The 288358-nt window shown below is 36.9% G+C and overlaps 6 protein-coding genes and 1 long non-coding RNA gene across 12 annotated transcripts; 2 read left to right on the top strand and 5 right to left on the bottom strand.

Moving 5' to 3' along the window:
- Window positions 1-31025: 31025 nt before the first annotated feature.
- On the bottom strand, window positions 31026-40119 carry LOC125241432. The gene is made up of 3 exons (XM_048149923.1): window positions 40080-40119; window positions 33951-34124; window positions 31026-31936 (listed from the first exon to the last, which is right to left on the bottom strand). Exons 2-3 carry the CDS (start codon window positions 34112-34114, stop codon window positions 31054-31056), a joined length of 1047 nt encoding a protein of 348 aa, XP_048005880.1. The 5' UTR covers window positions 34115-34124; window positions 40080-40119; the 3' UTR covers window positions 31026-31053.
- Window positions 40120-65951: 25832 nt separating this feature from the next.
- On the bottom strand, window positions 65952-73464 carry LOC125241339. The gene has a single exon (XM_048149758.1). It carries the CDS (start codon window positions 72622-72624, stop codon window positions 69478-69480), a length of 3147 nt encoding a protein of 1048 aa, XP_048005715.1. The 5' UTR covers window positions 72625-73464; the 3' UTR covers window positions 65952-69477.
- A 1445-nt stretch (window positions 73465-74909) lies between these two features.
- On the bottom strand, window positions 74910-76225 carry LOC125241234. 2 transcript variants are annotated; one of them, XR_007178729.1, is made up of 3 exons: window positions 75662-76225; window positions 75509-75576; window positions 74910-75424 (listed from the first exon to the last, which is right to left on the bottom strand). It is a non-coding gene; the product is annotated as an uncharacterized LOC125241234 (long non-coding RNA). The 2 variants fall into 2 exon arrangements; XR_007178728.1 differs by having other exon boundaries at window positions 74910-75576.
- A 59921-nt stretch (window positions 76226-136146) lies between these two features.
- LOC125241441 (neurocalcin homolog) lies at window positions 136147-228191 on the bottom strand. 2 transcript variants are annotated; one of them, XM_048149934.1, is made up of 5 exons: window positions 228044-228191; window positions 152288-152435; window positions 149210-149328; window positions 144007-144195; window positions 136147-143097 (listed from the first exon to the last, which is right to left on the bottom strand). In XM_048149934.1, the coding sequence occupies exons 2-5, from the start codon at window positions 152355-152357 to the stop codon at window positions 142903-142905; spliced, it is 573 nt and encodes a 190-aa protein (XP_048005891.1). In that variant the 5' UTR covers window positions 152358-152435; window positions 228044-228191; the 3' UTR covers window positions 136147-142902. The 2 variants fall into 2 exon arrangements, with proteins under 2 accessions (XP_048005891.1, XP_048005892.1); XM_048149935.1 differs by having other exon boundaries at window positions 228171-228188.
- On the bottom strand, window positions 152597-275227 carry LOC125241443 (neuronal calcium sensor 2). 2 transcript variants are annotated; one of them, XM_048149937.1, is made up of 5 exons: window positions 275178-275227; window positions 161287-161405; window positions 160650-160793; window positions 160314-160442; window positions 152597-159093 (listed from the first exon to the last, which is right to left on the bottom strand). In XM_048149937.1, the coding sequence occupies exons 2-5, from the start codon at window positions 161395-161397 to the stop codon at window positions 158917-158919; spliced, it is 561 nt and encodes a 186-aa protein (XP_048005894.1). In that variant the 5' UTR covers window positions 161398-161405; window positions 275178-275227; the 3' UTR covers window positions 152597-158916. The 2 variants fall into 2 exon arrangements, with proteins under 2 accessions (XP_048005894.1, XP_048005893.1); XM_048149936.1 differs by lacking the exon at window positions 275178-275227 and adding an exon at window positions 184804-185109.
- On the top strand, window positions 220460-229933 carry LOC125240463. Its single transcript, XM_048148356.1, has 2 exons — window positions 220460-221689; window positions 229928-229933. The coding sequence occupies exons 1-2, from the start codon at window positions 220460-220462 to the stop codon at window positions 229931-229933; spliced, it is 1236 nt and encodes a 411-aa protein (XP_048004313.1).
- LOC125241440 (activated Cdc42 kinase-like) lies at window positions 230870-263571 on the top strand. Of its 3 annotated transcripts, none has more exons than XM_048149932.1 (26): window positions 230870-231001; window positions 231100-231178; window positions 233716-233896; window positions 235262-235426; window positions 236499-236648; window positions 238545-238693; window positions 239544-239684; window positions 240129-240288; window positions 241102-241233; window positions 241401-241498; window positions 241964-242060; window positions 243152-243385; window positions 246942-247101; window positions 247641-247726; window positions 247875-247976; window positions 248940-249005; window positions 250197-250286; window positions 251521-251561; window positions 252277-252399; window positions 253063-253193; window positions 255269-255324; window positions 256036-256220; window positions 256762-256807; window positions 256969-257374; window positions 262777-262889; window positions 263367-263571. In XM_048149932.1, exons 1-26 carry the CDS (start codon window positions 230998-231000, stop codon window positions 263556-263558), a joined length of 3387 nt encoding a protein of 1128 aa, XP_048005889.1. In that variant the 5' UTR covers window positions 230870-230997; the 3' UTR covers window positions 263559-263571. The 3 variants fall into 3 exon arrangements, with proteins under 3 accessions (XP_048005889.1, XP_048005888.1, XP_048005890.1); XM_048149931.1 differs by having other exon boundaries at window positions 235253-235426; XM_048149933.1 differs by lacking the exon at window positions 243152-243385 and having other exon boundaries at window positions 235253-235426.
- Window positions 275228-288358: the final 13131 nt, after the last annotated feature.

The raw sequence follows: 288358 nt of genomic DNA, 5'->3' as shown, positions 1-288358 counted from the left end.
TATCGATGACTGGGGATGAGCTTTTGGTAGCTGTTGGTAGAGCCCTGGAGTTTTAATCCAGAAGCCGTTAGTTCAAGTTCCACCCATGGTAGTGATTTTTCCCCCTGAAATTCATTTTCAGTTTATAATATTTTAGTAATATCAAACAGATTTTGTAAGCAATTTGGGAGAAAGCTTCACATTCACTAAAGAAAATTGCAGCAAAGGACCAACTTTCGTGATGGATTACGCGAAAACTATAAGTGCTAGAACCAAAGTGACAATGAATGGTTTGTAGTAAATTTATTAAGGATTACTTTGTTTCTACACGCTTTTTCTGTATCTGCAACGGTTTTGTCAGAAATTGCGAAAAACCGCATTTTCGGCTATTTAAGGGGGGGAAGAGGGGTGACGCAGAGGGGGGAGAGATGGGGAGGGTTGATGAAAAATAACTTCGGCCTATAATGCACATACCCTAATCAAAAAAAATCTTCCATTAATTATGCCAATATTTTCATACATAACTTTCCAGAAGCAACGGACTAATAATTATGTACACTTTGACAGACTATTTGTACAACATGCAAATATTGTCTTTCTGGTAACTAACAAAGTGGAACTTTGACTAAACTTCAACACCATTATAAATTCCTTCACTTCTGTCAAGACTGAGTAGGTATCGCCCTAGTATATAGTAAACTAGGTTTTGCCCGCGGCTTCGCTCGCGTAAGAAGGAGACAAAAAGTATCCTAGATGTCACTCTCCACCCCTTAACTATCTCCACTTAAAAAATCACGTCAATTCGTCTCTCCGTTTTGCCGCGAAAGATGGACAAACAGACACACACACTTTCCCATTTATAATATTAGTATAGATATATAATTATGACATAATTTACTATATTTTCACACATAGTCTCAGATTGCAAATAAGTTTAGTAAACCCGAAGAAAAAAGCACGGATGAATGAATAAAGTGGATGTTGTGGAATGAATGTGGAATGTGGAATGCTGCCTTCTGAAGTGTTTCCCTTGTGTTACCTATTACATGGGGTTTTTCAAGAAGCAGGTATTTAGGGTTCTCAAAGGTCCGCAACACATAAGTGACGTCCCTGATGTTGCTTATGTCCATGGGCGGCGATGACTCCTTCCCATCAGGCGGCTCGTAGGCTTAAAAAAAATAACTTTCTTATCTGACACCAATTTAATAGTCAGGTGTATAATAGTGATTAAGTGGCCATGTAACTTTGCAGCTAGCAGTACGTTACACCACCGTATAATAACCTATGTGAATAATGATAACCTGGGGGGCGATTTTTGAATCTCGCATACGGGATTTTGTCACTAAAGTACCGGTTGAAAACGGTGACTTGCTTATTATTTTCAGTGACAATTTTCTGAATTCGAACGCGTGAGACTCAAAAATCGGCCCACTGACATTAGATTATTACCATCTTTTCTAACAACATATCCGAAAACGTTCAACAAATGTCGCCCAGTTGTCCAATCTCTGCTAAATATTCCTATTTTCTTATTCAGACGTGGGGTTCTAAAAAAATAATTTTGTCGAATTGAGCACCTCCTCGTTTTTTGAAGTCATATAAATAAATAATATTTAAATATAAATAAATATTGGGGACACCTTACACAGATTAACTTAGCCCCAGACTAAGCAAAGCTTGTACTACGGGTGCTAAGCGAGAAAACCAAAACCTAATAATAAGGCTAAGGCGTCATAGGCTACCGTAACTGCTAATCACCAGGCGGATCGTACCCGTATTTACCATGGTGTGGGACATATGAAAAAAATTACATTGCTGAAATTTATGTTTTAATTACTTCCTTTCATCAAATTTATGATTTTTATCATTTTTTATTTAACCAAAATAGTGAAAAATATTTATATTTTTGCTAAACATCAACGCTATAAAAAAATTTGCCGCCTAATTCCCCATAAATTGATACCAAAGACGATTTTTAAATTTTAGGATTTTTTTTCCATAGTAATTTTTCATACAACTTTTGGCGGTCGAAAAAACGCATTTTGCATAAATATATTTTACTATATTTTTAGTATGTCAAAAAGACACACACAAAGAACTAAAAAAACCAAACTTCGGTTCTGTGGTAATAATTATGACCCCCAAGGCTACTAAAACGATTTCTTTACATTAGTAAATCTACCAAAAAAAGTATAGAATAATGTTCAAGTTAAAGGAATGATGGGTGAAATCTATATCACTTTCATTATGTCCTAAGTTCCCAATTTGAAGTAAAGTGTTAAGAGGATAGGTCGACTGGTTCCATATCTACGTAGGCGCTACATACTTGTAATAAAACATATTCAGCGTCGCCGTTGGAAACCTATTTCGACTGCCCTACCTACCGATGGGCGGCTGCTAGTCCGCGCACATGTAAAATAGCTCGGCTCGTCGTGAAATATGCTCCACTTGTAGGTACACAATATTATTATTTAGTCCCGTAATAATTTGCTGGACTACTATTTTAATGATCATCAAACAGTCATTTGATTTATGCGTTTCAACCAAAAAAGTAGTAGGTAGAATAGACATATTTTAATTATGCTGTGACTAGCGCTTTTTACAATCTTCACTGGCTTCGTACTACACTTTTCACAGCTGTAGTTATATTTTTAAAAGCTGTTTTAATACATTAGAATGTCGTCGTACGAAAAAATTACTTATTGGAACTCATTTCGACTTTTGGAAGTCAGGAATGACTTTAGGTATACCCTAATAAGCACTGAAAGCGGTTTTTGTATGGGAGATATCTTTTCGAATTCACCAAAGTTGAAAAACCTCACAACTGATCTTAATCTGATTACAATTAGAAAAACGTACAAATTTCAAATCAAGGGTGAACAGGCATCTTCTGGGCGAGCTCACTCCATCGTAGGCCACGTCTTTGCTTTTGCCTACTCTGTGGTCAAGTGTTGTAGTTATAAAAAAAGTTTGCTTTTGTGAAATCAGGATGTAATAGCGTATACATTTTTGGCTAAATATAGTTAACCTTTCAAAAATCTTTCTAACAGGAAAATTGATATCCACAAATTTCTTGGAAAAAGTCCTTGAAAATTCACTTTCTATTAAAAGATTCAACATATTATGTATGGCCGATTTTCATCGTGTATTGTATACTTACTTACCCCCTTATTCATAAACGTACACTAAAGTTATCAAGCCGATAAAGTTCGTTTGTCCCTTTCTATGACGCAAATACGTCGGAAAGGGACAAACGAACTTTATCGGCTTGATAACTTTAGTGAACGTTTATGAATAAGGGGGTTAGTCTTTAAGAGGCTAAGCCTTACGCCGTGTCTTGCGTGGGCGACGGATACTAAAACAAACCTTATCAATATGGAAGTAGACGACGCGATGAGACGCGACGGCGACGGTCGCGCGACGGTCGCGCACGCAAGACACGGCGTTATTGTTACAGTTAATTTTTTACTCGCAGGTCTTAGTACACTTACTACCCTTAGTTAGGCGACTATTTGATAATTTGACCCAGGATATTCTTGTACAGAATAGTATATCACGTCATCAATCCGAATAGGCAAAGGTCAAAATTTGTTTATTTATTTAACCAACTTACATTTACATCACGGTGCTCAACATGAAAGTTATAGGTCACAGTATCAATAATTAAAAATAATTCAAATTAAAAATTAAAAATCAAGATAAAAAATTATAGCAATATCTTTTTTACGTATTATTTGTTTAAAAGTGTACAATAATTTAATGTTTTAGATGACTTAACAATAAATATAAATAATTGTAGGTATAAGTAGAATTGCATAGTATCATTTAACTAGTACTGTATTGTGGTAGGCGTGTGAATTGACAAACGATAGCAAGAGGCCAGAAATCTCGACTCTGTGTGCGAAAACAAGTCCACTGTCGGATCATGGAGGAGAGAAGACAGTATTGTTGATGAGATTTAGGGTCACGTACAAGGGAGAATTGCTCAGACTTTTTTCGGCGTTAGCGACCAGGAATATAGGCCGTTAGCGTTATGTATTAGCGCCATCATTTAGAGCATAATACTCTGTACTGTTTTTTTTCAATACTGTGAATGTTTAATTTCAATACTGTGTACTATAAATAGTTTATATTGATTTAAACTAACACGATCTTCACTCATATTATTAAATTAAAACGGGACTTAATCGCGTAAAACTTACGTTTTATATTTAACCCGACGTTTCGGACATGACATTACGTCCGTGGTCACGGGTAGACTGGCTGGGAGTTGTATCAACATCTTCTAGCTGTACGAGTTTTTCGAACTACCCGCACTTGATTGTCATCAGTCACTTTTACGCTAGGGTTGCCACTCTGCCTACATACAACACTCACGACATCCGATGGTATGGGACGGGAAGTTTTCTCACGTTTACACTTGCTAATCACTGGATTCCACGAAGATGAAATCCCTTGCCCTTCATTTTGATTGAAATTACGATGTTTCCTGATTTCAATCGCTTCACGTACTTTCCTGCTATAGTAAAGACGTTCAGTTGAAAGGACTTTGGGATTATGCAGTTCAATCCAGTGGTTCGGTCCTGACTCTAGCAAATGACAAAATAACTCTAAAATAGTCCCTAAACCCATTTTGTTATATTCTGTAATTCTTGTATAACGAACTCTTGTAATGTCATGTCCGAAACGTCGGGTTAAATATAAAACGTAAGTTTTACGCGATTAAGTCCCGTTTTAATTTAATAATATAAATAGTTTAGTTTTACAATATTTTTTGACATTTGGATACTTATTAGAATTGACATTTAGCATGTAAACGACTTGGTGATATTACTGTAAGTTTATTATATGACTGAATAAATGAAATGAAATAATATTATTTTTTGATTTTCTGAACGCATATGGGTGTGTTTGATAATCGGTGAGAGCAGCTGCCCGATCCGATGCCTCTAAGCGAAAAACGAATATTGGGGCGTTGTATATGCCATGCCGTGCCATTTTACCAGATTTTCTGTTGAATGTACAGAAACTTCGAAAGGAACAATAAGTTCGTAATAATGTTCAATTTGTTTTAATTTAATTTAATTCAATGTTTCGTCCTGTTTGGAAACATCCTCACCTCATCGAACCACTGGACTCCATTTTGAAAACCACCCTTTCATCCATATTAAACATTCACCTAGACAACCGCGCCTGGACCCAGGCCTCTCTGCCAATTCGCCACGGCGGTCTGGGTATACGCCAAGTTGTCAGTGTCGCCCTCCCTGCGTTTTTGGCCTCGTTTCACAGCACACAAGATCTCGCTGACAAGATTTTTTGCTCATCCTCTGCCAGCGAGCGTATTACCACACTGAACGAAGCCAAAGACACATGGTTGCAGTCTTGCCCGGGTAGCCCGCTTCCGATTTCCCTTAAGTCGCAAAGGCAATGGGACGAGCCGCTCTGCAAGGCAACGATAACTCAACTTATTGAATCTGCCCAGAGTTCAGCAGAGCGCGCTCGTTTGTTGGCCGTCGCAGAACCGGAAGCGGGTTATTGGCTCCGCGCATTACCATCAGCCAAAATCGGAACCCTGCTGGACAAAACCACCCTAACCCTGGCTACCTCTTTGCGTCTGGGCACCAAAACAAATGAGCCCCATCGATGCCGCTGCGGTGCTATGGTGACCGAACTGGGCCACCACGGTTTATCCTGTCCAAGAAGCGCAGGTCGCATCTCCCGCCATGCGTCCTTGAATGATGTCATCAAGAGGGCGCTCGCCTCCGTTAGCGTGCCGGCTATCCTTGAGCCGAACGGTATCGCACGCGACGATGGCAAGCGCCCCGATGGGATGACACTCATTCCGTGGATGAAAGGGAGGACGCTTGTGTGGGACGCCACCTGTGTTGACACGCTCGCGCCGTCCCACCTACAGGCGACCTCCGTCAAGGCGGGAGCTGCGGCCACAACGGCAGAACAAAATAAGCGGCGCAAATATGCTGTCCTCGGCGAGGGCTATATATTTGCGCCGTTCGGCGTCGAAACTCTAGGACCGTGGGGGCCCAGCGCGAAATCTCTTTTTAAAGAGATATCCCAGCGCCTCGTGGATGCCTCAGGTGACCAGAGAGCTGGCAGCTACTTCGGCCAGAGATTAAGTCTGGCCATCCAAAGAGGTAACGCTGCCAGCCTTCTGGACACCACAACATATAGTGACGACTTGGGGAGCATTTTTTATTTATAAGTTAATTTTAAGTTTGTACATAGTTCAGTTTAGTTAATGTATTTTCTTTAGTGTATATATTTCAATAAATAAAAAAATAATTTCTATTTTATTAATAAATATTTACTTATAGTTCGTAATGAAACGTAAGAACCCTTTAGGCAGAAAAAGTCACATTTTAAGTAGGACAAGAAACTATAATCTTCTAAAATTCCCTTAAAGTACCTGAGAACATAAAATCAATAAAATCTTAATTTTAAAACGAAGTAGAGTTACTGAACCGGCACATCGAACACAAGCAGGGAACCGGGGGCTACTTCTCTGTTATATCTGCCCGTCCAAGATACATGCCTCGCATAGCACTCGTGTTACCGGCCGGCCAGGCGCCCCCCACCCCACCCCCCTGCCATCTAGCGCCGCTAGGGTTACTGCTGTTTTGAATATTTTAAATTTAAATTCGTTTTGTGAACTGATGATTTTTACATCTTACATAATAGTAGGAATGGATCTAATGTGTATAGAATGGATGTATGAGATCATGCTTTATGAAATGACTGAGATAATTAAGTATCAAAGCTAGAAAGGTACCTAATTATACCAGTTTTGGAAGATCGTCGTTCGTGTCGGGTTAAATAATATTTAAATCAAAGAAATACATTAGTAAAAATCCGTACGTTTCCAAGCATACGACTTTTTAAGTTTTTATAAGATTTTCTTCCTCTTCAAAAAATAATAAAGCTGACAAGAAAATATATATTTCGGCCCAGGCTCCACGAGGGGGAGACGGTCACATAGTCAATTTGTGTGGTCACTTGGTCAGCCTAGGCTCAGGGGGCCCCATGACCCTCCCCACCCCTGTATCCACGCTTGCCATGGGCAACGACAATATAATAGTTCACCAGGAGGCGATCGGTCTGCTTTTTTACCAAATGATACCTGCATATTTTAACGTCTTTTTATCGTTTTTAGGGTTCTGTACCAAAAAGGTACAACAGGAACCCTTATGGTGCGACTCTGTCCGTCTGTCTGTCCGTCTGTCACATTCCTAAATATCTCGAGAACTACTAATGCTATCAACTTAAAATTTGGAATAGTTGTGAACATTGTAAACCTCTACAAATAGAAAGTATAATTTTTTTAAATATATTAATTTTAATTGTAGAAAATGGCCAAAATGAAAGGGGGCAAACTGTAAATTTCAAGTTACTAGGTTAAGTGGGGTATCGTTGAAAAGAGCTCAAATTGAACGTAAATAAGCTATTTTTTATAATTTTTTTGTTGTGGAAAAAAAAAAATTAATAAGAATTTTGAAGGAAAATGTAAAAAAAAATACCGTTCCCCCCTTATCTCCGAAGTTTACCAACGAAAAATTATGAAAATTTTAGTAAACATTGGTTTTATGCTATATATTACAGGAAAAATATAATTGTGTTTGTATTTTGAATACTTTTTTTTTTAATTCACAAAAAACTTTTCAGATTTTTACTTTCAATTTACCCACTCTTGCGGATGTATATCGTACTTCAAATTAATACGAGATGTTACGTAAACCATCTTCTGTCCAATAAAGTAAAAACTGTTTAAATCAGTTAACATTATAAAGAATTATCCCTGAAAAACCAGGTCGCGCAAATTAGTTAGCAAATTGACCGGGAGATGGCGCTATACACTATAATACTCATTAGTGCCTATACTTTTGTCTTCTAGTCAAGTCATTAGAGTTATATGAAAATATGAGATTATTTTTACTAGGTAGTTTGAAAGAAAGTTTGTACGGAACCCTCGGTGGGCGAGTCCGACTCGCACTTGGCCGGTTTTTATTATTGTGAGTTACTTAAAAATATTGAAATGACAAAATAACTCTAAAATAGTCCCTAAACCCATTTTGTTATATTCTGTAATTCTTGTATAACGAGTGCAAATGGATTGAATGTAACAATCCGAGAATCCTTTAGAATTCAGAGCAAAGTGAAATGAGATGAGGTGTCGATGGGTCGCGGCGCGGCGCGCGGCGTGCGGCGTGGCGTGGCAGCCCTGCGTGTCCAGCGCGCATCCCTGATTCTGTAGAACAGCGGCGCCGTGCGTGCCCGGCGCGCTGTAAACAGCCTACCCTATATGGAGGGACGGACGTCCCTAACACCCCAGAGAAAGGGGTGCCCCCGCTTCTTCCTTCTTCCTCCTTGTGCAAATTCCCCTGGCGATGGAAATGTGCTCGGCCACATTTTATACAATTTCTAGTCCGTGCGTTCCAAACTTTACTCGTGTCCACATTCACCGTTATTAAATTGCTTAATTCCCTCGCCGTGGTGACGACTCCGCGACTAAGATTAGGGCGCTCTATGAATGGTCTGGCCGAGTTATTAAACTTGTTTGTTGTGAACAATTTTCCCGGCCGTTGACTTTTCGTTTCATTCACTTGACGGAAACTTGTTTGTTCTCGCGAGCTTCGAGGTATCGTTCGGCGCTTGTCAAGTGCTATTATGAGCTCCATTACAGTCCACTTACTTGTTGTTCGTCACTCAAATCTCTCTCCTACGTAAATACTTAGTACTAATAGAGTGTGTAAATTCAATACAGGAAAATATTGAGATCCTAACTTGAGATAACCATACAAAGTATTCGGCCCGCTCTGTAACGCAAAACACACAAGTTATAATATAGGACAAAAACTTGTTGGCCGTTACTAAAGAACCTCTACCATGAGGTTTTCAGTAGTTATTACTAGAGAGCGGATTTCATGTAGCGATTTAAATATTAATATGGATATGACTCGCATCATTTATTATTTTTTCTACACACAAAAAATGTATAAAAGTAAAACCCTTTTTGGATGCTTTTGTGGATATTGGACAAAAATAATAATGATAATAATTTTTAACAATTTATTTATATAAATTCTTGTAAAAACTTCTATATTACGACTCAAAGAATAGAAAAATGAAAATAATTCGCTTCCTGTATACTAACTCCTTTATTTAGAATGAAATACTTTTCTTTAAATGTAGATATTTACAAAAATAACTACATTTAAAGAAAAGAAAAAATACATTTACAAAAAATAACATTAATTTAATCTAATTAGTCAGCGAAGTTTGCGGTGTGCGATGTAGATGCGATAGATTGGAAGACCTTATAATCCACATGACATGTAATTTAAAAAATGCACTAATCATATCCATATTAATATTTAAATCGCTACATGAAATCCGCTCTCTAGTTATTACTTATATTCGATAGCGTGAATGTTACGGAAAATGTAAACAACTTATTGCTTTAGTTATTAACCATTTTGGGGCGCTGATCTCTTTCTCCGTAGTTTCTGTGCTCGGTAGTAACATCGGCTAAAGATCCCGTGTGGCTCGTACCTCGTAATGCAAATGTCATGTCAATTATGTTACCTAATGTTTTGCAGTACATTTTTTTTTGTATGGATAGGTAGACGTTTGACCACGATCACACCTGATATCTTTCTGCTCAATAAATGGTATCATGGACTTATAAATCTCATAATTCATAATTATTCTAAGGTTAGCTGGAAGAGATCCCTTAAAGGGATAAGCTCGCCTTTGTACATAACCGTTATAATTATTCTCTGTACATGTAATTTGTTCTGTACAATAAAGTGTTTACTACTACTACTACTACTACTACTTAAGTGTAACTTTAAAACCCTACTTTATAAATTACTAGCTATTGCCCGCGGCAAATGCCGTGGAAAGAGACAAAAAGTAGCCTATTTCACTCTCCATCCCTTCAACTATCTCCACGTAAAAATTCACGACAATTCGTCGCTTCGTTTTGCCGTGAAGGACGGACAAACAAACAGACACACACACTTTCCCATTTATACTATTAGTATGGATTATTCAGTAAGATTTAAATGTTTAAGTATTTAGTATCACTATCACTACATAGTATAAAACAAAGTCACTTTTTCTGTCCCTATGTCCCTATGTCCCTTTGTATGCTTAAATCTTTGAAACTACGCAACGGATTTTGATGCGGTTTTTTTTAATAGATAGAGTGATTCAAGAGGAAGGTTTATATGTATAATAACATCCATTAAATAGTGGAGAAGTACTGTTATTTTTGAGGTTTCTAATGTGATGTCGTAAATAATTACATGCGGGTAGATTATATTTATTTTCCCCTCACTAGCTCGGAAACACGTGTTTTGTCTTTTAATACCAGCGGGTAAAAACGCATTTTATCCACTAGTGGGTAAAGTAATTTGACCTTGAATAAAGTCAAATTAACTGCTTTAAAATTGATAAAAGTAGGTGAATCTAGTAATAAAGATGATTTACCACCTGTGGAACTACTGGAAGCAGTGATAAACGCATTTTTTGCGTTGTAGTTTCCTCGCTGTAGTGAGGGGAAAAGTTTTGTGTTACACTCGGGTGCAAATGTATTTTACTTCTCGTGTGTTAAAAAACTCGCAAGTTCAGGATTCTATTCTCGAACCACTCGCTTCGCTCGTGGTTCAACTATAGAATCCTTTCACTTGCTCGTTTTTCAATGCCACACTCGGCGTTAAAATACAACTTTGCCCCCTTGTATAACAAATAGCTATTGTCTACCCCGAACATTTATATAAATTAATATCGGGTAGTTTTGTGTTGTTTACATGGGGTGACATTTTGCTGGGACGTCAGTCTTCCGCGACCACGGCCAGTGCAACCTGGCCGAAACGTTGGGAAAAAAGGTAAAAATAATGTTAATTAATCGCATTCGACCTGTCTGTATGTGACTTTAAATATGTGTACAAAGCGCGAGAACTTAGTGTTATCTTGATAAGGGATAGGGATAGCGATAGGGATAGCGATAGCCATAGCGTTAGCGATAGCGATAGCGATAGCGATAGCGATAGCGATAGGGATAGAGATAGGGATACGGATAGGGATACGGATACGGATACGGATACGGAAACGGATACGGATACGGATAATATGGGTATCGTTAGAGGGATACGGATAATCGGTCGGCGGTCTCTTACAATCAAAGTGCTCTAAGACGATCGTTGTTTGCTTGCTTGAAGATTACGTTTGCGATAAGTATAAGCAAAATGTAAAACATTGTAAGGGATAATAGAAAAAAGTACTTTTTACCCACCCATCATATAGTGTCGAAATACGGGCTATGTGGGATGTTTATAAAGGTTTCCCCAGCGTATATAGAATTACCTACGCTGTGGTCGATGTGTAATATTTCTACAATCATTGCAAGCAAAAGTATTATGTGCAATCGAAATAATCGCAGATAAATATACCAGAGAAACCTAAGGATCCAAATGAAAATCTTAATGAATACTTTTATTACGCGGGCGAAGCCGCGGGTAAAAGCTAGTTGTTAATAAATAACTAATATGTATTACCTAAATATTTCATCATTATAATAGTTATGTACTATATTTGTTCACTTCACACACGATATCTTTACTTATAAGATCAATTATTTTCGTAAACAGTTAAGTACAAAACAAATAGATAAGATAAAAGATAATGAAAGTTGTAAATGGCCAGTTGTATAGCGGCTCTGAGAGGAGATAGTACTATCAGAGGTCATAGCGGTCGTTGTTGGAATACTTGTCATGTACAGAATGGCTCGGCTTTTAATTAAAGCTCAAGTAATTTAGAGGGCCAGGGCGTTACGAATACGCCACGCGTGGCCATGTATTAGGTACAATCTTCTGCATACTCATTTGGAAATGTTTAAACAGCGAGGTAGATCGGGAGGGGCGGGCGATGGTTAGTTCCACAGATAAATTAATAACGTAGCTAGCTATAGATGTTTCGCGAGTCAGCGCAGCGGGCGGGGTGACTCCTTACCTATTTAACAACTTTCGGACCGAACTCTCAGTTTTGCCAAGTGGTGAAATTAATGACAGGTGGAAAGCAGGTTGCTTACGTAATTGGAATACTCAGATGAACTTTTTAACACAATTGGCATAGTGCAGTTTTTGAACTGCGTTCGCATAGATTTAGATGTTTATAACACGGTGCAACACGAGTACTTCCTTATTTTTAAATGTGTTTAGTAATACCTACCTATGAGCGTAGCGTAGAACTATTTACATTGCAAAAACCGAAATGAAGATTATTTTGCCAACGTATTATCACTAATGACTAATTCAACATACAAAATTGACCAAGTTGCTAATTATGTTGTACCTACTTAGTATTTTGTGACGATCTAATAATATACATATCTAACCAGCCTAGCCAGCTCAGTGACGTACGTAACATAATATCCCCAACAGTTCTCGCAATACCAACATCCTATACCTTTGAGATGTGAGATGTAAAATTTGAGCGGAGCGCACACCTATTATGAAATTTGTGCACACAGACACACCGGACACACACACATGCGCCCGAGTACTCGGACTTAGGTGGCTATCGGGGTGGGCGCGTTCAGATACTTGCGACTCTCTCCCCGGCTTAAATTCCCGTATTAATATGTATCTTCTTTACGCGTGGATTTCAGAGCGCCGATGGTGCCCGTAATTATATTGTGGTCAGTTAAGTACGTAACCCTTTTTAATGCCTTAAAATTCGTAAGATAACTTTACGAACATTTTAAAGGAATTTTAAGCGGTTTCAAATATTATTGATTCGATAAATATCTTAAAACTTGGTTTTGCTGACACAACTCTATTATATTGTTTAAATCGATGTAAGTTTTTAATCTAATTTTATTGCTATTGGCCGTGCTGTTTGTGCTGAGAATAAGTGCGTTTTCACATTATCCGATCCTATATCGGATGTTGGAAGGATTTCAAAGGCAAAAATCAAAAATGGCGGCTTAAATGTATTGGGATATCGGTTCCACATCCGATATCTGATCGGATGATGTGAAAACGCACTAAGGCACGTATATTGTTGTAAATGTGACTTAATAATGTAATTGTTCCATTTCATACCATAGGTACGGTCACGGACTTTAAATTGTTGATCCACTTCTAGCTCATTTTATACTGATATTTCAGAGTTAAGCATAGTTAAGCTATGACGTTCCAATATAAAATTAGCTAGAAGTGGATCCACAATTAAAGTCCGTGACTGTACTTAAAATCCTCGGGCTGTATCAATATTTAACAGATACTATTTCTCCTTTCAATCAGTTCGATATTGTTAGGCCATCAGGAGGCCCCTACGAACAGTTTCACCAGCAGTGAACTTTCTCGAGTCTACGGCGTAGCGCTACGGCCGCGTGCTAGTCGCTAGTCGGCGCTCGTTTCACTCCTAGCATCACCTAACCGTAAGGAAATTATTAATTTTATTTTCCCCTCACTGGCTCGGAAACACGTGTTTTATCGATTCTGCCAGCGGATAAAAACGCATTTTATCCACTAGTGGATAAAGTAATTTGACCTTGAATATAGCACACTCGTAATTGTCTGCTTTAAAATTGATAAAAGTGGGTGAATCTAGTGAGGAAGATAATTTAACACCTGTGGAACTACTGGAAGCAGTGATAAACGTATTTTTTGCGTTGTACTTTCCTCGCCATAGTGAGGGGAAAAGTTTTGTGTTACACACGGGTGCAAAGTGTTTTACTCTACATACATACAATCACGCCTGTATCCCATAAAGGGGTAGGCAGAACACATGAAACTTCTAAAGCTTCAGTGCCACTCTTGGCAAATAAGGGGTTGAAAGAAAACGAAACTGTGACATTGCAGTGACAGGTTGCCAGTCTTTCGCATACGCCACAATTTAACCCATATCCCACAGTCGCCTTCTACGACACCCACAGGAAGAAAAGGGGTGGTGAAATTCTTAACCCGTCACCATACGGAAACGTGTCTACGTGTGGTAAAAAACTCGCCAAGTTCAGGATTCTATTCTCGAACCACTCGCCTCGCTCGTGGTTCAACTATCATCATCCTCCACCAGCATCCTTTCACTTGCTCGTTTTTCAATTCCACACTCGGTTAAAAAACAACTATGCACCCTTGTATAACAAATAACTATTAAAATTACTACTAAAATTAGAAACCATAATTGCTATCATATCAATTTGCATAAATGTACAAAAAAAATCGATATTATGTACCTCGTAATTAAAATCAACACACACTCAATTTATTGCATCGAATATAATTAAATTAATTTAATTATCGTTAAGTTGGTTCCATGGATCTTACCTAATTTAAGTGAGATACTTAAGAATAATCTTATAAAATTTATACTTTTATATGTGCTAGACATAAGTAGTGTAAGTATTAACAAGAAAATGTAAATAAAGGAATATTTTAAGACGCTAATCTCTAAAATCGAGGTTCCGCTCTCGACTGTTTCCTCTTTCAAAACTTATTTAAACGGAACGAAATTTGAGAATCTGTGTCAGACCGTTTAGATTTTTTGGCTAATTGTTACGATCTTGAGTACATATCACACCTTTTTTTGAGCCATATTGAAAAAGGCCGTTTTTAGAAATTTTTGATTGGCTCTAGCGTCTTTTAAAATAAAAATAGCAAAAAAATCAAAACGGTCCGACACAGATAAAAATAATAATAATCTGTGTTAAAAAAATCATTGCTCTATCTTCAAAAACCAGGGAGGAAATAGTCGAGAGCGTTTGTATGGAGAATTGACCTGTATCGTATCGTCTTAAGGGACAAAAAATATATCTACGAATAGACACACCTTATCGTTTCTAAACAAACAGCACTGTGTGTAATATTACATGATGCAATATATATATATATATATATATATATATATATATATATATATATATATATATATATATATATATATATATATATATATATATATGTATATATATATATGTACATTATACACATACCTAATAAAAGACATAATTATGTAACTCCGTAAAGACAGATCAGAACCATAAGTACCTACAGAAAATGGTACGGTGGCCTAGATGGCGTTACACCACTTACACCTTTGGGGGACGCTCGGCTAGATGGCGCTAATGTTAATATTTGGCATTCTAACACATAGCTAAGAATATGGGTCACATTGTCAAAACTGAGGTTTAAAAGTTTTAAGCCTGTTTCGAGAGATGGCAGTCTATGCACTGTGATTAGTGATTACGCATTTTAATTTGACAATAACTCTATAATACTCGATCCTCTTTGATGCTAGAAAGTAAATAATGGCAAATTAAAATGGAATCCAAATAACATATATACAAGTGCGCTGACAGATTTTTTCCATTCGCATCTAAATTAGGAAATTTCCGTTAATAATTAATTGGCGCAAAAAGGATTGTCAGTCGAGGTTGGACAGCGTAGCAGCCCCATTTCCAGTGGGTAATTGAAAAGGGTAGCATAGTGGTTAAAAATTCAATAGGCTAAACTGTCTTAAACTCCGTCAACGTCACGCGTCCGCCGCTGTGGCGAGCTGCCAGCGCCCCGCGCCCCGCGCCCCGCGCCGTGTGTTACACACACATTTACATTTACCACTCGACGATTTATTCACGAGTTTTACCGATACCTATGCTTTGTTTGTATACTTAGATATTTCCGATAAACTAGTTAAGTATCAAAGTATCTAATAAAAATATATAAGTAGGTACAGATGTTGTGCGAAAAGATTTTGCTTCGTATTTTTCCGGAAACGTTCGTATTTGTCATGCTAGTTCAGACACTGACTGAAATAGCATGACTTACGTTTCTGTAAAATACGAAGGAAAAGCCTTTCGTACTACATCTACTACGGTACTTACTACCTACCAGTGGCGGCTGGTGAAAATTTCTGCTAGGCAACGCTGAGCGAAAAAGAAACCTAAAAGTAGATTTCTTTTTCGCTCATTAGGTACTTTACTAGTAATCAATTTTAGGCAAGCCTATGGTAATCGGCTTGTATGGATCAGCCGCTGCTGCTACCTACATAACAATAATTCCTACTAGGTAGTTTATTAGACTTCAACCTCATAGACGTTTCACTATTGACAGACTGGGGCCCATTTCTCAAAACTGAAAGTTACAAGTTACAAGCGGAAGTCTCTTTCCAACTTGTCATATTAGACATTGACTACCGCATGTAAATTGTAACTTGTAGCTTCGAGAAATGGGCCCCAGTGGCCCGTTTCTCGAAAGGTACAAGTCTTGTATTACAAGTGCGCGACTGTCAAATCGTATGGGTTGTCATGGAAACACACTTGTAATACAAGACTTATACCTTTCGAGAAACGGGTCCCAGGTCGTTGTCTCGTGGTCATTGACAGATGGTGCCGAACTTGCAATACACCGCCGTTTTCTCTGTAACTGCCTTCCTGGTACATTCATAACTGTCCACTGCAGCGTCAACTTGGTCCGTTCAACTTACTACCTCTTTTTATCGGGGCCTGGTTTAGTCGTCTCGTCTCATTTACCACACGTTATTCGAGTGTCAAATGGTAATTGTAAAAACGTATTTTACATATCTCACGATGTGGCCCATTTCTCGAAGCTATTTACAAGTTATAATTTACAAGTGGTAGTCAATGTCTAATATGGCAAGTTGAAAAGAAACTTCCGCTTGTAACTTGTAACTTTCAGCTTAGAGAAATTGGTATTTAGTTCAATAATATCTGATTGAACAAAATACCTTATTATCACTTGTTACAATTTAAATTCTACTCATAAAAATCAAAAGAGGAAAAATGATTAAAATTGGATCATGCAATCAATAATTTTCCCATAAAAAACACCTTCCATACTTTAAGCTTGCGCACATTAGTTTACTTAATTTGCAGGTAGATGTCGCTGTACGTTGAGCGCTCATTTCCTACATCGCGTTTTTCCTGATACATTATAATGGGGTCGGGTCAGGATCAGGAGCGTCCTGACGACTTGTTGTAATGTAAACTATTGAAGTCGACTTGTCCTGATTTTCTTTGGACGTTGTTTAGTAATAAAATTGTATATTAAATATTACTTGTTATGTGGGAAATTGAGTCTTGAGGGATTAGTCAAGTCTGTAGAGTTATATGAATTAACATTTGATGATTCAACTATTGAAAGTTTGTACGGAACCCTCGGTGGGCGAGTCCGACTCGCACTTGGCCGGTTTTTTTAATTTTAATAGCCTATAATGTGTCCCACTGCTGGGCAAAGGCCTCCCCTGTCTTGCGCCACTCGTCACGGCTCTGTGCATGCTCTCGCCAGCCGCCACAAAATTCGTTTTCATTTAAACACAATTATTTAAAATGGCTTTTAAGTAAATACGTAAAGAAGCCTAGTATCTCTAATTATATTGTTTTTATACTACGTCGGTGGAAAACAAACATAGGGTCCGCCTGATGGAAAGCGGTCACCGTCACCTATAGACGCCTGCAACTCAAGGAGTGTCAGGTGCGCGTTGCCAACCCATTAGAAACTTGTACACTCCTTTTTGCTGTGTTAAGTACACAGCAAATATTATTAGTGTCATAAATATTATAATCATATGCCAATGAAATACAGCGTGTCCAGGGCCAGATTTCCTTTCGCTATGCCAACTTTCAAAGTGTGATGCTATGATCGGCTTGATGTTACGCGTATTATAACAATTACAAAAATAATGTATATATATATGTGAGTGTGCACGGGAAAACGTTCCACTTTGTCGATTGCTATAAAGCCGCGTCCGTTTATTCATATAAAGATACAAGTAAATCTCGCCTTAATGGTAACCGACAAAGTGGGACATTTTACTAAACACACTCATACGTATATCAAGCACGATATAATACGGGACAGACAAAGCCCATACAAAAAAAGCGTTCCCCTGAAATGTATGGACCTTTTAGGCTTAAAACTAGATGGCGCTGTTTCGCAGCCTGGAAATGACCAAAATCATATTTTCCCCAAATATTTTTGCGTGTTTTTATTTTTTATAAGGACAAATGACACAACATCTTTATTTTAATATAATGTAATGATATCACATCAATACACATTTTGCAAAAAAAATGTAGTCATCATCAGTGTAGTTATGATAGTATTTAATAGGTGGCGCTAAAAAATCGAGGTACCTACGATTCTTAGTATGAAGATTGTAAATCCTATATAATATCCTTGATATAGTTAATACCTACATACATAATTGTTATGATGCACAAATTCTCTCTAAAAACTTAAATACTAAAAACTGAGGTCTAGCTAGCGCTTAAAATAAATACTCCCGTTTATTTTCATCATCTCGTGAGTGAATGTAGTTTTTGCTCTGAATGTAAGTTAGGTACTTATTAAACTAATTAGCGGTTAGCGGTGTCTGGGTGACCGAGCTTCGCTCGGTTCTATTTTAATATATCACGTCTTTAGATAAAAAAAACTCTTATAAATACAAAAACAAAAAAAGACAAAAAACAAAAACTTAATTTCTGACTGGGATTCGAAATCCTGACACCTACGATCTATCTGCGTACATTAAACCGACCTCGTACGACTGAGCTAAGCGGAATCGATGCGCGCGCGGCGAAATTAACGACCATATTTTATGTTTACTAACGCGAAAGAAAAACTCACGAAAACTCGAAAATTCGCGTTTTCCAGGACCTAAGGCTACGCTAGATCGATATTTCGCCCCCGAAAACCCCCACATAACAAATTTCAGCGAAATCGTTAGAGCGGTTTCCGAGATCCTCGGTATACCTATATCTTATACTTTTAAACGAGCAATTCTTGTATATTTATTTATTTATTTATTTATTTATTTATTTATATATATATTTATTTACACTGACGATCTCGGAAACCGCTCTAACGATTTCGCAGAAATTTATTATGTGGGGGTTTTTGGGGGTGAAAAATCGGTCTAACTTATCCTTAGGTCCCGGAAAACGCGAATTTTCGAGTTTTCATGCGTTTTTCTTCGCGCGCCATCTCGTGTGCAGTAGTTGTACTGTTAAGACAGAATTCTTTCGGTCGATGTAAGTACTATTTATTGCAAACACTAGATGGCGACACAGGTCAAGGCTAAAACGAATAGAAAAATACAGTATTTGAGTTTTTGTGGCGAAATGCGCGCCATCTCGTGTGGAGTAGTTGTGTTGTTAAGGCTGAGAATTCTTTCGCTCGATGTAGGTACTATTCATTTTTGAACTAGATGGCGACACATGTCAAGGATACGAAACAGAACCGAGCGAAGCTCGGTTGCCCAGATATTAAAAAATAAATATGCAAGAATTGCACGTTTAAAAGTATAAATAAAATAAATAAATAAATAAATATTATAGGACATTCTTACACAGATTGACTGAGGCCCACGGTAAGCTCAAGAAGGCTTGTGTTGTGGGTACTCAGACAACGATATATATAATATATAAATACTTATATTCGTAGAAAACATACATGACTCAGGAACAAATATCTGTGCTCATCACACAAATAAATGCCCTTACCGGGATTCGAACCCGGGACCGCGGCATAGCAGGCAGGGTCACTTCCGACTGCGCCAGACCGGTCGATAAGATTAAGGAATTACCAAGCACATCTTGTAGTGGCTGCTTGTTTATTGTTTACCCCAATAAATAGAAAAAAAAAGAAAAATCATTGAAAGAAAGTAGCAAGTAGCTCATTTCATTGTAAAATTATCTATTAGATTAATAAAAGCAACATGTTTTAATACGGAAATAAAAATAAATATTAAACACGGTAACGTGAGGAAACCGAATAATTTTAACTTGATCACATTCTGAAACTAAAATTTCATATAAACTTTTTTGAATTTCGCCTAGTTTCAGAGTTATAACCAATTCTAAAAACATTTATTCTTATGTTGTAGCAAAAAGGCTTTTTCCGTTTAAAAGGTTGATGCCACTATCTGTGCTATTATGGAGCATAGTCTCACTATCCTCATTGATAGATGTCAAAAAGTGAAAAGTAAGCCCCTTGAAAACTTCGACTTCTAGAAAAATAAGTGTTAAAGCTCATTTAAGTGCCAGTTTTATATAAATAACTTTTACTTATGTGAAAATGCACCCCTAAAAAACTAAAAGTAGGTAGTCCAAAAAAAATGTTTTTTTCATGGTTTGCTCGCACTTATACATAGGTAACTATAACTATATTATTATAGGTAGCTATATTTTTTTTTCTTTTGGCTCAAAAATTCGTGATTGAAATTATTCGGTTTTCTCGTGTAACACCGTGTAGATGTCATAGATTTATGTATGTGTTAAATTATACGGCATAAGTAATAATATAAATTTACTTTCAAGCTTAACAAAAAGATGGCGCCACTTATCTGCGCGTTAACTTATTTAATGAGGAGGGGTTTGGTGGTTGGTGGTATTATAATTTAAAAATATCTAGTTGCCATTCTAAATTTATGGTGTTAATCATGTATTTAGTCCAGTTTACGTTGGTCATAGCTTAGATATGGCATAATTAAGAAGTATGTATTTAGTTTCCACCTACGCTCGATAGATGGCAGTGCAAGCCAAACGAACAACAGAAAGCGTCTAGTTTATTGTAGAGGTACCAACTAGGTATGTATATGAAAATTGTTACCTATTACTATACGTTAGTTATAATATCAGTTCTCAAAACGTTTTCGTGATTTATTGTCCTATTTTACTTATGAACCATCTAAAAAGTCCTGGTCGTGTCTTGTTTATTTACCGTAAATATTTTAACGACCTTCAGAGAATAACACATAATGCGGGTGGTGTTCTCTTCTCAGGCTACCTTACATTCATTATGATTTGAGATCGTGACGAGTAGGTACCTACATTGAAAACCTACATGTAAAGGTCTAAACGGACCTATACAAGTTAGAATTTAGTTGTTATAGTCTTATACTTAGGTATTTACTTAGGTATATGACTTAGACTTGTTAGCGTTGTTATATTTGGAAATGTTAGGGAGGTAGTTTTTGAATGTGTAAGCAGTAATATGTGATTTAGCTCTGAGATTAAAAGATAATTTAGCCGACTTCAAATAAGGTGCAAGATCTCGATTCATCAGAACGCTTTTTGTAAAATGCATATTTCAGAATACTTTGCCATTCCTTTAAATTTTTGTTTTGTGAATACAAGGATTTTGTATATTAATAAGAATGATAATAACATTATCAATATTATGCACATTTTTTCGAGTAATATATAAAGAAGTAGATTGACTTCATTGAAACGACCCACCTACCAATTTATACGTATAGCTCCCAGCAATGTGTTCTATATAAAATTTGTTAGTTGTCTGTACAACGTTTCAAAACATGTTATAGATAAATTCAATGCGTCATGAAACTTAAATTTTAAAAACATTAAATAATAACAAACAATAAGTAAGTAGTTAATTAAGGCGTGACCGCTATGCTTTGAAAAAAAAAACGAATATGTCATTTCACGATTAGGTAGGAGTAGGTATTCATATTATATTTTTGGACCCATGGTTTAAAATTAGAGGGGCGACACATTTTTTTCATAACATAAAAATATTGGAAATGAATAATATAACGTAATCTAAAAAAAATAAATGCAATAAGCCATTTATTTTTAATCACCTAATATAAGGTACGTACCTAATAAAGAAGGGCTGGTGGCCTAGCGATAAGAGCATGTGACTTTCAATCCGGAGGTCGCGGGTTTGAACTCCGGCTCGTACCAATGAGTCTTTCGAACTTACGCCGTGTCTTGCGTGGGCGACGATCGCGCGACCGTCGCCGTCGCGTCTCATACTTCCATATCGATAAGGTTTGATTTCGTATGCGTCGCATCGCCGTCGCGCGACCATCGCGCGACCGTCGCCCACGCAAGCCACGGCGTTACGTGCGAAATGTCGTTTGATATTTGTCAGTCGCTTTCCGGTGAAGGAAAACATCGTGAGGAAACCGGGCTAATCCCAATAAGGCCTAGTTACCCTTCGGGATGGAAGGTCAGATGGCAGTCGCTTTCGTAAAAGCTAGTGCCTACGCCAAATCTTGGGATAAGTTTTCAAAGCGGACCCTGGGTTCCCATGATTCGTGGCAAATGTCGGGATAACGCAAGGAGGATGAGGTATCTAAACTATCTAACAATCAATAGATATAATAATCATACCCACTTTTGGTGTCGGAGACCTACTCTAATTATTTTTCTAGTTACTTATTATCTAAAAGTATTAATGGCGTATCTAAGTTATATATCCATGTCAAATCTTATCATTGCTGCACTATCGATTACAAAGCAAAGCTACGACTAACGAGTACTACGACCAACAATCGCGTCTTAATCGACTTACGAACATGGCAAATCTAAGTACTTAGAATACAAAACTCTAAACAATACGTTTACGCTATGCAGTTAACCAGTGTAAACGGGTACCTCTGAAGCGCTCACTTGATGCATGTTTAGGTCATGTTACGCTGGACTGGTCGACAACTTGGTTCACGAGCACTCACGCGATGACAATTTGACTTTACTACTGCACTGGCTTACCTTGTCGATTGACGCAGCTTCTAATTCTAACCACCTACCCACATTATGCTAAACATATACTGACATACCTTTTAATTCATGAATCTATCGTAACATCATGCTATTAAAGTTTAGATTGTACGAATCCACCCTTCATCGTGGAGTGTATGATTTTTAAATACACACCAATAAATAATATTATCAAAAATACTCCGATTATTTAGTGTGGGTGGTGGAATAAACCTACCGGTACGTGCATTTGAGCAAGCTCGAGGAGCCTCCCGTCCCTCCCTCTCTGTTAGGACCAGCGCCTCTGCGTCCTTGCAGCAGTAACTGCTGGCTGGTGTAGTCACAGTACAGTACAGTACTACTTAATGTTGCTAAAAAAGGTTGCGCCATACCACCAGATGTACATTATATATGTAGGTACTAGCGTTTGCCCACGGCTTCGCTCGCGCTAGAAAGAGACAAAAAGTAGCCTATGTCACTCTCCATCCCTTCAACTATCTCCACCTAAAAAATCACGTCAATCGTCGCTCTGTTTTGCCGTGAAAGACGGACAAACAAACAGACACAGTACACACTTTCCCATTTATAATATTGGCATGGATATCAATTTTTCAATTAAGTATCCGGCTAAATGTTGCTCCATCGTGCACTAATGTAGCTACACCATATTAACAATAACAATATCTAACTCTGACGTCTCTGAAAAAGGACTCCTAATAAAGGGCGTATCTTAGTAGCGAAATCATCTTAGTTACACCCTTTGGGAGTGCGAAGCTGACCTATCTACCGGTTGCTGGGCTCGAAATTATTTTGTGTTTGAACTATTTGATATCCAGTTTTATATGTGTAATAAACGGGAATATAAAACAATAAATAGTAAGTAACATTTGTGGATCTACCCTAAATTATGTACAGACAGTCTAACTATCGTAACATACCTTTGTTACGAACAGAAACAATCGCGTCGCTCGAGTTTGTATCGATACCATTGGTTGTACCTACCCGCAGGAAATAAAATACTGAATGTACACATTGCATGATTTACTAACATGGAGTTTTTTTAATTAGGGGCAAATATCGTTAATTGGCTCTCCTTTAACCTTGTTAAACCTCTTTGTAGTTATCTATCAAATGTACTCTTTGGTGTATCTTTATAAAAACATAAAGATGTCAGTCATTAAAGTCATGTTTTAAATAAACACGCATTTCTTTCTACAAATCTAATTTATTCTTAATAATAGAATAAACATGGTCCTTCGAACCGGATAGTTAAAATAAATGAACAATAAAGTGGTGACATAGTGCACGTTAAGTATATTTACGTAATTTAGATACAATTTTCAAAATTCACATTGATCATGTCGACGGCCGAGAAACTTATCAGTCTTATTACTCTTCAACAAGACAGCTTAGAAACAACAGAAAAGGCACACGCAAATTTTAAAAGGTCGCCCAAGGAACGAATTACTTTTGGTTATGTACAGGGGCGACTGGAAACGTTGGAAAATAATTATAAGGAGTTTAAAACCATACATCAAAAGCTAGTTACGGCCGTTTCAAAGGAAGACAAAACCAAGGTATCCTATTTTACCGAAGACATATATGGAAAGTTTGAAGAACGTTACTACATGTACAAAGGCGAGTTAATGACAGTTTTGCTAAAGTTTAATGAAGAAACAAGAGAGAACAGAATTACTGAAACTAGCTCAGGCAATGTACAGGCATCGTCAAGCAATGATATTAAATTACCACGAATAACTATCCCGCCATTTAGCGGTGAGTACACGGAGTGGCAATCCTTCCACGATTTATTTACTACGTTAATACATAAAAATAACTCACTAGATGATGTACATCGTATGCATTACCTAAAGGTTAGTGTGCAGGGTGAAGCTGAAGTACTATTACGCCAATTTCCTATTACTAGTGACAACTACACACGAGCTTGGACTACTCTAAAGAAGCGTTTTGATAACAAGAGGTACATAGCAAACTGTCACTTCAAGAAGTTTTTTGGCCAAAAGGCGATCAGTCTAGAGTCAGCTACCGCTCTAAAACTTCTCTTAGATACATCTGTGGAATGCCTAAATGCACTTAAGAATCTTGGCTTCCCGACAACCCAATGGGATCCTATTGTCATACATGTCATTGTTTCGAAATTAGATCCTGAAACTCATAAGCGCTGGGAAATGTTGGTCAATGAAGACGCGTCAACAGTTTTTCCAACTTTAGATCAATTGAAGGCGTTCTTAGAAAATAGGTTTAGAACTTTGGAAATGGTAGACTCAGTCAACAAGAATTACAAACAAACAAATCCCAAGACATTTCACGTGACATCTGGCGGTAGTAGCGGAGACATTCTATGCGCGTTTTGCAATGAAGAGCATCATATTTGTAACTGTAAACAATTTGCAGATCAGCCGGTGGATAAAAGGTATGCTTTTATAAAAATTAACAAGTTATGTTTCAACTGCCTTAGAACAAATCATGCAGTAAGGCGATGTAAACAAAATAAGTCGTGTCATTTGTGTAAAGGGCGACATAATTCATTGATACATCAGGGTAGACAACAAATAAACAAGAAACGTAAACATGGAAACAAGAAGGTGTTCATGAATTTAAAGGAATCGAATGTCAGATCTAGTACAGATGATCGTGAACAAGATATTCTATTGCCCACAGCGCTCGTTGATGTAGTGACGGAGAGTGGGCAAACACTGGTCTGCAGAGCGCTGATTCACCAAGGGTCCGAAGCTTCATTTGTCACAGCTCGGGTAGCCGAGTTGTTAAAGTTAAAGAAAAGAACAAATAGTAAAGATGTTCCTACTGTAAGCAAAGGTAACCTTTGCATAAAGGACAACGTGGATTTACAAATCTCGTCGAGGTATGTACATGATTTTACTGTGAAGGTAAACGCTTATGTTATAAAGTCATTCAATAGCAACTTACCAGCTAAGAAGATCAATAATTATGACATACTACCTCAACTGGATGGCTTTGAGTTAGCTGACCCCACCTTCAACATTCCAAGTGGTATTGATATTCTTCTCGGCGTTGATGTTTTAGGCAAAATAATTGATTTTGGTTTTAAGAAAGGACAAGGTAATCTTGTCGCTCAACGCACACAATTAGGATGGATTTTAACAGATGACATACATACAATTTCAAACATAGGAAGAATGAAAGAAAATTTAATTACTGAGATCTCAACATCAAGACTTAGACCATTTCGCGCTAAGGTGAAAAACAAAGACGATATTCGGTGTCTAATATCAAATGGAACGTACTCGTGATGGGCAGTTAACTTTACAATATCACGGTGAGGTAGATATTCATTGTTATTATTTAACAGGTCGTTTGAATTGTTATTGTTAAGTATTTGTTTTTAGAAATCAATATTGAACAATTATATGAAATGTTATATTTTATTTCTTATTGTGCAAGAGATTTGTGGCATAAGTTGCTAACGTTGCTATTATGTTAATGTATTTATTTAGTTACTGTTTAGCCTATGTATTAAAATAAGTATTTTGGTGGGCGGTATGTTAAACCTCTTTGTAGTTATCTATCAAATGTACTCTTTGGTGTATCTTTATAAAAACATAAAGATGTCAGTCATTAAAGTCATGTTTTAAATAAACACGCATTTCTTTCTACAAATCTAATTTATTCTTAATAATAGAATAAACAAACCTTTTTGGCAATGTGATAAGGTGTAACTTGTAAGCATTGCAATATTTAAAAGGGGGACAACCGTTGTTCTATACAAACCTAGTCCTAATTTTCCTCCCTGGATATTCATTTTTTTTATTACTTCAGGGTCAAAAAGACGAGCATATGTATGAGGAACGTTATGAAAGTGCATGAAGCGAATGGTTTGTCATGATCGTAGCAAATGGAAATCCGTGATCTCTGCCTACCCCTCTGGGAAACAGGCGTTAGTGTATGTATAAATGTATTACTTTACACAGTTTATTATATTATATTTTACACAGTTTACGATTATACCTCTAATTGTGCAAACATATTTGCAATAATGTTTAATATCAGGGAGGAGAATGAGGATTACGTTAAATCTGATAAAAAACGGTTTCGAGGCGATCTTCTCCTTTCATTTTAGTTCCTTTCGTAGATTTGGAACCACCTACGTACATATTTAAAACTAAATCTTGCCACGCCATTCTAATGCAAAAGTAGGTAGGTACACACAACATACCCACTTGAGTCTATTTCTTAGAGAAATAAAATACACGCGGCCTAGCTACAAGAATACGAATTCAACAGAAATAGGCCGGAAAGCTGGCTCAAATCGCGAACACAGTCAAAAATGTGTTTTGCGCAGTGCTGCTAAAGTTCCAAGATGAACTGACATAAATCCACACCTTTCTTATCGTCGCTACTTTGTTTTACTTTTTAAAGTTACGTAATTTCTTCCATAAAATTATGCAAAATTTAAGTAAGTAGGTACTGACCATATTATTACCATCTACCCGTACTACATTTTTGTCAGTGTCCTAGATGCCTACTGAAAAAAATGTCTAAACTTATTAAATACTTTAATAACGTGTATATTGTCTACTGCGAACAGCTAGTCTCAGAGATAACGAGTTATTTGTAGTACTTATATTTAAAGTGGTAATTTACTGTGAAAGGCTTATCTTCGAAGCACATATCATCATAATCGGCGGCGTCGGTCTTCCAGGGAGACTATACGTTAATGCCTCCACGGTAGGTATGCTGTGTGGAGACTGTTCGAATCCATTTACTGCTCTAAATTATGCGTAAAACGTCCATTTGACGCTCACCCCTCTTCCCTCTTATCGCTTGGACAGGAACGGACGGGGAGCCTCGGGCGGGGGTGCCGGACTAGGGCAAATTGGGGGGTTTACAACCCCCCTAAGGGAGGTCCGAAGTCCACCTCACCCTTTAGCTACCCTGAAGTTCCATCTCTCACACCTATAAATTCGGCACACACATTTCACCCCATCGGGTGGGGTGGCCCGTGGCGTCCCAATCCTTTCGGTGCGGCTATGTCACACTAGCTAGGCGGCCGCGTCGGTGACCTCCACTACAAATTAATATTCGGAAACGTTTCCGTTCGGATCGTTAATCATGGCTTTCCCTGCTCGTGATCTCGGCTCGGCTCATGTACTGTGCTGCGGCTCTTCGCGCCATCAACTAGATACACTAGTACATTCATTACTTCCAATCACCTACTTACCGACTCCACTTCCCTCTACACACTTTAAATTCATACAAACTCTTTATACCACTTACGGAATGATAGCAAAGCTCCGAGATTCGTTATAGGAAACCGGCTATCATATCCCTAGGTAATATCCACTTACTCGTTCAAATTATTATTTTTTACATGTCTGCTTTAGATAAAATCAAAAACTATAGGTACGCTGGGGGAGAACAGAGTCAGCCGGGACTAATTTGGTTCGGTAGGTTATTGTTTAATGAATTTAATTTACTGAAATTCATGACGTAGGATGTGTACAATAGGTATGCTTAGGTAGTTGTTATTATTTCATCAAGGCACAAGGCTACCTATGATATCAATTGCTAATGTTTTGAAATTAAAAGAAAGTTGAAAATGAGTTCAACTATTAATTTATTCACCTGCCGTGAATCTTTTTCCTTTGTTAATCTTTTGATGTTCGAAATTTTGTACAGCAGCAACTGCGGTTGGGTGTAAATGCACGGCACGGACCCACACGACGCGGCAAAACCGCCCGTAACGTTAGGCCGTAAGGACGGGTATCGCGAGTGCTGCGTTGATGCCAAAAGACTAGAATAGAACCGAGAGGTTGCACGCTAGCGTCGTCGCTAACTTCGATTCAGTAATTAACTTATTTCTTGATAAAAAAACTATTTAGATCTCATTCTGGTAACCAATTATAAAAATACCTAGCTCCCTACTCAATAAACAAACATACTTCGGAAAAGGGTTGAATTTTTAGGAACTTTAATGTAGGTATACCTACCGTCCTACCTACCTACTACTAACTAGTGTGAGTACTGTGACGGGAGTTGTATTCAGTTTTTACTGTATTGTAAGTTAATCATAATCATGCATATTTATATTAAATAAGTAATATTACTTGAAATTGACATGTGTTGAATAAAACACCCAGTAATATTGTAACATTCCGTCAAATTACAGGATCTTGAGTTTCATTCACTTGAGATTCATTATGATACCTTTAAAGAAAGATGGTTGAAAATTAACTACGCGCTTAATGCCTACCACAAGATCCACAAATTTATGGCTTAAAAAACTACAAATAGTTTTTTTTGTTAATATTGCAATGGTTCTCAAAGTTCTGTTTCAATCTGCGGTCATTTTAAATTCGATATACAGCACCGGCAGCATTTTGAGTAGTTTGGGATATCCAAATATATACCTTTAAAAAATACCTGACAAATAAATATGATATCATCTCTTGAGGCTTTCTGAATATAATGCATTGATTTGAGACTCTATTAACATTCTATCGTTGACAAATATTGTGACATAGGTAATATTGTCTAACAAAAACCATTTTAAATATTTTAACAAAACAGAAGTTAATATGTAAATTGCTTTTAATTGGCGCTGGTTTGTTTTAAATTGAATTATAGTGTTTTAGGTTTGATCTTTTTACTTAGGTACTTTAAATGACATTCATTTTGTTTAACAGGTCACGATAGGGTTTAGTCAAATACAATCTAGAAATTCTAGAATCTCCGGAACTGCCATGGTAATAAATAAATAGTTGAATGAACAAAAGTTTGAGAGCCATTAGTTACGGTGAGGGTGGCGCCAGAGGGTCGCTCGCCAAGATTTTTCTCGCCAGGTATCTACATCAAAAAATTCAGTTTACATTGTTGTGGCACTGACAGATTTTTTGTCAAATACTCGTAATTATTTGCGAAGACTACCAAAACTAGAAAATACATACATTTTTCAATTTTTTTATTATTTTAGAGACAACAGATATGTATTAATTTTGATTAAATACATGTAATATTACATTAGTCTTATTCCTATATTTAGGTAAAATATTTAATTGAGGGTAGATAAGCGGTACTAATACTGGGTGTACCTACAGTGTATAGACATCCAGTATTTATTTAAACTCACAATTTCTATATAAGAATTCTTCCTATTTCATATTTACATTCATAATTCTGTAATATTATTATTGGATAATAGAAGGTTTTACCTTAAATTAATGTACAAAAATTTAAAAACGATTTATAGTCACCGAAGAATAACTTTTTAACCGTCGCCTCATATCTCTCAAGAAGGACGGTTAATCAAGTCGTCTGTATGTTTTTTTATTTTTTATGTTTGTTCCTCGATATAGCTCCGTCGTTACTGGACCGATTTTGAAAATTTTTTTTTTTTGATTGAATGTAGGTATATGCACACAGATTGGTTCCATTTTTCTCAGAACCCAGTTCTGATGATGGGATCCTGGAGAAATCGAGGGAACTCCTCGAATCTGAAAGGCATACATATGGTGATTTTTGTGTTTTTAAAGGAACAGCATGCATTTAGGTACGGAACAGTGACATTTGGTGCAGTTGAACTGCTTATGATGGCCAGAACGGAACTCTTCAAATCTGAACGGCACGCTTATAGTGACTTTGGTATTTTTATAAGAACAGCATGCACTTTCGTCCAGAACAGTGTAATTTGGTGCAGTAGAATTGCTGATGATGGTCAGAACCGAACTCCTCAAATCTGAACGGCACGCTTATAGTGACTTTGGTGTTTTTATAAGAACAGTATGTACTTTCGTCCAGAACAGTGACATTTGGTGCAGTGGAACAGCTGATGATGGCCAGAACCAAACTCCTCAAATCTGAACGGCACGCTTATAGTGACTTTGCCATTTTTATAAGAACAGCATGCGCTTACGTCTAGAACAGTGACATTTGGTACAGTGGAACTGCTGATGATGGTCAGAACCGAACTCCTCAAATCTGAACGGCACTCTTATAGTGACTTTGGTAATTTTATAAAAACAGCATGCACTTACGTCCAGAACAGTGACATTTGGTGCAGTGGAACTGCTGATGATAGTCAGAACCGAACTCCTCAAATCTGAACGGCACACTCATAGTGACTTTAGTATTTTTGTAAGAAAAGCATGCATTCAAGTTCAGAAAAGTGACATTTATTTAGTTATGTTTGTTAAGCATATTGAGTTTTCAAGTCAAAGTTTGTCAAGCTTCGATTTCTTATAATAAGTATAATCGGATTCATGAGGAATTGAGGAAACTCCTCAAACCTTAACGTTATACGTATATTCATTTGTGTTGCCATCTAATAATTAAAGCATTAAAAGCAGTTTTAAAAAATACTTACACATTTCTACATAATCCAACATTCGCAAGTAGCTTTCACCCGAAAGGCGACGGTTTTTTTTTCCTTAAAAATTATTCCATAGTCAGATAGGTACTAAAGTACGCATGGAAATTACTTACTAGGACTAAAACTCGATTTATTGATGCATCTAGAAGATTTTATTTAAGATTTATACTTGAGTATTATTCCTAATGGAACCTTTCTCGTTGTTGGGTTTATTCCTGCTCGAGAGTCGAAATGTTTTACAAAGCAGAGTAACTTTGGCTCCCCCTGAGACGTTTTCATCCAGAGTTTTTGTCGTGTTTGTTAGCAGATATTTATTAGTGAAGTGGTTGGTTTTCATATTAGTTATAGGTTTGGAGTGAAAGGCCCCTTGGTTGTCAAGGTGCGTTTGTTTTGATGAGGCATCGGGTGCTGGCACGTCAAGCGGCATCGCGCGTAGGTGCGGAAGCGGGTGCGGGTGGCACACCACGTCCACGCGGATGACCTGCACGGTCTCCGGGCTCTGCGTGCGCGATATCGTGAGACACTTGCGCTTGCCCAACTTGTGATATTCCACCTTTGTTTCCGCTAACTCGAGATCGGGCGGCCCTTCTTCGACTTCCTGCGTTTCCTTGCATTTTATTTGCAGATTGTTATTAATTTGATTACATGTTTTAACATCAGTTCTATGTTTTGATTTGAATTGGAGCAGTGTATTATTCCTGGCGTTATTATTTGGGCCACATGTGCTAGATTTGTCAGACGAAGCTGCATTTTGATCAGGATTAAGTATATATTTGATGTAGTCATCGAAGTAATAGCACGTGAGCAACGACGAGGAGTCTTCGATGTATTCTTCTTTTTCCTTGACGACCTGTTTTACAAACATTCGATGTTTTTGACCATCCTTGATTGCTTTATATTTGAAACAAGTTTTTGGTCGTTTTGTTTGGTTAATATCGCCATCAAATTTAATGTTTTGAACGGTGAGAAATAAATCGTCATCGGGTTGCGTGTGAATGTTGTCAACAGTACTTTCGGCAGCATCTACGCTTGGATTGCAGTAGAACCTGTAACAATGATATTAACATATCTCAAGGCTAAAACGAATAGAAAATACACTATTTGAGTTTTTGTGGCGAAATGCGCGCCATCTCGTGTGGAGTAGTTGTGTTGTTAAGGCTGAGAATTCTTTCGCTCGATGTAGGTACTATTCATTTTTGAACTAGATGGCGACACATGTCAAGGATACGAAACAGAACCGAGCGAAGCTCGGTTGCCCAGATATTACAAAATTACGCGCGGTCTAGTACCCTCGATTGTTTTTTTTTTAACCCCCGACGCAAAAACGACGGGGTGTTATAAGTTTGACGTGTCTGTCTGTGTGTATGTCTGTCTGTGTGTATGTCTGTCTGTGTGTATGTCTGTCTGTCTGTCTGTTTGTCTGTTTGTCTGATGATATGCTACACAAAACTAAAGTTTTACTGTGGAGTCGTTCCAGTCTCTTTTTATACATTCATCATCCTCCTTGCGTTATCCTGGCATTTGCCACGGCTCATGGGAACCTGGGGTCCGCTTTGACAACTAATCCCAAGATTTGGCGTAGGCACTAGTTTTTACGAAAGCGACTGCCATCTGACCTTCCAACCCGACGGGTAACTAGGCCTTATTGGAATTAGTCGGGTTTCCTCACGATGTTTTCCTTCACCGAAAAGCGACTGGCAAATATCAAATGACATTTCGCACATAAGTTTCGAAAAACTCATTGGTACGAGCCGGGGTTCGAACCCGCGACCTCCGGATCGTAAGTCGCACGAGAGATTTGTAGTAAATTCATTAAGGATTACTTCGTTCCTACACGCTTTTTCTGTATCTTCATCGGTTTTGTCAGAAATCGAGAAAAATCGCATTTTCGGCTCTTTAAGGGGGGTAGAGGGGTGACGCAGAGGGGGAGGGGTGGGGATGGTTGATGAAAAATAACTTCGGCCTATAATCTACATATCCCAATTTAAAAAAAATCTTCCATTAATTATGCCAAAATTTTCATACATCACTTTCCAGGAGCAACGTACTAAAGGGTAATAGGTACTAGTAATATATAAATAACTTATTTATATGTAATAGAGTATAAAATGGCGATTATTATATGAAAATATAGTAGGTGTCGCTAACTCGTATGTGGTAAAAAAAAATATTTAAAACATAAATTAAAAAAAATGTATACTTAACAAAAAGTAAGGAAGTTAATTTTTTTTAATTGATGTATCCCTAATATATCTATAAAATATCCAAAGAACAAGTCAATCGGATACGCGGTTTTAAAGAAAAAAATAAAAAACAAATTTTTATTTTTTTTATTTTTTTCGTAAACGGAAATAGTTTGAGGCATAATATCCAGTAGTAGTACATGTAGTAACAATACGAATAATCCTGCATATCAATATTTCATATTTAGTCAGGGGCAATTTTACCATGGCAGTCCGGCCAGGCCCTTTCCAGCAATAGTACATTACATCAGAGGCCGGGAAAATGAGGATTTCCGGCCAAGTGGGTATATACGGCCGAGGATAGGATACGAGGCCGGGAATCCGTTTTCACGCCGAGGCATGTATAGTGCTTTTCTCAAATATACAATGAAATAAAAAAAAATGCTCTAAAGGACAATATTTTATAAAAAAAAGTTACTTTGCAGGCCTAAGCCTGAAAAATAATATGAAATCCCTTTACAGTCCTCTCGAGTTGTTGCTCCCAAAAAGCGATACTTCCCAGCCCATTTTAAGGAACGTAAAGACAATATTTCATTGCATGTTTGAGAAAATATTTTTTTTAGAAATTCCTACATTCAATGTATGTACTGCATGCACTTCGTAACTGTTACATCGCTAATACGAATACTTATGAGCTGTTATTGCCCCTACTTAACAAGTGACTGTCATGTGGCAATCAAATGTGTGTTAGAAAGTTTGTAATTTTTTTTTTAGTGAAAGTTATGGACAATAAGACAACTGTGTTAGATTGATATGCTCCTTTAAAAATGTCCACTTGCTGGTAAGAGACTATATAACAAAGATTTGACTTTGGTACCTATCGTACAAGTCTGTCCAGCGCGGGTCCTCCTCGTGCGCCGGGTTGACCAGGCGCTTCTGGCAGAACCGCCGCGGCCGGTCGCCCGCGCCCGGCGTTGCCGCTCTGCCGGTCTGGGCCCGAGGCTTCCCTCTCTCGTGGAGACGAAGCTTGGCGCAGTTCATGACCGCCACTCTGCAAACCAATTGTTCACAAATATTTATAAACATATTATTCATTTATTTTACAAACATTTCGGTGAACGAAAACATCGCGTGGAAAGCTGCATTCACCTGCGAGGTTATTAAAATGGTGTGTCACTTCACTAATCTAACGTTCGGACTATATGTATAGGTACATATACTGTATTAGCCCGGGCCCTCTCAATCATAACAAGTCTGTGCCCAACAGTGAGCGTCAAATCAAATCAAAATATTTATCGTCATTTTATGCCTATTTACTTAAATTATTTGACAAAAAATTATTTAAAAAAATATTTTTGAAATACTTAAAAAAGTTATTTCATTTGATATGTAACACAATAGAATAATAGAATAGAATTTGTATTGCTCTTATGTTGGTGTACAGATCTTACACTACAGTAGGTACAATGGTTACATAGCAACAACATGATACCCTACAGGGTATTGCAATATGGTACACATATATTAAAAAGAAACATCTTATATGAGTAGTTCAAAAAACATTGAATTTTATTGTTCACTTTTACCCCCCAAAAGTGGCCCTTATAATTAAATTTGCTTAATTTAAATAACATGTCCGTCTTTGGGTCACAGGTTAACATAATTATGTGTGGCAAATTTCAAGTTAATCGGTTCAGTAGTTTTGGAGAAAATTGGCTGTGACAGACAGACGCGCGAGTGATCCTACAGGGGTTCCGTTTTTCCTTTATGAGGTACGGAACCCTAAAAACCAGATCATAACATTAAATAGATATCAACTTCATATTATACTCCATTAACTATTATCTTTAATACCTACTCTTACACCGTACTAACATAGTAAATCTGCTAAAATTTGGACCCATTTATTCTGTCTGTACCTACTCGTATGTTGTATGTATATCAACTATAAACTTGAAATAGAAAGCCAAGGGTACGGGACTATTTGAATTAATTCGCGTGTCGTGCTTTGATTCCATTATTTTGGATTTCGCTAAACAAGGCACTGCTCCGCGATAAAGATCACAGCACGTGGTGTATTCAAAATGGTAACTAAGCAGCTTAATTGTCTCGACAGATTTAATGTTCCTAGTATTCAATGTTTAAAAAGTACACGTTCTTATCGTATTAAGTGTTAGTCTAATGCAACAAGTCTTGTCAATATAAAGTTATTCTGCGAACACTTCCAAGTCCGTTCCTTTGTTTAAAATCTATTCATTCGAAAAATAATTATACTTATTTGAAGATGTTTCTCGATTCCCAATAACTATCCTTTTCACATTCGTACGTTTTTGTCAGATTAGAAAAGGACGGCAGATTACGAGGATTTTTTTAGAAAGTTGATAAAGGAACTACAATGCCGGCAGGATGGTGTATTTAAACTGGCAACGTAGCGGTCCACATGGTCTTGGGAAGAGCTTTGCCAACGATGCAAAAAACTTCAACGAACTTCGTAAATAGTTTTGATATCTGGTAGGTTCATAAAATTACATATCTACCTGCAAATGTAACAAATTTTTTTGATTTGTGTGAAATTTTATACTTCTAGATGTTGAGTGTCTTTAGTGTACTTATAGGTATATACTTAAAAAAAAACATATTCTATTGATATCTAAATATTGAAAGATTTAGGTTAAAGGCATGACATATTAGCCCGTAAAAGTAAAATTTTGAAGATTAAAATCGTATTTGTGTAATAAGTAATTAAATTATCCTTTTGTGTCATAGAACAGTAAAGATTTCAATGTAGTTGACATTAATGATTACTGGTGAATAGGTAGCTATGAGGTTTTATTTAGGTACAGGATACGCTAATTATCACGGTTGACACAATAAACGCCGCCCTGCCCTGTCAGGTTAGTGATTCGCATTCGTGAGGCGCTGTTTTTAAATCCGTTTCGAATATCACCTCGTCACGCGAACATTATGTCTTCATCTATTGCGTGAATATTTTCCATCTTTTATGCCGGAAAGTATCAAGTTTAGATGGTCGCGCTTTACTATACCCGCACACAACTTCAAAATAATAGGCACAGCTGCTAGACGAATGCTAGAGACACACAGAGACGCGCCGGTGCATCGCACACGGGCATCTCAGCCACAAAAAATGCATTATTATTATCCGGGAACGGGTACGCCACTCTGCACCTTATCCTGAACATTTTAGAAGTCACGATTCCTAGTTATTACCCAGGGTATGATTAACTCGGATCTCATGGCTAAAATGACAAGGTGCAGACGTTGCAATCTGCACTTTATAATAATGGTAAGAAAGCCGTTTCGATGCACATAGCTACACGCATACCAACAATATAGCTACGTTTGTATACAAATTAATTATTTCAAAGCATGCATGCCATGCCAGACGTAAAATAGGATTCATAATCAGGGAATAATTAAATCACTACCTACCTACATTTTGTATGAAAGAAATGAATAAACTTTCAGTTTCAAAACTTAAGACTTAAGTCCTCAATCGTATTTACAGTACCTTTTCTCACAAAGATGACTTTTCTAAACGATTACAACTTTTAAAGAAGGGCTTTGGAACTTCACAATACCCTGTCATCAATATAAGTAGGCAAAATAGATTACGTTCTTTAAAAGTTAGCTATGGCCTGTGAGCATGAAAAATAATTGTTAAGAACAATAACAATTGGAATTTCTAGCCAACGAATAATTTGTGTTCTAAGTAGCTTATTAAAGTTATTGCCGCGAAATGTATAAAAAATGCCATACTTAGTTGATACTTACCAATTAAAGATTATAAATAGGACAATATGTACTTATTTAGAAGCATGGGGTTTCTTATTATTAAGTATTTCACTTCAAACAAAACTGTGAAAAATATGATTGTACCTACGTAGTAGCGAAATATATGTACCTACTGCATACTTAGTTAAAACAAATTGGTATTTGTCAATAGACTAATCTACTAGTTTCGTTGAGAACGAGAACCTATCCAAGTTCCAAAGTAAAAATAGCCCTCAGCGGGCCATAGGTTTGCGTAAACACCCTAAAATATAGGTACTTACCGCGTATGAGTATGGAGCATATTTCCGCATTGAACTTGGCACTTGTCGACTAGACCTCACAATGAATGAAGACCCGTCAAACAAGTTGACCATTGAATCACCTGTCAGTAGGTCAGAACTAACAAAAGGGGGTCACACGGTCCGTATTGCACTCACTGCATCCCGATCCTCGCATGCTCCTTGTATTACCATGACAAAGGACTGGACCGGCTGGACCCCCGGAATGCCCTGCGCTTTAAAAGAAATAAAATGCGTTTCTGACCACTCCCCTTCGTATCCGCAAAACGTATTCTATTAATTAGTAATAATTCAGTCGTTGACTGATTTATTTCCAACTAAAAAAGGCAATTAACCAAGCGTGTTAGTGCCAATCCGATGTTCAAATTACAGATTGTAGGTATAGGTATACCTATAACACACTCGGTTACTTGCGATCCTGATTTTCCCACCCAATGAAAGCATAAAGTAATGAATCAGTTATTCTATGATATCATTTTTGACATTCCTTGCAAGTCGGTTATCGATGGCACATTTATAAAGAACCCCGAACACCGGCTGCACCTATTCATAAAATCATGACCCCTTTGCGCTAAAATCTATCACAGAGTAGACAAAGCCCGGTGCGCGAATATGTAACAGCGCTACGCATCGAGTAAATAAAGGGATGATATATTGTGAACAGTGATGTGATTAAAAAAACCATTTCCCTTAGTGCTGTCAAGGTGCATTCTTGTTAGGGATGTGACGCATTAGATTGTCGATACTCGATAAAATATCTATGTCAGTTGAGTCACTTTCTGATTTTTTCCAAATAATCTTAGATGTTTATAGATCTTCTTTCTGTTATGTTTATTTTTACGAAAGACAATGGATATAGCTCTTTTTTGGAGCATGAGTAGCATGACGTATGAATGGAGACAAGTTGAGCCAATTGTACCTTATCAAAACAAAAACGGATTTGTTTACTATATTAGTATCACTTCCTGTACTTAAATCTTAAAAGGTGGTTCAACGTACAAAACAAATTTAATAACATATTATATCATTCTGACATGTTATCTACACATATCAGAATGATATATATGTGCCTATACTATTATTAAATTTGTTTTGTCTTTATATTATACACTAATGCATAATGACAAAATCTGGCTAAATATGTACCAACTAATTATCATTTTAAAAAATAGGTATCTATTGTTCTTTTTTTCCTCACATTTTGTTGAAACACGTATGAAATACGTGTGCACTGATCATTATAATTTATACACATTGATTTGGCTCTCTTGTGCGCCCTAATAAGTAGTATCCAACCTAGCACATTTGTATCAATTAATACTGTTATGTAGATTAATACATATGAGAAATGAATTAAATGAAAGATCTATAATTACGATTTTTAATTGAAGAACCTGTTAATTGCAGGTAAACTGAAACAAAACATATATAAACCCACAATACACATACTGCGATACAAATGGGTCTTTAGTGCGGCTGCGGCCCTCTTTTACCATAACGTCCACAACTAAAGTTTGTCCATATCACCTTTATTGCGTATGTTATTAACTAAACAATAGATATAAAAAAAATATATCGTAATTAATGTGTTATGTCCACCTGGTCAAATAGTAAACTTTAAACTTGATCATCGATATGAATATCCCGTCACTATCGACTCTCAGGTGAAGGTAATCGTTGTGGGAACTATTAGTTCTAGCATGAAAAAAATATTGCCATCTCTTTCTAAAATTGTTGCCTACTCGATTTTATATGGAACAACATGTCGAATATTACGATGGCCGGGACAACGTTTTGGCTGCACAAATGTTAACACTTGATTGTAGATTATACGTTGACGTCGTTGACCCAAACTGTAGGTATCTGGCTGGAGCTTTTTAATGCAGTCAGAGCAAACTAAGTTGGAACCGATTTTTATAGTAAGTATGTACATGCTGAGGACATGAAATGATTACGTTTACATAACTTTTTGTTCGAGCTATATGTCAAAGCTAGGATGTCAAAAGCACTGCCAACTTAGCTTGATCTGACTGTATTGAAGTGCGAATCAAACCATCGATCGTCAGACAAGTAAAATCAAAGATGCCGCTCATGTTTTTTATACCTAGAAACTAAACTAACACAAATAAAACGTGTAATAACCCCCTAACAGCCCACACCAAGTTTTAAAATAAGGAAAACAAACAAAAGACAAGCAATAGAATAGGAAACACCACGTTTCTTTATAGAAATACTGCAGTACGGTAAAGTTAATTACCGATAGTCGGACAATAGTCGCGGCACCTTTGTCGGCGCCGCGACCCGCTCGATACGCATGCTGTACTACCATTTACCTTCGATTTCACGATCAAATTATTTGCAAATTACACAGTTTCAGCCGAAGGACGAATATACCTATGGTTGCTTTGAAGTAATTATGAGTAGTAATTGATTATTCACTTTTGAAGTAATAGATAGATATCTAAATGAAAATAGTCAGTTCAAATGCTATGTACTTAAATGTTTGTGACTTTTCTTATGTACCTAGAATAGGTGTCTGCGTCGGTATTTCACTCTTTTTTCTACCGATAGTTACAGTTGATTTAATTTGTGCCAATGTGATCGGTTGCTATTAATTTTATTAGGTACTTGATAAATCTTTATAAATTTTATTATAGAACTCTGTATTCGAAATGCATAATTTCCTCGATAGTAAAGTACTACTCGAACTCGTGTACTTGAGAGAAAATGAATAGGTGAATAAGAGAACATGCTTGGTGTAATTAATGTGTTCATCACACATTCATTGTCATCTAATCTCAAACTATAGTTATGATAATGACGCTAGCAGCGAGTAATGCGTGCTTCAGGTATTGCTAAAAAGAAAACTATATCGAGAGCATAACATAACAAGTGTTGTACAAAGAAAGTTTTACCTCGGCGTGTGGCTGCGAAGCGGCCCGCTGCCTCGGTGCCTGCCGATCGACTACCTCGCGCTAAAATCATAACCTGTGAGGTTAAGCCACGTTCATAATCGCCCTAAATCATAGCTGTCGCCAAATCGTAAACTGATACCACATTGGAACAATAAATAAATACATTTACGTAGAACGCGCTATTAACCCTTTAAGTTTTCCTAGTTTTATCTAAGTAGGTAAATAAGTATTACATTCCTGATGTTCAGTTTATAGTTTATTGAACAGATGTCAACAAAAGCAATTTTATTTTACGTTAGGTTAGATCGAGCCTATTGGATAGTAACATTAGTGACCCGTGAAACTGATGACCCTAGGTTCTAATCCCGGTAATGGACGGTTTACTTGTGTGATGGACGCTAACTGCTTTTTTTTTGTTCTTGAGTCATGGTACATAATAATGGTCATGGTTGTTCCACTTGTACCTATAGTATTTAAGTTAAAATAGTATTTTGACAAATTAAAATCTTTAAATAATTTAAAAAAATAAGTAAATAAATAAATAAATTAAGTAAGGTCAGTGCGGGCAAGACCGATATTTTATTTGAAATAAAGTTTGACTGGATAAATAAAACTAGATGATTAAAGTAGTCTGGGCTGGAGTGATCCGCATGGTCCTATGAGCTAATAAATATTATATTTTACAAAGCTGTGTTAATACTATAGTAAAATAAGGTTACTTATGTGAAGAAAAAAATAGTACATTACGATACAAGTGCGTAAAAAAGGAAGTTCGAAACGAGTGGCGATAAATTAAAACACGACCGAAGGTCGTGTTTTAAATCGACACGAGTTACGAATTTCCTTTTTGCACGTGTATCGTACGACGTTTTTCAGTACAGATGAGCCTCCGAAGTTTTGACCTGTTATATAATGAAACACTTCTCGAACTTGTGCGTAAAAAAACGACCATCTGTACTGAAAAACACTTTTTAAAAGGCTTGGCGGGTTAACCGTCGCCCCGCGATGAGTAAGGCAAGACCGTCTAGTGTTCGTAGTCGCGTAATTTCATATAAATAAAAAAACGGCCAAGTGCGAGTCGGACTCGCCCACCGAGGGAGGGAGGGAAACTTTCTTTTAAACTACCTAGTAAAAATAATCTCATATTTTCAAAAGTATAGGCACTAATGAGTATTATAGTGTATAGCGCCATCTCCCGGTCAATTTGCTAACTAATTTGCGCGACCTGGTTTTCAGGGATAATTCTTTATAATGTTAACCGATTTAAACAGTTTTTACTTTATTGGACAGAAGATGGTTTACGTAACACCTCGTATTAATTTTAAGTACGATATACATCCGCAAGGGTGGGTAAATTGAAAGTAAAAATCTGAAAAGTTTTTTGTGAATTAAAAAAAAGTATTCAAAATACAAACACGATTATATTTTTCCTGTAATATATAGCATAAAACCAATGTTTACTAAAATTTTCATAATTTTTCGTTGGTAAACTTCGGAGATAAGGGGGGGGGGGGGGGGAACGGTATTTTTTTTTTACATTTTCCTTCAAAATTCTTTTTTTTTCCACAACAAAAAAATTATAAAAAAATAGTTTATTTACGTTCAATTTGAGCTCTTTCCAACGATACCCCACTTGACCTAGTAACTTGAAATTTACAGTTTGCCCCCCTTTCATTTTGGCCATTTTCTACAATTAAAATTAATATATTTAAAAAAATTATACTTTCTATTTGTAGAGGTTTACAATGTTCACAACTATTCCAAATTTCAAGTTGATAGCATTAGTAGTTCTCGAGATATTTAGGAATATGACAGACGGACAGACAGACGGACAGAGTCGCACCATAAGGGTTCCTGTTGTACCTTTTTGTTACGGAACCCTAAAAATATTATAGGACACCCTTACACAGATTGACTGAATCCCACAGTAAGCTCAAGAAGGCCGCAAGCCGCGGTGTTGCAGGTACTCAGACAACGATATATATAATATACAAATACTTATACACACAGGAAACATCATCGAGTACATATGGGAAACATCCATGACTCAGGAACAAATATCTGTGCTCATCACACAAATAAATGCCCTTACCGGGATTCGAACCCGGGACCGCGGGGAAATTTTCAACATATGAGCATTTTTTAGGGTTCCGTAGTCAACTAGGAACCCTTATAGTTTCGCCATGTCTGTCTGTCCGTCCGTCCGTCCGTCCGTCCGTCCGTCCGTCCGTCCGTCCGTCCGTCCGTCCGCGGATAATCTCAGTAACCGTAAGCACTAGGAAGCTGAAATTTGGTACCAGTATGTATATCAATCACGCCAACAAAGTGCAAAAATAAAATATGGAAAAAAATGATTTATTAGGGTACCCCCCCCCTACATGTAAAGTGGGGGCTGATATTTTTTTTTCATTCCAACCCCAACGTGTGATATATTGTTGGATAGGTATTTAAAAATGAATAAGGGTTTACTAAGATCGTTTTTTGATAATATTAATATTTTCGGAAATAATCGCTCCTAAAGGAAAAAAAAGTGCGTCCCCCCCCTCTAACTTTTGAACCATATGTTTAAAAAATATGAAAAAAATCACAAAAGTAGAACTTTATAAAGACTTTCTAGGAAAATTGTTTTGAACTTGATAGGTTCAGTAGTTTTTGAGAAAAATACGAAAAACTACGGAACCCTACACTGACCGTGGCCGTTTTTTTTATTTTAAGGCAAGACGATATGTCCAAGAAGATATGTCCTGTAGATGGGGTTCGTAAGATTTTTTTTTCAGGTCCAGATAAAAGCAAAGGACGGTCTTCCTGACACTGACCTTAAGCCTCACGTTAAGCTCATGTAAGTTTATGTTGTGCGTACTTGCTCAGTCAACGATATATACAAGCATACATAAACGCATAGAAAACATCCTTAACTCATGAATAAGTGTCCTAATTGATAATAGTACGACTGGACCTCGTCTAATTAGAGTACCTAATTGCTAATTAGCCATTCACTTATACCGGGTGTGCCTGTAATACTTGCCATACACATTAAAAATTGGCCAGGTATCGCATTTTAGTATAGAACTTGCATGAAATTCTATTTTTACTAAAGTAATGAAAGTAAAAGTAATGAAATATTATAGTTTAGTCTATGGTGTGCTAATTGACATATTAAAGTCGACGAATAGTTATTTTCCCCTCACTAGCTCGGAAACACGTGTTTGGTCCTTTAATACCAGCGGGTAAAAACGCATTTTATCCACTAGTGGGTAAAGTAATTTGACCTTGAATAAACTCAAATTAACTGCTTTAAAATTGATAAAAGTAGGTGAATCTAGTATTAATAAAGATGATTTACCACCTGTGGAACTACTGGAAGCAGTGATAAACGCATTTTTTGCGTTGTAGTTTCCTCGCTATAGTGAGGGGAAAAGTTTTGTGTTACACTCGGGTGCAAGTGTATTTTACTTCTCGTGTGTTAAAAAACTCGCAAATTCAGGATTCTATTCTCGAACCACTCGCTTCGCTCGTGGTTTCAATTATAGAATCCTTTCACTTGCTCGTTTTCAATTCCACACACGGCGTTAAAATACAACTTTGCCCCCTTGTATAACAAATAACTATTGTTTTACAAGGGGGCAAAGTAGTTGTTTAACCGCACGTGCCAATATTGATACCCGAGCAAGCGAAAGATTCCAATATTCCAATATTTATGATTCAAAATCATCATTTATAGGTAAATTTTATCAGCTAGCTTAAGACATCAAGTTAAAATTTGTATGAAATTACTTTGCACTCTTGTGGATAAAATGCAATTTTGCTATCTGTTTTCGAATAGCAAAGTCTGCCTTTACCCGTTGGTGTGGTGAAAAGATTTTTTTTTAAATGTAGGTACTCTGTCACGTCATCAGTGATTAAATTAACGTTGCTAAATATAACAAAATGCAAAAATAAATACACTTTAAAGTGAGTCAATAAATTTAAAAATAAGTGAAAAAACATGGACATATTTGATTCATAACTACAGGTAAATTGTAATCACCGACATCACAGCTATATTCTGTCAAACAAGTCTGTCAGTAAATAAGAACTAAGAAAACTATAGGTATCCTTTTCTCTAGCACCCTAAAGAAAAGGATGCATATAGTTTTCTTTGTTCTTATTTACTGACAGACTTGGTTGACAGAGTATAGTATAAATAGAACAGCTATGTGGATACCGCGCGTGGCGCCAAGCGATACGATTACGAAGGTACCCGCGCCACGACCCTTTCGCTTCTAATTCGTGTTCCTATTTTCAATCGGTTCAATTAGTCCGTTAAGTTGGTTCCATTATAATTTGATCAAATTGATCCTTAAATTTAAACAATGGGTAGCAAAACGAATGTCGTCGCATGGGGATAACCAGATTTTTATGTCCTATATATGAAAAATGCAAGAAACTGTTTCGTGTTTGTGCATTCATTTATCCTAAAGCGTAATTACGATACGCTTCATATTAGCTAGGTATAAATACGATATAAATAGAAAATATCACTCACAAAATGCCCCCTAGGTATCGAGTTGTGGCAAGTACAAGCGTAGCCAAATGCACAAGCGCTCACGAAACGCTCACGATATAATCGGCGTTTCGTTGGCGTTTCGCGTCGCAGAAGAGCATTTTTTTTTTTTTGTCAATAAAAAAATTTGGATTGTTTTAGGGAATTTTAGGTCAATTGTACTCAGAATCACGAGTACTTTCAATCTTACTGGGGGACAAAAAGTGTCCCAGAATTTCCATACATTTTTGTTACTTTCCTCTTTTGTTACCCCATACAACATGTACGGAAAATGGTAACAAAATAAGAAAAAATCGTATGGGACAATTTTTTTAACTACTGAGATTGAAAAAGCTAGTAATTCTGAGTAGAAATAGCATATTTTTTTTTTTCAAAAATATCACCCTTCATAAAAGTGGCAAAAAAAAAGAAATGCTCAGAAATGCCATTCGGCTACGGGGCCTGATATATCGGAGCTGCCAAATCTCTCGCACCTATCGGAACACGCACTGTTACGCCTTAACGATAAAGGCGATATACATATTTGATGGTGACTGTGCTTATTCAACTAGTTTTGTAGACTCTACTGCCAAGTGTCATGCCAGCCGTTATCTGCAGATGAAGGAAACTTTACAACCAACCGTTTATACATGGAAAGGCTTGAAATAACTCCCAATAAAACATGTGTTTGATACCGGTTGGGCACGCTAAATATCTATATTAGGTATGCGATCATGTGAAGTTCAAGAACCTTTTATATTATTATGTAGTTCTAGATACCGAAATGACCTTCCTATAAAATCGCATTCATTTAATGTCTTTAACTCGTTATATTTACTAATATTGCCATCTATCCTAATAGCTATAGTGCCTATATCGTTTTGTAACTTAGTTCGCAAAGACTAGTTCTCTTGTTCGCAATACCTTACTATGCAAGGATTAGGTACCTACTCACGAGTGATTTGACGAATCTGCGCATCACGAATAAAACTATGTATAGGTTGCCTAAAATTATTTAGCACTATCTATCAATGTTGCCAACCTTACAGTTATATTTTTTTACAGCATTTAGTATATCCCTTTACAGACAGTTCAGAAGGCTACCCCAATATATGTACTTTTCAGAAAATACTTTATGTTTACGATAAAGGTACCGTGCTAGTCTTACCGGCGTTAATCTTTATTACCACGCAAGTTTGCATTATGAAGTCTCAGAAATAAGTTACAGGCGATTTGCCTACGCCGTGTCAGATTATACTAATTAGTAGAAATCTCTTTTGAATCCCATTTATTGAAAAGAAATATCTTTCTATCACAAGGGACAAGTTTTATTTAGTAAAATTCTCGACCAATACACTCGATATTTTTTCATACGAGTAATAAGTTCAGAGTCTCCGGAATCGTAAGGAAACGGGGAATCGGCAGTCAGGAGAGCCAGGGGAGGGGAGAGGCGTTTGCCCAACAGTAGGACACACAAATAGGCTAAGGAAACAAAAAGATCCGATTAATTATCAATTGGCCATAACAAGCGTAGATCGGTCAGCGAAAACCAGGAGAAAAGCCCTTACACACCTGTGGGAGACAGTAAAATATACTAAAAAAAAAGCATTAGTTAATAGGTAACTCTTTAATACTTACTACAAGTGATTAATGTGAGACCATTTAATTAAGTATACTTATTACAAAAAATTAAATAATCTGTGCTGCAAAGGGACGGTGTAAATTAAATGTAACCTAAACAGGTTTCAATAACAATCTCGGTCGCGTTGTCCGCATTGGTGTTAGTATAATTTGCAAGGAAAAAACACTTGGACCACCCATGTCGAGCGCTCGCTGCCTGCTGCCTGCAGTCGACTTTATCGCATAAATGCTTCCACTATTATCTACGACTACGGTCTTCGGGGTGGTCACCCGTTAAAACGAAACTATTATTTTACTGGGCTTTTAATTGGTGGTTTTATTATGTCGTTGCTGTAAATATAATTTATTATTCCTAAAAGTAGCAAATTAAAAAGGTTTATTCAATAAATAATTAACTTGGATTTAGTCGGTGCAATGGGTGCACATCATTTTCTAGAAGCAGAATATGATCGTGAAATAATGAATACTTATAATAGGGCAAGTAGCATACATTTTTTACGTTTAATTAAATAATACATATTTACGACTTTCCCTGATTTTTAGGGTTCCGTAGTAAACTAGGAACCCTTATAGTTTCGCCATGTCTGTCCGTCCGTCCGCGGATAATCTCAGTGACCGTTAGCACTAGAAAGCTGAAATTTGGTATCGATATGTATATCAATCACGCCGATAAAGTGGTAAAATAAAAAGTGGAAAAAAATGTTTTGTTAGGGTACCCCCCCCACATGTAAAGTGGGGACTGATTTTTTTTTCATTCCAACCCCAACGTGTGATATATTGTTGGATAGGTATTTAAAAATGAATAGGGGTTTACTAAAATTGTTTTTGATAATATTAATATTTTCGGAAATAATCGCTCCTAAAGGAAAAAAAGGGCGTCCCCCCTCTTTAACTTTGAACCATATGTTTCAAAAATATGAAAAAAATCACAAAAGTAGAATTTTATGAAGACTTTCTAGGAAAATTGTTTTGAACTTGATAGGTTCAGTAGTTTTTGAGAAAATTACGGGAAACTACGGAACCCTACACTGAGCGTGGCCCGACACGCTCTTGGCCATTTATAAAAATAAAACGCCTATAGGCAGCTTTTTGTTTCTAAAGAATATTTATTTGTTTTACAAAAGGGCAAAGTTGTTGTTTAACCGTATGTACGTGCCATTTTATTGACACCTACCCGAGCAAGCGAAAGGTTCCAATATTGAGTTGATTGGTTTAAAAAGTGGAATCTTGAGCGTTGCGCGGGGCCATCATTTTAAGGCATTCTTTGCCGTAAATTCTACCACCCAGGTTAAGATACCAAGTTAAAATTTATATGAAAGTACTTTGCACTCTTGTGAATAAAATGCAATTTTGCTATCCGTTTTCGAATAGCAAAGAATGCCTTAATTACTTAGTCGGTGTGGTGAAAAATAAAATGTGATAGGCAAAGCAAAGTAGCCGAAAGGACTATTTGTGGTATCACTAGTAAATACCAAATTTATATACTTATCTGTTATTAACAGTGTACTCTGAGTGTGTGTGTAAAAGTAACGTTTTTAGGTCATTGTTAATAAATGTGCCAGAAAGGTGTTATCAATTGGGCATTAGCGTGTGCGTACCTACTTTTACCCTAGTGAAAAAAGTTAAGTCTGAACTGAACACTACTAAGTAGTACAGTAGTGAAAAATACTAACGCCTGGTAACAAAATGTATTTTGGGTACAATCTTATAATAGCAATTTAGATTGTAAATTGGGTGGGTAGGCATCATTAAACAGGCAATGAAATGACGTGCGAGTACCCGGGGCAACGATTACCGCATCAGTGCAGCCCGCGCCACGCAACATCGCGTTTGCATTGCGCCATTGACTTATATTTTACTTTGGAAGGACAGTTTACGGCCACCTAAAGTTATGCCAGCACAGTGGTACAGCACAATGGTGGTAGGTAATAAGGTCAGGAATCATGTAATAATCTAATCTGTGGTCCCGCACGCAAAGGGACCTCGAATTGTACCAACTACCAACTATAATAATTCCTACATTGCAATGCGAGCCGAACGTTGCCGGAATCGCCCGATCGGGTTAGAGTGTATGTCACCTCTGTGCATGAAAAAAGTTGATGATAGCCAAGCATGCAGTCTAAGCGACCAATCGGGTGCGTGATGTGAACTCGTTAAGCAAGTGCGTTGTACATATGATACATACGTTGTACGCGCATCAAACGAGAATGTTCACTCGAAATTATATGAATGGTGTTATCCTTAGCTTACCTTTGAAATCTTCGCAATGCGCTCAATCACTCCTCCAGGGCTGTCTCCAAGCGGGGTTGAAACGACAAAACCGCACCTAAATAACTCGTGAAGCCATGGCAAGGGCAGTGTCAGGTGACGATTAATTAAATACGTTTTCCATAAACTGAAATAAACAAAATGTAATAAATAATAATAAATGTTTGGGACACCTTACACAGATCAATAAATAAATACCGTAAGGAAGTGGGCAAATTTATTTTACGATCAGGGGCCCGTTTCTCGAAAGGTACAAGCCTTACCCGGCTTACCCACCAACCGTTGCATGTCTTATTGAAAGTCGCACGTTCTTTTCTTACCACTATCGCTAGGCCACCAGGTCCGGTAAATATAAATATATATCCATACTTCCATACTAAGTAATATAATATTATACTTAAATAGGAAAGTGTGTGTGTCTGTTTTTGTTTGTCCGTCTTTCACTGCAAAACGGAGAGACGAATTGACGTAATTTTTTAGGTGGAGATAGTTGAAGGGATGGAGAGTGACATAGGCTACTTTTTGTCTCTTTCTAACGCGAGCGAAGCCGCGGGCATAAGCTAGTGTAATAATAAATCCAGTTCGGGTAAATAAAATAATGGCATACAACATAAAACATTTTTAAATTCCTGGAATACTGATGATTGTCTGTCTTAAACCAAATTATACATTTGCTTCAATTTAATTAGGCACGCAAAAACTAGTCGATTTTAAATGTTATGTTCGCGTAATGTTATTTGAAGGTGATACTCCGATACTGATACTTAAATCTGTATTAGGGATATGTATAATACAAGACAGCTACTCTATTTGTGTGGTCTTGGCCTTGGTCAAAGTATTCGAAAAATAAAATGTCTAGGAACTCGGCGTCTTTGATATTATTCATTGTATGTGATACAGTCAATAAAACGAGTGATTAAAATATAGCTTTTGCATCCTAATGAACCATGTGGTAAATAAAGAACAGATTTTTTTATAATTAGTCACCTCGAGACCTATATGCATTGGACTTTAGTAGCATATTAGCATTGCTTATAGAATGAAAGAACGCAATAGGTATATAATTATGTATTACAAATATTACAATTGTCTCTTAGTCAAGATGAATATTTATACCTAAACACTTTTGAAAATTCGGTCTTAAATCTGAAAATATTCTTCTCTGTTCATATATATTGAAAAGGTTTCTAAGCACATCCCATATGTATAGTAGTAAGTATTCAATTTAAAAAAATACACCCTCATCACTTCATCTTTACAACGTACAAAAATATACGAGTATCTAGACAGATCTTCTCCAGGCCTAGTTACAGTTAGACTGTCGATTTCTGCTGGCCACGGTCGGAAGCAGGCGAGTTGCGACCGGGTGACGTCACCGGCACAAGTGATCCGACCAGTTTTTGTCCCAGCTCCAATTTAGCGTTTGATTCTTTATGCATAACTCGCTATGCCCTAAGGTTGTCTGAGATTCAAGGATAGAGATGTTAATTGCCTCATCATCATCGCCACTGATGTGCCAAGAAACTTCTTGAAAACATCCTTTGTTGTAATGTTTTAAATATTTTAACTACCCTTTTTACGGTAAAAATAAACATAATAACCTATGACGGGCAGAAACGAGGGAACTGAATTAAGTACACTATATTTCTTCCGCGTGCATACTACTCGTATAGCAAGCATAATACTTACTTATCAATTAAAATCAGTAAGTCACTTTAAATTTCGACAAATTTCTCGTTCACATCTTTATTTTTTTTGAGAAACTCCAGAGCACATCGTATACCCATGCAATGTATCGAAATTACAGATGCTGCGAAAAGTCAAGTTGACTCTGTTGACTATGTATTTTCATGCTAATCTGCGATGGTCATCATCATGGCTAGTCCTCCTCTTTATGCTATAAAACCTTGTAAACTGCAAATACATACTTGTATGTTATCTATTAATTTAAAATATATTAGGTATCATCGGTGCACCCTCCTGAGCGTTGGTGAAGTTTATCATGAAATTGGGTTTGATGTCCTAGACTGATGACAAACATTGTGTTGGTAGGTAATTTATACCACGAACGTCTAGAGTCCGGCGTCGAGGTAGTATCAGCTTCTCGTTGGTAAATCCTTAAGTCGTAACAGGAGGGGTCAATTTTCCATACAAACGCTCTCGACTATTTCATCCCTGGGTTTTGAAGCTAGAACAAAGAGGTTTTCAACAGAGATTATTAGTATTTTTATCTGTGTCGAACCGTTTTGATTTTTTTGATATTTTTAAGACGCTAGAGCCAATCCAAATTTCCAAAAACGGCTTTTTTCATTATGGCGCAAAAAAAGATTTGATACTAAAGATTGGTAACAATTAGCCAAAAAAACTAAACGGTCCAACACAGATTATTTCATTGGTATTCAGATTCTCAAATTTCGTTCCGATTTATTAAGTTTTGGAGGAGGAAACAGTCGAGAGCGGAACCAGTTGTTCTTAATGGACAATTTTTTCGGTAAATCTAGTTAATAAGCGAGTATATTTAACTAATATTCCCAAATTGAAAGGGGGATCTTTTCCATTTTAGCATTTTCGCTCTCTTAAACTGCCATATACTATTTATGCATAATATATGTACAGTATCAAACATTTATAGTTCAGAATTGTAAATCAATGAACCGGCGCTGCATTGCGAATAAGTCGCAGCACTCGCAGCAATATGGGTCAAGGAACGTTTCCCCTTGCAACCTCCTTGGAATGGCAAGGCCAGTCACCATCACTCGTAATGCTCGTTTTTTCCTTCCGAATCAAATCAGTTTTATTTACGCGATACTTGACCACTCGAAGATTCCTTTGTCTTCATTTGTAAACATAAGTTTGAGGTCTTGCAGCTTAGTTACTTAGGCTATGATGAAAACTAGGTATTTTGTTTGTCTATATTAAAACAATGACGTCAGCTAATAAGGACAATGGTCATGACTGGTAATTAATAAAATTCTTCCTGCCATTAATACGAAAGGGAAAGATCGCCTCGAAATCCTGTCTATACCTAATAGATATAGGCACGTATTTAACCGGGCGACTGAATAACTATAGAAATGGGTATCAAAAATAATAGTTTGGCGACTAAAATGGGGCCTCAAAATATTTAAATATGAGGTAGCATTTTAATGTCATTACGGCTACGGTTTATTCAGACGCGAGTACCAACTATTTATTTGTGTAATTTAAGAGATACAGTTTAATAGGAAAACGGCTGTCTATTAATATAAAATATATACAGTTCTTTTAAAATATTTATATAGCAAATTAATATAAAAACTACATTTAAAATTTATACATCGGCACTCATCACCTGAGCTGTCAATTTAATAAAAAAAAAGGATTCTTATAAAATATAACGGTCGACAAAATATTATACTTATGGGTAAGAAATTAGGTGTTTGGGGGTGCAGGCAACTTCGTCTATACAATTAATTTAACTTTTCATGGCGTAAAACTCTATCGAATCTAAGGCTGGCCTTACGCAGTCTTAACATCACTCTGAAAGATTATTTTTTTGGCAGGAAAACCTTAATCATGATATGCTTTGGCATAAATCGTTACGCAGATTTTATAATATCGAATCTTATGCTGGCATAATGTTAAAGAGCAAAATAATCTTCTAGATTAAGAGTACTTCCGTAGATTTTTGATTGCATAATATTTAGGCGGTAAAAAGTTGACCATTTTCTTCCTATTTCTGTTTTGATAGCGAGTCATGTGTGTTGGGGAGTCATGGAAAACGGTCAACGTAACCGATGGACGACTGCAACTCAAGGGGTGTCACATGCGCGTTACCGACCCATTAGAAGCTTATACACTTCTTTTTGCTGTGTACTTATTATAAAATGATTTGGTACGCGTTCCCTCGTTTGCAACTCGCTCGAAAATAGGATGTGAAATATTTAAATACTACCCGTGGTTTACGGGTCTCAAATACGATGTTTGAATAGAATAAACATTTATTCGTGAACACAGGCAAGACAAATTACACATATTAACAACACGACAGAAAGGAATGAAGTGCCACGACATGGCCTCACCTCAGCGTGTTGCTGGTGACTTCTAGCACTGATCTTCCGATCTTTATATGTATTTTTAAATTAAAGGAAAAATGGAAAAATTCACACCTCCTGCAGGACTCGAACCTGCGACCTTTGCCCTTGCCGGGGCCATCGCGCTTACCAACTGCGCAATATGTAATATCGCTCGCAGACGTTTCTGCATGATAAAAAACAGATTTTATATGTGTTTAAAAAAAACCTACTTCCCAATAATTTTTTTTAGTTGCCTCCGCCATTTAAATACTACTTTAAACGATGAGCTATGTATAATTATTTAGGTGCTAACATCTATATGCCTACAAATATTAAAAATCTAACGCTATACAATACTGGGTGCCAATTATTATTTTAGTCGCCAAAGTATTGTTTAATGTTCCTCGGCAATATTTTTGTCGCTTGAAATTTGCTGCCGTTTCTTCAATAATAATGGTGCTTAGTATTTGAGGCTCATATATTTTTTTTGTCACCACAATATTAAAACACAGCCAAATTATATTATTGTATGCCCGACATAACTTCCCATTTAATATTTTAGTTGCCCGGTTAATTATATGCCATAGATATATTGACATGAGTAGAAATTGTTTACACAGTTTGATGTATTGACCAGTTTGCCGGTTCCCTGTTTTGTTTTAATTTTTGATTAAGGTACAGTGGGGCAACTGCGACTAGTAAAATATAAAGTACAACTTTGACTGCCGAAAACCACTATCTACTGTAATTTTACTGACATTTGATTACCTTCATACTATAGATTAGTGTGAGATTAGTTATAGTACTTACCTACGTTTTATTTTGTTCTGACTCTTATCCAAAAATATTGATGCCTTAAACTTCAAATAGTTATTTGTTTTACAAGGGGGCATACCCGAGCAAGCGAAAGATTCCAATATTTGAACCGCGAGCGTCGCAAGCGTTGTGCCTTATTGAAAAATTTGGAGCTACAGTTTTACGCTAAAAAAATAAACACTAATGAATCATCCCCTACGTACCTACATTAAATATACTTAAAATCCATCAAATTGTGTAAAAATATTTTTAATAATCTCAATACCTATCTTTGAAGAAAAATGAGGACCCCTTTATATGGAAAATCGAACGTCCTCTAACCTTTTTAATCAGCTTTTTGTACGTTTTTCTTTATTTGTGTTTAAGTTAAATAAATAAATGACGACATAATATGTCTGTCTGATTATTTGAATATTGCTTGATTATTTTTATATGCTGTGGAATCTATGTACTTACTTATACAAATATTGCTCTATTTTTAGACCTTATATGAGTTATACTGTAAGTACATGATATGAGGTTGGTACAATATCTTATGTATCAGTACGAGACAGTCGAGTTCGACCCTCATCTGAGGGTCCAATTAGACGGTACGAGAACTCGCACAACGCACACGAGTTTTATTACATTGCGGTATTTGATGGCCGTGCTGACTTGTATGTAACCTCAACAGGCCGAAATGTAACTAAAATCGCATGCGAGTTCGCAAGCCATGCGCGGATCCAGGGGGGGGGGTCATGGGGGTCGACCCCCCTGGAGTTCGCAAATAGACCACGTCTACCAACCCCCCCTCACGAAGCTGGATCCGCGCTTGTCGCATTGGTTATTGGTGAGTAGGTATGCTGAGTAAAAGCAAATACGAGTTTATAAGATCCTCTTGCTTTCACGTAGGTTTTTTTATGTAGGTATGTATGTTTACATGAGGCAATAGACACGTAACATACCTAATTCATAATAAGAGATAGTACTTTACATCACATTAAAAATCTACAGTTTGTTTAAAGTGTAAATGACGCCGAAGAATAAGTACCTCAATACTGTATACATAGGTAGGATGTTATGTGATGTGTGTTAATTCGTGGACAACAAAATATGACTAAGTTATGTCTACTTTGCTCCACCGCTCTCAGTTCTAGAAAAAGGAAGTTCTTCACTTTCATGATCATTTAGAACTTTTCAACCTATTGGTTGAGTAACTAATACGACTAAAATCCGGATTAGACGTGTGCGCCGATCAAAAAATGATCGGCGGCGGCGTTTGCCAAAAAATCGGCGGCGGCGGCGTATTTTCGGCGTGAATTCGGCGTGACCTTGATTTCATGTTTCTTATATAAAAATCATTTATTTGTTATTATTCTTAAAAATTTGATCAATACAGGTGTACTACGTATACTTTTATATAAAATATGAGTGAACACGGGATAGGAAAAAACACTTTCACTCGAGTATACCCAAATAGTACCCTTTGCTGGCACAAAACCTTTTTTGATCAATGTTGGCTTCCATCAAAGGATTCCTTCTCTAAGTGATCATGAATCTATAACCATCTCTTTCTTTATGATGAGCTTAGTGATGAAATTAAAGAAGAACTTTGTGTCAAACGCGATCGTCGGCTATAGCTGTATCAAACTCATTTGGAAATGCCTTTTGCTTATTTGGCCACCCTTTGACTTGCCCGCCGGTGCTCAAAGATGTGCCATGTAATCTAATAAACTAGAAATCGTATTGTTGGTTACTTTATTTACAATTCGTAGTCTTTTTGGTAAAGTACAGAAGGAGTAGTATAAAACGGACTTAAATTGATGAATGCCAACCTTCCGAGCAGGCTGGTTTCCGTACCAAGGTGCAAGACGTGGGTTTCGTCATAAAACCAAACTAAAATGGAGTTGGGTGTGGGGCCCATGTTGCTAGGCAAAGCGATGGCAGGTGGATTTTAACAGAATGGTGTCGGCTTACAGATGTAAGAAGCGCTTGACATCCGTTGGCTCGCTGGGTGGACGACATCCGGAAAATCGCGGGTCATAACTGAATAAGAGTAGCTCAGGATCGGGACAAGTAGCGTACTAGAAAAGAGGCCTGTGTTTAGCAGTGGGCGAAAAAAGGCTAATATGATGGTGATGATGATGATAACGGACTTGTATGTAAATCGGGTCACGCCAAAGCTGATTTTTATGAGGTTTTGGATCTACGCCAGAATTGTAAGAAAGCTGAATTTACATCGGTGACCTCTCAAAAGCATAAAACTTCAGCAAAATTCCAATGATACCGTCGTTACTCGTTACCTGTGTCGAGGAAAAAAAGAGCTTTACAAACTGAACTATACTGGAAACGAACGTCCGGCATATACTTAGGTCTCGGCATTTTGAGTTGGACGCAGACAGTTTATTAGGAAATGCGGTTCTGTTTTTTGGGTCTTGGAACCACTGAATAATTTTCCATGTGCTATACGATACGTGCAGGACATGTTTGCACCTGATCGGTGGGCCAAAGTAGCAACTGAATGGTTACAACGGTTTCGCCGGGGCAAAGGCAGACCAAAAATAGAGATATCACTCGGACGGCGGGAGCAGGTATCAAACCGTGATGAGTGGACGAAGGAAGAGGCATTTACCCAGCAGTGGGGCAGTGGGACACATATTAGGCTACTTAAAAAAAACACGATTCTATCAAATGAAGTTTGACTCTTGCCAGTGATTGGAACCACAAAGAATGGAATGAAAAGCTTCATTTCCTGCAGAACCAGATCAGCAACGAAATTAGGATCATGCAAAATTGAAGCAAACCTGGGTTACCTGGAGGAGTAAGGTGCAAAAAACAATCGCCTCCTATTCAATCTGCTGATTTACAGTCTTACACACAGCGGCTATAAGCAATATGCCGACGCGGTGGGCACGTGGGTATTTTGAAACGGACAATATTTCGAGGAGCCATGAAATTTAGAATGGATTACAACCAGCTGATCTAGATGAAAAGATAGCAGAAGATCCAACAGGGAAAGTTCTTGGCTCTCCAGATGTGATAATCTCGTAGGTGCTGTAAACAATTGTGTCAAGCCGTATGCCAGGTCAAAGTCGTCACGATCACAGATCTTCCCCATAATCGGTTTTTCGCATCTTTCTTAGTGCTTAATACAGAATATTTTAATAAAAGTAAATTATATGTATTGGAAATAGTATGAAAAGTCCAAAAATGTAATCAAATACTAAGTTTGAGCAATTTATTAACCACCAAGGTCACGCCGATTTCACGCCAATTAATAATCGGCGGCGGCGTGGCCAAAATTGCCGGCGGCGGCGGCGCGCCCGCGCGGCGCACACGTCTAATCCGGATGTTATACACATTATTATTTTCACTTAATATTATGTACATTTCTTAGTGCATTACTATATTGCTGTTCTACCTACAGTGTAATCTGTTTAAAAAAATCTCCTTCGGGACAAGACATGACACATGATGTAGACCAACTCCCACGCATAGGTATAGGATACCAAAGCAAGTAAATATGTACATATAAACCAATTAGTTTTGTTATTGACATGATATCAGATCTAACTACCCATTACTATACTTGGATTTAACTTAAAATTCATTATTTTTTAACATAATGGCGTCAGTGTGCGGCGACACTGACCTCATGTCTCTCAAGTACGATAGGTCGTTTACACCCATCGGCCGCACTCGGACTCGATTCATAATGAAACCGAAAAAAAACGAGGATATATATTTGTAGACGGAAAACGACCACATTTTTAAGATATTAACATCGCGACCTAAACAATGTACGAGTACCTATTATCAAATACATATGTAACTCCGTATAGACGGATAAGGTCTAAGAAAAAAACGTACCTCAAAGCCATAGAGAAAAGGGTACGGTGGCCTAGATGGCGTTACACCTTTGGGGAACGCTCGGCTAGATGGCGCTAATATTAATATTTGACATTTTAACACATATCAAGCTAACAATATGGGCCAAATTGTCAAAACTGAGGTTCAAAAGTTTTAAGCTTGTGTCGAGAGATGGCAGTCTATGCACTGTGATTACATATTTTACTTTGACATTACCTCTCTAATAATACTCGATCCTCTTTGCTATTATTAAGTATTGTCTTGTAGCTGCCATAAAATCCGCCGGTATATGAAATGCCTAAACATGCTCTGAAACATCTACATCTCATCGTTTCACGAGTGACATAATACAGAAAATGATTTTGCAAGCAGGTAATTTTATTAATAGGTAGATATAATCCCAGGAGGAGTGTTGTTAGCCTTACCGATGCGAGCCACATTACACTTGAAACTCGGGAATCAATTATTGTTCCCAGCGAACTATGATCGGTCAGAATTATGAGTAAAAGTAGCGGAAGAAATAACCATCTTACAGTGTCTAACAATCTGCAATACTGGAATTCTATTCTTTTGAAGTTCTAGTTCGGCTGGATCTGAATGTTACAATATAATTATTTTAAAAAGTACTTTTTTTGATTGAATGTATATCAAAGCCCTGTTCTGAAGATGAATCCTTAGAAAATTGGGATAACTACTCAAATATTCAAGGAATATTTTCATACCTACTACATATGTTTTGTTCATAATGTCAAAAAAATCATCTAATGTCAAAATGGCATTTCTCCGAAAACGAAAGCATCTACTCTGTAGACAAGCGTAGAGATAGATATCTACTAGCGCTTCGTTTCGTGACCGATTGTGCCATTCGGCTACCCTGGTGACCATTTCAAAGTACCTAATAGAAATAGAACTATTTTATTTGCAGAAAAAAAACCCCCGACCGCGACATAGTGGACCGATTTTCATGAAACATAACTAAGAACACTCCCGACTAACTCAGCTTTCAAACAAAAAAAAACTAAATCGAGATCGGTTCACCCGTTCGGGAGCTACGTTGCCACAGACAGACACACACAGAGACAGACAAACAGACAGACAGACAGACAGACAGACAGACAGACACGTCAAACTTATAACACCCCGTCATTTTTGCGTCGGGAGTTAAAAAGGGTTGAGATCAAATTTTAAACGTTCGAAATAATTGAAATGTAGGTAAACTTACCTAAGGCCCTTTTGCACCAACTACTTAACTCAGGGTAAGTGGGCTGTCAACTGTCAAATTCCATATAAAATAGTGTTCACAAATATACTTTTACACCAAGAACGATTTAAATAATACTGGACTGACAAAGCCCATACAAAAAAGCGTACCCCCGTATGGGCCTTTTAGGCTTAAAACTAGATGGCGCTGTTCGCAGCCTGAAAGTGGCCAAAATCATATTTTCCCCAAAATTTTTGCGTGTTTTATTTTTTATAAGATCAAATAACATATATTTCTTTATTATAAAATCAGGATATTACATCATTACACATTTTGAAAAAAAATTGTAGGCATCATCAGTGTAGTTATGATAGTATTTAATAGGTGGCGCTTAAAAATCGAGATATGATTCTTAGTATGAAGTATGTAAATCCTATAAATAATCCTTGATTTAGACGCAGTTTTTAATTTTGTCAGTCTGTTTTTATAGGCAGATCTGAGAATTACGATATATATAGAGGTAGGTAGGTATTAGTTTCGAGAAGGAAATTTCAAGAACAGTCGACCGCATCAAAGCCTCGGGCCGCCTCGGTGTAATTTATGTTATCAACAACTAAAGCCGTGTGAGACCGGAAACTAATTGAATTCCAAATAAATTACTACGAGTAGGAGTTATCTCCTCGATACGAATCTCGCATCGAGGCGATATGAGTTCAAAATCTGTTTTAAACGCGAATACCTACATGGGCTACATGTTACTATTTAGTAGGACTTCTTGCCAGTATTATATTGAATACTTTCTAAGTGTATAGTGATAAAAAATACAGACGAATTGATAAGTGATAACCTCCTCTCTTGAGACTTGGAAGTCGGTTAAAAATACAATTTAAAAAATATTTTATTTATTTATTTATTTATTTTCGGAACAAATAACATTATGCTAATTTAAATAATAACACAAAGCCAATTACAGGTATTCACAGATATAATAAAATAAAATAAAACTATAAATAAAATAAAATAAATATTATAATGAATACACTATCAAATCCTAGAAATATGTTGAAGTAGAAGGTACATAGGTACTTTTACTTTAAGTAATGTAAAATACCAAGGTTTTTGAACCACCAGTCGTACTCTGAGTACTGGAACAAACATCAGCACGTATGTACGAAATAAAATACATACCTACTTATTTTTATTTCAGCCTAATGAAATCATTGAAATTGCATGATTGTTAGGTATTTGAGTACCTAATATGTTCATCGTCAGTCGCCGAAATGGAGAGTAGATTAAGCGTGTCATTTTTTTGCTTACCTCGCTTTTAGGTAACTTCAGAATAGTAAATTTCCTTACACAGCGGAAAAGACGAAGTTCAAAGTTCTTGTGTAAACTAGACAAATTTCATGAAAATCGTAAAATAAGCGCCACGTCGTTACTTTAAACGCAAACGGCTGAAATATTTAAAAAAAATGGTCAAGTAGGTACCTACCTATTGATATCGGAAGGCGTTTGCGTCAGTCGTATAGCTCGGCCGTGATTCAGAGTGACCTTCGAACGAAAGCGAAACCGGTGTAGGTCATCGTGCCAGCGAGCGCGGCCGGGCCGCGGACGCCACGGTGCGGTGCGTTGCGATTCATCGCCTCACTTACACTTAATAGTTCCACTTAAGTTTTCATAGACCTATCTCTCTGGGTAGGCTATAATGACCACAGATTTCACCTACCATGTAACATACATAGTTAATAATAATACCAGGGGTGGAAGTGAAAATTTGCATAAGACGCGAGTTGGTACAGTGGCTTAACAGCCACTGGGCAGAAAGCGGTGTACACCTCTCGACACCCTTGAGTTCTCACACCGGTGTTGCCCTTGAGCCATCTTGGATGTCGCTTTTTGTGGGGGCCCATCTTGTGGGGACGAGTCACCGTCTGCCGGTAATAAAATTGGATACCGTTTTATTAGGCAGGCGTCCGGTTTTTATCCATAGCCCAGTATTTAGTCCATCACTTTCATCAAAATAGACCAGTTCATTTTAGATTCCATTAACTCTCAAATAGTCCTTACACCCTTGCGGGTGTTGCCTCTGCGTGTGTCCCATGATATGGGCAAGGGCAACATCCGCTCGGTGTACCCCTTACATTTCATTAAAGTGTCGAAAGGGCCTCTACGCGTTGGCTTCGCCCCGCGCACGCCTCCCAAAGGTCCGGAATACCATTGTTCCGTGATGGGAAAGACATACATTAAAATAATACTAGGTACGGAAACATATACCTACAATAATACAGGTGCGGAAAAGAGGAAATTCGAAACGAGTTTCGATAAAGTTGTATAATTAATTTTGATTATACCTAGTTACATGTAACTGTGTATCTTTTGTTTATTTTTGTATACATACTTATATATTACTAGCTTTTGCCCGCGGCTTCGCTCGCGTTAGAAAGAGATAAAATGTCGCCTATGTCACTCTCCATCCCTTCAACTATCTCCGCTTAAAAAATCACGTCAATTCGTCACTCCGTTTTGCCGTGAAAGACGGACAAACAAACATACACACACACTTTCCCATTTATAACATTAGTATGGATAAGTACATTTTTTACGAGACAAAAAAAATATTAGTGTAGATTATTAGATGGACAATAGGTAAATTACGGCGGTGACTAAAATAGGACAAACTACTAAAATCCTATTTAGTCCATTTCTGAGATTGTTAATAATTAATTTACGGGTTTCTATTATTTTGTTCGTCAATAGTACATTACGTCAGACGTCGGGAAAGAAGGGGCTTTCAGGGTGAGTATCGGTATATCCGACTGAGCGTAGCGAAGCTAGATAGTGATACGAAGCCTATAAGTCTTTTTCACGGTTCACGGCGAGGCATGCATAGTGCTTTTCTCAAACTTGCAAACAAATAGCCTAAAAAACAGACCTTGAAAACATGTTTACTTTCCTTCCATTTTAAGAAATTATCATACGCCGTTGTATCTTACTTTGGATTTCGGGGGCAGTAAGTTACTCATGTCTACTTCTGCCTCCGCTCGCAATCCGGGAGCCTATCTTCACTTTAAATCCACATCCACATCGCTTTTGTGCGAACTCATTTTGAAAATTTAAAAGGCTCTTGATAAAATATGTGATAAATCCGAGGAAACATACCTATATTTTTAATATATTTCCGCGGTTAAACTTTTTTTAATCTATTTGAGGCGTTGGTCGTTGCCTAGTGACGTTGTGTCAAAATTTGACGTTTAGAAACAAATGACACGAGCATTACTGGCTTAGGTGCGGAAATTACTATGAAATTCCATTACATATCATCTTCACTCGACGAACCAGATAAGTCGTACTTCTCGACCTAACTACGTACTTCAAGTACGTAATGACAACATTTCATTGCAAGTATGAGAAAAAAAGGTTTTCAGTCGAGTACCTAGCTTAGCTTCTCGATTTAGGCCAAATTGAAAAGCTTTTGATTATACCTATTAACACTATTGTATACAATACGTTTAATATGATTCAATTGCATTGAGCAATTTAAAATATGTATACTTAAGACAACCAAAGTACCACTAATACTACCCAATCACAACGCGTAATTCTTTTATACCCTGCCGGCGTGGTTATCCACTACATCCACGTGGATAGGACATCTGTCACTCTCACACTGACATACTTGGTAAAGCGTGACGGATACTTTATCCACATAGATTGTGATAAAATTGGAACCATGATACGCCGGCAGGATACATGCAGCAGTTTAAGTACCTACTTAGATTTTTCGACAGTTAACGCGACGAGACAGTGTTACCCTGTTACCCTACCACCGAATGATAATAAACACTTGTTACGCTCGGAAATTATGTGATTGTTGCATTAGATCGAATCATAAACAATCACACACTTTATTTAGAAACTGAGTTCCATTTTCGATTTTATTTCAGTTAAATTCAGCATACTTACTTTACATTACATATTTTGCTACTTTACCGCACTAGTGCGCAAAGTAGTATTTTACGTTACTAGTGATCAAAGTAATACTTATTGAGCCTATGTCGATACTTTTAAAGGGACATTTTTAAAGTACTGGCACCTGAGAGGACCCGGTTCTTAACACTTTCGCAACCAGGCAAAATTTGGAACAATACCCCAGAAACCGACAGAACTCGTATAAGTACGTGGATAGAATTAAATCTGCTGTCTCATCTGTTTAGGCTCCTCGTTTTATCAATCATCACAATGCATCCATTGGGGCAATAGGAAATAAATAAAATCACACAAAGCCAAAGCACATCACAAACCATTACGGAATGGCTCCGATTGCAATTTTACACCGAGTCCGGTTTGAAAAAAACCCGCTCGCAAACTTCAAATAGATAAGGGATGGTGAACAAGATCTCTAGGGTTAAGTGTATGATTTACCGTAAACTACATTCTTTTGTCAAAGAAGTTGCGACTTTATTGTATGTGCACGAACGTACTAATTATCGTAACTATTCAAAGCTACTTGTTACGTTTTGCTTCCACGCAGTTGCAGTGCAGTGCTGTTTTATGACTGACCTATTGTCTTTTTCTGAGAACTGCGTGCTCATGAAATAGATGTATACCTATAGTTACTAAGTATTCGTAAACACAAATTAGGTTGTACGATTTACGAAAATTTTAACTCTTGATACATACCTGTGTATGCAATTTAACGTAACCAACTAATAAGAATTTTTATTTTGTAATCGCATTAGGTAAAGTAAATAAAAATACAAAGTAAAGTAATAAAATATAATAATCAACTGTACCAACTTTTCGACCACATAAGTACATAATAATCAGAAGACTTACAAATTTTTCTGTTAGTGGCAGTGGCAGCCCTGAGGTAGCGAAGATGCAATGCTTGCTCGACTGTCGGGTTCTTTGGCGTCGCGTGTAGGTTTATAGAGCTTGCTCGACTACCGGGTATGCCGGCATCTGAGTAACGTTTACGAAAACCCGAGTGTCGGGTACTCGGTGTCGAATGTGGCTTCACTTTGTCTCTTTTTATCTATCGCCAAATCAGATACAAAATGCGGTATTAGAAAATACAATACCGCGTTCGTCAGTCGATATCTAAAATAATAAAATCTAATTGAGATTAATGTGTACAGATGAGAAGTCACCCCATCCCATATCGCATGCGGAATTGCGGAGTGATATAAAACAATGTCAACTTTGTTGCCCGGAATTCCAATGCCGCGTTTAAATCTTTTGTTCCGGTGAACACAGGGTTCAATTTTAAACGACTACTACTTGTAACATTTTTTTTTTGTTTCAACAGTAACGTTACATGTAACATTTATCACGATCTCTATTTCGTCAAGTTGATATGCTCCATTACATGTAGAAAAAAGATAGGTAGGTATGGTCCATTTAAATTACCTACAGTGAAACGTTATAATATTTTGAAGGATCCAACAAACTAATCTTCAGTTGCATTACGAATTAAAAATGTTTTCTAAATTCGGAAGCATTTAGTATAATAGGTATATCATGTTAGTCTATCAAATGATTATTATAGAGGTCCGGTACGTTTAGATAAATATAGGTTTAAGTAGATGCTTTATCAAAAATCAACAAAACAATAGGTACCTACATGAAGGGTGCTTCGTCTTTATTATTATTATGTAGTAACTCTGTGCGATTTTGGAAGAATACTTACTCGTTACATTATACTTACTTACATTTCCAGCCTTCTCGAAGAATAAACAGGATCCACTTGTCATCGGTGAGGGCAGGTGGACCTAACAGCTCAATTTCGGCGTCGTCCAGACCCTACACGCATGCTGATCTGAATTGTCTACTTCCATCAGATTCATTGAATTCTCGTCGAGGAAGCGTAAAATAGTACATTACGATACAAGTGTGGAAAAGAGGAAATTCGAAACGAGTGGCGATAAATTAAAACACGACCCAAGGGAAACTTTAAAACTATATGAGTTACGAATTCCCTCTTCTCACGCGTATAGTACGATGATTTTCAGTACAGATGCATAGTGCTTTTTTACGCACTAGTGCGAAAAGTAGTTAATTTTTCTTGTCAGGTCGAAACTTCGGAGGGCCTCTGTACTGAAAAACAAATGGCCGTTTGAAATTTTGACCTGACAAGAAATGACCTACTTTGCGAACTAGTGCAGGAAAAAACACCACATGTACTGGAAAGTACTGTTTCAGTAATTACATACGCTTCTTTTTTTACGCACTAGTTCGAGAAGTGGTTAATTTCTTGCCAGGTCGAAACTTCGGAGGGCCATTTTGTACTAAAAAAACACGTACGATACACATGTGCTTGCTTTATCGTAATGTACTATTGTTTTGCAAGGGGGCAAAGTTGTTTAAACGGCACGTGACAATATTGATACCCGAGCAAGCGAAAGATTCCACTATTGAACCGCGAGCGTAGCCATGGTTCAATATTGGAATCTTAAGCGTTGTGAGGGTTTCAAGGCACGAAGGTTAAACAAACTTTGCCACCGAGTGAAATACAAAATTGTTCACCACACCAACACGAACAAAATACTGACTATAAAACATGAAACTAAATCAAATCCATCAATCTACTCGATATTTATGATTGAAAATCATCATTTATAGGTAAATTCTCCCAGCCTCCTTAAGACATTAAGTTAAAATTTATATGAAATTACTTTGCACTCTTGTGGATACAATGCCATTTTGTAAATCTGTTTTCAAATAACCTGATGTGGACTACCAGCTGGTGTGATGAAAAATTAATTATTGTGCAGTGGGTAGCCCACTATAGTTAGAGTAACTAGATCTAATATGCCTACATTGCCTACCCGTCGGGATTATTCTATTAATTAGTCATATATGAATGAAGTAATACAGGGCGTTTCCGGGCTGCAGTAGTAAAGAGAAAATCAAAAATTATATAAGGTAGATAACTTTTTACTTTAAAAAAATGTATTTTTGTTTACCAAACACTACTACTAGGTACTTATACTGTGAATTGTAATAATGTCAGAAACAGTAAAAAAGTTTTTATATCTATAACAAATGTTAAGTACCTATTAACTATACCTATATATATTTGATTACAGATTTGATTTTCCCTTATTACAGATTAGAATGAAACAACCTATACTATACATACAGAGTTTGCCAAAAATACGTTCAAAAATCTTTTAATGTGGAATATTGTAAATAATGTAGACAATGTCACCGTTCCTGTGACTGAGATATACTTACTATTTGTTTATTTTGAAAAATAATTGTCCTGAATTGAAAGTTTTTTTTTTTTTTTATAACAGGTGTAGGCAAGAAAACAAAAGTCATTGGGAACTCATTTTTGGGCTGTATTCGACTCTCTGATAGTTAAGCACTGTTTGACCAGTGATATACTTGACCTTTTAGTTCTAGCTGCTAAGACCCGTTGTGATGTTAGCGATTCCCGTCCGAGCTTGATCTATAATAGTGTATTTAGGCATAGCAGTGAATTCGCAAATAGCGGCAAGGTATAAATAAAACAACAATTTCACATTAAATTTATATTTACTGACAGATCAGAAACAACCACTAAAGCTACAGGTAACGAGTAGGTAATTTAGGGTGACTATACATACAATACGTACGTACTTGAGCGAACAAGTCCTTAGGTACAGTAGACTCCGGGTGTTGGGAATAAAAATACAAAACAATAGACATAGTACCGGTAGCGCTGCGAGACTTGAGGTTCACAGTGGCTTGTCGTCGGACACAGGTGTCACGTATGGAAAGGGCACACGAACTTGATGCTCAACTCTCGCTGCGATACCTAAATAACAGAAAAAATCGCGGAGCGAGAAACATACACCATTTTCGCATATTAAATATAATTTGATTTGTTCTCAGTACATACTTAACTCACGTTTATAATGTATGCTACCAAGGCAAGTATCACATAATTTAGAATGGTATAGGTATATACTATATTTTAGCAATCGTTGTTTGAGTACGAACTGGTGAACAAATCGTAACGCAATGCAGTGACATAGAAGTAAACTTTCGCCATAGCGGTGTTAACAGATCTGTCGCCTTAATCTAAGGTAGCTATAGTAAAACTTAGGTCTATAGAGTGCGTAGGCAGGAGCCAGCGCGCGCCAGCAGCGCGCGGCGCGGCGCGGCGGCCGCTCGGCGCGCTGGCTGCCGGGAGCTGACCCGAGCCCGGGCACCAGTAAAATTTGCGCTACGCTTATTGTAAACAAATTTCCTTTGAATAAAAAAAACCAATTCAACATCACTCCTTATATGTCTTTGCTACAGAAGTATCGACATGATCGGACGAGGGAACAATTCAAAGAAAACAACATCTTATCGTATATAACTTTCCCAATTTTACTCAACTCAATGTAACAGAAATCACCTGGTAACTGATATTTAAATTAATCGTTATACACAAACATAATCATCACATAAACTTACGTCTCTCAATTATACTTATGAACTATTGTTATAAACTTGTAATCACTACGTTAAACTTATTACAAAATAAGTCTATCGATGGATACGATAATAGAATATGATAAATAACAAATTTATCGTTATTTTAATATTTACATTAGTGAAAATTAAACTGTTATTTCTAAGTGTGTGCTTTAAACGGTATGAAAGATAACCACGTCTACTAAAATATATATTTATCTGCTCTCGGACACCGGTGAGCGCGCCGCCGCCGCCTCGCCTGCGCAGTGCGCTGGTGCCGCAGCCGCATGCCGCATGCCACATGCCGCGGCACCCACTACATTATACTACGGAGTACAAGACGGAAGGCAAGTTGAGGTAATCGGTTTCAGCGGCGAACGGCGGCAGCGGCAGCCCGGGGCCCGTCCTCACAACAACGCCATTTTAATCCTATTACTCGTTACATGAGGTAGTTAAGTTTCATAATTGTTTCATTTTGTTTCATTATTGCTATGAAGAAAACTTCTGTTATACAAATTTTTTCTCAACAATATTAACTTATACTTTATTGTTTATTCTGCTTAAAACAGTTTGTACGTATGTTTACAAATTTAGTACTTTATGTAGGTACTTGGTATGGTATACACTATACAGTACCTTGGCGCGTGTGCCTGCGCGCTGTCGCACGTCGCGTGTCGCGTCGCGGCCGAAACCGGGACGAGAACGGACACCAGCGACTGCCGTATTATAAGTTAGTATAGTCACCACTTAACTACTATATTGTACAAAATATGTTAAAAATTTATTCATATCTAGGAGGTAGGCCAACTGGGTCCAAAATTGTATGATGAACAGTTATTTATTGCTTTCTATTGAACGAAACAACAATGTATAGTTAATTATTATATCGGCTCTTCGATAGATATAGTCACTGATGAGGTAGATTAATATTGTAAGTGCTATTCTATTTGTATAAAAATACTTCTGCAATATAATCAACATTCAAATACAAACATTATCAAAATTAATTCCATCGTAATGTTCATATTGCACATATAGTCGAAGGTAAACAAATATTTAGTAGGTGCTAAATCTGGTAATAGACCAATGATATGGATTGAAAAGCCAGTGTGTCAACGTACCCCGCGGGTCTCGCGGCTCGCGCCTCGGGCCGCGCTCCACCGCCGCGCCGGGCGAGGCGAGGCGAGAGAGCGCGCCACGAAACGATTGCGGCGAGGTACTTTGACTCAGACGCACATTTCGCCCTTGATATGTTCTACTTTGTTGATTATAACCAAACAGTTTTCTCACAATTATGTACAAAGATTTCATTCGATATTGTTTTAAGTACATTTACCGATACTCACGATAATTTTATTTAATACTATACAAAAAAACATTTACATTATTATTATTAGTTAAATTATTGCTAGAGAATTTCATTAGATATTATTAAGCTAGAACTTACAAAAATTAAATCGTTTCGCAACAGACAGTTGGCGGTAATAATTTGGCAACGTTCAGGAAGACTACTTTCCTACCACTAACGAAACAGGAATGTTTGTAAACTAAATTCGTTCAAATAACAAATTGGTAACTTAAATCGGACATAAATTTGTTTTACGTAAAACATTCCGAAATTTAAACAAAGTAGTTAACTAGCTTAACATTTAAACAAATTTTAACAGAAAAATAATAATAATAGGAAGCACCTGAAAATATTTCTACAAGTCAATATTAAAAAAATTAAAACTAGAACAAGAACGATGCGAATATCGCCAGGGCGCCGCGCGACGCGGTGAGCTCTCCACTCTCTCCAGCGCGCGCCGCGCGCCGCGCGCCACGCTGGCGCTTCGCACTCACTGGACTGTGATCTTTATTGACTCGTCGATGTTGATAAAGTTCTACTTAATAATGCCATGTTTGGTTTTTTTATAAAACCTAAACAAAAGAAAGTCATCTCTTATAAATAATAAGTCTATTATCATATTAATGTCTGGCAAATAAGTCCCAATATATTTACAAAAAATATTTTAACTTGTGTACAAAACAAGATGTACGTTCTTATTAACATGACAACCAAGAAACGTCGAAGTAGCATAATATGCATAATATATACTTAGTAAAACAATGTATAATGAATATAGTATATAAATTATCCGCAAATATTGAAAATTTGACTAATAACTTTGATATTTTGTCCATGCTCATATGTATAAAATTGATATGGTTACGGGTCTGCTAAATTGTTAGAGCGGACTAACATTCCGTCATATAATTACATGTTTAAGAGCTCAGACGCCCAGGCATGTAAAGTCACCTTGCACCGAAAACAAGGTTAGGTTGAATGAACAACAAAAAAGTGAGCCAGCGAACTGGATGTGTGCGCCCGCGTTGCGCGTCGTGCCTGGGGCTCGGCGCGGCCCGGGCCCGGCGCATAATCAGCGCCGCGGCACGAACAACGAAATGCTCAGATCTAACGTTTATAACCTACGACCCTACTTTCAAAGTTAAACTATATTGCAAAGTTGCTACTTTGTAAATTTCAAATGATATGTCTACACGACAACTTTACTTTGTCCCTGACCAGGACGACGATATGAAAACTATGCAGGTCATTCACGATGGCGATGTTGAAGACGATGGCGAGGAAGAGGTACGCAAGTTTTTCTTAATGTGAGTGTCAAAGTGCTTTATCATATGATCCTTTCTTATAAACCCTTTGCCGCAGTGATCGCAGGCGAAGGGCTTGCAGCCGGAGTGCAGGCACATGTGCCGGCGCAGATCAGTTTTATGGTTAAATGACTTGGGGCACTCGTTGCACTTGAAGGGTTTATTGTCAGTGTGCTTCATGTAGTGGCAGTCGTAAGAGACGTCGTCCGAGAAGCGCTTGCCGCAGCGGTCGCACTTGAAGGGCTTGGCCCCCGAGTGGAAAGTCTTGTTGTGCTGCGTCAGGTAGCAGGCCTTGTTGAACAGCTTGTCGCACTCGTAGCACTTGTGCACAGTTGCGGGCGCGCTCTTCTTCAGCTGGTTCCTCTCCGACAGCGGAGTATTTGGAACCGTTGAAGTTATTAATGGAGAACTTCGACTCTCATTCTCAGCTTTGGCGCTCTCGGGACTAGCCGGGGATTTCATTTGCGTACTGTAGTTTTCTTTATTTGCGTAATCCATAATATCTTCTATTTTTAATATTTGAAGCTCACTTGATTCCGTGCGCATAAAATCGTCTTCTCGCTTTATCGTTTTCCCCCCTACCGCGTAACCGTACGGATATATCTTTAAATTATCAGGATTATAAGAAACGACTTCTTTAACTGGTCGGGGAGCTAAACTATATTCATAATCCATACTCTGTCCACCGATTTCGATATTTGTATATTGCAAGGGAGCGTGAACCGGATCGACAATTATGTAACCGGCGGAAGACTCATCAGCAATAACTTGACCCCCCACGTTAGGCGATGTTATATAGTTGGACACGTACACGCCGAACCGTTGCGTCTGCAGCTGTGCGAAGCTTGGCAATCGCACGCTGGCAGACTGGTTCGATGCGTCCTGTTCCATCACTTCAGATGTTTCAGGTGAAGATTCACCAAAAGTAACTGGATTGGCTATAGGCAGGTTGTTGATAGCCATATCCATAACGTGGGGGGCCATCCCGTTTGGGTAATTCGGCGCTATAGTCTGCTGAAAATTCTGACCCAAATATAATGGGGTGTGCGTGGGGTCCGGAACCGAACCCCCCAAAGGATCCGTAGACCTCGGGTTGTACGGGTTGACACCCAAATGACTGAACGGCGGCAGCGTGTGCGGTGTAAGCGCCGGCGTAGTCTGAGTTAGAGCTGGAGTTGAAATATTGCTGGTTGACACTGATAGCAGGCCCCTCATATGGTGATTTTGAGAAACAGAGGGACCTGCTTCCCCGTTTGGGGGATTCCCTGATGTAGTAATAGGGACGCCTTTAGTACCCTGATGATTATTGTCTCCCGGATTACCTATGCCAGGCGGTTGACTACCTATGTTGAGCGTATGAGAACCTGCCTGATGCTGTAAAGGGTGATTGGCTAATGGATTATTACTGAAATTATTATCTAAATTACCCTGTTGAAGATGCGTGTACGGCGACTTGGACTGCATGGAGGCGACACGATGAGACCGGTCGAAGCTCTGCGAAGCGTACGGCGACTGCAGCGCTGCGTCGTCCACGCTGCGCCCGTCCTCAGAGGGCACGGGGCTCTGCGTGTTGGAGTCGGCGGCCTGCTGTGCGGCGCGCGCTTGTAACGTCTCGCGGCTCGGGTGGTGATGATTTGAGATGGGCATAGTAGCTGGATCGGGCTGGCCAGACGATCTTACTGCATTTTTATGTAAGGTGGTATTGTAATGCCGTTTCAAATGACCCGAGCTTGTAAACCATTTGTTACAAGCAGTACAGTTGTAGGTTTTGGGTCTCCGTGCTTCATTAGACTTCCAGTTGGCTCCTTTTCCACCCATAGAGGGCATAGCAGAAGATGCTGGGTTTGTCGGTTGCGTGCTTGTTATTTGCGGCGCCGCAGGTGAGTCATACGGTCTATACGGAGGTTTCATATCAGGATTGGAAGAAGCCACAGTCCCAGAATAATCGGTCAGCGGCGGCATTTGTACCCCAGGATATATCTTTTGTTCGACATGCATAAATGGCTTTTGATCGTGGTGAACGGCAAGAAACTTGTCTTGAACATACGGGAATTTCTGATCTTGATGAAATATTTTAGTATCAGCTGCATAAGTTTTATCACCAAACATTTTTTGATCTTTAAATAAAGAAACGTCCCCATTGAGTTGTGGATTGCTGTACAGCTTTTGTGTTTCCCAGGGCATCATAGGTACAGTACGTGGGTTTACTTCACGCCCTTGAGGTGCATTTTGATCATATGAAGAATTGGGTTGCTCACCTTCATTTCCTTGATAAACAACTTTTTGAGAATCCAAATCCAGTATATCTGACGACTCTTCGTGTTCTTCTTTAATCTTTGTGTTATCGTTCTGGTAGCCGGAATTGTTATACTGTTTTGGAGGAAATTGTTGAAATGACATAGATGCAGAGGAGGCGCTCGCACTGGAGCCGGCGTGAGCCGAGTTGCAGTGTTCGTTGAGCTGCACCGCGGAGTCGCACACAAAGCCACATTTATCACACTGGTTCGGGGATGGCGACGGCGTCGGCTGGTTTAGTGGCTGTCCATACAGCGGACTCGAAGATGACACTTGCGAAACCCTTTCTTGCATGTTGTATGGGTGGAAGCGATTAGGTTTATGGTAATCTTGGTTGTATTGTGACTGTTCCCAATTTATTTGATCAGGATGTTGGCCTTGAGGAAACCCAGAATGTGAATAGTTGTTACCAAACTGTGGTCCCGGTGAAAAATTTGTCTGGTCCGGATTTTGGTAGGGCGAAGGAGCGCTGTGGTAGCTCTGGGGTGTCGCCGGGTGAGGGAACTGCGCCGAGGTCTCCGGCGTGGCCCGCTGTTGGAACTCCGGACTCGGCTTCGTGATCATATTGTCACTCGAGTCGGCTGGAGCCGAAACGGTCGTCTCGTTCTTCACTTTTGTTCCGTTGTTGTTTTCACTATCATTTTGTGAGTTTTGCGTACTCCACTTTGCATATAAATTTTCTTTGTGGTATTGAACATGTACCTTTAAAGAATCAACAGTGTCCAGGTAAAGGTCACAAACTTCACAATGATAATCCCTCGACGGTAAGGTCGACGACACTGCGCTGCTGTTAGCCATTTAAATCATCAACCCAGCGGAGAACACCGTCTCCTCCAACGAAAAAAAAATAATAAAAAAGCAACAGTCTTCGTCTCGACGTACATGAAGTCCGCACTGCATCAATCAGGCGCTACAGGTAAAAGTCATGGTCGCGGCCCGTCACCCCTCGTCTCAACTCAGCTTATACTACAGCGGTGTTGTCGAAGAAAGTTTTTCGCGGCATTTCCGCGCGCGGGCGGGCGGCGCACCACGTGCGCGGCGTAAACACTCGCCTGGCTCGGCACCGGCAAAACAAACGTCAACCGAGCGCTCCCAACTCGCGACTGTGCCACTCCGAAAACACTTTATTCGTATCACTTGTTCTTTTATATAATAAAGTTTCTCCAAAAAAAATATTTATAAGCACAGAAAGAGTTCACAAAGTCTTAATGTTTTATCACAAAGTTAACAAACAAATAACAATTGGCACTTGTTTAAAACCCGGAGACGCGTGACGATATAGTTTGTAGTGCACTGCCGGCACTTAGAGCGGAGGCCACACGGGTCACCTGGGTACGAACGTTGCGAGCGGACGTTTAGTAGCAACTGACAGCCTTCCCGAAGTCGCCTTCGGGGGCATGACTTCAATAACAATTCGCAACGTCGTCCCCCACCAAGGCGTGCGTGCGAGTGAGAGCGCCACGCTGTGATGAAGTTATCGCTCCTTCGTCCTTTTGTGTGTCCTTGGAGCGAGTGAGACGGCACACACGGGGCGCGGGGTGCGAGGGACGCGGCTGGTCCTACTCTTTCTCAAAATTGAAATGCCCGGTCGAAATGTCCGGTGATGCTGCGTCCGAGTAGGATAGCGATAGCACCCACCCTTACAATGCGGGCGGACAGAGCCCTGCGACGAAATTTTATAAATTTAAAATCTACTTAGTACGTCCATAATATTAAGTCTACTTCTTCAAATAAATATGAATCCATTGATGAATTACTAATTACTATGTAATCTAGGTATACTATTAATAACTTAATAAATACGAAATATTTATAGACGTTTGACGACCTTTACATTTTTTATTAGGTTCCATCTAAATACGCAAGAAAACTTGAGCTATAAAATATACAATTTCATTAATGTCTGTCATATATAATTGGGTTATATTTGTTCAGCACCGTATAAAATAAAACTGCAACACATGATAAGTAGGAGACATTTTATCTTACACTAAAGAACTAGCATTTGCAAACAGGTACATTTTGTACTTCAGCATCTAAGTACTGCAGTACAGACCAATAATACATATATCATATCGCATTCAGTTTTTTCGTACTTCACTCCTCTACTTTAGGTTCCAGCACAGAATATATAATAGTACAAGTACAGAAGGCTCACTCCTTTGATGTTCACAAAACGCCGCCATTCTAAATTCTTACCTACATTAACAAACGGACCGCACGCGTGCAGACGACATTGAATTCTATTGCGCCGCGCCAAGGTCGTCGTCAGTGAATGGGCCGCGAACTCGCGGCCGCCGGCATGTACTTGTAGCGCGGTGAAAGGATTGCGGAGTGAGCCGCCCCTGGTTCCAGTAAAAGTATGCCACCGTCGCCACCGATGAAAAAAATTAGCCTCATTAGTATTTTTTTAAACATTTTTGTATGTATGTATTTTTATTACAGCTTTTTTTATCTAATATTTGTGTCTCGCATTGTAATTCACTATATATTTAAAACTACATTATTCATCATGTATTTGTATAAAAGTAGGTACTAGTGAAATATGCAATATTAAAACAAACATCTCTCGCTTGCTAATCTTGCTATATACCTATACATGCTGTATACAATACAAATGTGATGTTATTATATTATTGGCTGATACTGTATTTAAATTAGTAACTTAAGAAGATATTAAAAAAAATTATAGTAAAAAGCTCCTAAAATAATACATTTATTCGTTATTCATTATTATGTCCCTTAGTGCGTTTTCAACTTTTCACATTATCCGATCCGATATCGGATGTCGGATCGATATCCCATGTATTTACGCCGCCATCTTTGATTTTTTCCTTTGAAATCCTTTCTACATCCGATATACGCACGCACGCACGCACTTATATTTACTTTTTACCGTAGTAAAACTATTAGTAATGTAACGGAGGTGTATTTGATGGGGGGTAAATAAAATAGAATGGAAAGCTCCGGCTAGTTCAAAGTAAATACACCCACGTTAGCACAAAATTTATAATAAAACAAAAGCTAAATGGTGTCTCTATACTTGCTGGAGGAAAGCTAGAGGAGAAACAAATTAAACAATATCACATTTTATATATTTATTATACCAAAATCTTGCCTTACAGATAGGTTTAAGTTAATGTTTCCAAAATACTAAATTTGACACCATATATGAAATAAGAACTACGCTCAGTGGTAAAGCTGGGCCGCTTTAAGAGGGTCCAGGAAAAGGTTTCTTACAACCATTTATTCTACAAAAAACTAAATATGAATTTACCTAAAGTTATGCACCAGAATTCTCAAAATAAATGAAATCAGAAATTACTTTACACAGAAATTAAAACCTGAATTACACAGCATTACCGGCAGGAAACGGGCAGGAGACACACCTTGTCAGGGATGAGCCGGCTGCTCCCCGGACTCCGGTGCTGACGCCCCCTCGCCACGTGGACAGGGCTGACCCTTCCATACGAAAACAAGGTCCAAAGACACCTTGCGCCAGTAAGCCAAAGAAGTTTCCTTGCACATTGAAATTGTAAAGGTTCTTGTTTAATTATCTACTTCTGCAATTCTCTAATTCTTTACTTCTTCCCGACTCCTATGAAACAAATAAATTGGTCACATTAGTCGAGTGCCCTCACACACTGTGATAGACTAAACAAAAAAATGTAAGCGAGCTCACCGGAGACCTGCAGACTGCAGACCGAGGATCTCCAAGGAGCACTCCCACCCTTAGCATGTTTCTGCCAGCTGGAAATAAACCAATTTATGGTTAAGAATCTCTCCACGTTTCACGCCATGGAAATATCAATAGCTCACAAAGAAATCTACTTACTCAGACTGACAGAACGCACCACACAAAATATGGAACGCCACGGCAGCACGTGGCATGCCGGGCTCCAGGCCCTTATACGGCCGTCCGATCACTATACAAGAGGATCTCGTCACAGAAAGAACGGCGCACTGAATGATCTCGAATTTAAAGGACCCAAAACAAAAGCCGGGTGGCAAACGAATAAACAATAAAATACTCTAATTCATTAAATGAAAATTACTCCAGTTTCTGTATCAGACCTTGAAGTAAACAAAACCTAACAAATATCATTCCAGAACAGCCTTAAAAAACCTATGATAACATTTGTTATCATGTCTCTAAAATATTATATTTTCCAAAAATCAATACTTAAAGTATATCAAAACTATACAAAGTTTTCCTGGAATGACAGCCAAAATACCTACAATTTCGAATAATACTTGTTGTATGGCAACCCTACAACAGATAAACATAAATATGTGCATTTGAAGTGCAACAGATAATGCAATGAACGAGAAGGAAGTGTTTCATTCAAAAATTAAATCTATCCAAAATATTTAATTACGACTATCAAAAAATCTGCTACGTTACAGTAAAAGTACAATTAAATATACTTTGTAAAAATAAAATTGTGGAGGATATATGAAATAATTTATCTAACCTAAAACTTTGCTTGTTTATAACCTCTAAATAATTACTTTGCGATTTATGTATACGCAACTGTTTGAAAAACACTCTTTAATATACACGTGGGATATTTATAATGTTACAGGTACCTAATTGTAAGAACCCGCGTGTAGATTAAAAATCAAAGCTTATTCCTGTCTAAGATTGAAACTGTTCATGATATATATTGTTAAAAATAATGTGCAAGCGAACCCTATAGCAAAATCACATAGCGGTGGAGTGACCGAGACCCGCGCAGGGCACTGAAAATTTTGCATCGTGGACGGCCGAGGGGAGGGAGCGGGGAGGCTCACAGGCGCGGTTCCTTCAATTTTTTCTAAACACATCGAACCACCGTCTCTGCAGCGTTCGTTCCAAATTCGGACGCTGCACACTGCTTCAAACATTCTCCTACACCAAGTTAAATCGCCCTGTGGGAAGTAGACGGAGCGGCTGTTTGGCGGTGGTCACTTTGCTTTCTCGAGGGGGTAGGACGCAGTGTGCGCCTATCGGCCGGACACGAGGGCCATGCAAACTATGAGGGGTGCCGACATCGATTTTCTCGGACTATGCCGATCGCTTCCTTATCCACGCTTGCTGTGCGATTTTACACTCGCGTTTCAACATTATCAAAATCCTGTTGTCGCCTACCTCTCGATAAGCTAACAGTATAAAAGATATACCTCTTATTTTTAAACATTGTGTTATTGACGTATAAAACTTAATCGATCTGAATAAAAAGCAAACAGGTGTTTTGGATGGATTAGGAAGCTCGCATTACCTTTTTTTGATTTAATTATAATTATGTATTTCAATGATAAGTACCCTCAAAGCTCTTACATACTCACAATTACCTATATAAATGATCTCGTAGCAACCTAGTTTGATAGATCAAACATCACTAAGACTTTAGACGTAGTTTTAGACATAAATATCTTATCAGCAGGGTTAGCACATGATTGCCGCGAGAGTATGTCGCTGCGAGATAGACTACCCGTCCTTATGTCATTAATACAGCTAGAAAAAGACGTGTGATCTATCTCGCGGCGACATACTCCCGCGGCAATCATGTGCTAGGCCTACTGGTAGGTATTTAAAAAATGCTTAGATCAAGTTTCAAGTTACGCTCATAAAATTTTTTTTTGATGTTTTTACACAATCTAGAACTTATTTTAATAAAATAACATGGTAGGTATATATCATGTCTGCTTCTTCAAATTCAAGGATCAAAGTCACAGAACTTCCTACACTTACACAGAATTGAGGTTTATAATCAGAGGGCGCGCTGAGCTCGCTAAGATTCATGAAAAAAAAAATTGTATTGAACCTTGACTTGACATTACTTACAAATATTTAGGTATTGTAGAAGGAAGCAAGTTGACATAATTACTATAATTACGCGGCGATATATCAGTGGGTCCTGTGAATAAGGGCATAAGTCAAAATGACTCGGTGAAAAAGGGCACAAGTCCCACCTCGCACTTGAGCCCTTTTCCACCGAGTCATTTTGAGTTACGCCCTTATTCACAGGACCCACTGATATTACAGGGTGTTTGGCACATGAACCGACAAACCTTTGGGGGGCTTTGTGGTGTCAGGCCTTGGAGTCCTAGGAGCCACGGTTCTGCATGGAGATACGATTTCTTATTATTTTTCTTCCTAAATCATCCAAAATATGATTTTTTTTTTGTGTAGTAGTCATACTTGTTATGGAGAATTTTTGGCCAAAAGCTGCACTTTTGGATGGAAGCAAGCCGCTTTGCATGGTGATAGTAGACAAAGTTGAGAAAATTTGCTTTATATGGCCACTTTGAAATTCCTTTGCCAGAAAATCAGAAATAATATATTTTTCTTAGACAGAAAAGTACATAGTGACAGTACAACTCAAAATAAAATAAAAAATTCCGAGGGTATCATAATTTCATCCCTTAGGACGACGAGCGTAGCGAGGTCTGTTACGAAAACCGAAAAAAAAAATACGTCGTCCGATTTTGACAAAACATATTTCAATTGAAAGGTATGTGTCATACTTTCTAGCGGTGACATGGTATCGTATGGAATCCAAAGATACATCAAAAAAATGTACGAAAATTGTACTAAATTGTACGCTAATTAAAAAAAATAGTACTACACGCATTTACAAGAAAACAATGATCAATATGTCACCGCCAGAGAGCATACTTTCTGGCGGGCGCTCTCTATTTCACTATGTAACAGTCCAGTTTTCAGCTTTTTTATGAATCAGAAAAAATGTACGAGAATTGTACTAAGCTGTCCGATACTTAAAAAAAAAATAAGTACGCATATTTACAAGAAAACAATGATTTATATGTCACCGCTAGGAAGCAGACTTTCTGGCGGGCGCTATCTATTTCAATGTGTAACAGTCCAGTTTTCAGCTTTTTTATGAATCAGGAAAAATGTACGAGAATTGTACGAAGCTGTCCAATACTTAAAATATAAATAACTACGCGTATTTACAAGAAAACAATGATTTATATGTCACCGCTAGGAAGCAAACTTTCTGGCGGGCGCTATCTATTTCACTATGTAACAGTCCAGTTTTCAGCTTTTTTATGAATTAGAAAAAATGTACGAGAATTGCACTAAGCGGTCCGATACTTAAAAAAAAATAACTACGCGTATTCACAAGAAAACAATGATTTATATGTCATCGCTAGGAAGCATACTTTCTGGCGGGCGCTATCTATTTCACTGTGTAACAGTCCAGTTTTCAACTTTCTTGTAAATCAGAAAATATAGACGAGAGTTGTTCTAAATTAAACGACAATTTCAGAAAATGTTCATCACATATTTACAAGAAATTTCACCACGTCAACTGGTACGGTGAGCTACATAAGGTAGGTAAATATACCTCTATTCAATTTTGACCTGCATTCTTCCCAAGTAATGTTTCGATATGTATAGATATTTATAGACGAGACTGTAAAGGCCCATTTGAGTCTTCGAAAACAGATAGCAAAATTGCGTTTTATCCACAAGAGTGCAAAGTAATTTCATACAAAATTTTAACTTGATGTCTGCTGGCTGATAGAATTTACCTGTGTATAAATGATGATTTTGAATCATAAATTATAAATAAATTGATGGATTTCATTTAGGCCGCCTTTACACATGTAAGTTACTTACGTAAATCTTTGGTAAGCGACTGATGGTTCCATTTACACCTATGAAAAACTTATCGTAAGTTTCGCTTACGGAAGTTTTGTGGTTTTCAACTTACTAAAAGTCTACATTGTTCAAAGCAAGCAAAGTTGAAATGAAAAAAAAAACGACCGCCTTGTTCGTAAGGCCAAAACTTATCAATTTATTTCGATAAACTGTGAGTCGCTTCCGTAAGCAAACTCGTACTCATCTCACTTAAAGTTTTCAGCTTACGAAAGTACCAAGTCAAAACTTACCGTAAGCTGCATATACAAAAACCACCATTTGAAAGTTTTACATAAGTCGCTTACGTAAGCGGTAAAACTCACAGGTGTAAGGGCGGCGTGCTACCCACCAAAAACATACCTGTTAAAAAGGGGGCCAAGTTCATATCGGCTAATTGGGTATGTAAAGTTTTCCTGATAGAATACTTTATAACGATCTTGGAAATGTGGCTTGTTTGTTTTTATTTCTTATTATTTATTAATTATCTTTTTTTAAGTGACCGAAATGACGTTTGTGAAATTTAATGGCGGATGAACTATGAAGTGACAATGCATTTGCGCGTTCTGAATGTATGAAATTCCCAAGAAATTACCACATACAGTTCTCCGTTTCAGAATACTTCTAAATTTGACCTTGGCAGGTTTTCATGCTGTACGTAATTATGAATCTATTTATACAAATAATTAAATTAACCTGCCAAGTTCAAATTTAGAAGTATTCTGGAATGAAGGACTGAGCTACAGGGGGTCAAAAGTGGGTCGAAACAGTTCGTGTAAATAGTGCATGGCATCGTCAAGTTAAAATTTGTATGAAATTACTTTGCACTCTTGTGGATAAAACGCAATTTTGCTATCTGTTTTCGAAGACTCAAATGGGCATTTACAGTCTCGTCTATAAATATCTACTATACATATCGAAACTATTACTTAGGAAGAATGCAGGTCAAAATTGAATACAGGTATATTTACCTACCTTATGTAGCTCACCGTACCAGTTGGCATGGTGAAATTTCTTGTAAATATGTGATGAACATTTTCTAAGATTGTCATGTAATTTAGAACAATTCTCGTACATATTTTCTGATTTACAAGAAAGTTGAAAACTGGGCTGTTACATAGTGAAATAGATAGCGCCCGCCAGAAAGTTTGCTTCCTAGCGGTGACATATAAATCATTGTTTTCTTGTAAATACGCGTAGTTTTTTTTTTTAAGTATCGGACAGCTTAGTACAATTCTCGTACATTTTTTCTGATTCATAAAAAAGCTGAAAACTGGACTGTTACACAGTGAAATAGATAGCGCCCGCCAGAAAGTTTGCTTCCTAGCGGTGACATATAAATCATTGTTTTCTTGTAAATACGCGTAGTTATTTTTATTTTAAGTATCGGACAGCTTAGTACAATTCTCGTACATTTTTTCTGATTCATAAAAAAGCTGAAAACTGGACTGTTACATAGTGAAATAGATAGCGCCCGCCAGAAAGTATGCTCTCTGGCGGTGACATATTGATCATTGTTTTCTTGTAAATGCGTGTAGTACTTTTTTTTTTAATTAGCGTACAATTTAGTACAATTTCCGTACATTTTTTTGATGTCGCTTTGGATAACATACGATATCATGTCACCGCTAGAAAGTATGACACAAAGGTATTGCTTTATGTAACTTAAAAAAAATATTGAAAAAAAGGGAAGATTTAAAAAGGAAAAACTTTAATTTTCGTATCACACTGAATAACTGCAAAAAACGGTAGACACGATGTATAATATCGATATATGATTTTTTTAAATTAAAGACAAATAGATTCATGATTATAAACTAAAAACCGAATCGAAATCGGACCAGTAAGTAGTTTTTAAGATACGAGTTGTCAAAGTTGGCTTAGTTTGTTTATGTGGTCGCTTATAAATTCCTTAGCTAGAAAGTCAGAAACATTATATTTTTCTTACAGTTAGAAGTATGCATTGGTAAGAGACATCAGACAGATTTTTTTTCGGTTTTCGTAACAGACCTCGCTACGCTCGTCGTCCTAAGGGATGAAATTATGATATCCTCGGAATTTTTTATTTTATTTTGAGTTGTACTGTCACTATGTACTTTTCTGTGTAAGAAAAATATATTATTTCTGACTTTCTGGCAAAGGAATTTCAAAGTGGCCATATAAAGCAAATTTTCCCAACTTTGGCAACTTGTATCTTAAAAAATACAAATCCGATTTCGATGCGGTATTTAGTTTTCAACTATGAATTTATCTGTCTTTGATTAAAAAAAAACTCATATATCGACATTGTACATTTTGTCTGTCATTCTTTGAAGTTATTCAGTGCGAGACGTAAATTTACTTTTTTTAATTTTTTTCTTACTTTTTTTATAATAATTTTTGTTTCAATTTTTTTTTATTACATAAAGCAATACCTTTCAGATATTTGAGATAAGTTTTATGCGTTCGTTTTATGCTGTAATTTGCAAGCCTATCAAACAACTTATGCATTTATCCCTTTTGTCCGGGTATGCCTAAGACGCTTTATGACTAAGTCGCGTTATGCCTAAACTTCAAGCAACAGGGGCATTAAGACTATGTAGTAGAGCGACTATTTCGCTTTTTGCCTAATGGGTAGACTGCCTGTTTAGCCGAATACCTTAAACGTTTTATGACTTAAACGCGTTATGCCTAAACTTCAAGCAACAGGGGCATTAGGACTATGTAGTGGACTCACTATTTCGCTTTTTGGCTAATGGGTAGACTGCCTGTTTCGTCGAATACCTTAAACGTTTTATGACTAAGTCGCGTTATGCCTAAACTTCAATCAAACCATAGGCTACTTAGGCTATATATCGACAAAGGCCAAAAACGTTTTAGCCATACCCGGACAAAAGGCATTTATCACCATACAAAAAAAAGTTATAGGACTACCTACGAATATTATATTTTGGATGATTTAGGAAGAAAAAAAAATCGTATCTCCAGAACTGTGGCTCCTTAGGACCAAGGCTGCAAGGACGAATTGGAAAGAAATGACACCACACCCCCCAAAAAAATATTGTCGGTTCATGTGCCGAACATCCTGTATATACGTAACTGTTGGCCACGGAAGAGTTGCATTGCTATTTGCGATCGAGCGAGAACATGTCATAATTTGTCATCAATGGCACTTTTCCTTACGGGATATTTATTTTTAGCTAGATCATAAGTTGCATTAGTTAGTAGTTAGTTTTAATTTTAATAGGTATAAATATAGTCACGTAAGCGTTTTCTAGATAGGTATTTTATGTAAGTAAATATTACATAAGGGGCGCAAACTTGCAGGATTTTTTTTATTTGCGGTAAAAAATATAATATATCAGAAAACACATGGCCGGATTTGATGGTGCACCTACATTATTCATAATTATGTTTACTTACTTATACTTACGAGAATTCCAATTTTATCAAAATCAGTAGCAATACGTAAGTAAGTACCTATGTACAGTATTCAAAATGTTTTAACGTAAATATTGGAATTGTTATGGATTTATTAATCACAATAAAATCGATGTGTTGATTGCATACCTACTCAAAGGTGCATACAGATACACTGAACAGTAGAAAGAAGTAAGTTCACTTAGTTTACCTAGTTTACGAATTTACACACTAGTTTCGTCTTTGTCCGCGTAGCACATAGGAACCTACTTATATACTACTTATCTTATACCCATCTTAAATGTCGACATTTCACCTACAACCATTCTGATGTTTAGGATATCCACGAGTGGCGGTAACCTACTTTACTTACTGTACTTTGGTATTTTTGTAAGAACAGCATGCACTTACGTTCAGAACAGTGACAGTTGGTGCAGTGGAACAGCTGATGATAATCAGAACGGAGCTCCTCAAATCTGAACGGCACACTTATAATGACTTTGGTATTGTTATAAGAACAGCTTGCAGTTACGTTCAGGACAGTGACATTTGGTGCAGTGGAACTGATGATGATGATTAGAAAAGAACTCCTCAAATCTGAAAGGCACACTTATACTCACTTTGGTATTTTTATAAGAACGCATGCATTTCCGTTCAGAACAGTGACATTTATTTGTTCTCTTTGTTATGTTTGTTATTAAGCTTATTGAGTTTTCAAGTCAAATTTTGTCAAGCTCGATTTTTTATACATAATCGGATATCGGATTTATGAGGAATTTAGGAAACTCCTCAAACCTTAACGGTATACTTATATTCATTTGTGTTTCCATAAAATAATCAAAGATTGACATTAAAAGCAGTTTTAAAAAATCGGCCAAGAGCGTGTCGGGCCACGCTCAGTGTAGGGTTCCGTAGTTTTCCGTATTTTTCTCAAAAACTACTGAACCTATCAAGTTCAAAACAATTTTCCTAGAAAGTCTTTATAAAGTTCTACTTTTGTGATTTTTTTCATATTTTTTAAACATATGGTTCAAAAGTTAGAGGGGGGGGGGCGCACTTTTTTTTCCTTTAGGAGCGATTATTTCCGAAAATATTAATATTATCAAAAAATGATCTTGGTAAACCCTTATTCATTTTTAAAAACCTATCTAACAATATATCACACGTTGGGGTTGGAATGAAAAAAAATATCAGCCTCCACTTTACATGTAGGGGGGGTACCCTAATAAAACATTTTTTTCCATTTTTTATTTTTGCACTTTATTGGCGTAATTGATATACATATTGGTACCAAATTTCAGCTTTCTAGTGCTTACGGTTACTGAGATTATCCGCGGACGGACGGACGGACGGACGGACGGACGGACGGACGGACGGACGGACGGCCGGACGGACGGACGGACGGACAGACAGACATGGCGAAACTATAAGAGTTCCTAGTTGACTACGGAACCCTAAAAATACCTACATACTTCTACATAATCCAACATTCGCAAGCACTTTTACCAGAACCCCAAAGGCGGTTTAGTTTTCTTAAAAATTATCACCTTTCTTATTATATTTTATAATACATAAACTAGATAACACTAGTATCTACCGAGACTACATCGATTATTTTGAAAGAAGTACATATCGTATTTATATAAGTAAAATGCTTTTTTGTAAAACCAACAGTTTCAATTTTTCGCTTTAACCAACCCCAGGCAAGATGTTCGACCGAATACAGGCACTAATACTTAATACGAGTAAAATTTATCAAAATTCGTGCCGACTTTGATACTCGATAACCCATTTTTTGCTACAGCTTCCATATTCACTAATGCCACCTGAGCATTCGTGAGCGAACTCGAAAACTGTCGCGATACTAGAAAATAACACTGAATTCAAGCTCTGTTCCTATTACTTCCTGAACGCCTTCTATTATTCGACTCCTAGCAAGTGCTTGAAGCGTGATCTTTGTTTACACATGTTGGGTACCAGCCTCAAAGGTCCGCACTCAAATTGGTTGACACGAGTAGAGCGAGTGTCTAAATCGGGCAGCGGAGGGAATACAGCCCGGGAGTAGGTCACTGGACTCATTCCACTGAGTGTCGCGCCGCGACGCCTGCCACTCGACCTTTTTTTAATCAAAGCTAAAGATAGACCTGTAATCATTTCGTCAAATGTACGAACATTATACATGGTCATTGGTCAGCTCAGCAGTGCTCGCTTTGGATTATTATGAAGATACAAATATAGATTTTTTCCTATGATTTTGATTAAGTGACATCGAAGCCTTATGGCGAAAACATTGGTGATGATACTGATGATATTCCTAAGTGACACTGGTCTGCAATGGAATACACCTTTAAGAATAATTGAATTAATATGAAGACATTAATTTATTCTCATCTACCTAGTTTTGCTATCATATCTCAAGTCTGTGAAAGAACAAAAAACATAATCCATATATATAATATATAGGTATATGTAATTACCTACCTATCTGCCTTCTAGATACCTTAACCTACGCAAACGCATCAAGGCTTCGATCGATAGAAACTGATTCAGGCAAAGAGCTCATTGCCTTTGCCTACATATAAAAACTCGAAACATTTCAGGTACCTACTTAGGTGTAACTAATTGACTTTCTTTTCTTTACTCGTAGGTAATCGGTGCGATATCACTATAAAGCAAATACTATATCGGAGCTAAATGGCCTTGTCATTCATAACATTTTATTAGGGTCTGAGCAATAAACACATACTCGTAGTCTCGTACGTACAACGCCACATGTATACCAAGTACGAATACGAAGCAGCGTCGGAGTTAGAGTTTACTTTCTTTCGTGATCGCTCGACGCTCTTGTCATTCATTCTTTCAGCTGGGGAAACTACAGGATTTATGCCACTTAAGTCGTTGCCGCTCATTAAGGGTCACTTGCATCACCGAAAATGGGTGGTTAACCCGAGGTTAACCCACAATTTTATATGGAATTTGACAGTTGACAGCCCACTAACCTTGAGTAAAGCGGCTTGAGTAACCTTGAGGCAAGTGGTCCGAATCCAAGAAAAAGTGATTTAAAAGTACCTGCGACACTTAAGTAATATGTACAATAATCTAGAGTGCTAATGCTAATCCAACCTATTGTTGCCCAGGGGCGATAATTCGACCACTTTGTGAACATAATCTGGTAGGTAGCTATTTTTATTGTCTCTCCCACAAATAATAATTAATAACTGCTTACTGTTCATAAATTGAATATTCGTCAAAGATGCCACTGATATGATTTATATTTTATGTTTTTGAATAATCAAGCTTACATAATAGCAACAAGAACATGACTTTTTCACAACGTAATATATACATATATGTAGTAACTTAATAAAAACCTAATAATAGTAATAATTCACAATAATCATGCCACAAAGGGATCTAAATTATATAAATATTATTACAAAGTACCTACATTTAAAATTAAATATTTCGTTCAGTTTTCAATCTGGAACATTATTAACTCCTGGACGAAATAAAGGATTCTATGTATAATTGAATCCTGATTGCAGCAGGGTATCTAAAAATGATTTCGTAAGTGTACTGAGGGGTGTCCAAGGTGAACATTATTTTGCTTTACTAAGTGAAGGAATTCATTACGAGCCAAATTATTATTAATCTGAACAATTGTTTTGCAAAAATAAGAAAAATCGTGGTATACTTAGACTGATAGGAGCATTTTTCTTCGCTCTTAGCAGGGAGGAAAAGAATCTATTTCATCCCTCCGATCAAAAAATAAACATCTTTTTCCAAATAGGTGATGTAAAAAGTACTATTAGACAGCACATGATACGTATTATACCTAACGATGGCATGTTTGTCATACATATCATACCTATATTTTACCCTAAAGTACATTTTATGTTACGTACGTTACCAATCTATATCTTGAAGTCAAATTTAGCCAACGATTACCTCCAATTAGTAATTTCACTACAGTTACTTTTCTTAAAGCTGAAGCTACTCGTATACTGACACATGTATTTATTACTTACACATACCTTTAGCAATACTTAATGTACTGTTTTGTTTGTAACATTTACCTAAGTCCTTTAAACGACCTATGAATAATTTTATTATTAATTCTTCACGGAATCGATCCATCATGATCATTACGTTTTATATATTTATAACTCCGACTATTAAATCGCCGACGTGTAATTGTGTCGCTTAACTTCAAAACTGGGTCTTTCAGATCATATTATATTTTTTATATACTCGTATTCAACCTTAAGGCAGAATGGATTTACCCAGGTTTGAAGTTAAGCGACACAATTATACTCGTAGATACACTATTTACAATTTTGTAACTTCCACCAAGACCTAGGTATTATTAGGAAGTCTGGCAAATACTTCTTAGGTCTCAATCTCCGCTTCGACCTCAAGCGCGAAGGTCACATTGATGCTCTGATTCCGCGAACAGTCATTCCTGAAGCGTGCTGCGCACGCGGCGCCGCCACGGTGCAAACGTGTTATTATTTAGCACTTTGTTAAATGCCTAACTCCCTTTGAAAGCTATTAAATGTAATGGCTACAAATAATGAACCTTATAAGGTTCATCAAAAATATTCAAACATACAAATATAAGTAGAATGTTTTACTTTATGTATGCAGTCTTATTTCGAAACCAAATCTAATACACCCCCGCCACCACCCTCCTTACAAAAATCCACGAGAACAGGAAAACAAAATAACAAAATATATCCCTGCGCCTGATTTGGATACAATCTACGGCCTTGAATATAGTGGAGCATCCAAATTGCGCGACGTTGTCAAATTTACCAGCGCAGTGAAAAAATGCATCTAGCAACATCGCTCGCACCACCACGGTGAAAGATGCGCGCACACAGAAACGTCAAGACAGGTGTAAATATGCGATGAGCTCACGCACACTAGCGAAGATGCTGCAGCCCTTACGAAAGATTTCTCAGAAAAGCGAAGCACGCACACAGGGAGGGGTGGTGTGTAATTACAAAAAAAAGTCAAACGCGCTTGGTGGGGCCCGGCCGGCGTCGCCAGCTAGGAGCGCCGGCGCAAGGCGCACGACGGTGCAGCGATAGATGTTACATATTTGCAATTTAAGCTATAGAATAGAATATCTACCAATTATTTAAATCACTTTATTTATGAACAACAGATTAATTATACAATTTACGGGAAACAGAATTAGTACAGACAACAAAATAATACAGGAGACTTATTTGTCTTATCACATACGAAATTATTTGACAAATACAGCCTACAATTTAATAGTTTAGCCCACCTTCCGTCTATCATCATAATATTATTTAGTTGCAGCATTAATTTAGGTTATGATGTAAGTATGTATGTATATACATTTAGACAATAGGCTACTTACCTCCTAGTCAAATTAGCTTCTTTTTAAGAACTGTCAAAACGAATTGAACGACTCGCTAATATGGAATCTAATTGAGTGACGTCACGGTCCATTCAGTTACTTTTATGTGTTTTTACCTCACTATGAAAATAAATTAAATTTTAAAATAACTTCTGTCCATGTTTTTCTTATAATTATCTGATGTTTTATTTCGTGCATGGTATAAAATATTTTATTTTAAGAACAGTCAAGTTCCCTATTGTACTTATATATTCATTAAATGTTATCCATCATTGGATTGCGATCTGAGTTTTACCTGAAGATAGGCACTTATTCTTAGGCACTGGTACTTGTATACCAGTCATATCCAAATAACATAATTATTCGTAATCGGAACGTACATGCTCGGCTTTCGTATTTTATAAGAACCAATATGACAATAATAAACAGAGTTAGTAAAAACAAATCTCCGAAAGGGGTTGTATTGCATCACAGTGATGGGGCGCGAAGGAATGCGGCGCATAAAAAGCTCGGGTACAGTTAGTCGGGGGTGGCGACCGGTTCCACGGCCAGCCATCCACTGTTACTTCCTTATCGCTTTTGATTACCTATCGCGCATTCCGCGCTCTGCATCATACACTTCATATGAGACTTCTCATGTTCAGTAGTCTTCGAAATGCTAGAGTAAAAGATTTGTTTTAGTATCGACGGTGCTTGCCTTTGGCTAGCCCATTAATAATAATAATAAAAAATATTTGACAGAGTCAAAATATGGTTCAGGGGGCCGATTTTTGAGTCTCACGGCGTTCGAATTCAGAAAATTGTCACTGAAAATAATAGGCAATTCACCGTTTTCAACCGGTATTTTAGTGACAGTGAGACTCAAAAATCGGCCCCCGGCTTTGTTGTAATTAAAGGAGTGTGTGTATTAAAATGATATGATCCTATATGTATGTCATAGGTTTTTTTTTCTGGCAAAGGCGCAAGAGGAAGGCGAAGAAGGCGCGGATTTAAAGAATTTTGTGTCTTTGTTAGCCAGCGAAAGACTTCATAATATTTAAGAAAAAAAAACGGCCAAGTGCGAGTCGGGCTCGCGCACAAAGGGTTCCGTAGCAGCAAACCAAAATTACAGTTAAATCAACCTATCTCAAAAACTATAAGAGATACTTTGATCAAACCAAAAATCGTTGAAAGAGTTAATTAGCATGCATCACCTCTATTTTTTTTAGAATTTTATACCCCGTAGTTATAAAAATAGAGGGGGGGGGGACATACTTTTTACGACTTTGAGAGCTGATATCTCAAAAACCGTTCACTTTAAGAAAAATGTTTTTTAGAAAACTTTATATCATTTTAAAAGACCTTTCCATTGATACCCCACGGTATGTACATCGAAAAAAAAATTTTCATCCCTCAGTTACATGTATGGGGGCCCCACCCCCAATTCTTTTTTTTTTACTATTTAGTGTCATAATTTTGTAGCGGTTCATACAACACATATTCCCATCAAATTTCATCACTGTAGTACTTATAGTTTCCGAGTAAATCGGCTGTGACAGACGGACAGACGGACAGACGGACAGACGGACAGACGGACAGACGGACATGACGAAACTATAAGGGTTCCGTTTTTGCCATTTTGGCTACGGAACCCTAAAAAATCGCCGCCTTTGGGGTTCTGATGAAAGGCACATGTTGGATTATGTAGATATGTGTTTTTTTTAACTGATTTTAATGAACATTTTTGATTATTTTATGGAAAAACAAATGAATATTAAGTACTTATACCGTTATGGTTTGAGGAGTTTCCTCAATTCCTCACGAATCCGATATCCGATCATAAGAAATCGAGCTTGACAAAATTTAACTTGAAAACTCAATATGCTTAACAAACATAACAAAGAAAGAAAACAAATGGGCTCTGCTTACCCCATTTGGGGATGTAGGAGTAGAATTGATATTACATATTACTTTGTAAATAAAGATTATTTAAAAAATTAAAGCCTGCAGGAACACTAATAACATTAGTATTTGCCTGCGGGATAAGTCTGAAAGTCACACGTGTACAACAAGGATAAAAAGCAAACTTATTGTGCGGCGTGTTTGATCGAATTACTCAGTACAATGGCCACGTGATAAATACACACGTGGGAGTATAGCCCGTCTCACCTTATCTTGGGGTACCTTCGGTCTACAATGCGAATGGCTTGTTAGATAAAACTGACCATTGTTACTTCTGTGTTACCATTAGGCTCGTTATCGATAGGATCTTTGAGAGCGAATGGAGTGCGTGGTTATTATTTGAGTGTCATTATAACAAGTTGTGAGATATGGAAATACAAGGTATTAAATTTACGTTCATAAATGTATCCGTCACAGGTGTATTTTGTAGGTACCTACATAAAACCTAATCATCAATATTCATCATTTCATTCAATCGAACATTCTTCGATGACTCTTGTAGTTCAAAATAATAGTTGAAGCTTCATAAATACTTCATAAGTGACATTTTTTTATCTATAATTTTGGAAAGACATATGTAGATAAGTAAGATTCGTTCATCCAAATCAGAGTTCAGGAAATTCCTTACACTACCTACAAAAGAGTATTATTTTCGATCGGTGCCCTTAGCGACATCTGTTTTCAACTGTTGGAACTACATGCTTACTTTGCATTATGGTTATCGATCGATCACTGACAGCTTCGGCAGACAAAACCCATTTTCAGATATAATATTAATAAACCATGATTAACGTAATTAAGTACTAAACCTTGAATTTCAATTAGGTACGAGTAAATGATTAGTTTCCCTAGATAAACTTAAACATTCAGGCGCTGGCCTAGCGGCAAGAACGTGCGACTTTCAATCCGGAGGTCGCGGGTTCGAACCCCGGCTCGTACCAATGAGTTTTTCGAAACTTATGTGCAAAATGTCATTTGATATTTGCCAGTCGCTTTTCGGTGAAGGAAAACATCGTGAGGAAACCGGACTAATTCCAATAAGGCCTTGTTACCCTTCGGGTTGGAAAGTTAGATGGCAGTCGCTTTCGTACCAAATTAGTGCCTACGCCAAATCTTGGATTAGTTGTCAAAGCAGACCCCAGGCTCCCATGAGTCGTGGCAAATGCCGGGATAACCCAAGGATGATGATGATCCTACCCACAGTACCTACAGTTACATTATAGCAGGGGCGGCTCACTCCGCGATCCTTTCACCGCGCTACAAGTACATGCCGGCGGCCGCGAGTTCGCGGCCCATTCACTGACGACGACCTTGGCGCGGCGCAATAGAATTCAATGTCGTCTGCACGCGTGCGGTCCGTTTGTTAATGTAGGTAAGAATTTAGAATGGCGGCGTTTTGTGAACATCAAAGGAGTGAGCCTTCTGTACTTGTACTATTATATATTCTGTGATTATAGTTACTGCGAATTCACATGAATAAATGCTATGTAGGATCCAATCTAAGGTAGGTATTTGATGTTGAACTGTTGCTGCTCTCGTAAATTTAATATTGGATAGAGCATTGTTGACTCGTTACATTATAAAGTCTTGAAAATGAAAGACATTGGTAAATTTTCTACCTAATATATTTAGCTTACGTCATTCTTGTGTTAACTTTAACAGTCCTGCTTGTATATAACTGGTCATCAATTTGGCGAGCGAGGAGCGAGGGGAAGGGGCGAACTCAAGCTCGCCTAACCCCTTATTTTACATTTCACACTCCGGGAAAATCGTTAGAGAAATCTGCGTAACGTGCGGGGTCCGAGACATACGCACACACGCGCGCACGGTCCAGCTCGGGCCCACCCGCCCACCGCCCGCTGTATCGACGGAACTTCAAGAAATCCTCATATACGCACATGTGGTATCTGGCGATGTTCAATAAATTCAAATTACGCATTCCAGTAAAACCGATTATCACTCAAATGAGGATTAAAAGAAAAGTTATCTTAGGTACTTAATCTTAGCTGTCGATTTGTGATCTTTGATTTTCAATTTATCCGGTTTTAATGTTGCAAGTTATTTATTAATCTTTATTCTATTCTAATCTGTTTATATATATATACTATCTACTCAAAAGAAAACTGGGGCCATTAAGAATTTCGGCGATTGCAGGAATACTAATTTCATGTTCATTCAAATATTGGAAACTATATTGACCAAAGCTTTGTTTTATTGATTTTTAAAAGATACAATATACAAACTGTTTTGTGAAAACTACAGGGCGTTTAAAATGTATGAAATATTGTGTGTAATATAAGAAAGAGTGATATAATTAGGTAAGCTTTTCACTCTCGTACCGTACTACGAGTAACTTATTAGGCGACTCACCAAGTTTCGTGGCCTAAACATGGTACTCGACTGAAAAGCTCTGTATTATATCACATTTGTATAAAATACTGTTCTATGAGTCATCATCATCATCAAAGAATGAACAATATCAACATTCAAGTTAAAATTAATGTCAATAGCGTCGTTCACCGTCGTATCAACATCGAATTTCCTGTCAAACAATTAAATGTTTGTAATAACTGTCTCTCATTGGCCGATAAAGCGACAGATAAAAAAATGTGTTTCAGATGCAGAAAAAACTTTAAAATTATTAGTTGACTTACAGTGAACTGTAATGAAATATTATAGTTGTCAAGTGTCAAAGACTATCCAACACTGAAAAGTTAGTACTTACTTACAGTTTAGTCTGTGGTGTCTTAATTGACAGATTAAAGACGACGAGTAGAAAAAAGAATAAATCTGTGAATTTATGTAATCTGGGTTGAAATAGTACATTACGATACAAGTGCGAACAGGAGGAAGTTCGAAACGAGTGGCGATAAATTAAAACACGACCAAAAGGAGTGTTTTAAATCAACATGAGTAACGAATTTCCTTTACGCACGTGTTGTACGACGTTTTTCAGTACAGTGGGACGATTTTTGAATCTCGGCCATTCGATTTCGAGAAATTCGTTCAATAATATCTCCACTACTAGCGATTTAAATTCTACTAACAGAATCGAAAACGAGTGGTCATTCAAGACTAGTTTCAAAATTACTATTGTCCCGGATTTGTAAGTTCACATTTTTGACACATTTGTTTTGAAGTATGTTGCGATATGGCTAAGACGCATCGTTTGCCAAATCTAACGATTAATTTCGAATTGGTTGAATCGATTAGGCCCTATGTACAAGGAGGCGCTTATATAAATATACGATTTCTATCAACTTACTGAAATGTCATTTGAATCGAAATGACAAACTGCCACACACACACTGACAACAGTAACTGACAGCAGTAGTTTAAAAATAAAAATGAATGATAAATGACATAATAAGCAAATCCTGCGTGATAAATTAATATCGTAAAATACTCACTAACGAAGATCCGCAAAGTAAGCGAAATATTATTTTTATACTTGATTTTTTTAAATATTATTACAGGATTTTATTTAAAATTTCATTAGGTTGCGTGAGTTTACGTATTGTGGATACTGTCATGTGTCAAAAAGAGGTTCTTACAAATCTGGGACAATAGCCGTCCTTTTTCAAAAATAGCATTACGTCGTTTTCCACAGACTTTCGAATCAGCACTCGAAATTCAAAAATCGATCCCCTGATGGCCCTCCGAAGTTTCGACCTGACAAGAAATAAACCATTTCTCGCAATAGTGTGTAAAAAAAGCATCTGTTCTGAAGAAAATATTGCTCTAGCTTCAACAATCAGGGAGGAAATAGTGGAGTGTTTATATGGAGAATTAACCCCTCCAGTTACGTCTTAAGATTTGGGGAGATCCTTCAATTTATGAATTAACTAACTAAGTATAGTGTGATCTGGATGCGGATGGTAATTTCCTCCTCCCTGGTGTTTGTATCGGTGATGGTGCATTCAAGATACCGGAATTTGTCTGCTCCATGGTAGACGGTACCCCCAACATGAAGACATACGCGCTTAACTCGTGTATTTTTGTAGCGCTTCATGTGGAGGTATTCAGTTTCGGATTTGTTAATCATGAGACCTATTCGAGAGGGCTCTCACTCCAGGACTCTAGCTGCCCGCTCTACTCCCCCTCGACTTTTCCTTAGTAAAGCAAGGTCGTCAGCGTAATACCCTATCACTTTGTGCCTGCCGCTCAACTCCAGCCCTATGTCCAACGCTAACACTTTTCGGTCAACATATTCAGTAAATTTATGAAATAGTATAGAATATAGATCCTTTATTGAAATAGGTACAATAATATAAATTTTAATACACTGATGTCTGAGTTCATTGGATTCTGCGGTTATTGTTTACATGTGATACTACTTATAAGATTCTTTTCCCCTCACTAGCTTGGAAACACGTGTTTTGTCCTTTAATACCAGCGGGTAAAAACGCATTTTATCCACTAGTGGGTAAAGTAATTTGACCTTGAATAAAGTCAAATTAACTGCTTTAAAATTGATAAAAGTAGGTGAATCTAGTAATAAAGATGATTTACCACCTGTGGAACTATTGGAAGCAGTGATAAACGCATTTTTTGCGTTGTAGTTTCCTCGCTATAGTGAGGGGAAAAGTTTTGTGTTACACTCGGGGGCAAATTTATTTTACTTCTCGTGTGTTAAAAAAACTCGCAAGTTTAGGATTCTATTCTCGAACCACTCGCTTCGCTCGTGGTTCAACTATAGAATCCTTTCACTTGCTCGTTTTTCAATTCCACACTCGGCGTTAAAATACAACTTTGCCCCCTTGTATAACAAATAACTATTATCGCGTGCTCGCCTGAACATAAGCCCCCACCGTCGCCGGCAGTCCGAGACAAACAAAAGTTTTAGGGCCCGGTACAATCTTTCACGTTTTATATTATATAATTATTATATCGAGAACATTCGTAAATCGAAGATTTGTAACTTATTGTAAATACTCATGGTATTTAAAACCCAGCTCTAGCGAATAATTTTTTTTTTGCTGTTTTGGGGAACCTAATAAAAAAGATTACAATTCGTACATATTATGACATTAATGACTCACTTAAAGATAGTCAAAAAAACGTTTACCTATTTTGAAAGTACCTTCGTTTTTTTGTTTGTTATACAATGTATTTGAGAGTGATATGTATTTTAGAAATTATATGCCTTTAAAATTTAGGAGTTCCGTCGATTTCTGGGTTTCAGAACTGGGTTTTGAAAAAAAATGGGACCAATCTGTATCTATAGGTATCATCTTTTGTATACATTCAATCAAAAAATAATCAAAATCTTTCTATAAATGAGGGAGATGTCGAATAACAAACATTAAAAAAAACATTACAACTTGACGACCTCCTCCCGGGAGATTTGGACGACAAATATACCGACAGATTGATTTTCTCTATAATATAGAACCCCCTTTCTTGAGATTTGGGGCGGCGGTTTAGGCAGATAGGCTTATTGCCAAAACATAGCCTGAAATAAAGTAGATGGGTATTATTTAATAGAAAATCAATCTGTCGGTATATTTGTCGTCCAAATCTCCCGAAATATTATTTCGTCTGTATTTTTTTATGTTTGTTCCACTTCCACGTTACTGGACCGATTTTGAATTTCTTTTTTTTTTAATTAAATGTAGATATGTCCCATTTTTAACAGAACCCAGTTCGGATGATGGGATCCTGGAGAAATCGAGGGAACTCCTCAAATCTGAAAAGTATGCACATATGGTGATTTTTGTGTTTTTATAAGAACAACATGTACGGAACAGTGACATTTGGTGCAGTGGAACTGCTGATGATGGTCAGAATGGAACTCCTCAAATCTGAACGGCACACTTATAGTGACTTTGGTATTTTTATAAGAACAGCATGCACTTACGTCTATAACAGTGACATTTGGAGTAGTGGAACTGCTGATGAAGATCAGAACGGAATTCCTCAAATCTGTATACGGCACACTTAAAGAGACTTTAGTATTATTATAAGAACGACAGCTTGCATTAACGTTCAGAACAGTGACATTTGGTGCAGTGGAACTTCTGATGATGATCAGAACGGAACTCCTCAAATCTGAACGGCACACTTATAGTGACTTTGGTATTGTTATAAGTACAGCATGCATTTAAGTTCAGAACCGTGACATTTATTTGTTAGGAGATTTGTTCTCTTTGTTATGTTTATTAAGCATATTGGGTTTTTTATTAAGCATATTGGGTTCTCAATTCCTTATAATCGAATATTGAATTCATGAGGAAATGAGAAAACTCCTCAAACCTTAACGGTATAGGTACCTACGTATATTCATTTGTGTTTCCATCAAATAACCAAAGATTTACATTAAAAGCAGTTTAAAAAAATACCTACACATTTCTACATAATCCAACATTCGCAAGTACCTTTCACCAGAACCCCAAAGGCGGCGGTTTTTTTTCTTAAAAATTATTTACTTGTTTGCTGAACCTACGTTAGTACATTATTACCGAAGTACGGAAAATTCCTATTTACACTGAGGTATATACAGGATGGTCCAAACCTTGACGTCATTTTTTTTTTTAATTTAATGGGCTTTCAGAATGTATATTGTCCGATTTTTTGTAGTTTTAGAGTTACGAATTTTTGAAATTTTCGTCCTTGAGAAAATCTTGAGGAAGAAATTAATTAATTAAATAAAACTGTGGAGTTTTTTTACTAGTTTCTTTTTGTAAAATAATCACTACAAACTACACATTCACTGAAAAAAAAATGATACTATGTTGGATAAAAAATACCAACTTCAAAGTTTTACGTTCAAAACGTGTCAAAAACTTACATTTAGTACTTACTTAAAAAAGAAAATAGAAAATACCACCTATCCGAATCATTTACCGTAATTTTAGAACCTGCGCATGACGTACCTTAAGCCTTCTTACTTAAAAGCAAAAAAAAGTGGCATATTGAACTTAAAACTTTGAAATTTGTATTTTTTTTCTGACTTGCATTAAAGTGAGGACACTGATATCAAATGAAGGCCGCGCCACACGACTATTTAAATGATTGGTTTTGGTTGGATGATTGTGTTTATTCTGTGGCCCTTTGGAGGTTGTATGCAATTTTGAGCATTTTAAAAGTTTAACGCAGCGGAATTCTACACGTCGACTTTAATCTGTAACACCACTAAATAAGTGATAACTTTTCAGTGTTCGATAGTCTTATGAAACTTGACGACTATAATAGCAGCGTTTTACCTTACAATAAAACGCATATTAAGCGAAATACCTTATTTGAAGCCTATTTAATATATTGAGAGACAGCGATACTGTTTGTAGATGCGTAGCGGTTCACAGCAGGTACCTACAGCTGAACACCTGTAAACAACTTGCAACTCCAGTTTTACGATTCAGGTTTCCCCTTCCCCCAGGCGACCCGTGCCGTAGGGACGGCAACGATGTTTCATCATTGGTTCTCAAAATATTAATTTAACCGAAGTTGCAATATACCACTTACCAAACGGTTGCATCATTTATAAATTCAAATGTGAAATGAAATAAAGACGCATCTTCGAAACTGAATAGTCTAAAAATGTTGTTTACTAGCAGCGAACAAAAAATACCCTCAAATGGGAAAATAAATGTGCCTTGGTTTATTGCAACTGAGTGTTGTAGCCACAGGCGTAGTTAAAAATATAGGCTTCAAATAAGGTATTTCGCTTAATATGCGTTTTATTGTAAGGTAAAACGCTGCTATTAAGCTTCTGTACCGTTATTTGAAGCCTATTTAATATATTGAGACGTGTCTGTATTCGCCTGGTGGTCAAGAAACGCCAATGTGATTAATTGAATCGCCAATGGAAATAACAACTTCAAGGCACTTCACACATCAGATACCTTGTGTACCTATATGGAGGAATGTGAATTGCAGCTGACAGCAGCTGCAGTGACTGAATTGATAAGTGCACAGTGACCTATTTTTCTATTGTAACTTATTATTAGTCGGTAAGGAATGTTTGAAACATTTTTAAATTTTATCTATATACCTATTATGTATACGGATTACGGACCCATAATGATATTAAAATAAATTATGAAAAAACCTGTTACTTTTTTATTTCATCCCCCTAACAAGGTCAGGTCATGACTTATGTTTACGTTTATTTCATTATTATATCCAATCTTAGTATGTTTTTAATGTTTTGACCCCGACTCTGCAATTGCCTCTGCAAGTAAGTAGGGTTATTGCAGTATCATTTCTTTTAGGGTAAGTATAAGCGAAAAACTTAAGTTTTGGATTGTGTGTCCAATTCCTCGCAACTCGTTTATCTCTTTTCAGTATCATAGAATAATCGACATGACATAGGTACATTATATTAGTATATTGATTTGCATGACATGATATTATTACATATGATATTATAGAAAACAGTTAAGGAACTGATCCATTCATTAATGCCTTATCCAAATAGTCACTATTTATTTCTGGCAATTACAGCATTACATAATAGACAGTGAATATTATAATTACTGCCTTATGGCTATGACATGGCAAAATTTGGTAGCGAAGAAAAATTTCGCTCAATCGGCTACAACTTTAAAAGTGTATAACACTAATGTGCGCAGCTATTGAAAACCTTAATACCAATGGTATGACTAATGTTCCAACAATCATGGTTCTTTCGTGATGTACTTAATTCGTTTTATGAAGTCTAATTTTAGTAATTTTCCCGAGCATTCTAGTATGCCGGAAATATTCTTGGCCTCTTGAGTATAACCCATACTGAACCCATGTGTAACGTGGTTCCAATTTTATTAACGGAAATAATAATCTGGGCACGTTTGGTAAGTGCTAAAAAAAATAATCTAATCATTCTAAAAAGTCTTATTATCATATAGTGAGGATAAGCACACTTGTGAATTTTTCATCATTGAAATCTCCTAAGCATAAGATACTCTTTTGGTAAACGAATCTATCATCCAGAAAGGAAGTGTAAAGTATATCAAGTAACAAGACTATTGAGGCTTTGTATAAGTATAACTTAGTCATTCGTTATACATTATGAGTATACGTATTAAGGTCATTGAATCCAAGTATGAATACAGTCCTAAACAAAGTACCTCCTGTGCAATTGGTAGTATTTGTACTACAACAGTTCAACTTTTAATTGCCTTGGTTAACAGGCTACAACTTAACCTTAGACTTTTTGTCTGGAGAGTTCTCTCCCAGTTTTCTAATATTTTTTGTTAGCTATTTACCCAATATGTATGTACTTTCTGTTAAGCCAAGGATTGGCCATAGGCTAACAACGCCTAGGCGGCTAGACGCGCGTGTGCGAAGCGTTTTATTTGTAATTTGTACACATGTAGTAGCCAATGCTGATGATAGAATTTTCTTCGTATATAAATGCCTTTTTGTTTTGGGTAACCAGCTTATGGAAGCGCAAGATGTTACAATCAAATATTTTTCTCCTTAAGGATACGTATGTATGCGGGTAAGACCCGTGATTTTCGTTGGAAGCATAAAGATATATAATCATTCCATTATATGGCATGACGTAGCCTTCTGGTTTTGTAATGAAGAATATGATATTGAGGTTAAGGTACCTAGATCTGTAGTTCCGAGATCTGAGCTCCAAACAAAATTTTGAGATACTCATCAAACCCCATGGGTCATGGGTCATGGGCTTATTCGGCATAGCTTTAAAAATTGTTTTGACGGTCCATCTTTATATGAGTATTAAAATCATTTTGAAACCACATCAAGTACTTATCCTGCAAAATATTGTTACCAAAAACAATGATTAGGTATGAGAAATAGTTTTCCGAATACCCAATGAATGTGATATATTTATTAACCATAGAGGTTACTTTATTTAAAATGCTGATGAAAAGCTGTAATATGACAGCGTTTTAAGTTTGTAGGTGGGTTTATTACCCCATACATTTTATCACTTCTTACATAGGTGTCCTTTTCCCCTCTTTTATTTTTAAAAACGTGTTATGGCGGTAATCTTAACTTAAAACTCATAATTTAAATACGTATTGTTTCATTTAGACTAAATAATGAGTAGACGAGTCACCCCGTGCTACTTTATGAGGATGTGAACACATTTTAATGTAATGGTTCTTCTTCTTTGTAACATTGCTTCAGGTCGTTCCTGGAGCCTTAAAATATGTAATAACATATCACAACTGCATTATTACATAGCGAAAAACTATGCAAAAATTTTTGCTATTTCATCCACATAGCCAATTCCTTAAAATGTGTTCAACCCACGTGGGCTTAACTGAACAAATGAATGACCTAAAACAGTCCAAAGCAATCTGATCTTTAGATTATTGGCCTCATGTGGCGCCGGAGCGGCCAGCGGGCTAGATAACTATTTGATTAAAATAATAGATGAATAACCCATTTAAGATGTTTGGGAAACGGTTAATATCCTGAACCAAAGAATACTGCGGCCTTGATATGCATCAACACTATCAACAGGTTTACTTAAATGATTAAATGACCTCAAATCCCACTTTAAAACCTAAATCAGTAGGCTGATAAAACCGTGGTTAATTTTGAATATTATCGTGTCAACCCACTCCGCGTCAGCGTGAGCTAGGTGTTTCAAACGTCGTTAACGACAAGGATAAAATATGTAGTAGATAACTATATAGTGGAAAAAGTTCCCACAAAAAAGGAAACCACGTTTATCAAGTCACCAGCAATAACTGTGATAATCTTTTTAGTCTTCACCAGACTCATCATCATCCTCCTTGCGTTATCCCGGCATTGGCCGCGGCCTGTGAAGGCCTGGGGTCCGCTTTGACAAGTCTTCTCGAGACTATTTATTAATGTTTACTGGGAAGTGATTCCGCAGTAGAAATATATAACCACTGTCAAAATGACTTGGTAATTAACAAACTAAGGGCTTGGTACTAAGCTTAGGAGGCGTTATCATCTTGTGTTGTTTCCTCCATCACAGGTAAGTTTCAAAAACGCCTTGCGTAGGCCGACAAAAACCGCTTTAGAACCATGCTAATTGTATTATACCTATTATACCACATCTGCTTGATCTGCTTGTGACGCAGGATATGTAAACACGCACCTTGCGAAGGCGGCAGGTTTTCAGCAGGCTAAATAAAATATTTAATCGCCTTGCGCAGGCAGAAAATTGAGTCATGAAAATTGCAAGCCTTGCGCAGACTGCAAAATTTTCAGCTGTCTTAACAATCATATTTTTCACACGCCTTGCGCAGGCGGGAAATATGAAAATTGGGAGATGCACGTCTTGCGCAGACGGCCGGTTTATTATCTAGATAAATAGTAATACTCATAAGCCTTAATAAGCGGGAAATTTATTATCGGTACCAAAATAAATAGACATTGGGGAATCTATTTTTCCAAAAACTGAGGAAGGCTTGTACTATGGTAGCAAGGCGACATAATACTCTTATTATAGGCATATGTATACTTAAATACATAATAATACAACCGTAACTCGGGAAAAAATGGACGTAGTAAAAGGAAAAAGATCCAATTCACAAACATATTTGAATATAATCTCAACGTAAAAAGGGAAAAGCCATTCAAATAAAAGGCTATTTTCAGAGGATGGCTCTCTTTCGTTCAACTACGTCCAACATATTCCCATACTGGGATTCGAACCCAGAACAATAGGCTCTGCAGACAGGGTCACTGCCTACTGGATCAGACTAGTGCTTTTACACCGTCTTAACACTTGATAATTTTTCCACTCATGCCTGCTTCCACAGAATAATAATTATTATACCAGCCTTTTATATCCTTATATGTGTGTGTTTTTATTTTGTGTATAGTCCTATACACAAAATAAAAACATACTGGTTGTAAATTTCTTCACACCTTGCGCAGGTAAGAAGTTTTTAGTAAGCTAGTGCAATGATGCACCCTTTTACTCTGCTTAAGCAGCAGCCAAGTAATCAAATTAATCTAATACGCTCGCCTTGCGTTATTAAACGCTATTATTATAGTTAAGAATTAAAGAGTGACTCTCTCGTATGCAGATTTTCTCAATTATCTTTAACCGGTATTTGGTAATTAATACAACTCTCCACATACCCGAGTTTCACTTTGTAATCCTTTACTTCCACTGGCAAGCGGCTTAGATTTGATTAAGGCATAAGAACATTACCAAACTACATGTTTCAGAGGTATCCCTGACGATACCGTACTGTGCATTTAAAATTGCCCATATTTATTTACGGAACATTTTGTTCCACAAAGACGCTAATGATATAGGTTTGTTAGTTACCTTTCTTTAGAGCGGAAAGTCGATTTTAAGGCACACAGGGATCGGATATAAAAGCCAACATGACACTTAGAATCAATACATATTTATTGACGCCCTTGCCAAGTCCGGCAGTATAGGCTTTACCTTTCGACTTTTGATCTATTTCTGAATTCCGTTACAGAATATCGATCTATTTAAAGAGATTGTAAAGGAATTTTATCCCGCAGCACAGTACCTACCACAATGGGCACGCACGGAAATTATCAGGTCACAGCACAGGCTCATCTTCGGCCGCAAGGCAAAACAAACACTGATCGCGTCAATTACGACTTTAATAAGGACTGTTTTAGTCTCAAAGAGGACAATGAGATCATTTTTCAATTTTTACTTTCTTGACCTGTTCCGTGCTTAAGACGAATCGATTCACTGAAAAAAAAAATAACTGAAAAAGAAATAAAAAATCGCTTACTTACGCGACACGCTGCGCTCAAAGTGAATCGATCAGGTGCTCAGCTTCTAAAACATTTAATTTATAATAGTAAACGAACGGTAAAACCGTTTTCTAAAACGATATTTTTGATTAAACTTACAAAAAATTCCAAGAATTAAAGAATTCTAAGAATTTTTTGTAGTGAACCGAACGTTCCGACAAACAGAACGCCAATGATGAAACATCGTTGCCGTCCCTACGGCACGGGTCGCCTGGGGGAAGGGGAAACCTGAATCGTAAAACTGGAGTTGCAAGTTGTTTACAGGTGTTCAGCTGTAGGTACCTGCTGTGAACCGCTACGCATCTACAAACAGTATCGCTGTCTCTCAATATATTAAATAGGCTTCAAATAACGGTACAGAAGCTTAATATTTCATTATAATTATCTGTAGACAACTATGTATAATAATTTCAAAAATAGGAACTTTATACAAGTTCTATACTAATTTGCGATAGGTAAATTTTTGCAAATTTTTCTGCATCTGAAACACATTTTTTTATCAGTCGCGTTATCGGCCAATCAAAAACAGATATTAGTATTACAAACACTTGGTTGCCAGGTTATTCGATGTTGATACAACGGGAAACGACGCAATTAACAATAACATTAACTTTAACTTAAATGATGATATATTGATCGTCCAATGATGATGAAGATGATGATTGATGACTCATAGAAAAAAGTATTGTATACAATAGTGATATAAGCAAGCTTTTCACTCTCGTACCGTATACTTATTAGGGAGATGGGCAAAATGTAATCGACTAACGATTAACGATTAAAATTACAAGATTTAATTGCGACTGACGATTGAAAACCACGAATGATCAATCTTAGTTGTATAGAGCGCGACTAATTTAGTTGCAACTAAATTAGTTGCCGATTGATTTCGGACAACTACATTTTGTAATCGACTAATTAGTTAGACTTATTTCTCGCAACTAATGTTGACAGACTGATTAGGACATCTTAACGAATGTTTAAACATATCATCATGTATTACCTACTTAAGATATTTTACCATTTCTAAGGAGTTAGATCGGTGTTCTAACTATTATTTTGCTACTACAATCACTTTGAAATTGGATTAAATTTCTCTTATCTAAGGGTAAATAAAAAATGGGTACTTTGTTTGTGCATTAGTAAAATAACATTAAAAAAACACAATAAAAGTACCCGGTTGACTGGTTTAAATACATTTCCAAAAAAAAAAAAATTGTTTGATTTATTTTTTGAATAATTCTACAACCGTAAGAGTTAAGTCGCTAGTTTTTTAGAGCAATTCATTGTATTTGACCTAAGGAACCTTCCCTTAAAATTAACGGAATTCAATAAAAACATCGTGAAATTCGTTGTTGCCATTATATACATTTGAATGTAGAATGCTGCAAGGAATATGAACAATAATTAACGCTGAGAGTTCTTTACATTACAAAGAGGTTTAAATATTTTAATGATAACAAAATAGTGCGCGTAGATAATAGATAAACAATATGCAGATGTTTGATTCAATAGAACGTCTTATTTTTAGAAGATGCGTCGGCCCTTGCACCAAAATGAAATTATTTCCAGGTAAGTAGGATTAGTCATTTAGCCCAATGTTTTGTCACCACGTGCCACTAAAAAGAGTTTTACTATCGACAGAGACAGCAAAATACTGGTAATTTCTATGTCTAAGATTTACTCAGTATCGTATAATTCAAAGTATTAACATTGCAATAACATACTTAATTGTTTTGTTTGCTACTTGTTAACACTGCAGTTTTTCCCTATTTTTCGTTACCGATATATCGTTATAATATTGCATTGTCATTCAAGCATTACAAATTAAACGTGTATACGTAATTTTAGCTCAATCGGTCGAATATATCTACTTCAAAATAATCCACAAAATTCCACCCAAACCAACATAGTTACAACATACGAGTACCTCCAATGTTGTATACATACCTACTTGTAGTTACAAATAAGATATAAATGCAAAAACGGTCGACTGTGTAGTTTTAATGATTTATTCGTGGAATTTAGTCGATTGAAACTAAAACTAATTTAGTTGTTAGTCGAACATTCCCACAACTAATTTAATCGCAACTAAATCAATCGCGATTGAATAATGACGATTGATATTTTTAGTCGATTGATTAGTTAACTAAAAAATCAATCGATTGATGCCCATAGCAATTTATTTCTAAGGTTCTATTATTTTCATTATACATGGTACACGACTGAAAAGCTATTTTATGAGTTTTAATTTTTAATTGAAAACAACGAAGTAAGGCACGACTTCAATTTATGAATAAAGTGTGGCCTTTTTCTAGCATGTTTGAGAAAAATAATAGAACCTTAGAAATAAATTGCTATTCCCTTCCGTACAACTTCCCTTCAAGGCTAGTACAAACATGACAGTCATAGCTGAAACACTAAAATTTGGTTTACAAATATATTTTTTTTATTAATAAAATAAAATATATATATTTAGAAACGGGATTTTAACCATGTATAAAGTTTTATTATAGGTTTATTTGGATGATTCCGACGAAACTGGAATACAACGAACCTGGAACAAACCCATTTAGACCTCTATAACTCGAAGTTATTTACTAACTCACCTCTGTGACTCCAAAAAGACAAGAGTGATACAATTGCCACTAATACGATGTTTTTCCTTCTTCTTTTAATAAAATTTATGCTTTTCTTTAGGCACGTTTCCCTTGAGATTACACATATTATCTTGAACTTTTTTCTCCGAGTTTGCATAATTATGTATACAAAATCTAAGACAAATATGTCTTAAATATAGAGGAATATGTTAGTAATACAATACATACATAGAATCTACATAATCTGACCGAAATAACTTTTTGATTTCAAACTATCGTTAGCACAATGCGGTGGATAGCGTGAACTTGATGACTCGAGATATTTTTCTGCAAAAATTTGAATTTATAAAATATTAAGTAGAATAAGTGTAGGTATATTCCAGAAATAGTTATTTGTTATAACAAGGGGGCAAAGTTGTATTTTAACGCCGAGTGTGGAATTGAAAAACGAGCAAGTGAAAGGATTCTATTGAACCACGTTGAACCACGAGCGAAGCGAGTGGTTCGAGAATAGAATCCTGAACTTGCGAGTTTTTTAACACACGAGAAGTAAAATACATTTGCACCCAAGTGTAACACAAAACTTTACCCCTCATTATAGCGAGGAAACTACAACGCAAAAAATGCGTTTATCACTGCTTCCAGTAGTTCCACAGGTGGTAAATCATCTTTATTACTAGATTCACCTGCTTTTTATCAATTTTAAAGCAGTTAATTTGACTTTATTCAAGGTCAAATTACTTTACCCACTAGTGGATAAAATGCGTTTTTACCCGCTGGTATTGAAGGACAAAACACGTGTTTCCGAGCTAGTGAGGGGAAAAATATTTTATAGTAGTAGTTTATGCGACTGTGTATAATGAAGGGCATTAAACACAAGTGTGGGTTCATACGAATGTTGTAATGCCTAATTATGTGTAGTTGCATACACTACTTTGTCTACCCAAATATCACAAGGGCTAGTAAAATGTATGTATGTATGTATAAGCTTTATTGTACATAAAGGAAACAAAAGAGACACAGTTACAGAGTCAGTAATATACAATGTAGGCGGACTTATCCCTTAATGGGATCTCTTCCAGTCAACCTTTGAGGAAATGAGTAGAAGCGAATTAACGATGAGTGACGAATTCAAAAATGTACAACCACTAAAAGGATTAAATGCAAATTTTGTATACACATGGTAACAAATATATACATATACAATTACATTAATACACCAATATATACATATATAATAATATAATAATAAATAAACAAATACTCATAAAATAATGCAATCCATACTAATATTATAAATGGGATATATTATGTGTCTGTTTGTTTGTCCGTCCTTCACGGCAAAACGAAGCGGCATCATCATCAATGTGCATACATATAGGAAATCATATTATTTTTTGTCATACTTCTTTTGCTCTAATCATTAGTGTCATACTTAATAGATGTCATATACTCCTTATTCATACAAACTTAGATTATAATAATCAAATGTCATACTAACTATTAGCACACTTATCAGGTTTGATAATTGTCTTATACATAACGATTTTTAACATAATTATTTATTATCAGCCATAATAGTTCACTATATTCCCTTGAAACATTTTAATTTTTAGGGTTCCGTAGTCAACTAGGAACCCTTATAGTTTCGCCATGTCTGTCTGTCCGTCCGTCCGTCCGTCCGTCCGTCCGTCCGTCTGTCCGTCCGTCCGTCCGTCCATCCGCAGATAATCTCAGTAACCGTTAGCACTAGAAAGCTGAAATTTGGTACCAATATGTATATCAATCACGCCAACAAAGTGCAAAATAAAAAATGGAAAAAAATGTTTTATTAGGGTACCCCCCCCCTACATGTAAAGTTGGGGCTGATATTTTTTTTCATTCCAACCCCAACGTGTGATATATTGTTGGATAGGTATTAAAAATGAATAAGGGTTTAACTTTACTTACTTTACTAAGATCGTTTTTTGATAATATTTATATTTTCGGAAATAATCGCTCCTAAAAGAAAAAAAAGTGCGTCCCCCCCTCTAACTTTTGAACCATAAGTTTAAAAAATATGAAAAAAAATCACAAAAGTAGAACTTTATAAAGACTTTCTAGGAAAATTGTTTTGAACTTGATAGGTTCAGTAGTTTTTGAGAAAAATACGGAAAACTACGGAACCCTACACTGAGCGTGGCCGGACACGCTCTTGGCCGGTTTTTTTTTTGTTTTAATTGGACGGTGTTATGGAATAGCGAACTAAGCGCCAAAATCCGAAAAAAAAGTTATGAATGCAGTTCGGATATAAATGTGATAATCTATAATATTGACTATTTTTTTGTTGAAAAATCATGCTTACAGCCTTATTTTAAGGGGTAGAATCAAGCGACACGTTAAAATTTGAATGGCCCTGTGTACTAAGTCGTTAGGTACGTAAAAACGAATTGAACGCCAAATTTACTTTTACAAATTATAAGTAATAAGCGTATATTCTAAATCGCAAAATCGAGTTAAACGCCATAAAGATGTTATTGATTCGTTTTGGTTTAAAGTTTTGATGATTTATAAACGCAATATCGATTTAACCGCCCTAATGGTGTCGTTTAATTCGTTGTTACATATTTGAAATTGCAGGATATTTCGCTTAATGAGAACTAAGTATCAAGCGGTTTTGTTATATCATAATATCTTATGTGTGTAATCCTGGCTAGTACTAATGAATTATTATTAGTTACAATGCCAATTTTGCCATATATGCTGATTTTTTTGACATTTATTAAAAAAAGTTGATTGCACAACAAAACTAAATTGTTAGACGGATTAGTCCTAATCATTGTGGAGGAAAACATTGTTGTTGATTTATTTACAATAGCACTATTTACTCAAATATATGGAATTTTATTTTATTCCAGTATTCACTTTACCTCTAACAATTTGCATTAAAGAATCAAGCGACAAAATATGTCTCATAGTACGCTACGGCGAAATAAATTAACCTCATCGCAGTATTAGTTCAATAAAGAATCAAGCGGAAAAACGTTAATAACTTCGAAACTAGAATAGGTATGGTGTTATTTTTTTTTCTATTTAAATTATGAACACTTTTATAGGTTCAATGTCAAAATTAACTTTTTTGCTTTATAAATGAACTTATAACAACTGATTCAAATTTCAACTAACTGTCGCTTGATCGCTTATTCCATAACACTGTCCAATTAAGTACAATTTATTACGCATAAATATTACTTAAATTATGATTTTTTCTAAAATTTTACAATTTTGTAAATTGTTTGGTCACAGTTCTAACCTAACCTAAACCTAATTTAAAAGCGGTTCGTTGTTGTGTAGGTCGCAGTTCTAGCCTATCCTACTCAGTAACGGCCTAGCCACGACAATGGTCTAAGGCGGCGAGCGGGGCGGCTGGGCTGCGCGGGAAACGCGCGCGGGCGCTAGCCATGCCACGTACTTTTAGAAGCGGCGGCAGGGCCTAGGAGCGGCCAGAACATTTTCATATTTAAAAACATGTTTTTTACTGTCGAATATGACTCTAAAGTACATAGAATGCTTTAATTAGTCAATTACGTCTTGTACAAGAGAATATGTGTGATGACTAAGTACATGGAATTTATTTTATGGCTAGTTAAATGATACTTAATATAAATAAACACTTAGAAAAAAATTAAGAGTAAAATACGAATAAATACTATACAAAAATATGTTTGAAAACATTATTACATACTACAGACGCGAAAGTACAATTCAATTTTCATTAAATAAAGGTTTCGGGTTCAAGACGCTCATAATAAAAACAAAATGTTTTGTTTCGCGCGGAATCGCTAGCCCCATCTAGCCGCCTAGGCCGGTCGCGCCGCTGTAATGTCGTGGCACCGCCCGCGCGGCGCGCTACAGTTGTTTGAGTCGCGCGCCGCCCCGCGCGCGCTCCGCGGGTAGGCCCGTAAAACCCGCGCGCGATTTCGAACAGCGGCAAGGTCGTGGCATGCCTCGCGCGCGCTGCGTTTTTGTTTTTGTGACTTACCGCTTGCCGCTGCCGCAAGACGCCTTACGGCCTAGCCACGACAATGGTCTAAGGCGTCTTGCGGCAGCGGCAAGCGGTAAGTCACAAAAACAAAAACGCAGCGCGCGCGAGGCATGCCACGACCTTGCCGCTGTTCGAAATCGCGCGCGGGTTTTTACGGGCCTACCCGCGGGAGCGGCGCGCGGGGCGGCGCGCGACTCAAACAACTGTTAACTTTATATTAAGTATATTTAACTAGCCATAAAATAAATTCCATGTACTTAGTCATCACACGTATTCTCTTGTACAAGACGTAATTGACTAATTAAAGCATTCTGTGCACTTTAGAGTCATATTCGACAGTAAAAAACATGTTTTTAAATATGAAAACGTTCTGGCCGCTCCTAGACCCTGCCGCCGCTTCTAAAAGTACGTGGCATGGCTAGCGCCCGCGCGCGTTTCCCGCGCAGCCCAGCCGCCCCGCTCGCCGCCTTAGACCATTGTCGTGGCTAGGCCGTTAGACCATTGTCGTGGCTAGGCCGTAAGCCGTTTATTTCTGTGTGATCACAGTTCTAACCTAACCTAAACCTACTATGTAAGCTGGTCGTTTTTGTGTGTGGTCACAGTTCTAACCTAACCCAAACCTACTCCTATAAGACGTTTGTTTCTGTGTGGTCACAGTTCTAACCTAACCTAAACCTACCTTGTAATACGTTTGCTTCTGTGTAAATCACAGGTCTAACCTAACCTGAACCTACACTGTAAACTGTTTGTTTGTCGATGAAATTGTCGTCGTCGCATCTAACTGGGCTATGTCATATGAGATTTGTGTTACTTATTAGTACATTAACACTTTCAATATTAATACTATGCATAGTAATACATCGAAATAAAGACATAGGCTACTTTTAATAAACATAAAAAATATGTCTATGACGTTATGTTCTAACGCGTTATGTAAATAGTGCTCTGAGTGAGAAGTTTATAGGCCGAATGTAACCCGTGAGCAAAAGCTAGTAAAAAATAAATTGAACACATACGGAAGCATTTTAGAACTTATCAGAATTTTTCGACTGGTAACTTGAACAATAAAAAGCTAATGAATAACCTAACCACAAAATTAAAATTTTGAAAAAACCCCCGACCGCGACATAGTGGACCGATTTTCATGAAACATGGCTAAGAACACTCCCGACTAACTCAGCTTTCAAACAAAAAAAACTAAATCGAAATCGGTTCACTCGTTCGGGAGCTACGGTGCCACAGACAGACACACACACAGACAAACAGACAGACACAGACAGACAGACAGACAGACAGACAGACAGACACGTCAAACTTATAACACCCCGTCGTTTTTGCGTCGGGGGTTAACAAATGACAACTCGGAATGGGGGCGTTTCGAATACTTATCTGTCATTTGACGACATTTGACGACCGATCTGGCTCAGTCGGTACCGACTGACCCTGCCTGCTAAGCCGCGGTCCTGGGTTCGAATCCCGGTAAGGGCATTTATTTGTATGATGAGCACAGATGTTTGTTCCTGAAGTCATGGATGTTTTCTATGTATATATTTATCGTCGCTTAGCACCCATAGTACAAGTTTTGCTTACTTCGGGGCTAAGATGGTCTGTGTAAGGTGTCCCCAATATTTACTTTTTTTTAATCATAGACAAACGAACAAAGTCCCTATTCTTGTGTCACTAGAGATCAAAATGTCGTGCGATTTATAGTAAAAAACATACGAAATTGGGGTTTCGATCCAATATTTGTTATGTCTATAGATAACTAGAATAGCACACTGACTTGAATTTGACAGCTGTTTCAAATTTAAACTCATATCCTAACCTACTGTTTTCATTACAGTATCATTTATTTCTGCTAGTTGGTACTTAATGCTGGCCATTGCCTATGGGCAATGCTCTATAACGCATTATAGAGGTTTTATTTGAGTACCTATATAAAGTTATTTTTAAGGCCACTTGCACCAACGAAAATTGAGGGTTAATCCGAGGGTTAACCCACCGTTTTATGTGGAATTTGACAGTTGACAGCCCACTAACCCTGAGGTAAGTGGTTGGTGCAAGTGGGCCTTAGTTACTAAAGAATGTTTTTAAATTATCACGCTCACGGACGGCTAGTGACGTCATCTGTCATAGGCAAAAGGAAACAAAATACTACGCGACTGCTATAGCAGTCATGTCCGCCAATGTGTTCGAAAGTGGACGATAGCTATACCTACAATCAATACATATACTTAGTTTTTAAAAGGGTTGAAAAATGGACATTACGATATATAATAACAATTTGCATACACCTAGTTTCAATTAAGTTAGGTATGTAAGACAATACTGACAGAAGATCATTATACCCGCCTGAAAAATTACAAGGCCTTAAATAATTTAAAATTGGCATGTATAACTGCGTAGATGTAGATATTTTAATTAGAAAGCAGCTCGCTTGGGAGACAGGAGGGGGCGGGCAATACACTCGGGAGGAGCAGAACAAGCGAGCGATCTATTGAAAGATGTCGCCGCAGGGCGGCGGCGAGCCGACTGGTCACATACATTATTACCGTACAATGTCACTATGCAAATGTATGTTGGAAGGCTTTGTGTGTACGCACTTACGCATACGGGGCGGCCGGGCGTCGCCTCCACATAATCCGAGGCTCACCCCCGCCGGCCTCGAGCCTGCCGGCTCTCGCTAAAGATGGTTCTACGTATGTGAGCGTACGTACGCGGCACTTTCTCTTGAAGCTCGCCACTGGCTTTTAAAGAGGGTGGCGGGTGGAGGTTCCCGGGCGGCGGGCGAGCCGTTCCGAACGGGTGACCACGGGGAGGCGACCCAGTGTGTCGGATGGCCGCCGGACTCACGTGCGCCACCTATAGCCGAGGTACGTGCTGTGCTGTGAGTCCGCCGCAGCACCGGCAAAGCATCGGCGTGGCAGTGGCAGTCGTCGTCGCCGAACCTTCCAGACAACTGTGCGACCGATGTTTCCGTCGCAAGTACAGTTGGTCAGTCACCACAGCGAGGCTGTGCGACGTTCGTGATTAGATAAATTAATGAAGTAAAACAGCCGGCTTGTTCAGTACTCGCAGCAAGTTTAAGTTGATGAAGCAGCAAGTAAAGGTGTGTTGGTAGCCCGCGGCCAGGCGCGCGGGCGGGGCTCCGGCCTCGTTTAATTGAGTGTACTCAGCGCCCTTGCCAAATGATACTCCTCTGTTCCCGAAATACCTGTAATAGATGTTAATTAGAGCGCCGCTCCGCACGGTGCAAAAAGAAAAAAATAATTTGAACAGGTCGTAATTAGAGATGTTTACAGAACTGTAAAACAAATATTTTGTTAATTTTTAGTATTTTTTTTTCCTCTTTTCCAACGGAGGGTCGGGTTTAAGCATATTTATTTTACGCGGGAGTTTCTCGAGGTAAAAAAGTAAAATCCGAAATTACGACTTAAAATCGCTTTTCACGGTGCCTCAGAAAATGAGTAGGCGGACGGGAATCAAAAAGATAGCGGCGTTGTATTGTTTTATTTAAGGTATGGCAAGGAACAGCCCCGCGAATCCCGCGATACGGCGACGGATCTGACCGCACCGCTACGCAGCATGCGGTGCAGCGCGGTGGCTGGGTCATTATGCAACGTTCCGCCTAAAACACTCTGAAGATAAAATAGCTTGAGCTTTCGGCGGGGGCGTCCGTGGCTCGTTTGAATCGAACGCACGTTCGGGCCCCGCCACCCGGCGGGGTGTGTAGTGGACTTTTCGCTCGGCTTGATATATATATTCCATTCCTCCCGATGTAGGCTACTGCGGCTGTAGGTTCCGGCCCGTAGAAGCGGTGCTCGCATTTACATGCGCCACTCGGACGCCCCCCTTCGATTGCCGGCAGGCCGCTCCACTACGTCTCAGCGTCTCGGCTAAACTTAATTAAATTCGTTATCATTATATGTACATAAATAACCAGCCCTCTATTACGTGAGGAGATACTGAATAAGCGACGTTACCAACAAATGTTTCAAATATTCTCTACATCCTCATACATATAAAGTAAGTAGGTTTGACAAATAGGTACCTAGGTATCAAGTTTTTAGTAAGTAAGTAAATTACCTGATATCTATGAAGAGTTTTAATTTTCTTTAACCTACTAATATAGAATTTTTATTGCTCTCATGGTGGTGTACAGATATTACACTGGGTACAATGGTTACATAGCAACATGGTACACACACATATAGTAACGAATTAGAATTCTACTCGAAAGTAGTTATGCTATTATCTAAGCTTAGCTGGAAGAGATCCCTTTAATGAATAAGTTCGCCTTTGTACATAACCATTATAATTATTCACTGTACTTTTAATTTGTTCTGTGCAATTAAGTGTTTACTACTACTACTACTAAGCTTTAGTGCGACCAAAAAGAGTAAAAACTAAATGAGGGCGTACTGTGCTTTAGCTGGCGATATTGAAAACTAGAACACGATCGACATTGATACATACATACATACAATCATGCCTGTTTCCCATATAGGGGTAGGCAGAGCACATGAAACTGCTAAAGTTGCCACTCTTGGCAAATAAGGGGTTGAACGAAACTATGACATTGCAGTGACAGGTTGCCAGCCTCTCGCCTACGCCACAATTTACCCTATATCCCACAGTCGCCTTCTACGACACCCACGGGAAGAAAGGGGGTGGTGAAATTCTTAACCCGTCACCACACGGGATACATACTTGCTTGTTATATTAATATGTGTAATAAAAGGTTCCCCTTGTTTTGGCATAATTTTACAATCGAGAATTCTTTTTGGCATGATCTATATTGGCATAATTCACCTTTCGCATAATCTGTTATGGCGTAGTATAGTTACGCATAATTTGTCTAGGCATATTTTTGTTTGTCCGAATATATTTCATGCATAAAGGTTATTCGCCGAATGGTTTTTATGCATAAATTATTTCTGCATAACATGGTTTAGTGGAAATTTACTACGCAGAATTTTTATCATAGGTAATACTACTATTATATTAATGTTGCAGTTCTAACCTAACCTAACCGAAATTCTTGACAAAATGTTTTATTTGTTGAGGTCGCAGTTCTAACCTAACCAAACCGACTCTCTTAACAGCATTTAGTATGGGTGGATATTCTGATTTTAAGAAATATGCCAAATACAATTATGCGAATTAATTTTATTCATAAAAACAATCGGCGTAAACAGAATTATGCGAACTTATTTTCGGACAATGTGTTATTCGTATTATTTTCGATTATGACAAATAAGTTTTCTGCCAAATGAACATTCGGCGAAAATCGATTATGCGAAGTCTGTTATGCGAAAATCGTTTCGGACAATTAAAGTTATGCCAAATAGAGGGAACCCGTAATAAAAACTTAAAAATACCTATGTCGTAGTTATGGCAATCCCAACTATCCCTACCGTAAAACCCCCCAACAGTCCAATACTGCAATGCAACTATGGTCCACAATTTTAATAATGCATTACTACAGAGGCCAGGACATAAGGGGTTGCCGGCCGATGACATATAGACGGCCGAGCGTAGCAAGGCTGGATAGGTCTGAGGCGGGCAACCCCATATTTCCCGCCGAGGTATGTATGTAGTGCTTTGCTCAAACATGGTATGAAATAAATAAAAGTCAACTGAAAATAAAAACTGTGAATGGCTGTATCTCCTAAACGGTGCGTCGTAGCGCAAAAATAATCGAATTTTCGTTGCCCTTTTAGCAACCGCGTAAATAATTATAAAAAAACATGAAAAAAACATAAAAAAGGAAAAAAAATAGTATCGAAGCACACCAAAAATCAAATATTGCCTAGGCCCTGTACCTCCCTACTAGTTGCAGTCGGCACGTCTGTAAAGCCCCTTATAGTTTTTTTTAAATGGCTAAATACCTAGATGTTATGTCAGAATTATCAGTGACTGGAAGTTAAATAAAACCGGCCAAGTGCGAGTCGGACTCGTCCATCGAGGGTTCCGTACAAACTTTCAATAGTTGAATCATCAAAATGTTATTCATATAAGGCTTGCAACAGACAGTATTAAAAATTCATAATCTTAAAAAAAAAATGTATGCAAATTGACAGTTCAAACTGACACTGACATCTGTCATGTCAGTTTGAACTGTCAATTTGCATACACATTTTTTTTAAGATTATGAATTTTTAAGACTGTCTGTTGCAAGCCTTACTCTACAGACTTTACTAAATCCCTCAAGACACTACTAACAAGACACTACGACTCTACATAACAAGTAATATTTAATATACAATTTTATTATTAGACAACGTCCAAAGAAAATCAAGACTAATCAACTTCAATAGTTTACGACATGTCGTAGGGACGCTGCTAAACTGCCTGAACCGATCCCACTGTAGCAGTAAAAACGCGATGTAGGAAAAGAGCGTTCAACGTACAGCGACATCTATCGGCAAATGGAGTAAACTAATGTGCGCTAGCTTAAAGTATGGAAGATGATTTTTATGAGATGATTATTTAAGTATTGCGTTAACCAATTTTGACCATTTTTCCTCTATTTGAAAGCTAGTACTTTCATTGTTATTCTGTAAAAATTATATGTAGGTACAATAAACAGTAAACACCCGCAAGGGTGTTGAAATTGAAAATGTAAATCTGAAAGGATTTTTATAAATGATAAAAAAAATATTTATTTTAATATTGATTGTAATTAGCCATATTTGGTAAAAAATTTAACCACAATTCTCCGACTTACGAGTATCAAACTGCTCAAGTTCCATTGCCACTCGTAGCAACTAAGGGGTTGAAATGCTATTTATCTCAATAAAGTCTGTTCCGTTTTACATAATTACATCATTTCATGTAAAATATAATTATTTTTATATTTTACTTTTAACTCCCGACGCAAAAACGACGAGGTGTTAAAAGTTTGACGTGTCTGTCTGTCTGTCTGTCTGTGTGTGTGTGTGTGTGTGTGTGTGTGTGTGTGTGTGTGTGTGTGTGTGTGTGTGTGTGTGTGTATGTGTGTGTGTAGGTTATACATGCATCATTTCATGTGAAATATAATTCTTGTTATAAGTTTGACGTGTCTGTCTGTCTGTTTATCTGTTTGTCTGTCTGTCTGTGTGTGTCTCTGTCTCTGGCATCGTAGCTCCCGAACGGATGAACCGATTTAGATTTAGATTTTTTTGTTTGATATCTGAGTTAGTCGGGAATGTTCTTAGCCATGTTTCATAGAAATCGGTCCACTGTGTCGGGGTTTTTTCAAAATTTTAATTTTGTGGTTACGTTATGTTTTATTCATCTTATTTATACCTAATTATTTCCTTATTTCTTAATATTCAAAGTTAGCTGCAGTTAAGGATGTGAAAACGCACTACGGTGTAGATGTAGTGACGAAAGGATAAATGTAATAAAATCATATTTTAATATAACTTACTGTTTATTAAGAAGTGCCAACAAAAAGTAAACTAAGTAACATAACAAAATCACTGATAATAATTTTTAAGAAAAAAAAACCGCCTTCCTTTGGGGTTCTGGGGGCCGATTTTTGAATCTCACGTCGTTCAATGATGAGCAGTTCCACTGCACCAAATGTCACTGTTCTGGACGTAAGTGCATGCTGTTCTTATAAAAATACCAAAGTCACTATAAGTGTGCCGTTCAGATTTGAGGAGTTCCGTTCTGACCATCATGAGCAGTTCCACTGCACCAAATGTCACTGTTCTGGACGTAAGTACATGCTGTTCTTATAAAAATACCAAAGTCACTATAAGTGTGCCGTTCAGATTTGAGGAGTTCCATTCTGACCATCATCAGGAGTTCCACTGCACCAAATGTCAATGTTCCGTACGTAAATGCATACTGTTCCTTTAAAAACACAAAAATCACCATATGTATGCCTTTCAGATTTGAGGAGTTCCCTCGATTTCTCCAGGATCCCATCATCAAAACTGGGTTCTGAGAAAAATGGGACCAATCTGTATGCATATACATTCAATCAAAAAATAAATTTCAAAACCGGTCCAGTAACGACGGAGATATCGAGGAACAAACATTAAGAAAAAATTCAGATGAATTGAGAACCCCTTCCCTTGAGATTTGGAAGGCGGTTAAAAATTAGGTACCTATTCCAATCTTACTGGGTAATCACTTCACAAGGTCAATTTCACATTTAATAGTTGGTTAAAGATGTTTCTATTTCTGAGCCGCAACTATGGTGATACGGCTTGACCACCAATGAGGAGGCACACTCAAAGGTTATGACAGATGGCGCCACCTTATTAGTCCATACGTGAGAGCGAGAAGATGATATGTTTTTTTCTCTCTCACACATATGAATGACAGTGACATGCCTAGACACTTGCACAGACGCAAGATAAAATGTCAGTGTGCCTCATTGACCCCGTCCAGATACTCCAGATACAGCTTGTTTGCAACCGAACTTGTTGCAAACAAGCCTTTACAAGTGTTTGTTGCCGGTTGCTGAGAATTAGAGAGCTTCCTTTTTCATAGAATTTCTGTGAAGCAGCGTTGTCTGCAGCGATTTTTTATTTTTATTTATTTGGTTCACCAACAACTGTTTACACTGGCCTATAAAAAAATTGGAATTTATACAAGCAAATGGTTTACAGACTTAGTGCAACAATTACTTACAGGTAAACACAGCATGCGTTTCATACAAAGAAATACTAGAAAAGGTCCCGCAAACAATAACTTATTAAATATATAATTAAGGTAACTGATTCTTCTACAGATGATTCAGTACACTAGATGTGGATAGATAACTATTTACTTGCTACTACAACTAGGGAACAAATCAAATTATTTTATTGAATATTTTTCGATTTGTTCTTTTTTTCAAGTAGTCACACTACTATATATAAATTACAAATTTAAAAAGATATCATACACGAAAGAAAAAACGACAAGGCCCACTGGTGGCCGAGCCGGGAATCGAACCCGGGTCTTTAGCCGCGTAAGCTGAAGACCCGGGTTCGATTCCCGGCTCGGCCACCAGTGGGCCTTGTCGTTTTTTCTTTCGTGTATGATATCTATTTAAATTTGTATGTTAATTTTTTGTTGTAAAAATACCAGCAGTAAATGATATGTGATACGTACGAACCGCTTTTGTACACGCTCTATCCTTAAAGAATGGGTTGCATAGTGCGGACGCCACACTACACTGCAGTATTCCATGACACTTCTCACATAGCTGTTGTATAATAATATTTTTGTTGTTCCTGATTTGAAATTTTTTCTATTTCTTATGACAAATCCTAACATTTTTGATGATTTCTTAATAATATTTTCTATGTGAGGTAAAAATGTGAGCTTTTGATCGAAAAGTACACCTAGGTCACGTATTGTGCTCACCTCCTGAATAGCATTAGAATCAGAATCATATTTAGTGGCTGCACTTTCGTTGCAGTGGGTTGAATGTAACGCGACTATTAGGTACCTACTCATCTATTTACCTATCACAAAGCTCGGATTGTTTTTGCTCTCCTTTCGTGATAGGTCTGCCTGCATATTTTATGTGCGTTGTAATTTATTGATTTTTTGCACAACTTTGATCTATCTTATCAATTTGACGTATGTTATCAATAGACATGTAGGTAATAAAATTCATAACGAAAAGTTACCATACACCCATTTCAAAAACTTAATGGTCAACAAAATAGTACCTACATACAACTGTCAATCTAAAGAAATATGCAGGCGTAAGGACTATTTTGGTTTATTTTCTTAAAAAAAAAATTCACAACACTTCAAACTCATGCTTCAAATATTCATACAATCAGTCAAAATGCCCGGTACCTACCAAAGATACCTTACGACCGCTAACTCAAGCGACAGAGGCGCTATATGCGAAAATTCATGAATTACTAATCGTGACTTAAATCACTATTTCTCCTAATTTCAAAATTTTGTAACATTAAAACCACGTTGCAATAACTGTATATACAAGCAAGTCTCAGTTTTAAATTTTTTGTTTTAGTTACAGGCCCCACCCTGTATATAAAGAAAGTGTGTGTGTGTCTGTTTGTCCGTCTTTCACGGCAAAACGGAACGACGAATAGACGTGAAATTTTAAGTGGAGATAGTTGAAGGGATGGATAGTAACATAGGCTACTTTTGTCTCTTTCTAACACCCATTTCCCTAAAATGGGGGGTGGAAGTTTAGATGTAGCATTCCGCAAATTTGGAATTTATCGTTTTTCTATAACTCTCGGGACGTCTATGTGCATTTGCACACTTACTGACAAAAGGGTGATGAAAATATTGGGTTGGTAAGAAAGTAATGAAATGAGCTAATATAAGGAAGAAACTGGACGAATTAAAAGTGCATGTAAGGCATTGCTTACTATATGAATTACAGTCTGGCCATTCAGCCGCCGAAGCAGTGCGTAATATATGTCAGCGTGTTGCTCCTGAAGTTGTGTCTGAGGCCACGGCGAAACGATGGTTCCAGCGGTTTCGTAGTGACGACTTTTCATTATCAGATCAACCTAAGTCTGGTCGACCGGTGAAGATTGATGTAGCCAAATTAAAAACCATAATTGAAGGAGATCCGAGGCTAACGAGTCGTACTCTTGCTACCGAGTTAGGCTGCTCTCATGTCACCATAGAAACACATTTACACGAGTTGGGAAAAAACTACAAATACAGTGTTTGGATACCGCATGAACTTGATAGAGATCAACTAAACCGCCGTGCCGATATCTGCATACAACTTCTGTCTTTTCGCCTCACATTCGAGACAAACCTTATTGGTTTAACGATACTATGTAAATTAATTAGAGATTTATGTTTGTAATTACCTAAATAAATAAAATAAATAAATAAAATAAATTCAACTGGTTGGACCATCTTATCACTGGAGATGAAAAATGGGTCTTATATATAAATCACACACGCAAACGTCAGTGGCTAGCTCCAAACGAAAAAGGAATAGAGGCACCAAAAACAGAGCCTCACCCGAAAAAAGTTATGCTGTCCGTTTGGTGGGATATTCATGGTATTATTCACTGGGAACTCCTACCAAGTGGAATGACTGTTACCGCATTAGTATACTGTAATCAGCTTGAAAATTTAAACCAAAAAATCTGTCAGAATCGTCCACAGCATGCTAAAGTTTTTTTCTTACACGACAATGCTCGCCCACACATTGCAAAAGTGACTCGGCTAAAGCTATTGGAGCTAGGTTGGAAAGTGATACCTCATCCACCGTACTCTCCAGACTTGGCACCTACGGATTACGCATTGTTCAGATCGCTAAGCAATGCCTTGAATGAAAAAAAGTTCGATGATCAAGCCCATCTACGACAGTACATAGCTGAGTTTTATGAATCTAAACCTAAGAACTTCTTCGCCGATGCTTCTTTACCAGAACGATGGAGACAAGTAGTAGATAACGATGGCCGTTATATTTTTGATAAATGATTAAAATAATAAATTAAATAAAAATTACAATATTGGTTATGATTCGCTCATTACTTTCTTACCAACCCAATATATTATTACATATAATATCTGGGCAACCGAGCTCGGTTCTGTTTCGTATCCTTGACATGTGTCGCCATCTAGTTCAAAAATGAATAGTACCTACATCGAGCGAAAGAATTCTCAGCCTTAACAACACAACTACTCCACACGAGATGGCGCGCATTTCGCCACAAAAACTCAAATAGTGTATTTTCTATTCGTTTTAGCCTTGACCTGTGTCGCCATCTAGTGTTTGCAATAAATAGTACTTACATCGACCGAAAGAATTCTGTCTTAACAGTACAACTACTGCCCACGAGATGGCGCGCGAAGAAAAACGCTAAATAAATAAATAAATATACAAGAATTGCTCGTTTAAAAGTATAAGATATAAGTTATACCCATTATTCATTATATTGTGCTGCTCCTCATTCTATAATTTGAATTGTTTTGAAAACTTTAGATTTACTGTTACATACATACATACATACATACAATCACGCCTGTATCCCATAAAGGGGTAGGCAGAGCACATGAAACTACTAAAGCTTCAGAGCCACTCTTGGCAAATAAGGGGTTAAAAGAAAACGAAACTGTGGCATTGCAGTTTGCAGTGACAGGTTGCCAGCCTCTCGCCTACACCACAATTTAACCCATATCCCATAGTCGCCTTCTACGACACCCACGGGGAGAAAGGGGGTGGTGAAATTCTTAACCCGTCACCACACAGGAAGTTTTAATGTTCATACTAATAAAACATCAATTCATGTGTTTTTGACGTTTTTAACACAATAAACTTTGCATAATGAATTATAATAAACTTTAGTAAAACTAAAACATATTAGGTATATTCGGCGATTTAGAATAGAATAGAATCATTTATTGCATGTCACAAACCAGATATAAAGGTGTTAAATATAATGTGTGGTTAGTTTTGTGTGACGTCCTGTAAGGACACAGCAAATCTAAATACTTACATCTAACTTAAATATAACTGTTTAACAATATATTTACCTATATCTTAACAATAGTAGGAACTGTGATACATTACTTAATCATAAGTTAATCGAATACGATACGACTTAAAAATGTCGTGCGATCCGGTCGGAATAAGGCCGTTTTCACATTATCCGATCCGATATCGGATGTCGGAAGGATTTCAATGGAAAAAATCCAAGATGGCGCCTGTTATGTATTGGATATCGGTCCGACATCCGATATCGGATCGGATAATGTGAAATCGCACTAACGAACCCACCAACCGGATATCAATCCCTAAAGGATACGAACAGAACAACTATGTAAACACACTGATTCAAGTAAGAGCCTACGGTTTAGATTCATCCGATCGTAGCTCTATTCTTGCCTAAGCGCGGCATTCGTACTCCTCTCAACTGAATTTTACGTGTTGACTCACAACTCTCACATAAGAGATCTAACTCTCAGTCAGTAATGTTAATTCAATACCAAATCAATTTTGATGGAATTCAAAGCCCGAATGGTACTCTGGTGGCAGGTTTAAGGAAATAGATTTTATTGGTTTTAGATTTTCACAAAATTTACAAAAACTAAATTTGATTTATAAGTGTGGGGGAGGAAACTCGTGTCGATTTAAAACACTCCTTCCGGTCGTGTTTAAATTTATCGCCGCTCATTTCGAACTTTCTTTTTTACGCACTTGTATCGTATCTAATGTATAATGTAGGTACTGCCTATTTCAGTGAAACATAATTATGGTGCTGTTATGTATATCTACTATTTATTTTTTAACCCCCGAAGCAAAAACGACGGGGTGTTATAAGTTTGATGTGTCTGTCTGTCCGTCTGTCTGTCTGTCTGTCTGTGTCTGTCTGTCTGTGTGTGTGTCTGTCTGATGTCTATGGCATCGTAGCTCCCGAACGGATGAACCGATTTAGATTTAGTTTTTTTTTGTCTGAAAGCTGAGTTAGTCGGGAGTGTTCTTAGCCCCATGTTTTATGAAAATCAGTCTACTATGTCGCGGTCGGGGTTTTTTTTTTTTTTAATTTTAATTTTGTGGTTTTATAAATTTTAATGAGTCAATATACTAGATTAATCGTGAACTTAGAAAAAAGGAGAATATGACTTATTGACAAAATATTCAATCACAATATTTTATTGGACATTCCTAAATTCCTGCAGGCACGCTCCTCTGTCATTGTATAGCCATTTAGAGTTATATCTAAATTGAACATACCATAGCGTAAATACAGAACAACCAATTGAGCTAGACCCACGAAGTGTGACTGTACATTCTTCTTTGTATGATTTAATCTATAATAACAAACAAATAAAGTATGGTTTTAATAATTTATAACCGTTAAGTAATGGTTTTTAGGTTTTTCAATAAAAAATAGCGATTTTAAGCGGTTATTTAAGTTTCGGTTTCTACCGGTTCACATCCCCCATTCAGCAGGGAGTGTTTAGAGTACTTTAGAGCGATTACCCGCCCGCTCCTTTCCTTCTGCGAATATAATGTCAACATTAGTCGCAACACTCATTGTCACAATGACAAAATTATTCTAAAAATATGCTTACACGATCTTATGTTTAGTGTTTTAGAAGCATTTACATTAAGTACCTAAATACATGTAGGTATGTCTAGAGATTGGCTTGTAAAGATGTTTTTCTACTTGTCGACTGTAATCTGTCAATTAGGCCACCACAGACTAAACTATAAGTGCTAACTTTTCAGTGTTGGATACTCTATGGCAGTTCCGACTCAATTATAATAAGCTCATTATAGTTGACTTTAGTTAACTGTATTTAATAATTTCAAAAATAGAACTTCATACAATTTCTATACTAATTTGCGATACCTGGCAAATTTTCCTGCATCTGAAACACATTTTTTTTTATCTGTCGCGTTATCGGCCAATCAGAGACGGTTATTACAAACAATTGGTTGCTAGATAATTCGATATTGATACAACGGTGAACGACTCTATTAACATTAATTTTAACTTGCATGAATAATGATATTTCCGTCCATTGATGATGAAGATGATGACTCGTAGAGAAAGTATTGTATACAATAGTAATATAATTAAGCTTTTCACTCTCGTACCGTACTATTAGGCCACTCAGCAAGCTTCGTGGCCTAAACATGGTACTCGACTGAAAAGCTTTGTATTATATCACGATTGTATAAAATACTATTGTGAACTCGAATGTACTCTATTCCCGGCTTAGCCGAGGTGACAATCGTTAACGTTACGCTGCTACGAGGCGATCGAAACGCTACGATACGCTACGGAACGTAAGCGTTTGTGACGTCGTCGTTGGGTAGGTACCCCCGGCCTCTGTGAGTTTGAGAGAATACACATAAACCAAACTTTCACATAAAAGTACCTAGGTTGTAAAACGTATGTGCACTATGTAGGTGGGTAGGTATAGGGTTGCAAAAAATGTATTTTTTAAACATGAAAAAACCATTAAAAAACCGGCCAAGAGCGTGTCGGGCCACGCTCAGTGTAGGGTTCCGTAGTTTTCCGTATTTTTCTCAAAAACTACTAAACCTATCAAGTTCAAAACAATTTTCCTAGAAAGTCTTTATAAAGTTCTACTTTTGTGATTTTTTTTCATATTTTTCAAACATATGGTTCAAAAGTTAGAGGGGGGGGACGCACTTTTTTTCCTTTAGGAGCGATTATTTACGAAAATATTAATATTATCAAAAAACGGTCTTAGTAAACCCTTATTCATTTTTTAATACCTATCCAACAACATATCACACGTTGGGGTTGGAATGAAAAAAAATATCAGCCCCCACTTTACATGTGGGGGGGGTACCCTAATAAAAAAATTTTTTTCCATTTTTTATTTTTGCACTTTGTTGGCGTGATTAATATACATATTGGTACCAAATTTCAGCTTTCTAGTGCTAACGGTTACTGAGATTATCCGCGGACGGACGGACGGACGGACAGACAGACATGGCGAAACTATAAGGGTTCCTAGTTGACTACGGAACCTAAAAACAGTCTTTTTTTTCTGGAGAACCTATGTTTTTTTCTAAAGTACGAAATCTCAAAACTTGCAAAGCAATTATTACTTTAAGAGTTTTGAATGATTCACGGTTATTTTCATTAGACTTATATTGACCGGGATATAGACCGTGATTACCTTTTTGATTTTTGTCGAGCTCCCGATATTTCGACGCAGTTGCATGCATCATGATCACGGAAAACTGACGAAGGCGGGTGGGGCTCGACAAAAATCAAAAAGGTAATCACGGTCTATATCCCGGTCAATATAAGTCTAATTATTACTTTTATACGATTTTTTAGACTTTATGTTAATATTTAATTCAATAACTTTAATTTCTGGTTTTATAAAACTAACATTTACGAAATCTGTAGTTGATAGTTATCGCTATTTACTGTTGGCAACACTACCGCCTCCCCACGCTCCACGCCGCATCGGGGATTCCCCAATAAACGTTTGTATAGGTAGGTACTACTTGTTTATCGAATAAAAATGTACGTTATTGTTATTGAAACGTTACGACAAACGTTAAACGTCAAAACGCTATTGTCGTATTATTTAGTAATCTAAAAAAATTGCAACCCTAGACTATTGACACCTACATCTGCAACCCGAGTTCTGGGGGGGGGGGTAATTCCGTGTTTCTGATGCGATCAGTTCTGCGAACACCCAGTACACTGCGCTCCATCGCTCAATTAATAATAACACTAATAAATTCTGTCTGGTTTAATTTACGGCTCGTATTAAACTTACATACTGTATTATTTATTAATTTTATTCTATATTAAAAAAAATCCATCATTTTCACATGATAATAAAAATTTGAAACACTGAAATAACCCTCCCTTTGTAATTAACCCAATTAGTATGACCATCCATAGTCAATCTTAAAAAAAAATACTAATACCGAAATCCAAGTGAACAATTCCAGTCGCAGGTTTTAAAGCAAACCTACTCATTAAGTTCAGCTAAGACTAATGTGTCGTATCGGGAGCGTGAAGGCGACTCGACACGTTAACTAATAGACCCTCTCGGTCCAATAGATGTAAGCAAATTTCCAAGCACGCGTCCCTTTCCCAACCTGTTCCATTTCCTATGTCTGCATAATAGATAAACTTATATACGTATGTAAATAAGTACTCCACAGCCTATATAGGGTCCCGATATATAGTTTAAAGCTATAGTTATACATCGGTTTGACAATACTAGCCTCCCTCATACCAGGGTATTTTACTTTCTCTGGACGAGGCCCCTTAGGCGCGTCCTGTACTCCACCCCGGGAGGACACCCCTCCTCCCTCAGCTGCCCTCCCCTGGACCCACCTCACGCATACTATACACCATACAAGCGAACTAACTCTGCAAACCTCTATAAAGTCGCTCATATGTGTATTTATATACTTATAGATGTTTTAAATGTACAATTTAGAACAGCCGGTAAGTAGTTGCAGGTACCTATAAAAACAAAATTATCATAGATTTTGATAGAATATAACTTTTTTCGGCGATAAGGTTGGCCCATTGTGAAGGGTAAGTAAACCGTGTTCACTCGGTGCGTGGTAATAACGACCGCTCTAAGTTTTGCCCAAGTTAAATTATGGTCAATATACCTAGATAAATATCTGGCTGTTGCCGACGACTTCATTGTTTCAACAAATATAAACTCTAAGTACAGGACAATACTTTACGATACATTAGGCGCTACTTTTCCGCACTAGTGCGCAAACTATTAGACTTTTCTTGATGCCTAGGATGAACCTCATATGTAATGTAGCTCAGGATGATGTAGTTCAGGAGTCATATGTAATGTACCATATTGTACCTACCTACTGTAATGTACAATACTCGTGCGCTGGATATATTGCCACTCATTTCGACTTTTCTTTTTTCCGCACTTGTTTCGTAATAATATATAAATATTGTTAACACTTGAATTTTTCATCCATAACTAATAAATAGAAAACACGTTACGAGATCTTAAATTAGCCAATAAAATTGACACTACACATTACAATTAACATTTATTTATTTATCTTATGGCAAGTTTACAATCTTACATGCAAATTACAACATTCCGTAAATAGTCGATAGCATCGCTCGTGAGGTTTTCCAAGTCCGAGGGTGACCCGTCGTACTTAGTTAAGGGGCATTCGAAAACGATATTATATGTGGGGCACAGTTTACAACATTGAATTCTAATTTACCTATACACCATGTTTTTTTTTTGTTTTCCGTTAAATTGGACACGTCGTTAGGTTCATTATCAGGAATCACCTTGTGTATCACTTTTAGTTAAATTCGCAAAAAAAAATTTTTTTCATCATTTTCATACATTATAAATGAATTTATTAGTGTGAGAGACCCTTAAGAATAACATTCAAGTTAGTGTCAACTGACGGCACATGTCAAAACAAATAACATTAGGAATTGGTAAAGGCTGTGACACACGTGTTCAGCAATTATCTTTATTTTTTAACCGTCGCCTCATATCTCTCAAGAAGGACGGTTATCAAGTCGTCTGTATGTTTATTTTTATTTTTTATGTTTGTTCCTTGATATCTCCGTCGTTACTGGACCGATTTTGAAATTTTTTTTTGATTGAATTATATGCATACAGATTGGTCCCATTTTTCTCAGAACCCAGTTCTGATGATGGGATCCTGGAGAAATCGAGGGAATAACTCCTCGAATCTGAAAGGCATACATATGGTGATTTTTGTGTTTTTAAAGGAACAGCATGCATTTAGGTACGGAACAGTGACATTTGGGGCAGTGGAACTGCTGATGATGGCCAGAACAGAACTCTTCAAATCTGAACGGCACGCTTATAGTGACTTTGGTATTTTTATAAGAACAGCATGCACTTTCGTCCAGAACAGTGACATTTGGTGCAGTGGAATTGCTGATGATGGACAGAACCGAACTCCTCAATTCTGAACGGCACGCTTATAGTGACTTTGGTATTTTTATAAGAACAGCTAGCATGCACTTTCGTCCAGAACAGTGACATTTGGTGCAGTGGAACTGCTGATGATGACCAGAACCAAACTCCTCAAATCTGAACGGCACGCTTATAGTGACTTTGCCATTTTTATAAGAACAGCATGCGCTTACGTCTAGAACAGTGACATTTGGTACAGTGGAACTGCTGATGATGGTCAGAACCGAACTCCTCAAATCTGAACGGCACGCTTATAGTGACTTTGGTATTTTTATAAGAACAGCATGCACTTACGTCCAGAACAGTGACATTTATTTAGTTATGTTTGTTAAGCATATTGATTTTTCAAGTCAAAGTTTGTCAAGCTTCGATTTCTTATAATATAATCGGATTCATGAGGAATTGAGGAAACTCCTCAAACCTTAACATCATCCTCCTTGCGTTATCCCGGCATTTGCCTCGGCTCATGGGAGCCTGGGGTCCGATTTGACAACTAATCCCAAGATTTGGCGTAGGCACTAGTTTTTACGAAAGCGACTGCCATCTGACCTTCCAACCCGAAGGGTAACTAGGCCTTATTGGAATTAGTCCGGTTTCCTCACGATGTTTTCCTTCACCGAAAAGCGACTGGCAAATATCAAATGACATTTCGTATATAAGTTCAGAAAAACTCATTGGTACGAGCCGGGTTCGAACCCGCGACCTCCGGATCGAAAGTCGCACGCTCTTACCGCTAGGCTACCAGCGCTTATCGGATTCATTATATATAATCGGATTCATGAGGAATTGAGGAAACTCCTCAAACCTTAACGTTATACGTATATTCATTTGTGTTGCCATCTAATAATTAAAGCATTAAAAGCAGTTTTAAAAAATACTTACACATTTCTACATAATCCAACATTCGCAAGTAGCTTTCACCAGAACTCGAAAGACGACGGTTTTTTTTTCTTAAAAATTATTTAATAACTCGATAACCGAAAGAGTTATTGACGCTACTTTCTTAGAGAAATTAATTGTATTTGATGTAGTGAATCTTCCCTTAAAGTTAACGGAATTCAATAAAATCAGGGTGTACATTTTTAAAGCATGATATTGTACTGCACCATGCATGGCATAGGTATAGGTATTAGTTAAGGTATAGAGGGCAAATCTCCACTGGGGGACAATTGTAACTAATCCATTTTTTTCCATTATTACACTATGATGTTGAGTTCTGTATCCACTGAACACGCCTACCATATATGACCGGTGGACGGGTGGACACTCTATTTAATAATGCAAACATTGTAAAATATGGAAAAAAAATCACTAGTTACATTTGGCCCCCAGGCGAGATTTGCCCTTATACCTTACATTATACAATTTTTAGTAATTAAGTTTGCATTTCCTTCAAGCCCTTCAAGGCCCATTTAGACGATACAAGATTCTTGAACAAAAATCCGCATTAATTGTATGCAAGTTTTGCCATTCAATAATTGAATTCAAGAATTGAATCAAAATGTTTACACATGAGCAATAACCAAAATCTTGAATGAAATTATTGTATACAATTCCTGACAGTCAATTATCTTGACCGTATCTTGTTTACACCACGGACAAGCAAATATTGCACGGCAATATTTGCTTGCAAGTATTGACACGTCTAAATTTTGAGTTGAATCAACTATGGCGTATTGAAGCAAGAATTGAACCGATTTGCATTGGCAGATTTTCATTCAATATTGAACGTTCGCTGAGGGTAGCACGATGAGCAAAATTAACTTCAAATTTGGTAGTTCGGAGATAATTAAATTAATAGAAATTTATAGAGGTCTGTGTCTATGTCTATGTCTCTAGGACACAGAAAATAAAAACTATAAAAACCGTGAGGCTCGTCACCCCCAGCATGCTTCTTCTGTGTATCCATTTTCTTGTCCACAATCTTTTTTTGCGATGTTTTTCGACTAGTTTTTCCCGTAGCACAGTTGCTATTACAGCAGCGATAAGGAGCACACCTTCACGCACGGAATCCATTGTGAAAACAAAAGATTGATTCACATTTCTTGTATTCAATTAACTACTTAGGCTTTGTTTACATGCATACCAGTATTGAATTCAAGTTGCTGCTTGAATACAATAATGGCACGTTATGTTTATACAGTGCATTTTTAGGGTTCCGTACCAAAAAGGTACAACAGGAACCCTTATGGTGCGACTCTGTCCGTCTGTCACATTGTTAAATATCTCGAGAACTACTTATGCTATCGATATGAAATTTGGAATAGTTATAAACATTGTAAACCTCTACAAGTTGAAAGTATTTTTTTTTAATTAATTAATATAAATGATAGAAAATGGCCAAAATGAAAGGGGGGCAAACTGAAAATTTCAAGTAACTAGGTCAAGTGGGGTATCGTTAGATAGAGCTCAAATTATACATATCAAAACTATTTTTTATAATTTTTTAAGGAAAATGTAAAAAAAAATACCGTTCCCCCCCTTATCTCCGAAGTTTACCAACATAAAGGCCATGCCAGGATAAGCTAAGTGAATCTGCCCCCAGCGAGTTTTGGCTTGAATTTTTTTTTATTGATTCGTCTTTGTATTAGTATCGAGTATGCCAAATTTCAGCTCCCAAAACTTTATAGTTTAGTAATTAAAAAAAAAAAAACGAAATTTGAACTTTCTTCGATATTTTTTTTCTGGGCAGCCGATTTCGACGTGCGTCACGTATATTATGCATGTAAGTAGGACAATTATATGATATTAATTTTGTGTTATGTTTCCATACAAAAACTCAAAAAAAAAATTAAAAAAAAAAAAAAAAACATTTTTTTTAAGTATTATCATGCAAGCGACACCTCCAGATTTTTCATCAAAGTAAGCCTCTTTAATAAGCTACCAAATGAATATAAATACTTAATTTTATCTGTGGTAGAACAAGGTGTTTTTTTTAATTGAATACATCACAATACATTTTACTCCCATACACGCTCGTTAAAATTGCTGACAAACTCCAGAGAAACGTGTACGTTGGTCATAAACACTGGCCACTATTAAAAATAAAAAAAAATATATATATATGAATGTTTTTTTATAAAAAAATTGCGAAAAAAAATTCTTATACAATTTCTATGAAAAAAAAAATTTTTTACATGGTGTTTTTCTGATGCTAATCGATTTCATTCCTATTCAGTATCAATAGTTTCTTAGGGCTCAACTTCCGGTAATGTACTAAAAGCCGAAAATTGTAGGAAACTTTCCACATTTACCCCATAGTGTGTATATGTAGATATCTACAAAAATGAAACTATTTTTTACAAACAGTTTTTTTGTTGCCAATCGATTCCATTCTTATCCAGTATCAATACTTGCTTTGCATTAAAAACCCACAAATCAATGGATACATTTTCCATACATTTTGTTATGGGGTAAATGTGGAAAAAGTTTTCTTCAATATGTGGCTCTTTAGTACATTACCGCAAGTTAAGCTCAAAGAAACTTTCGATACTGAATAGGAATGGAATCGATTGGCATCAGAAAAACACCATGTGAAAAAAAATGTTTTTCATAGAAATTGTATATGAAAAGTTTTTTGCAATTTGTGACTTTTTTTTATAAAAAAAAACATATTCATATATATATTTTTTTAATTTTTATTAGTGGCCAGTGTTTATGACCAACGCGCACGTTTCTCTGGAGTTTGTCAGCTATTCGTTTTAACCTTTTAACGAGCGTGTATGGGAGTAAATGTATTGTGATGTATTCAATTAAAAAAAACACCTTGTTCTACCACAGATAAAATTAAGTATTTATATTCATTTGGTAGCTTATTAAAGAGGCTTACTTTGATGAAAAATCTGGAGGTGTCGCTTGCATGATAATACTTAAAAAAAATGTTTTTTTTTTTTTAATTTTTTTTTTGAGTTTTTGTATGGAAACATAACACAAAATTAATATCATATAATTGTCCTACTTACATGCATAATATACGTGACGCACGTCGAAATCGGCTGCCCAGAAAAAAATATCGAAGAAAGTTCAAATTTCGTTTTTTTTTTTAATTACTAAACTATAAAGTTTTGGGAGCTGAAATTTGGCATACTCGATACTAATACAAAGACGAATCAATAAAAAAAAATTCAAGCCAAAACTCGCTGGGGGCAGATTCACTTAGCTTATCCTGGCATGGCCTTTATGAAATTTTCACCAAACATGGCTATTATAATGAATATTACAGGAAAAATAAAATCGTACACGTGTCTTGAAAACTTTTTTTTTTATTTATAAAAAACCTTTCAGATTTACATTTTGAATTTCAACACCCTTGCGGGTGTTTATTGTACCTGTATTTTTTACCAAAATAACAATGAAATTACCTGCTTTCAAACAGAGGCAAAATGGTTAAAATCGGTTCACGCAATAAACATTTATTCCATAAAAATCATCTTCCATACTAGCTCGCGCGCATTAGTTTACTCAATTTGCCGATAGATGTCGCTGTACGTTGAACGCTCATTTCCTACATCGCGTTTTTCCTGATATAATGAGGTCGGTTCAGGAGCGTCCTTGCGACATGTCGTAAGTCGTAAACTATTGAAGTCGAATAGTCTTGATTTTATTTGGACGTTGTCTAACAATAAAATTGTATATTAAAATATTACTTGTTATGTGAGAAATTGAGTATTGAGGGATTTAGTCTAATCTGTAGAGTTCTATGAATAACATTTTGATGATTCAACTATTGAAAGTTTGTACGGAACCCTCGGTGAGCGAGTCCGACTCGCACTTGACCTGTTTTTTTTGTTGCCTCAGCTTTCTTGTATTGAATTTTCAAGAAATTTGTATCGTCTAAATGGGCGTTTATAAGGCGTTTATAAATATTATAGGATCTATAGCTCTTTCATCATTTCACCGTAGATGGTGTTGATAGGCCTAAAAACGATCTCTGATCTACACGACCGTGTAGTTTTCGACGAAATTGGTAATATGTGCGCGCGCGTCTCAAACATTCCATTAAAAAAATGGTTTTAATGTGATTTAACATTTTTTTCTACAGTTAGCAGCATAATAATTAATAAACTATTTTATGTTTGTAAGTCCTTCAATCTTCTGATTTTCATGTTTTAATAGTAATTAAGCGATAGTTTAAATTGCCCCGCTCAACTTACAAAAGTTACTGCTATGGGTTAGCATTGACTAGAGAATGTGGTTTATCGATACAATAATTTCGATAACAGACGAAAGCGGATTAAAATTAAAGCAAGTTACATTAAAGCTAGTCAAAATAAATGAATTAACTTTCAATTTTTATTTTTCAGTAATAAAATTGGTTTTGGGTTGGAAGGTCAGATGGTAGTCGCTTTCGTAATAATCTTGGGATTAGTTGTCACAGCGGACGCCAGGCTCCCATGAGCCGTGGCAAATGCCGGGATAACGCAAGGAGGATGGGTGAAAATTGATAGAAATCCATTACTCAAAAATGTTCTTTAAATTTGAAATAAGTAGTAAGTACCTAGTTCGTTTCATATACAATGTGTGTAAATTGACAGTTGACTTTCATTCAGGTCAAAATACCTAGTAAATAAGTTTTCACCGCACCAACATGTAAAGGCTTACTTTCCTATTCGAAAACAGATAGCAAAATTGCACTTTATCCACAAGAGTGCAAAGTAATTTTATACAGATTTTAACCATGGACCTAATATTATACGGACGTAACGTTAAATACTAAAAAACTGTTATTCTATCATCCACATTGACAGCTCTATCTATGACCTCATCCACTAATCTGCCGTCAGTCGGATCGAGGCGCCCGTGGCGAAAACATCTCCAGAAAAATAAAAGAATATGCTTACATGCGTGGTCAAACTGTGTAAAAATGACACCAATCGAAAGAAAAAAAAATAGCGAGTAACTTTTCATGCGTAAATCGATACATTATAGGGTAAAGGCACCCGTAGTCAGCCTCAAATCGAAAATTCTATTTTCAAAGCCGTCTAATTTGATCTCTGATAGACCGATTTGAATGATTAATGTTTTTGTAGTTCAAGAAACTTATTATTTGTTTTAGAAATATTTCGTTAAATATAGTTGCATTTACATAAAAGTGCGTTTTTGCCAGTACTCAGCCCCCTGAGCACCAATATACAGCCTACTAAGTATTTATAGTTTATACTGTTCTTATAAAAATACCAAAGTCACTATAAGTGTGCCGTTCAGATTTGAGGAGTTCCGTTCTGACCATCATCAGCAGTTCCACTGCACCAAATGTCACTGTTCTGGACGTAAGTGCATGCTGTTCTTATAAAAATACCAAAGTCACTATAAGTGTGCCGTTCAGATTTGAGGAGTTCCATTCTGACCATCATCAGGAGTTCCACTGCACCAAATGTCACTGTTTCGTACGTAAATGCATGCTGTTCCTTTAAAAACACAAAAATCACCATATGTATGCCTTTCAGATTTGAGGAGTTCCCTCGATTTCTCCAGGATCCCATCATCAGAACTGGGTTCTGAGAAAAATGGGACCAATCTGTATGCATATACATTCAATCAAAAAATTTTTTTTCAGTAACGACGGAGATATCGAGGAACAAACATTAAAAAAAAAAAAAAAACAGACGAAATGAAAACCCCTTCCTTTGAGATTTGGAAGGCGGTTAAAAAACCCACATGGCGTCGGCACCAGTGAAACATAGAAGTTCTGCAGCCAAAAGGGGGCTCAAATTGTCAAAACTGAGGTTCTTAAAATTTAATCCTGTGTCGAAAAATGTAGTACCTAAATGCATGACTAAAATTTACTTTGAAAATAAGCCTGTATTACTCCATTCCAAAGAAAATGGGCACAGCTCGTGTAGGTACTGCCATCTTTCGACAATGGATGAAAGCTTTTAGAACCTCAGTAGACATTGTAGATGCACCTAGACCTAGACAATCTTCAACCAGTCAGTCGTCACTGTCGTATTAATCAGTGCCACCATCCAACCAAGGTGTCAAGGTGTAGCAAGGTGTGACGCCATCTAAACGATAATTTATTTTACATACGGAGTTATGATACATAATTATTACATTATATCTGATGTTTTTGATGTTAGACTTGGACTTGTGATGTCACCTAGCATGATTTGTTATAGACTTTTGCAACAACAAAATTCGTTAGTGACATAATTAGTAGGTATTGTGTTAGCAATACACACACTAGGGACACTTGCCTAGCCTTTAACCAGCCTTTAGCCAAGGCGTTAGGGACACTTGCCTAGTCTGTTCGGAAAGTGAAGAGTCGTAAAATGTATGGGGTCCAATATATTCCAATTTCCACCACTCGTCACTTTCCGAACAGACTCTACTAAAGCTAATTTAGACGGAACGATATCTCGCATGCGTCATTTCAAAGCGGCATGTGATTAGTCAGCTGGATCTAATTTCAATAGTCCGCAAAGCAGCCTCGTAGTTGACTTGATCACTTGATCGATTCTGTCACAAAATCAATCAACTGGCACAAAGTTGCTGGAACCTTTGCTTACGGTATGACCTCCTGCCAACGCGCCAGACCACGTGAAAATGTTGTTGTGCTCTCTTGTATATCTATCGTATAAACAGAAGCCAAACAAAAAGAAAGGTGGGTACGAAAGTAGGTATCTGTTGCAAAGGGAAAATTTGTCAAGTGATCTTAGAGTTGGCAGGTGGATCCGTTATTTATGAGAATGTCAAAACGACATTTTGAATTTTTCCTATTAGAATAAACATTCTGAATCGTTTTTTCGCTAGGCGAATCGGAGCCTGGCGCCAGTGGCGCCTCAGTATCGCTGCCTGGCGACAAGAAATATCAGAAAGCCCTCATTAATTTGTCCGTCAATAGCAAAAATAATTAAAATAATATTAATAATTTATATCAATTTATAATTAAAAAAAAAAAGCAACAAAGTTGCAGAACTGTCCGCACACGTCAACTTGTGCTGCTCAACTGATGTTTTCGATCACGAAGCGGAAACACAGCAACACGCTGACAGCAACTCTGCAACATGCAGTGTTGTCTGCAACATGTTGCCAGAAACTCGACAACAGGTTGATTCAACAACGTTGCTCAACAAATGTTTACCATGAATACGGGGCTTAACGTATTTATAATCGCATGTAAGTTCTCGCGCCGTCTAAATACGTTGTATGTAGGTACTGAAATAAAATATACTTGTGAAGGTAAAATCAAATGAAACTTCATTCGTGAGAGAAGAAAGATTTAATAAATAGATGTCATAATTACAATCTAAAACAGGTGAACCATTTCATTTGGTCAGATTCCACGTAAACAATGTTACGTAACTCTTGTTGACGGCACAATAATCTCGCGAGAAACATTAAATTCGGAAACGTCCGAGTCAAACACTTAAAGATAGTCAGAAGAACAATGCACACGGTAAGATAGTATGTTATATGTTCAATTCTGGGACAGGGTGCTATTAAGTCAAATGCAACCCAATAGTAACTCTTTAAGAGCCTTATTTAAAATATTCCCATACAATGGAAAACTACCTACGTTTTACACAAAAAATACTTGACAAACACTAAGAAAGTGAGAATAAACGTAGGTAAGTACCTATATGCACTTACCTACTGACGAGACGTAAGTGGACACACGAATACGAATATATTAATGATAACCTGCGTCGATAGTAAAAAAAAGTTATAAAATCAAGCGCTCAATTAAATTCAAGCTTATTTACCTAAGACCAGACAAATTAAAATTTGTACTTAAGTTAATAACTATTAACTTCATCTGCAAAACAGCTATGTTATATTATACCGGTGTTAAAAGTTATTCGTTTAGCCCTCTACCAAGCCGTGGTATGCCTGTTTCCCACATACTATTTCATTTATTCAGGTGGTATTATCAGAATTAAGGGAAATTCATTATACATTTAATAATTGTTTACGCGAGCGATTTAAGCTACTTATGGCCAGTTGCATCAACCACATTTGACAGACACATCATCGTCAAGCAGCAGACTATGGAACTTCCCATACAATAAAATTTTACACGTACGAACGCTTTAACGGTGACAGACGGTTTGATGCAACCGGCCCTTAATGGTTGTTTTGTTGCTTTGGACAGAGCGACTCAGAGCAACTTTTATAAATGATTTTGTTTTAATGCTCTATACCTACTAAACCTTACCAAGATTAATCATATTTTGCTCTTGATTTTGCCGTATGGCTTTAATTTCGTTAATTTATGATATAAATTATGAATCGCGTCTTATATTCCGTATAAATTTGACGTGATATAAGTACATAAGAGGCAATTCAAATCACAGCTGTCGAACATGTGTTCTCAGTTTGCGATGACCTTAGTTATGTAAAGATTAATTATTACATGAGTTAATAAGCCCTTGTTATGCGTTATAAAGCATAAGTACCAATGTTTCTGAAAATACATTTCTAAGAAACATGGGACCTGGAACGGGACGATGGTAACTTACATTTATGTTTATTTTTTGTTATGTATTATTATCTTAAACGTGATCGTGTTACGGTTTTCGGTATACATTTATAGTGGAAGCCACGCTCGTGTTTGGCGATCTGGTAAAGGGTCAACTTCAAAGCAAGATAAACCGACGCTGTGGCGAGTGCAGCGACTCGAGTAGCACCCTGGATTCAACAGAATGTGTATTGTAACAGCGTACGCGTCTATATTGAACTAAAAGAAAAATAATTATACACACGATTCAGTTAATATTACAAAAAAACGTAGTAATAGAGATATATTATCTAACAATCCATTCATCTCGTAGGGACACCTTATGCACCATAGCGTTATCAGTGTTGTTATTACTAGTATAATTATAATAGTGAAGTAGGTACTTATATCAGAAATAGAAGATTTTAAGCAAGCGTGGGAAGGAGCCAAACATGACTAACTAGGTGATAAAGAGATTTTAAATGTATATTAAGGTCTCAGACGTAACATATGTAAGGTCTCAGAACCGTACCTATCTATGATAAACAGTAAAAATGTCGTCATCCGCGATGTACTCTTGCATTAAAATATTCCAATAAAGCATATCTTAGATTTTTATATAAATGTTAGTTATAATATTTAGCACCCATATAAGCTAGCATTGAACTAATAGGGTGCATCTAAGTCTTCTAAGGATTTACTTCGATTTTAAGTAGGTAATAATACTTAGGTAACCTGTTATAACATTTTATGTTATAATTTTAAAGTACATAATAAAGGTCAAAATACAATTCGTAGTTCTTCTACCGCTTAAAATACTGGAAGACTGTAAAAAAACAATGACCAATTAAATCAGCGATAATGACTAGTTACGGGCGTTTTGAACTACAGCGCTCAAATGATTCCTATCTAACATTATAAAGCCTATCTAACTACGTCGTCCGATCAACACTGCACCAATCGCGGGACGACTACAACACATGTGAAGGTAACTTTACAAACTAAGTATTGCTCACTGAATGGTTTTGCGAACCGTGTCTGATGTGTGCCAGGAATTGGAGTATACGATCAGAAATTATACAGCAATATTGTGCGGTAGGTGCTTAAATACATTGTGCATTGGATTAAATAACTTTAGAAACATACAATTAATTACACATTTTAAAATAATAATTGGACTGGACTATTTTAACTATAAGAAATACAATACTTAGGTTATATTATACCATGTACAAATCTTACTTGCTCATGTTAAATGGTTATTAATTATGAATAAGAGCTTTATGCTGCTTGATTTAACTGTTCGAGTAGTAAATATTACTCATAGTCGTATTAAGGATCCAGGGATGTTTAAACCCCACATGTGAATCCTTGACATTCTTACGCGCTTTGTGAGTACTTAATAAATAGAAGACACTGTCTTTCTGTGAATTATGCTTAGTGCCTATTTATAACTCACTTATAATTCTGTAGTTTAACGTTTGGGCAATAAACAAAATAATTTTAGAATTGAATAATTCCGCAGTCGTGCCAGTTACTTTAAGCAAATAGATTGACAATTAGAGCGAAAGGGTTAAACAAAAGCACGATGGGGATCGTTCCTTAATGGCAAAGTAAGTAGTTTTTTAAAACGTTGAATCAGAGATACTAACTACACGTGGTTTTAGCAGCAGCAGCACAGTAGGTAAACCTGTTTTGCCCGTAACAGGAGCTGGTGCCTAATAGACGTGGTCAGCAGTCTAATCCTGGCAGTGAGCGGAATAGTGCGTCATATCCAATATTGTTACGAGGAATGGCATTGATGTTTGTGCCAAGAGAACAAAATCTAGTACTATAAAAATACCTCATTGTAGCCCTCTAGTGTAGTGTTTTATGGACCAATTATCTAATGTTTAGTTTCATTTGGATTGGTCACCCTTCATATTCAGATAGATACTCATTTGCGTTTTTGGCTACAACTAAATCCAAAGAAAAAAAAATATCACAAGGGGCCTATCCCCTGTAAACCCTGACCGCAAATACTATTTTGATAGGTAGGTAACTTTAAAATGTAATAAAAGTGATAGTTAACCCGGCACGATCAACATATTTTATAAAAAAAAACACTAATGCACGCAATAAACAACTGGATCTCACGCGAAGGAAGCAGACATTATAATAGAAAAGTTCCATATTTACGAGTATGATGTTTATATGGAGGTTATTCAACGCCACATAAATAACTTGTCATTAATTGTGCAAAATATGTGTATAAGGAGAATCTTAGAAGCATTACACGTTCAGATACAGATTCATACAGGAAGGGATTAAGACTCCACCGAAGTCAACAACGCCTACCTGACTAATGGAATTAGGTCAGTCAAAGTTCAGCAAGCACAGTTGATATGGAGGTTAGTTGCGTCCACAAACCAAACAAACTTATTCGTATTCAATTTTCCACGGTCCCCGTCGTATCGATGACTATAAATCCTTATCAAGCGGGTTACATCTGGATGACGTAACTTTTTTCATAAACGTCTCAAGTTATTTCATTAATTTAAACGCGACTCGGCGCCATAACAGTTTATTAAATTAAATAATAATATAAAACACTATGTGAAAACACGTCTACAGATCATTTCATAGTAAAATAATTGAATAGTAATACTTAGGCTGACTCAGAGCTACGTTTTTTTTTGAATTCTCAATCGATCAATACAACTAAATCTTATTAATAGCTACACAAATATATCAGCATAAATATGTTGTAAATAACTACGAATTAAATAATAATTATATTAGGTATATTTGTCAGTATCGTTTGATGCGTAAATTGTCTTCATATTGTGCAATAAACCCACAGTCTTTCCAAAAGTTAGCTTAGCAAGTAATGTTCAATTTGATCGTAGTCACCTAAATGTCACAAATCAAGAACTATCTCGTAGCACCACTAATAGATACCTTTACCTATCTCAGAAATACAGAAGGTTGTACATAATATGATATTTCCCAGGTACACAGTTAATAATTTTCAGCCCCTATACCGTCTTCGCCGAGATTATCTAGTATGTTCATAAGTTTTGAGACAGTTTTGATATTTTTTACCTGTATGGTTTAAAAGTTTATTTCATTTAATCGATCTGCAAAAAACTCCGAGTTTGATGAACAAAAATATACCTAGGTAGGTATATTAATTGATACTTGGCCAGCATCAGCAACTTAAGGTTAGTAAGTATTTCAAAACCAGTTTGCATTGAATGTAACGCTGAGCTGTTCTAAATTGATTTGGTCCGCAATATTATTTATTTGGGCAGCAGTAAGAGATCTACAATTACAATTAATCAAATTTTGTCAAGCAATCAGTAGATATGCGAATTATTTCATTTTGGATTATGGTTTCCGCAAATATTGATAAGCTGAAAAATGTCTTGATCAGCAAATGAGCGGCATTCTCGCACTAGTGCGTAAAAAAGTCGTTCATTATATGCCAGGTCGAAACTTCGGAGTCATCTGTACTGAAAAACGTCGTACGAAAAGTGCGAAACGTGCGAAAAGGAAATTCGTAACTCGTGTCGATTTAATTAATTTATCGCCACTCGATTTGAACTTCCTTTTTTGCGCACTTGTATCGTAAATGTACTATTTTATTTCAAAGAAAATTATAGAGGGTATCTCTCCTCTGTACTAAAGATTCGATTTAGCAAGTTACTCTCAAATTTTCGCGTTTTTGTAAGAAATTGAAAAATACGCAGTCAAGACGGGAACAGCTAGTAGCACAGTCCTCTTTAAAAACTTTAAAATATGCTCAACATACAGATTTTTTAAAATAAACCATTATTTACTAATAAGAAACTGTAATACTTATTGGTAATAACTTTGGTTTGTGTTTCTCTAATGACAACCTCAAGTTTACAAGGTACTGTATAAACAGCAAGAAAATTTAATGTAGTTAAATCAATATAATTATAATAATAAGCTTTAAAGTCATATTTAAGATTTTTATTTATTGCTTTATATGTACATATTATGTTTTTAAATCAAAACTATGGTCTTAGAACTTATGAACACACTAGCATTACTTTCCCTGAAATGGGAGATAGTGTAGGCTTAGGACTACGTTTTTCCCTTAGTAACTATACTATTTACTTTCAATTTTTTAACTATTTTCAAATTAAAAATGTACGTAAAAAAAGACTAGGTGCTAACCCTTACAGGAAAAATAAAAAAGAGTTAAAGTAAATTGTATAGTCCTAAGGCTACACTATATCCCGTTTCAGGGATAGTACATTGTAATGTTCCACCCGGTATAATAACGACAATATACACTGAACGTCTGTTCAGTCTTGCTTACGTAGCCAAATGCACAAACGCATACGATAATATCGATATCGTAGCCAGCTATCTCTATCGGTCTTCCGCGACGAACGATAGAGATAGCAGCGCTCGGCGAGGCAGAGCCAGACTTAGTTTCGATTGGCGTCTAGCGTCCACGATTGTCATTTCGGCTAAGCCGGCTGGGTATAACTTTTTTTATCATTATTGTATAAAAACAACACATAAATGAATGTAAATAGAATTGATATTTGACAAGCTTTTGGGAAAACCACGATTGAAAAATCATAGAAAGTAGGCTTAGTTAAAGAAAAAAATACTTCAACACGATCCTACTACTTATTATGTCAAAGTCACGAAACTTTAACATGTAATTTGTCTCACTTTATAGATTTATACTTGGAGTTTGAGTAATTAGAACGGACTAGACGGCGTCACAATTATTCTGCAGCTTATATGAAATAAGTAGCTAATAAAAGTGTCAAGGTTAAAGATCTCTCATTAAACGTGAAGGCTGGCGTCGTTTACCCGGAGTAAGGCCTCGTGACATGCAAGGTGTAAAGCTGCAAAAACAAAGAAAGGACGCCAATTGCACTCAAACCCATAATGCATCAAGCAGAGTACCCCCGTACATACTTTAGTACGATACGACCACACAATACACCGATCGAAGCAGAAACTTAATCTAGTTTTTAGTGTTATAGTTTCTTACTTCCTAACTGACACCATTTACCGATAGCATTTATGTATTCCCAGTGACAAATTGACCGATAGTCTTAATGACGACTGTCAAAATGTTTACGAAGTTTTGCATTCGATTGAATGTTGAGATAGTCGTAATAGCAGCGACTAGATATAAAATATGGTTGAGATTTAACACCTATTGTTTAGTTAATTCGAATATAATCCGCTTTCATTTTTTTTCTCGTGTGTTCGATCCACTACCTTAATATAATGTCTTTATTTAAAATACAAACGTATAAATACATAGCAAAGAATAAATAATGTTAATTATTGAGAATCGTTATTGGATGCCTAATAAAATAAGAGCAATCGATGGAACATAAATTCAAGTATGTGCCTTAACGATTTGCACCGCGCACTAGCTCTTACAAGCAAATTTAACTGGGGTTATTTTAATATAGGTTTTCGTAGTAAATAGTTTGGGATAGAGGCGCCTCGCTCTCGAGAGCGTGGCTGGAGGGGCGGGGCTCACTGCGACTGCGGGTCGCACTGCAGCAGGCGCACGATCGAGGGGTCGCTCTTGGCGCCCTCTATAAACTCTTCCAGCGACAGTTTCCCGTCTTTATTTCGATCCATTTGACGGAATATTTTGTCCGTCCTCTTCTCCGGCGTGGACTCATCTTCTGGCATCTTCATCACAGAACCCACCATCTTGTAAATAGCCTGAAATACATAATAAAATACTGTCACCAAATACTTGTTCCTAGTCAAATGTCGTTATTGGAGCAAGGTTTAAATAAATCTATGAATGCAGTTTTGTTTCTTTTTAAAAATAACGGAATGTTTTCTTCAAGTAAAATGAGCCAACTTAAGAATTTTAGCTAGTAGGGCCCGACTTATCTTTCCACACTGTATATGTGTATCCAATTTTTAGCTCAATGGGGAAGAGGATTCATTTAGTTTTGTAGGTTTTTGACACTAATAGTGCTCCCTGCTGGCTGCACTGCGGGCTGTTATAAATGTTATATAACATGGTGTGACAGGGACAGCGCGCAATCGCGCCATCACGAATTATAACCAGCCCAGCCCAGTGTGGGAGCACCATACATAACAGATCAACTAACATACTAACAGTGGGGCAAGCACCATCAGCTCTATATTTTCTATTTTGCCCTATGGTTGACTGACAGATAATGTCTGATGGCATTAAATCGGCCTGTTGTTTACTACCGTTTTTTTCTGCAAGTCTAAATAAATACCACACCGCGAAAATTAAAGTGAGATAGTAGATAATTTCAAGGGCGAGATACTGTCGCTATGCAGGGTTAATTAAATAAAATTTGTGTCAAATACAAGTATGATTTCTATTTTAGTTGGCTCCGTAATATGTACACTTGTACAGTCAAGCAATTGGAACCCTAGGGCACTGTAGAACTATGTCATAGTGACGTTATAAATCCGATTGTAAGAAAGCTCTTACTGCCTGTCATTTTGACATGGCTGTAGAGTGGCCTAGGGTTCCAATTGGTTGATTGTAATACCCGTTGCCATCTCGGTCGTAGATGAAGAAGGCCTACGTTGGCCGCTTCTTGAGCTTGGTCAGTAACTGTCGGCAAATAGAGTGTGACTTACAGTTACAATCTCGAGCATCTCCTGTCGCGATATGTACCCGTTGCCGTCGAGGTCGTACATCGAGAAGGCCCACTTTAGCTTCTGCTCGAGCTTGCCCCGTGACGTCACGCTCAGCGCGCATAGGAACTCCCGGAAATCTATCGTGCCGTCGCCATTAGCATCGAACGTCCGGAACACGTGTTCTGCAAACTGGACATTAGAGGAGACATTACAATTAAGTCGTAGATCGCGGAAAAGTCTAACGATTTCGATGAAAATTTAGAGAAGGAAATTTGTGTTGTTCGAGCAATACTGTAATACTACTCCAATTAAATGCGCTATGATTGAACGAATTTATTGACGAAAGTTGTCCACTTTTTTTGTAACATGGGTATTTTTTACGCGATTCATACTCAGAATCGCGAAGTCTTTCGATCCTGATAGGAGAAAAAAATGTCCCAAGATTTCCATACATTTTTCAGACCTTCCATTCCGTTACCGCCATACAAAATGTATGAAAAAATGGTAACGGAATGGGGAAAAAAACCTTGGGACACTTTTTTTCTCCTATTAGGGTTGAAAGAGCTCGTGATTCTGAGTGGAAATCACATAAACATTTCCAATCCAAAAAAAGTGGGGTGGACAACTTTGAAAAAAAAATGGTCCATTTAGTACATTAAATTAGTGACTAAATTGTGATATATTATTTAAGATACACTATTTTAAAATGAACAACGTTTATGTAAAGCCTGACCAAAACCAATAAGGATTATTATGGGTATAATGATTATTGTCAGGAGGGTGCTGTTATTCTGATGTATGGGGTGATAGTTGAGGAGTGTCTTTTCAAAAGGGCTTATTTCCACTTTGAACTTTTTTTGGGAAATCGAGAAAAACATAATTCCATGGTATTGATTTTGAAATTAATATTAAATTTGCAAAATTGTAATATTGTAAGTTGGCGTTAATGCTATGATTACATCAAACGTATAATGTGTACCTAAATAAATATTTAATTACCATATGTTTTAGAGAATTAAGCACTTGATGATGCGAACTTTTGGGAATTAAGCCCTTTTGTTGTGGCCTTGTAGCGTAAATGTTATTATTTTAAAATAGTTTTATTTTATTTTTGGATTTTGTATAGTTAAAGTAAGTTATAGATATCAATAGTAAGTAAGTTGATATCAAAGTTGTTGTACTACATATATTGGTTTATCCACATAAATAATCATTACACATTTTTCAAAATGTGTTCTAAACTTTGATGTTACTCTTTTTTTTAAAGATCAAGGCGAGACTTTTTGAGCTTTAATCTCAAAACAACACGCAATTTTCTATACTATAAAAAACTGCATTCATAGTTTAAAAAAAAATGGAAATAAGCCCTTTTGAAAAGACACTCCTCACTCTCCTCAGTTCAGTATGAAGAAAATAGTTCAGATGAAATGCATATAATATATTACATAGTCATATATTTCTGATTCCACCTTGTTAAGGCGGTAGTGGTATTTTATAGCTTGTAGTTACTTTATGGTTTTAGTCAAGGGTTATACCGTTTAGTGTACTTCGTTCCTTCATCGGTTACCAGGCAGGCAAGCACGGTCGCGTCATCGCGTGAAAATAGTATATTTCATCACAACCCGCACTTTAAATGTGCTATTGCACGCAGACGGAGCGTGAGTTATAGAAAAATCGTTCTCCCAAGGGAATAATGAAATTTCTTGTACCGTACTTAACTTTTTTACATCTATTTACATATTTTTTACATTGCGAGTGTGATGAAAAACATTGTGCGTAACTCGGGGAACTAACTGTGTAACCGGTGTTTAGGTAAAAAAAGGCGAGTGGCGGGGGTAACAATTTGAGGCGAAGCGGAAAATTGTTAAAATATATTAATACAGAAGACCACGACACGAGTATTTTTTGACAAAATTTAACAACGTTGCATACTATACTACTACTACTTTTTAGGGTTCCGTAGTCAACTAGGAACCCTTATAGTTTCGCCATGTCTGTCTGTCCGTCCGTCCGTCCGTCCGTCCGTCCGTCCGTCCGTCCGTCCGTCCGTCCGTCCGTCCGCGGATAATCTCAGTAACCGTTAGCACTAGAAAGCTGAAATTTGGTACCAATATGTATATCAATCACGCCAACAAAGTGCAAAAATAAAAAATGGAAAAAAATGTTTTATTAGGGTACCCCCTACATGTAAAGTGGGGGCTGATTTTTTTTTCATTCCAACCCCAACGTGTGATATATTGTTGGATAGGTATTTAAAAATGAATAAGGGTTTGCTAAGATTGTTTTTTTATAATATTAATATTTTCGGAAATAATCGCTCCTAAAGGAAAAAAAAGTGCGTCCCCCCCCCTCTAACTTTTGAACCATATGTTTAAAAAATATGAAAAAAATCACAAAAGTAGAACTTTATAAAGACTTTCTAGGAAAATTGTTTTGAACTTGATAGGTTCAGTAGTTTTTGAGAAAAATACGGAAAACTACGGAACCCTACACTGAGCGTGGCCCGACACGCTCTTGGCCGGTTTTTCTACTACCATGCACTTATTTTATATGTAGTTTTCCAAAATTTTTTTTAAATACACTGGATTTTGTGTGACATGTATGGCAGTTTGAACAAAAAACATGTCTGTGGTTCATATGTTCTTTTCTGGGTTGTTAAGTTGGAAGCAAGGATGATTTATATAGGATTTACAATCTTCATACTAAGAATCGTACCTCGATTTTTTAGCGCCACCTATTAAATACTATCATAACTACACTGATGATGCCTACAAATTTATTTATTTTCAAATGTGTATTGACGTGATATCATGATATTAAAATAAAGAAGCATGTCATTTGTTCTTATAAAAAATAAAAACAGGGAAAAATATGATTTTTTGACCACTTCCAGGCTGCGAAACAGCGCCATCTAGTTTTAGTAGTCTGTATAGTCTGTCCCGGTATTATATCGTCCTTGGTTGGAAGCAAAGTGGTATTTCCACGCATTACGTTAGTTAAAAGTAGCCAAAAATATACTGCCTGTATGTGTCACAGGCAAATAGTCAAATAGCCGTATTACATTACGGCAAAACAGGGCCGATTTGCAATACAGAAGCTTACCATTAGCCGGATTGTCTATGCAATACGTTGTCCAATAAGGCGGCGCACGTTTAGCCGCATTGTAATACTATTATAATATTATATGCACAAACATCATAAACATTGAGTACATTTTTTGACGATTAAATAAGCAATAGGCTACTTTCCTATACTTAAAATAAAATATTGTACGAAATGCACAAAATAAAGCACCACATAATTAGAAAAATATGGACTGTAGTTATATTTAAGCATAATTTCGAGGTATTTAATAAGTCAAAGAGAAAGATATAAAGTAAATTATTTGACCGTGACGTCACTCTTCAGTATTTCATAGTAATTCCATTTTAGCAAATCGTTTTGACAGTTCTTAAAAACCGGCCAAGAGCGTGTCTGGCCACGCTCAGTGTAGGGTTCCGTAGTTTTCCGTATTTTTCTCAAAAATTACTGAATCTATCAAGTTAAAAACAATTTTCCTAGAAAGTCTTTATAAAGTTCTACTTTTGTGATTTTTTTCATATTTTTTAAACAAATGGTTCAAAAGTTAGAGGGGGGGGACGCACTTTTTTTCCTTTAGGAGCGATTATTTCCGAAAATATTAATATTATCAAAAAACGATCTTAGTAAACCCTTATTCATTTTTAAATACCTATCCAACAATATATCACACGTTGGGGTTGGAATGAAAAAAAAATGTCAGCCCCCACTTTACATGTAGGGGGGGTACCCTAATAAAACATTTTTTTCCATTTTTTATTTTTGCTCTTTGTTGGCCTGATTGATTGGTACCTAGTGCTAACAGCTTTCTAGTGCTAACGGTTACTGAGATTATCCGCGGACGGACGGACGGACGGACGGACAGACAGACATGGCGAAACTATAAGGGTTCCTAGTTGACTACCGTAACCCTAAAAAGAAGGTAATTTGACTAGTAGGAAACTAGCCTATTTCCAAATTTTTCAATATGATGGTAAAAATATGGTGATAGATTTTTTTCATTATTTTTCCAGAGCTCTGCATGCCACCAAATAATTTAGGTATGAAGGTATATAGCAAGCACAGATATCAAGATAGAAGGAAAAAGAACACAACAAGCGAGCGACAAGTCTGCTGCCGACCGCCGTCGGCTTGAGAGATAATAGTATACAGAACAAAATTTTCCGGTGTTCAATTATAATTATAATAAAATTCATTGTTCAAAGTGTTCAAACACCACCAATAAAATGGACGTTGTCAATCACTTGGTATTTCCTATCATCGGTATAGTATTTGCCCTAAAATATCATACATAATTAAAAATCTATTTTTGTTTATCATTAAAACGTCATTCAATTGTCCGTCTATGATTGGGTCTCAAGTTATTCTTCCCCTCACTAGCTCGCAAACACGTGTTTTGTCCTTTAATACCAGCGGGTAAAAACGCATTTCATCCACTAGTGGGTAAAGTAATTTGACCTTGAATAAAGTCAAATTAACTGCTTTAAAATTGATAAAAGTAGGTGAATCTAGTAATAAAGATGATTTTCCACCTGTGGAACTACTGGAAGCAGGGATAATCGCATTTTTTTGCGTAGTAGTTTCCTCGCTATAGTGAGGGGAAAAGTTTTGTGTTACACTCGGGTGCAAATGTATTTTACTTCTCGTGTGTTAAAAAACTCGCAAGTTCAGGATTCTATTCTCAAACCACTCGCTTCGCTCGTGGTTCAACTATAGAATCCTTTCACTTGCTCGTTTTTCAATTCCACACTCGGCGTTAAAATACAACTTTGCCCCCTTGTATAACAAATAACTATTTCCATTGCGGCTTTAATTTGGCGAGCCTAAATTGACGCGCGTTCAAAACAAGCGATTAACACTTTCGAAACCGGGCGCGGCGCTTTTTCGCTACATAAAACCCAAATCGCTACGCTTCTACGAGCGGTGTGCCCGACAGTCGGGTTCTTGGTAGCGAAAGTGTTAAAAAATAGGCTATTCAAACTGTCAGTCAACTCACACTCGTGACGTCAAAGTGTCGACGTAAAATGTTACACGCTCGATCTGTCAACCACCGAGCTTTTTCCTTCTATCTCGATATAGTTCTGTAGTACCAGGGGTAAACAACATTATGGAATATTTATCGTACCTTACTAGCATCACCGTAAGGGAAGAAGTTCCCGTAAATTTTCTTAAACTCTTCTACAGACAAATGTCCACTGGGGCAATCTTTCAGGAAGCCTTTGTACCATTCTTGTATTTCTGCATCTGTAATGACCAATGTCTCGTCAGGTTTATAGTCATATATTGGATAGTAAATATTTATGTTGTACAGTCGACTACAAAGAGATGTAGGTATTGTACATTCTAAGGGCCACTTGCACCAACCAAAAAGAAGGGTTAACCAGGGGTTAACCCACGATTTTATATGGAATTTGACAGATGACAGCCCACTAACCCTGAGTTAAGTGGTTGGTGCAAGTGGGCCTAATAAAATAAATAGTTGTAAGAATTAATTAAGGTGCAGCGGGGCAAACCTCGACTGGGGGGCAATTGTAACTGATCCGTTTTTTCCATTATTACACTATGATGTTGAGTTTCACATGTATCCACTGAACACGCCTACCATATATAACCGGTGGACACTCTATTTAATAATGCAAACATTGTAAAACATGGAAAAAATGGACCAGTTACATTTGCCCCCCAGTCGAGATTTGCCCCGCTGTACCTTACATAGGTAAATAGTTAACACTCTAATCCTTTCATAACAGCATCAAATAACACATAAATGTAGCATTAGCAATAAGGTTTTTTCAATAAATTATTCTTATTCTTCAATATTGATATAAAAACGACACATGCCTATACCTTGTACCTTTGGCACTTTAAAAAAGTGTAAACAAACCTGAGCTGTCAAATTTGAGGGTTGTTTATTAGGTAACGTTTGGTTCCTGAATTTTTTTTCTCTATTTAAAAATAATTGAGCTCACTACTATTTTCCATTTCATTCCACTAACATGTAATTTCGTTTAATTTGACGAAACGTATACACCTTCATGAATACAAACCTATCGTCATTACATTTTAATGAATATTATTATTTTCTTCATCATCAACCAAAAAGTACCTAATTTTGCAGACGTTTAAAACTCATGGTTGCATTTTAATCTGGGTGTAACTCCGGTTTCACATATCCGATCCGATATCGGATGTCGGAAGGATTTCGATGGAAAAATCCAAGATGGCGCCTGTAATGTATGGGATATCGGTCCTACATCCGATATCGGATCGGATAATGTGAAAACGCACTAACTCTACTAAAATATAAAGGTAGTACACCTTACGCGATTTTTAATTTTACCTGTCTGACATTTGCCATTGCTTGTTATCAATCATCATCATCATCATCTGTTCCGAGTTCGATATTTGTGTTTTCGAGCTTCCGTTTCTCCGTATTAGATGATGATTGTTATATTTATGTTTTTTAGAGTTCCGTACCAAAAAGGTACAAAAGGAACCCTTATGGCGACGCTCTGTCCGTCTGTCTGTATGTCTGTCACATTTCTAAATATCTCGAGAACTACTTACGCTATCGATTTGAAATTTGGAACAGTTATGAACATTTTAAACCTCTACAAGCTGAAACTATTATTTTTAAAAATATATTAATATTAATTATAGACAATGGCCAAAATAGAAGGGGGGCAAACCGTAAATGACAAGTTACTAGGTCAAGTGGGATATCGTTAGAAAGAGCTCAAATTGTACATATCAAAACTATTTTTTATATTTTTTTTGTAGTTTAAGTTTAAAAAGAATTATGAAGGAAAATGTAAAAAATAAAATACCATTCCCCCCATATCTCCCGAAGTTTACCAACGAAAAATTATGACTTTTTACGAAATATTGGTTTTAAGCTAAATTTTACAGGAAAAGGTTTCTGGCCTTAAAAGGTTCTCTATCCCTGGATCTGTCAAATTTGACGGCTTCGGTTTGTTTACACTTTTTTCAAGTGCCAAAAGTACAAAGTATAAAAGTTTCAGAAATAAATATGTACCAACGTTATAATAGTACATTTCGATACAAGTGCGAAAAAGAGGAAGTTCGAAACGAGTGGCGATAAATTAAAACACGACCGAAGGGAGTGTTTTAAATCGACACGAGTTACGACTTCCCTTTTCGCACGTGTATCGAACGACGTTTTTCAGTACAGATGGACCTCCGAAGTTTCGACCTGACATATAATGAACCACTTCTCGCACTAGTGCGTAAAAAAAACATCATCTGTACTGAAATAGTACATTACGATACAAATGCGAAAAAGAGGAAGTTCGAAACGAGTGGCGATAAATAAAAACACGGCCGAAGGGAGTGGTTTAAATCGATACGAGTTACGAATTTTATATTGTAAAAGAATACTCGTAATGATAATGATGATGATATAGAAATTTACGATGATAATTATTCTTGTTAGCCCCACTTGCACCAACCACTTAACCCAGGGTTAGTGGGCTGTCATCTGTCAAATTCCATATAAAATGGTGGGTTAACGCTCGAGTTAACCCTCCATTTTCGTTGGTGCAAGTGGCCCTTAGGTGACTGGGAATTCGACAATATCTTTATTAATTCAGTAATCAATATAATTACTGAATCTACGGTTCGCGATTGTACGTTATTATATCGCTACTACTGCGACATGTTTCTTTTTTTTATATTATAAATGGGCTTACTCTTGGCCACAGACTAGCAGAAGGCAAAGACGGGGCCTACGATGGAGTGAACTCGCCCAGAAGATGCCTTTTCACTCTTGATTTGAAGGTTGCCGGGTTATATGAGCCAATTCACGAGATTCACTTGGTTTCGGGCCAATCCACGTTCACGCGGCGGCTAAACTCCGTGAGTCCGTGCACCCACTCCGTGTGATATACTAGTAATAACTGAGTGCTTACACCGTAAATTCAGTAATTACATGAATATGTCTCACGAAAGTTTAACGTCTATAACGTCATTATTTCTTTAGCAGTTACAATGTCAGTTTATTGGGTGTGCAACAAATCACTAATCATTCAAGCCACTTAGCTCATAGTCGTGACTCTATGTGTCGCACTAATACGGAAGAGCGATAAACAGAGACAACTACAATACGCTCCGGATGTAAGTATGGAGTGGAACGTCTAGCCACTCGTCTACGCGCCCTGGGCTCTATCAAATTAAGACAACTTACCTGAAAATTCTGTATTTTGCTTCAGATCTTCTAAAACCTCAGGCTTGAGTTTGCTATTTTGTTTACCCATTTTAATTTATGTTTAGGTAATATGGAACGTAGATTAGACTCAAAATCGTGCTCTTCCTAGTTAGGTATCTCGTGGCCCCTACAAAATAACATTATATAAATTGTAAATAACATCGCAATTACAACAATGTGTATGTATATGAAATAATTTTAACTGTAAACAAACAGATCACAGCGATTTAATATAAAGCTAATAAAAAAATATGAAAAATACTAGTCACTACAAAAATAACGAGACGATTTAAGAACTATTTTTGTATTTTGTATATTATACATGAATAGGCAAAATGTGAATCAATAAAAATATTTATTCTTAGAAATACAACAGAGAGTTGATGGGGACACAGTGGTTACTTCATCTAGTTTACGTGCCTATCTAGAACACTATATGACACCGGATATACTCTACGTTACACTGCTAAAAGACAGATGTTTGCTTCTGTAAAGAATGAGTAGTCTGTAAACACTTCAATATTGGCTCAGACTTAGATATATGTACTGTATTAGAATTGTAACTTTTTGGATAGAATTGCAATCGTCAAGACATAATGTTGTATACAGGGCTGATCAAGTTATAGCAAGGTTCATGAAAATCATGAGCTGTGAATAATTGATACAATTTATAATTAAAATTATCGCTACAATCACTAGATGTTTACATTGATTGTTTAAAATATTTACTACCTAAGAGGCTCCGTTTTCAATACAGCTTTGTATCCATGTAATTATTATTTGGACATTTTTTTATGTTAAGTATTTGAATGTTTTTCATTGCCTAAATACTTGTATTTCATGTCCTAATTATAATGGTACAGTAAAATATTGTAGGTAACGAAATCTAAGCGAAGTTGATGGATAGAACTTTACAAAAAACGGTAATATTGTAGTTATACACAAATTAAGTAGCGGCTTACTTATTTAATATGTAGATGTAAAAGTACTCTTAGCTCATAATCTTATGGAGCCCTTAAGTGGTAAATAGGTGCCTATTAAGCAACACTGTAACCTGAAACGGATGTAAGGGCAAGTTGCACGACGCATTCCACTAAGTCACTTACACCAAGGATGGTCACGGCGGCTGCCACTGGCCAATGCGAGAACTAGTAAATGTTATACATTATCAAAATTCTTACGAATTACAGATGTTGACATACGATTTGGTACAACGGGCCCTTATACGTGTTTAGCTTAAACAATTTTTTTATTATAAGGTACATTATTGTGGCGTAACTCTGGGTCTGGCGAGGCGTCAATGTGATTTGATAATCAAATGGTTCAATTATGTAAATAGTTCCGTAAAGAAAATGTGAACGTTATCTCTGGATTGGTGACAGATGACGCCACACCACTTTGGTGATATATATTAAACTAGGCATCAACTTAAAAAATCTAGTATGTATGTACGCTTTTACAATGCAAAAATTACTAATCTCTTGTTAAATAAATAAAAATACAAAGTTTTTACAGCCAAATAACAATTAATAATTTTTAGGAAATAAAATGTTCGTTATTTTTCCCTCACACGCTTGTTTGCAGGTTCAATGAATACTTAATATCACAAATTCACAATACAATTATGACAAAAGTAGCTTCATGGTCTTCTGACATTTAAACAAATTTATTCTTACAGTCGAATAGTGACATAAAATGCTGTCTAAGTGTGAAATAATAAGCAAAAACTACAGAAATGTTCAAAATTGTTGTAGGCCGTTCTGTGCAGCCAAATATGTAAAATGTGAGAGTAATTTTGGCTATATCCATGTCTAAATGCTTCTTGTAGCTTCTGCAACTCAAATACTTATGCTTAAAATACAATAATGTATAGCTGGCATGACTGTCATAGTGACTGCATAGCTAGCTTTACTTTTATTTATCACATAATAAAGACGCTCTACATCGGTTTATAACGCACCAATTGACTCGCGTCTCTCGTGTACCTTCTTTAGGTCAACAATTCATTGAATTTACAGAGTGGCGTTTTCAGCACATTTACAACTTCCAAAAATTAATTTAAATATGCTTATTGTAATGTCCTAATAATTCATTAATCGCCTTTTTGTTTCGATTGTGGCTTATGTTATTTATGGCAACATACATGGCACATTCATATTTTGAAGCATACACAATAGAAAAGCAAAGATGGACATTAATATACTACAGAATGAGACATTTCTATAGTTAAGTACAAATACCGCCTTAATAGATCCGTGCTGTAAAGGTGCAAGTGATTAAGTTAAAGATGGCCGACACATCTCTGAGTGGCGAGATAGAAAAGTAGTAATGTGGAACGAGTAAGTACATACAACTAATTTTACTAATACTGACTACTTAACTAATAGTTTTTGTAATACAATTATAATCACTGGCGCATAAGCTTGGGTCGCGATAATGACACAACTGAGTGATGACATTAATTGACCAACAATTTGAAGTGTAACTTCTCAATTGATGAGATATGTATTCATTCATTCATATGTAAAATCACTAGTGAGCGTGTGAAACTAAATAGGAAGGTATTTGCGAGTGTACCTACATGCGATTGAATCGCAAGTTTTTATACAGCATTCAGAATAAAACCAACCATTAAATAATGCTGTGATATGTTACACAAGACCCTGTCTGCGAGCTATTTTCAGGTCCGAATGAGTATCATTGATCCCTCTTCCCTAGTTTTATAAATTCAGTCATATCATTTTTGTGTAATATCATTGAAAATAACATACCATTGAAAATATAATACTAATCTGAGTAATGTTTAATTATACAACACGTCGGTGATGTACATAAAAAAATCCTACGGCATAAATATATAATCATCATGGTTTGTCAGCTTGAATCTTGAGGTAACTAGAAATAGTCGACGTAAGAACATGTTGAGCACATTTAAATTCACGTTCTAAAGGAACATAGGTATTTTTAAATCTAAGAAGATGCTGTTAATATTTATAATAAAAAAATATCAACACTTTCGTAGGCCGTACTCAACATAATTAATTACCGCACTTAAAAATTGGCGATAGATACTGAAATAAAAGTAGGTAAACCTTAATGGACCGTTTTATTAATATTATTGATATTAAAGTGATTTAAATCAAAGGGACTCTATAAAAACGAATGAAATTCTGAATGAATGCCCGGTACCATTCGGCCTAAAAATATATATTTTAATGCAGTTCTATCAAAAAGGTGCTTGTAATAAAGAGTAAAGTATTGTCAGACTTATAAAGTATTTGGAATGCATTTAATAAAATATTCTACATAGATTCTTTTCAAAAGACCCGGTGACCGTTCCTCAATACAAGCAGTTTTTAGACTTTCAATAGATATTCATGTGAATTCGTTTAGTTGCTTAATATTTTTTCCCATTTTCTTGAAGTGTTGTTTAATTTCTTGTCTTAGAGATATTGAATTATAGATCACAAGAATACCAAGATTAAAATTATCATAAAAAATAATCCTCATTCGATTTGTGCCTTAGGCAACTACATAGAACCTCGTATTCATTCATTATAAATTCGGTAAGTATTATAACATCACAATTTAAAAAAAAAACATTGTACGTTTGTTTAGGAGACCATAAACACTCGGCAGACTAAAAAACGTTTGCACTCGTCAGCAAAAACCAAGTTTATAGATTTAGAGGTTCAGCAGAGGCAACAATCTCAACTGCAGTGCGAGTTCTTCCCGTTGCTTTTCTTAGCAATTTGTGCGTTCGTTTACTTTGTACTTTAACCTGTTTTCTGCGGCTAGAAAACTTAAATATTCAAGATTGAAACGAAACAATAACTGGAATTATAAGTAGTAGTGATAACTTAATATATATTCAAAATACTGCGACCCCTTAGTATAAGTAAATGCGTAATACATACCTAGTATGGCCAACCACTCATGTCTTTATAGAAGAATCGAAATAATCACAAGTTAGTATAGTACCTACTATATTTTTCTTACGCTAGCATTATCATCCCGAAGAAAGGGATGAGTATATGTATGTTGCTGGTCAGCTACTAATGCGATTGGTTGGTAAGACTACTATCAACGGGAATCCAAAAATGCTTATGCATCAAGTAAATCCCGATAAATCATTAAAAATCCAAGAAAATAATTAACTATGAAATGCAGCAAAGTGAACTTGTTACCAGTCGTAAGGAAACAGTAAATATGTAGATGAATGAAAAAATTAATGATAACTATTTACAAAGAGAGCTAGAAGGCACAGTAGTGTGGAAACTATTTGACCAATGTTATCAATCAAGGAGACTAAATTATCACCAAATGAACTAGTGGACTACTGGTAATTTTTCCTAATTCGACATTTTCGATAATTCGCACATGCCAAACAATATCGTTAATACGTCAATTCCCTGGTCATGCACCTTGACTCGTCACCTGTCATTCGTGCAATATACAGTTGGAGTACATACAATTATGTATTTAGAATGTTTGAACCTGATTTTCATGCGCAAGTTAATATAAAACGGATAATATCGTCGGACGACATAATACCGGGACAGACAAAGCCCATACAAAAACACGTACCCCTGAAATGTATGGACCTTTTAGGCTTAAAACTAGATGGCACTGTTTCGCAACCAAGAAGTGGCTAAAATCGTATTTTTCCCAAATATTTTTGCGTGTTTTTATTTTTTATAAGAAAAAATGACATGCTTATTTATTCAATATCATGATATCACGTCAATACACATTTTGGAAAAAATAAATTTGTAGGCATCATCAGTGTAGTTATGATAGTATTTAATAGGTGGCGCTAAAAAATCGAGGTACGATTCTAAGTATGAAGATTGTGTAAATCTTGTACAAATTATGCTTGATATCGTGGAGATTTTGTATCCTAGACCGTTTGTGACTATACCGTATAATGACAGATGACGAGTCAAAGAAATTACCTGTGGAAATTGACGAATTTACGACTTTGTTGGCATTGCCGAATTAGGAAAACTGATAAATGTGATGAAACTGATGAATTAGATAACTAAAATGACGAGGTAGGGAAAATGACCGGTAGTGCACTAACTCCATCAGATATTGATTTTACTTAGCTTTGAATACCACAATAAAAAAAAGTATGCGCAATCTTGTTACACGTCTCGAGTAATATCTAAAATGGAAAAGTGCGTTCGCGATAACTGTAACGTGAGCGTATACTCTTAACTTCGGTGACAGCGTCGCAAACGCAGCTGTCTAGTTTTTGTCAGTGTGCAAATATTATCGCGCATCTCACGTCGATAATAAAACAGCACACAAAAATAAAATTAAGAATATATTTACTCAACTAAATTTATAGTTGATAATGAATGAATGAATTGAAACTAAAGCTGGCATATCGAACATTGATTTACATCAAATAAATCTTGTAATTGTAATGTTCCGGAAACCAATCTGATAGGTTTGTGTCAAGGTTAAATGCTCTTGTGCCTACACGCAAGTCTGTCGAAAGTCTCGAATAAGCACAAGCGTCTCTCGTTGGCCAAGGATATCTCGTGACTACTGATAGCGAAATACATAATATTATGTACGTTTAAGTTAGTAGCGGGCACTGAGTCTGCTCGATCCTAAATATTAGGTAGTAATAATGTGTGTCAAAGGACATTAAGACTGAACGGTGAAGAATTTGACCTACGAGCGATAGACCTATGCGAAAGGCGAGTTGTTCGGATACAATATTTTTAAATATAGGATAGGACAATCCGACAGCGACAGAAATGTAATACTTCTTATACAATTATCATTCACATACATTAACTTTATCAAATAGGAATGGACATTTCAATATTTTTTAATATTCAAGAATTCATTGACTTTATGTTCGTTACATTAATATTCGCTAAGTACAAATATCTTTTCACAAATATATAGTAAACACGTATTGGAGAAAGCTCGGTGTGGATGATATCAATGAGGAAGCGCAGCTATCGCTATCGATAAAATTCATCGCCTCTGATTTCTAATCATTCGAGACCCACTCTCGCCGTATTCTATATTAGTAAGTATATATATTACAAAATACTTCAGCATTATAATACTTCCCACGAGTCGCGTTGTTCACGGGAGTGTAGATATCAGATAGCGGCCGCTGCGCTAACCATGAAAATTATCACGGGTACTGTGTACACTTCGTAGTTAACCATGCTGACACGACAGCCACACAAATATCACTTAATAATTACTCGCCGAAAGACAAACGTCGCTATGCAAATACAAATGGATCGATAACAAATACATTTTGTAACAATAAATAAAACGAATCTCAAAAATCATTAGTAATTGACTGGATAGCACGCATTGTGTTAAAATAAACCGATCATTAAATAGTGTGCGTAAATTATGAAAAATATTTACAAATGATTTATGTTTTTAATCCGTGCTCTATACGTATATCTCTCACCAAAAAGAATTAGCGGTTACGTCAAATCGTGTAACCGTGTTACTTTACGCCTCATACTTTGCTGTCGTGTCTACGCACGCCGTCGGGTTATCGTGAGGGACAGTGAAGGGGTGGGTGGTGAGACCGGGCCGCGGGCTACATAAGCCGAACCCGCTTAAGGGGCGAGCATTTTGGAGAGCTCTTCGTCTTGGAGACAGCCTTTGAGGAACTCGTCTTGCGTGAGCTGGCCATCATTGTTTTCGTCCATTTTAGCGAAGATGTTCTTGGCACGCTCCTCGGCGGAGTCGGCTGGGCGGTTACTCGAACATGCACCGAGCATATCGTAGATCGCCTGAAATATAAAATACGACATTATTTAATATTATATCGGTGATATTCCTACAGACGGTTGAAACGACGCGACAGAAGACGGAGATATTGGGTCCACAAGTTCTTCCCAAACCCGTCTCTTTAAATTTTTATCAGAATATTCGCTACTTGTCATATGCCATATAGCAGGACGCTTCTCTATTTCTGGAAGACCCGATGAACCCTGAAATAGTCCGTATGGAAAGCGCGCGCCAAACCGAAAACATAGAAAACCAATGATCTCATAGCGAGCGTTGACGCGCGTTAACAACATTCGAGCGTTAGCGTAACGTTCAGCGCGCGTTGAACGCTACGGGCTGAATAAAAACTTACGAGTATGTGTAGTCGTAAACGCGCGTTATCGTTGAGCGCTTGTCATTTGAACATGCTCTTAAATGGTTAACTTAACTCGATTAGCGAGCCCCATTTCGTTACATAGCACTCAATTTTACGCGTTTTTATGAGAAATTGAAATATACGCTAAGTCTAGACGGGAACAGTTAGTAACAAACATAGGTGGGCATTAACTCGTTAATCCGTTAATCGTTAATTAACGAAGTTAACATTTTGATTAACGGATTAACTTAAGTTAGCTTTAAAAAAATGTTAACGGATTCGTTAACTTCCATTAAATTTTTCCGAGTCCGTTAATCGTTAATCCAGCACGGCAGGCGCCAGCTGCGTCACGAGAAACATCACGGTCTGACCGCTACAGTAAAAGCCCGAAGTACACCAAAATCTAGGATTTACCGGTAAACCTAGGTTTTACTGATGCCGAACCCTAAAAGTCCGAAATATCACCTATGTTTTGTTATTTCGCTTCACTTTTATCAATGTACACTCGGTGAATCCTAGGTAATTCACGACCACCGTTCACTTAAGGGTTCCTAGTTGACTACGGATAACGGAACTCTAAAAATCAAAAATGATGTACAGCAGGGGCAATCTGCGGGAAATCGCAATATCTTCCATAATTTACACTTTTTTTATTTACTGCAGTGCCATATACAGTGTGGAAAGATAAGTCGGGCCCTGGAGGGAAACTACCTTAACGGCTCAGCCACGACATTGATCTAAGCGCGACAGCGGTGAGCGGCGGACATACATTGGAGCGAGACACAGCGATGGGACTTTTCATTCGCACGTTGAGACCAATGTCGTGGCTGGGCTGTAAATGCTTAAGCTGGTTGTATAAACAAGTACCTGAACAATTTTGGTCATCTCCTGGATATCAATGACTCCGTTGCCATCCACATCATACATACGGAAGGCCCATTTAAGCTTTTCTTCAGGCGTGCCACTCGATGTAACGTGAATCGCTTGCAGAAATTCCTACAACAAACACAATTTTCCGATACACCAAAGATAGTCTAATCCAAACTTTACTCCGTGAACAAATATATCACTAAAAGTTACCTGAAATTAATACATTCGCTTCAGCATATTGCATTATTATAACTCGCATAAAGCTTAAAGTAACATGTAAAAAATGAAATGGATCGCTAACTTCGCAAACAATTTACTGTTACCAAAGTTTACCTTAAAATCTATATAGCCGTTCTTGTCCATGTCGAATGTGCGGAACACATGATCACAGAATTCGACTGCATTTCCAGACGGAAAGAACATCTTGTACATATCGACGAATTTAGCTGGCGTCAGCCTCCCGTTCGGGCAGTCTTGCTGCAAGCGGAAAATACAAAACTTAACACACATGACGGCTTCATGGTAATAATACTAATAGTACATCAAGACATAGGTTCCTAGGCTAAAGAGAGTGTTTAAATATACGGAGTACGCATTCCTCCTTAGTGCGTTTTCACATTATCCGATCCGATATCGGATGTAGGACCGATATCCCATTTTAAGCTACTTTGATTTTTGATAATGTGAAAACGCATTTAGGGATCACACGCTTCGCTTCTTTTGAATCAATGTGTGAAGTAGCTTGAATAAACTTTCACTTATTATTGTCAGTACTATTATTTTCTTTTTCTTTCGAGTTTGTTGAAACAAGTTTCAATTTCTGAACCAATGCAACCGTGTAACCATTTCTCCGTTTTGACCAAAAAATTAACCGGTTACATATTTTTAAATTAAAGGAAACCCGAATTAACCCGTTATTTTTATTCTTTCGCTCATTATTCCTATTTGTATTTATAGGTAAACTATGTACCTTAAAGCCTTTGTACCACTCTTTGATAGTGGTCTCATCGTAAGATGTGTGCGTTTTGAGGAAGTCCATGTCTTCCTTGGTGAGTTTATCTTTGCTGACGAAACAGCCCATCTTGATTTCTGTAACAATACATAATAAGACAATATTTAGTAACTGAATCTAAAGCAAAATACTAGGGAGAGTAGCGAGACGATCATTTCATTTCGAGAGCATGCTTTCATGCAAATATAATCCAATAATTAATTTTTATTCAATGGTCTGAAATACAGAAAGAAGTCGAGGGCACCAGAATACACAAACTATCAAAAATCGACTATTAAGTCGCAATATCGTTGGATGACGTGAAATAATAAAGGGAAATCGTTTTGGAAATGAAAATAATTTTCCTTTTGAGTCAATCGTTTTGCACGTTTAATTAAGGACAAAGTATGAAAACACCTGAAATTACAATTTTATAATTTTAATCCTTTTTAGTCAGTATATACTTATTGATAAGAAAAGCTTAACTTGTTTTAAATAGCGCGTATTCTTATCTACAAATCAGTAGTTAACATCAAGGAAAAGTTACTCCCTGAATTAATTATGGGTTTAAGAAAACCCGCAAATAGTGCTCACGTTTGAGTAAGCTCAATCCATTTATTCCATTATTAACACTATGATGTTGAGTTCTATCATGCTACCCAATGAAGTTAAACGACATCAATATTTGTCAAAAATATAATCAAATGGCAATTACCGAAAACCTGAAACAAAAGGCTCTATTTAATAATGCAAACATTGTAAAATATGTGTAAAAAATGGACCAGTTACATTTGTCCCCTGTAACTAAAATGCGAGTTTGCCCCGCGGCATCTTCATAAATTTGAATATGTACACACAGATTCTATTGAGTCAGACGCCCGATCGGGCTCGTTCGGAGCAGACGTGTCGCCAAATTTGCTCCAATGATATTTGTTTTTGACATTGGAAATCATATACGGATACAAAAAGATTGCCAGTGCTATGAATGTATTCAAAAGTAATAAGGTAAATAAATATCGTCACGTCTAAAAGAGTCTCAGTTTAAAATCGTTTTTTTTTGTGTTGTTTACTACTTATTATTGTTGAGAAATAAAAAAATATATGTAACTTTAATACAATGATAAGAAATATAGGTATTTTTTGTCTTCTAAACTTTATTAAAATGAAAGAGTTTTAAAATTAATTTTAACTCGTTGGACTTTATTTACATTATACTGGTCACATTATTTAGTGTGTCAGTGTGTGTAACATTCTCTTTCGCGAAGAGACAATCAGTGTGGCGTATGAAAAAACTAACAGAACTAATCATTATAATTATATTCTATAAACAATTATTTACGTAAATGGCGAAATTATTCTTTCTTATGCAAACGTGAGCGAACATGACATGTTCAATTAGCACGTTTAATTAAGGACAAAGTATGAAAACACCTGCGACGTAAATTACATATTTTATTTGCTCCATAGTAAACCATATTTCCATATTATTAATAATACAAAATGGTCAACCGCATATTACATGTTTCATCAAAGTCCCAAAGTTATATTTAAATAATAATTATGCAGTTGTATGGAACAAAATAATGACGTCCCTAATTAGTTGGCCGCCACGGTATAACATTTTTGAAATAAAATCTGATGAGTTTTGCTTTAAAATGTTTCATCAAAGTCCCAAAGTTATATTTAAATAATAATTATGCAAATATATTCCCTAATTAGTTGGCCGCCACGGTTTTTTTGTTTTGTTATCACTGTTTTCACCCGTACCCACATATTTGAGTTTACACTACACTCATTTCCACTACTTATGATCAGTTTTACAGTAAGTACTTATAGTAACAATAAAATCATACCAACTGATCATTACGCAAATATTTTCGTACTAACATTGGAACAATAGCTGGTCAGTTTATGTTACAAGTTCTAAAAACATATTTAATGTACGCCACCATGCCGGCTCATATTTTAGTGAGAGACACGAGTAGTGTGTATGGAATGTGGGTTATAAATTCAGGGTATTTCAGAGTTAAGAGAGATCTTGACAGCATACATTATTCTAGTGTTTGTAAATAATATCTGTTGCATCAAACTACATATTTGGGCTACCTTCGGTTGGAGATTTTAGTTTCGGCTTGTTAAAATGCCAATAAGTCCATACCAGTTCGTCATCTAGTATATTGTTCTAGTCTAGACATAATTTCTGATAGAGAAGTTCCACTCTAATTTACATTTTTTAAATAAACACATTTTTAAATATGTATTTTTAATAAACATACTTAGTTTGATTTCCCTTTTAAAATCGACTACTTTAAAATCATGCCGAGTGTAAACAAGTAGTACGTCAATAGCCGTGTAAGTCTAAAATAAATTCATGAAACATTAATTTATTTAGGTATTTTAGGTAATGCCACCCCGCCTTCTGCAATCAATCAATACTCGTTTTGCGTTCTACTTGATTAATATTTAAACATTTTAACACCTATCGATGAAATACTTATTTGAATTTACATGATTTTATAAAAATGTTAATCCTGTATCGAAAGATGGCAGTTATGTACGGTGACTACAAAATTTCCTTTGACATACAGCTCATCATTTTCAATATCTTTGATAAACATGCATGAAATATTGTCATACCTAAAATGGGCTGACCGTTGTCAATAACTCGAGAGTGTTTTCAAATATTTTTTAGGCCTAGGCCTAAATAACTTTTTTTTATTATTGTAGATTTTTATTTTATTTCAAATGTATGAAAATAGCACTATACATGCTCGCGTTAAAAGAGATTCAAAAATATTTTCCCGCCTCTGATGTAATTAATGTACTATGATAACATGAAATACATACCTACTGACCGTTGTCACTGTTTTGAAAAAATTACATTTATTTGTAATTTACGTCGCTCCGTTTTACTCGTGAAGAGACAAAAGACCTATGTCAATCTCCAAACAAACACATCAATTCGTCCTCCGTTTTAATAAAGACGGACAAACAAACACACACACACTTTCCCATATGGAAGTATGGATTGAATGTCATTTTCCGTGACGTTATCGAGTAACTAATTGTATTCTGTATGTGTGGCTATCGTTAAGGATTGAGAGATAATATGTATAAAAGGAAAAATCAAGATAAGATAATACAAGTTCATTTTTAAAATGTTCACCAACTAATGAAGTAGCGGGTGATGTATTTGATGGGACGCAGGGCGTGGAAATGTCACGGTCGCTTCGTCGATAAAGATAAAACGTGTCTAGCCTAGCAAGAGTAATACCCACTACTATGAAAATCTCTCCTTCATTTTGAGGTGATATAAAATTCATAATTCTTGTAAAAACCACGACGTAATTGAAAAAGCCGAGTAGCGCAAAATGTCTAGAAAAGGCTAAAAATTCATTTCATTAGTTTCATTATTTCTTAAGTAGATAAAGTGTGTTACTTGAACACAACGAACACTAAAAAAGACTTAAACTATTCGGCTACTTCATACATCTTCCTGCCCCTCTAGCACAACTTTCCTTATCGCGCGCGACTCCATACTTGAAGTCGCGCTTGATGTATGGATGGACTCGCGTGCGACAAGGCAAGTTGTGCTAAAGGTTGTTACTTAGAAAGTTTCATTTGAGAAAGTCGGTTTTATAGTATAATCGTAGGTTTTAGAACCAAAACATTACTTAAGGAGTTTGATATGTACCTAATGTAAGTAGATGCTTGTCGTTCAGTTGCATACTGTGTAAATATCTACTTCATTTTATTTGTATTTATAACACCCCTGCTGATATGCTGCCAGTGTTTGCGCAGAAATATCTGTCAATTTCATTTGAACAGATAGGTGATCTTATTGGATTTACATAACGCGTTTCAATAAAACCAACAAGATCATTTCATTTTTAGGGTTCCGTACCAAAAAGGTACAACAGGAACCCTTATGGTGCGACTCTGTCCGTCTGTCTGTCCGTCTGTCACATTCCTAAATATCTCGAGAACTACTAATGCTATCAACTTGTTTTTTCATACTTTTTAAGATCGCCGATAGCAACAATAGTTAGTTTTCAGGTTTTCGTGTAAAAAAGAAAGTTGGTTCCATTTTTTGCATGAGTGCTACATGAAATCACAATAATTATGTAGGTAGTTTATATCCCTAAAATGGACCTAATATAATGTTTAATTACCACTACAAAATCTCAGGCATATAATTTGTAAGAAAGCATCCTCACATTGGTCTCCAAACAACTATATTTAAATTGAATATAGCAAGCCTGTCCAAGAATAGGTATTGTGATAGTGCAGAGTAAGTTGCTAATGAGTAATGCAAAGTCTGAATCAGGAATGCGCTGCACCGAGCCACGGTCTGACGAGCAGGCAGTACGAATCCAGAATAACGAAGTAATATTATGTAGCACCTATTACCTACTACCGTACCTCTTTAGCACTCTCTCTCTTCTCTCTTTAGCTCTTTAGCTCTTTAGTGTTCTTTAACACTTCCCAAAAAACCGAAGTTCGCCGAGTTTCACGATCGTATCTGGATGACCTTTTCAAATATTTTAAAAGATCATGCAGATTTTCTAATAAAGTTTAAAGTCGAAAGGGATATTGTCATAGATATATTATGTCTATGACAATATCCCTTTCGACTATTTAGGGTTGGCAAAAATCAAGTAATCATGTTATTTTCGGCGTTAGTAACTTATTATTAATCTGAGTCTTTGGTAGCGCACATAAAGGCTGCAACCCTACCTACTTACTGCCACGTAGCTGTGCGTATAGGGACAGCACCCGCCTGTTCGACCCCAGAGGACATGTATTTTTTCAGCAAGCTCCATTGTACGGTCACGGACTTTAATTGTTAATCCACTTCTAGCGCATTTTATACTGGACATCTCATAGTTAAGCAAAGTTAAGCTATGACGTTCCAGTTTAAAATGAGCTAAAGTGGATCAACGATTAAAGTCCGTGACATTAGGAATTTAACCCTTAAATGCATAATTTTTAGGGTTCCGTACCAAAAGGTACAAAAGGAACCCTTATGGCGACCCTCTGTCCGTCTGTCTGTCTGTCTGTCACTTTTCTAAATATCTCGAGAACTACTTATGCTATCGATTTTTGAACATGGTGAACCTCTACAATTTGAAAGTATTTTTTATTTTATTAATTATAGAAAATGGGCAAAATGAAAGGGGGCAAACTATAAATGTCGTGTCGGGGTATCTTTAGAAAGAGCTCAAACCGTACATATCAAAACTATTTTTAGGGTTCCGTAGCCAAAATGGCAAAAACGGAACCCTTATAGTTTCGTCATGTCCGTCTGTCCGTCTGTCCGTCTGTCCGTCTGTCCGTCTGTCACAGCCGATTTACTCGGAAACTATAAGTACTACAGTGATGAAATTTGATGGGAATATGTGTTGTATGAACCGCTACAAAATTATGACACTAAATAGTAAAAAAACTTTTCAGAATTGGGGGTGGGGCCCCCTTACATGTAACTGAGGGATGAAAATTTTTTTTAACGATGTACATACCCGTGCTTTCAATGGAAAATGGAAGCTTTTAAAATGATATAAAGTTTTCTAAAAAATTTTCCATACTTAAAGTCGAACATTAGTTTTTAGATATCAGCTCTCAAAGTCGTAAAAAGTATGTCCCCCATCGCGTCTATTTTTATAACTACGGGGGGTATAAAATTCTAAAAAATACACTAGAGAGTGATGCATGCTAATTAACTCTTTCAACGATTTTTGGTTTGATCAAAGTATCTCTTATAGTTTTTGAGATAGGTTGATTTAACTGTAATTTTGGTTAAGTTATTGGTTTATTATATTTGCTGCTACGGAACCCTTTGTGCGCGAGCCCGACTCGCACTTGGCCGGTTTTTCATATAGTTTTTGTTGTGGATATAAATCGTTTTTTGAAGGAAAATTTAAAAAAAACAATTACCCCCCCCCCATCTCCGAAGTTTACAAACGAAAACTTATGAAATTTTTACCAAATATGGCTATTATAATAAATATTACAGGAAAAATAAGTTACAAAAAACTTTTCAGATTTACATTTAAAATTTTACCACCCTTGCGGATGTTTATTGTACCTGTAATTTTTACATATTAACAATAAAAGTACCTGCTTTCAAATAGAGGAAAAATGGTTAAAATCGGTTCATGCAATAAATAATTATCCCACAAAAATCATCTTCCATACTTTAAGCTCGCGCACATTAGTTTACTTAATTTTCCGATAGATGTCGCTGTACGTTGAGCGCTCATGTCCTACATCGCGTTTTTCCTGATATATATAATGGGGTCGGGTCAGGATTATTATTTATTTATTTTATTATGATACACAAGCATCTCTTCGAGTTGATGCGTGTATATCACTGCACTTGTGATTATTTGCACTTTTTACAGTTCTAATATCCCGCCTTTCGCGTTTTTCCGCCTCATTTTTATTTTGGTCGGTTAACCGACAAATGTTATAACTACCCGAAAATGTATATTACAAATTATTTATTTACGTTATTTTGTTTAAATACCTAAAAGCATAAAATTATACAGAGTAGGTATAATAAACCCAGTATGTTGTAGGCAATCATTTACCAACTTGGAAAAAAAATGCTAAAGGAGATCCAGTCCATTCTATTTATTTATTATTCAGTCTATTTTTGAAACAGTTCACTGACGGCGCGCTAATAACAGTTTCTGGTATTGAAGTCGAATTGTCTTGATTTTCTTTGGACGTTGTTTTGTAATAAAATTGTATATTAAATATTACTTGTTATGTGGGAAATTGAGTCTTGGGGGACTTAGTCAAATCTGTAGAGTTATATGAATTCAGATTTGATGATTCAAGTATTGAAAGTTTGTAGGAAACCCTCGGTGGGCGAGTTCGACTCGCACTTGGCTCGTTTTTTCTTTTAACGAGAAATTAATATATGTGATAGACAATGGTTTTCTGACTCTACTAGTTGGAAAATAAAAATAAAAATATTAAATATCGATTTTAATACTAAATCAGTGTTAGTAGTTAATATACAGGCTAAATCTTATTTCTATAACTATATCATTATTTGTAAAATGTATATTAAAAGTTTTACAACTATTACAAAGGTACACTATTTGTGAAATCCCTATGATACAATAATTAAACATAAAATAAAACTAACTGAATAAATCTGCCTAAATCATATACTAAAAATCGCCATCGGCCAGTTTTTTAACACTTTTCCGCTATTTTATCTTAATCCTTAGGTAATTCTTAAATGCATGATTTTTTATTTTTGGTTGGAAATAATGTTCTTATTTAGTCATTTCGATGTAGGACCTAGGAAAAATAAATATATAAGTCCAACTTATATTTTATTTAAATATATATACATTGTATCCAAATGGCAACAACATGCATTTAAGGGTTAATATAAACGTTATCGATTCTATACCTAATATCTGGGCGACCGAGCTTCGCTCGGTTCCATTTTAATATATCACGTCTTTAGATATAAAAAAACTCTTATAAATACAAAAACAAAAAAAAAGACAAAAAACAAAAACTTAATTTCTGGCCGGGATTCGAAACCCTGACACCTACGATCTATCTGCGTACATTAGACCGACCTCGTACGACTGAGCTAAGCGGAATCGATGCGCGCGCGGCGAAATTAACGACCATATTTTACGTTTACAAACGCGAAAGGAAAACTCAGGAAAACTCGAAAATTCGCGTTTTCCGGGATCTAAGGCTACGCTAGATCGATTTTTCACCCCCGAAAACCCCCACATAACAAATTTCAGCGAAATCGTTAGAGCGGTTTCCGAGATCGTCGGTATATACATAAATAAATAAATAAATAAATAAATATACAAGAATATATTATGTAATACAAGAATTGCTCGTTTAAAAGTATAAGATATGATATGACATATGTCAGTATTGACTGACAAGTGACAGTGACACTGTGTTTCTGGGTGTTAGGCCGCCTTTACACCTGTAAGATTTACCGCTTACATAAGCGACTTATGCAAAACTTTCAAATGTAAATGGTTTTTGTAAGCAGCTTGCGGTAAGTTTTGACTACTGTAAATGGGTACGAGTTTGCTTACGGAAGCGACTCACAGCTTATAGAAATAAATTGATATGTTTTGGACTTAAGTATAAGTAACTAGGGCGATAGTTTTTTTGTTATTCTTTTTAACTTCGGTTGCTTGTAACAATGTAAACTTCCAGTAAGTTGGAAATCACAAAACTTCCGTAAGCAAAACTTACGATAAGTTTCTCATAAGTGTAAATGGATCCATAAGTTGCTTACGAAAGATTTACGTAAGCAACTTACAGGTGTAAAGGCGGTCTTAGAAGTGTTTGTAGTTTTTTATTGAGTATATCCTGCTTTATAAAATATAGAAAAACGGTATAGTTAGTCTTGGTTCATAAAAACTATTTTTGGCAAGTTTTTAAATTTGTCCCATTACGCTTTTCTCAACCACTTTAGTCACTATTCTTTATCGCGTAATCTATGTTTTTCATAGTCGTAGGTCAGTACGAGCTTTGAATAAGAGTGAACACGATAGGTATGACTATGACGCAAAATGAATGAGTCGAAATAAGAAATAGTCAAACAACTCATGTGATCAAAGACGACACAGACACTAGGTATTGACTAAAGTGGCACATGAAGAATGAGTGACTAATGCAGAATACGACAAACCAAGACTATAGTCAATTGTCCATGACCCCTGCAATATTTATAATATGTCATTTCTAACAAATGAGAACCACTGACTACTTTTAAGGGCCAATTATTACGTTAATAATGAATACCTATAACATGTCTGTGCTAAATTGGAACATTAACGAGTAAATCGGGGGCCGGATCCGATGACTATGCATTAAGTGTAAATTTGATGAAACTCGCTTTTACAATATATCGGAAATTCAATAAGTTTGAACCGCGGTGCCTAGTTATACGACGGCCTTTCTAAACTGCTGCGTCATGCAACAAATCTATCTTGTTCCCTGTTTATATTTACAGATACACTGGTGTGTGCTGTATTTTACACGTTTTTTACTTTGAAAGCTTTCATATAGTTCAAATATTTTATAGCTAGTGCTTGCATTGCTGCCACGTTAGTGTCAATATCAAAAATACTGCAGGACTTTGATGTGCACGGAATACTGTCTATTTCATATTTACATCTAGCGGATTGCCTGTATTCATCTACCCAGAACTAATGCTGAAAGACGACTCTTTATTAGGGTTTCGTGTCTCAAATTGGAAAAAACGGAACCCGTATAGGATCACTCGTGCGTCAGTCTGTCCGTATGTCACAGCCAATTTTCTCCGAAACTACTGAACCGACTAACTTGAAATTTGTTTGGTATTTGGTACACAATACACATACATAATTATACATAACCATGAATGTAAATCTGTGACCTAAAGACAGACATAATTATTTTTTTATCAAAAAAAATTGTGGGGTAAATATCAAAATTTAAATATTAAGATTTTTGAATTTTGTTGTGTTGCATATCAAATGAGCTTATTATCAGCATCTCAAAATAGTTTTTTCATAATTTTGAATTTAGTTTAGAAATATGTAATTCAAAACAAAAACAGACGAAGGCACTATTTATACCCAAAAACATGTTTGGTCAATATATTTTGGCATTTACATTTTTTTATTTCTTATATAATTTCTACTCAGAATCATTCATTAAAAAAAATTGGCGACAGATTTTTCATCTTTTATCACCGTATAAATAATGTATATTGGGGATAAGTATTTTACAGGTAATACCCAAAAGATGTCTATTTTAACTAGTGAAATACATTTAATGTCAATCCCAACAAAATTTAAATCCATATTATACGAGGGCTGATTGGAAAGTTCGCGGCCTGACCATTAAAAAAAAAACTTAGTTTCTTTTTTCTGCCGTCATTTTGAACTGTCATTATTTAGTTGTCATCCCGCGAAATTTCAATTAAATGCAATATTTTAAAATAAGTTTTTCCTCTCATTTAAAAATACGTGTAAGCAGTTTTTTCACAATGGACAATTTGGAGCAACGTGATGTAATTAAATATCTTCATAAAAAAGGATTGACTGCGAAACAAATTTATGAAGATATGCAGTATACATTAGGGCAATCCGGTCCATCATATACGATGGTAAAAAAGTGGGCAGCTGAATTCAAGCGGGGACGAGTCAGTATCGCAGATGACCCTCGCTCCGGGAGGCCAACTACTGCGACCAATCCAAATAATGTGGCAACTGTATGCAAAATGATAATCCAAGACCGACGGTTAAAAGTGAGAGAAATAGCCGACATCGTAGGCATCTCCTATGAAAAAACTCAAAACATTATAGTTAACGAATTAGGGTTTTCCAAGGTGTCGGCGAGATGGGTTCCAAAGTTCCTTTCAGTGGAACAAAAAATCACTCGTCTAACAATTTCACGCGACTGTCTAGACCTGTATGAAGCTGACCCTCAAGACTTTTTGGACAGATATGTTACAATGGATGAGACATGGGTCTACCACTATACGCCCGAGACTAAACAGCAATCATGGATTATTTTGATTTATATGTGACTCATCTGGAAAGACCTTAACGGGGACTACGTTAAAAATATTATAAAAAAACTTTGGTTTTGATTTCTATTTAAGCCGCGCTTCGGACTAAATTAAACGGACTCCCGAGTTTGTACGTTTCAAAATAATCCTCAGCCAATAACAGTAATGTACAGTCGAGTTCATAAATGTGTACATTTTTTAACCTTATTGCAATGAGTTAGAGTGAACAAATGTACACATATTTATGAACTCGACTGTACTATGTAAGATGCTTCTTCTGCTACAACATAGTTCAAAAATTCAAAATATTGGATACAAAGTATAAAATCAATAGGAAACAATAATATTTGGTAAAATGAAATTTAACTAAATAATTATTTGGGAAACAATTTTGAAATTTGCCAAAAAAGTTAAGTGAAGCTTCCGGGAAGTTGTCCCAAACGGATCAGAATCAGTGCCTCTGTTCTCTCTCAGAGAACTTCTTCTCGTCTCAGAGAGAGGGATGAAAACGTAAGTCGCGCGTACTGATGTGGCCTTTAGCCGGATCCGCACACGCCTGCCGAAACACCATTTTTCCGTATGGGAACGACTAATATGTATATTTTATATACATTTATCAAAACAATTGAGAATGGGCATTGTGCCTGTTAACCTGTTAGTAGCAACATTATAAATAAAATAAAAATGTTAAGTGATTTATATCCACAACAGCGGGTAGCCACTAGCCATTTACAAAAATAGATTTACGATATATTTGAAGGTAAAGAGCTTTATACCGATGCTTCTGATAGTCATATGTACTCATACTTTCAAGAAATATTGATTGAATAACGCATACCACTATTACCAGTGGATATAATTTGCGATCTGGGGGCCGATTTTTGAATCTCACGGCGTTCGAATTCAGAAAATTGTCACGGTGAATTGCCTACTATTTTCGGTGACAATTTTCTGAATTCGAACGACGTGAGATTCAAAAATCGGCCCCATCAGAATAATATTACATGGAACAAATAGGTTAGTAAGTACCAAAGACATACTCCATCTAGACAGATAAAGTCTAAGAAAAAAACGTAACGTAACGTGTTGCCCGTGTGGTGACGGGTTAAGAATTTCACCACCCCCTTTCTTCCCGTGGGTGTCGTAGAAGGCGACTGTGGGATATGGGTTAAAGTGTGGCGTAGGCGAGAGGCTGGCGACCTGCTCACTGCAATGTCACACTTTCGTTTTCTATCAACCCCTTATTTGCCAAGAGTGGCACTGAAACTTGAGTAGTTTCATGTGCTCTGCCTACCCCTTCGTGGGATGCAGGCGTGATTGTATGTATGTATGTATGTATGTAAAAACGTACCTCAGTACCATACAGAAAAAGGTACGGTGACCTAGATGGCATTACCTTTGGGGTACGCTCAGCTAGATGGATTTGACATTTTAACACATTCCTAGCTTGATAGGAATATGGGCCAAATTGTCAAAACTGAGGTTCAAAAGTTTTAAGCCTGTGTCAAGAGATGGCAGTCTATGCACGGTGATTACACATTTTACTTCGACAGTAACTCTCTATAATACTCGATGCTCTTTGGTAAGTACTTACCTTACATAACTAGGGGTCGCAATGACTTATGTAAGGACATCCAGACTTTTAGTACAATTACCTAGATATCTTCAAACGAGTCATAATTGGCTTAGAATCAACACCTGCTCTTCAGTTGTGGTAACTATTTATCTACGCCGTTGCACTACACTTTATGTAAGTCAAAACTCAACTTGTTAAACACCCTAACCGTATGAAGATACTTGAATATGTATAGGCTATAGGCTTGCTATGGGCTTGCCATTTGAGGAGAAATAGTCTATATATTCATTTACAAAATAAGTACAATATTTCATTTTATTCCTTAGAAAATTAAAGCTGAGGTCAGCATCAAAATAGCGGATCGAATAACGCTAAACAATAATTTTTAAGAAAAAAAAACCGTCGCCTTTCGGGTTCTGGTGAAAGCTACTTGCGAATGTTGGTTTATGTAGAAATGTGTAAGTATTTTTTAAAACTGCTTTTAATGCTTTAATTATTAGATGGCAACACAAATGAATATACGTATAACGTTAAGGTTTGAGGAGTTTCCTCAATTCCTCATGAATCCGATTATATTATAAGAAATCGAAGCTTGACAAACTTTGACTTCAAAACATATGCTTAACAAACATAACTAAATAAATGTCACTGTTCTGAACTTAAATGCATGCTTTTCTTACAAAAATCACTGTTCTGGACGAAAGTGCATACTGTTCTTATAAAAATACCAAAGTCACTATAAGCGTGCCGTTCAGATTTGAGGAGTTCGGTTCTGACCATCATCAGAAATTCCACTGCACCAAATGTCACTGTTCTGGACGAAAGTGCATGCTGTTCTTATAAAAATGGCAAAGTCACTATAAGCGTGCCGTTCAGATTTGAGGAGTTTGGTTCTGGCCATCATCAGCAGTTCCACTGCACCAAATGTCACTGTTCTGGACGAAAGTGCATGCTGTTCTTATAAAAATACCAAAGTTACTATAAGCGTGCCGTTCAGATTTGAGGAGTTCGGTTCTGACCATCATCAGAAATTCCACTGCACCAAATGTCACTGTTCTGGACGAAAGTGCATGCTGTTCGTATAAAAATACCAAAGTCACTATAAGCGTGCCGTTCAGATTTGAAGAGTTCCGTTCTGGCCATCATCAGCAGTTCCACTGCACCAAATGTCACTGTTCCGTACCTAAATGCATGCTGTTCCTTTAAAAACATCATCAGAACTGGGTTCTGAGAAAAATGGGACCAATCTGTATGCATATACATTCAATCAAAAAAAAAATTTTCAAAATCGGTCCAGGAACGACGGAGATATCGAGGAACAAACATAAAAAAAAAAAAAAAAAAAAAAAAAACATACAGACGACTTGATAACCGTCCTTCTTGAGATATGAGGCGACGGTTAAAAAGAGACGTATCTATGTCTCTACATAGAAAAATAATTAAATTTTGACATTAGTGACCGCGAACAAAACAGATTTATCAATGTTTAAAAAAGTTATTCAAGATGTTGGATACTTTTGATGAGTTGTTTCATCTGCAATTAAATTTGTTATAGCTTTCACTGTTCTCATTTGACTGATATTTAGCAAACATGTACGGGACTCATCGAGTGCTGAGCCGATGATATCTCAGAAAATATTAAAGAAAAATTGAATCTAATCGGCTCATCACCCTGCGAGTCCCATGTGTCTTGGTCTCGGCTTAAGACACATGACAGGCAGTCGAATAACCTAGCAACAGGTTGTTTATATTCAGATCCAATAGTCAATAGTTTTGACAATGCAATTGGCAAAGCTGAGGATGACATAATATAAAAGAAGGCCTTGGGCTCATTTGCAGTCGCGTCTTGTTCCAGTAAAGGTTGCTGTCGGCACATTAAAAGTTGGGTGTAGTCCATGGCCGTTCATGCCAGTCACGTACTTAGGGCACGATTAGCAACTTCGACGCTAATTTCTACAATATAAGTAATTTCAATAGGAGGTTAAGCTTAATTATTAGGGGTCTTTTGATATCTTTAAAATGAAATTGAAACTTGTTGTATCTATATCTTACATAAGATGCAATATTGGTTAAGTATTACTTTATAGGAGCCCACTGACCATCAGTTCGCTGGACAACAGACGTCAACTGTCCGGCACGTTTACTTTTTACTTTTAGCCGACAGGCCGTTACGTTCTGATCATCTGTGGGAGAATCGTGTTTGTGAAAGAAGAACTTATGTACGTGCTTACTACTTACGAACCATGTTAGTTAACCTAAAAACGTGTATTATTGAATCGCAGGTTTCGTTTAACGACCAACATTGCAGGTAAAAAAAAAAAGAAAAATTGAAGTGGTTGCCGTGTTAATCTGTTCATAAATCACACACATAAATAAAATAGTACTCGGAATAAATTCCGTGTTACCCTTACAAGGTCAAAATCGTTGTATGACCAACCAGTATACGAGTTACGGTGTACAATTACCCAAGCAGCAATATTAAACTTACCGTTTTATGAACTGAAATAAATATGTATATAGTATTTTCTATGAAAATAATTTAATTTGTTCTAAGGTTACCTACCGCTTTATGGTTTTATTTTGCTTCACTGTATCATTAACATAAAAGAAATATTTTACCTTTAGGAATCAAATAAATACCTTGGTAACAGCTAGACTAGTTGACAGTGCATACATATCTATGGTTCCATCCAAAAGTTTAGCTCAGGGTTTCTTAACGTGGAGTTCACGAACCCCTTAGGGATCCATAACATGTTTCTAGGGGTGCGCTGGTGCGCAGTTGCTGTTACTGAACTTGACGAGAACTAACTGTAATTTCTTTGTGTAAAGTATTTGACTGGGGTTCGTGGAATTGGTTATTGCGATGGTGGTCCGTCGCTACAATAATACATTGTGCAACGAGGAGCGGAAGTTAAATATTGCTAGGTAACAGCGCCACGGCTTGCATGGGCGATTTAAAGATTCGAGTTTGCAATATTCTTACGCCCGAGTTACAATGTTTTTTCCCCTCACTAGCTCGGAAACACGTGTTTTGTCCTTTAATACCAGTGAGTAAAAACGCATTTTATCCACTAGTGAGTAAAGTAATTTGACCTTGAATAAAGTCAAATTAACTGCTTTAAAATTGATAAAAGTAGTTGAATCTAGTAATAATAGTACATTACATCAGAGGCCGGGGAAATGAGGATTTCCGGCCAAGTGGGTATATATGTGACTCATCTGGAGGCTACGGATACGAGGCCGGGAATCCGTTTTCACGCCGAGGCATGTATAGTGCTTTTCTCAAACATACAATTAAATAAAATAAAAATGCTCTAAAGGACAATATTTTATAAAAAAAAGTTACTTTGCAGGTCTAGGCCTAAAAAATAATATGAAATCCCTTTACAGTCCTCTCGAGTTGTTGCGCCAAAAAAGCGATACTTCCCAGCCCATTTTAAGGAACGTAAAGACAATATTTCATTGCATGTTTGAGAAAAGATGATTTACCACCTGTGAAACTACTGAAAGCAGTGATAAACGCAGTTTTTGCGTTGTAGTTTCCTCGCTATAGTGAGGGGAAAAGTTTTGTGTTACACTCGGGTGCAATAGTACATTACATCGTGCGAGCGAGGCCGGATAGGGATACGAGGCCGGGAATCCGTTTTCACGCCGAGGCATGTATAGTGCTTTTCTCAAACATACAATGAAATAAAAAATTTTGTCGAAATTAAAAAAAAAGTTACTTTGCAGGCCTAGGCCTAAAAAATAATATGAAATCCCTTTACAGTCCTCTCGAGTTGTTGCGCCCAAAAAGCGATACTTCCCAGCCCATTTTAAGGAACGTAAAGACAATATTTCATTGCATGTTTGAGAAAATGTATTTTACTTCTCGTGTGTTAAAAAACTCGCAAGTTCAGGATTCTATTCTCGAACCACTCGCTTCGCTCGTGGTTCAACTAAAGGATCCTTTCACTTGCTCGTTTTTCAATTCCACACCTGGCGTTAAAATACAACTTTGCCCCCTTGTATAATTTTTCTATTTTCTAGATGTACTTTGACACTTAGAGACTCTATACATCTCTAACATCTCTTATTAATCATAGTAGCTTTGTACTTTGTATATTTTTTGAAATGAATTTCCATAGAGTAGGTACCTAGTCTGTTAATATATATTTTTTTATCAATACTTTTGCTTATTAAATTGTATCTTGTTTTTTAATGCATGTTAATTATAAGATGTAATGTTTTGAAAAGAAGTGGCCCCCCGAGTTTCTTGCCGGTCCCATAGTGGATACCCCCCTCCAACTGAGGGGGGACTGAAATCTTCTCGAGGCTGAGGCGTAGGGTTATAGCCGGCGTAGCTTTATTTTACGTTCATAAGCGCATTGTAATATGCCTACTTGGAAAATAAATATTTCATTTAATTTCATAATGTTTTAGTAGAATTATTATTGTTATTATACAGGTTGTTTGGCACATGAAACGACGTAATTTTTAGGGGGTTTGTAGTGTCATGTGTCATTTCCTTCCTTTTAAAAATAAAAAATCTTATCTCCATAACCATGGCTCCAAGGACCATGGTTCCAAGGACAAAAATTAAGGAAATGACACCACAAACCTCCCAAAAAAATTCGTCGGTTCATGTGCCAAACTCCCTGTATATCTGGTTATATTCCAGGGCCAATATTATTACATAGTATCATGCCAGGAATAACATAATACATGATGCATTCAAGCATTACTATGTAACACAATCTGATACTGAGCGCGTTCCGTATTCGTTGAACACTAGATCGCAGTAGGTGGCAATGAGGAGTGGGAGCTTTACTTACCTGGTGTTATGACAATGGCTGTCAAACAAGCCGGTAACGGGGAAACGAATGGGGCTTTCAAGGCGGCATAAAGGCGGGCGGCGCGGCGTGCGGCGGCAGGCGCGTGAACACTGACGTTGGCGGAAACACATCTTTGAGCCGGCAATAATCAAACTTGATAGGAAACCATAGTGGCTAACTTTCGAGCTAAAAATCGCACCACTAAATAGAGAGAATTTTGTCTTAACAAGACTAATTTTTGCGTCCATCCTTTTGTTAGTTATCTACACTTTCATATGTACAGATGCCGCTCTCGAATTGGGCTCACTAGCCATTTGCGGAAGTGCCGCAGCCCGCAATGTAATGGACGCTGCTTAACCCATCATATTATGTATGTTAGAGGTCATTCATTGATTGACACTTATGATCATTCGTAGTTCTAGTTTAAATCACCTTTCAAAGTAGGATCAAACCTAGTGACGTGACGTTTGTCGGTCCGACATTTTCTCTAGATGGTAGACCTGACAATTACCTACATGTTTTTGCAGACGCAAAGTTAAAAACAAAAACTTAATGCATGTAAAATGTAAAATGTGTTTGGACAGATGAGAGTCTTGGGTTGAAAAAGGGTCTATTATATTCCATGAGTATTGAGTTCTATGACCTTCTTTTTCGCACAGACTCTACATTCTACATAAAAGATTAGGATATTTTCCGCTCAGTCCGCCCCATGTCTGTTGATATTTTCTGTAGTTGTGAATTTACATCTTTTAAATGGAAGTCTTTTTGTCTCACGGTCAGTTACATCATATTTTTAAAATAGTTAACCAGGGCGAATGGAGTCATGTTTTATATTGTTAGATCTAGTTTTCATTCTGCTTAAATTCATTATTATTCTCTTATTTTTATTATCTTATTATTCTGCTTAAATTAATTAAAAAACTCGGCACTTCGTGTGCCCGATGGACAAATGTAATTATATATAATAAAAACCTTACCTAATTATATTTCAAAATGAATTAGAAAAAAGTGCAGAATTAGTATTATGAATTTGGATTTTATATCTTCTTCGTATTAAAAGTATTTTATGAAAAGCTAGCAGTTATATAAAAAGTTTAAAATATAAAACCAGCTAATCCATTACCGGTCTGAAAGTTGTTAGCAGCAATAGCAGTTCCAGCTCCATGCGATTTGCTGTTTGAGTAAGTGTGTAATTTGCCAAAACGAACGCGGTATATCGATTGTTTAGTTGAAAACGTAGGTACCGAACTGCATTCGACCGAACTATTCAGTTCATTTGTTTCGTTGTAAGGTACCGTTTGTAACCCCTTTAATTAAATTAGCTGCTAAAACATGAATTATTTCCTAGGCATGTTCCCAAAAAACAAATCAAAACAGAATAGCAAAAAAATACCACTATATATTATAACTAACGTGATCGAGGAGAGTAGGTACTGTAAATTTATTTACAAAATCAGCATAATAAAAAATATTTGTCACTAATAACACTCCTGTTTGATAATATATTTCAATTCGGCCTATAAAACATTATAAAGGCAATTTAAAGAAACCTAACCAATTTATAAAGAATAATTGTATCGGGTGTTCCAGAAGGTATAAGCACATCTTTGCAAGGTACCATTTGGATTAGATTTATAACACTAACTTTAAAAGTTATTAGAAATCGTCAGTTACTATAGTTCGTATCTTCAATTATTTGGATTCTTCGCGATACTTGCGTAAAAAATATCAGAAAGGCGGATATTTCCATAAATACGAAAATATTTGTTTACAAATACCTAGTGAACAATTTTTAACATCATGCTCTAGAGTTGGCGAATCTTGCAGCAGTTAATGTCGAAGCCATGCGGCGTGCGTAGGATTCGTAGACCCCGTGCACGAATAATTAAAAGTTAACTTACTTTTGTTTTGATGTGTATTAGCAGAATTAGCTAAAAATCTTAAAAATTTAAATTAAAAAATTAGCTAAAATTCCATTCTGAATCATACTGCATGGTCTGACCAATCAGTTTGACAGGAGAAGAATTATGGCAATTTCCGCATTTTACAAAATTTCTAAAGACTGGATAATAAGGATCTTAATCATGCAAGTAATATCTACGAGTACTACGATAACATCAAGAAAGGAATTCTTGAAGGAAATAATAGAATTATGGCATGTGCTACGGTAATGTGAAGTTCTTCAAGAACCAGGTATTTAGGGTTTTCAAAAGTCAGCAACGCATAAGTGACACCCCTGATCTTGCTTATGTCCATGGGCGGCGTTGACTACCTCCCATCAGGCGGCTCGTCTACTCGTTTGCTGCCTATTTCATTAAAAAAAAAATACTAGACAACCGAAATCCGGCTAACCGGCTTTGAGTGTTCCGGGCGGTTATGAACCGGTTTTTTTGTTTTAAGCGGTTTTTGCATGCCCTAGATGTAACCATAAAACTACAAACATCGAGTAACAATATGCAACGTACTATAAGGCAAGAATAAGTTTAAAAATAGTAAGATCCCGAAAGGAACACAGGGCCCACACATGAAGAAAATATTATACCGAAAATGGTTGTGCATTATTATATACAAAACAAATTTTGACTGGAAAATGTTCCAGGTGATCAATTTTACCCAGGAATCAGGATGTTGATAATGCCGAAGAGTCAATTTCCGTCGAAAATGTCAGCAAAATACCAATAGTTTCGGATGTGATCTGTGAGTTCGGTGAGTCGTCCGAGCTATTTGCCACCACACTAACAATGACGCTCTCACGGAGTTCCTAAATCACAGCTTGAGCACAATCCGTGACAAATGATAGTTCTGTTTACTTTAGGGCAGATTTGGCATTGCTTCACTTCTCCAATGAATATGTATGGCTGGCTTACGAGTAACATTATCATAAATATGTTACCTGAATTTATTGCAAAATGGTAGAAATTTACCTACTGCTGAGCAATGCGTAATTGTAAAACTTAGGGACAATTTTCTTTTAATAAAATTAAGAACGTGATGTGATTATAATTTCTGAAACACCTTCTCTATATAAAAATTAACTTATTATTAAATTAATTAAATTCATATTTAATTCTAGAAGCGACTCATCTACCTATGTAGATATGATTTATTCTTATTGTTTAGCCACTGCGGACTTCTCTGGCTATAGACATATTCTATGCCAATCACGACATTTTGTCCTCGATTCATTATAAAACTAGGTAATTCTGCTAGGCCGTAGCGTTACGACTGTGTCTATCAGCCGATATTTGGAACCCCCGATATCATCACTCGTAATAGTTATTTGTTATACAAGGGGACAAAGCTGTATTTTAACGCCGAGTGTGGAATTGAAAAACGAGCAAGTGAAAGGATTCTATAGTTGAACCACGAGCGAAGTGAGAGAGCGAAGCGGTTCGATAATAGAATCCTGAACTTGCGAGTTTTTTAACACACGAGAAGTAAAATACATTTGCACCCGAGTGTAACACATAACATAACTTTTCCTCTCACTATAGCAAGGAAACTACAACGCAAAAAATGCGTTTATCACTGCTTCCAGTAGTTCCACGGGTGGTAAATCATCTTTATTACTAGATTCACCTACTTTTATCAATTTAAAAGCAGTTAATTTGTCTATATTCAAGGTCAAATTACTTTACCCACTAGTGGATAAAATGCGTTTTTACCCGCTGATATTAAAGGACAAAACACGTGTTTCCGAGCTAGTGAGGGGAAAATCATATTTTCGAAACGCAAGCGATAGAAATTAAAAATATAGTATCTTTGACTTTCGGTAGATATACAGGTAGATGGTCGCGCGATAAATGATAAAACATCTGGTCCCTATCGCACTTACTAATAGTGCGATAGGGACGGCCTGATATTTTATCGTCTATCGCGCGACCACGCTTCCCGTGCTGGTAGATCTTTAGGTAAGTATACAGGTACACTACCTGTTAAAATGAAAGTACTTATGCGAAAATCATTTATGTTGTATAAAGAAGTTTAGAACAATGTCCGGCTTAAGCAAATATGTAGGGTTGAGTTCATTATCTTCTCAGGCGTTGTGAATTTACTTTTTTTAAATTTAAAACGTCATAATGGTGTTTGGCGTAACAACCCTGCTATCTATAAGTAGTATGTCGTTGAAAGAACATTTATTATGAATAATATAGCACAATCAATATCATGGACTAAACATCATGTGATATCACTATATATTATATGCTTATACGTGTGTGTGTGTGTGTGTGTGTGTGTGTGTGTGCGTGTGTGTAGTGTGTGTGTGTGTGTGTGTGTGTGTGTGTGTGTGTGTGTGTGTGTGTGTATGTGTGTATGTGTGTGTGTGTGTGTGTGTGTGTGTGTGTGTGTGTGTGTGTGTGTGTGTGTGTGTGTGTGTGTGTGTGATTATGTGTGTGTGTGTGTGTGTGTGTGTGTGTGTGTGTGTGTGTGTGTGTGTGTGTGTGTGTGTGTGTGTGTGTGTGTGTGTGTGTGTGTGTGTGTGTGTGTGTGTGATTATGTGTGTGTGTGTGTGTGTGTGTGTGTGTGTGTGTGTGTGTGTGTGTGTGTGTGTGTGTGTGTGTGTGTGTGTGTGTGTGTGTGTGTGTGTGTGTGTGTGTGTGTGTGTGTGTGTGTGTGTGTGTGTGTGTGTGTGTGTGTGTGTGTGTGTGTGTGTGTGTGTGTGTGTGTGTGTGTGTGTGTGTGTGTGTGTGTGCGTTCGCGATAAAAGCCACTGAACGGATTTTCATGCGGTACTTATAGTGAATAGTGATTGTTAAGAAGATTTAGGTATATTTTGTTAAGATTTATTTTAAATTGATTGAGATATGACGATATTTGTTAATCAAGTCAATAAAAAGAGCGCTGTTCAAGGGCTTTCATCGGATACTCTACTCATACAGACTGAGATATAACAAAATAATGTATGGTGGAATAATACCTCTTGTATAGGTCTACAAAAAAGTCCGCTATGGCATGTCTATTTTTTACGGATAACTTATTATATTATTATAATTAAATCCCCATGCGTAGCCGGGGCGGGCAAATGTACAAAGTAAATATAACGACATAGGTACTCGTTATCTACAATGTAGGTACTTGGCAATCTCTCTGTAATCTTATTATTGCAGGTTCATTGACTGTCGAACATAACGTGCAAAAGGTAAATTTTCATCAAAGGCTTACGTTTTGTTTTGAAAACTTTGAAGTTTATAATATTTAATACATCATTTTCAATCATTTTTAGCAATAGGAACTCGTGATTTTAAGCAATTGGACATTTTTTAATACTTTTTAGGGCTCCGTTTCAGAGAGTACAAAAGGAACCCTTATAGTGCCGCTCTGTCTGTCTGTCTGTTTTTATATAGAACGAGTGTTATATCTTATGCCAATTATATAATACTTATTATATGTATACCAATCTGTGTAAAAATGGCCTATAATATTGATTTATTATTTATTTATTTATACCAGCCATTATTAAAAACAAATTTAAGCACCAAAGTAATAATTAAATGGAAACCTATATATAACCTGTTTTGTCTTCAGCGACCCCAAACAGTTCCTTAATTTGTAGTAACTTAAAAATTACACATGTTCCGTTATCTGCAACTTAAACATCATTTACGTATCTCGGGAATACATAGGTACTTATAACAATGTTATGTTCACTGATATAAATATAAAGGCTGACTACAACCAAAGTATCTACATAAAATTATATTAGTTACCGACCGATACTACCTATATATTATATAGGCTTTAATTATTCATCTAAAAAACCGTAATAATCAGTTAAAGTTAAAGCTTTAAATACATCGAAATTTACTTTATTTGCCGAATAGTTTAATACGGGTTGCGCAGATATATAACTTTCATTAGTGCTCTTAATTGATTGATACAACCTATAATAGGTAATAATGTCGCGTTAAATGAGTGCAACGTGCAAGACTTCATTCAAACATTAGTGACGTTTTAGAGACTCAGCTCTGAGACGTAGCTTGGCGCTGTGAATCAACAGTTACAGATTTCAGGTACATTCCATTGTACAGTCTGCTCATACGACAAATAAATTAGAACTCAAGACATGCGCAGTAAGAATAAGAATAACCTATCACGTGTGGGAAAGCTCTCCGGGCTACGTACCCTAAAATATGTTCAATTAATTTCGCAACTTATGATTTATTACCTATTTTTAGTAAATCAGCGAAGTAACGGTTAGGACTTGCCGTCTTTATAATTAATACACGACCGCGTTAAGGAAACAGCTCCACAAATACCGATACCGATGATTCCTCGTGGTTTACGATTTAACAATCTAACTTTAGACATATAAACCAGATGGCTAGCTCACGCTCAATAGAAATATTCAAATACACTTTACCGCACCTCTATTATAGTTATAAATGCTATAAAATCTAAGAACATAAAAAAAAAAAGAGTCTGATGAAAATAGGTGTACATGTGCGTATATATTTTTTTTTTATATTTTGGGTTACCTTGTTCTCTCTTTAAACAAAAGAAACAGTAAACAACATAATATATTTACACAAAAGAGTATGGCTTACCTTTTGTAAAGTCCGCTTTTCGAGATTTATCAAAAGTTAAGTGAAATGTGAGTTGGGCACTCTTCAGATGCGTCCACCGCGATATTAATTAGCTTCGGCGTTCATGATCGCGCGGATGGAATAGGTAAACGCGGCGTGCAATGCACTGTTTACAAGGCCGGCGCCGACGGCGACCGCTAGGCGAATATCCCGAGAAACGTCGTGCACGAGCGGCCACACGAAACGCTCAGATCGATACCGGCTCTGCCGCGCTCCCTTTCGAGTGCTCCTCTAACCGGGTGGCTCGTGTGGATAAAGAGCACGGACTCTTCGTTAATAAAGTGACAGCTCTAATCAAAAGAGGATTATTGACTGTGACTAATGCCCAGCTCGATGAGCAATAATTACATCTGTATAGAATTTTAAACAGTGACGTATTAGGACGCAAGAAAAGCGGGGAGAGCATGCGCGGTTCGAGGTAGGCGCGGCGACGCGAACCGTAACGGCGGTGGCGGAGGCGGAGGCGGCGGCCGTGTGAGCGCCGTCGAGCACCGGGCCGAGGACAAAGCGAAAGCACGTCTGCAGCCCAGGTGTAGCTGGTTTCAGGCCGCGCTGCGGCGCCGACCATCCCCGCTTGACGCCACTTCATCGCGTCTTACCCTTGCTCTGAGACGCACGCAATATTACAATACAACGGCACGCACCGCCGACCGCTTCTATTGTTACCTACTTACTTACTTCGCCGACCGATTAAATAAATATAAATTAATACCTACTTACACACACATATACACTTTTGTTTAGAATACATTAAGTTACGAAACATACGAAACAAATATAAATTGTTTATGCCTGAAGAAAAAAACTTTTTTTTTTTACTACGTCGGTGGCAAACAAGCGTACGGCCCGCCTGATGGAAAGCGGTCACCGTAACCTATGGACGCCTGCAACTCAAACTATTTCAGTCCAATGCTCGTTTTCTAGCGGAAGAATAATATATTAATTAAATAGAGTAAATAATAAAATTAATCAGCGGGGCAATTTGGACTAGGGGACAATTTTCAACTGATCGATTTTTTTTTAATTTTAATGTTTTACACTATTATTAACTTGAGCTACTATCTTTTCCAATTCCACTATATATATTCCCCTGAAAACGCGTGCCATATATGATCATTGATCAGTGGACACTCTATTTAATAATGCAAATAATGTACAACGTGGAAAAAATCAGTAGGTACTTGAAAATTTACCCCCAGTCGTAATTGTCCCGCTGTACCTACCTTAAGGACGCTGTACACACGGGCCCAACGGTTGGGCCAACCCTTGGACCAGACCCTTGGCCAAGCGTGTAGAGGGCTACTCGGCCGTATATTGGAAGTAGGCGCCAAAGCTGGCCGATATATAACTACACTGCCGGCGCATTATGCTTCCATCTTTATCTTATCACTTATCCACGTGGATAAAACTTCTGTCACACACTGACATACTTGCCAAAGCGTGAGCGTATAAAGTATCCGACTTTATCCACGTAGATAAGTGATAAAATTGGAAGCATAATACGCTGGCAGTGTCGTGTAGTGATATCTTCAAAAGCTGGTTTACATGCATTAGAATGTCATTTTACCCAAAATAAAAACTTATTGTAACTCATTTGGACATTTGCGAGTCAGGAATCAGCAAGCACTGAAAGTTGTTTTAGTATGGGAGATGGGAGAGCCAAAAAGTGTCAAAAAGTAAAATTCAGCAAAGTTAGTAAACCTGAGAACTTTCTTAATCAGATTACAATCAGAAAAAAAAAATACTATTGTGAAATCAGTAGCTGGGACGCTATTGCACAACACCCTGCATTTTATGATTAAGCACTGAGACTTGGCACAGGTTGTTCCTTGGGTGGCCCTGAGTAGATAAAGATCGGGAGGCATCGAGAGCCCCCCTTAATTTAGGAGGGAGGAGGGGGGGAAGGCTGGCGCCTCCGCGCTTACTTTGAAACCATATTTCTCTAAAACTATACAAAATAGGGCATGCGATATATCATTTTCGGATAAATTAAGGACGAGGAATTCATTTATGGAACAAAAAAAAATGTATTTTAGAACAAAAATACAAAATAAAATGGGAAAATCTAAAAACGAGATTTTTTTTATACATATTATTGCACTTTTTATAAAAACCGTAATAGTTATTTTTAAATAAAAAATATTATTTAATAGCTACATTTATCTAGTTTTAGAAAATGTATAACTTGTTATAGAAATATATTATACGACGAGTGATAAAAAATAATTTACATCGCCCGATAGGGTGATTTGAATGCTCATTTCAATATGTTTTGTCAATGATTTCAGGTATAATCACTATTTTTAACACACGAAAGCCGCAATCATTGTAGTTTATGGCTATTTTAGTGATTAATGTACTTAAATTAAATAAAAAATACAAAAATTTTAAAAAATATTAAAAATGTGATATTTTTTTTTATCATTATCCTATTTTGTTCTTTCTACACAATATATATCTAAAAGCAATAAATATCAATAAAAAGCCACATTTATGCAGTTTTAAAAAATATATAGTTTGTTATATAAATATACTACGAAACGCGAGATAAAAAATAATGAAAATGAAAATTTTAATGTACGGGTCAGCTTGCATTATTCGATGAGGTGAGGTAAAGGTACGCTATGCAGTGGAGTTCGTCTAGTAATACAAAAATATACTTATTCTAATAACGTTTATACATGTAGGTATATCACGACCCAGTACAGAAAATTGTAAAAGTCCTATAATATAGTTTATTTTGATTGTAAAATAAAGTTGCATGTGACTTATATTGTAAAAAAAAAATGTCTTAATCACGTTCTCCCCTCCTAAAGCAGTTCTGCATGCATAAGCTTGAAGATTTTTTTGTTTACTAGCAGAACTTAGTTACTTCCTTTGGGCCCCCTTGAATCGGTTTTACCCATCCATAAAAGATAAAATAAAAATCGTCATATTCTTCCTTTCAGTATCAATGATAGTTAGTTATTGCTCAATAGTGCCATAAAAAATAAACTAGATTCGTATTAGCATTAAACATTATGATTTTTGAACTAAGACATTGCTTTTGTACAAAGGAGAACCTCAAAAATGGTCTGACTAGACGAAAACATGTGTATCGGGGCTAGTACTCAAGGCTCTCAAAAAGTGTAGCTATTTTGAGTTATTCAAATAAAACAACATGAATAGTCTGAATTTAATTATGTATAAATCACAACATCCACTGCATAAGCACATCAGCTCCGAACATTTAATTTAAAAAGTCTTTTTTTATGGTTGCACCTTACGCGGCACTGTTTTTTACACCTGCATCCGACAATTTCGAGGCATGTTTCTGCAGCAACATTCAACGTTGCGGGCAAGTAGGCTCCCAAATCCCAATTGTTACAGACTTTCGTCCAGCCACAAGTAGCAAATAATGGCAAATTTTGAATTGGGTTTAGTTGAGCCCATACATGGACACCTTGATATACCTACATTTCTACAACCCTTACAAAAATGGTGTAAGGCAGCTTTTGTCGGTGAAATGCTGTTAATTTGGCGGTCTTTTTTGGTTAATAACTATTTTCGGCACTCGTTAACCAAAGTACAGGACGCAGATCTGGAATAATAAATATGTCAAATAAGAATTATCCATAAATTATGCAAATCAAATAGATAACTACTATTTCACAAGATGTATTAGGATCAGATGTATATAATTATCTGATCTATCATATCAATCGATCATTTCATGTGATATAAATAGTTAAATTCAGACTATATAGGAATATGTTGTTTAATTTGAAGTACTCTAAATAACTACACTTTTTGAGAGCTTTGAGTACCTTTACCTCACCTCATCGAATCATACAAGCTGACCCGTACCGTACATCAAGATCGCCCTGCCACGTCACTTTCATTATTTTTTTATCTCGCGTTTCGTAATATATTTTAATAACAAACTATATATTTTTATAAATTACATAAATGTGGCTTTTCATTAATATTTATTGCTTTTAGATATATATTGTATATAAAGAACAAAATAGGATAGTATTATAAAAAAGTTATCACATTTTTTTTATTTTTGTATTTGTATTTTTTTATTTTAAGTACATTAATCACTAAAATAGCCATAAACTACAATGATTACGGCTTTCGTGTGCTAAAAATAGTGATTATACCTGAAATCATTGACAAAACTTATTGAAATGAGCATTCAAATCACCCTATCGGGCGATGTAAATTATTTTTTATCACTCATCCTATAATATATTTCTATAACAAATTATACATTTTCTAAAACTAGATAAATGTAGCTATTAAATAATATTTTTTATTTAAAAAAGACCATTACAGTTTTCATAAAATGTGCAATAATATGTATAAAAAAAAATCTCGTTTTTAGATTTTCCCATTTTATTTTGTATTTTTGTTATAAAATACATTTTTTTTGTTCCATAAATGAATTCCTCGTCCTTCATTTATCCGAAAATGATATATTGCATGCCCTATTTTGTATAGTTTTAGAGAAATTTGGTTTCAAAGGAAGCGCGGAGGCGCCAGCCTTCCCCCCCTCCTCCCTCCTAAATTAAGGGGGGCTCTCGATGCCTCCCGATCTTTATCTACTCAGGGCCACCCAATGAACAACTGTGCCAAGTCTCAGTGCTTAATCATAAAATGCAGGGTTCCCATACAAGACATAGCAATAGCGTCCCCAGTACAGTATGGAAAATTTCGTAAAGACTGCCAGAAGACAGTGGACAAAAAAATATTAGTACCTACCATGAGATATATACTGCTAAAATTCATATACCAACTAACGCTATGGTATGTTTATATACTTAATTTGTAGGGTGGTATCCACAAATTATTTAGAATTAGTCCTGCTTGAAAATTCACTTTATTATTAAAGATTCACCATATCATCATACCATACCAGTCTTTATCTAACTATCTATCGTATAAAGGTAATAATGTCAATTTCGGATTTAAGCTCCGCGACGCTTCTTCAGAAGTTTATGACTTTCGAGTACCTGAGTATAATAATACTAGCTTTTTCCCGCGGCTTCGCTTGCGTTAGAAAGAGACAAAAAGTAGCCCATGTCACTTTCCAGTTTCCATCCCTTCAATTATCTCCACTTAAAAAATCACATCAATTCGTCGCTTCGTTTTGCCGTGAAGGACGGACAAACAAACAGACACACACACACTTTCCCATTTATAATATTAGTATAGATATACCTTCCAAACTGTGTACATAATCTGGGCAGTAAATATTCTCCTTCTTTAATGTTCTTTATCTCCAATTATTACCAAACAAAACATAGAATTAGATGTCGGTATTTATTAACAACCAAAGTGATAGATATCACGAGCTTTATCCATAAATTCAAACAAGCTGTAGGTAGAATAGAGATAGGATTTCACAATAAAGGCACGTTTGACTATAGATGCAGGGGAATGACATAAAGCTTTGAAATGTCGAATATGGGATGGCACTTTTGATTTTGCCGACAACATAGATAGGTATGCATGAGCCGGAAAAAAAACATGACAAACAAAACTACTGCATAACACCACAATCCAATTTCTCCATAAATACACTTGAAAAGAGTTGTATTGCAAAATCATTTAGGTATTTAGGTATAAAGTGGCAACATCTTAGTGTCGTCCCCTCTTCTCACACATATTGATTTGAAAGGGATGACACGATAATATTGCCAATTTTAATTTCTACTCTTTTTGCTCAGATGGCTCCAAATGCTCGAACTTTTGTGCCATGGCATGACCTCCTGCGAAAGCTCAAGTACAAAAGAATCGAAGCACAAAAGGATGAGTTCAATGGAAAGTACCCGAGCAAACTACTTTAAGCGAATAGCCTGGTCTACATGCTACCTATTGATTTTGACTGCGATGAGTGATGCACCCCTGCGCCGTTGATACAGCAGAGACGTAATTGACAAGTGTATTATTGGTTTTGATTGTTATATCAATAGGTATTGATAGGTATTAATCTGATTAATTGCGCGTCTGGTGCAGTGAATGCGTTATTTAGAGAGATTGGAATTGGAACTTATCAAGTTATAGGCAAATTATTATAGTACATTGAGCAACGTGGGGCAGAAGTTAAATATTGCAAACAAAAGTTAAATCGCGACAAGAGACACTTGCAACAGAAAAAGGAAAAACGATAAAGAAATAAATTTGTTTTTATCATGCAGAAACGACTGCGAGAGGCCAGAGGTCGCAGGATCGAGTCCTAGAGGAGGTGTGAATTTCTCAATTTTTCCTTTAATTTAAAAAATAGATAAAGAAATAGTTATTTCTTTGACAAGGGGGCAAGTAAGGCAAGTTGTTGTTTAACCGCACGTGACAATATTGATAACCGAGCAAGCGAAAGATTCCGATATAGAACCGCGAGCGTAGAGAGTAAACGACTAAATCACATGAATTTATTCAATATTTATGAATCCAAATCATCGTTTATAGATAAATTCTACCAGACCACTTAAGACATCAAATTAAAATTTGTATGAAATTATTTTGCAGTCTTTGCACTCTTGTGGATAAAATGCAAATTAGCAATCTGCTTTCGATTAACAAACAGGGAGCCGATTTTTGAATGTCGACCATTCGTATTCGTGAATTTCGTTCAATAATAGCTCCACTACTAACGATTTAAATTCTACTAACAGAATCGAAAACGAGTGGTCATTATGACTAGATTTAAAATTACTAGCTGTCCTTTTTCTAAAATAGCATTTCGTCGTTTTAAAAAGACTTTCGAATGGCGATTTCGTGCGTTCGAAATTCAAAAATCGGTCCCCAGAGCCTTTACCAGTTGGTGTGTGAAAAGTCATAACTCCCACGGAAGAACGGTTTTATAACTCCCGCTCCGCTTTTATGCAATTGGACATTTACTGTACCTACGAGTGTGATGAAATAGTTTCGATACAAGGGCACTCATCGCACGTGTATCGTACGACGTTTTTCAGTACATATGGCCCTTTGAATCAAAAAGTTTGTATACCTGCACTCGCGGGTAAAACATAGAGAAACAACATGTACTGTTACCACCCAAAAAGGTACCTATGTTTTCACAAATAAAGAGATTCTGATTCTGATTCTGAAATGTTCAACCTGACAAGAAATGTAGGTACATATTACTTTGCGAACTAGTGCGGAAATAAAACACCATTTGTACTGAAAACGATATACGTCTTGACACTCTTGACCATAAACTTTAACTAACAAAACAGGACTAAAATGAGTAAGTACTTATATTTATACTTGTATTTATTATGATAAAATCAGGTCAAACAATTTATGACAAGAAATTTACGACGCCATAAAGATGACTCAGTTACCTAAATAACATGATCGTTGACAGTTGTAATAGGATCAATCGGATGGCTCCTGCCGAATACTTCTAAGTATTTCAACTTGATACTTCTTAATCGATCCTGACCCGATTGTAATAGATACTGAAAGTTAGCTTGACAGAATGTAAGTTTTACTGTTATAGCAGGGGCCCATTTCTCGCAGCTACAAGTTACAATTTACATTCACACTTTGTAAATTGTGACTTGTAGTTTCGAGAAATAGGCCCCAGGACATTATTTGAAAATATACCTATATTGTAAGTACTGGGTTCTGTATGCCACATGTTTGTACTTAGACGAGAGCAGTTTACCAATCGAATGGAAACCCATTAGATGCAAGTACCTATTGCAGCGTTTTATAGACAGGAGAAATACGCTAAGAGGCTTTCCTTTACGATACCATGCGACTGGAGGCGGCCAATAAGTGGCTTTGACGTGAAAGAAGCAGAAAGCAAAAAGTACGTACAGACTTAGAGCCTCACGAGCGGAAAATATTGATACATATCGTCACTACTTTAAAAAAAACTTGTATCTTCGTCTGTCAATGAAATAGTTATTTGTTATACAAGGGGGCAAAGTTGTATTTTAACGCCGAGTGTGGAATTGAAAAACGAGCAAGTGAAAGGATTCTATAGTTGAACCACGAGCGAAGCGAGTGGTTCGAGAATAGAATCCTGAACTTGCGAGTTTTTTAACACATGAGAAGTAAAATACATTTGCACCCGAGTGTAACACAAAACTTTTCCCCTCACTATAGCGAGGAAACTACAACGCAAATAATGCGTTTATCACTGCTTCCAGTAGTTCCACAGGTGGTAAATCATCTTTATTACTAGATTCACCTACTTTTATCAATTTTAAAGCAGTTAATTTGACTTTATTCAAGGTCAAATTACTTTACCCACTAGTGGATAAAATGCGTTTTTACCCGCTGGTATTAAAGGACAAAACACGTGTTTCCGAGCTAGTGAGGGGAAAAGAAAATTGTAGTAAGTATGTATGGAATTCATATAGACTTACTGCGTTTTAACTTTGAGGAGCAGCGTGAGATACGAGATTTTTTCAAAGTAGTGACGATATGTAGTTAGGTACTTACGCAATTAAAAAAAAAACAGCGAATCAAATTATTGCATGAGTTCATTTCTTTCTCTGGTAATGCGTAAGTTCAGAAGGGAAATGTGGAATTAGGTCGCAAGTAGAGTTCTTGTTTTGAGTAGAGCGGGCGACATTAATTCTGTACGTAACAACGTCCCGTCCGTTTCGCTTGCAGTTTTTAAAATATAGAGGTACGGAGAGAATGCTGCTATATGTGTCTAAGCTCTTTCTTTCAACTTTCAATTCAGTTAAGTTATTATTGAAATAATGTTTTCAATTCTGCTACTTGATTCAACGACGATCGTCTTACGCGAATAGTTCCATAAAATTATGACAAGGCAATATAATAAACAGAATAAGGAGGCGAAGCGATGTGCTAAGCGACGATATACATACTTATATACATAGAAAACATCCATGACTCAGGAACAAATATCTGTGCTCATCATACAAATAAATGCCCTTACCGGGATTCGAACCCATGACCGCGGCTTAGCAGGCAGGGTCACTACCGACTGAGCCAGACCGGTCGTCAAATGAGGATCAATGCTGGGAAGACCGTCTATCATGCAAGTCCGTCCACTCACAATGACTTTTGTATGTATACATAATATATGTAGGTACGCCTTTTACACCTCCGTTGGTATAGCAGTTGATCATCCTTAATCCATTTATCTCCAATAGATATCGCTAGAACGGACACTAGTCAACAATCGATCTGATTCGTGAGTGCTTGAGCTCAACATGGTTTCGCATAAAAAATAGAAGCAGTCGTAATATTTCAACTGTAACATAGTAATTTAATAACTGTTCTTCCTGTCTAGTGATTTCAATTTGTAGTGCACTTCGCATTCAATTTACAATTTTCATTTCATTTATTTTGTTGTAAAATATTAAACTCGGACAAGGAATACAAGTAAAACCAACATCTTAGGACATACTAGACTTGTTTTAGCCTTTGAAAGTTCTAATAATAAAATTAAGGCAAGGCATATATTTATATGACCGGAAACCAGGAGTTGCAAAGCATTTCGGGTTGTTATAAAGTAAGAATATTACTTTATACCTACGAGTTTTTTAGGTTAATTTTGACCTACATAAGAATCCTTTTTGGTGATTTGCTTGAAACTTCAAAATGTTTTTTTTTATTTCAGATCTATTCTCATTTAAAAAAAATAGAAAAAAAACGTTGTAGTAATGCTTACCTACCACTTGATATTTTTTATCAAATACCAACGAAATGCAAGAATTTATAATGTTAATGTTAAGTTAATCTTCAAGTAATCAAGTCAATCAAGTAATTTATTTGCTTTCACGTAGTACATTGCTGCCCTGATAAGCCGAAAAGCGCTATCTCAAACGAAAATCCATAGCTAACTTATACTTAAATATCGGGATACCCCCATTTGCCAGAATTTCATTTGCCATAATTTTATTTGCCATCCTATTCAACAATCATAATATTGTTTCTCATAACATCTTATGCCATAATCATTGTTTACTATATTAATCTAGTGCCAGAAACTTTGTTTCCCATAAAGTCAGTTTCCATAATGTCATTTGTCAGAATCATCGAAATCCGTAATTACCACATTCCATACCATCATTTGTCATACAAATTAGCGTCCAGAAAAGTCAATTTCCATAATGTGCTTTGGCAGAATCGAAAACTACTATAATAGGTACTAGAAGGACTAGAGAATGAAACTGCTATCAGAAAGTAGGTTAGGTTAGGTTAGAACTGTGAACCTCTGGAAAAGGAAACTGCTTGAAAAGTAGGTTAGGTTAGGTTAGAACTGTGACCCCCCGGAAAATGAAAATACTATCAGACAGTAGGTTAGGTTAGGTTAGAACTGCGACCCCTGGAAAATGAAACTGCTATCAGAAAGTAGGTTAGGTTAGGTTAGAACTGTGGAATGAAACTGCTGGAAAAGTAGGTTAGGTTAGGTTAGAACTGTGACCCCTGGAAAATGAAACTGCTATCAGAAAGTAGGTTAGGTTAGGTAATAATATGGGCAACAATTAATATGGCAATAATTGCTTATGGCGTTTGAATATTCTATGAAACCATATTATTGCACTTAATAATATGGCTAACAAATAGTATGGCATTGTATGATTATGGAAGGTAATATTCGGATAAACAACGAGTATGTCATATGATTTTTATGGTAAACAAATCATTCGGGCAAATGAAATTCAGGCAAGTTAGATTCGGGCAAATGAATATTATGTTAAATGACTGTCGGGCAAACAATAGACAACCTTAAATATCTATAACTGACAGTTCCATTTTCAAAATCATTTGGTTTTGAGATAGCGCCACTCGGCTTAGCAGGGCAGATTGGGTCTTATACAATAAAAGATCTATCTACTTATCTTCAGGATTTTGTACAGTCATCAAACACTGTACGTGTAGAAGCTGTAAATGTTTTATGATAATAAATTAATAAAAAATAAAAGGTGAGCAGACCTACATAAGCCTACAGCATACTGTGTTAATGAAACTTTCAATATCATACTTATTTTTATCATAATTATCTTCAATGAGGGACCCAGAGTACCACTTGCCAATGAGGAGGCACACTGACATTTTATCCCGCCAGGCGGCGCCTTTGCAAGTGTCTAGGCATGTCACTTTCATTCATATATGAGAGCGAGAAAACAAATATCATCTTCTCGCTCGAAGTTGTGGATTATATGATCAGCCACTTTTGAAACTAATATGCAAGAAAGATCAGCCGTTTTTTAATCATTTAGACAGCAAATAAATATTTGGCAATAAATTAAAATCGAGCTACACTACAAACTCTGTTCAGCAAACAATTCACAAACTGTCAGCAATATGTACCTATAAATACGTTTTTTTCAAAAATTTCATTTTTGGCACAAGCTTTTATCGCCGACTGTACTTTTCTTTCAACAGTCATCTACTGCTCTCAGACGTTTCTAAAAAAAACCCCTTATTCGATGGGGAAACGACGTTTCATGACAGAGTTCCTATGACCACCTTTTTGCTCCATCATCAGATCAGCTCCATGATACCATAATATTGCATTGTCACGTAAATTACATATGTGTGCAAACTTTCAGCTCCATCGGAAACCGGGAAGTGGGTCAAATTTAGCTTCTACGTTTTGACGCACACTAACATACTAAGGCCCACTTGCACCAACCACTTAACTCAGGGTTAGTGGGCTGTCATCTGTCAAATTCCATATAAAATGGTGGGTTAACCCTCGGGTTCACCCACCATTTTCGTTGGTGCAAGTGGCCCTTACAAGGCAAGTTGAATAAAAGCTTGTAACAATATCGATTTGCTTCTGTTATAATTAATTATCTGCTTTAGCATAAGGAAATGTTTGCTATACCCTTATAGGGTCCATCATGAGTATTCATGAGAATAATAATAATAAATAATAATGAGAGACTGCGTGTACTACCTAATTGTAACATCTTTTGTATATTTACCATGGTGCAATAAAGATTGATTGATTGATTGATAATAAATACTCACGTTGCAAGTTAATTATTTGGTCAACAAGATTTAAGAATTGGTTGGTAAAAAAACTTGTTAAGCAGTTTAATTGAGAGGTACGTATACCTATTAAACTCTAACCCCCGTATTGGCTTACACAGCCACGAAAAACGTTATCGCCCCTCCTGACACTGCATGAATAGACTGTTAGAGACTTGAAGGCAAATGATGATGATGATGTTAAAGGAATGGTAATACAATAAGGTGGCCAAGGTGGGTTACGATTAATTTAATAGTCGGTAAAGTTGTAGGCAGAATAGAATCAACCCATGTGATACGAGTAGCTAAATCGTATGTGCATTTCATTCGATAATTACTAGTAACAACAGACATATACATTATTTACAGAATGTGTGTCAATGTTTTTTTTATACGGTTCACTTAAAACCCAAGTTGAGCACCCTACTATCCACGTGGTCTTGTCAGTCCTACTACTCCTAGAGAGCAATTGCGAAATCGGAGGCGCAAAGGGAGAGTGTCCTTCGCCCACTGTGACGGAACGTGCAAATGAGCGAGGTGAGCTGCCAAGGCGACCAGCAAGCCAAAGCTGCGGGGCCGAGTATATAGTGAGTTTTTCATTAATTCCGAACTGGTCGAGAAATCTGTGCTAATCTTTAATTGATCCAGTATCAATTTTAACTGACCAAATAGGTATATATATAGACGTTCAACCAAATCTTGGCACTAAAAAAGGTGCGAAATTCAAATTTTCGATGGGAATTAAACGTTCGCCCTAGGGCTTCCAATTTCGGGATCTGGGTAACATGAGTTCCTGCAAAAGCGACTTGAGTTTGCAATATGCTTACGCCCCAAGCAATGTTTTTCATCACAATTGCAATATAAACAATATGTAAGAAAATAAAACTAAATTAAATACGGTACTAGAAATTTCAAACTTAGGGAGATAGGGAGTAGGAAGAGCGATTTTTCTATAACTCCCGCTCCGCCTGCATGGAGGCACATTTAGTGTGCGAGTGTAATGAAATAGTAGGTTGATTGTGTTACAACTTACAAGGGAGAAAAATTACATATTTACAGCGGTGGCGTAAATTGAATCCTGAAGCTAGGGGATTCTAAAATAGAATTCTGAGCGTAATAATGAGGGATTCAAGTGTTAACGTCCAAGATGGAAATAATTTTGCTACCATGTGACACACGCTGCTTTTCACATCACCTATGAGGTACCTAATCCCAAAATATGAATTATCGCTGTTGTAAAAATACTAAATCGACACATTTTTTTACAGTTGACCTTACATTATTATATATTTTGCCATTAAATGTATTTAAGCGTAAACTTAAAAGCTGGTTGGTACAGGATGTTTTTATTCAATTGATGAATTTTTTGACTACTTTAGATATAATTAAAAGACTAGGACAATTGTAATTTTAAATTAGTTTAAGTATGACATATTGAATATTTATTAGCTTGGGAATTATAAGAATTGACATGTACCTACAAAATTTCGCTTAGAAAACTAGAGTTGTATATATTATGTTTGTGTTTTTTGCATGCCAGCTGCTGGTGAAATATGCATGTCCTAAATTATATTAAGTCCACCTTGTATACCATATTTTATGCAAAATAAAGATATTTGATATTTGATATTATGTGCGAACTATTTTCGTTACGTTAATATTTTATACTAGCAACAAAGTCCTTGAACAGAAAAGTGTCACTTTGCTCCTAACAGGGAAGAAAAATACTCATTCCTAATGGATGAAGTGAATGAAACGGCAATTTTTCACCCTATAAAAGACACCGAGTACCTACTCGTGTATTTATTTGAACGGAATGATCAAGCATTTCCATCATTATTACACAAGTAGACCCGATAATTAGTTATTGCCGGACCCGTAATCAATAGGTACAATATTATTCAGGAATCATCATAATTTCCTCTGAATTAGTGAATCGAATTGAAAATAAACCACGAATAGGCAGTTTCAATACAGCATTTCCTGTCCGATTCGTCTATAAAACAATTATTGTCCTGTCTCTTGCATTGCTGAAATTCACCGGCTAAATATCGGAACGTAAATTGCAAAATGTTACGTGTAAAATACGATTGAAAGCGTGGTGAGATAGGGAACGACCCCACCTATCCACCATATTAATTTGGCAAACGATGGACCAAACACCCTGTATATAAAGTTATATTTATATTTATAACTTAATATATATAACTTAATATATATGTATCTTCTACTAAATCGATAATCGGCTGTAGTATTGATGCTCCGAAGGTTTACCATTATCAAAGAACCCATCCAACCTTTCAGACAGTATGTTTTCTTTTCTTCAATAATCAAAACAAAAAGACCATTCAACTGACGCCTGCAACTCAAAGGGTGTTTCATACGCGTTGCCGACCCATTAGAAACTTGTACACTCCTAATGTAACCTCCTGTGTAATTTGGAAGAAAACGCGTGAATCTACGAAGATTTTGTAGGTATTTTCGAGGCAAAATACTGAAGATCACATATACACACGTTTCGGAACAAGAAACTATTTTCGACTTAATAGGGAACATCAAAACAAAACAAGCATAACGAAAGGCTAGGTACAAGCGAGAATAGGCTACTAGACACATAGCGAATTTGGCACAATAAATGATTTGACATAAAAAACCAATATTTATAGATTTTAGGTATTAAAAGCGTATGATGACTACGTATTTTCGATTGAAAATGTGTGTATTTTTATTTATTTTGGCCACCGAAATCGCTGTCCGCGATGTAGTGACGTCGCGTCGTCGAATAGGAACTAAGTAATACTACACGTCAAAACAATCGCTGACATAATGAACTTTATGCCTCATACTTAGAAGTCCGAAAATGTTGTTTTCGAGTAGAATGACCTGATGCACTGACGAGGCGGAAGTGAAATACCTTCTCCCCTGTTGTGGTGCAATGGGGTTTAAATATCAAAAATATATATAAAAGAAGATATTGACTGACTGACTGACATATCAACGCACAGCCGAAACCGCTGGTCCTAGAGATGTCAAATTTGGCACGTAGGTTCCTTATATAGTGTAGAGGAGCACTAAGAAAGGATTTTTTAAAATTCGCCTCCTAAGGGGCTCAAATGGGGGTTCAAAGTTTGTATGGGGAAACAAGATTAGTTTGACTATTTTATACTAAACTTCACAGGAGGATTCCTAAAGACATATGACTAAATACATGTTTCAGGTTTTTTGAAAATTTGACCCCTAAAGGGGTGCAAAGGGGGTAAAGCCAAAAACACAATATGGGTATCGTTTTTATGGTTTATCGGGTCGCTGAGCACGATAAATACAACGATTTTAAAATCTAATGAGGTGGAAAAGAAATTTTACCCCCTGTTGTAGTGCAATAGGGTTAAAATATCCAACATAGCCATAAGAGGAGCACTAACAAAGGATTTTTCAAAGTTCACCTCCTAGCATGATAATTTGACAGGGACAGGGACAGGGACAGGGACAACTTCACTGGAGGATTCCTAAACACATATGACTAAATACATGTTTCAGGTTTTTTGAAAATTTGACCCCTAAAGGAGGTAAAGTCAAAAACACAATATGGGTATCGTTTTTATGGTTTATCGGGTCGCTGATCACGATAAATACAACGATTTTAAAATCTAATGAGGTGGAAAAGATATTTTCTCCCCTGTTGTTGTGCAATGGGGTTAAAATATCCAAAATAGCCATAAGTGTAGGTTTAGTTTTTATCTATACTTCTGGTTCAAGATTTCAAATTGACACGGAAGTTCCTTATAGGAAGGATTTAACAAAGTTCACCTCCTAGCATGATAATTTGACAGGGACAAGGACAGGGACAGGGACGGGGACGGGGACGAGATAGGGTTAGGGTTAGGGATAAGGATAGGGATAGGGATAGGGATAGGGATAGGGATAGGGATAGGGATAAAAATAGGGGACGGGGACGGGGATAGGGATTGGGGAGGGACAGGGACGGGACGGGGATGGGGACGGGGATAAGGATAGAGATAGGGACGGGGATAAGAATAGGGATTGGGGTCGGAAATTATTCCGGTCGGCAATCGCTATCTAGGCAGTGTAAAATGCAGGTGGCTCAGCGGGAAGGGATTAGTAAGTAGGCATCGGCGAGTATCCTGCATCCGTGATAACTATTATATTCAATGTGCTGTAAGAAGATCGTTGTTTGCTTGCCTTTTATATGTTTACATTTGCAATAAGTATAAGCAAAATGGAAAAAATTTGTAAGCGATAATGCAAGGAAGTACTTTTTACCCTACCGACCATAGCGTCGAGATACTGGCTATGTGGGTTGTATGAAGTTTCCCCAGTATAAATATTTATATAGGTAAAATACATACATATTCGTACCTATGTACTACCTACGCTGTGGTCGCTGTGTAACAATTCTACAATCATTGCAAGAATTTCTTTTAAAACAATAGTAATATGTGTAAGGTACAATCAGCCAAAAAGCAGTGTAAGGTTCTTGGCTGACCGTACAGCAAATAGATCAGTTACAATGGTCCCCCAGTCGAGAATTGCCCCGCTTTACCTTAATCGAAATAATCGCGGACAGATGTACCTACAAAGAAACCTACGGATCCAAATGAAAATCTTATTTTTTTTTTGTAAACGTTTCAATAAGAATACTTTTATTATGCGGGCGAAGCCGCGGGTAAAAGCTAGTATTTAATAAGTGGCGCTAAAAAGTCGAGGTACAAAGATTGTAAATCCTATATAAATAATCCTTGTTACAATCAAGTAATCAAAAAACTACAAAATAAAGGTGCACGAGCACTTGCACGCCGCAATGATAGAAAAAACAGAAGTGGAAATTTATGTATCAAATTGTCAATCAAGCATGTTACGATTGATATGTACTTTTTACGAGAAATTTCAGATCACCTGATAGCCTGTAGCGACCTCTATATTGTCTGTAAAACAACACTTAGGCCGCCGTATGTATGTCGGCACGGTCTACTGTACAGAAGTGTCGCCGTTCGAGGATAGATGGCGCGGTAAAAAACAGACCTAGACCAAACATATGTTACTGATACCATGCCAAGACAGCATAGGAAACCGTTAGAAACGAATATATTACTTAATTTCAATACTTATTTGGAAGGGCCGAAAACAGAGTACCTAAGTACATGCAAACTCAAAATAGGTAAGATTGATAACCTCACTATTTACAGCCGCGAACTGCTACAGATGGCGCTAAATGTTTTTTTTAGCTTTTAGTGCAACGTCGAAGCGTAAAATATGTCTAGATCCTTTTAACCTAATGTATCTCGCCCACAATCGACTTTTCATACAAAAGGCTACTTTCCTTCTAGTGAAATCAGATTCTTTTTAAGAACTGTCAACGTTGGACGATTTGCTAATGGATGGAACTCATAAGAAATTGAGTGCACCGTCCACTCTTATACAGGATGTATTTTTGATATTACCTCATATTTAAATGTTTATTAGTATAAGCCCTACGGAACATATTTTCATATGATTTAATTTATACAATAATCAATAATTTATTTAGGTACCTATAGTTGTTTTTAACCCCCGACGCAAAAACGACGGGGTGTTATAAGTTTGACTTGAATGACGTGTCTCGATTTAATTTTTTTTGTTTGAAAGCTGAGTTAGTCGGGAGTTGTTTCATGAAAATCGGGTCCACTACACTAGGTCGGGGTTTTTTTCAAAAAAAATATTTTGTGGTAGGTTATAGTTTCAGTTACCTACATAACTATAGTCGTACATCGAACTATATAAAAAATCCATGTAAAAATATCCAGACAAGAAAATAAAGCCTTTATATACGGAAAACGGCCGTCCCCCACATCTAGCGTCTCGCGAGCGTAGCGTCGGGCCAACTGTATGGCAGACTGACGCCGCGTCGGCGCGACGTCAACGCAACGTCGACGCGGCGTCTTTTTCCATACAGCTGGCCCGACGATACGCTCACGAGATGCTAGATGTGGGGGGACCCTTACTCTATCCTTTCAATATGTATATTTATTAAAATCTATAGTAAATTGCCAGCATATTCGGAATAAATGAGATTTTTTTCTTTCCACTTTTTTTATACTGTGTGTGTTTGCAAACATTTTTCTTTATTTTAAGTAACTAGCATGACATTCGCATGTAAATAACTTGAGATTTCTTCCGAGAGTATCGAAATAGTACATTAGGATATAAGTGCAGAAAGAGAAAAAAAGGGTGGCAATGAAAACACGACCGAAGAAGGCAGTGTTTTAAATTGACGCAAATAGCACGTGTACCGTACGTTTTGTAGTACATAAATTGAAATTGTACCCTTTGAAATTGTACCTACTGTAAAAATATATTTAAACAGCTTTAGTTTAATACCCCACACACGTACAAGTGTCGCATAGGTTGACTCTGATTACACTATTCATTCGCAGTGGCGTTCATTTTGGTGACGTAAATATTTCGGATTCAAGGAGACGTTTCGAAATTATTGCTTAAGGGTAATCTTGAGGTCTGTCCTGTTTCTCATCACCCTACCCGCGATCATAAAAATATAAATGGATATGTTTTATACGACACACCCTGAGCATTTGGGGAGGTGTACAAAATGATCCCTCGTTTTTTTTTTTTTCTAGGCTGCGTTAGTGTCCCACTGCTGGGCAAAGGCCTCTCCTCTTAAATATGCAAATAACGTCTACCCCATGACCACGCCAGATTACATTTTTAAGGTATCAGGAATGTGTGAGTATGCAGCGTAATTTTATTAGGAAATATTTAAAATCTTTTCCCATGTAACGTTTTATTCAAATTGGGTCTCATTTTCGTATTGCTTATGAGGTATACTTTAAAGCAGTTTTTCTACTCCTGTGCTGTAACCCTACATAAAAGATGTCAAGTCTATCTAGTCTATACCCTGAAAACATTTTGTAGCAGTGTACGTTATAGCTGTTAAAGTTCTGTAATAGATTACTACCAAATTAACAAACCACTCACTCCACCTTGGAAAATTAAAATATTGTATTTTTTACTTTTAAATTGATAGCTACAATGTCTGCTCTTTTTCCATGTTCCAGGTTGCAGTAATGTTCGGGATCATGGGCACTTGTAGGAGACAGGAGCTTCATATGTTAGAAATTGAGCACGTCCTTGATGCTGACAATACACTTCTAGTAAACATAATAATGAATACAAAAAATCGCATAGATCGTTCAATATTACAGGAAAATATTAAATATTACAAATTGGTAAAAAATATATGGACCTTCGGTCTAATCCTTGTCTAAGCCAAAATGTGTGGCGCAAAACATAGGAATTAATACTTTTGGCCAGATGGGCAAAACCATGGCACTGGCATCTTATCTCAAGCTTCTGAACTAGGAGCTTTTACGGACTTTATACGGGCCATTGCTTCCGGAGAACTTCAGCAACACTCTTAGTTGATGCAGGTGGCAATATCATGGATTTAAAAAATATAATAAACTTATTATGACATGGTGTTGCTGGAAACCTTTCCATCATCCCTCAGTTACATGTATGGGGGCCCCACAGCAGTGGCAAAATCGTCAATACAAAACAAGAAAAACATGACGAAACTATAAGTATCAAATCTGCTGATGAATTCAATCGAAAATACACAGCCACAGAACGCAACCACAACTTACATACCTGAAACTGAACCAGTAACTGTTATTCCAGCACCTGAATGCCATCAACGATATAATACATCACCCCGACACCATTAGAGCCTAGCTAATGAAAGTTGAACCTAGTATTATTCTAAACAGCAAATCCAGGGTTGCTTCATGTCATCGATTGTCATCTGTAAGCGTGACTGTCACTTTAACGAATTTCGGTAAAGTTAACAGCGTAATCTATAAATAATAAATAATAATGAATGAAACCATAAAAAGTAGTAAGAAAGTGCTGAATATAAGTTAGAAATAATGTGTTGCCAGCTCCATGTTTTTTTTCCCACGATTTTGCGGGTTCAACTTACATTAGTACTCTACCGACAGAAACAGATCAAGCTCAAACTCCATCGTTATATCAAATTTCGGATATCAGAATTTTGTTGCCACACCAAGCCACACTGCCGCATAAAGAAGTGGTCAAACAATAACAATATCACACAATACCATTCAAAATCTGCATATGCACTTCCAGTAAAAATTGTAGTTCTTCATTTTTAGGGTTCCGTAGTCAACTAGGAACCCTTATAGTTTCGCCATGTCTGTCTGTCTGTCCGTCCGTCCGTCCGTCCGCGGATAATCTCAGTAACCGTTAGTACTAGAAAGCTGAAATTTGGTACCAATATGTATATCAATCACGCCAACAAAGTGCAAAAATAAAAACCGGCCAAGTGCGAGTCGGACTCGCCCACAGAGGGTTCCGTACCAACAAAACTTTTACGTTACTCACATAATTCTAAAGACTGGGCTAGGCTAGAAGTATAGGTTCTCTAATGAGCATAATTGTGTTTAGCGCCACCTCTCGACGAATTCGCGAACTAATTAGCACAGCTTGCGTGAGGTCTTTTATAATGTTAACCAAATTCAACATTTTTATTTTATTTTAAAGTAGGTGTTTTATGTAAAATTTCGTAGCTATAAATTTCAACACCCTTATTCATAAACGTACACTAAAGTATCCAGCCGATAAAGTTCGTTTTCCCCTCACTAGTTCGGAAACACATGTTTTGTCCTTTAATACCAGCGGGTAAAAACGCATTTTATCCACTAGTGAGTAAAGTAATTTGACCTTGAATAAAGTCAAATTAACTGCATTAAAATTGATAAAAGTAGGTGAATCTAGTAATAAAGATGATTTACCACCTGTGGAACTACTGGAAGTAGTGATAAACGCATTTTTTGCGTTGTAGTTTCCTCGCTATAGTGAGGGGAAAAGTTTTGTGTTACACTCGGTGCAAATGTATTTTACTTCTCGTGTATTAAAAACACTCGCAAGTTCAGGATTCTATTCTCGAACCACTCGCTTCGCTCGTGGTTCAACTATAGAATCCTTTCACTTGCTCGTTTTTCAATTCCACACTCGGCGTTAAAATACAACTTTGCCCCCTTGTATAACAAATAACTATTGTCCCTTTCTATCACACCAATACGTCGGAAAGGGACAAACGAAATTTATCGGCTTGATAACTTTAGTGTACGTTTATGAATAACGGGGTAAGTAAGTATGGTAAACATCAGAAAGGGTGAGTAAAACAATCTGAAAGGTTCTAAGTTTTACTTAAAGGTTTTTTTAATCTAATCCAAATTTGGTTATGGTAGCTGAAAAAGTATACAGAATAGTATAACGCAAGTTTCTAGCGGGAAATTACTAAATAAATATTATTTAGTAAATACATTATCTATTGTTGTATTTAGGATTTACCGAACCAACGTCGGTGTAAGTCCAAAGAGAACAATATTTATGTGTGTGTGTGGATTGAGTGAGCACCTTCCGAAAATAAAAAAAAATATGCTGATCATTTAGTAAAAGTTCTAAAACAATTGTAAAACGAATCTCTGAATTTGTAAAAAGATAAATCAAAAGATACAGCCATTAACATGTGCTCACTCAGTTCTCACAAACTACCAACGAAAACAGTGAATATATTCATTTAACATATAATATTTATATACTAACATTTAGTAAAAAATAGGCCAACCTACCTCTATAAATATTAGATCACCTAGTGACGTATTAAATTTTTTACAAATAGTTTCTTATGCTCACTCAATCCACACACTTTTGAAAAGCCGAATTTTGATGAAAAACATAAGATTTAGACCGCTATTATATGTGTATAGTTTAGTAAAAGTGAAATGGGAATTTGTAAAATACAAAACGAACCACTAACGTGTCAGGTTTTTTTATAATAAATTTTTGTAAGTGCTCACTCAGTCCACACGTTTTGAGAAAGTTAAAAATGTAAATATCTTACGATTTGTAGCACCTAAGACACTCGAAAGTACTTCAACATTTAGTAAAAATTTTTACTAAATATCCACCATCTAATATTTTATATTCGTTGTCTGGTTTTAAAGATATTCAGACATAACTTTTCTCATACAAATGTATCAAGTAGGGTGACTACACTATGTCGGCTCCTGATTTTCCCCACCTTCCCATTGTCATATTGAGATTGGGGAGTTTCGTTCGTTCAATTTTGATAATATTAAACTAATACCATATTAATTATCCATCTGCAAACTGTTTTTAGGTTATGTTCTTGGCCTAGTGATGATGTGTATTGTGTAATTTTTATCGACGTCAGGATAATAACCATATCGACATGCATGCATTAAAAAGGACATGAATGATAATTGGTAAGAAACAAAGAATATAATACTTCACTAGTAAGAAACCAGAACCTGGTAATCTAACCGCGCTAACAGATGAGCGTACCGGATTTGTAAGTGGGAGCGAGAAATAGTTATTCTTTTCTCCCTCCCACTTACAAATCCGGTAAACTATTATCAAAATTGAACGAAACTCCCCAATCTCAATATGACAATGGGAAGGTGGGGAAAATCAGGAGCCGACATAGTGTGGTCACCCTACTTGATACATTTGTATGAGAAAAGTTATGTCTGAATATCTTTAAAACCAGACAACGAATATAAAATATTAGATGGTGGATATTTAGTAAAAATTTTTACTAAATGTTGAAGTACTTTCGAGTGTCTTAGGTGCTACAAATCGTAAGATATTTACATTTTTAACTTTCTCAAAACGTGTGGACTGAGTGAGCACTTACAAAAATTTATTATAAAAAAACCTGACACGTTAGTGGTTCGTTTTGTATTTTACAAATTCCCATTTCACTTTTACTAAACTATACACATATAATAGCGGTCTAAATCTTATGTTTTTCATCAAAATTCGGCTTTTCAAAAGTGTGTGGATTGAGTGAGCATAAGAAACTATTTGTAAAAAATTTAATACGTCACTAGGTGATCTAATATTTATAGAGGTAGGTTGGCCTATTTTTTACTAAATGTTAGTATATAAATATTATATGTTAAATGAATATATTCACTGTTTTCGTTGGTAGTTTGTGAGAACTGAGTGAGCACATATTAATGGCTGTATCTTTTGATTTATCTTTTTACAAATTCAGAGATTCGTTTTACAATTGTTTTAGAACTTTTACTAAATGATCAGCATATTTTTTTTTATTTTCGGAAGGTGCTCACTCAATCCACACACACACATATTTATTAACATTTCGCTATTACCAATTGGCAGCTGGGATTTTTCAAGAGATTTTGGCGAACTTCGGTCCTTTACAGTAACATAATAAACTTACCCAAAAAATTAATAGTTGATAACTGATGCAACTAGCTACAGTAAAATTATTTTTTATCATGATTAACGGATTATCGATTAACTTTAACTTCCGTTAAATTTGTTGAAATGTATCGCTTTAACGATTAACGAAGTTAACTTTTATAGTAACGGATTAGCGATTATCGAAGTTAACTATTTGATTAACGGTGCCCAGCTATGAGTATAATTAATACACTTAATTGTAAAAATGTAATGTATACGGATTAATGAATTTAATATAGATAAGTAATTATTGATATATGGCAAAACGAAGGAAATTGTTTACACCTCCGCAAATAAGTATCTAATGATAATTTTTAACCGACTTCAAAAAAGGAGGAGGTTCTCAATTCGACTGAATGTTTTTTTTTTTTTAATTTACCATGTTACTTCACGTACTAAATAAGTACCTAGTTATTTTAAAAACCCTAAAAATGTCTATTGAGTTTCTGCCACAGACCACCATGTGGTTTCTGCATATATTGCAGAGACATTGCAGAGAGCGCACGCGGACACCGGCGCGGCGCCAGTGGACGCGTCTGTGTGCGTGAGCTAGGTATGCATACAACTACAACTGCTGTAGGCACCGCCCCCCTCAGTAGATCGATGCGATAACATCGATTTAAACTTCCCTAGCCTCGTGGCGCCCACCATACAAAATTTTTGCTAGGGAATTTTGATTCTTATTGTACTTGAGATTGAATTCAATTTCAGTTATTCGAAACATTTTAGAAACAAAAGAAATTATATTTTATTTGTTTACATGAGAGTTAAAATTCCATTGAAACCATTATGTACTTTAGAAAGTACATTCGGCGCCACGAGGCTAGAGTAGATATCTACACTGTCACCTACAGTCCGATCGCTTAGTTGCAAATGTGTGCGTCTAGTTGACAAACGAAAACTTCGCAATGTAGTAAAAACTACTTTCATTTTTTTACAAAAACAACGTTATTTCTTAGTAATTAAAGTTCAATTTCAAATGCAAGCAATTGGCGTGCACACTTACGCCGTGTCTTGCGTGGGCGACGGTCGCGCGACCGTCGCCGTCACGTCTCATCGCATCGTCTACTTCCATATCGATAAGGTTTGATTTCGTATGCGTCGCATCGCCGTCGCGCGACCGTCGCCCACGCAAGCCATCGGCTTATCAGTCGCGGTCGTCAGACGCGTCCCATAATTTGTTTCAAGCTTTATACACAAGTTTTCCTTTCAATAGCAATAGCTAACGTAACGCTTGGCTTGAGTAATAAAAACTGTATAGTTAAATTAATAAAATATGTATAAGTAGGATATTGAAATCTTCTTTCTTCGTTGAGCCATCACAGCTAACTTTAACTTACAAACGGTCTTAAGCACCTGCACTTCTGAAGGCGCTTAAGTCATTTATGCTAATAAAAAAAAACCACAACGTTCTATGAACATTGGTCAAGTGCGAGTCGGTTTTCGACTTTTCCATACAAAGAACTCATGAGCGCCTGAACGACTATAATGGCAAAGTTAACGTTTCGCACTTTCAAGACTTTACGTATATATCTCGGAAACGATAAGAGATAGAGCAAAATGGACTTCAGATTTGGGCCTTCGGTGGCACAAATTCTATGTTTTCGTCAACAGACACCTTTTTTTGGACCGATTTGAATAAAATTTTGCTCAGTCAATTTATAAACGGTCTTAAGCGCCTCCTTTTTAGTAGGAACTTAAGTCATTTTGTATAAATGAAAAAAAAATTGAACAAGTTCTAAAAAGAAAAAGACAGAAATGAATTTCTTTATACCTGTCCAACTCGCTTAGACAATTTTAAGACGTTTAGTAACTACTTGCAGCGGCAGTGAGTGAAATTCGTAATCTGAGTTTTTTTCTCTTAAATCCGACTTACGCTTGACTGTAGATTTCTAATAGGTTTTCCTGTAATCTACAGGGAGAGGGCTATCTCGTGTATTTTTTTGAAAATTTTACGCTTAGTAGTTTCGGAGATAAGGGGGGGGGAATGGTAATTTTTTGCTTATTTTCTTAAATTACTTCTAAATTACCAAAACAAAAAATATAAAAAAAATATATTTCAGATGCTGATAAAATGCTCTTTCATTTGATATGTAACACAATATAGTTTTAATAACTTTGATTTTTAATTTTCAATTTTACCCCCCCAAAAGTGACCCCTGTGATTAAATTTCATTTAATTAAATTACATGTCCGTCTTTGGGCCACAGGTTTACATACGTGTGCCAAATTTCAAGTAAATCGGTGCAGTAGTTTCGGAGAAATCGGCTGTGACAGAGGGACAGACAGACACGCGAGTGATCCTATAAGGGTTCCGTTTTTCCTCTTTGAGGTACGGAACCCTAAAAATGGAAAAATATGTTTTATTAGGGTAAAGATATCAGCCCCCACTTTACATGTAGGGGGGGTCTACATGTAAAGTGGGGCTGATATTTTTTTTCGTTCCAACCCCGACGTGTGATATATTGTTGGATAGGTATTTAAAAATGAATAAGGGTTTACTAAGATCGTTTTTTGATAATATTAATATTTTCGGGAATAATCGCTCCTAAATGAAAAAAAAGTGCGTCCCCCCCTCTAACTTTTGAACCATGTTTAAAAAATATGAAAAAAATCACAAAAGTAGAACTTTATAAGTACTTTCTAAGAAAATTGTTTTGAACTTGATAGGTTCAGTAGTTTTTGAGAAAAATACGGAAAACTACGGAACCCTACACTGAGCGTGGTCCGACACGCTCTTGGCCGGTTTTTTTTTATGAATAAAATCATTTTACTTTGTTTTACGAGGATTTAAATAATCCTAATAGCATGTAAAAACATTTCTCAAATACTCAGTTATTTGTGTTTTTTATTTCTCCATCAAAAGTCTGTAACTCAAACTATTCAAAATAGGTCGGTGGTCCACTAGATGACTAAAAGTAGGTTTTTGCTGAATTTATAATTTTCTTTCAAAGTAACGTGCGTGGTCGTAGAAAAAGTATTGTATATGCAACTGTGTTTAACTGAGTCAAAAAATACTTGCGGGTGTGCTTCTCTATTAACAATATTCGGCTTCGTCTCAAATTGTTACCCACGCTACTCGCCTTTTTTAACCTCTTAACATAAGTGCATATTTTTATCAAATGAAAGTGCATTACATAGTAATGTTTGTGATATAATCTGAAAAAGGCTATTGGGAAACTACATCAGAAAAAAGATCAAAGATTCTAATGAATGTATCTAATTATCTACTTAATCTTCATCAACACCACAGCACGCCAATTGGCGAGTGCTATTTCTAATACGAAGATTGTTGCCTTATTGTTGCATATAAATTATATAGAACTGAGTGTGCGATCTATATTATTTTTATTTACAGTTTTAATAATCCGACTTCTTTATTTATATTGCGAAGGTATTCTACATTTTAATAAACATAACACATCAGGTGTTTTCAGTTCCAATTTTAGGTCGGAGCATTAAATATAGAATGCATAAGCTTTTCAAAATCGATAAATGTGTAGGTGTTAGCGTGGCCAAGCACCTACTGATACAACTAGTGTACTTAGTTTCTATTAAATCGGTACTCCCACGCGTTATGAGGTACAATCATAAGAACGTGGCCGGCGATTATTTGTTCGCGAGGCATAGACAGTTCGCGTAAATAGCATCTCTTGCCAAATCTATGTTAGTGAACTTTACATTTGGCACTCGATAGTGTGTCTGCGCTGTTACGTTAAAAATATGCGGCGTCATGAGCGAGTCACAGCGACTGTCCACGTCCGAGAGGGCTGGCCGCTATCCAGGGTACACACACACAGCGGCGACTGACCGGACTTCAATCAGATCGCTTCCTTGTTCACCAGAGGGGAAGGGAACCACTTCAAATCTTTAATTTTAATCACTATGGCAGGCCCCTTATGGAACTAGCCAATTAAGGTTGCTAAATGAATTCCGAACACGGCTTATGGGTTCGTCGAATGAGTCGAGTGACGCACTGGCGGTGTAAGCTAATGTGGAACATTAAACATCGCCATGTTGATATGTAAACCCAACGCACGATCCCGAAAGGACGATAGGCGTGAGTGGGCACTAAGTGCCTGGTTGACTGTAATTAATTCGTTCATTAACATACACGCCCGAATTACATAAAACAAGTTAAAAAGAAACACACCCATGTGACAATAGTTATTTGTTATACAAGGGGGCAAAGTTGTATTTTAACGCCGAGTGTGGAATTGAAAAACGAGCAAGTGAAAGGATTCTATAGTTGAACCACGAGCGAAGCGAGTGGTTCGAGAATAGAACCCTGAACTTGCGAGTTTTTTGACACACGAGAAGTAAAATACATTTGCACCCGAGTGTAACACAAAACAATGTGTGAACAACGATATGAGAGTGAAAGGTATTAGTATGGAAATGACGGCTGATAGAGAGAAATGGAGGAAGATGATCTGCTGCGCCGACCCCAAATAATGGGAAAAGGGCAAGGGAATGATGATGATATAGCGAGGAAACTACAACGCAAAAAATGCGTTTATCACTGCTTCCAGTAGTTCCACAGGTGGTAAATCATTATAATTACCAGATTCACCTACTTTTATCAATTTTAAAGCAGTTAATTTGATTTTATTCAAGGTCAAATTACTTTACCGTTTGCGTTGCGTTTTTACCCGCTGGTATTAAAGGACAAAACGCGTGTTTCTGAGCTAGTGAGGGGAAAATCATTTTACATATTAAGTATTTAGTATCTCTACATCAGCCTCGTCAACGGCAAACGGCAACCCAACGTCACTGTTCATCGTATAGTCGTATACCTACAAAAAAAACAAGTATCAAGTTTTTCCACGACAACATTAGGATAATGATAGCTAAATTAGACAATGTGTAATGCAAATATTTTGTGACGACTACGTAAATATTAGGTCATGTAATGATAATTCAGATATTACGTCCATATTATCAAAGACACATATAACTCCGTATAGTCTATAAATAAAGTCTTAGAAAAAAACGTACCTCGGAACCGTCAAGAAAAATGTAAGGTCGTAGATGGTGCCTATACCTTTGGGTTATTCTCGGCTAGATGGCGCTAATATTAATGTTCGACAATTTTATCACATAATCAAGTTAACAATATGGGCCAGGGCGAAGTATGTGTATTTGTGTTGTTTTGACAGATGTCTTTCCATATAAATTTTGGCATTTTAAATTATGAGTTGTTTTTGTTATATTTTAAATAATCGAATTTTAATTTAATTTATAAGCAAATTAATGACATTAAATCCATTGAGAATCAGAACTATGTGAACGAAAATGATCAACTGAAGATTATTAAGTGTTATCACAAAATATAAGACTACCCCTCCCCTTTTTCGATCTCTAACCTCCCCTTAATCATGGGACGTAATTAATGGATGCACCCTGACATGTAATATTAAAATGTCACGCTAAAAATACAAGAGTCTAGAATAAGAACCACCTATTGTACGGATGGGTGAACTCTCTTTTACGAGTAGCGATAGTCTGCAACGCAACAAGCTTCAACTTTAGCTAGACTTACTTCTCGTATAATCCTAGAATAGGTACCTACGCAATATTTGCTTTTGCCCCATACATATTACTCAGTATAATACGTAGAACACACGGCCTTTCTTTATATTTTCATACAATTAAGTCTAATTTATTTCGTTTCGTTACGTTCACTTAATATGAGGTTAAAATTCGTTGGCAGTACTTCAAAATTTCATAAACAAGTCAGCTGACAGATAGGTATTCTCAAAATCGAATTACTATTGAGTAGTACAATACGCGAATAATGCTATAACAAAAGTTATACAAAGTCAGTGAGCGTATATGCAAGATAATCGTAATTCGTAAGCGGGAAACTATAATTTCCGCAAAATATAATTGTAACTGACGTAACTGATGTCATACCGGCCGTACCATGTGTCTGCAGCCATACGTAACACCTATTTCATGACATCACACCCGGGTTTATTTTTAGGGATCGCTCAGCCTCAAAATAATTCACAACGACACGGCGGATCCGCGCGCACGGCTTACTCGATCACCGGACCAGAAATAAAGTTGCAAGTTTCAAGTCTAATCATATAAATGTTTACAGAGATGAGATGATATATGATAAATGTAAGCCTTATACGGGCGACAAATTAAACCAGACATAGCATTTATTAGTGTTATCATTAAGAAGTATTTTTGAGTTATTAATAATTTTCACTATAATATAATACATTTCTGAATCAATTTTCAGTAGCAATGTACTGTAAACATGGTTGCGATGACAGTCAATGACAACTTTACTGTCAACGAGCGTTTAACGAGAACGTGATTACATTACATTGAAGGCCAAATTATTTTGTATGGACAACATTTTTATTTAAATTTTAAGTAAAAGTTATCTAATTAGGTACATTTCTTAAGTCCTATACTGACCACCGTCAAGAAATTCGCCCACTTTACACGCTGTATTTTTTATTTAAAATACCTACGTCTGAGTATTTTCACGTAAAAAGTTCTGCACGAAAATAATTGAATATAACAGCGTATTCCTGATCACATTGGAAGACTAAAATGTCATAAAAACTTTTCTAGATTTCGCCTACTTTCAGAGTTATTAGTATTAAAAAAAATACAATTACCTACTTAGTACTTATTATTCCTCAGCACAAAACACTCTTTTGATGGCGATGATGCCTTATCGGGCATAATCTAACTATCCTCGTTGATAGATATCAAATAGTTACAAGTGACTCATTACTATTTTTTTTTATTTAAATTACACAATTGTTTTAAGTGCCATTTTACGAATAACATTTACATTTTATGTGAAAATACATCCAAAAATGACACAAAAAAATTTTTTTGGCGAATTTTGCTTCGTAATTTAGAATAGAATAGAATAAACATTTATTCGTGAAGACAGGCAAAACAAAATACACATAATAACAACAAGACAGAAAGGAATGAAGTGCCACGAAATGGCCTCATCTCAGCGTGTTGCTGGTGACTTCCAGCGCTGATCTTCCGATGAGACCATCAAGTGAGAAAGATTCACGGAGGGTAACAGACAGAAGAAATACAAATCAATTACAAGAACGTGGTCAAACAGTTAAGAAAGTGAAAACGAAGCGGCTTTAGTAACCGACAGTCAAAACAGTGGATCTTTTTTGACTAGTCTTCCCCAAAGAAACCAAAAACGGTCACATCAGTCGGAAAAGTAGTGGCTACCATTTTTTTGGGAATAATTTTTTCGATGATTAGAAGGGAAAATCTCTAAGTCTAAAGGGAGTTATTTGACCGGTCCGATACGAAACTAAAGGAAACACGGCGTTATTTGACAAAGAAGAAAGTGTTGTTCCACCACGACAAGGCACCAGCACATTCTTCCAGGATTGTCCCTGGCGAACTGATCCAACTTCGGTATGAATAACCACACCCACCTTACTCGTTTTATTCGTCTGGTCTGGCTTTCTGCAATTTTTTTCTTTTCACGGGGTAAAGAAATTTAGGCCAAACGAGAAGGTTATTATCATCATCATCATCACCCAGACAGAAGCGTATTTTGGAGAATCCTTCTTTTTGGAGGGGTTATAGAAGTGGCAGAGAATAATAAAATTAAATTAACTTCCCTCGTAGAACAATAACAAAACCAATATTAAACTTTTTCTTATACTTTTTTTTAATAATATGTGTTGCAATGTTTTTTTTATTATCAATCGCAAATTTCTGAAACTAGGCAAATTGCAGAAAAATGTATATGACTTAAATGTTCCTCTGATATTTTATGATTATTATAGTAACCTACATAAGTAATAAACACACAAAAGAAAATTTTTAATGTGAAGTTCTGTTTAAAACTAATCGTGTTCAGTAGATCCAAATGAGTGGTACAAATGAGTAACCATGTACACGTAACGTAAGGTACAAAGCACATAAAATAAGTCATGAATAATGGTTACGCGATTACGACTTGCTATTGTTAATCGGGCTAATATTTATATTCAACAGTTGTCCTGAAAGAAGACCTAATCATCTTCTACAGGATTGTATCTCTTGTTAATTGTTTTGTGGATTTCTTCATATGCTAAACGATGTGCTAACTAGGTTTCTAATTGTGATGGATCCTGGAATAGTAGTATGGCCACTACGTAATTTAAATTGTGTAAATACCTACCTACAAAAACTTTGAGATATATGACAACATATTTAGAAATCACCTTAATACTCCAATTCTATAAACAATTAGGTACTTTCGCTGCGTACATTTCATTTCGTACATGCATTTCATGAGAGTCAGATATGACAAGCAAGATTAATCAAAGATACTATTTCAATGTAGGTGTAATAAAAGGAAACCACAAGGGCCGCGGTTTAGTGAATTTAATACTCGTGAAGTATTGAGAGTATTGAGGCAGTTTTGCGACTTGCGATTTGTGATAAATATCGTGAAGTTACAATGAACTAAGCGTGGTTTCTAAATAAGCTTTTTAGAAACAGTAAGGGCCACTTGTACCAACGAAAATAGAGGATTAACCCACCATTTTAGATGGAATTTGACAGATGACAGCCCACTGGTGGTTGTGGTTGGTGCAAGTGGGCCTAAGTCGCCACGAGGATCCCGATAAACCGTCATATTTATGCGTGTTATTTCAATATCAAATTGAATTAGTGTGATAGATACCAAGGGAATGCGATTGAATTTACGCCGTCTAATTAATATTATATATGTTCCATTGTGGCAGTGCAAAAAGTATAATATAGAAGTAGAAACCAAAAAATACAGAAACAAAAGCTAAATTCGCATGGCGTTACGCAAACAGGAAACATCACAGAACTTAATTTAGATAGAAGAAACAAATTCATATATTTGTATAGGGGCCGAGCGTGTCAAATTTTGTACTGAAGTTGATTCTTGCCTGTAATTTTAAATATGTCTCAGGCCCTTGAGTGTTCATAATTTTTGTGTTGTATCAATTAAATATCACGTAACGAGGCATTTTCAATGTTTATATTGACTTCAACTTACAAAAAATTACGCCCGAAAGCTGCAAGCTGCGATCAAAGACGGACAACTCAGTGGATTTCACTGAGTTCATTTGACACGCTAAGTAGATACATTTGCTTGATCTATGGTATATATGACATCTATGGGAAACATCCTATACAGTGTGCAGATGCTCCCATGAAACAGTTTCTCCAATGAGTGGCATGGAATGCAGCATAATAATTTAGTAAATAAATAACACTCCGTAAATATATAATGTACAAGAGTGGGTCTTTTATTTTCTTAGATGGCACAAACATAGGGGAAAATAAAAATAAATTAAAATAGCATATTTGGATTGACACAATGGAACTACTTACAAAAATGTTTTGTAAATAATTTTGGCCAGATTTTTTTGTCAAATACCCCTATGTGGCACAGTCACAAAAAGGTGCCATTTAGTAATGAATTAGTGCAGTTTTTTTTTGAAAATTTTATGTTGCATTTTTAGCATCTGGATTTCAGTGGAAGTTTTTGTATTTTGTACGGAGTAGTTAGAGTTAAAAAGGTTTAACTTATTAGGTTTTTTTGTTCATTTATTTTCTTTTACCTTCAGCATGCTATAACGATGCCAATAATGGCCATTTTTCGCCATACAAGAGTGACCCACCCTAATGTACACCTCTCATTGCCCCCATTCAAAGCGACCGTTTTCCTACCGTATTTAGTATTATCCTATCGCAAGCAACGCTAACGCTATACATCGATCCAAAAATATATTTTTCATCAGAGTTAACATCACGTGAAATGAAGTCTGCATTTCTGAGCTGCAATATGGAACATTCTACTGTTACATAGAATATTCCTGTTGTACTAGCGAAAGTTTTGACTCTCATGTTCACTTGTTCAGTGTAGCTTCATTACGAGGTACGGTCGGAGGCAATTAAGCAGTGTCTGTAATTTTAGACGTAGCTCTAGGAAGGCTGTTCTGAAAGTTTCTAGCTGCTCTGGCTATATTAACGAAATTTCAAGTAGTTTATGTACTTGACTATGTTTATACCTTCTTGTACCCTTGCTGTAATGCTTGTCAAAACATCACGTTCGAAAAACAGAGAGATCAAACGTTGTTTACAGTATTTTATGGAAACAATCAAGTTTGTTCTTGAAGTCGCATTGACAGGGTTCGTGGAGCATTCTATACTTGAACGGGAGAATATTCAATACAATATTTAATAAGAATAAACATTTTAAATAGCTGCAAAATATTATATACCTCGTGTGTTCATAAGTTTTGAGACGAATTTAAAAAGTAGAATTTGAAATAAGAACATGCCCGCAGCTTGCATCCAGTGTTTCAGTGGAACGACTCCGTCGTAATCCGTGCCGCACACAGAAGAAAATGGCTCTTCAAACTAATATTTCACGTATATCGGTAAACAGAATTCTTAAGAGGATACGGTAGTGAAAATGCTAAAATGGAAAGGAGCCCCCCTTTCAACTTGGGAATTTTAGTTAAATATACAAGTGTTATTAACTAGATTTATCGAAAAAAAATTGTCCATTAAGAACAACTCAGTTAAAAGATATTTCAAAAAAATCTTTAAAATCGAGGTTCCGCTCTCGACTCTTTCCTCCTTCAAAACTTAATCAATCGGAACGAAATTTGAGAATCTGAATAACAATGAAATAATCTATGTCGGACCGTTTAGCTTTTTTGGTTAATTGTTACCAATCTTGAGTATCACACCTTTTTTTGCGCCACAATGAAAAAGGCCGATTTTGGAAATTTTTGATTGCCTCTAGAGTCTTTAAAAAGCAGAATATCAAAAAAATCAAAACGGTCCGACACAGATAAAAATAATAGCAATCTGTGTTGAAAAAATCATTGCTCTATCTTCAAAAACCAGGGAGGAAATAGTCGAGAGCGTTTGTATGGAGAATTGACCCCTACCGTATCGTCTTAAATATGATCTTAAAGTAAAGGCCTACAGTCGGAGAAAAGTTCATTATTTAAATGCCTTTGAAAAATGCGGCGTGTTCGATGTCGGATGCTGCTAAGGACACACGATCCTAAAAAAAATGTATTCACTGATGCAAAAATATTTACAGTTGAAGAAAAATTTAACAGACAAAATAACAAAATCTATGCAAAAAGCTCGAAGGACATCCCGGCTAACGTATGGTGGGGCGTTTCGTATGAAGGTGTTACTCCGCTACATTTCTGTCAACAGGGGGTCAAAGACAAGGCACAAAATTATCAGAATGACATACTAGAGAAAGTTGTAAAACCCTTATCTACCACACCACCTTATTCACTGGAAAAGACTGGATTTTCCAACAAGAGACAAATGCCCTTACTAGGATTTTTAAACGGGGGCAGACGCCACTAATCACTAATCTACCGGTCGTCGTCATAAAATAAGTACTACAAATAAACGTGCACACTGAATGAGTTGTGGTATGTAAGTAATAATTTATTAGTAACTAGCTTTTACCCGCGGCTTCGCCCGCGTAATAAAAGTATTCATTAAGATTTTCATTTGGATCCGTAGGTTTCTCTGTAGGTATATTTATCTGCGATTATTTCGATTGCACATAATACTTTTGCTTGCAATGATTGTAGAAATATTACACATCGACCACAGCGTAGGTAATTCTATATACGCTGGGGAAACCTTTATAAACATCCGTAATAGCCCGTATTTCGACACTATGATCGGTGGGTAAAAAGTACTTTTTTCTATTATCCCTTACAATTTTTTTACATTTTGATTATACTTATCGCAAACGAATCGCAAACGTAATCTTCAAGCAAGCAAACAACGATCGTCTTAGAGCACATTGATTGTAAGAGACCGCCGAGCGATTATCCGTATCCCTCTAACGATACCCATATTATCCGTATCCGTATCCCTATCGCTATCGCTATCGCTAACGCTATCGCTATCGCTATCCCTATCGCTATCCCTATCGCTATCGCTATACCTATCGCTATCCCTATCCCTATCCCTATCCCTTATCAAGATAACACTTTAAGTTCTCGCGCTTTGTACACATATTTAAAGTCACATACAGGCTGAACGCGATTAATTAACATTATTTTTACCTTTTTTCCCAACGTTTCGGCCAGGTTGCACTGGCCGTGGTCGCGGAAGACTGACGTCCCAGTAAAATGTCACCGGAGATGTAAACAACACAAAACTATACACGTTAAACTTCCGTGAGACATATTCAAATAATTAATTGAAATACGGTTGTACTCACGTTATGCAACCTCTAACTGGTAATACGTTTAGCTTCGTACGAGACTCTACGCACTTTGTGCAATTACTTGAGGGAGTTATGTTGCAGGAAGATGAGGTAATGGTGAGCTTTGATGTAACCTCCTTATTTACTAATGTACCGGTAGCGGAAACTATAGAGTTGATAAAACGAATGGCCGAACACGACGACTCTCTCACCGAGTACATGAAGATGATAGAGTTTTGCCTCACTAGTGGATATTTTGTGTGGCGGGGTGAATACTACTTGCAGATAGAAGGAGTCGCAATGGGTTCTCCGATAGCTCCAGTGGTGGCTAACCTTTTTATGGAAAATTTTGAGCAGAGAGCGTTGGAGAGCTGCCCACATAAGCCTAGGCTATGGTGGCGATATGTCGACGACGTGTTTGCCGTAGTGACAGGCAGAGATCTAGACCCGTTACTTGCCCACCTGAACGCGCAGCATCCCAAGATTACGTTCACTATAGAGAAAGAGTGTAATGGGGCTCTACCTTTTCTGGATGTCTTAGTGCAGCGGGACGAACGTGGCCTTTTGACTCATAAGGTGCATAGAAAGGCTACACACACCGACAGGTACCTGCAAGCTGACTCGCACCATCACCCTGCGCATTTGTCTTCGGTGCCACGCGCTCTCATCAACAGGGCTTTACGGCTCTGTGACCCGCAGTACGTGCAAGGCGAGCTGCAGCATGTAAGGCAGGTGTTAGAGAAGAATGGGTACAGTTGGAGACAGAGTCAGCGGGCGGCAAGTGCGAGCACGTTACGGCGAACACATACGGTCGAGAGAGCGCCTGTTTTCTTGCCTTTCATTAAAGGGGTAACGGATACCATTGGACGCCTATTACGCCGTAGGTTTAGCATGAGGACAATTTTCCGCCCCCACACAAAGGTAAGGCAGGTGCTGCGCTCTCCTAAAGATAAGGACCCACTGGGTAGCCCGGGGGTATACGAGATACCTTGTGACTGTGGTAGAGCGTATGTCGGCGAGACTGGAAGGAATGTCTCCGCGAGGTTGTCGGAACACATACGAAGCGTGAAGAACATGGACACCAGGAATTCCGCAGTGGCAGAGCACGCGTACGATACCGGCGCGTCCCATTTTATACGCTTCGATAGAGCAAGGTTGTTGGTACGGGAGAAATGTTTTGTACCACGCAAAGTTCTCGAGGCCATTGAAATCGGACGCCGCCCTAATTTCAATCGGGACGGAGGCTGGATGTTGCCACCAGCATGGAAACCGGTAATACCTAATGTGAAGCGGAAAATGTGTTTTGACAATCGTGTGGACACAGTGAGTGCAGTGTGCTTACCTCCATCGGTCGACACAGCCGCGCTACCAGAACTCTACACAACAACTACAGCAGCAGACTGCTCTGCGCCCCCCTCCCCCGTCCTATCAGCGCGCGCGCAGCGGGCGGAGCGGCGAGCGGCGCGTTCAGTTTGCGGAGTCTAGCCGTCGCGTGAACTCCTATACGCCTGAAGAGGGGCCTCCGAATTGGCCCGAAACATGTCGCAGCAATAGCGATATAATAACGTGAGTACAACCGTATTTCAATTAATTATTTGAACACAAAACTACCCGATATTAATATATATAAATGTTCGGGGTAGACAAATAAATATAATCTACCCGCTTTTAGTTAATGTTTATTTCCCACCGCACGACACACAAAAAAAAAAGAAAAAAGGTAAAAATAATGTTAATTAATCGCGTTCGACCTTATCAAGATGTTTAATGATTTCTTATCAAGTGCTAAAATATAAAGTTTCATGGTTTTATCTTTTAAAATTAAGAAATCCCATACAAACATTTATAATATTAGTATGGATAACAAACAAACGAACAAACAACAAAATAATTTTTACGAAAAAAAAACCGCCTTCCTTTGGGGTTCTGTTGATAAATACTTTCAAATGTTGGATTATGTTATCAATTCGCCTGTATATTTTTTAATGTTTGTTATTCGATATCTCCGTCATTTCTGAACCAATTTTGAAATCTGGATGATTCTGAAGTACTTACAGATGAGAATGATTATCAGAACGGAACTCTAACCAGGGGCGGCTCACTCTTCATCAGCAGTTCCACTGCACCAAATGTCACTGTTCTGGACGTAAGTGCATGCTATTCTTATAAAAATACCAAAGTCACTATAAGTGTGCCGTTCAGATTTGAGGAGTTCCATTCTGACCATCATCAGCAGTTCCACTGCACCAAATGTCACTGTTCTGGACGTAAGTGCATGCTGTTCTTATAAAAATACCAAAGTCACTATAAGTGTGCCGTTCAGATTTGAGGAGTTCCATTCTGACCATCATCAGGAGTTCCACTGCACCAAATGTCACTGTTCCGTACGTAAATGCATGCTGTTCCTTTAAAAACACAAAAATCACCATATGTATGCCTTTCAGATTTGAGGAGTTCCCTCGATTTCTCCAGGATCCCATCATCAGAACTGGGTTCTGAGAAAAATGGGACCAATCTGTATGCATACACATTCAATCAAAAAAAAAATTCAAAATCGGTCCAGTAACGACGGATATATCGAGGAACAAACATTTAAGGGTCCCCCCACATCTAGCGTCTCGCGAGCGTCGCGTCGGGCCAACTGTATGGCAAACTCTGACGCCGCGTCGGCGCGACGTCGAAAAAAAAACAGACGAATTGAAAACCCCTTCCTTTGAGATTTGGAAGGCGGTTAAAAATCTACAACCTGGGGAGCTTTTACCGTCCAACCCCTAAAAAAAAGTAACAAATAAAATAATACATACATACATACATACATACAATCACGCCTGTATCCCATAAAGGGGTAGGCAGAGCACATGAAACTACTAAAGCTTCAGTGCCACTCTTGGCAAATAAGGGGTCGAAAGGAAACGAAACTGTGGCATTGCAGTGACAGGTTGCCAGCCTCTCGCCTACGCCACAATTTAACCCTGGATATCCCATAGTCGCCTTCTACGACACGACACCCACGGGAAGAAAAGGGGTGGTGAAATTCTTAACCCGTCACCACACAGGCAATAAAATAAAATAATATTGGTATAAAAATATATCTTAGCAAAACCAGGGGCGGCTCACTCCACGATTCTATCGCCGCGCTACAAGTACATGCTGGCGGCCGCGAGTTCGCGGCCTAATCAGGGGTGGCGCGCGTTCTCACGGAACGCACGTTCGTACTTTCTATTATTACTTTACGTCGCGAGTTTTTTTTAAGGTTCATATGCGATGTCCACATGTGGAATGACTAATAATGCTTAGTTAAATAGACATCATGAATATAATAGGACAATTTTACACATATCCACTATTGGGATATACCCACGGAAAAGTTCAATAAGGCTTGTGATGTTGGGACTTACAAAAATATATAAATACTGTATATATACCTAGAGAGTACCCAAAACTTGACTATAATAGTATAACATTTTATCTGATATTAATTCGTTTTAATCCATAGGCAACCCTATCGTCCGACGCTGCGCACGTGCGGCTCCTTTCTTTGTTAAAATTTTGTAGGCATTTAAAAAGGCGGCATTCCGTAAACATCAAAGCAGTAGGCCTTCTGTACTTGTACTATTATATATTCTGTGGCAAAACTAACTCACAAATTTCTTTACTAGATTTACATTATAAGATTCATAAGAAGAAGAGGAAGAAATGTCGAACCATGCTTTAACTCCTTATTAACTCGGTAAATCCTAACCTCTCAAATACAGCTAATTCTAGACCATAGTCAAAATATGTTACTTGGCCGTTTTCTTACTACAAAGGAAGTGGTTGGTAACAGCTAACAGCAGGCAGGCAATTATGGTCGCACGATAAGTGATAAAATATCAAGCCGTCCCTATCGCACTATTAATAAGTGCGATAGGGACGGCCTGCAGCAGCGGCTGGTCCATACAAGCAGATTCCCATCGGCTTGCCTAAAATTAATTAAGTCCTAGGAAAGTACCTAATGTTTAGGTAGGTTTTTTTGCTCCGTGTTGCCTAGCAAAAATTTTCACCAGCCGCCACTGACGGCCTGATATTTTTTCGTCTATCGCGCAACCATGCTTCCCGTGCAGAAGTAGTCAGGCCGTTGTAGACAGCCGAACTTGATAATGACAGTCAATGAGCCCCTAACAAATGTGTAACGAAGGGTGAATATAAGTTTTCACTAAGGAGCCAAAAATTACACCTTCGTCAAATATATGACTAAGGTGTAATTTTTGAAGGGCATACCGTTTTCAAGACTATCCCGTGACCAAAAATGAAAGGTGTATCTCCGATTTAACTGTACATGCGTACAGTGTAGTAGAAAAACAATGACGTAAAAAAATCTTCATGCATCCTGGATCGAAACAAAACAATGATCCATAATTGCTAAGCCTTTGTTCTTGAGGCGTGGACTATTCGGATTGTAATTTAACATTTCCAAGACCAGCGCCGGCCCGTGCTCTCGATTAGGGTAGAGCGAGTTTGAGTTTCGGCGCCCTTGGGAAGAAGTTTTACTACGGAGGAAAAAAAATCGCAAGCATAGCGAGCGCGAAATTTTTTCTCACCGTAACGCCGTAATTTGAAGATTAACGCAATACAGAATTTATGAATTTCATTTCATGTAGATTTCACACGAAGATTTCATTTCATCATACGAAGTACGAATGAGACAAAGGGTTGAACTTTCTCAGTTGCACCCTAGTATAGTTACGTGGGATTGAACGTGGATATCATGTACATCAAATAACAAACAAAATGGAGTACTATAGTGACTAAGTCAGGAAAGCAGACTTGAAATGAAAAAGCGACCGCTGCGAGTGTGGAATTTTTTTTAAGTAAGTAAAGGACAAATATAAATAGGAAGCGCGAGCGAAGCGAGCGCGATTTTTTTCCGAACTTCCAAGCTTTTATCTCCTGCAGAGCTGCGGTCTTTGGCATATTTTGGGGTATTTAGACTTCACAGGGCGCCTAGATTCCCGGTTTTTAGGCCATATATTTCGGCATCACTATTATTTTTATATAAGAGTTAATTAAGAGATTTACTGCGGACTCGGTCGTCACCGTCGGGGTGCCCATTTCGGTATTTTGCCACTAAGTTCCCTTCGGGATCTTATTAGTGCTTTGAAGTTCGCTCGTCATCTCCTGCATGTGACTCACAAAATTGCGCCTCTCTGAGACGTTTTGCGCCTTTGGCTTTATGAGAAACTATGCTTTGGACTATCGGATAGACTCATATTTTTGCATTTGGATAGCGACGTAATTTTCTCGTTCGGCCGCATAACAATGTGGTTCGTCAAGGGCTAGAATCCTCCTTTTACGGCGCCCTAACAACAGCGCCCAAGAATGTTGGTATTTATGTTGGCAATGTGGCCCAACTTTCCACTTAATCTGAATAACCAAATCTAGATTTTCAATAGCTGGAGTCATTCTCGCCTCCTCTCGCCATTTTGTGATATGTGCGCGCCCACGCAGTGTATATATTATTTTTTTGTATGGATTTTTCCACATCCTCGATTTTGGCGCCCCCCTACCATGTGGCGCCTAGAGCGGCCGCTCCACTCGCTCTACCCTTAATCCGGCCCTGCCAAGACAATGGAAAAAGACTTGTCTTCTTACTGGTTCCCACTAGAACGAAGTTTATCAAATTATAATAGATTTAGACAGTGTTATCAAATTACTGGATCATTTCGGTTTCACTACAATTTCGATTACGACAAGAAATAGGAATTAAGAGTACGATTTTAGAAGCTTGCCATTACTTTTTAACCGACTTCAAAAAAAAGAAGGAGGTTCTCAATTTGACTGTTTTTTTTTTTCACATATGTATTTTCCAATGAATTTTACTGTATGGGGATTCAGGAGTCGAAAAATCTGCCAAACCATTAAAATCGGCCTAAAACAAAACTATTGATCAAAAAAGAATTGTTCACCATGGAGGAGATTTCAAAACTAGACTGTGATTCAATAAAGTTTTAAAATAATGAGAAAAAGAAAAAACAAAGCTGTGTTTTTCCAGCTTACATAAATTGAGGATATTTTACATTTGACTACAATTATATTTCTAGTCTCTGATTTCAAAAATAAAACGACCCAGAAACCTGTTGGCAATTTCTAGAGAATCCTCTTAATATAATGACTCAAATGCTGATGACTTGTTTATAATCGAATAATACCTGATTTACAATGATATGTGAGTGTGTTTAGTAAAACATCCCACTTTGTTGATTGCTGTAAAGCTGCTTTGTCAGTTTATTCATATAAAGATACAAGCAAATCCTGTTTTTATGGTAAGCGACAAAGTGGGACGTTTTACTAAACACACTCACATATGATGATTAAATTATAGTTCAGTGAACACAGTACAGTACAATACAGTTGGATTTGCAAATCTCTTTAAGTAGATTAAGGTTTTCTAGAATCAAAGATTGCAGTTAAGCACTAACAACTTAAAAATATGCGACGGGAAGCCTGTTGAAACCAGGACAGAAACATGACTCGACTCACAGACTCACTACAATTTAGTCTAAGATAATTTTATTAGTCTATGTTTTTATAATTAAATGGTTTCTGTACATTGAGACTATTTAGCTAGTGTGAAAGACTGCCTTTTAGGATCTGATGATCTGATGGCAGTATAATTATTGCACAATTAGTTTAAGACAATAGCTGGACTTTACCATGTACCATGTGGACTAGTTGCTATAGGCCTATTGGGCCACGACTCAAGGTGTAAATTAATTTATTGTCACTTCATGGGACAGCAATGCAATATGCCCAGGGCACCAAATCTTCACGATAAGCCTCTAGCTAGTCAATGTTATCTCCAGAATACTGATTAAAATTAAACAAATTCACAATTTCATCTTCATTACCTGTATACTTAAAAAATAGTACCTGGGTGAATAAGCTTCCCTTAGTTCGAAAACTCGAAAATTCGCATTTCCCGGGACATAAACCTAAACTAGTTTTGTTTACTGCTGCTACAGAAGATACCTATTAGACAATATGTGTGATGTTTATTTGATACCTGATTGATTTTTTTTTATTCCTAATTTGGAAGAAACAATACACCCTACATTTAGTAAATAATACAACCTGTATGCTGCAAAGGTTTAAAGGAACAAAGTAAAATATTCAATATATCATTTGCCTAAATATAGGCAATATTGAGTTAAAACTAAAACAATAAAATAAGGCGTTTAAAAATATATATAATTGACTTACCTGGAAATCATGTGTTATAGCTGGAATACCCCACATTCTTCTTTGTATTGTAGCAGCCTTCTTGATTCAACTTAACAAGTCCATAACCTTTTACAATATTTATGATTGTAACTCTACTACTTACAGCTAATTACATGTTTTAATAAAAATATACAATGATGTATGTAACGGGTCAACATTAAACATCACAATAACAATTATGCACATACTAATCCCTAAACAAATTAAAGTAGCAATATGCCCTACAGAACATTAGTCTTGACGGCTAGTTTCTACCTAAATTGGTACTATAATATGGATAAAATAATATGACTAATTATCCCAGAATTAAGATACATCAGCTGTGAAACCAGAACTCACTAAACAATCGCAATAAACGCAATTTAATACGCAAAAAAAGAAATTTTATTAAATAAGAATTTAAGTGTTGACACCTACATTGCGATAAATTCACATTTCACTCGATAACTTAACTTTGAATTACGACTTAGTTCGAAAGTTCTAATCAATGAGCATGTCTTTCATAAAAATTTAGAAATGACAGTCTAACAAAATAATCACCCACTGCATTTTGTAAAATCGTAACGCCATATTTGCACGATTGATTCGATGTTGCTAGCGTAAAACATTAAGTCATCAATTTAGTTCTGGTAGAAAATCCACAGATTTATAGATTAACCAGATTAAGTTCATTGGCCAAAATAATTGTGTCCACATGAGAGAGAATTTTTTGGATTAGTGTCTCACTTGCACTTATTGCAAATATCAACAATATACGGGTATTTTAACACGACACTTGTATTTTTTTTTGTCTCTGTTCTACACTGTATTATAGTTACATAGTTAGTAAAGAAAAAGTCATATCTCTGCGTTACTATACTATTTTTGTTTAATATTTCAACATTTAGATTACCAGACTATCCTGAAACCTGACGAGGTTTAAAAATGAAAATATCACCAAAAATCACCTGTCCGATCAGGGTGGGGGGTCTAAAATAAGCTAAAAACGTATGACGTGATTAATAAACGCCCCCTTACTAGAATAGTAAAAGAAATTTTATACTAAGGTAGTATACATATAAAAATACGTCGGACTCCGTGGAGCATTTTGCGAAAACGTCAAATAGTAAGGTTCACAAATTAATCAAATACTTTTTCTAGTGTCAAAATAAGGCATTTGATACGTAGTATTTATAAATGACATTTCGAACGACGATTTACTTGATCGCATACGATATCACAAATCGCAACAAAATCCCTTGCGATCGAAAGTGTGTGGCCCCTTTCGACCACCGATTCTATTTTAACATTGCACATTATAAATAATAGGTACAAAATACTTAGTACAAATACCTTTATTCTTACTAATGGAAAAAGTATTTGATTGATTTGTGAACCTTAAATATCATTTGACTTGCCCGCATAATGCTTCATGGAGTGCAACGTATACAGAGTAACCTCTTTAACACTGACCTCTAAGACACGCTCAAACAATGCCCTCTCATGAATGTGAACCGTTTTTGTTATTTAAGTGTTTTTTTTTATGGGTGATCACCGCCGCCCATGGACACCCGAAACACCAGAGGTTTTGTAGGTGCGTTGCCGGCCTTTAAGATGGGTGTACGCTCTTTTCTTGGCTCGTTTATGATTCCATCAAGCTTTCCCGGTTTTAATTTCAATTCAATGCTTTCCTAACATAGGAGTTCTTAATAGGCATATAGACCTATAGACGGACGGGCGACCCAAGTACATATTCATATAATTTTAGACGATTTACAAATTGAAGTAAGTACGTCGATGTATTGTTCTTATGAGTAAATTTGACTAAGTACGAAATGCGCAGCAAAAGTCTTTTTATGGTCTATACCTACTTGAAACTCTCAGCCCCTCGTTTTATTAATAACTAGCTTTTGCTCGCGGCTTTGCTCGCGTTAAAAAGAGACAAAAAGTACCCTAAGTCACTCTCCATCCCTTCAACTATCTCTACTTTAAAAAATCAGGTCAGTTCGTTGCTCCGTTTTGCCGTGAAAGATGGACAAACAAACAGACACACACTTTTCCATTTTTTTTAATGGACTTGAGGGCGGTGTACTTTTCCATTTATAATATTAGCAAGGATCGGACAAACGCCCGTCATTTCGAAAATGTAACCCTGTTCCGTACAGCAGAGACTTCCTTATGTTAATAAAAAAATTGTAAGTGTTTTATAAATTTATTGGACCATATAATTTATATCCAGTGACAAATTAGTTAATGATTATTATTACGAAAATTACTTTCGCCAATAAAATAGAATGACCAAAATTTTTTCTAAATTTTCAGGTGTGAGCCTATAACGACGTGAATTTAGGACCCATTTATGCGTTGAAAAAGTCCGTTCACAGTCTACGGACGTCATAGGGGCATATGTAATCGTTGACATTGGTATATTGTTCTCCCAATATGATTGTGCCTCGGAGTTAATTTTCTCATGAATTTGTTTCACGGTGATGTAATCAGGATTCCTATTAAAAATTGCTTGAAATTTTGACATAGCTGTAGATCTAAAAATTCCGGGAATATTTTGTAAAACAGTCCTTATGTCCTTAACAATTTTAAATGCTTTTTTTATGTGTAACTTCGTCCTTTGTAGTTCAAGAATTTTTTGTGGGATGACTTGGAAATATTTTTTTATGTAAAGAAAATCTTTTTTTAAACTGGGGATTTGTATTAATTTCTTAATCTTTTGAATTGCGGAAACAAATTTTTCGAAATTCATGAGAAAATTAACTCCGAGGCACAATCATATTGGGAAAACAATATACCAATGTCAACGATTACATATGCCCCTATGGCGTCCGTAGACTGTGAACGGACTTTTTCAACGCATAAATGGGTCCTAAATTCACGTCGTTATAGGCTCACACCTGAAAATTTAAAAAAAATTTTGGTCATTTTATTTTATTGGCGAAAGTAATTTTCGTAATAATAATCATTAGGTAACTAATTTGTCACTGGATATAAATTATATGGTCCAATAAATTTATAAAACACTTACAATTTTTTTATTAACATAAGGAAGTCTCTGCTGTACGGAACAGGGTTACATTTTCGAAATGACGGGCGTTTGTCCGATCCTTGAATATTAGTATGGATAAACTACACTAAATTTGCGGTAGGAATTCGCAAGTGTTGGGCTTAATACTTCATGGTAGAATTTAATATTATATGCTGGTCACACTGATAACTGTCAAAGTTTTGGTAGATATTTAGATTTAGATAAAACAGGCAGCATCATTACAATATAAATAAAGTTGTTTGTACTATTATGAAGATTCTGAATGTAGAATTAACTAAATATTGAATGGTGTTTATGTATAAAGTTGTGCCTGATATTACCTTGTTGAGTCGGCATGGGTACGTGGCGTTTATACCAAGACATCATAAGAATTATAACATGTATCTTAATGCATTTTTAAGCAGTCTCACAAATGTTTCTTTTTTGGTAATTTCAGATGGAATTCTTGAAGATCATGAGAATCTCAAAGATTTCCTTGAAGAAGCGGAACTTCAACAGTATTATGAGTTATTTAGGTAAGGATATCAAATTATTATTTCTCTTTCTTTGGCCTCGTGTGATTGTTACGACGTGAGCATTTTTTGTGCGATGGTTTTTCTAGTTGCAGGCGCGAATTATGTGTACAACTTAAGTGAAATAGTTTTATTTGACAGCCAACAGAAATTTAATATTATCAATAAGTTGTCTCTATGAAATTAAAAGTTTTCATTCACTGCATTAAATTTGTTTAAGTAAATAATATCCTAATATAGAGGCTGGCAACCTGTCACTGCAATGCCACAGTTTGGTTTTCTTTTAACCCCTTATTTGCCAAGAGTGGCCCTGAAACTTAAGTAGTTTCATGTGCTCTGCCTACCCCTTTATGGGATACAGGCGTGATTGTATGTATGTATGTAAATAATATCCTGCGTCACAGGCGCATAGTTATCCCTATGTAAACAACTAGACCGTGGTTAGGCTCTTGTTAGGGTGTAAGTCAACTTAACTTAATCATTAAAATACACTCACTTTGCCCTTGTGCTTTTGATTCTGCTTGTGGCGATTGTTGTAGCAAGCATTGCCAGCATTGCTGCAAATAATAATAAATAATAATAAATATTGGGGACATCTTATACAAATCAACTTAGCCCCAAACTAAGCAAAGCTTGTACTATGGGTGCTAAGCGACAATATACATACCTAAATAGATAAATACATACTTATATACATAGAAAACATCCATGACTCAGGAACAAATATTTGTGCTCATCTCACAAATAAATGCACTTACCGGGATTCGAACCCAGGACCACGGCTTAGCAGGCAGGGTCACTACCGATTGAGCCAGACCAGACCAGACCAGGTTGTCGAATACTCAGTGAAAATGTTAAATCTCTTGTTAGCAGCCCCTTGACACACTTTTAGGAATGCCGTTGCCATTGTATATAGTAATTGAGTTAGAACTAATGCAAAGCAAAGTCTAAGGCATACACCTGAAACCTTACATTTTATTAAGACGATATGGTAGGTGTCAATTCTCCATACAAACACTCTCGACTATTTCCTCCCTGGTTTTTGAAGATAGAACAATGATATTTTCAACACAGATTGTTATTATTTTTATCTGTGTCGGACCGTTTTGATTTTTTTGATATTCTGCTTTTTAAAGACTCTAGCCAATCAAAATATTCCAAAAACGGCCTTTTTCATTGTGGCGCAAAAACAGGTGTGATACTCAAGATTGGTAACAATTAACCAAAAAAGCTAAACGGTCCGACATAGATTATTTCATTGTTATTCAGATTCTCAAATTTCGTTCCGATTGATTAAGTTTCGAAGGAGGAAAGAGTCGAGAGTGGAACCTCGATTTTAAAGATTTTTTTGAAATATCTTTTGACTGAGTTGTTCTTAATGGACAATTTTCGATAAATCTAGTTAATAACACTTGTATATTTAACTAAAATTCCCAAGTTGAAAGGGGGGCTCCTTTCCATTTTAGCATTTTCGCTACCGTATCCTCTTAAACATTTACTGCAGCATTGACTTGATTTTGTTTAGTGTGCATGTTACTAACTGCTAATGCAAGAGTTGGGTTAATATCCTAGTTTCATCATTCATTTACATCTACTATAGAACCAATTGAATCATGACCCACCATAAGCTCATTTTGCCAAACCGTCTTAATGTAATTCGCTTGCAGTGAGGGTTTCCTTGGTGACAAACTTGTTATCATTTTATTAAACACTGACATGTTTGTAGTGACATATTTTAGTTAGTATGTAAAACAACCTAAGTGCATTATAAGCCTTGAAACCTTACAGGTTTGAAAGATTCAAACCAATGATCTGCCAAGTTCATGAATCAGTTGGTTCGATAGTACATACTCAAGTATTTGTATATGTACATGGTAGCAAATAATACTTATATTACATATTGAATATGTACTTCTTAAGGGTCCCCCCACATCTAGCGTCTCGCGAGCGTAGCCTCGGGCCAACTGTATGGCAAAGCCTGACGCTGCGTCGGCGCGACGTCGACGCGGCGTCTTTTTTCATACAGTAGGCCCGACGCTACGCTCGCGAGACGCTAGATGTGGGGGGACCCTTAAGATTATTTTTATGTAGGCAGATATGTTTCATTTGGACAATAAAGACTGCAATATGTATAACACTATTTGCTAGTTGAATTGAAACTATTAGTTTCAGCAGTAAACCTTGACTTGGTAATTTTTGACCATTGCGAAGTATTTCAGAACCAGATCTAGACTTTTTTCGATGGGGGCAAAAACTAAAAAAAATACAAATGTGGCGCCCCTTGGTCTTGATGAAGTTCAAATTTGGCACCCTTCTTGGACTTGGACTTGGCACCCGGGGCATGGGCCCCGGCTCGCTCCCCCAGTTACACAGTTGCAGTGTCTGCTAATTGCTGTAGAGAAATTGTTCAAAAGTTAAAATGTGTTTGATACATACTTATTTATTGTAATTTTAATAATATACACTAAAATCTAAAATGTTTTAATGGCACCGAATATTGTATAGTATTCCAAAATATTGATAAGAAATGTTTGCTTCAGGGATATACTGAAAGTTGCGAAAGTGTCACAGTTAAAGTTTGTGGTGACTGAAGATTTGGTGCAAATAGGACTGTCCAAGCCAGAGCAAAGGCGGTACAAGAAAGTCTACTCAAAGTATTTTCCTAACCCCTATATATCTAAAATCAAGAAACTCCTCAGTTCAAATAAGAAGAATGATGTTGTAAGTTTTAATTGTACCTCCTATTTTTTCCACTGGCAGTTGTTGAAAATGCATTATTTTAACACTGGAAATGAATTTAATTAGACTTTATACCATTTAATGTATGTCTAACAAATTGCTCATTTTTGAGACATCCAACAAGGCATTCGTGCCCTAGCACAGTGTTCTCCAAAATAGGGTCTAAGGCCGTTTTCACATTATCCGATCCGATATCGGGTGTCGGACCGACATCCTACATCCGATAAACGCTTCCGATAGTGTCGGATGTCGGTCCGATAAAACGCATTGTTCCAAATCAATGAAGTATGATTTTGTATCAAAAATATTTTTAGAAAGTTTTATATTTAATAATTATAAACAGTATAATTTTACTATTTTATTGTAAAATTAAAATAACGAGCATAAAAATACTCAAGAGTGGCAAGTAAAATAAATACTTACAATTTTAAATTTAACTATATCTAGGTACCAAAAGATGAAAAAATTAGTATCCGCAATTCGGACGATGAATTACAATCTGTTTTTCAACATAAATTCATCATTAACAGCAGCTGTTTAATAGACGCCATTTTTGTCACGCACACTACTACAAACGTATACCTACATTATATACGCACACACAGCTGGCGGGGGGTCCGGCATGCCAAAAATGTCGGAAGCGTCCTGCCGATATCGGCAGTTCGATGGTGCCTCGGACAAAAACTGTTGTAGGAGAGTGCCATCTGCATTAAATCCGCAATTTTTGCGTTGTATATCGTTTTTTAGTACTAATGATCTATTAAATACATAAATAAAGACCTGGAAGCGCATAAATCTTACATTTTACATCCTTCCTACATCCGATATCGGATCGGATAATGTGAAAACGGCCTAAAGGTCTTGCTCATTGCTATAAAATCTCATAATCTATCAGAAAAGGCTTCCTTTGAACAGAACATAGGAGACCACCCATTAGCCTTAACCTGTATTGTATGTTTTGTGTTTCATGGCAAATTTACATTAATCTAAACATATATTCATAAAAATATCAGTTTCATAGTTAATCAATTAGCATTTTTATATTATAATATCAAGAAAAGCTTCCATATATTTAACGTATATGGGCAATTCCACGTAACTGTAATGTAAGTGACCACTTCATTGCATGTTTTTTTATTTATGATGCAAATTGAAGTCTTAATTTATCTCTAGATAAGCCTACTTTTAATCCTTAGATATATTGATATTTAAATTAGCACCATGAATAAAAAAACATGCAAATAATTGGTCACTTACATTACTCTGTTACATGGAATTACCCATATTAATATATTCTAAAGTAATCTGAAAAATACGTTCTTAATTTATGTTTTACAGTATTTACAGGGTCATTGTTCAATGCCAATCGATTTCGAGCCATTCTCTGAAAATAACATTAAAGTTCCTACCAAGCACATTATACCCGTGGAAGATATCACCATTAATAAAGAACTGGGAATGGGGCAGTTTGGAGTGGTGCAACAGGGCACGTGGGCTACTGGAAGTCAGAGAGTGAGTATCGCAACGGCCGATCGAAATATCCGCCAATTAAAAAAAAAGGCATTATGTAAACGTAAAAATCATATCCTCGTACACATAGCCGACGGTGCCCCACTTCGGTACAGCCAACTTCTGAACATAAACTAGAACATTCCTTTGCTAATCCGCGAATAGACAACGTGCAAGTCAATCAGTGCTAACCTGTTACAATTACTTGCGTATTTTTTACATGCAATTAATTTTCCCACCCTCCCACCGCAAAAATAAAAGCAAGACTTGCGGAACTTCGGACCGTCAACATCAGCTCCTGAGGATGCCTCGTAGAGAGGCGAAACACGTGTCGAGTTTTGTATTTTTGGTGGTGGGTTGTTGTATTTATTTGCGTATTTATTTTTATTTTTGCGGTGGGAGGGTGGGAAAATTAATTACATGTAAAAAATACGCAAGTATAACAGGTTAGCACTGATTGACTTGCACGTTATTTATAATGTGAATGTTCTAGTTTATGATTAAAATGGATTTCCGCAAAGTAACGCCTGATTCCATTGATTATTTTAACTTCTGAACAGTTTATCTTTGGCCAGTTGAAGGAATCCAACGAATCTATACCTTTTTCCTAAGTTCAGAGGTATAATTTGACCAAAGGTAGGTATAGCTTTCCGAACTCTGTTCATAAGTTTCTAATAGTTAAGTCAGACTAAATTTAATGTAAAGTCACTTGAAATGACATTGTGTGACCATGCCATTATTACTGCCAAAGTTTGTATAAAAATATTTTTTGGGACTTATTCGCGTATTAAACTGACCTCCAACGTTCTAGGGAGCGCGTTATCCCCGTGGTCTACCGTGGTGGATATATACATATACCCTCCGAATACATATTATGTATTAGGTAGTCATACGTGATTAAGTCCCAATTTAATAATAATTATGTGAAGAATAAGAATTAGATAAGAATGTGTTACTTTTCCTTGGAACTGTTGAATTTATCCAAAGTTGAACTAATGTGACTCGTCTGTGTTATTCAAATCTTATTTATTTCAAAAATGTGTATGGCCACTAACATTATGCTGTTTGATTACAGTTGCAAGTGGCTATTAAATGTCTAGGCCATGAGAGAATGACCTCAAACTCGACCGAGTTCTTAAAGGAAGCAGCTGTGATGCACAGTATTGAGCACCCCAATATCGTTCGCTTGTATGGGGTAGTGCTGCACCTGGACTCGTTAATGTTGGTGAGTATTAACGGCCCGGCCACGACATTGGTCTAAGCGCGACAGCGGTGAGCGGCAGCCATACGTGCGAATGAAAAGTCCCATCGCTGTGTCTCGCTCCAATGTATGGCCGCCGCTCACCGCTGTCGCGCTCAGACCAATGTCGTGGCCGGGCCGTAACAGACTATAGTTGTCTGTTTTACAAGGGGGCAAAGTAGTTGTTTAAACGCTCATGCTAATATTGATAAGGTACAGCGGAACAAATCTCGACTGGGGCATTAATGTTCAATTATTTCCATGTTCTACAATGTTTGCATTATTAAATAGTGTCCATCGGTCATATATGGTAGGCGTGTTCAGTGGATACATGTAGAACTCAACATCATAGTGTATTATTACACACAACTGGAAAAAATTGATCAGTTACAATTGCCCCCCAATCGAGATTTGCCCTGCTGTACCTTACTTTAAAAGTGACATTGCAATGCCAACAGTTTTAAGGTCCGTTAAAAAAAATTGTCCCCGAGTGTAACATGAAGCTTTCACTACACTAAACGAAAGAAAGTATTAATTGTAAAATCCATACTAATATTATAAATGGGAACGTGTGTGTGTCTGTTTGTTTGTCCGTCTTTCACGGCAAAACGGGGCGACGAATTGACGTGATCTTTTAAGTGGAGATAGTTGAAGGGATGGAGAGTGACATAGGCTACTTTTTGTCTTTTTCTAACGCGAGCGAAGCCGCGGGCAAAAGCTGATATCAAATAAAACGAAATCCAATGAACGTCATTATAGTACATTACGATCCAAAGGAAGATCGAAACGAGTGGCGATCTGGCATAAAGTAAAACACGACTGAAGGGAGTGTTTTAAATCGACACGAGTACGAACTTCCTTTTCGCACGTGTATCGTACGACATTATTCGGTACAGATGGCCCTCCGAAGTTTGGACCGGAGAAGAAATGAACCACTTCTCGCACTAGTGCGTAAAAGAAGCACCATCAGTACATCACGATACAAGTGCCAAAAAAAAGAAGTTCGAAACGAGTGGCGATAAATTTCACACGTGTATCGTACGACGTTATTCAGTACAGATGGCCCTCCGAAGTTTGGACCGGACAAGAAATGAACCACTTCTCGCACTAGTGCGTAAAAGAAGCACCATCAGTACATCACGATACAAGTGCCAAAAAAAAGAAGTTCGAAACGAGTGGCGATAAATTTCGCACGTGTATCGTACGACGTTATTCAGTACAGATTTTTTTTTTTTTTTAAACTAGGGAATTACTAATTTATTCAGAGACCATATTCTCAAATCCGCAACGCAGGCTTCGTCAACTGAATAAAAATCCGTTATTAGCTACAAGCTTCGTCAAAAAGTAAGACAATGGAAAATCCGCAACATGCATCGTCAATAAACTAAACCTAAAAGTACATATTAAAAAAAAAAAAAAAAAACACACCTACAGATGGGTTTCAGTACAGATGGCCCTCCGATGTTTGGACCTGACAAGAAATGAACCACTTCTCGCACTAAATCTCAATCACAACTCAGCATCTAAATCTCAATTCTACTGATCACCATTAGGCCCCATTTAGACGGTACGAGAACTCGTATACGAGTTTCATTACATTGCGTATTTGATTGGTGCACTGAGTTGTTTGTAACCTCAACGGTCCGTAATGTATCTAAAATCGTATGCGAGTTCGCATGCCGTCTAATTCAGCCCTAAGGAAACAACTTAAAATCAAGAGAGCTATTCCCCGTTGGTGTGTTGATAGACCTGGTGGCTAGCCGAATGGCACAAACGCTCACGAAATGCTCACGAAACGAACACCTTACTTCGCTTTCGTTTGGCGTCGGATTTGCTCATTAATAAAATGTTAGGTCATGTAAAATATTGTTTTATCTATAGGTAACTGAACTAGCACCTCTTCGCTCTTTGTTGGAATGCCTCCGCGAAGTGTCGCTGCGGCCAAACTTTCCCGTGCCAAACCTCTGCGAGTTCGCGGAACAGATCTGTGATGGCATGACTTATCTGGAAAATAAAAGACTGATACATAGGTAATCCAAAATACGAACAAAATGTAGCTTTCCATCAAACAAGAAAGATACTTACGTTTCATATACATTATTTTATTAGAATTTATGTTGAAATTTGAAAAGGGAAACTTATCCTTTACTTTACCTTATCGCACTTGATACATTAGTATATTGTGCAAAAAGGTAGGTACTGGGGCTTTTGTCAACGAGTGTTAATAACTCGCGACAGCCGCAGGCTGGAGAGAGTTATAGACACGAGTTTACAAAATCCTTACCTCCTGAGTTACACACAATATTTTTCATCACATTTGAGAGGAAAACACAGAGAAAAAAATCATAAGGCAAAACTTTCAATGAATGGCGGTATTGTACTGCCCGTTGCTATGGCAACGCGGTCAAGCGCAAATCGAGATGGCCGTCACAATTTCCTGCCAGATTGCAAATTATAACAATTTATCTACGTGAAATTTACAAAATAAATGTAAAACACACTGAAATGTACATAAATAAAATGCATTTTTCATACCGTATAATATTTTTTTATAGCTTAATAGTCAAATTTTAGTTGTGCAGAAAAAATCCTTGACTGATAGAAACATCCTTTGCCTGAAGTATTGTACGGATTGTATTAATTTTTAAAACGAAATCCATTACTCCCTTGGGAATAAAATAATACATTATTCTTCAGTACACGTAGACGCAATGAGACCTTTAAACAGCAAATGTGATGAAAAAGTATTTTATATTCCTTGTAGAATTATTCCCTTCCTTTAGAATTCAATTACAACCTCGCCAAATGTGCCATTTTGCTTCCTTGTGATACTGTTTAGGTACTTTTCCACTTAAATACATTTATGGTTTTGATTTGCAGGGATTTAGCAGCAAGAAATATTTTAGTGTTTAACAAGGATAGGGTAAAAATCTCCGATTTTGGTCTGTCTCGCGCCTTGGGTGTTGGAAAGGATTACTATCAAACGAATTACAATGTCAATCTCAAGTTGCCAGTTGCTTGGTAAGTATTATGCTATCATTGAAATGATTATTTCCGTGGCAAATTATACAAGTGTCAAATATGCTAAGTTTGTTGTTAAGCTCTAGGCGCTATTTTAAAAATCAGCGCACACGGTTTCATACGTTTTCCATCACACTTGAAAGCTATGCGGACTGCGGAAAACGTGGTTTTAATTCGCTAATTTTAAATAGGCGTACGAGTTCCGACAGCAAAGATCTTTTGGTCCATTAGGTACGCTATCAGTTTTGATTTAAAGGAACCAATAGTATTGCTTTGTCAGATTAGTGGAGGAAGATTATTCCAACACTACGTGACAGCGTAACGAAAGCTGCCACGCAATGTAGTTGCTTATGTATGCACCACGTTTGATGTGTTGACCAATAGTCGATTTCTCACACCGGCTTTTTACTATAGCATATATCAAAGATAATTTCATATTTCTAGGTGTGCTCCCGAATGCATTTTATACCTCAGATTCACATCAGCCAGCGACGTTTGGGCTTTTGCCGTTTGTCTCTGGGAGATGTTTACTTACGGCTTTCAGCCTTGGGCTGCATTCTCGGGTCAACAGATTCTTGAAGCAATTGACGCACCCAACTTTCAGGTATAGTTAAATCCTACAGATTAAAAGAGATGTCAGTGATATTTTTATGGATATTGTTATACATAACTCTTGCTGCGATAACCCCAAGTGACTGGGATAAGGGCAAGAGAATGATGATGTTATACACAACTCATAACTATTAATGCTCCGCTGATTACGTTTCTCTTTACTAAAAACGTATGCGTACTGAAGCTGAGGGTCGGCAGACGCCAGTCCACACCTTTACAGGGTGTTTGGCACATGACCCGATAAATTTTTTGGGGGGTTTTGTGGTGTCATTTCCTTCGCCCTTGAAACTTTTGTCCTAGAAGCCACGGTTCTGGATATACGAGATTTTTATTTATTTTTCCTAAATCATCCAAAATGTGATATTCGAAGCCCTGTAACTTTTTTGTATGTAAATGCATAATTTGTTTGATAGTCTTCCAAATTACAGCATAAAACACATGGGCCTTTTTTATTAATAAACTGTATTATAAATTTAACCTAATTTTATTTGACAGATTTTGGATGAATATTGAAAAACAAATGAAAAAAATCGTATTTCTAGAACTCTGGCTCCTAGGACCAAGGTTCCAAGGACTAAAAGGAAGGAAATGACACCACAATTCCCCCAACAAAAAAAATTGTCGTGTCATGTGCCACTATGTACAGTCAGCCAAGAAAATGGTTTACCACTTTTCGAGTCTATTTCAAAGACATAAGGTCGAAAAGTGGTAAACCACTTTTTTGGCTGACTGTACATACAAATGTATTTAAAGTATTTAAACACTTCTATCATAATGTTCGTAATTGAACACATTTCAATTTCAGAGGTTGGAAAAGCCAGAGTGTTGTCCAGAAGACTATTACTCCGCTATGTTGGAGTGTTGGTCACATGATCCAAACAACCGGCCCAAGTTTAAGGATCTAGGGCCGAAACTAAGAGCTATTCGACCGGAACAGGTACGTACTTTTATGTTAACAATACATACATAGATGGGTGACACAACATAGTCCGTGAACGCTAAGCAATCGTTATAATTAATTTAAAGTTGATCAGCCTGCAAAATATGTGATTATTGAAAGTACCTAAAATAAGTCAAATGTATGACGTTAATTATAATTTTTAGGTTGAAACTACGGTGAACTTTCAAAAGACTGAAGACGGTAGAAGAAATAATTTATTAGAATATAAATCAGGACAAATAATTACAGTTCTTGGCAAAGAGTAAGTAAACTGAGTATTAATTAGTTGATGTAATAAAGATTAATCCCACTGTACTACTGTTTAATAATGTACTGTGTAATACTGTTTTTTTGCATATTGTGTAGTTTTAAGTTTATTACGAATAAATATTTTGATTGATTGATTGATTGATTGACTAGACTTATATTGACCGGGATACAGACTGTGGTTAGTTGATTACCTTTTTGATTTTTGTCGAACTCTCGATATTTCGACGCAGTTGACATGCATCGTATCGGGAACTCGACAAAAATCAAAAAGGTAATCAACTAATCACGGTCTATATCCCGGTTAATATAAGTCTAATAAAACTAACCATGAATCATTCAAAACTCTAATTAACCACACTTTTTACCACTGGTATTATTACTAGAAAAAAAAACCATTTTAACTTGACCGATGGCTTATGAGCTACCTGTAAACCTGTACGTATCTACATGATTTCAGAAATAGCACTAAAACATCTATGTGGCATGGCGTCCTCCTGGGCGGCGCTTGTGGCATGTTCAACCCGAGCAACACAAAGCCATACACTAAGACTGATGTGAGTAACCTTCATTTCTCGTAAAGTTTCCTGTAAGGAAAGATCTCTGAAATAAAAAACGTAAGTTTTCCATTTTGTTAACAAATTCTTAAAACCCAACGCTTAAAAACTTTCCGAAATGGTTCTACGTTCGATTTTTTCACACTCTATCAATGTTTAAAATGTTTTCCATGCTACTTTCAGTAAGTATCCTTGATCATATGGGTTCATCTCGTTTGTGTACATTACATACATGTTTGTCGACTATTAAGAGTATGGTTAAATATTGCACGAACCTGGTTGCTGACATACAATTTAAGGGCGTTCGCAACGTCATTTAGCGAAACTCACAGAGAAGAGGTAGTCTCTGTTAACCCGCTCGCGCTACGTTGCGGATGCCCTAAATAAAAATAAATACAATAATGTGTCCATTTTACAAAAAGATCAACGCTTATAATTGTTAATATGTTATTATATCAGTAAATGAATGTGAAATGTGAATTGACACATTACTGATTTTTTTGAGGTTATCCTTCCATATTCATTGTTCGTTAATTTGATAAATATTTATATGTAATTCAAGATTTTATAGAGTGATTCTTGCCAGAATTTTGGTACTTTGGACTATTATTACAGCAATGGCCAATAATACCTATATATATATATAATATGTTTACCAATTAGGCTTTAACCACCAAAGACGTCCCCTGACGCGCGCGGAAACTGCCCAATATCCACTATCCCCATTCATGCATTCCGACAAAGTTCACGATGACAAGCCGCGCGCGTTATTCTTATGCGTGGCATTCAAAAGGTTAAGTAAACTCTCTGGCTGCTGTCTTAAGCATATATATTATTTTATTGGCCGTAACTGTAAGCGTTTTGATCCTTTTAGGGCCAGTTGCATCAACCACATTAAACAGATACGTCAACGTAACGCAGCAGAGGTCTGATGGCACTTCCCATACAATCAAATTTAGCGAACGCTTCAACGGTGATAGACGTTTTGATGCTACCGACTCTTAGTTTCACGTGTGACGGTGCTATTTTCATTCCGGGCCCATTTACCACGCGCTAACAACGGTTGCTTGATCACGCACTTTCTCACCCAGAAATCGCTCAGTACCGTGTCCAGTTCTCTATCGCCGAACCCGGCGCGGCAGTCGGCGCGGCTGGTCCGCTCCGCGCTGTCCCGTGGCGACGTGAAGCGACACACGTACACGGGCAAGCGCACCATCCAGCGTAGCATGATCTCCAGCCCTCAGGGCGACGTCAAACATACTGGACACGTCGGCCTTGACGGGGCGTATTTCGGGGACATTTCCTTCTTGGATCCTGCTGGATGTGTAAGTATCTGGAATGTCTGTATGTAGCTTAAAGGGTCGACTATCGAGCGCGGTTACGTCAAGCTCAAGCGACACACTTACACGGCAAGCGTACTACCCAGCGCAGCTATTAGGAGATACATAATGCTATTAGATAACATTTATAAAATTATTTTGTCCATTTACCTCTTTAGGCCTGATTTAGACGGCGTGCGAACTCGCATGCGATTTTAGTTACATTGCGGGCTGTTGAGGTTACATACAATTTTGCACAACATTCATCAAATACCGCAATGGAATAAAACTGGTATGCGAGTTCTCGAACTGTCTAAATGGGTCCTTAATCTTGTAGATGACTGAGTTAAGATCTTGTAAATGTGTCTGATCAGATCATACTTAATTCCATGATATGTATTTATATTTGTATGTGTATTTCATTGGGAATGGACGGCGCATATTCATTGGTTCTCGCTTTTCTCTTCTGCATGCAATTATGTAAGTTTCTTCAAATAGGCTGCTTTTCTATCAGAGATTTGAGGGGCGTAGTGTACCTACGTTTCGTCAGCTCTGTGAAAAACAGTTTAGGGGTGCGATTTTTGCACGTAGGTACAAAATAGAAAGAGTTTGTGTGCAAGCAACAACAAGTATTTCGTTCCCGTATAACCTTGCACGTTTCTTGTGGAAATGCAGCCTAAGATCATTTTTACACGAGCGACATGACACACTTAAAAAAACAACAACACTGTGTTTGTTTTGAGTTTTCATGTGTTTAAGCCTAAAGAGACCTCCAGATTAGAAATTCGCTGTACGATATTGATCGGTTTATTTATACACTGTTAGTGCGGCGCACAAACCTGACCCTCTAGCACAACTTGCCTTGTCGCGCGCGAGTCCATACTTGAAGTCGCGCTTGATGTATGGACTCGCGCGCGACGAGGCAAGTTGTGCTAAATAGTCTCTTAGTCCGTAGGCCCCAGATCGGACGCACAAGATCTATAATTGATTTATTTACAACACTCAACGCCTTGAGCATACAACGCCTAGTTTTGTTGATGACGAAAGACGTTATTCAAACTTCCGCTCATTTGAATACTGTCATTATTTGATTACAAACATAATTACATGTAATGAGGACTCATTGATATCGTGCGTATGGCGTGTCCCGTGATAACCCGGTAGGGTGGCGCGGAGAGCAGTCGGGGCCGCAACAGCAGCATGTTTGGGCTGATGAGTTTTCGTCGCACGGTAAGATATGTGGAGAGGCGATGTTTGCATTTAACCTCTTCCACGCCAACGCAAGTTCTGACGTCAAAAACTGGCTACTCCATCACAGACCACGCACAGAATAATATACTTACGTTCATATGGACAAAATTAAAATTCCGTTTTTACTCTTCGGTGAAGCGTGACAGTTTGTGTTGTGGTGTCGAAAAGGTTAATCTTATACTCGTTCTCATCCAATAATTTTGCCCTGAAATTACTTTATCCATATTCTGAGTAACCCTTCTTAAGTTATTAAATATTTAGAAATAAAATCTCTTGGTTTATTTTAAAGAATATAACAGTTCATGGTACGTATATATGTCGCAGTAAGATAGATAAAGCCGTTATATAGTTATAACCCTAGGAATATAATTATACGTCGTAACATAGTTAAACGAAAGCGATTAATTGCTATCTTACTAGGAATATAACTATAACACGTTACTAGTTTAGTCATATAGTTATATGACTGGATTCAGTTTAGTGAAATGATTGTAGGCAGGAGTGCAGCGGTACGGCGGAGGTATAGTTATAACCCTAGGGATATAAGGGAGCGATTCAGAACCATCTTACTAGGAATATAATTATAATACGGTATTTATTTAAAATTGCAAACGGGACTTAATCGCGTATTACTATGTATTAAGTCCCGTTTGCAATTTTAAATATGTGTAAAAATCGTGAAAGTTTAAATCAGTGTTTTATAATACGTATAGCGGGACGATTTGGAATAACAACACCGTCACTGAAGTTAGAACAAAGTTTATTTTGTATCGATCCGAACATAGTACACAAGGTTTGGTTACTAAACAAACGAATCCAAGCTATATTAGTTAAAACGTAACAGTTAGGGCATGCTCCCGGTATTTCCCGGTTCTTGATTTCCCGGGAAATCCCGGTAATTTAATGGTGGCTAAAGAACCGGGACAAAAAATTAGGAACCGGTGCTCCCGTTTCTTTTCAAAATATCCGATTTATTCATTTTTTGAATTGTATCTGCATTTGGATTTGTGCGATGGCAGTTTTAATTTAATCTGACAAGATAAACATGATATTTATCGCAAATAGTGTAATTTGCAACATTGCTTGAAACCATGGTACTATTTATTTCCTTATATAACGTAAACAAACCACATTGAAGAATTGTTTAGGGCAAGAATTTGTTAATTATTTCCAATTCAATGTGCTTATTCTCTCAAAACACAGATAGAGATAGAGTAGCGACATAAAGGTGTTTTTGAATTTTTTTGGTGTACTTAGAACTATAAAAATAGTTCGAAAATTCAATAAATAATTATGCACGAAAACGCAACCGTGACATGAACGACAACTGATGCCGAACGACTGCCTTGTGGTAGCGGGTAAGCCCCCGCCCCCGTCTCCACTGCACCCCCGCACTACACTGCTACAATTATACTACTGAACTTAATCCAGTAATATAACTATATTACTTAACTAGAGACGTATTATAATTATATCCCTAGACTAAGTTTAATCCAGTGATATAATTATATAACTAAACTAGTAACGTATTATAATTATATTCCTAGTAAGATGGTAAGGAATCGCTTTCGTTTAGCTATGTTACGGCATATAATTATATCCCTAGGGTTATAACTATACCTCCGCCGCACCGCCGCACTCCTGCCTACAATCATTTCACTAAACTGAATCCAGTCATATAACTATATGACAAAACTAGTTTAGTATTATAGTGATATTCCTAGTAAGATAGCAATTAATCGCTTTCGTTTAACTATGTTACGACGTATAATTATATTCCTAGGGTTATAACTATATAACGGCTTTATCTATCTTACTGCGACATATATATTGATAAGTATGTTTAATACTATATTGATATTGTTGCGATACAGCTTGGATTGCTTGGATTTCATTCGTAATAAAATTAGGTACAGACGGTATAGTTACCACAATATCTAGAGTCACATCAACTTAAAATTACAGTACTTTTCTCAAAATCATTTAGGAGCAAACAATGAGAATGAGTGTGCTTTTAATTTTTATATCAACTCAATATCTCTATGATCTTACCGTGCCATGATTACTCCTCTGCCTACTGACCTGTGGTGATACCTTTAATAGATATCTCCAGTATAATGTAACCCCGCCCCGCAGCAATAACTTCTGTGTACAGTCAACCAATTGGAACTCTAGGCCACTGTAGAACTATGTCATAGTGACGTTATAAATCAGATTGTAAGAAATTTCTTAGTGGTTGTCATTTTGACATGGTTGTAGAGTGGCCTAGGGTTCCAATTGGTTGACTGTACCAACGAGTGGTGTGTCCCAGCCGCCGCGGCAGGTGGTGACTCCGTACAAGCCCTCGGAGGACCTGGAGCAGGTGCCCTTGATCAACCCCAACTCGCCCTCCCACCTCACGGCCTGCGCGCCCTACCCGCTGCTAAGCGCCGACGCCGCCCGCAACAACTGCGATGAAGTCGACTTGCCATGTAAGTTGACCATTGGTAACGTCTCAGAATATTCCGGGTGTGACTTGATCAGGGCAAGAACACGATGGGTGCGAACTATAACTACTCGCTAGCGAGATAATCTTCCTGTCCTTGTCTAACTGCATTTATTAGAGAAACGGGTAGTTCCCGCGGGAGAGAAACTGTCGTGTACATCGTATCACATATCGAATCACATCACACAATACACTGGAGGTAATTATAATTCAACCGATTCGTTGCGTGTTCCATTTTCGAAAACTTTACCCTGTGGCTTAAAATGACACACCTCGCGTGTCATACGCCACACGTAAAAACCTTGATGACACGCCTCTCGTGTCATCCTCACAGAAATGCTTAACACTTTCGAAACCGGGCTCTACGCGGCGCTACGACATTTTCGCTACATACGGGGAAACCCATGTAATCGGCTACGCTTCTACGAGCGGTGTGCCCGACAGTCGGGTTCTTGGTAGCGAAAGTGTTAATAGATCGGTTCCTTTATTTTGGATATATTATTTATAGATCCGTTCACTTTTCAGACGCTGGGTCAATGACCAAGAATCTCAAAAAACATGGTCTTAAAAATTTAACAGAACCTACAACGAGCAAGAGCATCCTTAGTAAGGTATTGTATACTTTCGTATCCGTTATATTTTTCCTGTAGAATGCACTAAAATTTTGTATACAGAGGTCGCAAGAATTCTCAATCAATTTGTTATAGTACAGTACACCGCACATGCATTGGAAAATAATAAGTTTATCTGTTTTGTCAGGTGAAATCAGCTACACTGGGTAGGGCACACAAGACTGACGACGGAGCCGCAGCCAAGACTGACGACCCTCACGAGTACCACGAGATATCGGACACTGACACGGTAAGCCTGGGACATGATATACGAGTAGGCAATGAGGACGAGGAGGCACATTGTCAGGACAGATGTCACAGCAACCATTTTAGATATGGGGTACACCATGCGGTGTAGCACAACTTGCGCTCTCGCCGGCGAGTCTATACTTGAAGTCGCGATTGATGTATGGATTCGCACGCGAGAATGCAACTTGTGTCAAACCGCCATGTGTTGTTAAGCTAGAAATTGAAATTGAAAAAAAAAGTACAATTTAACAGTGACTGCAGGCGATAATAATGCATCTGGCGAGATTACATATCAGTTAAGAACTAAAAGTCCGGCATCCTAGCAAAGTTCACAAGGGCCTACCTGCCTACCAGAGGGTTTCTTGGTGGCGAAAGTGTTAAGCAATTAATAATTATGTATTAAAAGTGGCACTAGGACGCGGCATTGATTCGAAGTAATCCCAAGACATACAACTCTACCAAATGATTTGTCGCTTGCTGCGACTTGCGTCCAGTACATGTTCAGAGTACTTCAGAGACTACTCGTGCACTATGAAATTACTAAACCATTCCTCTGGTCGCATAGTGATACCATGTTAGGATAACAATATTATACAGCAAGCCTTTTAATATAGACATGAACTTTCTCATCGTCATCATCATCATTTCAGCCATTAATTGCCCACTGCTGAGCATAGGCCTCCCTTCGTGTACGCCACTAATCCCGGTCCTGGGCTAATCTCACCCAGAAGTGCCCTGCAGCCCTCCGAATGTCGTCCACCCAACGAGCCAAGGGATGCCAGGCGCTTCTTACGTCCGATAGCGGCCACCATTCGGTCAGCATTTTGGTCCACCTGCGATCGCTCTGCCTGGCAACATGCCCCGCCCAATACCATTTGAGTTTAGAAATGACGTCACCCACGTCCCGCACGTTCTATGAACTTTCTTCGTCTAAGATTGTAATTAGATTTCTTACTTTTCCCAGGAAAGCACAGTGGCGGAGCGTACGAGAACGGATAACTTAGTTCCTCTAGAAAGTCCAGGAATTCCTGTAAGTTGTTTTACATGTATTTCTCTTTTTAGGGTTCCGTAGTCAACTAGGAACCCTTATAGTTTCGCCATGTCTGTCTGTCCGTCCGTCCGTCCGTCCGCGGATAATCTCAGTAACCGTAAGCACTAGAAAGCTGAAATTTGGTACCAATATGTATATCAATCACGCCAACAAAGTGCAAAAATAAAAAATGGAAAAAAATGTTTAATTAGGGTACCCCCCCTACATGTAAAGTGGGGGCTAATATTTTTTTTTATTCCAACCCCAACGTGTGATATATTATTGGATAGGTATTTAATAGTATTTTATGCAACTGGTGGTTAAAAGAGGTCAAAAAAGGTGAGTGGCGTGGGTAACAATTTGAGGCGAAGCCGAAAATTGTTAATAAAGACGCCACGAGCATTTTTTGACTCAGTTAAACACCGTTGCATACAATACTTTTTCTACGACCAAGCACTTATTTTGAAAGAAAATTATAAATCAACAAATACCTACTTTCAGTCATCTTAGTTATCTAGTGGACCGCCTACCATTTTGAATATGCAGTTTGAGTGCAAACATGAAAATAAAACTGTCTATGGTATGGTTCTTTGAAGCCTGGCCACTAAGACGAATCGAGCCGAGTTGAATCGAGTTCTCATACATTTTAATGCGATTCGACGCGTCGCCAATGAACGCAGCAGAAAACGAAGGAGTCTCGACTCTGCGAATTGGTTTGTTAAGTTGGTAGCAATGTATTTACTGAACTGTAACAGCTATATCGTGCTACTGCTACTAAATGTTTTCAGGGTATAAACTAGATAGACTTGTCCTGACATCTTTTATGTAGGGTTTTAAAGTTCTATGCACGACTTTGTAACTCACGAATAACAGTACGGGAGTAGAAAAAAATGAATAAGGGTTTACTAATATCGTTTTTTGATAGTATTAATATTTTCGGAAATAACTTTTGAACCATATGTTTAAAAAATATGAAAAAAATCACAAAAGTAGAACTATATAAAGACTTTCTAGGAAAATTGTTTTCAACTTGATAGGTTTAGTAGTTTTTGAGAAAAATACAACTACGGAACCCTACACTGAGCGTGGCCCGACACGCTCTTGGCCGGTTTTTTTGGTCTTCGTCCTTTGTAGTTTTCGATGGAACTAAGAAGTAACGTTTCTAAGAAATTTTTATTTTTGTCCTCACAGAAAAGTTATGGTGATTTTAGTCAGAGTTTGCTGGATGAAATGGAGTCCATGTTCCGAAGTTTGGACAGCAGAGGACGTCCGGAGGAAAGCGTAAGTTATTATTATCTATAACTTTCGGGTTAATTAATACATATGTATAATCTAAACAGGCATGTAATTTGTAATTGGTAGGGTTTCCCCATGACTAAAACTTAAACCATTTTATTACTAGAAGAAACTTCTGCAAGCGTTGCTATTAAGCTTAAAAAAAAATATGGAAATAATACTGTCTTGACTGAACCTTGAACTCACGCAAAAGGTCTTGAGTTCAAGTAATTTTTCTAATTTTAAATTTAGGAAATATCTTAGTGCTACTTGTTACAGACGAGCTGTACGCGCGCAAGTTCTCTAGACTCAATACCGAAAAATTCCTATAAAGGAGGATTTTTATAATTTTTTATTAATTCGTTTGCATAATGATATGACTAACTTTCTCCACCACGCAATTTGCATACGGCGTAAAATAATGTATCATGCAATACTAGCTCTGTCCTAAACGATACTGTTGTGTAGTGGTACTGATATTTAAATTAATTTTTTATTTTACTATCGTGACTGGTGTATTACGCTAAGATTATTTAGTTATTTTATTATTTTATATTTATATCTAATTTATATTTTGTAATATTATTAATGTTTAACAGAATTATAAATTATAATTGTCAAAATGTTATTCATTCAGGTGGTTAGCGCATATTGGATATTCGGTAAGAAGACGTTGTAGGCTAGACTTAGTATCGTGAACGTGGTAATGAACTACTCCTGTAAATACATTATTTATTCCATGTGCACTGTCATTACTCGTAGTTACCATAGTTTTAGTTTGACAAGTAGTACTGTACAATTCGTCATTCATATCATATCAATCATATCATATTTCATGAAACATTACATTAGTTTCCTTTCCTACCCATTTTTGTAAGTATTTGAGGGTAAACAATATTTTATTTTTATGGTAATGCAACATCCTAGCGTACTGTTAATAAGAACGGTCAGCAAAAAGAACCTATTGTCTAAAAATTGGAAAAGGTACTTTAGATACTGTTTTTATGCTAGGCCATAATTTTATGTTACAAAATAGTTATTAACTAGTGTGTTCGCTCGTGCTCATTGATTAAAACATTAACACTTATATTACAAAATAACCCGGGATTTAATTTATTTTTACTGAATGAATTAAACGTTTCGAATGAAATTTTAATTATGATGTATCCCTTCCCGATATCCTCCTACTATATTATTTGTTTCATCAATAGCATTTACTTTATCGTAAAATATTTTTCAGGGTTCAACGGTTAGACATTTTGACTTCGACACCGCCTTAAGGTAAGATCTAAAAATATGATCCACATACATCAGAGGTTAGCTCGAGTTGAAGTCATCCATAATCCATATATCGGTGGCGATCGCAAGACTTCGTTCTAGTACGACGTAAGCTCAGTATAAGACCAGTAATAACGGTTCTAACAAACGAACACCTCGCGGTATGTATGTGTGCGCGCCATGTACGACGCAACACATTTAAGCGGATGAGAATAAACGATAATGAATTATTCTCAACTGGTCTTATACTGATGGCACTGCTTTGTTAGATCTTACAGCCGCCGGCAAACACCCCAACAGAGTGTGGTGTGTCTGAAACAGGAAGCATGATGTTAAAAAAAAACAGGGTCTAAGCGTAATCTGACACACATGTCTTATTCATTCATGCATGTATCTGCGACCTCCCACCTCGGAGATAACAGAATAATTCGCAAAATTAGTGTGTTTGTTTCATTGGGCTTCTTGTGAACTTGTGAACAAAGATAAAACTGGTGATTAATTTACAGGATTATCTTACTCTTAACTCTGAATGAGAGTGATATTGATAAGATATTTGAAGATAGGATGAAATAAATGAACACAATTACTAAAAGTCAAATCTTTCCAACAACCTGTGAAAGGTTAAGGATCTACTAAAAGTCAGTAAAAAGAACTGGAATGTTAGTACTTTATTATCGATCTAGTAAGATATGCGTTAACCGTTTTACACACATTTCAGGTCCCATACATTTAAACCGGACAAAAAGAAGAATTTCCAAACAGGCACGATGAAACCAATGTCGGCGCATGACGAGAAAACTTTGGAGACTGCCGTGGCGTTGGCCAACGAGATTACCACCAAGTAAGACTTATGCTTCTGGTTTACATTTTTGAAGTGAAACTTTTAATGCGACTTCCAACTGACAGCGCGTAACACTCTGTTACTGTTACGTTGCGTGAAATGCCGCTCACTCAGCGCGTAACATTCTGTCAGTGTCGCTGCGTTGAACGCGACTAACTCATTCCATTCAATCACTTCTTCACTCAGTCAGTGACCGAACAGAATGCCCAGAATGGTTTTGAACGGTGGAATGGTTTTTGGAATGTGTCTGATTTATATTTAGATCGAGTGCAAAATGAGTTTGTTTGTTTTTTCTATAATTTGAGCGAATACAAATGTAAATAAAATATTTAAAATAGTAAATGGAAAAACGTGATGGTCATTTGACAAAATGTTTTTGAGGTTAGGTTATGAAGTTTCACTTCTTCCGCGCTGAGGGACTCCACGCACTGTTTTTTTTTTTAAATTTAGATATTCAATTTCTAGCGTGTTAGGTTGTCCGAGATAGGTTGAATGAAAATAAAACCTATTTTCTATATAATTTTGTTGAAATGTCCAAAGGTTTACATTGAATTTTTGTCATAATTTTTCAAACTGACGCTTGTTTTCGATCACCTACCTACAAGCATTCATAGTCAATTTGTGTAAAGGTGTCCTTTAATAGTTATTTATCTATTCTTACAGGTCCATGAATGACTTAGGCTTAGACAACAAAGTGCCGAAATCTCCAAGCGACCGGTCCAAGTTCCACTTCAAATTCCCGCTCGTGTCGCGACACCACACGATCCCGCACGAAGCTGAAAAGGATATCAATGGTAGGAAAACACTCAAGAATATAAAAAAAAGGGTTCTTTTTGTAGGAAAACACTCAAGAATATAAAGAAAAAGAGTTCTTTTTGTAGGAAAACACTCAAGAATATAAAGAACTAGGGTTCTTTTTGTAGGAAAACACTCAAGAATATAAAGAACTAGGGTTCCTTTTGTAGGAAAACACTCAAGAATATAAAGAACTAGGGTTCTTTTTGTAGGAAAACACTCAAGAATATAAAGAACTAGGGTTATTTTTGTAGGAAAACACTCAAGAATATAAAGAACTAGGGTTCTTTTTGTAGGAAAACACTCAAGAATATAAAGAAAAAGGGTTCTTTTTGAAGGAAAACATTCAAGAATATAAAGAAAAAGGGTTCTTTTTTTAGAAAAACATTCAAGAATATAAAGAAAAAGGGTTCTTTTTGTAAGAAAACACTCAAGAATATAAAGAAAAAGGGTTCTTTTTGTACCTTTTGGTGCGAAGTCCTATAAGTAGTCATCATATAGTTTTCTCTAAGCCGGATTAGTTGGGTTCGGACTAGTTAGAGCCACGATCGTGAGCTCTAAGGTGATCTTGTGTGTAAGTCTCCCAGAGGCCAGAGCGATGGTTCAATGTCACGTCTCCGCATGTGGCGCTTTAGAAAACCTTTATAGAAGTCTTACAAGGAAAGGTACCCCTGTCCCTCTCCGATTTGATTGATTTTTATATATGTAAAAATGCAGAACACATGTCTCTTATTTTTTCATGTTCTCTGGTATATAACGAAATCGGTAATTAATTATCAATATGATTGAAAAAACTCCCTGAAGAAATTGAGGTTTTTGTCACTTTTCGGGACTTTGAAGGACAATTTCTCCCAACAGGATGAGTTTGGGCCTCTATAAAAAATACGTGGCTGTTATTCTTGACTACTCTATAACATATATAAAATCAATCAAATTAGAGGGGGACAGTAGTGTACCATTTCTTGTTAGTATCAAATAGTTTTCATTTATTTTATTTATTTATTGATTCAAAAAATTTACACAGCATTATACAATCTAAAAAGGTAAAAAAAGAAAAACACAGATAAACTAATACAAGACAGAAGATTCACGTTTATCCATCATCTCATAAAACCTCATACATTCTGTACACAGATCCAACCAACTACTTGAAAATACATCACATTCCGGTGCTGATGCGAGTAGCGCATTAATATACCGTAGAGCGCGGACAAGTGGTGATTGGCCATGAGATACAGTACGGGTTTTAGGCACAGCTAAAAGTTGACTACTTTGTGCTCTGAAATTAAATTGGGCCTTAGCTATAGATGGAACGAACAGGCGGACAACCTGTGCAACCAATTCCGGGCAGTCCGAGTTTCCTCGTAAGACATTACACGCAGTAGTCAAGAGTCCATAGTTGCGCCTTACCTCTGAGGAATTAAACCCTAAGGCACAGAACTTAATTTAGATAGAAGAAACAAATTCATATATTTGTATAGGGGCCGAGCGTGTCAAATTTTGTACTGAAGTTGATTCTTGCCTGTAATTTTAAATATGTCTCAGGCTCTTGATTGTTCATAATTTTTGTGTTGTTGCAATTGAATAACACGTAACGAGGCATTTTTTATGTTTTGGTTGACTTCAACTTACAAAAATTGACGCCCGAAAGCTGCAAGCTGCGAGTAAAGACGGACAACTCAGTGGATTTCACTGAGTTCATTTGACACGCTAAGTAGATACGTTTGCTTGATCTATGGTATATATGACATCTGTGCCCTAAGGCCTGATTTAGACGGCGTGCGAACTCGCATGCGATTTTAGATACATTACGGGCTGTTGAGGGTACATATAATTTTGCACAGCCTTCAAATACCGCAATGTAATAAAACTCGTATGCGAGTTCTCGTACCGTCTAAATGGGCCTTAATACTCCAAGTAGGAATTTTGATGGGTACAAATATGGGCAATAACCGTATTCCTTCTTGTATAAAAATCGCAGAAAGGCTTTCTGAATTTTTTCCAGTAAGAGTATTTATTTCCAGCAAGAGTTGTATGTACGATTAGTTGATCACAAGATTTTACATTGTTTCAGGCAAACATGAACGGCGCAATTTTAGCGAAGAAGCGCACAGTGTCCCAGATATTCAGGTATTTCGCTAGGCCTCTCTCCACCGACTTGGCTTTTTGCCAATATTTTAAGTTCACGCTCTTCTGACTGTCTCTACCGAAATTCCAGTTCTTGAAACATTTTATTATTTATAATTGTATAAAACAAATTGTACTTTACCCTATTTTTTAAACCACGTCGGTGGCAAACAGACATACTCTTAGGCCCACTTGCACCAACCACTAAACTCAGGGTTAGTGGGCTGTCATTTGGCAAATTCCATATAAAATGGCGGGTTAACCCTTGGGTTAACCCTCCATTTTCGTTGGCGCAAGGGGCCCTTAATTAACAACACTTTTTAACAAAATGATTATCCTATACGATTCGTATGAGCAGATACTATAACTGGATGCATTATTCGCCCGTATGGAATGCTGCGACAACGCGCTGTATATCTGTCAACAATGCCTCCTATTATAAATATTATAGGACATTCTTACACAGATTGACTGAGGCCCACGGTAAGCTCAAGGAGGCTTGTGTTGTGGGTACTCAGACAACGATATATATAATATATAAATACTTATATACATAGAAAACATCCATGACTCAGGAACAAATATCTGTGCTCATCACACAAATAAATGCCCTTACCGGGATTCGAACCCGGGACCGTGGCGTAGCAGGCAGGGTCACTACCGACTGCGCCAGACCGGTCGTCAAAATTATATCTGTATATTTTGTATATACAGTCGACGATATCGGAGGAGAGCAAGCTAGCGTACACAAGCCTGATCGAGCAGCCCACGCCGGCGTCGCTGCTGCCGCACCTGGCGGCCGACGCGCCGCGCCGCCCCGCCACCATCCCGAAGCCGGCGCCGCGCGCGCCCGACCGAGACTTCCACTCGCTACAGAAGCCCATACCTTATAGGACCAAGTATGTATCCTACAGGCTACGGTACCCGAGCAGAGCAAGATGTACATGAGACTGATAGAGCAACCGACACCATCTTCGTTGCTGCCGCACCTGTCGGACGACGCGCCGCGCCGCCTGCGATTTGCACTCGCTACAGAAGCCCATACCTTATAGGACCAAGTATGTATCCTACAGGCTATCAGAGCAAAGCAAGTTGTACATGAGACAGATAGAGCAACCGACATCATTGTCGTTGCTGCCGCACCAACAACACCAACATGTCAAGTGCCAAGTTCATTAGGGTCGAATTGGGGCGGTGGCTCGTTCCGGGTCTTTTCTGATGCAAAGGCTGTCTATCGCAATTCAGCGTGGGAACGCATCGAGTGTGATGGGCACCTTTGCACCCGAGAGGGCTCGGAACGAGTTTTGTGAATAGGGTTTAGAAGGTTCCTCAATATTCGAATTTCACGCGAGCAAGTGTAAGTACATAATAAATTGGTACGCTGCCGCGTGCCTAGAAGATTACTTTTTATTCTATTCTTAATTTTATGTTTTGTTATAGGCAACCAACAAATATTTTCGACGTCCCGGATGCAAATATCGATGATGTAAGTATTATACCTAACTACTGTACATTTATATATTTAACACCTATTACTAGCGAACGCGATTTCTTTTCAAACAAATCAATCAGCGTAAGTGTGTCTAATTGTCTATCACATTTATAAAACGTTATGTCTAATTTTAATAAGATTATCATTTGTTTCAGAATAACCAAAACGAATTGCCATTACCGCCTAGAGCAACTAAACCCAAGCTGATCGACAAGCCGCGACACATCAGAAAATACCCTCTAAAACTGCCCACCAACCACGGCAGTACAATAGCGCCCACCGACAAAGCCCCTCAGAAATCCTCGAACATATACCAAAACGCGGTCCCCAGTTCGATGATCAAAGAGTACATTAGTAAGAGATGTGACAATGAGAGCCCTATGATGGAGAACGGGAGAGACGTGTTCGATGGGTGCGAAAAGGTGGACACGAACCCGTTCACGAGCGCCGGGCCGAGCTCGGCCAACCCGTTCAACTGCTACCTGACGCCCGTGGCCGACCCCGCGCCCGGCCCCGAGCCCCGCCAGGAACACTACTTCGAAGAGGGATCTCTGGTCAAAGGTTAGATTTTGCTTATACAGTAATACAGATGTAGTGCGAAAAGAGTTGCCTTCGTATTGTTACGGAAACGTACGAACGTGTCATGCTAGTTCAGTCAATGTCAGTATATCTTGTACTGGCTGAAATAGAAAAATACGAACGTTTCCGAAGGAAACCCTTTTCGCACTATATCTGTACCCCGCTTTACGCGACCCCGTTTAGCGCGGATTCGCTATAACGCGATTTTTAAATTTTGATGGATCGGAAGCAAAACGCCACTCAGAACACATTAGATTGTTTTTTGAATAGCACTCTATTATTGTTTTTTAAATGTAAAATGTTAAAGTTTCTTTAAACAAGCTATTTGATTGTAATTTTTCAAGTAAAATATAAACTTTGTTCGGTTTGATTTAAAAGGTACCTTATTCAACTGACCCCGATATACGCGAAATTCGCTTTACGCGCTTTTCCCTGGAACGCATCACTCGCGTTAAGCGGGGTATTATTGTATTCGCTACGTGCACGCAAAGACCTATATGACTTCGTAAAGACCGATAGTCTAAGAAAAAAAACGTACTCCAAAACCATATAGGAAAAGGTACGGTGAGCTAGATGGCGATACACCTTTGGGGTACGCTCGGCTAGATGGCGCTAATATTAATATTTGTCATTTTAAAACATATCAAGCTAAGAATATGGGCCAAATTGTCAAAACTGAGGTTCAAAAGTTTTAAGCTTGTGTCGAGAGATGGCAGTCTATGCACTGTGATTACACATTTTACTTTGACAGTCATTCTCTATAATACTCGATCCTCTTTGGTGCACGACAGGTGTTTCCTTTATTTTGTGGACATTTCTTAAATCTTATTAGTTCCAACCTGTATTTGTACAATGGTGCCACTCATGTTGCCAATAATATTCGTTCGGCAGTATTTGAATATTTTTTCATCCAAATCACTATTACAACATATTGAGGTAATGAAGCTTTTATAATATGAACTTTAGTATAGTATGAATTTTCTGAGATGAACGTTTCGCTTTTGCCGTAATCTGTTAAACAAAGGCCTTTGTTTCTATTATTCACGGCGGCTAGCTCCCGTTTCCACAGCACGTGCTAAAGTCTCAGTGTAGTTTAAAAGCAACTATCATGATAGCAATAAGGTTCAAATTTATTAAACAGTTTGCAGTATGCAGGTAACTTTTTTTGAAGATGACAAAACGTGTTATCTCCGAAAGGGCTTTTTATGGATTTGAACCTTATTACTATCATGATAGTTGCTTTTTAACTACACTGAGACTATAGCACGTGCCGTTTAAACGGGAGCTAGCCGCCGTGAACAATAGACACAAAGGCCTTTGTTTAACAGATTACAGCTAAAGCGAAAAGTTCATCTCAGAAAATGCATACTATACACGTACTCGCGCATGATGTTGAATTATTCTCAATTATTGGCCTTGTTGCATTTATAAACAAACTAGCTTTTGCCCGCGAAAGAGACAAAAGCCTGTGTCACTCTCCATCCCTTCAACTATCTCCACTTAAAAAAATACGACAATTCGTCGCTCCGTTTTGCCGTGAAGAACGGACAAACAAACAGACATACACACTATCCCATTTATAATATTAGTATGGATATTCTTGCTTGTAAAAATTAAATGGAAATACAGTTCGTTATTAATGTAATGTTTATTATGACATGTTATTGATATGTTTTATTTTAAAAATGGGGATATCCCATGTTTTTCGTGGTAGTCGCCTAACGGCGTGACTAATATTGAACACGCTTGTTATCGACTCGAAAGCGTTTCAAATTGTGCAACTGTATTTTATAAATTTTATTACTGACGCCAACTTCTGTCTCGACTATTATATTAATACAAATATATCGCATCGGTGCGTCCTTATTACAAATAGTGCGAAAAGGACGGCCTGACGTTATATAGTTTAGCACACGACCATGCTTGCCTGCCAGCTTTACAATATAATATCTGTAGAATTTAATGATCATGTGAAAGTATGAGTAATTGAGCACCATCAGTTAGGGTCATATCATAAACTACATGTATATACATAATATAATATTAACATATGTATTTATTCTATTAAAATCAAAAGCGTATGTGATGTGCATGCTTTGTGGTATAATCAAAACGTATTGTGTAAGATTTGTAAATTCCTCTTTTTGACACATCTTTATTGCCATATCGTTGAATTGATGGTAGGACCTATGATTAAAGGACTAAACTAAACGGTAAAAGTACAGTCAAGGAATTTAATTCCCTACCCATTTGGACGAAAAGTTGTTAGGCATACGTAATGCAATAAGGTTGAAAATTGTATTTCAGTAATAAATACCTAAATAAATATTGGGGAAACCTTACACAAATCAACTAGTAGTATTGAAATGTCAAATTGATAATGTTAGTGGGTCGTGCACGTTTACGTTTTACGGGCACCGTCATGTGTCAAAAAGAGGAACTTATACATGTTACATATGGTTCCAATACGGGACAGACAAAGCTCATACAAAAAAGCGTACCCCCGAAATGTATGGGCCTTTTAGCAGATTCGCAGCCCGGCTGTGGCCAAAATCATATTTTCCCCAAATATTTTTGTGTGTTTTTATTATTTATTAGAACAAATGACATGCTTCTTTACTTTATTATCATGATATCATGTCAATACATTTTGAAAAAAAAAATGTAGGCATCATCGGTGTAGTTATGATAGTATTTAATAGGTGGCGCTAAAAAATGAGGTACGATTCTTAGTATGAAGATATGTAAATCCTATATAAATAATCCTTTTTCCATATTAAACCTTTCATTTTGCTTTAATAATAGTGCGCGCCAAGCGCTTTGATGGTTGGTCGTCTTCCCTAATTCGAGACCGCCGCAGCTGCGTCATCGACGTTCACATTTTAAAATATGACGTTGTTCACTTTCACTTGCGCTCAACTTTCTAATCGCCGTTCTATACACTTATTGTATTTTGAACGCCTTAATGCGCAAATCAACCTTAAAATTAATCGAAGGGCTTTTAGATAATCTTTAAGAAATAAAAAAAATCAGTCCAGTCAAATAAATAAGTTCAGTCGAAAACGAAATCCTATACCATCGGAATATGACATGTAATACTAAACGAAAACTTGTAAGAGGTCAACGAAATAAGAGATCTTGGTGTCATTATGGACAGCAAGTTACGCTTTGTAAGTCACATAGATAAGACAATTGATGCTGCCTTCAAATGTCTGGGGTTTGTGTTGAGATGTGGTAAGGAGTTTAAGGAATGTTCTACAATTATTACCCTATTCAATAAAATTGTTACGTAAGGAGTAAATTGGAATATTGTAGTGTGATCTGGAATCCTAGTTACAAAATACATATTGAAAGAATTGAACGATTGCAAAAACGGTTTACTAGACACTTATCGTTTTGGAAAAGGCAGCCAGGTATATAATTCTAGACTTAAACAATTTAATCTTATTTCTCTTACTAGTAGGCGTAGTATGTTGGACCTAATGTTTTTGCACAAGCTTCTAAACAATAAGATTGACTGCATGGAAATGGTTAGTCAGATAAGTCTGAAAGTTCCGTCCCGCCTGCCACGTTACCCGTGTTCTTTACTCTATGTGCCTCCTAGTAGGACAAACCTTTTCGCACACTCGCCTTTGCTTTGCCTGGCTCGCCTGTACAACGAGTTTACTAAAAGTGACCCATCTTTGCATGTGTTTCACGACAGCGAATCCTCATTTAAAAACGAATTACTATCTGTTGACGGATCTTGCTAACTCAGTTTACTTATTGATAATTTCTGTGTTAATTTGTAATAGTTTAAATGTCTAAACTTATTTAATTTATATATAGCCCTTGGGGCAATAGGAATATTGTCATACTTAATATTATGTATTTGCATGCTGTGATTACTGATTTGCATACCTATAAGTGGGGGATCAATTATGAATGGGCTTTTATAGTCTGTAATTTATAGTATGTACATTGTATCTTCTGTTGGTGATCCTAATAAACAATTAAATAAGTATTAGCTAGGATTATTTATATAGGATTTGCAATCTTCATACTAAGAATCGTACCTCCATTTTTTAGCGCCTAATTACATTGATGATGCATAACAAATTATTATTATTTTTTTCAAAATGTGTATATCGTTCTTGATATTAGGAAACATTTTAAACAAATCAGCCTAGCCTCAAAAGAACTATGCTTAGCTCGTACTATGGGTAGAATTTTACATTGTTCATTGAATATCAAAATACCCCAATTCAGATACAAATCAACATCGAGGGTATATTGACTGGCATATTATCCAAATTTAATTCACTGTTTTTTTCTAATTGTTAATGAGTATAAAAAAGTAACCTACGTTTTACTACTGAATAAGTGTCTTATATTTTGCGATTCTGATATTTTTATTTGTCATTGTTTATTATAATTACAAAGCGGTAAACATTATTTGTTTGCTCGCGCCTAAAATTATTTATTTATGCGTGCAGTAGGCTGGAAAGTTCACCCCACGCGTAACGTCTATTTTACATACCTTTGCATGTCAACCTGTCACGTAAGCGGCTTTGTATCGATTCAATATTATTTCATCACACTTGCCTCAAAAATATCTTATTTCACGCAGGTACAGTTGAGTTCTATTACATCTACACAGTCCAAGAACAAAAATATCTGATCACGCTTTTGAAGCTCATAGCTTTGAAGCTCTTTAACTTCCTAAAGAGCTTATACATTAAAAAGGCTTTACTTATACTAAATTTATAAATTAATATTCTTGTTTAATGTTTACAAATACTTAATTTGGTTTCCCAGTTTAACAGCTACATATTTAAAATATTTTCCTGAATACCGGATGGATTTGCCTTCAATTCTTAACCTGTCGAAGAACGCCAATATGCAATGCACGAACGAGGACTTGAAATGTCATCGTGTTTAAGAATTATGTCGTCGATATTTTTTATCTTCGTGATGAAAACATTGTGCGTGTAATCAAGTGGTAAGAACATTCCAAGCCGGGAGTTCAATAGGGGATATTACGCAAAACCTAGCAGAGGGCGGCACTAGCGCATTGTGGAGGGCTTACCGCGAATCATGTTCGGCCTCGGTTCTTGTCTTTGTAAATTCGCACTTAAGTATGACAGAGAAGCAAAGCAACACATCGAATGACACGTCGAGCGTGGTTCACGGTGGGCCGGTGTAAACAAATGAATCAATAAACTCATAAACTGAATAATAAAATCAATATTAGCATAGTTACATAGTATATGTGATAGCTGATAGTGCTGCAATATGCCGGCAAAATGCTGCCGTAATATTCCCTCCAGCCTGTGGCTGTCGATAATCAACACACAATATATCATTTACCCTCTATGTTGCTCAATGGTGTTATATTGTTTCAGATCATGTGTCAGTAGAGGATTTGCTCGAATTCGCCGATCAGAAACCCTGCGGCCGACAACGAGGGGTGGAATCGGATGAGGTCCGAATTATGAATAAAGTGCTCAAACAACAGGTGAGTGAATTTAATCAGCTTAAGAGTATTATGATTTATGACGTATTATCATTATGACGTCCCATGAGATTTATGTGGTAGCCTCTATAATAAAACATCGTAATGAGATAAGATCAAAGAAAATGATTTCCATTTTTATTATTAGGAATTAAACTATTCAGATGATAGCTATAAGATAAAAGGGTGCTCGAAAATATGTCTCTTAGCTCTTATGTCGGCAAAAAGGCCATGGTAAGTTGCTTAGACCCATATTTTTACACTCTACCTTACAGGTAAGATGGGGGAAAAATTGAAGGGTTTTTCTTGCGGGATAAGATGGAAAGCCACCCATGCTGCTTCATTAATACGGAACATATTTCATCTTATCCCTCAAGAAAAGCCCTTCAGTCTTTCCCCACCTTACCTTACATACGTTGCTAATATTAGTAATTTTATACTGTATATTTTGTTTATTGAAGTACCGCTTTGGTTGGCCAGGTCTCACCGGAGGAGTGCTTGGAAGCCTTGGAACTGAGCGAGTGGAACGTTCACCGCGCCATCAAACTAGTGCGAGTCAAAATCGCCGTCGATGGAGCGGCTTCCTTACAGGACTGCTGTGAAGAACTAGCAAAGGCTAACGGAGATATCGTTAGAGCGTCTGCAGTACTTGTATTAGGTAAAAAACAATAAAAATAAAATCAACCATTTTTTTTATTAATTCCCTTGCCTAACACATTCGATAAATTACCAAGCAGCGTCGCGAAACGATTTAATCGCATAGTAAGTTGCACGTGTACGCGTATTGCTATGGATTCTACATTTTACTCGTAGCTATGATTATTTTTCTAGCTTATTTATTGATTATGTGACATACTATCTGAAAACCTTCTGCAAAGGTATAAGGTCCACCGATGTTGCTAAAACTAAGTATACTCGGAACACGGTTTCCCCTTGTTAATATGTTGTACCGTACTTAGCAGCTTTTGGTTAAGGCACTGGTCCCACCGCGAGCTAGTAAGCTATGAGCTATCGGCTATAAAAATGAACAAATGATAATCACTCCCGTGTAAATAAAAGAGACACGGCGATGTTTATAGTTACTCGCCCAGCGGTGAGCTATCAATATCGCCGTGTCTCTTTTATTCGCACGGGGATGCTTATCTTTTGTTCGTTTTTATAGCCGATAGCTCATAGCTTACTAGCTCGCGGTGGGACCAGTGCCTAAGTTGCTGCGGTTGGTAATCGAACCATTATACAAGTTGTTTTAGCTATGACAGTATTATTATCAGACATCAGATTCCGTGGGGCGAAACTTCTTGACAGCTAGGGTCAGATCACACAAAGGTTTGCTTATAAAATATTTTTTTATTAAAAGAGTATGCGCATGTGACACTGTTTGAGTTGCAGGCGTCCATAGTTTACGGTAACCGCTTTCCACCGCACCGGACCGTATGCTTGGTTGCCATCGACGTAGTATAAAAAAAACATTATATAATAAAATAAGAACTCAATTTTCTTCTCCTTTTTTTTTGAAAACGTTAAAAGTTTACTCGTCACAATTTATTTCGACGCTATTTATTTTAGACGCTATGTATGAATTTCATACTGGTCTTCAGTACAATAGTTACAAAAAACACACACAATGTTGGGGGCGGTCACTAGTATATAGAACTAGTATCGATAAATGAGTTTATCGATATAGGAAGTCCCTAGCTGTCAAGAAGTTTCGCCTCACGGAATCCGATGTCTGATTATTATAGCAGTTGCCGATAGTACACCTGTATTGTACACCGATAGTACACCACTTATGTGACCTACATTTTGAACGAAAAAACCTACAAAAAAAAACAGGTTTTGGTTGAAAAGTCATTGTTTCTTATATTCTGCGTTATCAGCAGCTCTATAAGCCACAGACTCATGTCGAATTTGGCACAATAAATGATTGTCTCCTGTATTATTTTACATAAAAAAACAATAATTATTTATAGATTTTGGGTATTAAAACTTACTTCATGTCAAAACAATCACTAACATAATGAACTTTATGCCTCATATGAAATTCAAATCATATTCAATTGGAACAGAGTCGCATTTATTTTGTTTAGTTAAATTTTCTTCAACTCTATAAATAGGTAAGTCAGAAAATTTTGTTTTCGAGTAGAATGGCCTGATGCACAGATAATCTATAGATTAACATGACTGTGTTGTTTTCACCTGATTACGTAAAAATATACTTTAAAAATATTTTTTGATGTTCGTAAGTCATAATAACATATGGTAATATTTTATTTCGGTTAATTGGACAGTACTTAGTCAAGACAGACTTTAAAAAAGGGCCAAGTAGCCTATTGTATGTGGACCCGGGATCCTCTCGAATTGGGCTATACAGCCACGAACGCAAGTGTCGTAAGGATGCTGCTTAAATCATCTTTCATAGATGCAAAGACCATTATTATTGATTCTAATATCTAGCCTTGTTTAAATATAAACGTCACGAAAAATACATCATTGTATAGAGAAAGCGAAAGCGCCTACAAATCGTTGCTTACTAGAACCAAAAGTTACATCAAATGACACAGATTTTCTGTGACGTTTACGGCATTGAGTAACGAAGAAGAAATAAAATGTCAGAAACTCTTGGTAGACGTACTGTAGGTAAGCAATGGGCTTTAGGTATTAACTTAGAAAGAAGAAAGAAAGAAAGAAAATATTTATTTGCTTAAACATGGTAATTGCATATAGATGTTTAAAGTAATTACTAATTAAATATTGTATCACATGCTTAGCCAAAACAAATATGGCATGCAAATTAACTTAAAACTAAAATATAAAGATTGTACACAATCACACGCAATTCAGTGTTCAATATAAATACATTATAAACACATTTAACTAACCATAATTACATTTAATAAATAATAATAATAGGCAATCGCAATTAATAAGAAAAGTCAAATGAAATTACAAAAAGAAAACATTAAATAATAGCATTAAAATAGCATTCCAAAATTAATTTAAATTCATACATTTACATTATCAGAATAGTGCATAAAATCATTCAAAGAATAAAAGCATTTGTCTTTTAACCAATTGTGTAATCTGGTAGCAAATAATTTGTCGGGTAATTGTCTTATCTCGTAGGGCAAGTTGTTGTATACAAGAATACTCATTACGTAGCAATTTTTCTTAAATAAGGATATCTTACATAGTGGCATCTGTAGTTTAAATTCATCCCTTGCTCTTAATCTACTATTAGTTGAAACTACTTTGAAAAACCGTGGAAGTTTGCGTACAAGGCATCCTAGTTCTAATATATACATGTCAAATAAGGTTAGCAGTTTCAGTCTCTTAAACAAAGGTCGGCAAGAGTCTCTTGGCTTTACTCCGCATACTGCTCTTAAGCACTTTTTTTGAACTATGAATGCTTTATTGACATCTGTACAGTTGCCCCATATTGATATACCATACCTTAAAACCGATGCAACATAACCATTATAAGTAAGCAATGTTGTCTTTTCTCCAGCGACAGTTCTAAGCTGTTTCAAAGCATAAACAAACCTATCGAGTCTATCGGAGATCAGTCTTACATGATTTTTCCATGTGCAATGTTCATCTAAGGTTATGCCTAAAAATTTCATCTCATTAACTTGCTCAATTTTCTGACTTCTACAGTATAATTGTAGGTCCATCGGCTCCATTTTGTAGTTCCGAAATTGAATATAAGATGTTGCAAGTTGTTTCATTCGTTAGTTAATGAACTGTAGGTTATTTTATAGGTAGATTGTTAAACAAGGGATGAAAGGCGTCAATTTCAGATGGCTCTAACGCAGTATGAACTAGGTATAGGAAATACTCACGTTGCATAAAATATTTAAGAAATTAACTGCTGAATTAGTTGACCTAAAAAGTGCTTACAAGATAACAGCAGTTTCCTCGGTAAATACATTTCGGCAGAAGAGTTATAGCGCAAACGACCCCTGTTCGTTATAACAAGAATTGGGTCAATGAAAGTGGATCACGCCCGCAGTCGGATTCTCCTAGCTGTCCTGCCGAATTCCGCATGAAGCGACCACAGAATGTTTACAGTAATTATTGTATAGCCGCTTTTGGTTCGTGTTCGTTTCGCTAAATAATCCATACTAATACTATACTAATACTAATATAGGTACTAATAATATTATAAATGGGAAAGTGTGTATGCCTGTTTGTTTGTCCGTCTTTCACGGCAAAACGGAGCGACGAATTGACGTGATTTTTTAAGTGAAGATAGTTGAAGGGATGGAGAGTGACATAGGCTACTTTTTGTCTCTTTGTAACGCGAGCGAAGCCGCGGGCAAAAGCTAGTATAACATATTTTTTCTAACCATTTTACTATTAACAAATACACATACCTGAGTGTAGGTCTCTGCAAGCTAGGCAACCGAAATTGTATGAAAATTTGAAAATGAATAGGTACTTACCGATATAAAGTATCGTTCATTAATGGGTAGTGATGTCTGTGTTAAGGTTGCATAACGCGCTACGAGTATAGGTGAATTCTGCACCCAAGTTAAATAAAGTCTCAATAGAAATTACCCATAGGTTAACTTTCCAACCATCACCGTATCTCGTTTTGCCAGACACCCAAAACGAGCCCCGCGGTCACCACTACATAAGCATTCCAATTAGGTCGTCATCACAGCACACACGCATAGGTGCTTTTGACAACGTTGCCTAAGCGTTGCCTACGTTGAACCACGATATCACGACCCGCCAAACATTGCAGAGTTCTTCTAGCGATACCTTGCATGCTCCGCGAACCGGGGACTCTCGTAGGTCGCCGCTATTGGTAGTACGCAAACCAAAAGTACACACACACATTTATATGCAACGAGTCGAGTTTTTCGGTGTGTTCGCTGTGTGAGTTCCTTTGTTAATTTCTAGATCAGGGCCCTACAATTTGGAAGCTGTTCCTTTAAATATTATTATGATAAAATAGCCACACGTGTTTTTAGTACGACTGCAATGGAACCCTTTCAGTACTGTAGGTATAGTTATGATTTTATGAGACCTAATAGGTACTTCATTCATCTTAAAAGTCATCATTTCTATTTGGGAGGAGACAACTAAATATATTATGTATTTAAATATTTACTTAGGGTGTTCTTTGTTCGCAAAGGCAGAGAGATGTAAAAACTGTAATAAGGGATAGGTAGGTACGGTACTGTTGTTCCACAGATTAAGTTCAGCTTCCAATTACCATATACGACGAATGGAAGAAAAGTCTATCTGTACAGGCAGTTCAATTCATAACGCATACCTACACTTCGCTGGTAATACGAGATGCAGATGCGAGTGATTTTGCAGAGCTGGAACGATCCGACAGCGTGAGATTGTCCCTTGTCAGTGCCAAGATGCCGACAGCCTTGAAGCCTGGCCAGGTTCGATGGCAAGGCAACTCTTAGAACTTAGAAATTAAATTATTTTCATATAAAATATTTTTACTTGTATTTTTAGTAGACACACTACTATTTAACTATAAACTGAAATAAATATCATTTACATTACGAATTGTATCCTAAATTTCATTAAATAAACCTGTTATTAAAATTAAAGAATTGCCTTCATGGTAAAATAAGAGTTAGCGAATATTGGCAACCCAAACGCCGTTACGAGCTAATTTGGTAAATAATCTCAGTAAGATCAAGAGACCATTCTATGACCGTATCACAAAAACATGCAAATCACGTGGATTCGTCGGCGCATGCGCGAGTTTTCGACCTAGTTTTCGGACGTGTTTGCCGATGTGTGCGTTGAATGTAAGACGTGTTATAGTCTGTGTTTGGCACGTAGGAGGCGGCTCTCGACCTAGATTGGCATTAGTTACCATCGAGGGACATTGATACGAACAATGATAATCATAAATTCACATAATTTAACCGGTGGGTTTGTTATTCCGTTTCTACGATAATAACTGCTTACGAACATAATAAACAGAGAAGATACATACTATACGTATTTCATCAACTCTGTACAGTGGCGGATTTGCCGTAAGGCCCAGTAGGCCCGGGCCTAGGGCGGCCAGATTTTAAGGGCAGCAATTCGTGGCAAAAAAAATCACTGAGGATAACAAGATTAACAACAAAGAACTCGAATGCAAAGTATCTTAATATTATATAGGCTCGCGTAAGTATCGTATCCATTTTTGCGTATCAAAGAATAAATATTTAATTCGTACATCGTACATATAATATGTTGGCGCAAGGCACCTGTAACCTTATAGTGTCTGAGGCCCGTGGAGGCGGCCCACATTCCTGGTCCAATGTTTACGTTAACAGCATTAGCGGAATTGTCACAGTGATGTCTTTGTACTTTGAGACGGGGCGGATATTGTAAACACCGCCGAACGTAGCCGTGGGTCCGATGTGGTACGTAATGAAATTAATTAAAATATTTGTTGTAAGCATTCCTTAAGGTGCCGAGAGGGCATTAAGATTTGGGACATGGATGATTTTGTATTGTTTTTGTATTGTATCAAAATCTTGCTATGTTGCGGATTTCCCGATGCTATAATGAAGCTGAAAATTCGAATTCATAATGTAAATTGGATGACAATGCTAGAAGGTGATCTGATGTTGGTGACAGAAGATAAATAATGCCTCAGAAACCTTCTGACTAGTGTTTGGGTTTGAAAGATTTCTCTGTAGTACCTAGTTACAAAGTTAAACTTTCATGAGACAAATATTTTGAATATCGAAAAACCCGGTTTTACTCATGTTGACAACATGTTTCAATCAATTGATAACTATTTATCAGTTATGAAATAATTTAAAAGGTCCCATTGAAACAGATAGTGCCAAAAATACCGCCAGATAGTTTTTATTTCACAAAAACACTGAATGAAATTTACAAAATCGCATGTGCTCAAAGGGCGATACCTAGGTAGACCTACGTGTCGTCCTTTGTTCTTGGGATCAAATACGCAATTTTCCCTTTATGAGCGAGCTGTTTGTTTCGGTATTTGCAGCTGTAAAATATTCCATCATTTATTGACTCCATTGTCCCCGGGCAGACATGCTTAATTAACATTCACTTTGACGCCGACATCCCTTTGACTGAAAAACTAGTAAACGGCTTTGATTCCGGTATTACTGGTTTACTCAATCGGACATAAAAGATTTAATTTATGTGTCTGACAGACCCATGCATTGATAATACAATCATTCATAAGAATTGAATGGATACGCTAGTATGAATTTAAGTATCCGTACATACTTATAGTGTTTTCTTTATTTAGCAATGGCCGCACATATCTTAGTGGGGAGTTGGGGACCATAAGGCCTGGGGTAAGGAGCGTGGGGTATCTTACAGGCACAATATACGAAATAACATTTTTTATAATGAACATCAATATTTTTAAATGTTAAATGCGAAAACTCGAGATCACCAATACCTTCTCTGCTTTCCGACAATCACCGTAGGCAAACGGTCTGTAGCGACATATATGTAGTTAGGGGTAGTTAGTGCGGTTTCACATTATCCGATCCGATATCGGATGTAGGACCGATATCCCATACATTTAAGCCGCCGTCTTTGATTTTTACTATTGAAATCCTTCCGGCATCGGATCGGATAATGTAAAAACGGACTTACAGTACACACACAGACGCAGCACCCACCAGGGTGTAAGGACTATATGTAAATGGTAAAATACACATTTAAAAATACTCGTACAGGGATATCCAGGGTGTAATGTTTAGATTGCCTATCTAATCCAGCATCCGGCCGAACAAACGTAGCTACGAGGTTTAATTTGAATCCCCAATACCCGGTATCCACTCACAGGTAAAATACACCGACATTTAGAGAAAATCGTACTAGGAAACGAAATCCAATATGGCATGCGGACATGAATAGAGGGCGACACAAAGTATCCTTGAAGTCCCATGTCCCATTGAGGTGTAGTTAATTTTCTGACACGGGCACAAAATCTGAACGTATTTTTTTTATTGCTTTCTTAGGTATGGCCCAGGCCCCAATCAAGTTTAGAGTGTAAGTGAGTACATGTAAAGAAAACTTATAAGTATTTATCTAAACTCTAAACTTGATTGCGTTAAGCTAGCTTCATAGTTAAATAGGTCACTTTTATCAAATTATCCTGGTAGGTATTCGACTAACAAACTTGATTCTGCAGCAGTGTCCTATTTGCACGGTAACTCGACCCAGTTCTCGGGGCGGGTGGGATCGTCGAATAATTCATTTACAGCGGTAGGTACGGCTTCGATGAAAAAGCAGTGTGCAGCAGTACAAGGGTCCGTGGTTCCGTGCACATGTAGGCCACCTAGTTTCCGAGCCTCCTCGGCGCCCCGTCCTCTCGGGCCCCCGTGCCCCCGCGACCTATTTAATTCCTGCTTTACGTAAGCAAGCCTCACCGTCGTGGCCTGTGCCCCTGGCCTGAGTTGCCGAAGGACGTTGGTACAGTATCTTTGTTCGTTGTTACGCAGATGCATGGAAGGGTTAGATCAGGCTTTTTTATGACACTTAATTTTTAACACCTAAGGGCAAAAATTAAATAGGAAATGTTTTTTATATTTATATGTTCATATTAAAATTACTTACTTGTTTTACAAAGCGGCGAAGTTGTTGTTGACCCGCCCGTTAAATAATAAAAATATTAATGCCCGCGAGCAAACCAAAAATCCAATATTTTGAGCGGTTCAATTGTTTCAAGCCTTTTTCACTACACCAATGCGAGCAAAATACTAATCCACACAAATGCAAACTTTGTCATTTAAAAGTCTTTGACATGCATCAGGTTACTTTGCCACTCTAATGGATAATATGTAAGGTAACTATCTTGTCCGTTTGGCTGCAGTGGCCGCGCCGGTGGATAATTATGGAGCCGGATTATGCTAAATGGGTTCACCAATGCACCTACTCAGTGAACGTAGTGGAGATTGTGTTGAGCTGTTGAAGTATTGACACGTAGACACAGCCATATATTTAAGCGCTCTACGGGAAGATAACTTGCCTTGTCTGCAAGGCGACGGGCTTAGTTTGTAGGGCTCTAAGGTTCATAGGGCTTGAACTTATCGTAAACACCTGAAGGATTAAATAGTGGGCCGTCCAGGGAAACATTCCTCTCCCAATTCGTCAATAACCACAACTGATGAATTTGAAACTTGCCATAAAGTGATGTCACATAAATATTTCAGATATCACCTTTTCTTTCAGACATCTCTTCGATAGCTACCATCTCTTTTGACACTTACTTATCCGACCCATATCGTATCTAGAGTTAATACTTATATTTGACAAATTTCGAATCAAGGCATCTTTAATTCTTCTAAGTAGCATCTTTAATTGAAAAATCTTGCCTTTTTCTTGATAAATATTGGGGGGACACCTTACATAGATCATACAATTTTTATATATACATATCGAGTTTATGCTGTCTTTCACGTGAAGTGCCATCTCATGGTACATTATAGAGAGCTTAGGTTCTTGTTTAAACTTCACATTTCTAAGGCAAAATATTAACGTAACCGGAAGAAAAACTGGGATTAGCATAATTATAAGAATGATATAACGTACTACTTAATTAGAAGTGTTTTATATGTATTTCCTTGATCAAACACATTCTAAGTCAAAGCGCACTTCTTAACCAAAATATTTTTTGGGGAGCTTGGTGTAATTCTGATTACATGAGAATCGGTGCAGTCGGTAGGAATTTTTTTTTTGACCTCCTCAAAAAAAAATCCTACCGACTGCGCCATGTACTACTTATCAATAAAACGTTATTTAAGTAGTTTATGGCTTGATAGATGCTACAGAATTTCAGAAGATTGATTCACATCATCATCACAAGATCTGTGAGTAATTCAAAATATCTTAGCATCTTGACTCTAAGAACACGTACTACGTTGAACCCTTACGATAAAAGTGACCAAATAAAGTAGTCTATTATTTAATTTTATTTATGTATGTAGGTACTTACGTGTAGGTTACATATTAAGAGTTACACTTGCACCACCGAAAATGGGGCAATTTATATGGATTTTGACAGTTGACAGCCCATTAATCTTGTTAGGCCCATTTGCACCAACCATAAGTGGTTAAGACTCAGGGTTAGTGGGCTGTCATTTGTCAAATCCATATGAAATGGTGGGTTAACCCTTCATTTTCGTCGGTGCAAGTGGCCCTTAAGCGGGTGGTGCAAGTGGCGCAAATAGTATTTTACGAAACCGGTGCGGTGCGTGTGTGCCTAACCGAAAACTGTTAATAAAGACGCCACGAGTGTTTTTGACTCAAATAAACAGCGCTGCATGCAATACTGTTTCTGCGACCACGCACTTCCTTTTTTGATCGTTTTCCGGAATAACTCGTGAAAATAGTACCCCCTTTTCCTGGATTTGACACAATGCTTGACATTTTGGAAAATCATATCTAGTATATGACCGAAGAGCTGGCGACTTCCTCGCACAACGTATCAGCATTGCGATACAGCGAGGAAATGTCGCCAGTATCCTTGGTACAATGCCTCAAGGGCCTATTTTAGACATTAGCTAGTTTTTAAGTTTAGTCTTAGTTTCTTATATAATTATGTAAATATGTTCATGTAAATAAATAAACAAGACATGATTGTATATGTCTAGGGTCACATGTTTTGTTTCCGGGTTGTTAAAATGTAATTTGTTTAAAGTAGTCTTTACACGCAGTAGTAACGCCAAAAGGTTCCATTGCCAAAAAAAATACGGCGTGTACAAAAGCGTTTTTGGGGAATAGACTAAAGATTTTGGCAGGGTGCAAAGCGGGTGGAGGGGGTAGCTAAAACGATCACAGCGCTCACTACGGCCAAAATTGACATCTTAGTCGCTGACTTGCGCTGTCAAATCCATATTGCAGTAAACATTTTCATGTCGTTTTTGAGATAAATTTAATACGGGCCCAGTAAAATTTGTTATGGCGAATTGTAATAACTCCAAGAAAAGTAGCGACTAAATTCTAGCTATTTCCAAGACCGTGGTGGAAACGAAACCACCGTTTAAGTGAATAGTTGCCGTAAGAAGAAAAGTGTCGTCCAATCTCTAAAGTTTTACTTAAAGTGCGTAATCATTTGATACAAGTATTGAATTGAATTTACGGTGAATTTATAGTGCAAATTTTATTGGAGGTAGAAAAGCCGACGTGGAAGCCAATCCCAGTTATGTTCGGAAATAATTTTATTTGTTTCCTCATCTGTGCTCCTGTTTACAAATCGAAACGGATTGACGAAAATGCGTAAATATCGAGGTTTCAATGGGAAGAAGGAGCACGAGAACAATAGAAGCAGAAGCAGTCCATCCACTGAAGGCTTATCACATTTTAAATAAAATTCCTGAGAACTTCTTTCATCGCATTCATGATTGTATTTGATGTGATATCTGGTAAACCTCCAATATTTTCAAGTAAATGAAACAAGTTTATGTAATGTATATTATAATTAAACGTTATTATAGCTAGTTTGTTTTTATTTTACAATAAACCCTGTACCCTGCAATGATACTTATATATAATACCTATAGTTAGCCTATGAAAATGACAGGATAGCAGTGAACTGATCAACTATTTCAAAAGCCAATGATTTATTTATACTTTATTGCACATAGGTACAAATGGTGTAAAAAAGTCTTCAATCTCTAGAAAATGCCCAGCTAGCACCAATTTCTTGTCTTTATTCATCGTCTTGGGTTGGAAAATGATTTCGTGAGCGATGGCACGAAACCCCGTTTTAGTCACCAGTTTGTTAATTTCTCACTGAAAACAACAATTTTAATGTTATTGGCGATAATGTTGTAACCACCGTCGTCCAAAATTGTCTAATATAGTAAAATAACACAAGATTTCATTAATTTTTTCACAATTTTTACTTACTTCTCGCTTAACAGCGGCGACAATATTGTCCATAATGGTCACCTGTCACGTGGCGTGTCGTCGCGCACGGTCCCAATAACGTTAAACCCGTCAGAAATATAATGATTATTGTCAGGGGGGTGCTGTTATTCTGATGTATGGGGTGAAAGTTCGGTTTAGTATGAAGAAAATAGTTCTAATGAAATTCCGCAACACGGCGCGTAGTCATCATATATGTATTTTTCTAAAATGTTCAATGGACTCTATTATCAAATGAAATAAAGGTGACAGCTGGTAATTAAAGCTACCAAAAGCAACTGGATGATCAGTATATGTGTATTATTTTAGTGTGGGTTAATTATTGGACGCTAACCGTGACATATTTTTTGATGTAGGTTTGAGCTAATATTGTGCATAATTATTGATATTTATACTTACCACGATATAATGATGACACGCAGCTGATCTAACAATAGAGATAGGCCAAAGGCCACCTATCTAAGTGGTGGGAGGGGGTGGGAATTAATTGACAGGACAACGCAAATCTTTGGGGTTATAAGAATTACCTCAATAAATATTAATAGCCTCTGAGGAAAGACTGTATAGAAAATTACAGCCAGCTGTTAAAAAAATCCCTTAAAGGTAATATATGCTGATGCATAACCTTATTAAGTAGTTAATGTGATACTTGGTGATACTAATATAATAATCACAAACATAAACGAGACATAAAACTATAGGTAGGTGCTTGTACTGTCACAAGTGTTGAAATTTGTAAACAAGACGAAAATACATATGAAAAATTAAAGTCAGCATTTTAAATGAATATTTTTTATAAAGCGTATTTTTTCTAGAACTTGTGCTCAGTGGAGCTAAAATAAGAACTTCCTTAACAAGCCAACTTATATATGATAGTTAAATAACTAAACATCCTGTTCGCTGAACTATTATCGCCTCAACTTTAGACGCATGCATCCACAGTTCTTCACCATTAATTGGATTGGTACCTACCGGCTAGGTACTTAAGGCGCTTGTAGTGCTGTCAAGTGCTTTCCTAGTTACGCCTTGATTAATTTAGCCTGAAGGGTGTAAATCGGATTGTTACGTTCTAGTTGCGGTTAGGACGTTACGTAGACTGCGAGGACCACTCGCAACGGTGCGGGGGTCGGGGAGGGGGGACGATCTGTCGCGCATACGTAGAGAGCACAATGCGGCATCGTTCTGCGTCGACGTGGTCCGCGCGAGCGTACTGCGCGCCTCAACCGTCATAAATATACAAAACATGGTGGCTGCCGCCGCCAGACCGCCGCCGCCAGAGCCCGAGTCCCGTCCCAGGTGAGTCCCGCTGCGCGCTCACATGCCTACTGTAACTTGCGATTTTCTTCCCGCTGTGCTGCCGACGTTTCCACCGCGCCGGTTATCGCGGCCTTATCAGCCGCTCTTGTAGCCTTCAGTAAACAACTTATGATAAACACGCTTGGCATCTAATTGACTCTATTTCATGCGTTTTACTCATACAGTAATCGTTTTCAGCATCAAATTATAATAATTAAACATACTTGGGTACCTATTTACCTACTTCAATACTAATTCACATATATAAAACGAAACTTATTATTTATTGTTATCTCTCAAAATTGGCTTAACATGTCGTTCAAATTCTTGGAAATTGGCAATCGCAGTGTTGATTTGTTCAAACAATGTCAAAGATTTCATTTAGCCAAATCCACAAAGATCAATAACTTAAACATATTTGAGTGATTACGGGGACTGAAATAATGTGTTAGGTACCTATTAGCATTGAATAATACTTTTCAGGGTTTCCAAAAATTACATACTGAACTTTTAAACTAAAAGTTTTGACAGCAGGGTTAGCACATGATTGCCCGTCAGACAGAACCCGTCCTTATGTCATTAATACAGTTATGTCATCTATCTCGCGGCGATCAGATGTAATAAACCCACAAGTAATAACGTTTCTAACATAGGTTTCAATCAAAAAGTAAGGGTCCCTTCTCTAATACTACATACTTACGAGTAGTTATCTCTCAAGAGTTAGCGATTAATTAACGCGAATATGCGAAGAAATATTTGCCAAGTGTACGAGTAACATATGATATTAAGGTCGTGTAAATATATTTATCTAAATCCGTCGCTTGATATCTTGAACTTTGCAGTACCTATTTACTCAGTTTCACTAGAGATTCTAATGCTCCCTAAGAAGACATATTTCACGTAAATTTTCCGTTCGTATGTAGATGCTGTAGATGTTTTACTATTGCGACAATATTGTTATGGTTTTACCACGTGTGACCTGCTACTATATGATGGCGTTCTGTCCATCATCACTTATCAACGGACATGAGAAGTAGTTAAAGCGGCTGTTTTAACGCCGCAGCAATAAATAACAATTTTGCTACAGTAATGCAGCTTGCTGCTGACATCCTAATGTCACCTGGTTGATTGCAAATTGCAACTTGAGTTCCCGTCACGTCTACAATAAATAAGCGCATGATTGTCTTATGCTTCCCATTCCTACGATTTACTGGACAATCGCCTAAAGCCATGGAAACACAGAAAATTGGTAAGCCTGAGGCTTCATCTTTCGGCGAGCGGTTGGAATGACAGCTTTGCCCTGTCCATGTTTTTGCATCGCGTACTTCGTGAAGCGTTAGCCCTGTGTGCAAACGGCACAAAGTGCTTCTTCTGCGTCGAGAGCTCTGTTAGCGATTTGAATAATTCCATGACTGGCGTACATTCTCACCGATTATACAAACGCAGCAAGTCGGGGCCTCGGCAGAACCAGTATAATTTAAACTCAATATCGCTATCAATTATCCCTTTTGTCGATTGGTTTGGCTGAGAAGTTAGCTCTGTTACCCACCGATTAGGAATAACATCACTGGGCGACGACGACGGGTACCTATCTGTGCAATGAGTAGATGTCGAGGCTATATGACGCCACTCTTTAGATACGTCGCAATTATCGTACAGTTAGATACTGTGGAAATCTTCCATATTTCCATGGAAATACGTAATTGCTTAGTTACTTAATCATTTTCCTGTACAGTAGATTCAATTGACATAACTGTCCTTTTAACGGCTAGCAGTAGGTTTAGTTATTCAGCTATTGTATAACATTCTCATGGCTTTGAAATATGTTTTGTTTAATGATACGGAAATGTATTGTTATTAATCTACCAATATTATTGCATACACGTGCAATCGTTACACATACATACGTAGACACTTAGGTACTTACTTAGTACCTAAAGCAAATAAAATTTCCTAGTCAAAGTTCTAAAGTCAAAGGTCTGGAAAATGCTGTAGTTACTAACTGTATCCTACCTACTAATTAGGTCCACAAAGGAAAACTAACTTAGATGTTTAAAACGCATTTTCTTTTAAATTTTAAATTAGAAAATTGCGGTATGCTCCATACAAACTTCCACCCCCCATTTTAGGGAAGTGGGGGGTTAGAAAGAGAAAAAAGTAGCCAATGTCTCTCTCCATTCCTTCAACTGTCTCTACTAAAACATCACGTCAATTCGTTACTCCGTTTTGCCGTGAAAGACGTACAAACAAACCCACACACTTTCCCATTTATAATATTAAGTATGGAAGTATGGATACATGTATATAAACTAATCTTTAATTTAACAGTTAGTTTAAATAATAAAAATAAGTAATCAGAACCACAACGTTTCATAGATTTTTTTTTTGCTTTCCCTAAGTGAGTTTTTACATTATCCGATCCGATATCGGATGTCGGATCCGAATTTCGTTCATACAGGCGCCATCTTGAAATTTTTCCATGGAAATCCTTCCGACATCCGATATCGGATCGGATAATGTGAAAACTCACTTAAGAATAGCATAAAAAAAAATCTATGAAACGTTGTGGTTCTGATTAATAAATTTTTATTATTAAACGGACTGGAAGAGTAAGCACCTTTGTAGTACCAAAGCAGCTGCGGTTGCTTGCAGCTAATCGGTTGACAAGGTCAATCGTAAAGCAGTGGTCGGGTTAAGTGTACGAGTACATAGACAAAGCCGCTACAGTACAGTAATGAGTTTCAGTTTCATTTGTTTGAAACTCTTTGTATACACAGAATACACACTCTGCATTCCGTGTGACGGGTTCTTTGTTCGCTCACTCGTACCCACTACCTACGTCATCCGTATATATCCAAAGCACACGCATACATAACTACACTACTGACTACTTTATGAAGCAATCGTTATATTTTGGATTCAGTTAATGGGCCATTTTTTCAAAGTTGTCCCACTTTTTTTGTAACATGGGTATTTTTTACGCGATTAATACTCAGAATCGCGAGCTCTTTCGATCCTGATAAGAGAAAAAAAATGTCCCAAGATTTCCATACATTTTTTCGAACCTTCCATTCCGTTAGGGATCATCCATAAATTACGTCACACGTTAAGGGGGAGGGAGGGGGTCGGCGAAGTGTGACAATGTGTGACATGGGGGTGGGAGGGGTCCTAAAGTTCGTGACGTCACATTTCAAAATCTTTCATAATCTAAGGGTTAAAACACGAACTTTAAACTGTTACTGTATGAAAACCTCATAAGCATACATATATACAAAATTACAAATACAGGAAGTTCGTTAACCGGATGAAAAGCCGAAAGTAGGCGATAGTCTAGGCCATTTAGAACATTCTTTAGCTATGTCTTGGACAAAATTTGATTCGTGGTTTTTTTTTAACTTTTCGGCGAAATCTCCAAAATTTCAGACTAAATCGATAAGCGTACTCTTGTTACTGTATTAAGTTGTTTTGGTTTTATTTCGTATTGTAAAATGTCTATCGTATACTATAAAATAAATTTGAAATATATGTGTCAAAAGAAAAACAAACTACAGTGATTTAAAAATTGAATAACATAAAAAAAAATATTGGAGTGATTACTTCGGCCGATAAATAAACTAAAATTTGTCTAAGTTACCATATAGCTAAAAAATGATCTAAATGGACTATCACCTATTTTCGGCTCTGCATCCTGTTATAAAAGATACCAATTGTTTTGCAGGGGTTTCAAAGCACGTAGGTTATATACATTTGTCACACACACACACACACCAACAGGTGGAAAATATTAACTGCAAAACATCAAACAATTTAGCTTGATTCATTTTTTTAATATTTAAGAGTCAAAATAATCATTTAAACGTTTATTCTACTAGCCATACCCGTGGATATCAAGTTAAAATGACCATGAAATTACTTTGCACTCTTGTAGATAAAATGAAACTTTGTCATTCGTTTTTTGAAGTATCATGAGAGCCTTTACCTGTTGGTGTGGTAAAGAATAATTCAAGCACATAAATGGAAAAAGATTGATTTCTAACCGCTGTTTTTATTCAATAATTGCTACATGTAAATATGTGACGTCACACTAGGGAGGGGGGAGTCTAAGAAATGTGACCAGCTGTGACAAGGAGGGGGGGAGGGGTCTAAAATCATGATTTTTAGTGTGACGTAATTAATGGATGATCCCTTACCACTATACAAAATGTATGAAAAAATGGTAACGGAATGGGAAAAAAACCTTGAGACTCTTTTTTCTCCTATTAGAATTGAAAGAGCTCGCGATTCTGAGTGGAAACCACATAAAAATTTCCAAATCCCAAAAAAAAGTGGGGTGGACAAATTTGAAAAAAAAAATGGCCCTAATACATTTCAAGTTTTATTTTGTAATTTTTGCCATAAATATCTGCAGGCTATGCTCACATTAAAGTGCATTGATGGGTACCTACATATATTTAACAAAATGAGACGGAGGGTATAAGTTGGTACATTTTATGAAGCAATCGTTATATTTTGGATTTAGTTAATACATTCCAAGTTTATTTTGTAATTTTTGTCATAAATACAGGTTATGCTCACATTAAAGTGCATTGATAGGTACCTACATATATTTAACAAAATGAGACTGTGGGTGTTAATGTGATATAAAGTGCTTGTCCTCATGCTGTTGAGTAATGTTGCTAGCGATCTCCACTATTACAGCTAACGGTGACCGCTTACTATCAGGCGAGCCACATGCTTGTTTGCCTAAGACGTAGTTACATACAAAAAGGAAAAAAATTCTTAGGTACAACATTTTCTTACCGCCATTGTATTTTTTTATACGTCGACCTGAATGCTTAGTAATTTCCATTGAATTGTATTCATACTTATTTTGATTTTTATTAGTAGTGTCGTCTCGTTTTCTTACATAATCTCTGTTAAACAAGTCTGTCAGTAAATAAGAACCAAGAAGACTATAGGTATCCTTTTCTCTAGCACCCTAAAGAAAAGGATGCATATAGTTTTCTTTGTTCTTATTTACTGACAGAGTATCCATACTCAATATTATAAATGGGAAAGTGTTTGTGTCTGTTTGTTTGTCCGTCTTTCACGGCAAAACGGAGCGACGAATTGACGCGATTTTTTAAGTGGAGATAGCTGAAGGGATGGAACGTGACATAGGCTATTTTTTGTCTCTTTCTAACGCGAGCGAAGCCGCGGGCAGAAGCTAGTATATTATATTTATTCGAAAGGGTGACACTACAATGTTATTTACCTACCACATTTTGAATTGATTATTAATGTTATAATAAACTAGGATTCCTCAAAAGGTTTATCTTAAAATACTTACCAAGCCATATGTAACTTTGTGTCCAGAACATAAGCCCTATTTTCTAACCACCGCAGCAATACTAATGTGCCTAAAGGACAAATTGATTCAGATGCACATTTAAGGCATTGGAGGAAATGTTATAATTGTTACTAAACTAGTAGGTAGGTAGGTATGTCGTATTTTTTTCATTTTTTACTGCTAGTACCTAAATGTAACTTTAGCAAACGAACACTTCAATTTTGCAAACATATGTAAGTAAGTACCTGTATTATGTCACTACTATCACTAGGCCTGAACTCCTGAAACCACATGTCAATAATGAAATCAAGTTTGATTTTAGTGTAAATTTCACCATGCCATACAAAAGAACTTTCGTACGTCTTTTAAAACTACGTTTTGTTTTGTAATGAAACTTTGCAACTACATAATTACAATAGTATTCATATGTGTTGAATTGAGTAATTACTTATACCTCTTTAACTCGCTTTTAAAATAAAGTAATGGATTAAAAAATATTTTTTTGTATGAAAATGTATTTAATTTGATGGTAATTTAAAATTACTATGGCCGTCATATCATAAGATATTATATTACTAGGATAAGATTTATATTATCCTATTGAAAATACGAAGTTTTAGAGCAACCTAGCTAGTTGAAGAGAGCCGAACTTGCTGCGGGCCTAGATTTGCAATGTATTTAGTTAGATTACAACACTTATAATAATAAAACAACGGCTTCCTAAAACAGTAGGCACTTACATAATAACAATTTTATACACTGCGATATCAAACACTGCATAAAGACTAGTTCACGGAGCTCCATTTTCTTACCTAATTACTTGTATATCTCAATTTGATCATGGTCGGAAAATTACAATAAGTTAAGTACTAAATAATTAAGTATTATTTAGATTAGAAGAACGGTTTAAGTCATGTAGAGCTAAAATAATCACTTGACAAATTGAGGTAGGTTTGCTTGCGTGGTAGGTTAAAATACTATCAACTTAGAATTTATAAAATCGTATCAGTGATCAGTGATCATATCATCATATTCTGTACCTACATGAAAACTGATATAATGCGATATACATTTTTGTAGCTAAAAAGAGGAAAAAGGTTGAATGTCAATTAGCGTAAACATCGAAAGTTGACATGCTCTCCGTAGTAAAAGCCGACAGTCTCGAATATTTTACTTCATTTTATTGTTCTGCTCTGTACATAAGATTGCCGCAGTGTAGGGTAGGTCGATTTCGCTAACGATTTAGACCAAATTATTTAGGCCTGAGCCGTCGCCTTATCTAAAGGGGTTCGGTACAAAACAGTGGTGCGGCTGAAGGCGGTGAGGGTTCCTCGTATTTCGGTCGGCAGTACTAGTACTATAACCACGCGGCGCTGGTGCGGCTGCGCAGTAACAGTGCCCTAGTTATTTCGGGTGCCGTCCTAGATCGGAACGAGGTCGCTCGAAACGTCGTTTTCATCATCACCAGTGAGTTTTATACGAGGGGGCCTCCGTGGGATGTCCGATTGCAGATACCGACTTAGCCACATTACGTTCGCGTTGCGTTTGTAAATCAGAAAGTTATTAATTAATTTTGATCGCTTTTGTGTTAAAATAATTACGTAGAACTTATAATACAAATGAAATTGTGTAAGAGACATATTCAAGACTTGCTTTCGTGGACGGTTTGGCTTATCAAACTCTGAACCGTTTTTTTCTCAAAATTAGTGGGACCTATTTATCATGCACAAAAAATGTAAGGGGGAGGGTAGGCGGTCGTCACGCCCCCGGCCCAGCTCGCCGCCGAACTATTCTCCTGTTATTTACCACTAATTCCTGTGAATGCTCAGGTAGCTACGGATTTAGATTATATTTATATATCTCCCAGTATTCCAACTTGAGTTTTTATAAAAACTGCCGATGCCGCGGAGTGATTCGAACTTTATTTTTACGTTTTGAAAATACCTTTTGTTCCTTAAATTGAACCTACTCTGTAATTGCATAAATATTACTAAGTTAAATCGTTATAGATGTTTTTATGACTAATAAATACTACTATACGACTAAAAAATAAATAGAAGGTTTATATTTATAACATTAGAATCAGCGAATTGTAGGTAACAATTTAAATTAATTTATTCCAGACCATTTTTTAATATTTTATCAAGGTAACTTCCTTTTTGGCGCTTTAGATTCTAAAACTATGAGACAGGAACTATATGAATACAGGGGTCCGATTTTTGAGTCTCACGCGTTCGAATTCAGAAAATTGTCACTGAAAATAATAAGCAAGTCACAGTTTTCAACCGGTATTTTAGTGACAAAATCCCGTATGCGAGATTCAAAAATCGCCCCCCAGGAATAATTCCTAGGCATAATTATGCAGTTCTACTGTTAGTATTACTACTACTATAATGTAGTAAGTACTTCTATGTATAGAAGGAGATTCCAGAGGCTATGGGATACTATGCATGCAATAGGACGGAGCAAGAGCGTGACCTTCTAAATACTAATTAAATACTTTGCTAATTCTCTATGTATGGATTATTTAAATATTTAGTACGCTCTATTGTATAGTTGGTTACGCACAATAAACGTTAAATAGTTCGCGATTTAGAATTAGTCATATCAGCGGGAAGTTGATACTCATGTATCTGACAAAATATAGGTAGATAGAGTCAAGTTTATCAACAATTTAACATCAGTAACATACAATACAGTCGTGCAAGTAGGAGTGTTCCGAACGAAATAATTACATAATTGTTTATTATCTTATACTTAGGTATTTAACTACACATACAAACTACACACACACAGCGATGTATGTAACCTTTTTTGTATATCCCTCTTCAACAATATAATAGTTAGCGTATGAATTGCGAATATGTATATTTTTAAATCCATGTCAATTTTATTTTACTCTTACTTTATTAATGTTATCTATAGTGAACATTGTATTGCACAAGAGAGACGAAGTCGTAGAGTCGCCTTGTAGTAATAGGTAAAGCGGCATAGAAGAGTTAGTGGCGCGCCTGTCTCCGAGCGCCACAGAGAAGGGGAGGTGCTATGCCATTTGGCCCAAAGTAAGCCAAGGCCGCCGTGGTGGGGATAACGTTTCCACGTGTGACCTAGATAGCAGCCGAGCGCTAGCGGAGAGCCACGAGGACGGGCCGAACGCTCGCGGCGCGGCGCGCGCTCTGCTGATCAATACTAAACGCTACAACATTATCTTAGCTGTTTCTCTCTTCTAGCCAAGAGCTCGTATCCCGACTGCCTCTGCGAGTTCACGCGCAGCGAGAGTTAACAGTGCACGTGGAGGTGAGTCAAGCACGTGTCACAGGAGGGTTCACTGACCTGCGCGGTTCGTCTCCCGCTTCTTTGCACATTCGAGAGACAAAGCTGTAAGGCTTGCTGCCGATAAGCAGTTCCGTCTTAGTTAGCATCAGACGGCGATACCAGTAGTTAGGTCCGACTAGTGATTAGTCGCTTAGGCGCGCGACGACGGGCTTGTGTCAGTTAGGTTTAATTCTCGCTGGTGGGTTGTCGTGGCCCGCTGACGGTGCGCAGCGGTTGCGTCGCGCGGAGCGGAGTGCATCGATCGCGATTACATCACCACTTGCGTCCTTTCTCTGCGCGCGCAGCCGCCCCGCGCGCGCCCGCCGCCGCCCCCTCCGCACCGACTGCCACTACGATGTCGTTATGCTACGCGCCTACATTCGCCTTTTGGACGTCGTCCGCAACGCTTGCTCACTTCGTTCTAACAGTTGACACTTGTTTAACTTTGAACTCTAACTTATTAATTTAACAAGTTTTCTAGTGAATAGATCCGAAATAATTGTGAGATATATATTATTGGTGATAACTAAGGAAGTGCTTTCATCTAAATAAATCCTAATGGATAATTAAAAAAATGTGAGATGTTCGCGACCTACTTTTATAACTTCCGCAATGTGCCGCCGCCATTTTGATATTTTTTTTTTTATATCAATTGAGCGATATGTTTTAACTCATTCATTAGTTTGGTGAGCGTAATGTCACGCGATCGAATCGCTTCGCGCGCTCTACAATTATTTACAATTACTCGTCCTCAAGTCTCGAAGTGTGCGCCCTTAAACTAGTTGATAGTCAGTTTCGGTGGTAAACAGATTCAATGTTTTCATCGCGGGAAATACATCGTTTGAATTGCTATTTAGTTTACAGCTGCCGATGAAGATCTTTACCTCGAAGAAGCCGCTTGAAGAGAAGAACCAAATGTCAGTCGTGTCGGGGAGAGAAATTGACGCGACTTTACCACTTATCAGTCAGTCTTTTTCTCTCTCCTATATGGTCGGCATGCACCCGTCGCGGGCTCGCGGCGCGCCCGCTGCAGCTGCCGGCGCCAGGCCCAGTCTCGCAGTGACCTCGGAGATTACGCAAGCTGTCTATTCAATTCGGCTGCGAAATCACTGAATTTTCTGCTAAAGACGGCCAACTTACGAAAATAATTGTTTACATGTCTGATCTGATATAGAGCATGTTTAATTGGCACATTTAATGTTCACTTAGTTATAAGTTGTTTTCTTTGTTAATTTAACATGTAACTACTCCCCCGACATGATTAGTTAAAAGGTTGTATAGTTGCGGTTTATTTATAATAATGTCTTGCACAGCCGGAATACCGGTGTCGTAAGCGTAGGTACAGTTTGAGTCATCGCACCTACATACAGCATGACGAAATTGAAATAATCGTCGAGGCGGTCGCTCGCGCGGCTGGAATTGGGCAATCCGCGAGCGGACGTCCCCCCCGCGCCCGCGCGCGCTCCGCGCTGCCTACTAGCGCCGCACCGGGCAGCCAACAACACCACGGACCTAACCAATTACAGCATTTCATAACTCATATAATATTATGTACTTACTTATTGTTTCAGCAAGCATCTTCAGCCGTCAACTCGTCGTCTTCGTTTAATTGTTCTTGAGAATACTGCTTTTTGCGAATGTGCTCTTAGATTAGCAATTCTGTATGCTAGCGCCTTTCAAAAATTAAACTTTTGTTTATTAACTGGATTTTCACTTGTATACATTGTGGTAGTTATACATAGTTGAGTAAATAATAAAGAGATTGATGGGTAATAAAACTATGGGCCAGGGTGCGCGGGCCGCGGCTCCGCCCCGGGCCCGCCGGTCCAATGGGGACCCGGCTTCCTGTCCGCCGAATCCCAGCGGCGACCTTCGCCACTTCTACGAAATGTCCCGTACAACATATTTAAATTATTATTAGCAACAAAATCTACGCTCAGCGAATGAAATTTAATAGGAAGTTTGATCCGTATTGAGAAATTCATAGGTATTTAATGCATAATTGGAATATGTATGTTCGAGCGAGCGAAATATGATTCTAGGCACCTTATACGTTTTTCCTAGTAAAACCTACCTACATCGTAACTAGGTACCTATCGGATTTAATAAAATTTACTACAACGAACCTAATCAACATTCCACAAACCTATCTAACTATAGGTACCTAACCTAACCACAAAATTAAAATTTTGAATAAAAACCCGATATAGTAGACCTATTTTCTTGAAACATGGCATTCAGCCCACACTCCCAACTAATTCAGCTTTCAAAAAAAAATGGAAATCGGTCTATCCGTTCGGGAGCTACGATGCCACACACAAACAGACAGACACGTCAAAGTTACTTATAATTATAACTCCCCGTTGTTTTTGCGTCGGGGTTAACAAGCAAATATATTTACAATATCAGTCATCTGTCGCCGTTAAAAGTATCGGTTCTTTCATAAAATTATGTTGAGTGATGTTCTGAACTTCTGACGTTGACCAATACGGTCAAAATGCAACTATGTTGATGACAATGATGAGTTGATGACACTGCAACCGTTATGCACTGTCCTCTAAAACTTACTACAAAATAGAGATGGGCCGAATATGGACTTTGCTGAATACGAATATTCGGCCGAACATTCGGTTCAGCTCTTACCGAACCTAACATTCGGCCGAATATTCGGTTAAGCCTTATTTTTAAGGCGGATGTTAAGATTAAAACTATTAAATGATTGATAATGGTTACATATGTTACTACAACTATGTTCTTATGATTTAGTGGACAACTAAAAATTAGTTAAAACAACTCTGAACTCTTCTCAACTCTTAAACTACGGTTTTTGAACTTTTTTACAAAACAATTGTATTTACATTTTGACGCATAGGTTATCACTTTTTAGTAGTTCCTTCGAAAGCTACTAAAATTGGAGCTTATTATCCAACGGAATACGTAAGATCTTTATTAGTTATTTACTTTGTTTATTCGGCAATGCAACCTAATTATTCGGCCAATTCGAAAATTTAAAAACTTGCCGAATAAGCCGAATACCGAATATTCGGCCCATTTCTACTACAAAACATCAATAACATTATTTTTCAGTCATAGCAATTGAATTACCTATGAATTAAAATGTACCTAGGTAACTATATAACAAGATACAGACTAGTAGAAAAAATTAAATTGTTATATGCAGATACCTGCCTATGGAATAGATAGGACGTTAACACGTACTAGGGTTCGTGTCAGAAAAAGCAGTAAACCGCCTTCATAAAAGTTTTATCTGGAATATCTATATGAAAAATGCGGAAAAGAGCAAATTCCAAACGAGCGGCGATAAAATAAAAACACGACCGAAAGTATGGCCCTTGGAATTGAACTGAACTTAAAAAAAAATCAAAATAATTTATTCAGCAAATAGGCCACAGGGGCACTTTTACACGTCACATGTACATAGGTATCTAAAAAATATTTAAAATTGAGTTGAAATTACAATTGATACTATTATATACTAATTCTAAGTTCTAACTAAAGTTAACTCTATACAATTAATTAGAGATGTAGAAGGTCTCTAATGTCGAATTACAACCAAGAACTACACTAAATTTTAATATAAAAAGTACAAATACAAAAAAAAGTCTAAAATTACTTTAGA

This window comes from Leguminivora glycinivorella, chromosome Z (genome assembly GCF_023078275.1).
Source record: "Leguminivora glycinivorella isolate SPB_JAAS2020 chromosome Z, LegGlyc_1.1, whole genome shotgun sequence".
In the NCBI taxonomy this organism is placed as follows: Eukaryota; Metazoa; Arthropoda; class Insecta; order Lepidoptera; family Tortricidae; genus Leguminivora; species Leguminivora glycinivorella.
The sequence above is the reverse complement of the archived record's forward strand: the minus strand, read 5'-3'. Positions and strand labels throughout refer to the sequence as shown.

What these genes read in the sequence shown, in the direction of transcription:
- LOC125241432 (XM_048149923.1), bottom strand. Translation starts at nt 34,114, where the DNA reads ATGAACTGCGCCAAGCTTCGTCTCCACGAGAGAGGGAAGCCTCGGGCC. An exon ending in TGGACAGACTTGTACGATAG is followed by an intron (nt 31,937 to 33,950) that starts GTACCAAAGTCA and finishes TCATTGTTACAG; the next exon opens with GTTCTACTGCAATCCAAGCG.
- LOC125241339 (XM_048149758.1), bottom strand. Translation starts at nt 72,624, where the DNA reads ATGGCTAACAGCAGCGCAGTGTCGTCGACCTTACCGTCGAGGGATTAT.
- LOC125241441 (XM_048149934.1), bottom strand. Translation starts at nt 152,357, where the DNA reads ATGGGTAAACAAAATAGCAAACTCAAGCCTGAGGTTTTAGAAGATCTG. An exon ending in GCAAAATACAGAATTTTCAG is followed by an intron (nt 149,329 to 152,287) that starts GTAAGTTGTCTT and finishes TGGTCATTACAG; the next exon opens with ATGCAGAAATACAAGAATGG. An exon ending in AGATGCTCGAGATTGTAACT is followed by an intron (nt 143,098 to 144,006) that starts GTAAGTCACACT and finishes TATGTATTTCAG; the next exon opens with GCTATTTACAAGATGGTGGG.
- LOC125241443 (XM_048149937.1), bottom strand. Translation starts at nt 161,397, where the DNA reads ATGGGCTGTTTCGTCAGCAAAGATAAACTCACCAAGGAAGACATGGAC. An exon ending in ACGGCTATATAGATTTTAAG is followed by an intron (nt 160,443 to 160,649) that starts GTAAACTTTGGT and finishes TGTTTGTTGTAG; the next exon opens with GAATTTCTGCAAGCGATTCA. An exon ending in AGATGACCAAAATTGTTCAG is followed by an intron (nt 159,094 to 160,313) that starts GTACTTGTTTAT and finishes TTTATATTTCAG; the next exon opens with GCGATCTACGATATGCTCGG.
- LOC125240463 (XM_048148356.1), top strand. Translation starts at nt 220,460, where the DNA reads ATGTTGCAGGAAGATGAGGTAATGGTGAGCTTTGATGTAACCTCCTTA.
- LOC125241440 (XM_048149931.1), top strand. An exon ending in ACCTGGACTCGTTAATGTTG is followed by an intron (nt 236,649 to 238,544) that starts GTGAGTATTAAC and finishes TTTTATCTATAG; the next exon opens with GTAACTGAACTAGCACCTCT. An exon ending in TAGAAAGTCCAGGAATTCCT is followed by an intron (nt 249,006 to 250,196) that starts GTAAGTTGTTTT and finishes TTGTCCTCACAG; the next exon opens with AAAAGTTATGGTGATTTTAG.